The sequence below is a fragment of the Salmo salar genome, chromosome ssa16 (genome assembly GCF_905237065.1).
Source record: "Salmo salar chromosome ssa16, Ssal_v3.1, whole genome shotgun sequence".
NCBI lineage: Eukaryota > Metazoa > Chordata > Actinopteri > Salmoniformes > Salmonidae > Salmo > Salmo salar.
Window position 1 is genome coordinate 45,969,291 of NC_059457.1, and position 288,358 is coordinate 46,257,648.

At 44.4% G+C, this 288,358-nt stretch overlaps 10 protein-coding genes and 1 non-coding gene across 19 annotated transcripts in view; 2 read left to right on the top strand and 9 right to left on the bottom strand.

Annotated features, from left to right (window-relative positions):
• The window catches only part of LOC106574055 (rab GTPase-activating protein 1-like), a 157,792-nt gene extending 145,523 nt beyond the window's left edge, over positions 1–12,269 (bottom strand). For both annotated transcript variants that reach the window (XM_014149587.2, XM_014149586.2), the window contains exon 1: positions 12,041–12,269. The gene's annotated coding sequence lies outside the window, so the exon portion shown is untranslated. The remainder of the gene's footprint in view (positions 1–12,040) is intronic.
• A 1,356-nt stretch (positions 12,270–13,625) lies between these two features.
• Positions 13,626–47,147, bottom strand: LOC106574053 (protein FAM163A). Its single transcript, XM_014149582.2, has 3 exons — positions 46,574–47,147; positions 16,247–16,361; positions 13,626–16,127 (listed from the first exon to the last, which is right to left on the bottom strand). Exons 2-3 carry the CDS (start codon positions 16,337–16,339, stop codon positions 15,732–15,734), a joined length of 489 nt encoding a protein of 162 aa, XP_014005057.1. The 5' UTR covers positions 16,340–16,361; positions 46,574–47,147; the 3' UTR covers positions 13,626–15,731.
• Positions 47,148–60,197: 13,050 nt separating this feature from the next.
• tdrd5 (tudor domain containing 5) lies at positions 60,198–93,886 on the bottom strand. Of its 3 annotated transcripts, none has more exons than XM_014149581.2 (18): positions 93,800–93,886; positions 92,882–92,938; positions 92,392–92,621; positions 91,396–91,878; positions 91,054–91,262; positions 90,636–90,719; positions 90,335–90,391; positions 89,981–90,155; positions 89,480–89,649; positions 88,982–89,202; positions 88,518–88,727; positions 85,778–85,844; positions 84,081–84,281; positions 83,788–83,964; positions 65,579–65,683; positions 64,825–64,986; positions 61,686–61,944; positions 60,198–60,475 (listed from the first exon to the last, which is right to left on the bottom strand). In XM_014149581.2, the coding sequence occupies exons 3-18, from the start codon at positions 92,618–92,620 to the stop codon at positions 60,339–60,341; spliced, it is 2,946 nt and encodes a 981-aa protein (XP_014005056.1). In that variant the 5' UTR covers position 92,621; positions 92,882–92,938; positions 93,800–93,886; the 3' UTR covers positions 60,198–60,338. The 3 variants fall into 3 exon arrangements, with proteins under 3 accessions (XP_014005056.1, XP_014005055.1, XP_014005054.1); XM_014149580.2 differs by having other exon boundaries at positions 92,392–92,629; XM_014149579.2 differs by having other exon boundaries at positions 92,392–92,629; positions 92,859–92,938.
• Positions 93,887–98,231: 4,345 nt separating this feature from the next.
• On the bottom strand, positions 98,232–121,618 carry axdnd1 (axonemal dynein light chain domain containing 1). Its single transcript, XM_014149577.2, has 25 exons — positions 121,036–121,618; positions 120,477–120,661; positions 120,161–120,264; positions 119,891–119,993; positions 119,520–119,605; positions 119,367–119,423; positions 118,950–119,058; positions 118,309–118,430; positions 117,486–117,626; positions 117,229–117,333; positions 116,805–116,925; positions 112,847–112,948; positions 112,481–112,647; positions 112,290–112,359; positions 106,987–107,221; positions 106,452–106,668; positions 106,217–106,310; positions 105,727–105,929; positions 102,946–103,036; positions 102,622–102,768; positions 100,682–100,777; positions 99,973–100,098; positions 99,765–99,856; positions 99,461–99,591; positions 98,232–98,739 (listed from the first exon to the last, which is right to left on the bottom strand). Exons 1-25 carry the CDS (start codon positions 121,145–121,147, stop codon positions 98,624–98,626), a joined length of 3,132 nt encoding a protein of 1,043 aa, XP_014005052.1. The 5' UTR covers positions 121,148–121,618; the 3' UTR covers positions 98,232–98,623.
• A 2,188-nt stretch (positions 121,619–123,806) lies between these two features.
• On the top strand, positions 123,807–126,695 carry LOC106574050 (zinc finger protein 287). Its single transcript, XM_014149576.2, has 4 exons — positions 123,807–124,287; positions 124,440–124,564; positions 125,306–125,408; positions 125,586–126,695. Exons 1-4 carry the CDS (start codon positions 124,014–124,016, stop codon positions 126,557–126,559), a joined length of 1,476 nt encoding a protein of 491 aa, XP_014005051.1. The 5' UTR covers positions 123,807–124,013; the 3' UTR covers positions 126,560–126,695.
• A 1,210-nt stretch (positions 126,696–127,905) lies between these two features.
• Positions 127,906–149,689, bottom strand: LOC106574049 (sterile alpha motif domain-containing protein 9). Of its 2 annotated transcripts, XM_045697323.1 has the most exons (5): positions 149,608–149,689; positions 139,096–139,821; positions 138,632–138,896; positions 137,376–137,435; positions 127,906–137,210 (listed from the first exon to the last, which is right to left on the bottom strand). In XM_045697323.1, exons 2-5 carry the CDS (start codon positions 139,213–139,215, stop codon positions 133,810–133,812), a joined length of 3,846 nt encoding a protein of 1,281 aa, XP_045553279.1. In that variant the 5' UTR covers positions 139,216–139,821; positions 149,608–149,689; the 3' UTR covers positions 127,906–133,809. The 2 variants fall into 2 exon arrangements, with proteins under 2 accessions (XP_045553279.1, XP_014005049.1); XM_014149574.2 differs by having other exon boundaries at positions 127,906–137,435.
• Positions 149,690–154,148: 4,459 nt separating this feature from the next.
• Positions 154,149–158,287, bottom strand: nrd1b (nardilysin b (N-arginine dibasic convertase)). The gene is made up of 2 exons (XR_001321463.2): positions 157,166–158,287; positions 154,149–154,540 (listed from the first exon to the last, which is right to left on the bottom strand). It is a non-coding gene; the product is annotated as a nardilysin b (N-arginine dibasic convertase) (transcript).
• Positions 158,288–169,564: 11,277 nt separating this feature from the next.
• Positions 169,565–188,243, bottom strand: LOC106574047 (ras-related protein Rab-3B). Its single transcript, XM_014149572.2, has 5 exons — positions 187,168–188,243; positions 186,238–186,462; positions 171,901–172,019; positions 171,549–171,673; positions 169,565–170,191 (listed from the first exon to the last, which is right to left on the bottom strand). Exons 2-5 carry the CDS (start codon positions 186,460–186,462, stop codon positions 170,001–170,003), a joined length of 660 nt encoding a protein of 219 aa, XP_014005047.1. The 5' UTR covers positions 187,168–188,243; the 3' UTR covers positions 169,565–170,000.
• Positions 188,244–189,474: 1,231 nt separating this feature from the next.
• Positions 189,475–201,843, bottom strand: LOC106574045 (ATP synthase mitochondrial F1 complex assembly factor 1). The gene is made up of 9 exons (XM_014149570.2): positions 201,614–201,843; positions 196,411–196,519; positions 194,248–194,301; positions 194,038–194,100; positions 193,870–193,920; positions 193,735–193,782; positions 193,213–193,308; positions 191,981–192,088; positions 189,475–190,179 (listed from the first exon to the last, which is right to left on the bottom strand). Exons 1-9 carry the CDS (start codon positions 201,835–201,837, stop codon positions 190,000–190,002), a joined length of 933 nt encoding a protein of 310 aa, XP_014005045.1. The 5' UTR covers positions 201,838–201,843; the 3' UTR covers positions 189,475–189,999.
• Positions 201,844–211,508: 9,665 nt separating this feature from the next.
• LOC106574085 (FRAS1-related extracellular matrix protein 1) lies at positions 211,509–212,774 on the bottom strand. Its single transcript, XM_014149625.2, has 2 exons — positions 212,638–212,774; positions 211,509–211,807 (listed from the first exon to the last, which is right to left on the bottom strand). The coding sequence occupies exons 1-2, from the start codon at positions 212,769–212,771 to the stop codon at positions 211,585–211,587; spliced, it is 357 nt and encodes a 118-aa protein (XP_014005100.2). The 5' UTR covers positions 212,772–212,774; the 3' UTR covers positions 211,509–211,584.
• A 64,195-nt stretch (positions 212,775–276,969) lies between these two features.
• The window catches only part of LOC106574075 (nuclear factor 1 A-type), a 283,951-nt gene continuing 272,562 nt past the window's right edge, over positions 276,970–288,358 (top strand). For 2 of the 5 annotated variants that reach the window (XM_045697324.1, XM_045697328.1), the window contains exon 1: positions 276,977–277,534. In XM_045697324.1, the coding sequence (XP_045553280.1) occupies positions 277,439–277,534 (96 nt within the window). In that variant the 5' untranslated portion in view covers positions 276,977–277,438. Of the gene's footprint in view, positions 277,535–288,358 lie in introns of all 5 variants that reach the window. The other 3 variants (XM_045697325.1, XM_045697327.1, XM_045697330.1) reach the window with 3 other exon arrangements.

Genomic DNA, 288,358 nt, shown 5'->3' on the forward strand with positions numbered 1-288,358 from the left:
ACAACAGCCACCCTCGAAGCAGCGTTACCCATGTAGAGCAAGGGGAACAACCACTCCCAAGTCTCAGAGCGAGTGACGTTTGAAACGCTATTAGCGCGCACCCGCTAACTAGCTAACCATTTCACATCGGTTACACCAGCCTAATCTTGGGAGTTGATAAGCTTGAAGTCATAAACAGCGCAATGCTTGAAGAATTGCGAAGAGCTGCTGGCAAACGCACGAAGGTGCTGTTTGAATGAATGCTTAACGAGCCTGCAGCTGCCTACCATCGCTCAGTCAGACTGCTCTATCAAATCATAGACTTAATTATAATATAATAACACACAGAAATACGAGCCTTTGGTCATTAATATGGTCGAATCCGGAAACTATCATTTCGAAAACGAAACGTTTATTATTTCAGTGAAATACGGAACCGTTCTGTATTTTATCTAACGGGTGGCATCCCTAAGTCTAAATATTCCTGTTACATTGCACAACCTTCAATGTTATGTCATAATTATGTACAATTCTGGCAAATTAATTACGGCCTTTGTTAGGGATAAATGGACTTCACAGATCGCAATGAGCCAGGTGGCCCAAACTGCTGTATATACCCTGACTGCTTGCACGGAACGCTAGAGAAGTGACAACTCCCCTAGTTATAAGAAATTCATGTTAGCAGGTAATATTAACTAAATATGCAGGTTTAAAAATATATACTTGTGTATTGATTTTTAAAGAAAGGCATTGATGTTTATGGTTAGGTACATTGGTGCAATGACAGTGCTTTTTTTTCGCAAATGCGCTTGTTAAATCATCACCCGTTTGTCGAAGTAGGCTGTGATTCGATGAGAAATTAACAGGCACCGCATCGATTATATGCAACGCAGGACACATTAGATAAACTAGTAATATCATCAACCATGTGTAGTTAACTAGTGATTATGTTAAGACTGATCGTTTTTTAGAAGATAAGTTTAATACTAGCTAGCAACTTACCTTGGCTTCTTGCTGCCCTCGCGTAACAGGTAGTCAGCCTGCTACGCAGGCTCCTCGTGGAGTGCAATGTAAGGCAGGTGGTTAGAGCGTTGGACTAGTAACCAGAAGGTTGCAAAAACGAATCCCCGAATCCCCCCTGAACAAGGCAGTTAACCCCCGTTCCTAGGCCGTCATTGAAAATAAGAATGTGTTCTTAATCTGACTTGCCTAGTTAAATAAAGGTGTAAAAATCTAAAAAAATATTTATAAAAATAAACTTTTTTTTTTTTTTATTAAAAAAGATTTAAATTCAAAAATAAAACAAATTTAAAATAAAAAGAACTACAAAATAATATTTTTTTGTAAATAAAATAATTATTTAATTTAAAAAAACGGCAAATAGGTGGCTAAAAATATTGTTATGAAAACGTGAAACTCGGCCCTAATTAATCGGCCATTCCGATTAATCGGTCGACCTCTAGTACAGTGAATTCAGAAAATATTCAGACTGCTTGACTTTTCCGCATTTTGTAATGTTACAGCCTTATTCTAAAATTCATGAAATTATTTTTTTTTGCCTCAATCTATTTTAACACATTTTTTTTAAACTGCAATGTCACATTTACAAGTATTCAGACCCTTTACTCAGTACTTGGTTGAAGCACCACGAGTCTTCCTGAGTATGACGCTACCAGATGTATGATCAAATTTAAAACCAGATTTTTCCTTAAATAAATAAATGTAAAAGTATAAACTACAAAAATGTCCATAAGTTATTATTTCCTGTTGGAGCAGGATTATTTTCCTGCTGTAGCAAACTGTCTGGAAGTCTGAGGACAAGTCATCATTTTCTCCCACAGTAGGACAAAACTCAAAGACAAGATATGCATCACTGATGACCCAGAAAGCCTCAAGATTTGTGCGTCTCAAAACAAAAACTAAAGAGCACAGTTTCGCAAATCCTCCATTGAATGACAGTTTCACAAAGTTTCAACTATCATTATACCCCATGTAAAATGTAAGACTCGTGTTAAGGGGTGGTGTTAAGGTCAAGGAGGTGGTGAAGTAGGCTTGGAAGTGTCATCTTCTTGGGGTTTGGGGTCGCGCCTGTGGGGTCTGGGTGGAGACGCTCCCAGCTGGAATCCTGTGGTCTGGTGCTTTAGGGCCCGGGAGGATTAAAAATAGGGTCTCCCCTCCCCACAGGAAAAAAAAACAGAAGGAAAACCACCCTGGAAAACAGTGGCCATCATAAATTGAGGCCCTGTCAGTGGGACTGTGGTCAGAGAGAAGGGGGCTCATCACCATTAGGGTTAGCAGAGGAGATGTCGCAAATCATTCAGGGAGATCATTACAGAGGGTTGCTGGGTACCCATGTGGTAAGGAAAAGGGGGACATTGTGGCGAGAGGTGGAAGTTGGCTACAGAAAACTTTTCCATAAATATCTTTGACCAACATCACGCAGTCTTTTTATTGGGATTTGTTTCAGCGTGTTCTTTAAAATATCCGAGTGGCAGCCATACAAGCGAGTGATCTTCGGGCTGGGGTTCTTTGTTACATCATCATCATAATCACAGCTCTGAACTAGCTTTGACTCTAAGCTCTTTGAGCAAATTAAAAGTCTTCACCAGCTCTCCACTTACAGAGCATACATCTTCAAATAAAATCATTATATTGGTCACGTACAAATATTTTGCAGATGTTATCGCAGGTGCAGCAACATGCCTGTGTTTCTAGCACCAAAAGTGCAGTAATACCTAACAATACAAAATGAAGAGAAAAATAAATAAAAAAATACTATATGATGGGGTGTATAGACATGATGGACAGTATATGAATAGAAAAGGTGTCTTCAGAACGTGCACTCCTAGATAGGCCTAGTTAAACATTTCCTGTTCTTCCTCTTGTTCGTCCGTGTGCGGTTATCTGAACTAACGCAACTTTTTCACACATATTTACCAACACAATCATCACTGCACAGTAGTGATATGCTATCTAGAGGGTAAAATGTAGCCTACTGGTATGCTACAGGCCTAGGCCAGGTTTCCCAAATACGTGATCGTATCCCAAAGTAATCAAGGATTTAAATAAATCAGTTTGTCAAATACTATCCGTTCGGAATTCTTGCAATCAATTTGCAGTGTACAAATTATTTATAACCATGTCCCCTCTAATTTTTGGTGCACTGAGCAAAATTTGAGCCTTGGGAGCGGAAACTTTAACATTGTGAACATTTTGTGCAACTTCAGGCGCAACTTACAAAGAAGACTGAGGCTGTACCCTTACAGTTTGACAGTAGCCAGTAGGCTATTGTGGCTATTTGAGCATAATGTAGGCCTACCAACAAAACCAATGGAGCAAATCCCATAACATTTTCATGTGGAAATAGAAATCAAAAGCTATGATATAGTGACCCGTTTAAGGAAACTAGGCGTATGTCGCGGGTCACTAGTTCACACGAGAGCTATTTGAACGTATTCTGTGTTTTATATCAAAATGCATTTTTTGTCAGAAATGCCTTCTGGAACAGGTGAACTTTCATGTGCCTTAATAACAAACTTGTCTGCCATCTGTAAATACAAATAAAATTGTTAAATTACAAGGTTTAACCAGGGGGGAAAAAAAGCAACATTCCCGCTAGCCATGATTGGCTGAGATAATGAGTGGGCTGGACATGCCGAGAGAGGAGTTTGGATTGGTCTGCCATATAGCATCCTTTGTTTACTTGATCTAGTCAGTATAACGCTGCATTAAAAATATATATATATTGCGTAGTAAAACTGCATAAGTGTTCCTCTCCACTTTCTGGAGGACCGAGTTTTGAAACCAGTGGAATTAGAGTATGATAGCTAAGGAGATGGAGAAAATACCTCTCCGGATTACATCATCAAACTAAGGGCAACCATGGCATCCGTGATAGGGAGAAGGATCCAACCATGATGTATACAAGTAAAATAGTCTTGCTAGCTACATGTTCAGATATTACACGTTTCTAATTTTGACAAAGTCATTTTCATTTCAAGTTAAAGTGTACTGTTAGCTAACGTTAGCTGGCTGGCTGGCTCGCTAGCTAATGTTACGTGTATGATCTTATTATTCGTATCTCAGATCCATTTGCTTGGCTAGTTATACCCTAATGTTAGCCAGCTAACATTGAACCTGGTTGGTTAACTACCTGCAGATTCATGCAGGGTAGTAACGTCATGAGTTTGGATTGTGGTTCATTGTTTACCTAGCTAGAAGTCTTCGCAAAAGACTCCACTATGCAAGTGTCCATTTTATTGGAATTTCACTGCGACAACTGTTAGCCAGTTAGCTTGGGTGCTTGACTGCTGTTAGGACAGAACGCTCGGATCAACCCTTAAAGATGGGTGGAGCTAAAACTCGAGGGTGTGAAAGATTCTGAATGGGTGTAGACAAAGAGCTCTCCAGTAGGTACCAAAACATTCATAGGCTATTTTCTCAAAAGTGAGGTTACAAGTTTATCAACTTTCCCCCATTGTTCCTCAAATGCAGTATATGATATATCAATTAGTAGCTCTGTGTCTCTGCTTTTTTCCAATGTAAAAAACACTTTCAAATTTTGCTACATAAGAACGAATCAAGGAGGTCGGTCACATATGTGGTGTTCAATGCAGGCCTACATTGCATGAGACTTAACGTTTTTACATTATGAAGAAGTTGACATGAATTTGTTTTTACTTGGTCCCATTGTGTTACAGACAAATGGGTGACTAAATTGCGTTGTATGATGCAAGAAACCAGTTTACTAAATAAAACGTATTATTACCATACAAACTCAGCAAAAAAAGAAACATCCTCACTCTGAACTGCGTTTATTTTCAGCAAACTGAACGTGTAAATATTTGTATGAACATAAGATTCAACAACTGAGAAAAACTAAACCAGTTCCACAGACATGTGGAGGCGGGGGTCAAAATCAAAAGTAACAGTCAGTATCTGGTGTGGCAACCAGCTGCATTAAGTACTGCAGTGCATCTCCTCCTCATGGACTGCACCAGATTTGCCAGTTCTTGCTGTGAGATGTTACCCCACTCTTCCACCAAGGCACCTGCAAGTTCCCGGACATTTCTGGGGGGAATGGCCCTAGCCCTCACCCTTCCGATCCAACAGGTCCCAGATGTGCTCAATGGGATTGAGATCCGGGCTCTTCGCTGGCCATGGCAGGACACTGACATTCCTGTCTTGCAGGAAATCACGCACAGAACGAGCAGTATGGCTGGTGGCATTGTCATGCTGGAGGGTCCTGTCAGGATGAGCCTGCAGGAAGGGTACCACATGAGGGAGGAGGATGTCTTCCCTGTAACGCACAGCGTTGAGATTGCCTGCAATGACAACAAGCTCAGTCCGATGATGCTGTGACACACCGCCCCAGACCATGACGGATCCTCCACCTCCAAATCGTTCCCGCTCCAGAGTACAGGCCTCGGTGTAACACTCATTCCTTCAACGATAAACGCGAATCTGACCTGGTGAGACAAAACCATGACTCGACAGTAAAGAGCACTTTTTGCCAGTCCTGTCTGGTCCAGCGACGGTGGGTTTGTGCCCGTAGCTGACGTTGTTGCCGGTGATGTCTGGTGATGGACCTGCCGTACAATAGGCCTACAAGCCCTCAGTCCAGCCTCTCTCAGCCTATTGCGGACAGTCTGAGCACTGATGGAGGTATTGTGCGTTCCTGGTGTAACTCGGGCAGTTGTTGTTGCCATCCTGTACCTGTCCCGCAGGTGTGATGTTCGGATGTACCGATCCTGTGCAGGTGTTATTACACGTGGTCTGCCACTGCGAGGACAATCAGCTGTCCATTCTGTCTCCCTGTAGAGCTGTCTTAGGCGTCTCACAGTACGGACATTGCAATTTATTGGCCTGGCCACATCCGCAGTCCTCATGCCTCCTTGCTGCATTCCCAAGGCACGTTCACGCAGATGAGCAGGGACCCTGGGCATCTTTTTTTCCAGAGTCATTAGAAAGGCCTCTTTAGTGTCATAAGTTTTTATAACTGTGACCTTAATTGCCTACCGTCTAAGTTGTTAGTGTCTTAACCTGTTAGGGCTAGGGGGCAGTATTGACACGGCTGGATAAAAAACGTACCCGATTTAATCTGGTTACTACTCCTGCCCAGTAACTAGAATATGCATATAATTATTGGCTTTGGATAGAAAACACCCTAAAGTTTCTAAAACTGTTTGAATGGTGTCTGTGAGTATAACAGAACTCATATGGCAGGCCAAAACCTGAGAAGATTCCATGCAGGAAGTGGCCTGTCTGACAAGTTGTGTTTCATCTGGGCTCTTTTTATTGAAGATTTAGGATCTTTGCAATAACGTGACACTTCCTACGGCTCCCATAGGCTCTCAGAGCCCGGGAAAAAGCTGAAGGATATCGAGGCAGGCTCTGGCTGAAACACATTATCGCGTTTGGCAAGTGGCCGCTCAGAGTACTGTGGGCTTAGGCGCGTGCCTGAGTCGACCGAATGCTTTATTTTCGTTCCTCTGTTTACCTAAATGCAGATTCCCGGTCGGAATATTATCACTTTTTTTACGAGAAAAATGGCATAAAAATGGATTTTAAACAGCGGTTGACATGCTTCGAAGTACGGTAATGGAATATTTAGAATTTTTTTGTCACGAATTGCGCCATGCTCGTCACCCTTATTTACCCTTTCGGATAGTGTCTTGAACGCACGAACAAAACGCCGCTGTTTGGATATAACTATGGATTATTTTGAACCAAACCAACATTTGTTATTGAAGTAGACGTCCTGGGAGTGCATTCTGACGAAGACAGCAAAGGTAATAACATTTTTCTTATAGTAAATGTGACTTTTCTGAGTGCTAAACTTGCTGGGTGTCTAAATAGCTAGCCCTGTGATGCCGGGCTATCTACTGAGAATATTGCAAAATGTGCTTTCACCGAAAAGCTATTTTAAAATCGGACATATCGAGTGCATAGAGGAGTTCTGTATCTATAATTCTTAAAATAATTGTTATGCTTTTTGTGAACGATTATCGTGAGTAATTTAGTAAATTCACCGGCAGTGTTCGGTGGGAATGCTAGTCACATGCTAGTCACATGCTAATGTAAAAAGCTGGTTTTTGATATAAATATGAACAAAACATGCATGTATTGTATAACATAATGTCCTAGGGTTGTCATCTGATGAAGATCAAAGGTTAGGGCTGCATTTAGCTGTCTTCTGGGTTTATGTGACATTATATGCTAGCTTGAAAAATGGGTGTCTGATTATTTCTTGCTGGGTACTCTGCTGACATAATCTAATGTTTTGCTTTCGTTGTAAAGCCTTTTTGAAATCGGACAGTGTGGTTAGATTAACGAGAGTCTTGTCTTTAAAATGGTGTAAAATAGTCATATGTTTGAGAAATTGAAGTAATAGCATTTCTAAGGTTTTTGAATAACGCGCCACGGGATTACACTGGCTGTTACGTAGGTGGGACGATTTGGTGCCACCTATCCTAGAGAGGTTAATGACCGTTCCACAGGTGCATGTTCATTAATTGTTTATGGTTCATTGAACAAGAATGGAAAGCAGTGTTTAAACCCTTTACAATGAAGATCTGTGAAGTTATTTTGATTTGTACAAATTATCTTTGAAAGACAAGGTCCTGAAAAAGGGACATTTCTTTTTTTGCTCGGTTTAGTAGGCTACCCCTCTGCCTATTGACCTATTTACATATTCAAGCCTCTCAAAATACAACACTGTCCCTTTAATTAAGACATAAGCTTTTTACCTGACTGGCTTTTCAAAGACAATTTGAAAATGTAGCTTACACGTTTTGTGCTCTTGTAGGAAGCAGTAAATCCCCTTTGCTGCCCTATGCTCATCTATAACTGGACTAATAACTAGCAAAGAATATCAACAAATTCACACATGCGCAGCTCTGAACTGATCTGAAACGCGCATTCACTTGCGGTAATTGAAAGTTTGTTGCATTGAAAAGAAGCTGATATAATGTTGATTCGACCACAGAAGAAACGTTGATCAATATATTTCGGCCCACAGTTGAATGCAATTTCAGACCCCTGCCATGGGCTAAATATTGCACAACAAATCTAGAATTTCTCACTGCAGCAAGGGCTATATTTAAGCTAGGGTGTGGTGACGGCAATGAGCACGTCAACAGACCTTACAACACACGACAATACTGATGCAATTTAACTGACCTAACTGGGCGTGTGCAGAAGCTACCTTTTACTGTCTGCCTTACAGGACAAACTGGCAACTTGTACTGCCCAAATAAGACAAACGCTCTGAACCCGACCCTTTAACCAGTTATCACATCCTAGGCCAATTACACACACAACAAACTAGGCTATTCATCAGAGAAAAATAAACAGTCCACCCTGTACTTAATACTACAATAAACTATAGTCTAGCCAAACACAATAGTAAAACCTGCACACATTGAAGCGTCCATCGAAAACGATTGAGCTGACCCGTTGAGGTCACTCAAGGCAAGTCTGAATCATATTAGGTGGGGCAACAACTTCACATTTCCTTGCCTCCTTCCAGTTCATGGGCGAACGGCTGTCTACAGCCAGGGGCTATGACATCATAGGCTAGCTGCTAGGTTACAGCAAATGTCCTGCCTCTGGGAAATAAGTCTCAGTGTGGTAGGGTACACACAGGCCCGTCACTGATGCATGGCTTGACACAGGCTTTGACTAAGTGCGCATTCTCTAGTCCAGTGTTTTCCCAAATCCGGTCCTCCAGTACATGTTCTACAGGCCGGACAAACTCACCTGATTCAACTCAATGATTAGTTGACTAATAGAATCAGGTGTGCTTGTCCGAGGCCACAACATGTACCATTGGGGGTTCTGGAGGACTGGAGTTGGGAAACACTGCTCTAATCTAGCACACATTGGTGAGAAACTGAGAAACCACAGAATGAAAGACAAAGGGTAGAAAAACATTTGGGCCCTGCATGTAGCTTTCTTCTCTAAGCAATTCTGAAAGTATTGTTCTTCCAATGAATACCGAACACTACTTCTACTAGGCTAGAAGCCCATGTAATCGTTTGTTTATTTAACTAGGCAAGTCAGTTAAGAACAAATTCTTATTTAACAATAAATGACAGCCTACCCTGGTCAAACCCTCCCCTAACCTGGATGACACTGGGCCATTTGTGCACCGCCAGATCATGGCCAGTTGTGATACAGCCCGGGATCAAACCAGGGTCTGTAGTGACACCTCTAGCACTGAGATGCATTAGACAATTGCGCCACTCATAAACAGCATAATACTAGGGTGCCATATTTTGCTTAAGTTTTAAGCAAGGTTACATCATGTTGAGACGCCCCAACTAATTAGTCTGTTCAGCTGGTTTGCACAACAGTGTTCAGTCTGTCTGTTCATGACTCCATACCATATACAGTATTCCTTTACCCAAGTTAGGTTATTCAAGACAAAACTTTGAGTTGTATGTCTGTATGTCTCTCTCAATGTGTATGTGTGTCACACACACACACACCAAATGTGGACTTAAAATGCAAATAGGGCTGGGCGATATATCACCACATTTTTCACAGTACTTGATGTTTTTGTATAAAACAGTTGTAAATTTGCTTTATAAGTAGTGCATGACCTCAGGGTGGCAACACATACATTTTAAGTGATTTCAATGGGTCTTTCTCCATTCTGATTGTTTTATAGTGTTCAATCCAATTTCCACTAAAAATAATTCAGCATTTTCATCCATTTCCTGCACTCATTGCAACAAGGTTGTCAAACATTTATTTGCACCTGACCATGTAGACAGAGTCAACAGCAAACGCTTGTGACTGATCAATCAACAACTGCTCTCCTTGAGTGACAGCTGGTGAGGGAAGCAGAACGAACGAAAGAAGGGGGAGAGAGACGACTCAAATAGCAAAACAGAGTAAACATATATATATATATTTTTTTTACGGACGTTACATGCAGAGGAGTGGCGTATCACATTTAACAAACATTGAAATATTGGTGTAGAAGCCTAGAAGGTAATGTAAAACCCAAACCAGCCTGTGCATTAATACTAGTAAAAAAGTCAAATATGCCGCCCAGTCCCAAATGCAAACATCAGGTGCTTTATTAGGGAAAGGGGAGACCTAGTCTGTTTCACAACTGAATGCGTTCAACCCGAAACGAGTCTTCCACATTTAACCCAACCGCTCTGAATCAGTGTGGATCCATTACGCCTCGATCACACTGTCGTTGCATTTTGGTACACCAGAAGTACATTCATTTCCAATGGAACGCTGCGTTTGCCTTGCAGCATTCCGTTGCAGAGGCAGTTGCAGTGCGTTCTGTATGGTGCATAAGTTGGCTTTATCTAACGTATGCATAAAACTGTATCCGTAGACGTCTTGACAGAAATGGTAGCAGAAAGTGAATGTTATACTTTTGTTGCACACATATCCAGATGATGCTGCGTACCATTTTGCACAATGACTATCGGTGTGATCACGGTGTTCACTACAGTAAACAACTCCACTACCGTATCTGTTCCTGTGGTAAAAGGTCATTGTAAAACTTAACCAGCTTGTGAAATAAGGTTGTTTGCACTACCCGAGTCAGGGTGCTGAGGTAAGTTGGGTTTCTCAACTCCACGATATGTACATCTCTATGGATTTGGGTTGCTAGTACCGTGGGATGAGCGTATCTCCGACTACATCAAGTCGCTGTCAGTCGATACGAGGAAACAGTCGTTGGTTTTATTTGACTAAAGTTTTATTTAAAAGTATGGATTTCAGCAAACAAAGAAAGGCACGCAGCTAGAGGACAAACATAGGTACACAGCCAGGGTTAAAGAACCTACATTTTTACAAGTATCAACTGACAGCGACTCAATATAGTCAGAGGTTCAGTCCGCCCACAGTCGCATCTGTTCAACTCCATTGATGTGATGTACATTGTGTTCTCAAATGTCAACTTAAAATTACATTCCTAAACTAAAGACCTTTTTTTTGCAGGTTATAGTGCATTTAGACAATCGAGCCAGATACCATCAATGTATAGAAATGGATCCTGCAAGTGAATTCTATTAAAACAAAATTATAGATAGGTGCGGCCACAATCCAAACTTTTTAGCATACAAGCTTTCAACATTCGGTGTCCAGTTTGTTCATTTCACACTATCCCTAATAGTCCAGGATCAATTTCCCACTAACTTATGATATGAGCCGATCCTATCAGACCTCGAATCACTGATATGGTAACTGCAAGCCTCACCAGTGTCACATGAATGGATAATAAGGTCCAACTGATGTGAAGAAGCTGAAAAGCAAGTTACTGGTTAGCTAGCTAGTTAAGTTAATCAATCAATGGTTCTGTGCTGGTCAGGTTCTGCTTTCTCTCCACCTCTACAATCCCCTCACAAACATAGTTTATGTAAACAATGTAACTAACGTTAGCTGCACAAGCTAACTACTGTTACAACATACGAAATGTATTATTTGTAGTTAATAGTTAACTAGTTAGTTATAGCAGCAGAGTTTACTCAACGGATCTAAAATAGAGCTACCTAGTTAAGTTACGAAAAAAGGTAACGTACTCTACCAACTACAAAGGAAGGAAAATAACGTTAATTAGCTAGCGAGCGAGCCTCTCAAAGCTGGCAGGTACTTCATAGTAGAGAAGAATGTGACAAAATGGTAAGCTAACGTAGCAAGCTAGCGAGCGAGGTTAACGTCAAAATTATGTATTTGGCCGAAAATTACAATTATTTAACACCGTTAAACTATCATAAACGGGACTGTAAAACCAGAAATGTCACAACATAACTATTTGTCACAGCACACATACTGGGCAACAGGAAGTGCCTAAAAGGCCATCTGTGCTAGCCATGCTAGTGTGGCTAACACTAGCTAACCTGTTAGCTATGAATCAAAACAGTTCACCCACACCAGAGAGAAAGTGGTGCAAGTTCACGCAAAAAAAAAAATGTCAGAACAAAGTCGCATAATAACCTAAAAATGTAAGAAATAATATCAAATTGTCCTTTTCGTCAAACGCAATTATCGAAGGTGAATGTCTTCAGAAGGTAAATAGCTAACAACTTACTTGTTTAGAGTAAACACCTCCGGATAAATAGCAAACGTTCACTGTCAAGTTGCAGCAGCACCACACACTCAGGGCTCCTCCGCGAGCCCCACTGCTCCGTGCGCGTTCACGGCGCAGTCACCCTGGTTCTATCAGAGAGGAAGAGGTAAAGAGAGAGGTCCAACTCGACGAAATAGGTCTCCCTCCAGCAGGTGGCGATTTATCGCCCACCAAGCAAGTCTATTTTCTATGGAGGTCAATGAGAGTGTCGAATTTGGTCCCGAAGAAGTTGCATGGCTTATTTCCTACGTGAGGTTTATTTGTTTGAATAGAAGTCCCGTATGCTTAGGTTGTTACGATTTTTTGGACATGTTTTTTTCATATATATTTGTTTATTACAACATTTCAAATTACAATACGATACAAACATAAGACATCACTATATGTATTTTTTTTCTGAAGAAACATAAAATAGCATTATAAGTAAATTACTGTTATAAGTAGGACACCTGACATCCCCGTAGAACACGTGACATTCCTTAACTTTGAGGGGAAAAACTTTGTATCGGAGTTGTCTTGAGATGGCTATGCATTATTATGTAATGAGGCTAGAAGCATAGTATCTACCCATTGAATACAGACGGATTTGACGTCAACAACCCTCATCGAATATTCAAAAAAGTAAAACAATTATTCGATGAATCCACCAAAGTAAAGAATTATTGGACGTATCCACCAATACAAAGAAATGATTGGCGGGAGCTAGACAGCCGGCTGTGCCGCTTTGTGGGCAATTACAAGGGCGGAGAGACAAGTATCTTGTCAGTATATCCATAATCTTTGGCTTAATTCAATGTTGTAAACCCTGGATTGATGATGCTATGTACTGGACATTGAAAGGTTTTGTAGCCACCGGTCGGCCAATTCTACAGTATTTCAATTAAATATTTAAAGGACAAAATTGCATGTATTTAAGTATTGTGTTGCTGTAGTGGGGACAGTAACATTAGTAATCTAATTTTTTTTCTTGTTTTATTTGTATATTTAGCTCACATAATATAATTGAAAAGTATAAATGAAGGTGTCTGTAATAGAATAAACGTGGCAATATCAAATGTAGACATTCATAAATTCATTTCTCTAGCTTCCAAAATATGTTTTATAACGGTGGGGGAGTGCCAACATGGAGGCACGGTGACTTCGAAACAACGCCCCCTATTTGTCATCTCTAATGTATATTTAAATCAATGCTTTTATTGCTCTCATTTGATTCGATTCTGGGAGAGAAAGGATGGTGGTGTGATATAATTTATTCATTGTAAAAAAAATTGTAGGCTAAATATGAAAACAGAAAGTTGGAATATGCTGCAGACCACTGCAATACATTGCTGTTACATCCACTAAATTGGAAGTTGCCTATGGGCTTGTTTTCAACTACTTTGAGCAGGCTGAGTGTGTGTGTGTGTGTGTGTGTGTGTGTGTGTGTGTGTGTGTGTGTGTGTGTGTGTGTGTGTGTGTGTGTGTGTGTGTGTACAATATAGACAACAAATATATTTCAAGCAGTTATAAATCTTTAATTGTCAAAGGTAACAATGTGAAATATTTTTGGTTTGTTTGTTTCTCTTTTAATATTTCCCCCTTTTGTTTTAGCATAGTATTTTTTTTTTATCTGTTAGTTCTTCTATGAATAACCTAAACCAACAGGAATTAAATATGAAAATGTATCCTTATGGGGCATGTAATTTGGTAGATATTCTCAATTGAAATGTTTTGTCTTTGTTTGGATTTAAATTGACAGATTTATAGAAGCTTTTGAACAGACACACACTTTTCACCCCTTTTAAAAACAACGCCCTAACACACAACTGCTTTTTCATGGACAATAATTTTATAACAGCTTCCTGCTTCAATCTATATCTTACAGCAATTTTTCCAATATATGCATTCCTTTATTTAATGTTGGACAAAAATACAAGTACAAGACTTGCACTGGTGCAAAAAACTTGGAACATCTAATAAAAAGTGTAAGGACTTAATAGACAAATGTATGTTTATATTGGTATCGTTGTATCCATATGAGCATTGCTGTTGTCACAGGTATGATAGGGTATAGGGCTTTTCAGCTCTATACAGAAGTAGCTGATGGGGGGTGCTTTTAGAAACCTATAGTAAAATTAGTATCACCCCTATCAGTACATGTCTGTCATTTTTTGCTGTTTCACACTAAAACATACAAATAAACCAGGGCAAAATAATATCATACATGGCAAACAATGTTGTCTAATAATTGGTTAAAAATGAGTGCCATATCACAAGGTTAATAATTATGTATTTTGTTACCAATTACATAAATATTGTATTCAAGTTCTTCATAAGTTGAAATAAACACTCAAATGTGTAAATACATGGATGTGTACAGTTCACAGAATCAACAGTTAGATGATCAGAAGAGTGCGGACACCAAATGGCACAAACTACATCTAAATCATACCAGACTTACACGTCCCAATTCAAAATGCATCATGACCGAATCCAAAAAGTCATCAGCCAGTTAATCAAAGAGACAAACAAATAGAAATGCTTTCAATGCATTTGGGTAATATATACATTTCCAACGTTTTGCATCATTGTCAATAAAGAGAAATACAATTTGAACTGTACTGAAGCTTCAGTGTTCTGCACAAAGAATGGTAGTCCACTCAATGACACAGGTGCAAAGACAGACAAATCATTGCTAACTGCAATACTGCATCACCCACTTACAAAATGCCCCTGTCCTGACTTGAAAACTATCTTTAAACTGTAATATTCTAGTTTTTATATGATGTGATCAAATTCCATTGTCTCAAAAGTAGCCATGGTAGGCTACATACCTCTTTCAATAACAGAAAACAATAGACAACAGTCTTTCAATAGTTCCAGTTACATATGACAAACATTTGGAGGGAAAAAAACATACAAGGTGGACAACTGCATTGTTAAACTTTTCTCTCCAACCAATTTGGGTTTTGCGTGCATAGAACTTGCATAGAGAAAGCTCTGAAGGAGTTAGGCTCTCTTCGCTATTTTTGCTACGTTCATTTTCTTCTGATTACCTTCACTTGAAAATGCCATTTGCTTTTATTTGTAGTTCAGAATCAAACAGAATCTCTTTTGGCAGATACAGGGAAATGACAAGAGTAGGTCCAGGTAAAACCACGATATAGATAGCCCTCGAACAGTGAAGATTAGAATCCCACACACTACCTCGCCAGACAGCGTATAGGTCTTGGTCTATTGAACACTAAGGGATGCTCCCTGCCGCTGTATTACAGTAGTGTAGTTTTTAATTAAACAGCAACAAACATGATAGCTACCTCTGTTTTAAAAACAATACTGTTTGAGTGTACTCAAATCCAGCTGGAAGCTAGCTGACACAGTGTAGGGAGAAGGAACAAGGAAGTGCATGACCAGGTCAAAAAGTCAACGCTCCGGGTTGTCTCTCAATGCTCCTTTTTCATCCTCTTCTCTTTAGTTGTCAGCAGAGAGACACAGTGGCTACCAGAGACTACCCTCATAAAAACATAGTCATTTACCAGTCTCTTTTATCCAAAGCAATAATGAACAAATATTCTGTGTACAATGCATGGCCTATGCAGGGATTGAGCTCACAACCCTGCAGTAGAAAACACCACGCTCCAACCAACTGAGCCAACAGGACATCGGAAGTGGGTCACACGTCTGTACTTATAGCGCGAGTGTTGGTGTAGAAGTCCGGTGCTGGGTTGCTGCGATGCTGGCTGGTGCTCAGCAGGGAGCCATGCAGGGAGGGCAGGGCGAGAGCCAGCGCTGGGTTCTCATAGTGCGTGGGCATGTAGGTGATGCGCTCGCCGCCGTTGTGCATCTCATCGGTGGTTCGGATATAGAAGGGTGATTCGTAGGGCGAACAGGTGGGGCAGTAGTTACGGGGGGGGCCCGTGGCGTGGGAGGCAGGGAGTTCTGGGGAGAGGGAGAGGGGAGTGACGGCCGTCCCGTCCATCCCGGGAGCACTGCATGCGTTGCAGGCAAAGTGGGGCTGCGTGACGGAGCTGGTGTCCCCTTCTGACCCATTCTTCTTACAGCAGTAATACTGAAAGGCAGAGGGGGAGAGGGAGGGAGACGGCGAGAGGGATGTTGGGACAGTAAATAAGTGAACAGAGACTGTAGTAATTCTGAGGCTTAATATCTCTCTCTCACACACACACCTACCTGGAGTCTACAGTAACAGAGCACTGCTATGATACACAAGAGTATCACCGTGGCGAGAATTCCTCCGGTTATGACAACAGTTCCAGCTGTCATCCGACCAGATCTCCATCAAACTCTGAAAGCACAGGAAGTGGCATAATCATCACAGATGGCCACTGGACCAACAGAAATCTGTGTCATGTTCAGTAGGACACAATGTAGCAAAATGTTTTGTAACGGAAAACGGGAATGTGGGTTTTAATGGTACATGTTCAGATAGTACCTTCCCATTTCATTCAGAACATGACCCAGACGATCCAGACGAACTGAATACCATAAAACATGAATATATTGTTCTATGGCAGTGTTTCTCTATCCTGGTCCTGGGGTGCGCATTTTTGTTTTTTGCCCTAGCACACTTCATTCAACTAATCATCTCCTCATCAAGCCTTTGATTTGAATCAGGTGTGTGAGTGCTAGGGCAAAAACAAATTTGGGTCCCCAGGACCAGAATTGAAAAACCCTGTTCTAGTGAAGAAAGTGAAACTCACGTTCAGCAAAGTGTGCAATAAAACCTGTAAGAGAGAAGATCATGGGCAGTGTAATGATCTCAGACAATGTCAATGATTAGTATACTGCAATATGCCTGCTCTTAAATTGTAATGTACAGTAGCCTTCTGTAACAGTGGAGCTGTTCTCCTCTCTTACTACTATTTCATTTTATTACTTGTTCGGTTTTTATTGGGCCAGGACATTTGTATTCTCAATGGCATCTCATTTGATAAGAGAATGAGGGGGGGGGCTAAGACTCGATGACAGATCGGCCCCTGTGTACTGTACTCACATCGGAAGATTGTTTTGAGGGTAGGATAGGAAACCCCAGGGCAGGAGAGGAAACCCCAGGGCGGGAGAGGAAACCCCAGGGCAGGAGAGGAAACCCCAGGGCGGAAGAGGAAACCCCAGGGCAGGAGAGGAAACCCCAGGGCAGGAGAGGCAACCCCAGGGCAGGAGAGGAAACCCCAGGGCGGGAGAGGAAACCCCAGGGCGGGAGAGGAAACTCCAGGGCAGGAGAGGAAACCCCAGGGCGGGAGAGGAAACCTCAGGACGGGAGAGGAAACACCAGGGCGGGAGAGGAAACCCCAGGGCGGGAGAGGAAACCTCAGGACGGGAGAGGAAATCCCAGGGCGGGAGAGGAAACCTCAGGACGGGAGAGGAAACCCCAGGGCGGGAGAGGAAACCCCAGGGCGGGAGAGGAAACCCCAGGGCGGGAGAGGAAACCCCAGGGCGGGAGAGGAAATCCCAGGGCGGGAGAGGAAACCTCAGGACGGGAGAGGAAACCCCAGGGCGGGAGAGGAAACCCCAGGGCGGGAGAGGAAACCCCAGGGCGGGAGAGGAAACCCCAGGGCGGGAGAGGACACCCCAGGGTGGGAGAGGAAACCCCAGGGCGGGAGAGGAAACCCCAGGGCGGGAGAGGACACCCCAGGGCGGGAGAGGAAACCCCAGGGCGGGAGAGGACACCCCAGGGTGGGAGAGGAAACCCCAGGGCGGGAGAGGAAACCCCATGGCGGGAGAGGAAACCCCAGGGCGGGAGAGGAAACCCCAGGGCGGGAGAGGAAACCCCAGGGCGGGAGAGGAAACCCCAGGGCGGGATAGGAAACCCCAGGGCGGGAGAGGAAACCCCAGGACGGGAGAGGAAACCCCAGGGCGGGAGAGGAAACCCCAGGGCGGGAGAGGAAACCCCAGGGCGGGAGAGGAAATCTCAGGGCGGGAGAGGAAACCCCAGGGCGGGAGAGGAAATCCCAGGGCGGGAGAGGAAATCCCAGGGTGGGAGGAGATGATGATGGACAGATGGACAGATACACAGCGTCATCGTCTCGAGACCAAACCAAACTAAGCCCTGTTTAACACAGCAAGAAATAAAGAATCCAATATCATTTCATATCATCAATCAATCAATCAAATTTATTTATAAAGAAACCCAGCCTAAAACCCCAAACAGCAAGCAATGTAGATGTAGAAGTACTATTGCTAGGAAAAGATGTCGAAGTACTATGGCTAGGAAAAGATGTAGAAGCACTATGGCTAGGAAAAGATGTAGAAGCACTATGGCTAGGAAAAACTATCTGTCATATATCATCTAATAATATAATCATATTTTTTTATTTAAATCTCCATGTTACTGTTTCCTGGCTACACTTCCTTATAAGTTATATTGAAGAAAATTTAAAAAAAATAAAAAAATATTAGTTATCTTGAAGTACAAATCCTTGCCACAAGATGGGGCTGCAAATTTACAAACTGGTCAGAGAGGAAAAAAGACGTCAGTGTGCTGGTCATGTCTGGAAAACAAAAACAATAGTTCACATCCAGGATGACGTTGTACAGACGTCACTCCACTCTTTCAAAGTGCAAGTGCATGCACGTGTACCCTGAAGATGATTCAGACCAAGTACTTTGCTCTACTGTATGTTCCTTAGATGTATCCAGACTGGAATTATCTGGACAAATTCAGACAATTACCATTCAAATGAGCTCTCACTGTAGCTGTGCCATATGCTGTCATTATTCATCCACCACTATACTGTAACCTGGGCTACATCAAGTCAAGTCCAAACAATACATTCTATTTCTATCACAATATGGTGGTGAACAAGAACCTCTTCATCAAATAGTTATTAGTTATTAAGGGATTTATTAAGGGAGTTATTAATATATTTTACTGCAGTGGGCTAAATCAGGGTCAAACAGGGTGTTTCTTGGTAGTCTTAAACAAATCTACTAATCTACTCTCTCTCTTTCACACACACACACACACACACACACACACACACACACACACACACACACACACACACACACACACACACACACACACACACACACACACACACACACACACACACACACACACACAGAGAGAGAGAAACACACCAAGGTAGACTTTCAGACATCAGGTCAACGTCTCAGAAGCCATGCAGTGTCTATTATAGCAGTGGTTTACAGCGTGGGACCTTCCTTGATCAGATTTTATTTATTTACTTATTTTATTTGCAATCGTTTATACCGATCTAAAACAACGCGTAGGCTAGAAACAAGCTGTAAAATGCCAGAAAATCTTTGGTTTGTCTCTACGACATTCAGAAGCTGACCTATGACCTTTTAAAGTAGAGGAGGCAAATAAATTGTATAAGTAATATAATGTGTGACCCTGTCGCTATCAACTGATCGAATCACTTTCTGTAAAATAGAAAATGTATAAATAAATTGAGGTTTCATTTCAGTGGCGACCCGTCATTGAGCCCCACCTGTTTAGCTAACATGCCTGTTTTGCATGTTACTTTGGCATTAATACATGTCACATATCAATTTGCAAACAATGTAAAAAAAAATAATAATAATAATAAAGCCGCATACAAACATGGTCTCTTTTTTGCTTTCTTGAGTTAGGCAGCTCCAAATTGCAGGTGTTTCAGCCTAGTTCAATGCTTTCTGTTTTGGTGGGGCAGCCAGCGGAAAATACGGAGCGTAGGGGTTGGTAATGTTCTCTAGTAATGTTCTCTAGTTGCGCCGTGATTGGCTCAGTGTTCTGTCACTCATGGGGACACTACGTCACTGCAAAATCTACGGGGAGAGCTCAAAAATTCAAGCCCCTTGGGTGCTGCATAGAGTTACATTGGAAGTACCCATCAAGAAGGCTCAAGGTCATTGGTCACAGATAAAATTATGTCAAATCACGTTATATCTACAGTAGCTTTGATTGGACTGATCAACATCCTACTTCCAAAATCTTAGCTAGCAGTCATCATCATGAATCAAGTAGACAATCTGCTGGCAAATCCTTTTAAATCCTTGTCATATGAAGAGAAAAAATGAAGAGAAATTATAGATAAAATGTATCGGTGCTCAACAGACATTGGACATAAACATTACACAACAAGTTGGAAATCGCCAATTCTACAATGAGTGGTTTGGAAGGAATCAGTGGCTAAGTGCAAACATTGCAAAGCAATCCCTAGCCTGCTATTCAGTGGAGTAGATGTGTGGTCCAAGTGTGGGTTTAAGGGTCTCTTTTCCAAGCTTAAAAGGATAAATATTCAACATTGGCCATGCTGTCAATCAATCCACCATGACTTCTGTCGCTTTCAAAACAACTAGAAACTCGGAACTGGGAAATCTCAGACTTCAGTGAGTTCAAGACAACTGGGAACTATGAAAAAAAAATACGTTTTGAATGGTCATCCAACTCGGAATTCCAAGTCGGGAACTCAGGCCTCTTTCTAGAGCTCCGACAGTGAAGATCACCAACGTCATGATTTGACCTTGTTTTTTTTCCAAGTTCCTAGTTGTCTTGAAAGCACCATAAATCCAGAGAATGCCAGACTTTGATGACAAAGTTTGATGACAAAACTTTCCCACGAAGGACCGCTGCGCCACCTTCCTGTTCAAGTGAACACAGCACAACAAGGTGAGTCCAAAAATGTATTGTATGCTGCTGCATGAATTATTTAATATGACAGGGAGATATGTATACTGTAGCTAAGAAAGTAATACTAAGTGTATGTTGTGTAGTAAGCTGTTAGTAGCCCATGTGCCTCACCCTAGTAATTTGGTCCCTTTTCCCCTCATAACTTAAACTATTGTTCTGACTTGGTGGTGCACATGTAGCCTATAGCCTGTTTTAGAGAAATGTCATCATCGAATATTGTAAGAGCTTTCCATGTCCGCTTATATGAACCCTTTATTTATCCTACAGTTCTGACTTGGTGTACAGGGAGAATACTGTAAGAACGGCCCATGTTCTGTCGCTGTACATTTCAAAAGTGCTGAAGAAATAGTTATATCGACTACGTCCGTCCTAGCTCGCTCATTGTCTTAACCTAAATTACGGATTGCCTCTTATCCGCTCGTGGTCCCCTAATGCCACAGTTTGAACATCTCAATTGTCAGTAGAAACCACATTTGTTTAAGCAAGTCACCCATATCAGCTATGTTTTTTTAAAAGGCAGTAAATTAGGCTGAATGAACTGTTTCGCTGCCAGACAAGGCTACGCTGGTAGCCAGCTGTAACAGTGGTAAGGTGTTGGGACAGCTTTGTCTAGGCTCTAACAGTTTGTGGGCACCGTTTGTCACCGTTATAGTCCAATTAATGTATTGTTTAGTGTTGTGTTGTGTAGTGGCTTTGCTAGCATGCATCAACCTTTTTTTTTTGAGTTTGCCCCACCAAGATTTACAAGCTAAATTTGCCACTGGTTAATATACATTATCGTAATAAAACATATTTGGTAGCGGAATAACACTACATAGAATTGCAGAAAATGAGCTTCAAAACAAACATTTGTAGGTCCCTCAAATGAAACAAAATCAAGCTGGTGTTGTATTTAATAATCTCAATAAGCAATAATAATTGTAAAATAAATCTAATGTGAAAAAAAGGGGCCCTGGAGATAAAAGGTTAGGAACCCCTGTACTACAGAATCATGGACTGTCTTAGAATACTAGAACAAATAGATGGTCTTTAAAAGTGATTTAGTGGTCAGTCTCTCTGCTATCAGTGGTGTGTTTCACAGCACTGACTTTTAATCAGAGGGATAAGGAGCTGAGATATGCCTAGGAATCAAGGGATCAACCTATCCAGGTGATGTCAGATTGAACTCTTCGATCATACTGACAGACAGACAGACGCCAACTATAGTGTATAGTTAGGTATAGGCTGAAATACTGTGCATAGAAACATGTGTACACACCATCTTGGCTGTCCATTGTTGACACACACATTCACGCACCATAGCCGTATATAGACTGTCTGCCACATAGGCTAACATAGATCACACTGCAAACTGGCACACACTCTGACTGACACACTGCAAGCTGACACACACTCAAAACCAAGTGCTCAGCCAAGCATGCAGACACATAGTCAGTCAAAGACCAAGACACACAGACACACAAAAACTATTTAACTAAACCAAATCAAATTTTATTTGTCACATGCTTTGTAGACAACAGGTGTAGACTAACAGTGAAATGCTTATTTACAGGTCCTTTTCCAACAAATAGAAATAGTGACATGAGGAGTAAATACACAGTGGAGTAAATACACAGTGGAGTAAATACACAGTGGAGTAAATACACAGTGACTAACGAATAACAATAAAAAGTAAAAAAATAACATGGCGATACAGTGTTCAGACTCTTTACTCAGTACTTTGTTGAAGCACCTTTGCCAGCGATGACAGCATTGAGTCTTCTGATGGTATGACACTACAAGCTTGGCACACCTGTATTTGGGGAGTTTCTCCCATTCTTCTTTGCAGATCCTCTCAAGCTCTGTCAGGTTGGATGGGGAGCGTTGCTGCACAGCAATTTTCAGGTCTCTCCAGAGATGTTCGATGAGGTTCAAGTCCAAGCTCTGGCTGGGCCACTTAAGGACATTCAGAGACTTGTCCCGAAGCCATTCCTGTGTTGTCTTGGCTGTGTACTTAGGGTCGTTGTCCTGTTGGAAGGTGAACCTTCACCCCAGTCTGAGGTCCTGAGCACTCTGGAGCAGATTTTCACCAAAGATCTCTCTGTACTTTGCTCCGTTCATCTTTGCCTCGATCCTGAATAGTTTCCCAGTCCCTGGTGCTGAAAAACATCCCCACAGCATGATGCTGCCACCACTATGCTTAACCGTAGGCATGGTGATAGGTTTCCTCCAGACGTGACGGTTGGCATTCAGGCCAAAGAGTTATATCTTGGATTGATCAGACCAGAGATTCTTGTTTCTCATGGTCTAAGAGTCTTTACTTGCCTTTTGGCAAACTCCAAGCAGGCTGTCATATGCCTTTTACTGAGGAATGGCTTCCTACCGTAAAGGCTTGATTGGTGGAGTGCTGCAGAGGTTGTTGTCTTTCTGGAAGGTTCTCCCATCTCCACAGAGGAACTCTGGAGCTCTGTCAGAGTGACCATCGGGTTCTTGGTCACCTCCCTGACCAATACCTTTCTCCTATTGTTCAGCTCTAGGAAGAGTCTTGGTGGTTCCAAACTTCTTCCATTTAAGAATGATGGTGTCATAAGCGTCGTAATGATCGGACCAAACTGCAGCGGGTATGTGAAACATCTTCTTGATTTATTAAAGAAATGAACACTGAACAAAAGACCGACAAAAAACAGTCCTGTTAGGTACTCTGACTATACATGGAACAACCACCCACAAACACAAGAGAAAATAAACCCACTTAAATATGGCCTCCAATTAGAAGCAACGACAACAAGCTGCTTCTAATTGGAGGTCGTTCCCAAAACTAACATAGAAATAGACAAACTAGAAAACCCACATAGAAATAGAAAACATAGAACATAAACCAAAAACCCCGAAACACACTAAACAAACACACCCCTGCCACGTCCTGACCAAACTACAATAACAAATAACACCTTTTACTGGTCAGGACGTGACAGATTGAGGCCACTGTGTTCTTGGGGACCTTCAATGCAGCAAACATTTTTTGGTACCCTTCCCCAGATCTGTGTCACGTCCTGACCAGTAAAGAGGTTATTTGTTATTGTAGTTTGGTCAGGACGTGGCAGGGGGTGTTTGTTTAATATGTTTCGGGGTTTGTTGGGCAATGTTATATGTTAGTCTATTTCTATGTCTGTGTCTAGTTTATCTATTTCTAAGCTTAGTTTATTAGTTTGACCTTCAATTGGAGGCAGCTGTTTCTCGTTGCCTCTAATTGAAGGTCCTATTTAGAAGGGGTGTTTTTTCATGGGTTTTTGTGGGTAGTTGTTCCGTATGTGTGTAGCTGTGTGCCTCACAGGACTGTTTCTCGTCGTTGTTTTTTTTTGTTCAAGTGTTTTGTTTCGTTTCTTTAATAAATCAAAAGATGAGCATACACATTCCCGCTGCGTCTTGGTCCCATCTTTACGACGATCGTGACAATCTGTGCCTCGACACAATCATATCTCAGAGCTCTACCGATAATTCCTTTGACCTCATGGCTTGGTTTTAGCTCAGGTATGTGCCTTTCCAAATCATGTCAAATCAATAGAATTTACCACAGGTGGACTCCAATGAAGTTGTAGAAACATCTCAAGGATGATCAATGAAAACAGGATGCACCTGACCTCAATTTTGAGTCTCATAGCAAAGGGTCTGAATACTTATGTAAATAATTGCTTTGTCATTATGGGGTATTGTATGTAGATTGCTGGAAAAAAACATTTAATACATTTTAGAATAAGGCTGTAACGTAACAAAATGTGGGAAAAAATCAAGGGGTCTGAATACTTTCCGAAGGCACTGTATTCAGGGAGTACCAGTACCGACTCGATGTGCGGGGTAATTTAGGTAGCTATATACATATAGGTAGTGGTAAAGTGACCAGACAACAGGACAGATAATAGACTGTAGCAGCAGCATATGTGGTGAGTGTGAAAGTGTGTGTGTGTGTGTGTGTGTGTGTGTGCGTGACATGTGCGCTGATAGAGGAAGTGTGGGCACCCAGTCAACCAGACAGAATTTAGTTTGAGCAGCAGGGCAGATTGGATTAGTGGAGTCAGTCTAATGAGATATAATCAGACGGCAGCAGGTGGACGCTGCGCCGCCACAGCAGGGGTCCTAGGCTCCACGGGGCACCACCACTTCCTGTCAGAAGCACGGACAGGAAGTGACCAGTGATGTCTGTTTTTGCCCACCTGCATCTTTCCAGCTGTGGGCAATGACTTGCTCAGACCGTGATGTAACATCTTTTTTTGGCACACAACTATGCCTGTCTAATAGTTGGCCAATTGAAGTAAAAATTGATGTTGGCAATCTTTTCAAAAAGCCTCCTCCACATAATAACTTGATTAAATCAAGATAATCACTCTGCTTTTAGTTAGCTTTCATGCATGCTGTCATATTACTTCGTAAGTTCCTTTGAAATCAGTGTTACACACTTAGAAAAAAAAGTGCTATACCAAAATTGGTTCTGCTTTGGTTCCAGGTAGAACACTTCTGGTTCCACGTAGAACCCTTTTTGGTTCACTGTAGAACCCTTTCCAGAGAGCTCTACATAGAACCCAAAAGAGTTCTACCTGGAACTACAAAGGGTTCTACATGAAACCAAAAAGGGTTCTCCGAAGGGAACAGCTGCAGAAACCTTTTTTCTAAGAGTGTAGTGATAATCTAATTTCCTCGTCTAAGTACTATTGAAACATCGTTTTTTGACTGTAACACCAGAGCCTGTATTCAGAAAGCGTCACAGAGTAGTAGTGCTTATCTAGAATCAGTTTTGCTTTTTAGATTATAATGAATAGACAGGATCGACCTGTTCCTAGATCAGCACTTCTACACTGAGACTCTTTATGAATACGGGCCAAGGTTATTGCTACACAACCGCAATATGTGTGGATGAAGGAGACAGGTATGGAGACACACACAGAACACACCAGACCATCTCCCAGCACTAAGCAATTTACCATCCCATCAGTATGGAACCATCCCGTGAGTATGGAACCATCCCGTCAGTATGGAACCATCCCATCAGTATGGAACCATTCCATCAGTATGGAACCATCGCATCAGTATGGAACCATCCCATCAGTATGGAACCATCGCATCAGTATGGAACCATCCCATCAGTATGGAACCATCCCCTCAGTATGGAACCATTCCGTCAGTATGGAACCATCCCATCAGTATGGAACCATCCCATCAGTATGGAACCATCCCATCAGTATGGAACCATCCCATCAGTATGGAACCATCGCATCAGTATGGAACCATCCCATCAGTATGGAACCATCCCCTCAGTATGGAACCATTCCGTCAGTATGGAACCATCCCGTCAGTATGGAACCATCCCGTCAGTATGGAACCATCCCGTCAGTATGGAACCATTCCGTCAGTATGGAACCATTCCGTCAGTATGGAACCATTCCGTCAGTATGGAACCATCCCCAACAGTATGGAACCATCCCCAACAGTATGGAACCATCCCATCAGTATGGAACCATCGCATCAGTATGGAACCATCCCATCAGTATGGAACCATCCCCTCAGTATGGAACCATTCCGTCAGTATGGAACCATCCCATCAGTATGGAACCATCCCATCAGTATGGAACCATCGCATCAGTATGGAACCATCCCATCAGTATGGAACCATCCCCTCAGTATGGAACCATTCCGTCAGTATGGAACCATCCCGTCAGTATGGAACCATCCCGTCAGTATGGAACCATCCCGTCAGTATGGAACCATTCCGTCAGTATGGAACCATTCCGTCAGTATGGAACCATTCCGTCAGTATGGAACCATCCCCAACAGTATGGAACCATCCCCAACAGTATGGAACCATCCCCAACAGTATGGAACCATCCCCTCAGTATGGAACCATTCCATCAGTATGGAACCATCCCATCAGTATGGAACCATCCCATCAGTATGGAACCATTCCATCAGTATGGAACCATCCCCAACAGTATGGAACCATCCCCAACAGTATGGAACCATCCCCTCAGTAAGGAACCATTCCATCAGTATGGAACCATTCCGTCAGTATGGAACCATCCCCAACAGTATGGAACCATCCCATCAGTATGGAACCATCCCCTCAGTATGGAACCATCCCATCAGTATGGAACCATCCCCTCAGTATGGAACCATCCCATCAGTATGGAACCATTCCGTCAGTATGGAACCATCCCGTCAGTATGGAACCATCCCATCAGTATGGAACCATCCCATCAGTATGGAACCATCCCATCAGTATGGAACCATCCCATCAGTATGGAACCATTCCGTCAGTATGGAACCATCCCGTCAGTATGGAACCATCCCATCAGTATGGAACCATCCCATCAGTATGGAACCATCCCATCAGTATGGAACCATCGCATCAGTATGGAACCATCCCATCAGTATGGAACCATCCCCTCAGTATGGAACCATTCCGTCAGTATGGAACCATCCCGTCAGTATGGAACCATCCCGTCAGTATGGAACCATCCCGTCAGTATGGAACCATTCCGTCAGTATGGAACCATTCCGTCAGTATGGAACCATCCCCAACAGTATGGAACCATCCCCAACAGTATGGAACCATCCCGTCAGTATGGAACCATTCCGTCAGTATGGAACCATTCCGTCAGTATGGAACCATTCCGTCAGTATGGAACCATTCCGTCAGTATGGAACCATCCCCAACAGTATGGAACCATCCCCAACAGTATGGAACCATTCCATCAGTATGGAACCATTCCGTCAGTATGCAACCATTCCGTCAGTATGGAACCATCCCCAACAGTATGGAACCATTCCAACAGTATGGAACCATCCCCTCAGTATGGAACCATCCCATCAGTATGGAACCATCCCCTCAGTATGGAACCATTCCGTCAGTATGGAACCATCCCATCAGTATGGAACCATCCCATCAGTATGGAACCATCCCATCAGTATGGAACCATCCCATCAGTATGGAACCATCGCATCAGTATGGAACCATCCCATCAGTATGGAACCATCCCCTCAGTATGGAACCATTCCGTCAGTATGGAACCATCCCGTCAGTATGGAACCATCCCGTCAGTATGGAACCATCCCGTCAGTATGGAACCATTCCGTCAGTATGGAACCATTCCGTCAGTATGGAACCATTCCGTCAGTATGGAACCATCCCCAACAGTATGGAACCATCCCCAACAGTATGGAACCATCCCATCAGTATGGAACCATCGCATCAGTATGGAACCATCCCATCAGTATGGAACCATCCCCTCAGTATGGAACCATTCCGTCAGTATGGAACCATCCCATCAGTATGGAACCATCCCATCAGTATGGAACCAGCCCATCAGTATGGAACCATCCCATCAGTATGGAACCATCGCATCAGTATGGAACCATCCCATCAGTATGGAACCATCCCCTCAGTATGGAACCATTCCGTCAGTATGGAACCATCCCGTCAGTATGGAACCATCCCGTCAGTATGGAACCATCCCGTCAGTATGGAACCATTCCGTCAGTATGGAACCATTCCGTCAGTATGGAACCATTCCGTCAGTATGGAACCATCCCCAACAGTATGGAACCATCCCCAACAGTATGGAACCATCCCCAACAGTATGGAACCATCCCCTCAGTATGGAACCATTCCATCAGTATGGAACCATCCCATCAGTATGGAACCATCCCATCAGTATGGAACCATTCCATCAGTATGGAACCATCCCCAACAGTATGGAACCATCCCCAACAGTATGGAACCATCCCCTCAGTAAGGAACCATTCCATCAGTATGGAACCATTCCGTCAGTATGGAACCATCCCCAACAGTATGGAACCATCCCATCAGTATGGAACCATCCCATCAGTATGGAACCATCCCATCAGTATGGAACCATCCCATCAGTATGGAACCATTCCGTCAGTATGGAACCATCCCGTCAGTATGGAACCATCCCATCAGTATGGAACCATCCCATCAGTATGGAACCATCCCATCAGTATGGAACCATCGCATCAGTATGGAACCATCCCATCAGTATGGAACCATCCCCTCAGTATGGAACCATTCCGTCAGTATGGAACCATCCCGTCAGTATGGAACCATCCCGTCAGTATGGAACCATCCCGTCAGTATGGAACCATTCCGTCAGTATGGAACCATTCCGTCAGTATGGAACCATCCCCAACAGTATGGAACCATCCCCAACAGTATGGAACCATCCCGTCAGTATGGAACCATTCCGTCAGTATGGAACCATTCCGTCAGTATGGAACCATTCCGTCAGTATGGAACCATTCCGTCAGTATGGAACCATCCCCAACAGTATGGAACCATCCCCAACAGTATGGAACCATTCCGTCAGTATGGAACCATTCCGTCAGTATGGAACCATTCCGTCAGTATGGAACCATCCCCAACAGTATGGAACCATTCCAACAGTATGGAACCATCCCCTCAGTATGGAACCATTCCATCAGTATGGAACCATCCCCAACAGTATGGAACCATCCCCTCAGTATGGAACCATTCCATCAGTATGGAACCATTCCAACAGTATGGAACCATCCCCTCAGTATGGAACCATCCCCAACAGTATGGAACCATCCCCTCAGTATGGAACCATTCCATCAGTATGGAACCATTCCGTCAGTATGGAACCATCCCCTCAGTATGGAACCATTCCATCAGTATGGAACCATTCCGTCAGTATGGAACCATCCCCTCAGTATGGAACCATTCCATCAGTATGGAACCATTCCGTCAGTATGGAACCATTCCATCAGTATGGAACAATCCCCAACAGTATGGAACCATCCCCAACAGTATGGAACCATTCCAACAGTATGGAACCATTCCAACAGTATGGAACCATTCCATCAGTATGGAACAATCCCTTCCATTTGTTATGTCATTTCAATATTTGCAGAGATCTAATCCTGGCTATTTCACCATGTATTTCATGGGACATGGGCTCCTGTTAGAGATTCTACACATGTGAACGCGCACACACACACACATAAACGTTGTCTCAATTTCTCTCTCTCTCTCTCGCTCTCTCACAAACACACACATAATACAGAAAGAGGGAGGGAGAGAGAGAGAGCTGGATGAGCCACTCGCACACACCACCGCTGGGCCCAGATTAGAGAAACAATACCATGGCCCATCGCAGCCTTCAAACCGGCTAACACAGCCTGAAGAGCCCAAACACTGATAAGACTGCAATACACGAACAGGCTGTCGCACCAAGTCGCACTTTATCTGTCAATGGACCAAGTACATTTGGGGACACTTTTCTGGAAGGGCCCATTGTAAGGACTTTACGTAAACAGTTCCAAATGTCCTCAGATTTGCAGAATTACGTAAGATCGAAGAATGCTCATGCCATTTTATGTCAACAATCTAAGATGAAAAGGGCTCTGAAATTCGGTTCTGGAGGATGCAGTGTGTGGGGACCAGAAGTAAACAAACAAACATTTGACCAACTGGGGACATTTTGTTAGTCCCCACAAGGTCAAATGCTATTTCTAGGGGGTTTAGGGTTAAGGTTAGAATTAGTGTGAGGGTTAGAATTAGGTTTAGGGTTAGGATTAGGAGCTAGGGTTAGTTTTAGGGTTAGGGTTAGGGTTAAGGTTAGGGTTAAGGTTAGGGTTAGGTTAAGAGTACCAGTTAGGGTTAGGGTTAGGTTTAGGGTTAGGGGTTAGGGAAAATAGGATTTTGAATGGGACTGAATTGTGTCCCCACAAGGTTAGCTGTACAAGACAGTGTGTGTGTGTGTGTGTGTGTGTGTGTGTGTGTGTGTGTGTGTGTGTGTGTGTGTGTGTGTGTGTGTGTGTGTGTGTGTGTGTGTGTGTGTGTGTGTGTGTGTGTGTGTGTGTGTGTGTGTGTGTGTGTGTGTGTGTGTGTGTGCGTCTGTATATGTGTGTGTGACTGTAGGTTGGTCCCTGTCAACACAGCCCTTCATCATTCTCCCTCTATCACCATTATGAGTGTGCCGATCGATGAGCTGACGCGCACACATTTTTGTTGCCATGACACTGGGGAGATGTTTCCTCGACCCTGACCAAGCCTAGCTTCCTAAAACAGCCGTTCATACACACACACACTAACACACATTATTGACTCACACATGCTCATGCACACAAGTTCACACACACACACACACACTCCTCTAATCTAGCGTCTCATCAACCTCTTCACCTCCATCTCCATCCTCCTAGTAATCTCACTCCATCTCTCATCCCATTAACCTGTTGTTTCTACATCCAGCCCTTCTCACTGCATCTCTCATCCTATTAACCTGTTGTTTCTACATCCAGCCTTTCTCACTGCATCTCTCATCCTATTAACCTGTTGTTTCTACATCCAGCCCTTCTCACTGCATCTCTCATCCTATTAACCTGTTGTTTCTACATCCAGCCCTTCTCACTGCATCTCTCATCCTATTAACCTGTTGTTTCTACATCCAGCCCTTCTCACTGCATCTCTCATCCTATTAACCTGTTGTTTCTACATCCAGCCCTTCTCACTGCATCTCTCATCCTATTAACCTGTTGTTTCTACATCCAGCCCTTCTCACTGCATCTCTCATCCTATTAACCTGTTGTTTCTACATCCAGCCCTTCTCACTGCATCTCTCATCCTATTAACCTGTTGTTTCTACATCCAGCCCTTCTCACTCCATCTCTCATCCTATTAACCTGTTGTTTCTACATCCAGCCCTTCTCACTGCATCTCTCATCCTATTAACCTGTTGTTTCTACATCCAGCCTTTCTCACTGCATCTCTCATCCTATTAACCTGTTGTTTCTACATCCAGCCCTTCTCACTGCATCTCTCATCCTATTAACCTGTTGTTTCTACATCCAGCCCTTCTCACTGCATCTCTCATCCTATTAACCTGTTGTTTCTACATCCAGCCCTTCTCACTGCATCTCTCATCCTATTAACCTGTTGTTTCTACATCCAGCCCTTCTCACTGCATCTCTCATCCTATTAACCTGTTGTTTCTACATCCAGCCCTTCTCACTGCATCTCTCATCCTATTAACCTGTTGTTTCTTCATCCAGCCCTTCTCACTGCATCTCTCATCCTATTAACCTGTTGTTTCTACATCCAGCCCTTCTCACTGCATCTCTCATCCTATTAACCTGTTGTTTCTACATCCAGCCCTTCTCACTGCATCTCTCATCCTATTAACCTGTTGTTTCTACATCCAGCCCTTCTCACTGCATCTCTCATCCTATTAACCTGTTGTTTCTACATCCAGCCCTTCTCACTGCATCTCTCATCCTATTAACCTGTTGTTTCTACATCCAGCCCTTCTCACTGCATCTCTCATCCTATTAACCTGTTGTTTCTACATCCAGCCCTTCTCACTGCATCTCTCATCCTATTAACCTGTTGTTTCTACATCCAACCCTTCTCACTGCATCTCTCATCCTATTAACCTGTTGTTTCTACATCCAGCCCATCTCACTCCCTTGCTGTCTCCTTTTTCCTCCAGTTCTTCACTGTCTTTCACATGACATTCATTGCTTTAGACTGTTGACACCACAATGATTCTATAAATAAGGTATATATGTAATTCTATAATTAACAGGAACAGCAATAGAACTGCAGTATAGACTAATAGTGACCATCTGCAGTAGACTAATAGAGACCATCTGCAGTAGACTAATAGAGACCGTCTGCAGGAGAGACTAATAGAGACCATCTGCAGTAGAGACTAATATAGATCACCTACAGTAGAGAATAAGAGACCGTCTGCAGTAGACTAATATAGACCATCTGCAGTAGACTAATATAGACCATCTGCAGTAGACTAATATAGACCATCTGCAGTAGACTAATATAGACCATCTGCAGTAGACTAATAAAGACCATCTGCCGTATAGACTAATAAAGACCATCTGCCGTATAGACTAATATAGACCATCTGCCGTATAGACTAATATAGACCATCTGCCGTATAGACTAATACAGACCATCTGCCGTATAGACTAATATAGACCATCTGCAGTAGAGACTTATATAGACCATCTGCAGTAGAGACTAATATAGACCATCTGCAGTAGAGACTAATATAGACCATCTGCAGTAGAGACTAATATAGACCATCTGCAGTAGAGACTAATAGAGACCATCTGCAGTAGAGACTAATAGAGACCATCTGCAGTAGAGACGAATAGAGACCATCTGCAGTACAGATGAATAGAGACCATCTGCAGTAGAGACTAATAGAAGCCATCTGCAGTAGAGACTAATAGAGGCCATCTGCAGTAGAGACTAATAGAGGCCATCTGCAGTACAGACTAATAGAGGCCATCTGCAGTACAGAGTAATAGAGACCATCTGCAGTAGAGACTAATAGAGAACATCTGCAATACAGACTAATAGAGACAACTGCAATTTAGTAGAGACTAACTGTCCTCTCCCAAGCCAACTATCCACTTCAGTTGATCCAGTTTATTTTATGCCATTGTTAATTAATTAAAGGATTAGAGAGAGAGAAGAGAGTGAGGAGAGAGAGGGAATCATTTAATTGGATAAGACACTGACGTTACCCAAATTGTACCCTATTTCCTATATAGTGCACTATGTAGGGAATAGGGTGCCATTTTGGATGCACAGTAAGCCATCTTTTTACATTCAGCAATTCATGCCAAAGTATTAGGCCTACACATTGATGGTGGATGGAGTGAGTTTTCCCTATAAAACGATAAGAGCTCTTGAAGACCTAGTGAAAGGCGCTATATTTTATAAATGAAAATCACATTCATAACACACAAACCTGTCACAAGACAGGGGTATGTATTCCAAGCACCACTTCCAGATCACATTCACACATGACATCACATCCACATAGGCCAAGCGATGTTACACTGTCACTGAGCATTATCCCCAAACAGTGCCGTGGTCCTGGACATCAACACATTACACATGCAATCACATTACCATATGCAGAGCCCATGTGTCGGATACACTGGGTACCGGCATAGACTAAATCCTTTTTCACTAGGATGTCATCAGCAGCCCCTCACACAGTGTCACGTCTTCTGAAGGTGGAATTCAACGTTGCCGTCTTGGCATATATTTTCACATATTATGAGTGTCCAAAGCCAACAGCTTGCAATATGAGAGTATTTTCAACCATTGCAAGCTGGAGGTGTATCACTTCACCATGCAGGCTCCTACCAATGATTTAGTCATTGACACTATGGTCTAAAAGTAGAGCTAGGATGTTTTCAGAAAGTTTCCATGAGTAGGGGTCAAAGTTCTAACTTTATCCTGTGGATAACCTTTCACCTCAGTGGGCTACATCAGGGTCACACACAGTGCTTCTTGGTAGTCTTAACATTCAAACAACAGTATGCACCTCACACACATGGTACCATGTCAGATATAGAGTTGAAATGTATTCCATTTTGAGTTTGCATCCCAATATTACACTTTATATACACTGAAAGAAAAATATAAACACAACATGCAACAATTTCAAAGATTTTACTGAGTTACAGTTAGAAAGAAATCAGTCAATTGAAATAAATTCATTAGGCCCTAATCTGATATGCATCTGTTGGTCAAAAATGTAAAAAAAGAAGGAGCATGGATCTGGTGTGACCACCATTTGCCTCATGCAGTGTGACACACCTCCATCGCATAGAGTTGATCAGGCTGTTGATAGTGGCCTGTGGAATGTTGTCCCACTCCTCTTCAATGGCTCTGCGAAGTTGATGTATATTGTCGGGGAACTGGAACACGCTGTCATTCACTTCAATCCAGAGCATCCCAAACATGCTCAATGGGTGACATGTCTGGTGAGTATGCAGGCCCTGGAAGAACTGGGACATTTTCAGCTTCCAGGAATTGTATACAGATCCTTGCGACATGGATCATGTTGTCATGATGAAACATGAGGTGATGGCGGCGGATGAATGGCACGACAATGGGCCTCAGGATCTTGTCACGGTATCTCTGTGCATTCAAATTGCCATCGACAAAATGAAATTGTGTTTGTTGTCCGTAGCTTATGTCTACCCATACCATAGCCCCACCGCCACCATGAGGCACTCTGTTCACAACGTTCACATCAGCAAACCACTTGCCCACACGACGCCATACACGTGGTCTGTGGTTGTGAGGCCAGTTGGATATACAGCCAAATTCTCTAAAACAACGTTGGAGGTGGCTTATGGTAGAGAAAGGAACATTCAATTCTCTGGCAACAGCTCTGGTGGACATTCCTGCTGTCAGCATGCCAATTGTACGCTCCCTCAAAACTTGAGACATCTGTGGCATTGTAATGTGCAACAAAACTTCACATTTTACAGTGGCCGTTTTACTGTCCCCAGCACAAGGTCCACCTGTGTAATGATCATGCTGTTTAATGAGCTTCTTGAAATGCCACACCCATCAGGTGGATGGATTATCTTGGTCAAGGAGAAATGCTCATTAACAGGGATGTAAACAAATATGTGCACAACATTTGAGAGAAATAAGCTTTTTGTGCATATGGAAAATTTCTGGGATCTTTTATTTCAGCTCATGAAACATGGGACCAACACTTTACATGTTGCGTTTATATTTTTGTTCAGTGTACATCACTGAAATATAACAAAACCGTTTGACATAGAAACATCAGATTTTCTGAGGTTTAAAAAAAAATTATGTTTATTAATTATACAATCATGAGAATGTTAATAACATTCCACCCATGAGGTCACTAGATGGGGATTTGGTCATTCTGCGACAGGAACTACCCCTCTCTGCCTCTGCTGCTTGAGGGGGATTTGGTCATTCTGCGACAGGAACTACCCCTCTCTGCCTCTGCTGCTTGAGGGCGATTTGGTCATTCTGCGACAGGAACTACCCCTCTCTGCCTCTGCTGCTTGAGGGCGATTTGGTCATTCTGCGACAGGAACTACCCCTCTCTGCCTCTGCTGCTTGAGCACATATCCATATATCCATAAGGCATGTCTATCCTTCTCTACATGAGAGTATGAGAAGAAGAGAACCTTGGGCATTTTTACAGATGATTGATCGAGACAGTCCTAAACTAAACTGCCCAGCCAACCAGTGTTTTCTCTAGCCATCTATGCGGTACATACAATACTTTATCGTCCAAATGCATGGAAATTCAAATGATACCCCCGGTAAGAACAGTGTAGCTAAACCACAAGCACTGAGCACATCTGTGCTATAATCTGGCCGCCACTATGTCATCAGTATGGTGTGTGGTGACAGAGTGACGAGGAGGGTACAGCATTCATCTCCTAGGAATTACATGTGTCTGACTGCCACACCAGTGATTGGAGCCCTACCTTCCTTCAGGCCTCTAGGGAGAAGGGCATCTGTGAGCTGATACTCAATTATGCTGTAGTGCTCTTTCTCTCTCTCTCTCTCTCTCTCCCTCACACACACACACACACACACACACACACACACACACACACACTACCCCTTTCTCTCTCACACACACACACACACACACACACACACACACACACACACACACACACACACACACACACACACACACACACACACACACACACAGACACACAACAACGCTGTGTCCGTCTGTCTGTCTCTCTCGCTCTCTCTAGAACCTACATGTAACCAAAAAGAGTTCTACCTGGAATCAAAAAGTGTTCTCCAATGGGGACAGCCACAGAACCCTTTTGGAATACTTTTTTCTAAGAATGTACCAGTCATCCAATCCAAAGCAGCTGACGCTACTAAAACGTAGAATGAATGTAAAACCTTTAGAACTGTAATAACCATGGACCTACTTAATTCTCTGCATACTATTCTTCAATCGATGTTCAACCATTAGTGGGATGACACAATCAAAGAAACCTTGGCCTCCATCTCTGGGTTATAATGTCTTAATTACAAATCCATTCTAATCAACAGAGATCACATCTTCCTATAGACCTTGGTTGTTCCAATTTTACTTCAAACAGCTGACTGGAGCATGTTACTAACAGCTTCATTTTTCAGAGCCAAACTAAAATCCACTTACCCATGTGGCATCCCCCTAAATCTCAAAGTGGGCACAGGGAGCACATTATATTGTGGAAGCCTCCAAGCCTTACCGCTGTATGGGGTGCCTGGGCTTGCTATCAGGGAACACATTATATTGTGGAAGCCTTGCCACTGTATGGGATGCCTGGGCTTGCTATCAGGGAGCACATTATATTGTGGAAGCCTCCAAGCCTTGCCGCTGTATGGGGTGCCTGGGCTTGCTATCAGGGAGCACATTATATTGTGGAAGCCTTGCCACTGTATGGGATGCCTGGGCTTGCTATCTTGCACAAAAAGCACAACCCAAATGGGATTCATGGTCACAGAGTTAATGTAATTTGTGTCATTCTGTTATCCAGAGCTACAGTAGGCTCTAACTTGTTTGTGTTACAGTATGTTTGGCTGGATAGAGAACAGAGAGGGAGAGAGCCTCAGACTAAATTAAGAAGGGTTGATTCTATTGCATGTGGAAGAGCAGACTCATATTTTATGTTCTCTTATAATGAGCCTACCTGGCAGAAGAACATTGTTTCCTTGTTATAACAACTTACTTTTTGAACAAAATCGTAATCTTTCTCATTTTAACCCAGATAAGGTTTGGTTTAATGTTTGTTGACAACTCAATCAAATATGTATTTGCCTGAAGGGAAGCCATCTACAGTAAACCAGGGATTCCATTTTACCACCAGTACACAGGCGGCAGCCCTGGAAGCTGTATAGGTTGCTTCTGGTTATTTCTGTTTAAAGACAGGACTTGCAAAACCCCATCTGATACATTAACAGAGCCAAGCAACATTTGGTTATGGACAGCTAACCACAAAGAAAGGTAGAGGGGCAAAGGACAGACAGTTATGGATAGCCATTGGCCAAAATGTAACATTTTGCTTCAATTACTTGATTTTCTCCTGGTCATTTAGGTGCAGCATGGAATTCACTATTTTCCCTCCACCCTTGATAAAAGCATTGGATCAATGATGACTTTCCTTTATAGATTACTGGGATGTATTATAGATGGTCCTCCACCATCCCAGGGTTCCTCAGTGTGTGGAGAAAGAGAGAGAGTCCGTCTCCATCTCCATCCCGCTCCCCGACCATTTCCATCTCCAGCTGAGGCTGTATGTGCCGACAGGGCACTCCAGACAGATGAATGAACGCTCTACACCTCGCTGTAAAGCTATTCTATACTCTACTACACTCCATTCAGTTTAGTTGGGCTCTAATCTTGACCCCTGCCTGCTGTATGCTAGCCTGCTCCTCCTGAGTTCTACTTTTGCCCCCCCCCCCCCATAATCTGTACAGATTTCTGGTCATATCTGTTCCAGCTCTGTTCACTCCTGCTCTGCTCAGCTCTCCACTGTTCAGCTCTTCACAGACTCTGGATTGGATTCAATCGATTGCAGATAGAAGGAAAACTGTAGTGTGGGGTCACTCAGAATGTTTTGGTCTATGCTCTCTGTTCCGTTTAGCTCCACATCCTCACACACACTACTCACTTCTTTTTCAACACTCTCTTCAAGACTCTTCCTCTTCAACACTCTCTTCAAGACTCTACCTCTTCAACACTCTCTTCAAGACTACCTCTTCAACACTCTCTTCAAGACTACCTCTTCAACACTCTCTTCAAGACTCTACCTCTTCAACACTCTCTTCAAGACTCTACCTCTTCAACACTCTCTTCAAGACTCTACCTCTTCAACACTCTCTTCAGACTCTACCTCTTCAACACTCTCTTCAAGACTCTACCTCTTCAACACTCTCTTCAAGACTCTACCTCTTCAACACTCTCTTCAAGACTCTACCTCTTCAACACTCTCTTCAAGACTCTCCCTCTTCAACACTCTCTTCAAGACATCCTCTTCAACACTCTCTTCAAGACTACCTCTTCAACACTCTCTTCAAGACTCTACCTCTTCAACACTCTCTTCAAGACTCTACCTTTTCAACACTCTCTTCAAGACTCTACCTCTTCAACACTCTCTTCAAGACTCTACCTCTTCAACACTCTCTTCAATACTCTACCTCTTCAACACTCTCTTCAAGACTCTACCTCTTCAACACTCTCTTCAAACTCTACCTCTTCAACACTCTCTTCAAGACTCTACCGCTCCAACACTCTCTTCAAACTCTACCGCTCCAACACTCTCTTCAAGACTCTACCTCTTCAACACTCTCTTCAAGACTACCTCTTCAACACTCTCTTCAAGACTCTACCTCTTCAACACTCTCTTCAGACTCTACCTTTTCAACACTCTCTTCAAGACTACCTCTTCAACACTCTCTTCAAGACTACCTCTTCAACACTCTCTTCAAGACTCTACCTCTTCAACACTCTCTTCAAGACTCTACCTCTTCAACACTCTCTTCAAGACTCTACCTCTTCAACACTCTCTTCAAGACTCTACCTCTTCAACACTCTCTTCAAGACTCTACCTCTTCAACACTCTCTTCAGACTCTACCTCTTCAACACTCTCTTCAAGACTCTACCTCTTCAACACTCTCTTCAAGACTCTACCTCTTCAACACTCTCTTCAAGACTCTACCTCTTCAACACTCTCTTCAAGACATCCTCTTCAACACTCTCTTCAAGACTACCTCTTCAACACTCTCTTCAAGACTCTACCTCTTCAACACTCTCTTCAAGACTCTACCTTTTCAACACTCTCTTCAAGACTCTACCTCTTCAACACTCTCTTCAAGACTCTACCTCTTCAACACTCTCTTCAAGACTCTACCTCTTCAACACTCTCTTCAATACTCTACCTCTTCAACACTCTCTTCAAGACTCTACCTCTTCAACACTCTCTTCAAACTCTACCTCTTCAACACTCTCTTCAAGACTCTACCGCTCCAACACTCTCTTCAAACTCTACCGCTCCAACACTCTCTTCAAGACTCTACCTCTTCAACACTCTCTTCAAGACTACCTCTTCAACACTCTCTTCAAGACTCTACCTCTTCAACACTCTCTTCAGACTCTACCTTTTCAACACTCTCTTCAAGACTACCTCTTCAACACTCTCTTCAAGACTACCTCTTCAACACTCTCTTCAAGACTCTACCTCTTCAACACTCTCTTCAAGACTCTACCTCTTCAACACTCTCTTCAAGACTCTACCTCTTCAACACTCTCTTCAAGACTCTACCTCTTCAACACTCTCTTCAAGACTCTACCTCTTCAACACTCTCTTCAGACTCTACCTCTTCAACACTCTCTTCAAGACTCTACCTCTTCAACACTCTCTTCAAGACTCTACCTCTTCAACACTCTCTTCAAGACTCTACCTCTTCAACACTCTCTTCAAGACATCCTCTTCAACACTCTCTTCAAGACTACCTCTTCAACACTCTCTTCAAGACTCTACCTCTTCAACACTCTCTTCAAGACTCTACCTTTTCAACACTCTCTTCAAGACTCTACCTCTTCAACACTCTCTTCAAGACTCTACCTCTTCAACACTCTCTTCAAGACTCTACCTCTTCAACACTCTCTTCAAGACTCTACCTCTTCAACACTCTCTTCAAACTCTACCTCTTCAACACTCTCTTCAAGACTCTACCGCTCCAACACTCTCTTCAAACTCTACCGCTCCAACACTCTCTTCAAACTCTACCTCTTCAACACTCTCTTCAAGACTACCTTTTCAACACTCTCTTCAAGACTCTACCTCTTCAACACTCTCTTCAGACTCTACCTCTTCAACACTCTCTTCAAGACTACCTCTTCAACACTCTCTTCAAGACTACCTCTTCAACACTCTCTTCAAGACTCTACCTCTTCAACACTCTCTTCAAGACTTCCTCTTCAACACTCTCTTCAAGACTCTACCTCTTCAACACTCTCTTCAAGACTCTACCTCTTCAACACTCTCTTCAAGACTTCCTCTTCAACACTCTCTTCAAGACTCTACCTCTTCTTTTAACATTCTTCAAAACTCTTAAGTCAATGTCAAGACCATCAGATATTCAGGTCATACTATGCCGTTACATGTTTTCTGGGGGTCTACTGGTATTCAAATGGATTCTATTGTCACTGTAATAGTCAATGGAAATATTCTGTTGGTATTCTCAGACCATGTTATGGTAATGATGACAACCATAATATAATGGTTTCAACTGATTTCCTAGTAGGGCTCCTCTGTAGTTCTCTGGCCTGCAGGCTTTGACTTTTTTCTGCTCAGCCCACACGTCTGGTCTGTCTGTCTGTCTGTCTGTCTGTCTGTCTGTCTGTCTGTCTGTCTGTCTGTCTGTCTGTCTGTCTGTCTGTCTGTCTGTCTGTCTGTCTGTCTGTCTGTCTGTCTGTCTGTCTGTCTGTCTGTCTGTCTGTCTGTCTGTCTGTCTCACCCCAAGGACAGCCGACTGGCCGAGCAAACAGCTGCGGGTGTTTGGCCTAGCCCAGCCTAGGCAGTACAGCAGCGCTCAGACCTTATTCAGCACACGCCTGAGAGCATCCTCATTCACATTTGGTTACTCAAAGAGCCCCCAGAGGAGAACTGGTCTGTGGGTTTAACTCAAAGAGCCCCCAGAGGAGAACTGGTCTGCGGGTTAAACTCAAAGAGCCCCCAGTGGAGAACTGGTCTGTGGGTTTAACTCAAAGAGCCCCCAGAGGAGAACTGGTCTGCGGGTTAAACTCAAAGAGCCCCCAGTGGAGAACTGGTCTGCAGGTTTAACTCAAAGAGCCCCCAGAGAAGAACTGGTTCAAGGGTTTAACTCAAAGAGCCCCCAGAGAAGAACTGGTTCAAGGGTTTAACTCAAAGAGCCCCCAGAGGAGAACTGGTTCAAGGGTTTAACTCAAAGAGCCCCCAGAGGAGAACTGGTTCAAGGGTTTAACTCAAAGAGCCCCCAGAGGAGAACTGGTTCAAGGGTTTAACTCAAAGAGCCTCCATGAGATGGGAATGCTTATAGGGCACACCCTGGTTGGCAGAAATGTTCTCCACACAAAGTACTTTAGTTAGCTAAATCAGCGCCTAGCTAAATCGGCATGCACTTGAAGCTTGACTGTGTAAACAGCAGTACGAGTGAACTACGACTTAGCTAGCATGTTGCTGGTTTTGCTAAAATGAACAGATATTATTCATCGTGAATTCGGGGCCAGGACCGAGTTTGGGAAGCCCTGCTGTAGGGCATTTCAAAAGGCTGGTTTAGTACCTTTTTACTGAAGAATGTGTTTGATTTCTATGACTGTGTTTTGCTTTTCGTGTATTGACGTGTATACTGATGTGTATAGTGTATACTGATGTGTATAGTGTATATTGATGTGTATAGTGTATATTGATGTGTATAGTGTATATTGATGTGTATAGTGTATATTGATGTGTATACTGATGTGTATAGTGTATACTGATGTGTATAGTGTATATTGATGTGTATAGTGTATACTAATGTGTATAGTGTATATTGATGTGTATAGTGTATATTGATGTGTATACTGATGTGTATAGTGTATACTGATGTGTATAGTGTATATTGATGTGTATAGTGTATACTAATGTGTATAGTGTATATTGATGTGTATAGTGTATACTAATGTGTATAGTGTATATTGATGTGTATAGTGTATATCGATGTGTATACTGATGTGTATAGTGTATACTGATGTGTATATTGTATGCTGATGTGTATAGTGTATACTGATGTGTATAGTGTATACTGGTGTGTATATTGTATGCTGATGTGTATAGTGTATACTGGTGTGTATAGTGTATACTGGTGTGTATAGTGTATACTGATGTGTATAGTGTATACTGATGTGTATAGTGTATACTGATGTGTATAGTGTATATTGATGTGTATAGTGTATATTGATATGTATAGTGTATACTGATGTGTATAGTGTATACTGATGTGTATAGTGTATACTGATGTGTATAGTGTATACTGATGTGTATAGTGTATATTGATGTGTATATTGATGTGTATAGTGTATACTGATGTGTATAGTGTATACTGATGTGTATAGTGTATACTGATGTGTATAGTGTATATTGATGTGTATAGTGTATATTGATGTAAATGCAGGGCTCATCTGTGAAAGAGACCTTGGTCTCAGTATGACTCCCTGTTAAAATAAAGGTTAAATAAAAGTTAGTACATTACAACCATACTAAATGTCTGGACAGTTGGTACAGATGGATCATTCGGGGGATTGCATTGACACAGCTCTTTACGAGGCTTTCTCAAATCACTTTTAACAACACTAGGGTAACTCACCCCTACTCTTCTCCTACCAATGTATAGCCAAGCACCTACCTGGGTGAACACATGGCAGCTATTCTGCAGTCAAATTCTCAGAACACACCAGCTATGAGGAAAGCAGCGGGTTGCACGTTTGACATCAGCTAAGGACAACTGAACTGTGTTTCTGAGAAGGTTTCCTTGTTCTGGAGTAACAACAGCAACAACACCAGAGAGTGTAGCTGATGAGTCACCCTAGAAAAACTCCCTGCAAGAGGGATTTTAGCAGAAAATAACAATTCCCAAGTACAGTAGTAGTGTTCCAAGAGCGAGGCAGGTCCTGGTGAGGTGCTGTGCCAGGGATCTGCCCCCAGCTCTGCCTCCAACTCTGGCCTCACAGTCTTCATTCACCTTGGCAGTGTTTCAATGCTCTGCTGCTCTACTCATACTGCAGATCTCCCTGAGCACTCGGCAGAGCAGCATGGTGCTTTCACCAACCCGAAAAGCTGCTGTGCAAACATAAAAAGAAAAACCCACAAAGTCGTTTCACACGGATAAAATCTACATCCTTACCCCGAATGCGGAAGAACTACAACATCCATGTTTGATTGATCGTTAAATATTCTATATGCTTTACATCTTATAGAGACGGGTGCAAATCTTAAGTGCGCTTTGCATGTCGTGTCAATGTTTGGATGTTTGGATAGACAGAGCAGAACTGATCTCCAATTATACTCTATTTTCGTTCGCCTCTGGCCTTCAAGCAGCCGTCCAGCTAATACAGTGGATTGTTACTCTTTGTCCAATTACATTAAAACTGATGAAGAAACCCTGTGGTTTCATCATGGTCTTTGGGCTTTGAATGCTCCTACTCAGCCCGGGAGGTCTCGCACTCATTGTTAGTTAATGACATTCATCTTTTGATAGATCCATCTCTAACTTTGCACTTGGAAACACCAGGATCCTGTCACGTCCTGACCAGTAATAGGGGTTATTTGTTATTGTAGTTTGGTCAGGATGTGGCAGAGGGTATTTGTTTTATGTGGTTCGGGGTGGTGGTTTGTTTAGTAGGGTATTTGATTTATGTATTCCGGGGGTTTTTGGGCACTGTTCTATGTTAGTGTATTTCTATGTTCTGTCTAGTCTTTTGTATTTCTATGTTTTGTTAATTGGGGTTGGACTCTCAATTGGAGGCAGGTGTTTTCTAGTTGCCTCTGATTGAGAGTCCTATATATAGGTATGTGTTTGTTGAGTACTTTGTGGGAGATTGTTCTGTGTATAGCCTTACCAGCATGTGAGTAGTTGTTTTGGTTCTCCTGCTTGTCTGAATATAATAAAGAAGATGAGTGCACATTTCCCTGCTGCATTTTGGTCTAAATCTAACTACAACAGTTACAGATCCTGCAATTATAAAACCTTGGCTTTTCAATATTTGAAATATCAATCCAGCAATTATATATATTTTTTATCACGGAGTAGTTTTGGCGAGGTATTCAATCTCCCTTGAAAAGCATTCATCTCCGCCTGTTCTCCAAGGGAATACATCTATGGCAACCTCAGGTGGTTCGAAAGGTTGACCAAAAGGAAAGGCGAGAGAGTGCTTCCTTCTCTAGGGCGAGCTATGGGAGATACCAATCCTGAAGGGAATATCAAGTATATATTCTGTAACTTTTCTTGGGGAAAATATAGCTGAAAATAGTTCATAACATTTACAAACCAGAGGAGCAACTAATAGAGTATGTTCTACCGTTTGGTTTCATGTATGAAGGGGATTAGTTCAGCTAGCTACAGTAGCTACTTTAGTGGTCAATGAAGTCTTCTCCTGAGATCTTTGACTATCATCCTCTGGTAAATGAGACGTTTTAACCCGACTGCACTCTCACCTCACTTAAAGTGCTGAATGTAAGCAATAAGGCACAAGAGGAAGTGCAGTATCGTGAATACAGTCACAGGTAAATGGTGTTGTTCGGTCCGACGCGATAGCGGACGTTTCTCCTGTGTGTGCTAAAGAACTCGAAATTCAAAAGTGAAACATTGTTTCCGAGGTCGGACAGGCAAACAGCGAGGCTTATATTAACCCCTGCTGTACCAAACTAAATACTAGACTGGAAGCAAGGGGAAATAATAGGCAAATTGAGATAAATGCAGGAGATGATTCGGACAGCTTTATGAACATGACATTCTCATGGAGGCGCAGTAATACTTTTCAGATGGAACTGTTAGCAGGCATAGGTGTGTCTGTGACGGCCAATACAGCACGGCTTGGAACGCTGCTCGTCCAATCAGCATCCAGGATCATAACAACCAGTTGTATAAGTATTCTTAATCATCACTTGGATCTCAGAAGTTAAAATGCCAGAGAGAGATTTCAACATGAGATATATTGAACTTTTAGAACAAGGAATGCTTATGTAATGAAGGTGGAGAGGAAAGTAGTGCAGTGATTTAATTTAGTACAATAACCTTATTCTCAATTTCAAAAAATGATCGTAATTAAGATCTAATTACTCACTGCCTCACCACATTTCTAATGTCAGAGTTTCTACATGGATAAATACTGTATCAAGTTATTGCCTGCACTTCTAAACACTGGTTGGTACCTAGTGAAAAAGCTCAGTGATGCATTGTGCCGTAAAAGATGGTTAAAAAAATGAAAATAAACCTCAAGACATGGGCTATCAGCTCCGTCAACAGAAGCCTCTGGGATTGCACTGTAAGTAGCCTACAGTATGACATGGCATATCCTCTCTATGTTGTAGCTGTGATCTTCTGATCTCATATCCTGTTAGCCACATATGGACAACACTGCAGAGTCCCATGGGAAATCAGTCCATTGCAGCATTGCCTCTGCTGAAGGTGAAAGAATAAGGGGGAGATGGCGAGATAGTCAGAGAGAGGACAGGCGACCTTATCAATCCTTTCTTATTGAGTTGTCTTTTTCCTCTCTCTGTGTGCATGGGTCAGTGGGCTCAACATCCAGACCTGCAGCATAACCACTTCATTTCGTGTGTGTGTGTGTGTGTGTGTGTGTGTGTGTGTGTGTGTGTGTGTGTGTGTGTGTGTGTGTAACTGATATCCTCTTCAATATGACAGTCATGCAAGCAGCACTGTGTCCCCAAAGTACAAAACAATGTTTGGGATTTTTGGGGGGGAGAGAATACATGTCATAGCTGTTATTTAAGCATAACATAGTTCACAGTAATACTTAAGTCGAATGTGAGGTATAGGTTGAAATGGCAGCCTGCACCTTGAGTTTCATATTGTTCTCAGCTACATTCTACAATGAGTGGGTTTTAATCGCCTCGGGTCCATCGACCACTACTGATACCCATGACAGGTACACTTCACCTTCAAATACGTGCAGAAATAGACTCGAGAGCCACATTAGCCTATAATGTTTGATCCTGCCAGGTGGCACACTATAAAGTCACATTTCTCCACATCGCTGCATGAATCATTTTTATTATATTCTAGAGACAATAAACAAACGCTACCACAGATCTGTCCATAAACAATACGCTCATAACTGAATGGAACGTCTGGATTTATTTGACCAAGTATGTGAATGTTTAAGGTTTTCCAGAACGAATAGAATATGTCAAAATGTTGTAGGCTATTTTGCGTCGTCCGATAATTGAGCCCACATCACAAAACGAGGGTTATACTTACCTGTCGGGCACTGTGGGTGTTACATTGTTCGTTTCCTCAACTTGGGTTATTGCTCTTCAGTTTTACCACGGTTAAAGGCACCCCAAAACATTATTGCATTGCCGAAAATAAAAGAGGGCACTTGATAGGCTACGGATTGCGGCGGACTGTCATCCGATGAGTAGCCTGCACGGTGTGGTGTCTCTGGAAGAACGCAACAGTCTTGGTGATGGATAGTAGGCTCTGTTCAATAGAGGTCAGAGTATAGGAATAACCACTATCATCCGGTGAAAAATAGGTACCGTCACGATAATTTAGTTTACTCACGAAAAATATATGGAAGAAATACCCACACGCGAACTTGTGAAAAGCAAATAATCGATACGCATCAAATTATTGTTTGGAAAGAATGATGGAACTAACAATGTCACGCCCTTAAAGCTAATTTAATTCATGGAAACCTCATATTCTCTGCGCAAAGAAACTCAGTAATCCAGAAGGTGGAAATGCAGATATCCAATCCAACAAGTTAAGAGTGGGTGAGTGAATGGCTAGGTTGGTGAGAGAGATTGCATGCGCAAGGCCACTTCAACGACCCTAGCTAGAGGTGCAAATAACAGGACTCGTAACAAATTGCACGGGGCAAATATGAGGCGCCACTCTGGTGGCCATGAGGTTCTGCTGAAATGATGTCCCTGGAAATAGTACCACATCTGCTAGTATTGGTGCCATTGGAGACAAAATGCAGTTACGCATTGAAAGACAATTGCACTTTAACGCATAAATGCAGTTCTTGCAATGTATTTGAGAAATTCCGGTAATGTTAATTACAAAAAGAGAGAATTATCTTGAATGATTTTCTGTCAATCACCTGCACGAATTAGCCTGATCTACTCAGTCAAAAATAAAGCCACCGCAAACATTGACAGAGCTATCCCCTCTTTACTTGAAACCGGAGAATGTGGTGTGGTTAAGAGACTGCGGGGAAGCTGTCCAAGGTCCTGAACAACCCACCATTGAACGGTGCCTTGGACAGTAATAAGTGAAAGCAACATGCAGCCAAAGCACATAGGCCTCGATACAGTGTCATCGGAAAGTATTCAGATCCCTAGACGTTTTCCAAACTTTGTTAAGTTACAGCCTTATTCTAAAATGTATGACATATTTTTTCCCCCTCAGCAATCTACACACAATACCCCCATCATGACAAAGCAAACAGGTTTTGTAAATTGTTGGACATTTATTCAAAATAAAAATAAATCAAATCAAATGTATTTATATAGCCCTTCTTACATCAGCTGATATCTCAAAGTGCTGTACAGAAACCCACCCTAAAACCCCAAACAGCAAGCAATGCAGGTGAAGAAGCACGGTGGCTAGGAACAACTCCCTAGAAAGGCCGAAACCTAGGAAGAAACCTAGAGAGGAACCAGGCTATGAGGGGTGGCCAGTCCTCTTCTGGCTGTGCCGGGTGGAGATTATAACAGAACATGGCCAAGATGTTCAAATGTTCATAAATGACCAGCATGGTCAAATACAGAAATAACTTATTTACATAAGTATTCAGACCCTTTTATATGAGACTAGAAATTGAGCTCAGGTGCATCCTGTTTCCACTGATCATCCTTGAGATGTTTGTACAACTTGATTAGAGTCAACCTGTGGTAAATTCAATTGATTGGACATGATTTGGAAAGGCACACACCTTTCTATACAAGGTCCCACAGTTGACAGTGTATGTCAGAGCAAAAACCAAGCCATGAGGTCAAAGGAATTATCCATAGAGCTCTGAGATAGGATTGGGTCGAGGCACAGATCTGGGGAAGGGTACCAAAACATTTCTGCAGCATTAAAGGTCCCCAAGGACACAGTGGCCTCCACCATTCTTAAATGGAAGAAGTTTGGAACCACCAAGACTCTTCCTAGAGCTGGCCGTCCGGCCAAACTGAGCAATCCGGGAGAAGGGCCTTGGTCAGGTAGGTGGTCACTCTGACAGAGCTCTAGAGTTCCTCTGTGGAGATGGGAGAACCTTCCATAAGGACAACCATCTCTGTAGCACTACACCAATCAGGCCTTTATGGAGGAGTGGCCAGATGGAAGCCACTCCTCAGTAAAAGTTTGCAAAAAGGTACCTAAAGTTTGCCAAAAGGTACCTAAAGACTCTCAGATCATGAGAAACAAGAGTCTCTGGTCTGATGAATCCAATATTGAACTCTTTGGCCTGAATGCCAAGTGTCACGTCTGGAGGAAACCTGGCACCAACGCTACGGTGAAGCATGGTGGTGGCAGCATCATGCTGTGGGGATGTTTTTCAGTGGCAGGGACTGGGAGACTTGTCAGGATCAAGGGAAAGATGAACAGAGAGATCCTTGATGAAAACCTGCTCCAGAGCGCTCAGGACCTCAGACTGCTGCGAAGGTTCACCTTCCAACAGGACAACGACCCTAAGCACACAGCCAAGACAACACAGGAGTGGGACAAATCTCGGAATGTCCTTGAGTGGCCCAGCCAGAGCCCGGACTAAAACCCGATCGAACATCTCTGGAGAGACCTGAAAAAGCTGTGCAGCAACGCTCCCCATCCAACCTGACAGAGCTTGAGAGGATCTGCAGAGAAGAATGGGAGAAACTCCCCAAATACAGGTGTGCCAAGCTTGTAGAGTCATACCCAATAAGGCTGTAATCACTGCCAAAGGTGCTTCAACAAAGTACTGAGTAAAGAGTCTGAATACTTATGTAAATGTGATAGTATTTTTTTTAAATACACTACCGTTCGAAGGTTTGGAGTCACTTAGAAATGTCCTTGTTTTTGAAAGAAAAGCAATTTTTTTGTCCATGAAAATAACATCAAATTGATCAGAAATACAATGTAGACATTGTTAATGTTGTAAATGATGTTGATGTTGAGACTGGTATTTTGTGGGTGCTATTTAATGAAGCTGCCAGTTGAGGACTTGTGAGGCATCTGTTTCTCAAACTAGACACTCAAATGTACTTGTCCTCTTGCTCAGAACACTATTTCCAGTTCAATGTCTTTTCATTCCCATTATAATAACAACGTCTTACAGACCGCTGAACACGGCCCTAGAGATGGGATAAGGTCCTGATTAGGTTGGGAATGGATCCATCCAGGAGTTTATCACTTAGGCTTACAGGCTACATTCTCCTAATCTAAACCATAATAGGCCAAAAAATGTGCAGTGTAATGCCCATATTGAAAGAGGTCGGTATACATGAAAGACTTTATTTGGAGAGTCCCCTTACAAAGGGTCTATAGGTGTTCAGCAGAGTTGCAGTTAATAGTTTGATAACATCTATAGAGCCTCTTCAAACAGTGTGATCTGATATAGTATCCGATTACTCAAAAATAATGTATCACTTTTTTATTTATTTTGATCAGGTGCGCCGCCTTTTTGGAGGTGAGGGAAGAAAAAGTGACACATGAGAAGAAAGGAGAATGAAAGATTAGGCCATTTTGACAGAAATACCGTGGGAAGGAAGGGACGTTGTGGGGAGGGTATTCTGTTGAACCATTGTGACAGAGTGTTTTGATCAGTGGAGATTCTAGAACCAAGTGTGAAACAAGATCTGTGTTTAAAATGCTGGGTCAGTCCGTCCCACCCAGACATTCTGAGAGGAGTGACCTTTCAGGAACACAGAGTCTGCATCCCAAATGGCACCCTATTCCCTACATAGTACACTACCTTTCCCCTATCAGCCCTGGTCGAAAGTAGTGCATCTGTCTAATGGTTATTAATAGTGGCGATTTTGCCCATTGACAACAATAAGGCCCAACCAACTGTAAAGGCTAATCATTTGTTTCAATCAACCTTGCATAATGACAACCCATTACACTAATAATTACACACTAGTAGGCGGTTAGTGGAAGTTCTATCCAGACTCTCCAGCAGTTAGTGATTCAATGAAATGGAGGGGTAAAAATTGAGGAGGGTAAAATTATCATTCACTAAAGGACAACTCTTGTAACATTGATCTCCACCTAACACAATTGCTTATTGGATATTTGAGGAACCAGTTTAACCTTGTGTTCCTAACCCTATAATAAACAAACTTAGATCTACTACTAACAACTAACAGAATACAGCATCTCCCCTTGCTTTTGGCCTTTTACTGGGGGACAATTATTGCAAATGTCAACAGGCTACAGTAGTTGTTTGTTCCTCATTAATAGCCAATAAGCAAGTCCACCTCGAAGAAACCAATGACAACATGGGCCGGGGGAGCCATCCCGTATCCATGACGACCAGCGGCTTCCTGGTGAGCATGAGGTCTGTGGCTGTCAGATCAGAGCTAATATAATTTCCCGGGCTGCAGGGTGCTCTTACGTGATGCTTATCTGGCCTGCGTGCCCCTCCTGCTACTGTGCTGGGCTGAGCTCTCTCTGTCAAAGGGAGGGGCATAATGCTTCCCTCAGTTTAACAGCATCAATCACTGTGTCATACAGCTCATACAGTAGACCACTGGACAGCTGCTTTTCACTAGGTGAAAGGGTGTCACTTTGTCATTCCTGGCTGGCTGACAAATATCTATCTTTTTGGTGTTTGAAAGAGGGAGAGTAAAAGAGTAAGCTGGAGAGAGAGAGTGAGTGAGTCAGTGAGTGAGTTCATCTTTGCAACAAAATGGCACAAAATCTCCAATACAAATTACAGACCTATCCTGACTGAGGGATATTTAATGAGGGATTGTTGGGGTGTAACTGACAATATGAATAATGCATCATCCATTATTATTCCTCAGTCACTGACTGTACGGAGAGGAAAGGTGCTGCATATTTAACATGCAGACAGTGTTAGAGGACCAAATGACCTCTGGGACAGCGGAGGAGTGCGGGAGATGATTGATCATGACTAAGCATTGTGCCGGCTCTCTCTGTAAGTGTATCCATCCATCATGTGACCCACTAGCTGTGTCCCTAACAGCCCCCTATTTCTCGATGGGCTCTGGTCAAAAGTAGGTGTACTTGTCTCCACTATGCTAGTCCTCAGTCACCGGCACTGCAGCTCCACTATATCAGGCTTTTTTATGGATAACAAAAGAGGCTTAGGTGGTGGGCGTTTCAGGAAGTGTGGCAATGGGCACTGTCTGCCCGTCGGTGCCGCTGAATTTTAGAGACAACAAGCCCCCATCTTGGTGGTATAAAGAGATCTTTGAATGCCTATTTCCTCCAATCTCAACATTTCTCTATGGAGCTGAAAGAAATTGTTTCCGTTTTCAAGCTAATATCCTGCAATTCTGTGCATTTTGCCATGGCTAATGCTGTGTTCTTTTGCTCAAACATAGTAACAAAATCAATACTGGTTAAATAAAATACTGCTTAGTCTATGTTTTTGGAATTTTCAATTTTCCCTGACTGTCCATCTTTTATTTTGGTAATTGTCAGTTCTCAAAAATGATATAATTTAAGAATATATAGGTCCATTATCTTTTCTACATGCACTACATGACCAAAGGTATGTGGACACCTGCTCGTCCTTCATCTCATTCCAAAATCATGGGCATTAATATTGCGTTGTTCCCCTCATTGCTGCTATAACAGCCTCCATTCTTCTGGGAAGGCTTTACACTAGATGTTGGAGTATTGCTGCGGGAAACTGCTTCCATTCAGCCACAAGAGCATTAGTGCGGTCGGGCACAGATGTTGAAGGATTAGGCCTGGCTCGCAGTCGGCGTTCCAATTCATCCCAAAGGTGTTCGATGGGGTTGAGGTCAGGGCTCTGCACAGGCCAGTCAAGTTCTTCCACATCGATCTCGACAAACCATTTCTGTATGGACCTTGCTTTGTGCACGAGGGCATTGTCATGCTGAAACAGGAAAGGGCCTTCCCCAAACTGTTGCCACATAGTTGGAAGCACAGAATTGTCTATAATGTCAATGTATGCTGTATGCTTAAGATTTCCCTTCACTGGAATTAAGGGGCCTAGCCCAAACCATGAAAAACAGCCCCAGACCATTATTCCTCCTCCACCAAACTTTACAGTTGGCTTTATGCATTGGGGAGGTAGCGTTCTCCTGGTATCCACCAAACCCAGATTCGTCCGTCGGTTTGCTAGATGCTGAAGCATGATTCATCACTCCAGAGAACGTGTTTCCACTGCTCCATAGTCCAATGGCGGTGAGCTTTACACCACTCCAGCCAACACTTGGCATTGTGCATGGTGATCTTAGGCTTGTGTGCAGCTGCTTGGCCATGCGCTACGCGCTTCATCACTCTGTGGTCCCGTTCTGTGACTGAGCAGTTGTTGCTCCTAGACGTTTCCACTTCACAATAAAAGCACTTGGCTGTGTGCTCTATTTTATACACCTGTCAGCAATGGGCGTGGCTGAAATAGCCAAATCCACAAATTTAAAGGCGTGTCCACGTACTTTTGTATATATAGTGTACTTTATGTCTGGTTTTAAGTCGCTTAAGTTTACACTGAAAGCATTTTTACACTGTTTGGACCCAAGTATTTCAATGGCATAAAACTCCCTGTACACATACAACAGACAGCTCATGATAAGACAAGCAGTAAGGCATACTGCAGCTGATAGACTACATGGATAGTCAAAGTGTAAATGATCTATTCTAGATCACGAAACATTTGTGTGATGCTGACTAACGGAAGAAACAAATCAGAGTACACGTCTCTCGTTGCAATTAACGTTAGTTTCCACTGCTATTAACAATTCCGCTAAAAGGCCTTTCTATGGAATGACTAGAGTAGGTTAACAAGAATCTGTACACAAGTGTAAAACAGAAGAACTTAAATTCACCCGCCAGTGCGGCACATTTCCTCTCAAGTCCCTGCTTGCTATTACATTCAGCGTGGCAGCTTTGAAGCCCCACACCCCTCACACACTCCCAATCGAGACGATGCTTCTGCAACTGCTGACAGCGCTATGCTGTGGTATCTGCATATCTATTATACTTGGCCCTCATAAATAACCTGTAATGGAACTGTCATCTCACTAGTGCCATCACATATTAACTCTGCCTCAACGCCAACAGACTAGAACAGCACACAGGAGCTGCATTTGACTACAGTAAACTGTTGGACTACTGCAGATTGTGGCTGTCTTATCGAATTAACCGTGGATGCCATCAGTAACCGTGTGGTTAAGAGCCATTGTTGAGAATGTTTTTTTAGGTACTTACTGACTTATTGACAGTAGTACACATTTTTGGAAAAATGTGGATTGGAATTAAACACACACACACTGAATCTAACATCCTCTCAGGGGTTAACCCATAGAGTTGTAACTGATCTCCTCCACTTTGTTTTCAACAGGTAGCCAGCCTCCTGTGAGAAGAGAGGCAGGAAGTTACTAATTCAAATCCCAGAGCCGACAAAGTGTAAAAAAAAATCAGTCGATCTGCCCTTGAGCGAGACACTTAACCCTAAATGCTTCAGGGTCGCTGTCACTAATGGCTGATCCCTAGCCGTGACTCCTCTCTCCGACGGTGTCTCAGGGGGAGTTGGGATAAGCAAAAAACACCTTTCCATTTCACACCTCACACTCGTACATGCCGTGAAACATGACAAATATAATCACCCCCTATTTAACCTTTGATCAGTGCCCTGACCAAAACATTCCCAGCAGCCAATATTACCCAGACAGCCAACTACACTCCATCCATGTGGTCACACTGCTCCATTGAGCCGAGCTGAAGTACTGTGCCCCCAGGGACCCTTCAAGGCCTGCATTCATTCACACAGCCATAGATTCTCCCAGAGAGAGCACTGGACGTGCCTGCCTCACTCGCCGGCCAGCCCCATTCCCATCCTCTGACCAACCAGCCTACATGAATGATCCTCATTAACCACCAAGCCTCCATTGGTCAGTTATTGAGTGAAGCTATATAGGTGGAGTTGCCCGTTCCAGCACTTGTATACAATGGCGTTCCCCCTTTGACATAGTTGTTACCAGCTTGAAAAAGTGTGTGTGAAAGACCTAGCTATCACTGTAATGTCTATGGAACTTGGATTTTCAACCAAATGGTTAACCAGTGTTAGTTGGTCTGCGCACCCAAAGATGCCCGGGGGGGGGGACATTATGGAAATGATAAGCTTCTCAATTTGCTTCCACTTAATTTGTTCCTAAAATGTAATATATAGGAGATAAGACTTTCAAAGGAGGATAAAAATAAGAATGCGCCTCATTTTACACACACACACACACTCTGCTCAGAGGCTCCTCTTGAATATGGAGTTTATTATTGGTACTGGCGGTGTTGGACTGAAGCCATCAGAATTCAGCAGCAGAGACAGAAGCAGTGCATAGGAGAAGAGGGGGGAGGGGAGCACAAAGACAGCTAATGACTCACTATGGGTGTGTGTGTGCAATTGCGTAGCGTATGTTTGACTATCGGTCTATATTGCCAAGCTAGGTTTCTTGGAGTAACATTGTGAACAAGAGGGGGTGGCATTGGCGACTAGATCATAGTTCAAAGGTTTGGACTTAGTAACACATACTCTAGATCAGAGACCTCTAACCCTGTTCCTGAAGAACTACCCTCCTGTAGGTTTACATCAGGGCTCTCCAACCCTGTTCCTGAAGAACTACCCTCCTGAAGGTTTACACCAGAGACCTCCAACCCTGTTCCTGAAGAACTACCCTCCTGTAGGTTTACACCAGGGCTCTCCAACCCTGTTCCTGAAGAGCTACCCTCCTGTAGGTTTACACCAGGGCCCTCCAACCCTGTTCCTGAAGAACTACCCTCCTGTAGGTTTACACCAGGGGCCTCCAACCCTGTTCCTGAAGAACTACCCTCCTGTAGGTTTACACCAGAGACCTCTAACCCTGTTCCTGAAGAACTACCCTCCTGTAGGTTTACACCAGGGCCCTCCAACCCTGTTCCTGAAGAACTACCCTCCTGTAGGTTTACACCAGGGCCCTCCAACCCTGTTCCTGAAGAGCTACCCTCATGTAGGTTTACACCAGGGCCCTCCAACCCTGTTCCTCAAGAGCTACCCTCCTGCAGGTTTACACCAGGGCTCTCCAACCCTGTTCCTGGACAGCAACCCTCCTGTAGGTTTTCATTTCAACAGGGTTGGAGTGCCCTGGAGTAAACCTACAGGAGGGTAGCTTTCCAGGAACAGGGTTGGAGAGCCCTGCTTTAGATGGTCTATCCTAAGGTTTCCCAAACCCAGTTCAAATCTACACAGGAGTTGCTTACCAAGAAGACTGTGAATGTTTCTGTGGCCAAGTTAAAGTTGACTTAAAATCTATGGCAAGACTTGAAAATCGTTCTCTACCAATGAAAACCAACCGATTTGACAGAGCTTGAACCATTTTGAAAAGAATAAATGGGAAATGTTGCACAATCCAGGTGTGGAAAGCTCTTGGAGACTTACCCAGAAAGACTAGCAGCTGTAAGTCAGGGTTGTGAACACATACAGTACCAGTCAAAAGTTTGGACACGCCTACTCATTCCAAAGGTTTTTATTTATTTTTACTATTTTCTACATGGTAGAATAATAGTGAAGACATCAAAACTATGAAATTACACATATGGAATCATGTGGTAACCACAAAAGTGTTAAACAAATCAAAATATATTTTATATTTCAGATTCTTCAAAGTAGCCACCCTTTGCCTTGATGACAGCTTTGCACACTCTTGGCGCTCTGTCAGCCAGCTTCATGAGGTAGTCAACTGGACAACATTTCAATTAACAGGTGTGCCTTCTTAAAAGTTAATTTGTGGAATGTATTTCCTTCTTAATGCGTTTGAGCCAATCAGCTGTGTTGTGACAAGTTAGGGGTGGTATACAGAACATAGCCCTACTTGGTAAAAGACCAAGTCCATATTATGGCAAGAACAGCTCAAATAAGCAAAGATAAATGAAAGTCCATCATTACTTTACGACATGAAGGTCAGTCAATACAGAAAATTCAATAACTTTGAAAGTTTCTTCAAGTGCAGTTGCAAAAACCATCAAGCGCTATGATGAAACTGGCTCTCATGAGGACCGCCACAGGAAAGGAAGACCCTGAGTTACCTCCCATTAAAGTTAACAGCCTCAGAAATTGCAGCCCAAATAAATGCTTCACACAATTCAAGTAACAGACACATCTCAACATCAACTGTTCAGAGGAGACTGCGTGAATCAGACCTTCAGTCGAATTGCTGCAAAGAAACCACTACTAAAGGACACCAATAAGAAGGAGACTTGCTTGGGCCAAGAAACACGAGCAATGGAAATTTGACAGGTGGAAATCTGTCCTTTGGTCTGATCAGTCCAAATTTGCGATTTTTTTTATCCAACCGCTGTGTCTTTGTGAGACGTAGAGTAGGTGAACAGATGATCTCCGCATGTGTAGTTCCCACTGTGAAGCATGGAGGAGGTGGTGTGATGGTGCTTTGCTGGTGACACAGTCAGTGATTTATTTAGAATTCAAGACACACTGAACCAGCATGGCTACCACAGCATTCTGCAGCGATACGCCATCCCATCTGGTTTGTGCTTAGTGGGACTATCATTTGTTTTTCAACAGGACAATGACCCAACACACCTCCAGGCTGTGTAAGGGCTATTTGACCAAGAAGGAGAATGATGGAGTGCTGCATCAGATTACCTGGCCTCCACAATCACCTGACCTCAACCCAATTGAGATGGTTTGGGATGAGTTGGACCGCAGAGTGAAGGAAAAGCAGCCATTATCTAAAATATATTTTGATTTGTTTAACACTTTTTTGGTCACTACATTATTCCATGTGTTATTTCATAGTTTTGATGTCTTCACTATAATTCTACAAACATAGAAAATATTCAAAATAAAGTAAAACTCTTGAATGAGTAGGTGTCCAAACATTTGACTGGTACTGTTTGTAAATTAGATATTTCTGTATATCATTTTCAAACATTTGCAAAAATGTATACAAATATTTTTTCACTTTGTCATAATGGAGCATTGTGTATATTATGGATCCCCATTAGCCTCTTCCTGGGGTAAAGCAAAATTAAGGCAGTTGTACAATTTTAACATTACAATAAATTCATAACAGATTTCACAACACACTAAGTGTGTGCCCTCAGGCCCCTACTCCACTACCACATATCTACAACACAAAATCGATGTGTTTAGTGCGCATGTCATCTTGTGTGTGTGTGTGCATGTGTCTATGTTTGTGTTGCTTCACAGTCCCTGCTGTTCCATAAGGTGTTTTATCTTTTCATTTTTTTTTTTTACAAATTTAAATTTTACTGCTTGCATCAAGTTACTTGATGTGGAAAATAGTTCCATGTAGTCATGGGTGAGAGAAATTATATATTTAATCAATTTTGAATTCAGGCTGTAACAAAATGTGGAGTAAGTCAAGGGGTGTGAATACTTTCTGAAGGTACTGTATATTCTAGGTTCTTTTTAATCAACCTGTGAAGTCAGATTGCGAATCTGAGTATAAAGCAGATATTAAATGGTTTCTTAACCAGCAAGATATGGCCCTCCCTCCTTGGAGGAAGACTTGCATTGAAGTTAACACTTAAGAACTGACTAAATTGGTGTCAGCTCACCATCTCAGGCCAGGGACTGGTACTGGTCCACAGAGGTTTAAGCCACTGCTATACAGTACCATAACTTATGCTTTCCGTTGCTAATTCTAGTTTCTGTGCTGCCCGCCCCCCTTTGAGCTGCAATGAGGCATTACCCTGAAGGCAGCATACATTCTCCCTGTTATGGCCTTCTAGATGTCCAGGCCTCCTCCAATACTGCTGGGGCAGGGCTCATTAAGGAACCATTTAATAGGCTAATTGACAGAGTTCAGTGCACAGGGGCCAGTGAGGATCCAAGGACACAACACAGGCACGTTCAGGCGCATCCGGACCCCTGGCTCGCCATGTCACCTGGATCCAAAATGAAGGACGGAGGTCTTGTCGTGTCACTGACAGCACCTCAATAGAAGACAACGTCCTGTGTCCTCTGACAGTGATCGTTTTGACAGGGGGAACATTTTTAGATACAGCAGTACACAGGGGTGAGTGGGTGGTGTTTCCTGATGAGGCAGAGAGTAGTTTAGTCATTGGGAAACATGCCGTCAACTCAGATCACTCATGGCCTGATGCAGACGAGTTATTTTATTTATTGTTTTTCCATCATCATGTCCCATGATTATTGGTCCTCTCTCTGAGTACACCTCAACACGCTGTAGGCCTGATGTAACGTCTTATTTGAAGTGACGTGCTGCAGAAAAAGCAGAGAGCATGAATAAAAAGACAGGAGCAAATGAGTAAAGGGATGAATCAGTGGATTGGTGGTTGGGGTGGGAGGGTTAGGTTCCGTCAGATGTGATGGATGCACAGGGAGGTGATGGGTGGGGGCTGCCTTGGCCGGCCGGAGGGCAGGAGAGCGAGGGGTGCGGGGCAGCCCTGGCAGCCCGAGGGCAGGAGAGCGAGGGGTGCGGGGCAGCCTTGGCCGGCCAGAGGGCAGGAGAGCGAGGGGTGCGTGGCAGCCCTGGCAGGCCGGAGGGCAGGAGAGCGAGGGGTGCGGGGCAGCCCTGGCCGGCCAGAGGGCAGGAGAGCGAGGGGTGCGGGGCTGCCTTGGCCGGCCAGAGGGCAGGAGAGCGAGGGGTGCGGGGCAGCCCTGGCCGGCCGGAGGGCAGGAGAGCGAGGGTTGCGGAGCGATGGAGGATGACAGGCTGCTTTCTCCTCTTTTCTTAGATGCTGACCACCTCTTCACACTCATAACTACCTGTGGTCACCATTCATTTGGCACAAACAAATGAACAAGTTTTAAAATGGTAAACAAAAAAGACCGATCTTTTGCAACAGGTTTGTGTAGTGCTGTCCACAGTACCTCCTCCATTTCAAAAGCTTTTCTGTCATTTGTGTGCCACTTGACCCCGATGTGTGGGCGTATCTGATGGGACAAGATTTTAAGCATTTGCATTATCATTCTTACCTTTATTTGACCTTTTTGTTCTACTTTGGCCATTGTCACTGTACTGTTCCTATTCTGTGTGAACATGAAATCAAATTCAAGATCTCCACGGGTACACAAGTTTTCAATTTGGTTTATTTTCAAAAAATAAAATGACATTATTTCTGTTTCATAACAGTGTCATTTGAAAAGTCCCCTGTCCTCTAAGAAAACGAACCTGCTGAGCAGTTAAACAGGCAACAGGTAGAAAAGGAGGAAACTAACCTGGTCATTACAATATGAAATGCATAAAACGTATCAAAGCGTACCGAAAGGCAGAAAATAAAACTTAACCGGTAAAAACCCAACTCAAAGTTCTACAAAACAAGCTTTCCGATTATTTTCTATTTCGAAGAAGGAGCGATCGACTCTGCACACATTCCTTGTAGTGTTAGAGAAAACATGGGAGAAGTTTACATGACATCAATATCAAACCAAAAAAAGAGGACTGACTGTAGGTAGCTAACAGTCTAACAGGTAAGGATCATGGACTGACTGTAGGTAGCTAACATTCTAACAGGTAAGGGTCATGGACTGACTGTAGGTAGGTAGCTAACATTCTAACAGGTAAGGATCATGGACTGACTGTAGGTAGCTAACAGTCTAACAGGTAAGGATCATGGACTGACTGTAGGTAGCTAACAGGTAAGGATCATGGACTGACTGTAGGTAGCTAACAGTCTAACAGGTAAGGATCATGGACTGACTGTAGGTAGCTAACAGTCTAACAGGTAAGGATCATGGACTGACTGTAGGTAGCTAACAGTCTAACAGGTAAGGATCATGTCTGCACAAAGTAGGATCATGCTGGTTTGACCAGCTGTGCATTGAGGAAGTGTATGTGTGTGTGTGCGTGTGCGTGTGTGTTCAGGCCATTTTGTGAGGGTACCAGTTGAGGAGGTGGGAACCCGTGCCGGTAGCCAGACGGGCGGCCGGGCCCAGGGCAAAGGGCGAGGTGACACGCAGCATGTCCCCTGTCCCAAATAGAGGGAACATGGATGTACCTAGACAACACAGGAAATACCTCATTAATGTAGACATCTTCCATGGCAGTAGAGTCAGAATCCTAACTTAAGATAAAAACAGCATCTTTGCATTAGTCTCCAACAGACACCCTGTATATAGCCTCCACATTGCCTCTGTACCGTAACACCCTGTATATAGCCTCCACATTGCCTCTGTACCGTAACACCCTGTATATAGCCTCCACATTGCCTCTGTACCGTAACACCCTGTATATAGCCTCCACATTGCCTCTGTACCGTAACACCCTGTATATAGCCTCCACATTGCCTCTGTACCGGTACCCCCTGTATATCGCCTCCACATTGACTCTGTACCGTAACACCCTGTATATCGCCTCCACATTGACTCTGTACCGTAACACCCTGTATATAGCCTCCACATTGACTCTGTACCGTAACACCCTGTATATCGCCTCCACATTGACTCTGTACCGTAACACCCTGTATATCGCCTCCACATTGACTCTGTACCGTAACACCCTGTATATAGCCTCCACATTGACCCTGTACCGTAACACCCTGTATATAGCCTCCACATTGACTCTGTACCGTAACACCCTGTATATCGCCTCCACATTGACTCTGTACCGTAACACCCTGTATATCGCCTCCACATTGACTCTGTACCGTAACACCCTGTATATAGCCTCCACATTGACTCTGTACCGTAACACCCTGTATATAGCCTCCACATTGTTATTTTACTGCTGCTCTTTAATTATTTGTTACTCTTATCTTTTTTTTGTGGTATTTTTATTAAAACTGTATTGTTGGTTAAGGGCTTGTTAGTAAGTATTTCACTGTAAGGTTGCTGTTGTATTTGGCGCATGTGACAAATACAATTTGATTTGATTCATTTAGCTGCAACACTGCTGCCGAACAACATTAGATGAAGTGTAAAGCTCAGCCTGCTTGCTGTATTTCCATGGCCTGTTTGGGTCTTTTGTTCACAGCTTAACCAAAACCACTGCACTGTAACAGTGTATCAATATCAAGGCTTATGCAATTAGGTAACACAATTTGGTCAAATAGCTATGGTAACAGGTCTAATAGGATCAGTGTCAGTTTCTCTGTACAGGGCCATTCACTAGTGGGGAATTTCATTGTTTCTCTAGCATCATTAGTGCTCAGGCTAACCCCTGTGTGTGTAATGGTTTGTTTACCGTGTGTGTGTATTTGTTTACCGTACCGTATGGGGCACTCTGGGTCTGCGTCAATCCGGGGGTATGGAGGCTCAGGGTTTTCAGAGTGGAGGGCTGGGGGGGCACCACGGGTATGAGGGACACCGGGGGCACCGCGGGTATGAGGGACACCGGGGGCACAGCAGGTATGAGGGACACCGGGGGCACCGCGGGTATGAGGGACACCGGGGGCACCGCCCCTGCATTTACATAGCATGGTTGCTTCAGCTCACCGGCACTAGGCGAAGGAGGGGGGGGCTGAAACACCTGGGGGACAGAAAGGGTAGGGAAGATCATGCATTGACTGGGACTTTGGAAAGCACCAAATCATAAAAACCCAACCAGCTAAAACCAATGCATATTTAGGGCACCAGCAATGTATTCACACAGCATTCAGCATTAATAACACGTCATTTCGAAGAATGTGAAAACAAAACCCATTCAATGGAAATAAAACCCATCTCAAAGTAGAGCTGGGGGATACAGGCCAGAGCCGGGGGGGGAAATACAGGCTAGAGCCGTGTGATACAGGCTAGAGCCGGGGGGGGGGGGATACAGGCCAGAGCCCGGGGGGGATACAGGCCAGAGCCAGGGGGGGAATACAGGCCAGAGGCAGGGGGGGAATACAGGCCAGAGGCAGGGGGGGAATACAGGCCAGAGCCAGGGGGGGAATACAGGCCAGAGGCAGGGGGGGAATACAGGCCAGAGGCAGGGGGGGAATACAGGCCAGAGCCGGGGGGTGGGATACAGGCTAAAAGTAATATCACTTTTCTTCAAAGGTTTGGATGATATACATCTCCATTTCCTGTTTCTCTCTAAACAAATTAAAAAAGGCCAAGACACAATTCTTAACTGAATTTTCTTTATTTAAAAAAATACGAGGCCTCATTGCCTATTCCTGCAAAACAAATGAACACACCCACACGTCTATTCTATTGTTTAGGAATGTTTGACCACTAGCTATTTCAATATGTCATATATATAACCATTTTGATTGAAAATGTATGAATTTAGTTCATTTGTTGTTATAATTAAAACAGCCTGTGGTTATTTGCTATTGGATTGGCAGAATGACAACTACTAACACATTAACCTACAGCTGGCCTGAACATCACTTTTTTGAATGCACTTTAATTATCCAACATCACACTTACCGATGGCGAGGTGAAGCCTGTGCCCAAAGCACTGCAGGCGGGTCCAGTTGTTCAAGCACAAAGCTTTTATCATGTTGCTCCTGCTGTCAGTTGTCATGCACACCTGTCAGTCTTCACTCATTTTCCACCATGCCAGAGAGTCTCTGAGACCCTGGGCTATTACTTCACCCGTATGATCATCTTCCACCATGCCAGAGAGTCTCTGAGACCCTGGGCTATTACTTCACCTGTATGATCATCTTCCACCATGCCAGAGAGTCTGAGACCCTGGGCTATTACTTCACCTGTATGATCATCTTCCACCATGCCAGAGAGTCTGAGACCCTGGGCTATTACTTCACCTGTATGATCATCTTCCACCATGCCAGAGAGTCTGAGACCCTGGGCTATTACTTCACCTGTATGATCATCTTCCACCATGCCAGAGAGTCTCTGAGACCCTGGGCTATTACTTCACCTGTATGATCATCTTCCACCATGCCAGAGAGTCTTTGAGACCCTGGGCTATTACTTCACCTGTATGATCATCTTCCACCATGCCAGAGAGTCTCTGAGACCCTGGGCTATTACTTCACCTGTATGATCATCTTCCACCATGCCAGAGAGTCTGAGACCCTGGGCTATTACTTCACCTGTATGATCATCAGGGAAGTACGACGTCTGGAGGCAGACATTTTGCAATTTCCAATCTTGATTTATGTAGTGGACTGTCAAACTTAGGTATGGCTCTAACGTTCTGCTCGACCATAGATCGGCTGCGGTGGAAAAATAAGACACACTAGCCAGCTTCTCTGCCACTCTTTCGCAGTTAGCAGTGTATAATCACGGCAGGGCCTCTTCCGTAAAATACTTGCGGCTTAGCAGCTGATATTTGTGGTCAACTGTACCCAGCAGCTTTTAAAAGCCTGGCTTTTCTACTGTAAAGATTGGGACCATATCCTTCACTATGTAATAGGTCACTGCATCCATTATCAACTTCCACCTCAAACTTTTCTTGTCATAAGGGGTTACGTTTGAAAAGGATGCGGGTATGGTAGTTTGTCTTTTAGCTGACGTTTTGGGAATTGGGCGACTGGAATCGGCATTGTGTAGTCTCACGCTTTCCTCCCATTCCATCTCGTGTTTCAGTTACAGGTGATGGAGGTTGGTTGTGCTGCTGCTTTTCAGAGCAATTGTCTTTCCACACATTTTACACAGGACATTCGTTTGCTGAACATCAGACCTCTTAAACCTGAACCACTTCCATATTACTGAAAAACATTGTTACCCTTTTTGGGCATGATTTCATCCTCACGAGAGGCTGCGCTGGCTTCCTCACTCTCCATGTTGGTGGAACTCTTACCGCTGCTACACTTCTCCGGCGTGATTACAATTTGTGAAAGGCTGTCTAGGGTTGTGATTGGTGGATAACCTCTGTGCACGTGTTGGGCTGACAGAAGAGACAGTGAGATGCTGCATTTGTAAAAAGTTACAACATAACAGAACCTCCATTCTTGCGATACAGGCATTTTCCACATCGCGCTGAAACAAACTTGAATATATAAAAAAAACTCGATATCGCCTGGCCCTATCTCAAAGTTCTTAATTTGTGTTTTATTTTGTTCCTCATGCAGGAATTTGGCACAAACAGGCTTTTTATTTTGGTTAATGAATTCAGAAATGAGAACATCGGGGAGAGGAATTGTTCTCATTTTCTTCCAATTAACAAATAATAAAGCAGCAGTGCGTCCGGGGAGGATGTGCAGGGGCAGAGGTCTAATGCCTAACAAACACCACAACAGGAGGTCAGACTGCAGACTGCAATTGCTTTCCAATTAAATTAGTTCTTACCAGCTGCTTAGTGGTGTTAGGCAGGTTGCCAGATAACGACGCAAACAACTGGACCTCAGGTAGAATATAATACAGTCTGGTTGGGACTGCTCTTTTCAGTCTGACAACCCCAAAAAAAGTATGCAGTATTTTCTGAGGCCAAATGTCTGACCTCTGTCCTTACCTTAGCTTTGTCTCCATGGTTACCCAGGTCTGCCTTGGGCTGTACCACCTCTGGGGTGGGGGCAGGGGCGTTGGGTGTCCAGCCCTGGTCCCAGTCACTACAGCACAGCAGCAGCGGGTCCTTAGTCTGCAGAGCTGCAAACGGGTTGGCATTCAGGCCCCCCTGGAGAAACAAACACACAACTTTAGATCATTCCTTTTGTAATCCCAGTTCCATTGTACATTAGCCTCGTTCCAGGTCTGTTTGAGCGGTCTCATCACAATTGACCATAGGAGTTGGAGAGACAGCACACATATAGGACCAGTCCAATTACACACATTATAACAAGGTCTTACAACGTCACCATGTTCTAGAACCAAAGATAGTTCACTCAGGCCATTTCCATTGAGAAAGAAATGGTCAGTTCTGGTCTACTTAACTGAGTGGGTCTCCAATAGTCATCAATGAGATAGCAGCTGGGTCTGGTCTACTTAACTGAGTGGGTCTCCAATAGTCATCAATGAGATAGCAGCTGGGTCTGGTCTACTTAACTGAGTGGGTCTCCAATAGTCATCAATGAGATAGCAGCTGGGTCTGGTCTACTTAACTGAGTGGGTCTCCAATAGTCATCAATGAGATAGCAGCTGGGTCTGGTCTACTTAGTTCATTGAACCAGGAAAAAACAGAAGGAAAAAAACAGCGAGTGGGGTGTCTCGCTTCCTCTTTCGGCTATGCTAGAATTATGTTCTGATAATTGTGGGGTCAAAGGTCATACCTGGGCTGTGGAGTTGACCTCTGTGACCTCGATGAACTCCAGTGCCGGGAGGTCAGGCAGAACTTCCTCTTTGTTGGTTTTGTTCCCGCCCACAAGGTTAGGGGTCTAAAACACACATCCATTACTTAACAATGCATCCTTCTTCCCTCCTATCCTTGAAGAAGTCACTAATACAACACGATGGGATATATAACACAAAGAGATAACACAATGGGATATATACAGAGAGAGATATAACACGATGGGATATATACAGAGAGAGATATAACACGATGGGATATATACAGAGAGAGATAACACAATGGGATATATACAGAGAGAGATATAACACGATGGGATATATACAGAGAGAGATATAACACGATGGGATATATACAGAGAGAGATATAACACGATGGGATATATACAGAGAGAGATATAACACGATGGGATATATACAGAGAGAGATATAACACAGTGGGATATATACACAGAGAGATATAACACGATGGGATATATACAGAGAGAGATATAACACGATGGGATATATACAGAGAGAGATATAACACGATGGGATATATACAGAGAGATATAACACAGTGGGATATATACAGAGAGAGATATAACACAGTGTGATATATACAGAGAGAGATATAACACAGTGTGATATAACACAGTGGGATATATACAGAGAGAGATATAACATTGGGATATATACAGAGAGAGATATAACATTGGGATATATACAGAGAGATAACACAGTGGGATATATACAGAGAGAGATATAACATTGGGATATATACAGAGAGAGATATAACACGATGGGATATATATAGAGAGAGATATAACACAGTGGGATATATACAGAGAGAGATATAACACAGTGGGATATATACAGAGAGAGATGTAACACAGTGGGATATAACACAATGGGATATATACAGAGAGAGAACACAGTGGGATATATACAGAGAGAGAACACAATGGGATATATACAGAGAGAGATATAACACAGTGGGATATATACAGAGAGAGATATAACACAGTGGGATATATACAGAGAGAGATATAACACAGTGGGATATATACAGAGAGAGATATAACACAGTGGGATATATACAGAGAGAGATAACACAATGGGATATATACAGAGAGAGAACACAGTGGGATATATACAGAGAGAGAACACAATGGGATATATACAGAGAGAGATATAATACAGTGGGATATATACAGAGAGAGATATAACACAGTGGGATATATACAGAGAGAGATATAACACGATGGGATATATATAGAGAGAGATATAACACAGTGGGATATATACAGAGAGAGATGTAACACAGTGGGATATAACACAATGGGATATATACAGAGAGAGATATAACACAGTGGGATATATACAGAGAGAGATATAACACAGTGGGATATATACAGAGAGAGATATAACACAGTGGGATATATACAGAGAGAGATATAACATTGGGATATATACAGAGAGAGATATAACATTGGGATATATACAGAGAGAGATATAACATTGGGATATATACAGAGAGATATAACATTGGGATATATACAGAGAGAGATATAACATTGGGATATATACAGAGAGAGATATAACATTGGGATATATACAGAGAGAGATATAACATTGGGATATATACAGAGAGAGAGAACACAGTGGGATATATACAGAGAGAGATATAACATTGGGATATATACAGAGAGAGATATAACATTGGGATATATACAGAGAGAGATATAACATTGGGATATATACAGAGAGAGATATAACACAGTGGGATATAACACAGTGGGATATATACAGAGAGAGATAACACAGTGGGATATATACAGAGAGAGATAACACAGTGGGATATATACAGAGAGAGATATAACATTGGGATATATACAGAGAGAGATATAACACAGTGGGATATATACAGAGAGAGATATAACACAGTGGGATATATACAGAGAGAGATATAACATTGGGATATATACAGAGAGAGATATAACATTGGGATATATACAGAGAGAGATATAACATTGGGATATATACAGAGAGAGAGAACACAGTGGGATATATACAGAGAGAGATATAACACAGTGTGATATATACAGAGAGAGATATAACACAGTGTGATATAACACAGTGGGATATATACAGAGAGAGATAACATTGGGATATATACAGAGAGAGATATAACACAGTGGGATATAACACAGTGGGATATATACAGAGAGAGATAACACAGTGGGATATATACAGAGAGAGATAACACAGTGGGATATATACAGAGAGAGATATAACACAGTGGGATATATACAGAGAGAGATATAACACGATGGGATATATACAGAGAGAGATATAACACGATGGGATATATACAGAGAGAGATAACACAGTGGGATATATACAGAGAGAGATATAACACAGTGGGATATATACAGAGAGAGATATAACACGATGGGATATATACAGAGAGAGATATAACACGATGGGATATATACAGAGAGAGATATAACACAATGGGATATATACAGAGAGAGATATAACACAATGGGATATATACAGAGAGAGATATAACATTGGGATATATACAGAGAGAGATATAACACGATGGGATATATACAGAGAGAGATATAACACAGTGGGATATATACAGAGAGAGATATAACACAGTGGGATATATACAGAGAGAGATAACACAGTGGGATATATACAGAGAGAGATGTAACACAGTGGGATATATACAGAGAGAGAACACAGTGGGATATATACAGAGAGAGAACACAATGGGATATATACAGAGAGAGATATAACACAGTGGGATATAACACAGTGGGATATATACAGAGAGAGAACACAGTGGGATATATACAGAGAGAGATATAACACAGTGTGATATAACACAGTGGGATATAACACAGTGTGATATAACACAGTGGGATATATACAGAGAGAGAGATAACACAGTGGGATATATACAGAGAGAGATATAACACAGTGGGATATATACAGAGAGAGATATAACACAGTGGGATATATACAGAGAGAGATATAACACAGTGGGATATATACAGAGAGAGATATAACACAGTGGGATATATACAGAGAGAGATATAACACAGTGGGATATATACAGAGAGAGATATAACACAGTGGGATATATACAGAGAGAGATATAACACAGTGGGATATATACAGAGAGAGATATAACACAGTGGGATATATACAGAGAGCGATATAACACAGTGGGATATATACAGAGAGAGATATAACACAGTGGGATATATACAGAGAGAGATATAACACAGTGGGATATATACAGAGAGAGATATAACATTGGGATATATACAGAGAGAGATATAACATTGGGATATATACAGAGAGAGATAACACAGTGGGATATAACGCAGTGGGATATATACAGAGAGAGATAATACAGTGGGATATATACAGAGAGAGAACACAATGGGATATATACAGAGAGATATAACGCAGTGGGATATATACAGAGAGAGATATAACACAATGAGATATAACGCAGTGGAATATAGAGAGAGAGATATAACATTGGGATATATACAGAGAGATAACACGATGGGATATAGAGAGAGACACAGTGCACAAAACATTAAGAATACCTGCTCTTTCAACGACAGACTGACCAGGTGAATCCAGGTGAAAGCTATGATCCCTTATTGATATCACTTGTTAAATCCACTTCAATCAGTGTAGATGAAGGGGAGGAGACAGGTTAAAGAAGGATTTCTAAGCCTCGAGACAATTGAGAATGTGTGCCATAAAGCTGGTGAATGTGCAAGACAAAATATTTAAGTGCCTTTGAACTGAGTACGGTAGTAGGTGCCAGGTGCACCGGTTTGTGTCAAGAACTGCAACGCTGCTGGGTTTTTCACACTCAACAGTTTCCCGTGTGCATCAAGAATGGTCCATCATCCAAAGGTCATCAAGCCAACTTGACACAACTGTGGGAATCATTGTAGTCCACAAGGAACAGCATCCCTGTGGAATGCTTTTGACACCTTGTAGAGTCCATGCCCTGACGAACTGAGGCTGTTCTGAGGGCAAAAGGGGGGTGTGTAACTCAATAATAGGAAGGTATTCCTAATGTTTGGTATACTGAGTGTAAACAAGGATTCTATTAAAAGGCTTTTTCTGAACCCTGTTGTGTCAGATCAGTGATCTGTTCAAGGAAAGGAGGAAGGATGCATTCATTATATAGTATTTAAAAAGGGTTGCTTACTTCTACCACATCATTGTTCAATCATTCTCTCCTTGCATGTCGTGAGGCTGTGGACTCAACACTATCAACTCTTCTAAATGTACCAGGACAAGACGATCTCCATCAATGTGAAAAATCTAACAGGTCTGAAGCTGAAAACGCCTCCCTATGACTTGAATGGAAAACAGTAATGTGTGACAAAATCCATGGCTGTCTACCAGACTCCAGCCAGACCTCCACACAGTGCATGGGTGTTAACCAGCCAGGTCTCAGACCTCCACACAGTGCATGGGTGTTAACCAGCCAGGTCTCAGACCTCCACACAGTGCATGGGTGTTAACCAGCCAGGTCTCAGACCTCCACACAGTGCATGGGTGTTAACCAGCCAGGTCTCAGACCTCCACACAGTGCATGGGTGTTAACCAGCCAGGTCTCAGACCTCCACACAGTGCATGGGTGTTAACCAGCCAGGTCTCAGACCTCCACACAGCACATGGGTGTTAACCAGCCAGGCCTCAGACCTCCACACAGTGCATGGGTGTTAACCAGCCAGGTCTCAGACCTCCACACAGTGCATGGGTGTTAACCAGCCAGGTCTCAGACCTCCACACAGTGCATGGGTGTTAACCAGCCAGGTCTCAGACCTCCACACAGTGCATGGGTGTTAACCAGCCAGGTCTCAGACCTCCACACAGTGCATGGGTGTTAACCAGCCAGGTCTCAGACCTCCACACAGTGCATGGGTGTTAACCAGCCAGGTCTCAGACCTCCACACAGTGCATGGGTGTTAACCAGCCAGGTCTCAGACCTCCACACAGTGCATGGGTGTTAACCAGCCAGGTCTCAGACCTCCACACAGTGCATGGGTGTTAACCAGTCAGGTCTCAGACCTCCACACAGTGCATGGGTGTTAACCAGCCAGGTCTCAGACCTCCACACAGTGCATGGGTGTTAACCAGCCAGGTCTCAGACCTCCACACAGTGCATGGGTGTTAACCAGCCAGGTTTCAGACCTCCACACAGTACATGGGTGTTAACCAGCCAGGCCTCAGACCTCCACACAGTGCATGGGTGTTAACCAGCCAGGTTTCAGACCTCCACACAGTGCATGGGTGTTAACCAGCCAGGTCTCAGACCTCCACACAGTGCATGGGTGTTAACCAGCCAGGTCTCAGACCTCCACACAGTGCATGGGTGTTAACCAGCCAGGTCTCAGACCTCCACACAGTGCATGGGTGTTAACCAGCCAGGTCTCAGACCTCCACACAGTGCATGGGTGTTAACCAGCCAGGTCTCAGACCTCCACACAGTGCATGGGTGTTAACCAGCCAGGTCTCAGACCTCCACACAGTGCATGGGTGTTAACCAGCCAGGTTTCAGACCTCCACACAGTACATGGGTGTTAACCAGCCAGGCCTCAGACCTCCACACAGTGCATGGGTGTTAACCAGCCAGGTTTCAGACCTCCACACAGTGCATGGGTGTTAACCAGCCAGGTCTCAGACCTCCACACAGTGCATGGGTGTTAACCAGCCAGGTCTCAGACCTCCACACAGTGCATGGGTGTTAACCAGCCAGGTCTCAGACCTCCACACAGTGCATGGGTGTTAACCAGCCAGGTCTCAGACCTCCACACAGTGCATGGGTGTTAACCAGCCAGGTCTCAGACCTCCACACAGTGCATGGGTGTTAACCAGCCAGGTCTCAGACCTCCACACAGTGCATGGGTGTTAACCAGCCAGGTTTCAGACCTCCACACAGTACATGGGTGTTAACCAGCCAGGCCTCAGACCTCCACACAGTGCATGGGTGTTAACCAGCCAGGTTTCAGACCTCCACAGTAGTGTCCATAACGGGTGGATGATACTCTCGCTCCCTCTTGCATCCCCACATAACACAGTCCTGACGGAACACTGTAATTAATCTCTTTCCCGTTTCAGCAGAACAACTTTAACTGCTTCTTCCCCTCGCTCCCTGCCCCACCCTCTCTCTCTCTCTCTCTCTCTCTCCCTCCTTCCCTGCCCCCCTCCCTCCCTCTCCCTGGTTCCCCCTCTCAATTCAATTCAAGGGGCTTTATTGGCATGGGAAACATATGTCAACATTGCCAAAGCAAGTGAAGTAGATAATAAACAGAAGTGAAATAAACAAAAATTAACAGTAAACATTACACTCACAGAAGTTCCAAAAGAATAAAGACATTTGAAAAGTCATGTGTATATATACAGTGTTGTAACGATGTGCAAATGGTTAAAGTACAAAAAGGAAAATAAATAAACAAATATGGGTTGTATTTACAATGGTGTTTGTTCTTCACTGGTTGACCTTTTCTTGTGGCAACAGGTCACAGATCTTGCTGCTGTGATGGCTCACTGTGGTATTTCACCCAGTAGATATGGGAGTTTATCAAAATTGGATTTGTTTTCTAATTCTTTGTGGGTCTGTGTAATCTGAGGGAAATGTGTCTCTAATATGGTCATACATTTGGCAGGAGGTTAGGAAGTGCAGCTCAGTTTCCATCTCATTTTGTGGCCAGTGTGTACACAGCCTGTCTTCTCAGAGCCATGTCTGCCTACGGTGGCCTTTCTCAATAGCAAGGCTATGCTCACTGAGTCTGTACATAGTCAAAGCTTTCTTTATGTTTGGGCCAGTCACAGTGGACAGGTATTCTGCCACTGTGTACTCTCTGTTTAGGGCCAAATAGCATTCTAGTTTGCTCTGTTTTTTGGTTAATTCTTTCCCATGTGTAAAGCAATTATCTTTTTGTACTCTCATGATTTGGTTGGGTCTAATTGTGTTGCTGTCCTGGGGCTCTGTGGGGTCTGTTTGTGTTTGTGAACAGAGCCCCAGGACCAGCTTGCTTAGGGGACTCTTCTCCAGTTTCATCTCTCTGTAGGTGATGGCTTTCTTATGGAAGGTTTGGGAATCGCTTCCTTTTAGGTGATTGTAGAATTTAACGGCTCTTTTCTGGATTTTGATAATTAGCGGGTATCGGCCTAATTCTGCTCTGCATGCATTATTTGGTGTTTTATGTTGTACACTGAGAATATTTTTGCAGAATCTCAATTTGGTGTTTGTCCCATTTTGTGAATTCTTGGTTGGTGACAACCATAAAGGGCAATGGGTTCTACAACTGATTCAAGGGCCTCCTTGGTTCTCTCTCTCTCTCCCCTAACGCTGGGGCCGCCGCTACTAACGCTGGGGCCGCCGCTACTAACGCTGGGGCCGCCGCTACTAACGCTGGGGCCGCCGCTACTAACGCTGGGGCCGCCGCTACTAACGCAGGGGCCGCCGCTACTAACTACTAACGCTGGGGCCGCCGCTACTAACTACTAACGCTGGGGCCGCCGCTACTAACTACTAACGCTGGGGCCGCCGCTACTAACTACTAAGGCTGGGGCCGCCGCTACTAACTACTAAGGCTGGGGCCGCCGCTACTAACTACTAAGGCTGGGGCCGCCGCTACTAACTACTAAGGCTGGGGCCGCCGCTACTAACTACTAAGGCTGGGGCCGCCGCTACTAACTACTAAGGCTGGGGCCGCCGCTACTAACTACTAAGGCTGGGGCCGCCGCTACTAACTACTAACGCTGGGGCCGCCGCTACTAACTACTAACGCTGGGGCCGCCGCTACTAACTACTAACGCTGGGGCCGCCGCTACTAACTACTAACGCTGGGGCCGCCGCTACTAACTACTAACGCTGGGGCCGCCGCTACTAACTACTAACGCTGGGCGCCGCTACTAACTACTAAGGCTGGGGCCGCCGCTACTAACTACTAAGGCTGGGGCCGCCGCTACTAACTACTAAGGCTGGGGCCGCCGCTACTAACTACTAAGGCTGGGGCCGCCGCTACTAACTACTAACGCTGGGGCCGCCGCCGCTAACGCTGGGGCCGCCGCCGCTAACGCTGGGGCCGCCGCCGCTAACGCTGGGGCCGCCGCCGCTAACGCTGGGGCCGCCGCCGCTAACGCTGGGGCCGCCGCTACTAACTACTAACGCTGGGGCCGCCGCTACTAACTACTAAGGCTGGGGCCGCAACTACTAACTACTACTAGTACTAACGCTGGGGCCGCCGCTACTAACGATGGGGCCGCCACTACTAACGCTGGGGCCGCCGCTACTAACTACTAACGCTGGGGCCGCTCCTACTAAAGCTGGGGCCGCCACTACTAACGCTGGGGCCGCCGCTACTAACTACTAACGCTGGGGCCGCCGCTACTAACGCTGGGGCCGCCGCTACTAACGCTGGGGCCGCCGCTACTAACGCTGGGGCCGCCGCTACTAACGCTGGGGCCGCCGCTACTAACGCTGGGGCCGCCGCTACTAACGCTGGGGCCGCCGCTACTAACGCTGGGGCCGCTACTAACTACTAACGCTGGGGCCGCCGCTACTAACTACTAACGCTGGGGCCGCCGCTACTAACTACTAACGCTGGGGCCGCCGCTACTAACTACTAACGCTGGGGCCGCCGCTACTAACTACTAACGCTGGGGCCGCTACTAACTACTAAGGCTGGGGCCGCCGCTACTAACTACTAAGGCTGGGGCCGCCGCTACTAACTACTAAGGCTGGGGCCGCCGCTACTAACTACTAAGGCTGGGGCCGCCGCTACTAACTACTAAGGCTGGGGCCGCCGCTACTAACTACTAACGCTGGGGCCGCCGCCGCTAACGCTGGGGCCGCCGCCGCCGCTAACGCTGGGGCCGCCGCTACTAACTACTAACGCTGGGGCCGCCGCTACTAACTACTAAGGCTGGGGCCGCAACTACTAACTACTACTAGTACTAACGCTGGGGCCGCCGCTACTAACGCTGGGGCCGCCGCTACTAACGCTGGGGCCGCCGCTACTAACGCTGGGGCCGCCGCTACTAACTACTAACGCTGGGGCCGCCGCTACTAATGTTGGGGCCGCCGCTACTAACGCTGGGGCCGCCGCTACTAACGCTGGGGCCGCCGCTACTAACGCTGGGGCCGCCGCTACTAACGCTGGGGCCGCCGCTACTAACGCTGGGGCCGCCGCTACTAACGCTGGGGCCGCCGCTACTAACGCTGGGGCCGCCGCTACTAACGCTGGGGCCGCCCCTACTAACGCTGGGGCCGCCCCTACTAACGCTGGGGCCGCCCCTACTAACGCTGGGGCCGCCGCTACTAACTACTAAGGCTGGGGCCGCCGCTACTAACTACTAAGGCTGGGGCCGCAACTACTAACTACTACTAGTACTAACGCTGGGGCCGCCGCTACTAACACTGGGGCCGCCGCTACTAACTACTAACGCTGGGGCCGCTCCTAACTACTAACGCTGGGGCCGCTCCTAACTACTAACGCTGGGGCCGCTCCTACTAACTACTACTAGTACTAACGCTGGGGCCGCCGCTACTAATTGCTAACGCTGGGGACGCTACTAACTACTACTACTACTACTAACGCTGGGGCCATCCGCTACTAACTACTAGCGCTGGGGCCGCTCCTACTGGCGCTGGGGCCGCTCCTACTAACTACTGGCGCTGGGGCCGCTACTACTGGCGCTGGGGCCGCTACTACTGGCGCTGGGGCCGCTACTACTGGCGCTGGGGCCGCTACTACTGGCGCTGGGGCCGCTACTACTGACGCTGGGGCCGCTACTACTGGCGCTGGGGCCGCTACTACTGCTGGGGCTGCTACTACTGCTGCTACTAACGCTGGGGCTGCTACTACGGCTGCTACTAACGCTGGGGCTGCTACTACGGCTGCTTCTACTAACGCTGGGGCTGCTACTACTGCTGCTACTACTAACGCTGGGGCTGCTACTACTGCTGCTACTACTAACGCTGGGGCTGCTACTACTAACGCTGGGGCTGCTACTACTGCTGGGGCTGCTACTAACGCTGGGGCTGCTACTAACGCTGGGGCTGCTACTAACGCTGGGGCTGCTACTAACGCTGGGGCTGCTACTAACGCTGGGGCTGCTACTAACGCTGGGGCTGCTACTAACGCTGGGGCTGCTACTAACGCTGGGGCTGCTACTAACACTGGGGCTGCTACTAACACTGGGGCTGCTACTAACGCTGGGGCTGCTACTACTGCTACTAACACTGGGGCTGCTACTACTGCTGCTGCTAACACTGAGGCTGCTACTAACACTGGGGCTGCTACTACTGCTACTAACACTGGGGCTGCTACTAACGCTGGGGCTGCTACTACTGCTGCAGCTAACACTGAGGCTGCTACTAACACTGGGGCTGCTACTACTGCTACTAACGCTGGGGCTGCTACTAACGCTGCTACTAACGCTGGGGCTGCTACTACTACTGCTGCTACTAACGCTGGGGCTGCTACTAACACTGGGGCTGCTACTAACACTGGGGCTGCTACTACTGCTGCTGCTAACACTGAGGCTGCTACTACTGCTACTAACGCTGGGGCTGCTACTAACGCTGGGGCTGCTACTACTGCTACTAACGCTGGGGCTGCTACTAACGCTGGGGCTGCTACTAACACTGGGGCTGCTACTACTGCTACTAACGCTGGGGCCGCTACTACCGCTGCTACTAACGCTGGGGCCGCTACTACCGCTGCTACTAACGCTGGGGCCGCTACTACCGCTGCTACTAACGCTGGGGCCGCTACTACCGCTGCTACTAACGCTGGGGCCGCTACTACCGCTGCTACTAACGCTGGGGCCGCTACTACCGCTGCTACTAACGCTGGGGCCGCTACTACCGCTGCTACTAACGCTGGGGCCGCTACTACCGCTGCTACTAACGCTGGGGCCGCTACTACCGCTGCTACTAACGCTGGGGCCGCTACTACCGCTGCTACTAACGCTGGGGCCGCTACTACCGCTGCTACTAACGCTGGGGCCGCTCCTACCGCTGCTACTAACGCTGGGGCCGCTCCTACTGACTGCTGACGCCGCTCCTACTGACTGCTGACGCCGCTCCTACTGACTGCTGACGCCGCTCCTGCTGACTGCTTACGCCGCTACTGCTGACGCCGCTACTGCTGACTGCTGACGCCGCTACTGCTGCTACTGACTGCTGACGCCGGGGCTGCTGCTACTGACTGCTGACGCCGGGGCTGCTGCTACTGACTGCTGACGCCGGGGCCGCTGCTACTGACTGCTGACGCCGGGGCCGCTGCTACTGACTGCTGACGCCGGGGCCGCTGCTACTGACTGCTGACGCCGGGGCCGCTGCTACTGACTGCTGACGCCGGGGCCGCTGCTGCTGACTGCTGACGCCGGGCCGCTGCTGCTGACTGCTGACGCCCGGGGCCGCTGCTGCTGACTGCTGACGCCGGGCCGCTGCTGCTGACTGCTGACGCCGGGCCGCTGCTGCTGACTGCTGACGCCGGGCCGCTGCTGCTGACGCCGGGCCGCTGCTGCTGACGCCGGGGCCGCTGCTGCTGACGCCGGGGCCGCTGCTGCTGATGCCGGGGCCGCTGCTGCTGACGCCGGGGCCGCTGCTACTGACTGCTGACGCCGGGGCCGCTGCTACTGACTGCTGACGCCGGGGCCGCTGCTACTGACTGCTGACGCCGGGGCCGTTGCTACTGACTGCTGACGCCGGGGCCGCTGCTACTGACTGCTGACGCCGGGGCCGCTGCTGCTGACTGCTGACGCCGGGGCCGCTGCTGCTGACTGCTGACGCCGGGGCCGCTGCTGCTGACTGCTGACGCCGGGGCCGCTGCTGCTGACGCCGGGGCCGCTGCTGCTGACTGCTGACGCCGGGGCCGCTGCTGCTGACGCCGGGGCCGCTGCTGCTGACGCCGGGGCCGCTACTACTACTGCTGCTACTAACGCCGGGGCCGCTACTACTACTGCTGCTACTAACGCCGGGCCGCTACTACTACTGCTGCTACTAACGCCGGGGCCGCTACTACTACTGCTGCTACTAACGCCGGGGCCGCTACTACTACTGCTGCTACTAACGCCGGGGCCGCTACTACTACTGCTGCTACTAACGCCGGGGCCGCTACTACTACTGCTGCTACTAACGCCGGGGCCGCTACTACTACTGCTGCTACTAACGCCGGGCCGCTACTACTACTGCTGCTACTAACGCCGGGGCCGCTACTACTACTGCTGCTACTAACGCCGGGCCGCTACTACTACTGCTGCTACTAACGCCGGGGCCGCTACTACTACTGCTGCTACTAACGCCGGGGCCGCTACTACTACTGCTGCTACTAACGCCGGGGCCGCTACTACTACTGCTGCTACTAACGCCGGGCCGCTACTACTGCTGCTACTAACGCCGGGGCCGCTACTACTGCTGCTGCTACTAACGCCGGGGCCGCTACTACTACTGCTGCTACTAACGCCGGGGCTGCTACTACTGCTGCTACTAACGCCGGGGCTGCTACTACTGCTGCTACTAACGCCGGGGCTGCTACTACTGCTGCTACTAACGCCGGGGCTGCTACTACTGCTGCTACTAACGCCGGGGCTGCTACTACTGCTGCTACTAACGCCGGGGCTGCTACTACTGCTGCTACTAACGCCGGGGCTGCTACTACTGCTGCTACTAACGCCGGGCTGCTACTACTGCTGCTACTAACGCCGGGGCTGCTACTACTGCTGCTACTAACGCCGGGGCTGCTACTACTGCTGCTACTAACGCCGGGGCTGCTACTACTGCTGCTACTAACGCCGGGGCTGCTACTACTGCTGCTACTAACGCCGGGGCTGCTACTACTGCTGCTACTAACGCCGGGGCTGCTACTACTGCTGCTACTAACGCCGGGGCTGCTACTACTGCTGCTACTAACGCCGGGGCTGCTACTACTGCTGCTACTAACGCCGGGGCTGCTACTACTGCTGCTACTAACGCCGGGGCTGCTACTACTGCTGCTACTAACGCCGGGGCTGCTACTACTGCTGCTACTAACGCCGGGGCTGCTACTACTGCTGCTACTAACGCCGGGGCTGCTACTACTGCTGCTACTAACGCCGGGGCTGCTACTACTGCTGCTACTAACGCCGGGGCTGCTACTACTGCTGCTACTAACGCCGGGGCTGCTACTACTGCTGCTACTAACGCCGGGGCTGCTACTACTGCTGCTACTAACGCCGGGGCTGCTACTACTGCTGCTACTAACGCCGGGGCTGCTACTACTGCTGCTACTAACGCCGGGGCTGCTACTACTGCTGCTACTAACGCCGGGGCTGCTACTACTGCTGCTACTAACGCCGGGCTGCTACTACTGCTGCTACTAACGCCGGGGCTGCTACTACTGCTGCTACTAACGCCGGGGCTGCTACTACTGCTGCTACTAACGCCGGGGCTGCTACTACTGCTGCTACTAACGCCGGGGCTGCTACTACTGCTGCTACTAACGCCGGGGCTGCTACTACTGCTGCTACTAACGCCGGGGCTGCTACTACTGCTGCTACTAACGCCGGGGCTGCTACTACTGCTGCTACTAACGCTGGGGCTGCTACTAACGCTGGGGCTGCTACTACTGCTGCTACTAACACTGGGGCTGCTACTAACGCTGGGGCTGCTACTAACGCTACTAACACTGGGGCTGCTACTACTGCTGCTGCTAACACTGAGGCTGCTACTAACACTGGGGCTGCTACTACTGCTACTAACACTGGGGCTGCTACTACTGCTGCTACTAACGCTGGGGCTGCTACTACTGCTGCTGCTAACACTGAGGCTGCTACTAACACTGGGGCTGCTACTACTGCTACTAACGCTGGGGCTGCTACTAACGCTGCTACTAACGCTGGGGCTGCTACTACTACTGCTGCTACTAACGCTGGGGCTGCTACTACTGCTGCTACTAACACTGAGGCTGCTACTACTGCTGCTACTAACACTGAGGCTGCTACTACTGCTACTAACACTGGGGCTGCTACTACTGCTGCTGCTAACACTGAGGCTGCTACTACTGCTACTAACGCTGGGGCTGCTACTAACACTGGGGCTGCTACTAACACTGGGGCTGCTACTAACACTGGGGCTGCTACTAACACTGGGGCTGCTGCTACTGCTACTAACACTGGGGCTGCTACTACTGCTACTAACGCTGGGGCTGCTACTACTGCTGCTACTAACGCTGGGGCTGCTACTACTGCTACTAACGCTGGGGCTGCTACTACTGCTACTAACGCTGGGGCTGCTACTACTGCTACTAACGCTGGGGCCGCTACTAACGCCGGGGCCGCTACTGACTGCTGACGCCGGGGCTGCTACTGACTGCTGACGCCGGGGCTGCTACTGACGCCGGGGCTGCTGCTGACGCCGGGGCTGCTGCTGACGCCGGGGCTGCTGCTACTGACTGCTGACGCCGGGGCTGCTGCTACTGACTGCTGACGCCGGGGCTGCTGCTACTGACTGCTGACGCCGGGGCTGCTGCTACTGACTGCTGACGGCTGCTGCTACTGACTGCTGACGCCGGGGCCGCTGCTGCTGACGCCGGGGCCGCTGCTGCTGACTGCTGACGCCGGGGCCGCTGCTGCTGACGCCGGGGCCGCTGACGCCGGGGCCGCTGCTGCTGACGCCGGGGCCGCTACTACTACTGCTGCTACTAACGCCGGGGCCGCTACTACTACTGCTGCCGGGGCCGCTACTACTACTGCTGCTACTAACGCCGGGGCCGCTACTACTACTGCTGCTACTAACGCCGGGGCCGCTACTACTACTGCTGCTACTAACGCCGGGGCCGCTACTACTACTGCTGCTACTAACGCCGGGGCCGCTACTACTACTGCTGCTACTAACGCCGGGGCCGCTACTACTACTGCTGCTACTAACGCCGGGGCCGCTACTACTACTGCTGCTACTAACGCCGGGGCCGCTACTACTACTGCTGCTACTAACGCCGGGGCCGCTACTACTACTGCTGCTACTAACGCCGGGGCCGCTACTACTACTGCTGCTACTAACGCCGGGGCCGCTACTACTACTGCTGCTACTAACGCCGGGGCCGCTACTACTACTGCTGCTACTAACGCCGGGCCGCTACTACTACTGCTGCTACTAACGCCGGGGCCGCTACTACTACTGCTGCTACTAACGCCGGGGCCGCTACTACTACTGCTGCTACTAACGCCGGGCCGCTACTACTACTGCTGCTACTAACGCCGGGGCTGCTACTACTGCTGCTACTAACGCCGGGGCTGCTACTACTGCTGCTACTAACGCCGGGGCTGCTACTACTGCTGCTACTAACGCCGGGGCTGCTACTACTGCTGCTACTAACGCCGGGGCTGCTACTACTGCTGCTACTAACGCCGGGGCTGCTACTACTGCTGCTACTAACGCCGGGCTGCTACTACTGCTGCTACTAACGCCGGGGCTGCTACTACTGCTGCTACTAACGCCGGGGCTGCTACTACTGCTGCTACTAACGCCGGGGCTGCTACTACTGCTGCTACTAACGCCGGGGCTGCTACTACTGCTGCTACTAACGCCGGGGCTGCTACTACTGCTGCTACTAACGCCGGGCTGCTACTACTGCTGCTACTAACGCCGGGGCTGCTACTACTGCTGCTACTAACGCTGGGGCTGCTACTAACGCTGGGGCTGCTACTACTGCTGCTACTAACACTGGGGCTGCTACTAACGCTGGGGCTGCTACTAACGCTACTAACACTGGGGCTGCTACTACTGCTGCTGCTAACACTGAGGCTGCTACTAACACTGGGGCTGCTACTACTGCTACTAACACTGGGGCTGCTACTACTGCTGCTACTAACGCTGGGGCTGCTACTACTGCTGCTGCTAACACTGAGGCTGCTACTAACACTGGGGCTGCTACTACTGCTACTAACGCTGGGGCTGCTACTAACGCTGCTACTAACGCTGGGGCTGCTACTACTACTGCTGCTACTAACGCTGGGGCTGCTACTACTGCTGCTACTAACACTGAGGCTGCTACTACTGCTACTAACACTGGGGCTGCTACTACTGCTGCTGCTAACACTGAGGCTGCTACTACTGCTACTAACGCTGGGGCTGCTACTAACACTGGGGCTGCTACTAACACTGGGGCTGCTACTAACACTGGGGCTGCTACTAACACTGGGGCTGCTACTAACACTGGGGCTGCTACTAACACTGGGGCTGCTGCTACTGCTACTAACACTGGGGCTGCTACTACTGCTACTAACGCTGGGGCTGCTACTACTGCTGCTACTAACGCTGGGGCTGCTACTACTGCTACTAACGCTGGGGCTGCTACTACTGCTACTAACGCTGGGGCCGCTACTAACGCCGGGGCCGCTACTGACTGCTGACGCCGGGGCTGCTACTGACTGCTGACGCCGGGGCTGCTACTGACGCCGGGGCTGCTGCTGACGCCGGGGCTGCTGCTGACGCCGGGGCTGCTGCTACTGACTGCTGACGCCGGGGCTGCTGCTACTGACTGCTGACGCCGGGGCTGCTGCTACTGACTGCTGACGGCTGCTGCTACTGACTGCTGACGCCGGGGCTGCTGCTACTGACTGCTGACGCCGGGGCTGCTGCTACTGACGCTGGGGCTGCTACTAACGCTGGGGCTGCTACAAACAATGGGGCTGCTACAAACAATGGGGCTGCTACAAACAATGGGGCTGCTACAAACAATGGGGCTGCTACAAACACTGGGGCTGCTACTACTGCTGCTACTAACACTGGGGCTGCTACTAACACTGGGGCTGCTACTAACACTGGGGCTGCTACTAACACTGGGGCTGCTACTAACACTGGGGCTGCTACTAACACTGGGGCTGCTACTAACAATGGGGCTGCTACTAACAATGGGGCTGCTACTAACAATGGGGCTGCTACTAACAATGGGGCTGCTACTAACAATGGGGCTGCTACTAACAATGGGGCTGCTACTAACACTGGGGCTGCTACTAACACTGGGGCTGCTACAAACACTGGGGCTGCTACAAACACTGGGGCTGCTACAAACGCTGGGGCTGCTACAAACGCTGGGGCTGCTACAAACGCTGGGGCTGCTACAAACGCTGGGGCTGCTACAAACGCTGGGGCTGCTACAAACGCTGGGGCTGCTACAAACGCTGGGGCTGCTACAAACGCTGGGGCTGCTACAAACGCTGGGGCTGCTACAAACGCTGGGGCTAACACTGGGGCTGCTACTAACGCTGGGGCTAACACTGGGGCTGCTACTAACGCTGGGGCTAACACTGGGGCTGCTACTAACGCTGGGGCTAACACTGGGGCTGCTACTAACGCTGGGGCTAACACTGGGGCTGCTACTACTGCTGCTACTCACGCTGGGGCTGCTACTACTCACGCTGGGGCTGCTACTACTCACGCTGGGGCTGCTACTACTCAGGCTGGGGCTGCTACTACTCACGCTGGGGCTGCTACTACTCACGCTGGGGCTGCTACTACTCACGCTGGGGCTGCTACTACTCACGCTGGGGCTGCTACTACTCACGCTGGGGCTGCTACTACTCACGCTGGGGCTGCTACTACTCACGCTGGGGCTGCTACTACTCACGCTGGGGCTGCTACTACTCACGCTGGGGCTGCTACTACTCACGCTGGGGCTGCTACTACTCACGCTGGGGCTGCTACTACTCACGCTGGGACTGCTACTACTCACGCTGGGACTGCTACTACTCACGCTGGGACTGCTACTACTCACGCTGGGACTGCTACTACTCACGCTGGGACTGCTACTACTCACGCTGGGACTGCTACTACTCACGCTGGGACTGCTACTACTCACGCTGGGACTGCTACTACTCACGCTGGGACTGCTACTACTCACGCTGGGACTGCTACTACTCACGCTGGGACTGCTACTACTCACGCTGGGACTGCTACTACTCACGCTGGGACTGCTACTACTCACGCTGGGACTGCTACTACTCACGCTGGGACTGCTCTGCCAGGCCTTCTATACTCTGATAAGGGCTGTTATGTGGACAGTGTTAGTGGAGGAGAGAATGCTATAGTGAGAGAGAGACAGGGTGTCGTCTCTGTGTGTGTGTGAGTGAATATGCGTGCATGTGAGAGGATATTCTGTACCGTGTGAGTGGGGCAAGGGGAGCTCTTGGGCAGGGGTTGGGTGATGTTGTGCTGGGAAGTGATGGTGGTGGCTTCGTGGCAAGGCTCCAGGGTGGGGTCCTCGTCCTCCATTTCCATTCCCACGCCAAACACGCCTTCGCCCAGATAGAGGCTCACTGGGTTGAACTGGTTACACAACTGAGAGGACAGATGGGAGGAGGAGAAGGTTATGGGAGATTGCATTGGATCATTGAATAACTAAATGGGAAATGCCTTGACATTTGATAGGTTTGTATGTTCAGCACGTGACTGACCGCTGCGCTGACGGCGGGGGCGCAGCAGAGCCCATGGCCCTGGGCCTGCAGGGCGCTGTGGATGTACACGTCCTCCTCGGTGTGCGTGTCGCACAGAAAGAGCTGCAGGAAGTCGGCGTGGTAGCCATGCAGGGCTGCCACCAGGGTACGGTCACAACATAGCTTCTGGAAGGAGGTCTTGGCGTTGGCACTCCAGCTGCCCTGGGAGGAGAAAAACACAGTGGGTTTCAGTTCAGACCAGAGACTATGTATTAAGAGGGCAGGTTTCAGTTCTTCTCAGACCAGAGACTGTATGTATTAAGAGGGCAGGTTTCAGTTCTTCTCAGACCAGAGACTGTATGTATTAAGAGGGCGGGTTTCAGTTCTTCTCAGACCAGAGACTGTATGTATTGAGAGGGCGGGTTTCAGTTCTTCTCAGACCAGAGACTGTATGTATTGAGAGGGCAGGTTTCAGTTCTTCTCAGACCAGAGACTGTATGTATTAAGAGGGCAGGTTTCAGTTCTTCTCAGACCAGAGACTGTATGTATTGAGAGGGCGGGTTTCAGTTCTTCTCAGACCAGAGACTGTATGTATTGAGAGGGCAGGTTTCAGTTCTTCTCAGACCAGAGACTGTATGTATTGAGAGGGCGGGTTTCAGTTCTTCTCAGACCAGAGACTGTATGTATTGAGAGGGCAGGTTTCAGTTCTTCTCAGACCAGAGACTGTATGTATTGAGAGGGCAGGTTTCAGTTCTTCTCAGACCAGAGAATGTATGTATTGAGAGGGCAGGTTTCAGTTCTTCTCAGACCAGAGACTGTATGTATTGAGAGGGCAGGTTTCAGTTCTTCTCAGACCAGAGACTGTATGTATTGAGAGGGCAGGTTTCAGTTCTTCTCAGACCAGAGACTATGTATTGAGAGGGCAGGTTTCAGTTCTTCTCAGACCAGAGACTGTATGTATTGAGAGGGCAGGTTTCAGTTCTTCTCAGACCAGAGACTGTATGTATTGAGAGGGCAGGTTTCAGTTCTTCTCAGACCAGAGACTGTATGTATTGAGAGGGCAGGTTTCAGTTCTTCTCAGACCAGAGACTGTATGTATTGAGAGGGCAGGTTTCAGTTCTTCTCAGACCAGAGACTATGTATTGAGAGGGCAGGTTTCAGTTCTTCTCAGACCAGAGAATGTATGTATTGAGAGGGCAGGTTTCAGTTCTTCTCAGACCAGAGACTATGTATTGAGAGGGCAGGTTTCAGTTCTTCTCAGACCAGAGACTGTATGTATTGAGAGGGCAGGTTTCAGTTCTTCTCAGACCAGAGACTATGTATTGAGAGGGCAGGTTTCAGTTCTTCTCAGACCAGAGAATGTATGTATTGAGAGGGCAGGTTTCAGTTCTTCTCAGACCAGAGACTATGTATTGAGAGGGCAGGTTTCAGTTCTTCTCAGACCAGAGACTGTATGTATTAAGAGGGCGGGTTTCAGTTCTTCTCAGACCAGAGACTATGTATTAATAGGGCAGGTTTCAGTACTTCTCAGACCAGAGACTATATGTATTAAGCGTCTCAGAGAAGTAGTACTGATATAGGATTTGTTTGATATTATATGGACAGCGGGGTGGGGGATCTGATCCTAGATCAGTAATCATACTCAAGACACTTTATTAATTCATGAATCTGGGTCCACGGAAGGTAGATTGTGTAAACAGTAGCGTAGAAGGTCTTACACCGAAAGGCTTGATTCCAGCCAGCGATGACGGGACTGCTTGTGCTGGGAGCTCTGAGTAACAAGACCTGAGGGGGATAGACAAAACTCTTTCTGTTACCACCTTGCACAGAGCAACTCATCCATCAACACATCGATCAACACATGGTGACATCAGATACTAGGGATACAAACAGTCACTTCCAATACCTTTCCTTCTCAATTCTACAGCTAATGATTAGTTGGCAAAAGAAAGGAAAACATTGTCTTCATCCCAAATGACACCCTATTCCCTTTTCAGTGCACTACCTATCCAGTCCTCTCAGATCTAGACAAGTGCCTAGGGAGTAGAGGTCTAGGGTTCTGGACATGACCACAGGCAACGTCCCAAATTACACACTATTCCCTTTTAAGTACACTACCTATCCAGTCCTTTCAGATCTATGCCACGGGCAAGGGGAAAAGGGTTGGTTGTGGACAGGGGATTCGTCCCAAATGGCTGGTCAATAGTAGTGCACGATATACAGGGTCCATCCACATTTTGACAGATGGAATTCCATGACTTATCACCAAATTTCCATGACCAACAATTGGCGCCGCTTCTTTGTCCACCACCATTCAAATGTTTGGGGTCACTTAGAAATGTCCTTGTTTTTGAAAGAAAAGCACGTTGTGTCCATTAAAATAACATAAAATTGATCAGAAACACAGTGTAGACATTGTTAATGTTGTAAATGACTATTGTAGCTGGAAACGGCTGATTTAGTTTTTAATGGAATATCTACATAGGCGTACAGAGGCCCATTATCAGCAACCATCACTCCTGTGTCCAATGGCACGTTGTGTTAGCTAATCCAAGTTTATCATTTTAAAAGGCTAATTGATCATTAGAAAACCCTTTTACAATTATGTTAGCACAGCTGAAAACTGTTCTGCTGATTAAAGAAGCTTCAGATAAAGGAGCATCAGTATTTGTGGGTTCGATTACAGGCTCAAAATGGCTAGAAACAAAGACCTTCTGAAACTCGTCAGTCTATTCTTGTTCTGAGAAATTAAGGCTATTCCATGCGAGAAATTGCCAAGAAACTGAAGATCTTGTACAACGCTGGGTACTACTCCCTTCACAGAACAGCACAAACTGGCTCTAACCAGAATAGAAATAGTGGGAGGCCCCAGTGCACAACCTGAGCAAGAGGACAAGTACATTAGAGTGTATAGTTTGAGAAACAGACGCCTCACAAGTCCTCAACTGGCAGCTTCATTAAATAGTACCTGCAAAACATCAGTCTCAACATCAACAGTGAAGAGGCGACTCCGGGATGCTGGCCTTCTAGGCAGGTATTTGTTTCTGACCATTTTGAGCCTATAATTGAACCCACAAATGCTGACGCTCCAGATACTCAGCCATTTGAACACAGTAGTGACGGTTGCTGATAATGGGCCTCTGTAATTTGATGTTATTTTAATGGACAAAAAAAAAAAAAAAAAAATAAAAAAAATACTTGCTTTTCTAAGTGACCCCAAACTTTTCAACGGTAGTGTATATATAGAAAAATGAAGTGTAATGTCGTCTCAACACTGGGAGGCTGCTCTCTGATCCCATGTACCATCTTCTGTTGTTGTGCAAGGCCCTTAACCCCCCCCCCCCAAGTAGAATACCTGTCTGAATAACTGTATGAAACATGTGGTCAACCCTCAGTCTGGAGAGATACTGGGTGTGCAGGCTTTTGATCAAGCCCTGCTCAAACACAGTTTATCAAGGTCCAGTTGAGCTACTAATTTTATAAAAATGTGGTTTGTTAGAGGGTGACTGGAATAAAAGCCTGGACACCATTAGCTCTCCTGGAGGATGGTTGACCACTCTTCATGTATAACATTGCAACATTGCAATGAAATACGTATTATGCCTTTTGAAATAATTCGCAGATTCAATATATCAAAGATCAAATGGCTATGGTAGGCTACAAATCTTTATACTCAACCAGACCAAAAATGGACGACAGGAAATGTAACTTCGCTATGCATCTTAGCTACCTCAGAAATGTTTACTTTGCAGGCTGACAAGCATCTATTGAGTTGCAATGTCCCCTACATTGGATGTCCAAATCAACTGGAAGTATCTACAAAACTAGTTTTGAAGCCACATAATTCAAAAGAAAGGCTACAAATGTTTTCATAAAATTACTGTTTGCGATTCACAAATTATTATTTTGATTCACATGATTCGATTCACCGCAATTGAACCGAATCCGAACTAATACAACGGCGTGAATTGTTTGTTTCGTCAAAAATAATCATTTAAATCATTAGAAAAGGTTAATTAACTTTCTATGTCCTTATTCGCAATTATCGTTGGATTTTCTTTTGGGACATGACAAAAAAATGAATACACGCTAATAATAGGTTAACAGTTACCTAGCGGGTACAAGATATGTTTTGAATTGGCTACCTAGTTATAAGTCTGTTCTCCATCAGATTTTAAAGGCCTACCTGCTACTGCAATGTCCGACTGTCTCTCTAACACAAACGCACTAAAGATCCTGGCTGATATGATAACGTGCCTAAATAAATTACATTAACATACATTTTGAAATTAATTACCATTACTTTTCAAAATCGTTTCAGATTTGATCAATTCCCAAAACTTTTCCAGGCCTGGAAAACATCATTTTAAAATTGTATGACTTTTCCAGGATTTTCATGACCTTACAAACCCTGTATATAGGAAATATGGTGTCATTTGGTCACAGTCGGGGTCCTACTTGAGGAAGTTGAGGCTGCTCCTCTGGACAGTGGTAAGGTCTCCAAAGTCCACGTAGTAGACCTCTGCATGGGTGTCGTTGAGTACACGGTGAACCACCACGCGGTAGAACCAGATGCCCTGGGGCGCCACGCAGCACACCTGGCCCGTACGCACGTAGCGCCCCGGCAGACGGTAACGCTCCGACACCTCGGGACAGGTGTAGCAGCTCCTGGAGGGAGGGAGGAAGAGAGAGCACCAAAACATAGCATTCAGTTGCATCCACCCCTAGTCTCTTCTCCTTCATGTGCATTGACCTAAAAACACACTACATAGTTGAGGGTAACGGGGTGGACGACTACTAGATATGAAGAGTTACTGCACATTCATACCAAATAAGCCAATTGGACTACATGTCAAATCCCAGCCACTGAGGCAGGGAAGCCTCTCGTCCCCCTATCCCTCCAGCAGAGGGCTGTTGTTCACCTCATCTCAATCATCATGTTCTCCAGGGCGCGGGCCTCCTGGCTCTCATCAAAGCGGATGTAGAAGTTCGAGGGTGACTCCACATGCTCCACCAGCACGGCCACCAGCTCCCGAGGGCCCCTGCACGTGGGGGCCCTCAGCCTCTGGCCCCGCATGGCGTCCGGGGGAATCACCGCCCCATGCCGACAACGCACCGGCAACGAGCCGTACATATCCACCATCTGAGGGAAGCAGCCATAAACAGAATATGTGTGTACACTCTTGTTATGCATGTGAACAAGTATACATAAACACATTCTACACAGATATGGACCATAGTGACACAGATTTTCCTGTCTGCAAAACTGCAGCAATGGGTGCAGGATTTCATTTGTGCCCAGCACTTACACACTTCATGTATTTGATCAGGACTTTGAGCGTTGTGTCCCTCCAGGAGCGGAGCTGGCTGCCCTTTGTCTCAAGCCAAAGGCAGATGCCTTTCCCCAGGCTCCAGCTCACCTGGTAGAAGGTCTTGGTGGTGATGCGGAGCTCCATGTCTTCCTCCAAGTTGGGCTTGGTCTCGCCTCCCTCTCCCTCCCAGGGAGACTCCCCACAGCTGAAGTAGTAGCCCGTACCTGACGGGTTCAGAGCCTTGACACCCTCATCGGGGCCGTCGGGCTCCGCCGTTCCTACCACAGCACAAATAATACCAAAGTGACATATTGAATGAGATCAGTCATGACACACTTAGACCCAAAATACCTGTTTTGTTGAATCTTAAATGGGCAACAAAAGTTATACTTTTTGGTTCTAACAATGAGTTAGTAATCAATCAAAATCTGATTGTCCCGAACTAACATATGGCTAGAAATAAAGTAGATAGGTGTTGTGTGTGTGCCAGAGATTGCTCCCTAACCACTGATCTAAGGTCAGATATTTGTTTACCCCCCTGATGGTTCATTTGAGGATTGGTAGTGGTGTAATCTGATCCTAGGTTAAAGCCAGAGGAGCGTAGCAGACCTGGTTGTTGAAGCGTTGTGTGTCCAGGGGCATTCTGGATGTCCATGACCACCCAGTGGTTGCCCTCGTCGCCCGCCACGGGCCGCAGGTAGAGCGTGTCGCTCAGGGCGCCCACCATCTCCGTGGTACTCAGGAAGCCACTCTGGACCACCGGCAGCTCCTCCCCAAACACCCTCTGGGGTCAACCGTGGGTCATAAGGGCAACAAAGGTCAGCGCAACATACAAGACACTAACAAGAAAAAATACTTTGGGATTTAAAAAACTCCAAATGATTAGGCTTCATTAGGCATCGGTTAGTATGTAGGCATTCCAAAGGGAATGTATTTGATTTGTCAGTATAAATTATAAATTACCTTGAATTCTGCAGGGAGATCGTGGACGGATAGTCCCTCACTGTTTTGGGCTACAACCTGGAAGGTTCGTCGTGTTATAATCTCTACTGTCATTAGATGGATTTGGTATTTGGGTAGAGACAGGATGTGTCCCAAATGACACCCTATTCCTTATATAGTGCCCTGGTCAATAGTAGTGTACTATATGAGCCCTGGTAAAAATGGGCCCTGGTCAATAGTAGTGAACTATATGTGCCCTGGTCAAATGTAGTGTACTATAAAGGGAATAGGGTGCTCATTGGGATGCAGTCAGTGGACTGACCTGGCGAAGCTTGGCCTTTAGTTCTGGACTGACTGTGCCCGCATGCCCGTTCTCCAGAATACGCTGCCTAAGCTCCTCCTCCAGCTGCAGATGCCAATCAACACAAGCAAAACATGACAAGGGGGAGGGGCTACAAGGCATTTGTTCTACTTTTCACTACTGCTATTCAGAAGCACATTCGATTCCCTTCTCTAAAAATCAAGACTTTCGCCCTCTAAAGCTTCACAAGCACAGACCCAAGATACAGCACAGTAACTTGGTTGTAAGCCTGATGTTGGCAGATCTGAATGTTACGTTGGCAGGCTTTGCACCCAATCAAAAACAAGATCATGGGGGAAACTATTTTTACGTGGCTGAACACACACCACAGAGGTAAAGACAGCAGGAAAGACAGCAGGAAAGACAGCAGGATACACACCTTGATGACACACTTCTGAAACAGTTGTCCATCCTGCGTGGGTTCTGGTTCTGGCTGTGGTGTTGTGTAATCCATTGGCAGAGAGCCCTGGTCCGCCTCTGGGCTGTTAAGGACTGCAGCCTCAGGGAGTGGCGCTGGTACTACAAGATTCTGGGTACTGGACACTGGATTCGGAGTACTGGACTCTGTAGTGTGTCTTTCTACTGGGACTGGATATATAAAACTGAAATATATATATTTTTTCAATGTGTGCAATGTGTACTGTACATGAGCAGCAATCAATTATATTCAACATTATCTGCTTGAAATGGAGTTATATCTTTCACTGTGGGACCAACCAACCTGAGTTTGTCTGGGTCATCTGCCTTACGATAGGAACAGTTTGGATGGTCTGCTTCAATGGGAATAACGGCTTTATGGGTCCAGTCCTCATCCGCGATGCCACCACTGCCCCCCTGAGGGACAGCTGGGAGCCCATCCTGCTTTGTGTGACTGCCACCAGGTCGGCGGCCGCTGCCAGCATCTCGGCGATGGAATAGAAGCCGTAGTTGTTGACACGTAAAGGGAAGCCAAAGCGGCGGGCGAAGGCTGTCTCCAGCTCCGATAGACCCACGGCCCCATGGGAGAGCAGCTGGTGGAGCTGGGCCCGGAGCTGAGCCGGCAGGGCCGGGGGTGCGTGGCCACGCCGCGGCAGGACCATGGGGTTGTGATGCTGGTAGCGTGGGGAGAAGAAGCCCACACCACCACGCTGAGCAGGGGCCTTCTTGGCACTGCGCTGCTTAGCCACCAACTCCACGATGCCTCTGGTGGCGTCATCAGCCACCGCTGCAGAATGGGGAAAGAAAGATGCATTGGAGTACGACACCCACCCGCAAGGCAGGAGGGCCCACAGGCTCTGGGGACCCCCCCCAAAAAATGTGAATAATGTTGGGTTGGGGGCCCACTGGAGGTCACCCCCCCTTCCCAGACAGCATATGAACAGGTCATAAGCCATGGCAAAAATGTTTAGAATTACAGAACATTTGCTGTAAAATATTTTCGCTCAGCCTCATTGCAAAAAGGCCTTGCTCAGACCTTGCGGAGCTCCGTGAAACTGCGGTATGCCACTGGAGAGATGGGTTTGGTATGCTGGAGTTGAATTGATATCTGTGTTATGGTATATTCTTCCTCTCATGATACTGTGCATACTATACTCAAGCACGAGGCAAAATGTAACTCGTCAACAAATATGAAAATGATAGCATGTTCTGCCTATAATGTCACATGTTAACGACAAAACAAACTTGCTTTGACACAACAGTCAGCAAATCAACAGTGGGACTAGTACTCAGTACTTACCCTTCAACACTATGCTGCCATCTCCCAGATAGAGAACATACACCACATCGGGCATCTCGCGGATCATGTCCAGTACATTGCGGAAGCCAAGGATCCTCAGGGGCATGGGGTGGCCCAGCATGTTGATGTAGTCTCTCTTCAGCTGATCTGGGGTCAGGCCCTGCTTGGCTGAGATGAGCAGGGAGCGCACATCCTTCTTCAGGCTCGAGAGCAACTGCTCCTGGGTCATTCTGTGAGACTTGACAGAGGCTACAGTTTAGCTAACTAATGCATTTTCTGAACAATAAACACTGAAATGTGCAAAGAATCCACCCCCATTGGACCAACTAGCTAATTAGGCTAACGACGGTTACAAGCTGTCACAATGTGAAAAGTATTTCATCAAAGTACTAACGTTAGCTACTGTAGGTCGCTCACAAAAAAAAGATTTCAACAAGCATTCAGTTTCCATATTTGAGCTAACTTACACTAGCAACTCGTGAAGACCAACCTTTCCTACAGGAGGTCAATCAGTCTGTCAATTTATTCCACGGTACTCGTCTGAAGTCTGCAGGTGCAGATAAATGAATGGATTCAATTCGTTAGCAGCATGTAGCCAACACTGTCCAAATAGCATCAATTAGCACAGCTGAAACAGGTGGTTAGCGGTGTCCCATTCCACTTAGCTCTGGTGCAGGGCGTTAGTAACGTGCTGGACCAGAGATACATTCCACTTAGCTCTGGTGCAGGGCGTTAGTAACGTGCTGGACCAGAGATACATTCCACTTAGCTCTGGTGCAGGGCGTTAGTAACGTGCTGGACCAGAGATACATTCCACTTAGCTCTGGTGCAGGGGCGTTAGTAACGTGCTGGACCAGAGATACATTCCACTTAGCTCTGGTGCAGGGCGTTAGTATCGTGCTGGACCAAAGATACATTCCACTTAGCTCTGGTGCAGGGCGTTAGTAACGTGCTGGACCAGAAATACATTCCACTTAGCTCTGGTGCAGGGCGTTAGTAACGTGCTGGACCAGAGAAACATTCCACTTAGCTCTGGTGCAGGGCGTTAGTAACGTGCTGGACCAGAGATACATTCCACTTAGCTCTGGTGCAGGGCGTTAGTAACGTGCTGGACCAGAAATACATTCCACTTAGCTCTGGTGCAGGGCGTTAGTAACGTGCTGGACCAGAGAAACATTCCACTTAGCTCTGGTGCAGGGCGTTAGTAACGTGCTGGACCAGAGATACATTCCACCACACTAGCGAGACAAAATCAGTGCACGTCACGAGCCATACAGTTACAAGATAACTACTTAAAGATTTATTTAGCCCAAAAAATGCATTTGGTTTATTCACATCTAGTAGTCTCAGAACACATGTTTTCTTCCAAAGCTGTGCAATATATAGGACAATTGAATGGTTTACTCACTTAAGACACATTTTCTGGAATCAGGCAGCGAAAATCAGGCGTGCAAGTATGGCGAGCAAATACAGACAAAATCGCTTCCAAAATCATGATTAACCTTGTTATTGCCATGGCAAGTTGCTTAACGTTATCAAAAGTTATTACATACATCTACAAAAGTTACTACAATTATGAATGCAATACAATTATTATATTAAAACTTAATTATTTCAAAAGGTGAAACAATGGAGCCATAATTAATAGCCTAATATTAATGAACAATAATAAGACATATGAATGACAGACTATTCAATAATTTGTTAATCAAATCTAATCATTTCTAATAAACTAAAATACTTAATTTCTTGGCCTAGGTGAGGGCCTTGATGAGAATTCATTATAGCAGAGGAAATGTAGGTCAAATACTTAATTTACAGTTTAACTAAATTGTGTCTGGGAGGATGTGTGTCTTTCCTGTACTAAACACCAACACCTTTTTGGAAAAGACAAACATCTGAGTTTGCACATTCCAAGACAGTGACTCCCCGACCCAAGCACAAAGATCTGCAAAGTAGCCCTTTTTTCCAATGATATTCCTCACATGACTGGGTATGATCATGTAAACAAAACAAAAATGACAACTTATATTTCAAACTAGCAGCCCTTGACAAAGGCCTCCTCCCTGTCCTATAGGTGATCGCAACTGAGGAAGCGAGGGCCGTTGAAACCAAGACAGCCACTCAAACAGCAAACCAACTAGCAACAAGCATTGGGTTGCACGCTTCTCACCAGCCACAAACATGCCAAGAGGGATGGCGAAGCACCTGGAGTCAGCTTCCCCTCGCCGCGAGCATGGAAGATGGTGAAGAGAGAACATTCTGGGTCCCCGACTTTCAGGGGCCGCCGTCACAGGGGCAGCAAAACAGTGAGGCTCCCTGAGGAACATGAGGAAAGTAGTGCCAAAGAGGGATTACCCAGGAGACCAAGGGAGAGGAAGAGATAGAAGACAGGCCAGTCAAGTCCACCTCAACTGTTGTGGACGTGCATTGTGTGAGAGAGAACGTGAGCGGAGAGGAGAACAAAAAGTTTATGGCCTTAATAGAGAGTGAATGGCAGGAGGAGGAAGGTCAGACATATTATCAATATCTTAAATGTCATTATAAACTGGTTGGTTCAAGTGCTGAATGCTGATTGGCTGACAGCCATGGTATATCAGACCGTATACCACAGGTATGACAAAACATGTATTTATACTGCTCTAATTATGTTGATAACCAGTTTATAATAACAATTAGGCACCTCGGGTGTTTGTGGTGTATCCAGGCACTCCGCGTTGCGTCGTACAAAGGAACAGCCATTAGCCGTGGTATATTGGCCATAAACCACACCCATTCAGGCCTTATTGCTTAAATATACTGGGCCCTTATTCACAAAGTGTGCCAGAGTGGGAGTGCTGACTAGGATCAGTTTAGAAATCATAATGAATAAGAGGGAGGAGCTGATCCTAAATGAGCACTCCTACTCTGAGACACTTTGTGAATACGGGCCGTATTTTTTTCGTTTCAATTATAATTTATTTGAAAGGACCTTAGTTTACTGTTACTGTACAGTACGTCTGAATGCAGAGTACTGTAAGTCAATGTACTGTGCAGTAAATCTGAATGTACTGTGCAGTAAATCTGAATGTACTGTGCAGTATGTCTGAATATACTGTGCATTAAGTCAATGTACTGTAACTTTGAATGTTGTTATTTGTCTCCACCAGGCTTGAAGTAGTGGAGTCTTGGAGTGTGTGAGTTGCTACTCATGATGTCATCTGCAACTGGTTCTGTGTGAAGGTAAGCTTTTTCCACCTTCCCTTACTGTAGACAGACGACACGTATTACACACAGGATCTACAGTACAAACCTTGACGTTGACTGTGTAAAAATGTTTCAGGCAATAGTTCAGCTTAAAATATTTCTGGGTTTGACTATTTTCCACATTGAGTTGAACAGCACTCATCAAATGGTAGATTTCCTTATTGTATTATGTAAGCACACATCATTGAAATGTAATATTTTGTGAATGACTACATTTACAAGGATTCAGAACCCCATGTATTTTTTAAGAATAATATAAACTTTGGAGTAAGAAAGTGTTTGGTTCTTTGTATATTTCATTGACAAACGCAGTGGGCTGTCTTTCTCTGTGTGTCATTCCGATACGGCAAAGTATTGATTGACAGCTAGCCACTGTGTTGATTGACAGGTTGTGAGGGAGCATGAGAAAGCTGTGATCTTCAGATAGGGTCACTTACTGCGAGGGAGACCCAGGGGACTTGTTATTCTAATATTATTTGATGACTCATTGAACGAGTCATTCATAGTTTCTACGAATAATTGGATTGTCTTAGGGACACACCTTGCGGGTTACTCGTAAAATGGTGACACAGAAAAACGCAATGACAAAATGTATTTCAAACATGGAAGAATTGTCTTAGGCTAGATGAGACATGCATCAAACAAATCTCTGAATTTCTCAAATGGGTTTGAAAAGGCAACTGGTAAGATTTACCACAGCACAAGTCTTGTGAACAACCTCCATTGTCCATATGTTCATTATACTGTACACTACACAGTATGTCAGTACCTCTCCAATCTCTATCTACTGCTTCTGGGACCAAGGCCTACTTTTCTACCTCCCACTCCTCTATGTTTTTTAGAAAGTGGACATCTGTCCAAAAATGCTCAATTGTTATCCAATTGGTCACAGTACTGTAACTCCTCTGACAGCTCCACAGAGAAACACAAACTACATCAAATATTCAAATATCATTTTCTCTGGGCATGAATCTTTTCCAGGTGGTAACCAAGGACCTGGTGAGCATGGAATGTTATAATTACTGAATAGAGAACATGGCTCTATGCTGGACTGCCCTGTCAAGTGTGAGTGCCATGCTGCACGTGACAGAGATGTTTACATTTAAGTGCCTTGCTCAAGGGCACCATCACCTAGTCTGCTCGGGGATTCAAACCAGCGACCTATCAGTTAATGGCCTAACACTCTAGGCTACCTGCCTCCCCATTTCTAGCCCACCACAACTTCACCCACATCCTTCTGGACAGGAAGAGGATCGCCCAGGAGATCCTGGTACCTAACCTACAGTTCACTCTTTGTTACGGGTCTGTATATTATCCAGACCTGGGATCAGATACTATTTAAAATTGTTCAAATACTGTTTGCTCAGTCTAACCTACCTAGAGTGCCAGATAGGTGGGGTTTACAGTTTGAACTATCCCATTGGTCCATTAAGCCAAACAAGCTCAATCGTGCACAGATAATGTATTTTAAATGATTTAAAATAGTATTTAAACCTATGTGTGATATTGACATTTGATATTGACCTTGGTTGATCATGGAATTTGGTAATGAGCAGGCTCACTGATGTGTGAATCACATGGAGTGTCCAAGAACTTGACTGAGTGAATGGGTGGTGGTATATATTCTCAACACTAGAGTGAATCATGCTGCCTTTTCTATCTACATGTGGCTATTGGATGTTATCTGGCCCTAGACCTGACCCCAGTAAGGATAAGCCTGTTGGATTTCTGTTTTCTTTTGTTGGATACGCCGGTAAACAGCTAAGCTGTCCGGTAGCAGAGAGGGACCGGAAGACCCGTGTAGAAAGGCTCAAAGAAGAGCTAGGTTTTGGTTTTTTTGTTATCCGGCGCTGTGCCGTTTCCCAGGAGAAAGGTCAATTTTGGTCTACGCTTGTGTTACTTCACACTCTAGTCACGTGCTGGCCAGCCCCCCACCGCTACACAGTGTTCATTTCAGAGAGGACCTTTGTTTCCCCATTGAGCTGCAGCATAGTCTAGCTGTAGAGGCTGAGACAAGCCCAAATAAAAGTACGTAATGAAAGAGGTGTGTGTGTCCAGGCATCAACGTATGTCAGAATGGAGGAATGATAAACATAAAAAGCCAAACAGCAAGCATTGCCAACTTGCAGGCCTTGCCAACCCTAGCCTCCCCTCCTCCCTGTCCTGTAGGTGATTGTTGCAGTGGGAGAGAAGTCTTCCCTGGACTCACTCTCTGGTTCCCCCCGCCGCCACCGTTCACCTCCTGCTACACACCCTCACCACTCCCTCTGACCTGCCCCTGATGCTTAACCACCCCAGCTCCAGCCAATCCCCTTCTGACAGGAGAGACCAAAGAGAAAGACAGATGGCCCATGATGTAGTAAGTAGACAGAGACAAAGGGAAGCGTCTTAATTCGGATGCAAGAGCTGCGTGGTGGGTCCCAGGGAACCTGATTTTGCCACTCCAGTTCTTTCATATCAGTGCTGATGAAGGGAAGGAAGCAAGGAGAGGACACCATTTAAGATTATTGAGATACACCCTTCATATCAGATTGAAGAAGTGTGAAAATCTAACTGTTTTGGGGGGGGGGAGATTGTCTGTAAATAAATATAAATCAGTAAAAATGGTTTTTATTGTATGATTCATTCAACATACTGATGACACACTGCAAACCAGCTAAATCAGACAGGGTAATATGAGGGTAAACAGAGTCCATAAGAAATAAATGATAATGATAATATTATTGAAAAGGAACCATATAAGCATGACTATAGAGGGAACCATATGTCACGTAACCTTGTTGTAAGGACATGATTGCTTAACAAATAGCATGCAAATTACAGAACAACCAAAAAAAAGGCAACTGATTAAACACTGTTGAACACCGAGTCATACAATACTTACACTTCACGTTGCGTTTATTCATTTGTCAAATACAAAGTCGTTGGATCCTCAGAGGAGCAGAGTTTCACATTACATCTGAAGCTACAGTACTGTTTTCAGGATTCAGCGTTTCTTGGGCTTGGTTTGTCTGGGGCTAGGCTCAGGCTTCTGACTCACTGGTTTGGGTTCAGGGCTGGACACCTTTGACTTGGGAGATGCTGCCACAGACTGCTTGCTCACTGCAATGCAAATTGTATGGATGAGTGTCCAAAACCCAAATCCAACAGTTTTGGCCTATCACTGAAGGGGTGTTACGGTGATGACCTATGACTGAGGTGCGTTACGCTGTTGACCATTCACAGCAGTGTGTTGACCTATCACAGAGGTGTGTTATGGTGTTGACCTATCACAGCGGTGTGTTATGGTGTTGACCTATCACAGAGGTGTGTTACGGTGTTGACCTATCACAGCAGTGTGTTGACCTATCACAGAGGTGTGTTGACCTATCACAGAGGTGTGTTATGCTGTTGACCTATCACAGCAGTGTGTTGACCTATCACAGCGGTGTGTTGACCTATCACAGAGGTGTGTTGACCTATCACAGAGGTGTGTTACGGTGTTGACCTATCACAGAGGTGTGTTACGGTGTTGACCTATCACAGAGGTGTGTTACGGTGTTGACCTATCACAGAGGTGTGTTACGGTGTTGACCTATCACAGAGGTGTGTTAACCTATCACAGAGGTGTGTTACGGTGTTGACCTATCACAGAGGTGTGTTGACCTATCACAGAGGTGTGTTACGGTGTTGACCTATCACAGAGGTGTGTTATGGTGTTGACCTATCACAGAGGTGTGTTACGGTGTTGACCTATCACAGAGGTGTGTTACGGTGTTGACCTATCACAGAGGTGTGTTATGGTGTTGACCTATCACAGAGGTGTGTTACGGTGTTGACCTACCTTTGGCCTCCAGACTGGGCCTGCCCTGTAGCTGTCTCTCCAGATCTTGAATCTTCTCCAGCGCAGCCTGGAGGGCCTCCTCTGCCTTTAGGGCCCGCTCCTCTGCTCGCTGGACACGAGCCTCAACCCCACTGACAGACAGACAGGCACAGACAGACAGGTACAGACAGGCAGGTACAGACAGACAGAGACAAACAGGCACACAAAATCAAAAAACACACAGGCAAGATGGCCCTTGTAGGACAGAAAAATAAAGTGAAGCACTTTAGATAGTGTGGCCGCTCATGAATGACAAATAACTTACAGTAACTCGTGCTGCAGAACCCCTACTGTGGCCAGGGCATCAAAGGCTCTCTGACCGTTAGGTGTGTGTGGACGGGCAACCATGTCTTCAGTCTGCCGAGGGCCAAACAAAGAAGATTTGGACATTGGATCTGAATGTCTGCCTTTCTACAACAATGTTTTCATAATGAAATGATATACTGGTAAAACACACAGCACCATGTACTGACCCCATCCAGCAGAATAGTATCCTCCCCCAGGGTTCGCTCAATGATATTACCATCATGGCCTATCAGCTTCATAATAGAGCCGGCCAGTGAGCACTCCATGGCCTCTTCTGGGTACTCTGCCTCCACCTGCAGGTCAAAAATAAGTATTGCAGAACAATTCCAAAACTGCAGCCGATGAGACATCTAACCTCTGGCTCTCTGGACAATATTAAAACGTGAGTGAAAATATGTGAAGGGTGAAGTTGCTAATAGAACTAGGGTCCGTTTAGCATTTCCCCATTAATGGTAAAGGTTAGGATTGGGGGATGGGAAGCTCATTCTAGATCTCACCCCAGAGCTGTATAAAAACAAGTCACTTGCAAGTCAAATCAAATGTTATTTATCACATAGACAAATATAACAGGTGTAGACCTTACCGTGAAATGCTTACTTACAAGCCCTTAACCAACAATGCTGTTCAATAAATAAAATTAAGAAAATATTTACTAAATAAACTAAAGTAAAACAATTAAATAAAAAGTAACACAATAAAATAACAATAACGAGGCTATATACAGGGGGTACCGGTACCGAGTCAGGTAATTTCATTGATTTGGAATAGGATTCCTTGTTGAACACCTCTCAGGAACTGGAATAGGACATGATCAGTTTTGTTTCAAAATGTGTTTTAGTAGTATTTTTTGGTGAAGCTACTGCAGGTTTAGCTCACCATGTGTACGACCTCAATGAATTCCATTGGACTCTTCTTGTTCGGCTCCTCTTCTTCATCTAAAGCCTCTACTGGAACAACTGCAGGTAGGTTCATCTAAGGAAAGTAGGTGACGTAATTATAAACTCAGCGATAAAAGAAATGTCCCTTTTTCAGGACCCTGTCTTTCAAAGATAATTCGTAAAAGTCTAAATAACTTCACAGATCTTCATTGTAAATAAAGGGTTTAAACACTGTTTCTCATGCTTGTTCAATGAACCATAAACAATTAATGAACATGCACCTGTGGAACGGTCGTTAAGACACTAACAGAAAACTTAGGACACTAAAGAGGCCTTTCTACTGACTCTGAAAAGCACCCAAAGAAAGATGCCCAGGGTCCCTGCTCATCTGAGTGAACGTGCCTTAGGCATGCTGCAATGAGGCATGAGGACTGCAGATGTGGCCAGGGCAATAAATTGCAATGTCCGTACTGTGAGACGCCTAAGACAGCGCTACAGGGAGACAGGACAGACAACTGATCATCCTCGCAGTGGCAGACCATATGTAACAACACCTGCACAGGATCGGTACATCCGAACATCACACCTGCGGGACAGGTGCAGGATGGCAACAACAACTGCCCGAGTTACACCAGGAACGCACAATACCTCCATCAGTGCTCAGACTGTCCGCTGTAGGCTGAGAGAGGCTGGACTTGTAGGCCTATTGTAAGGCAGGTCCTCACCAGACATCACCAGCAACAACGTCGCCTATGGGCAAAAACCCACCGTCGCTGGACCAGGCAGGACTGGCAAAAAGTGCTCTTTACTGACAAGTCGCGGTTTTGTCTCACCAGGTGTGATGGTCGGATTCGCGTTTATAGTCGAATCGATTTGGAGGTGGAGGGTCCGTCATGGTCTGGGGCGGTGTGTCACAGCATCATCATTGCAGGCAATCTCAACGCTGTGCGTTACAGGGAAGACATCCTCCTCCCTCATGTGGTACCCTTCCTGCAGGCTCATCCTGACATGACCCTCCAGCATGACAATGCCACCAGCCATACTGCTTGTTCTGTGCGTGATTTCCTGCAAGACAGGAATGTCAGTGTTCTGCCATGGCCAGCGAAGAGCCCGGATCTCAATCCCATTGAGCACATTGAGCACATCTGGGACCTGTTGGATCGGAGGGTAAGAGCTAGGGCCATTCTCCCCAGAAATGTCTGGGAACTTGCAGGTGCCTTGGTGGAAGAGTGGAGTAACATCTCACAGCAAGAACTGGCAAATCTGGTGCAGTCCATGAGGAGGAGATGCACTGCAGTACCTAATGCAGCTGGTGGCCACACCAGATACTGACTGTTACTTTTGATTTTGACCCCCCCCCTTGGTTCAGGGACACATTATTAAATTTCTGTTAGTCACATGTCTGTGGAACTTGTTCAGTTTATGTCTCAGTTGTTGAATCTTGTTCAACATGTTCATACAAATATTTACACATGTTAAGTTTGCTGAAAATAAATGCAGTTGACAGTGAGAGGACGTTTCTTTTTTGCTGAGTTTATATCACAAACAAAGCACTTGACTTTTTAAACATGTTAAAAATGACATCCCACCAGCCATCAAGCTAGTTGAATAAATGTTGTTTCTACGTCATTTCAACAACAACAATTTAGGCTATATTTTTCCTACTGATGATCCCGAATGAAAAAGGGATCATCAACGTCATCAACGTGAAGGAATTTGGGGTTATTCTTTTTTTACCTACATCTATATATTTATACCTACAATGATATGGCAAAAAAATCCATTCACTTTGAATTTACGTTAGTTGACATCTCAATCAAATGTAAATCAAAACTACACGTTAAACTGACGTCAGTGCCCAGTGGGATGGTGTTCACACATCAGGTGGCTAACTGCAAGGTAGGGAGGGATCACAGTGAAGGATTATGACAGACTCACCAGAGATTCCATGCTGGGCATCGCAGAGGGAAGAAGTTCCGTCAAAGAACGGTGGACCAAATTCAGTGTGACGCGCAGCTCCACGGGACTGCCCTTCTTGTCGGACAGCAGGATCCGACAGAACTCTATCCACTCGCCACATTCCCTCTGACCAGCGTGAACGCACACACACACACACACACACACACACACACACACAAATGCATACATGCATGCACACACACGCAAAAACACACAAAGCTTAGCATTCCCATCCTTGAGTGCAAAACATTGAGAATGTTAGCAGGCTCTACACAGCAAGCATTTGTGTGGGTGAGTGAGTACCTGCAGTTTGTTGAGCTCAGAAAGCTCATTCTCTGAGTCATCCCGAGCCATGCTCCTCTGAATCTCCTCCTCCACAATGGCCCGGCAAGAGCTGCAGAGAGAGAGAGAAAAAAAAGCTCTGAGTTAGTGTGAACAATCTTCTTACACCCGAAATCCCCATGATCCACTCATCGCTAGGTTTACAAACTTCAGGTGGTGAGGGTAGGCAACAACACATCTGCCACGCTGATCCTCAACACTGGGGCCCCTCAGGGGTGTGTACTTAGTCCCCTCCTGTACTCCCTGTTCACCCACGACTGCGTGCCCAAACATAACTCCAACACCATTATTTTTTTTTTACCATTATTTTACCAGGTAAGTTGACTGAGAACACATTCTCATTTACAGCAACGACCTGGGGAATAGTTACAGGGGAGAGGAGGGGGATGAATGAGCCAATTGTAAGCTGGGGATGATTAGGTGGCCGTATGAGGGCCAGATTGGGAATTTAGCCAGGACACCGGGGTTAACACCCCTACTCTTACGATAAGTGCAATGGGATCTTTAATGACCTCAGAGAGTCAAGACACCGTTTAACGACCCATCCGAAAGACAGCACCCTACACAGTGTAGTCACTGCCCTGGGGAATTGGGATATTTTTTAGACCAGAGGAAATAGTGCCTCCTACTGGCCCTCCAGCACCACTTCCAGCAGCATCTGATCTCCCATCCAGGGACTGACCAGGACCAACCCTGCTTAGCTTCGGAAGCAAGCCAGCAGTGGGATGCAGGGTGGTATGCTGCTGACCATCATTAAGAATGCTGACTACACAACAGTGACCGACAACGATGAGACAGCCTATAGGGAGGAGGTCAGAGAACTGGCAGTGTGGTGCCAGGACAACAACCTCTCCCTCAATGTGAGCAAGATAAAGGAGCTGATCGTGGACTACAGGAAAAGGTGGGCCGAACAGGCCCCCATAAACATCAACGGGGCTGTTGTGGAGCGGGTCGAGATTTTCAAGTTCCTTGGTGTCCACATCACCAACAAACTATCATGGTCCAAACACACCAAGGCAGTCGTGAAGAGGGCACGACAAAACCTTTTCCCCCTCAGGAGACTGAAAAGACATGGGTCCTCAGATCCTCAAAATGTTCTACAGCTGCACCATCGAGAGCATCCTGATCGGTTGCATCACCGCCTGGTATGGCAATTGCTCGGCATCTGACGGTAAGGTGCTACAGATGGTAGTGCATATGGCCCAGTACATCACTGGGGCCAAGCTCCCTGCCATCCAGGACCTATATAATAGGCGGTGTCAGAGGAAAGCCCATAAAATTGTCAGAGACTCCAGTCACCCAAGTTAGACTGTTTTCTCTGCTACCGCACAGCAAGCTGTACCGGAGCGCCAAGTCTAGGACCAAAATTCACCTTAACCTGTTGGGGCTACAGGTTAGCAATGAACCCCGAGACGGGATTGCTAACAAGGCTGGAAATTCAAAACATCAAAAATCTAATAATTTCAATTTCTCAAACGGGGTGCTATGCTAAGAACAATAGGCTATGCTATACAGTTAGCATCATCTAATATCGATAATAACATTGTAAATATCCCCTTACCTTTGATTATCTCCATCAGAAGGCACTGCCAGGAATCCCAGGTCCAGAACAAATGTGGTTTCTTTTGACAAAGTTCATAATTTATGTCCAAATAACACCTAGTAGTTAGCGTTCAGTATGCTCCCACAAAACGTGGTGGGGGGGGTGTAAAATCACGCCGAAAAGCTAAAAAAAACTAGTAAATAATCTATTTACGTTCGTTCAAACATGTCAAACGTTGTTTAGCATTAATCTTTTGGTCCATTTTTAACGTGAAACATCAGTAAACATCAGTAATATTTTCACACACAACCTATCCTATGTCTAGATAAACAATTATGACAAACTCACTCTTCTCAGATTTATGGTCTGAGAAGGCGCAGGCGCAAAAAAATGAAGTGACGACATGTCAACTTCCCTGCATTCTAATTTGCTCTCTGTTTATCATAGACGCTTCAAACAACTTTATAAAGATCGTTGACATCTAGTGGAAGCCGTAGGAGTTGCGAAATGAATCCTTTCTCACTATGGTATCTATAAAACAATGACACTAAATAGTACAGTCACAAAATTCACATTTTTTTTGATCTATTTTTCACAGGTTTTTGCCTGCAATATGAGTTTTGTTATACTTACAGACACCATTCAAACTGTTTTAGAAAATTCGGAGTGTTTTCTATCCGAATGTGTTAATAATATGCATATCCTAGCTTCTGAGTTGGTGTAGGAGGCAGTTAAAAATGGGCACATATTTTTTTCAAAATTTCTCAATACTGCCCCCTAGCCCCAACAGGTTTCAGCTTCTACCCCCAAGCCATTAGACTGCTGAACAATTAAACAAATGGCCACTGGTACCCCCTCCATTTGTTTGTACACAGCTGCGACTTGCTGTTTATTATCTATGTATAGTCACTACCCCTACCTACATGTACAAATTATCTCAACTAACCTGTACCCCCGCACATTGACTCGGTACCAGTACCCCCTGTATATAGCCTCGTTATTGTTATGTTACTTTGTATTATTATTTTTTTTTTTAAATGTATTATTATTTTTGTTTTTTTACTTTAGTTTATTTGGTAAATATTTTCTTAACTCTTCTTGAACTCCGCTGTTGGTTAAGGGCTTGTAAGTAAGCATTTCACAGTAAGGTCTACACTTATTCGGCGCATGTGACAAATAAAGTTTGATTTGATATTTACCTGGTGATATATTTGGAGAAGTAGTCCAGTTTTTCTGAGAGGTTCTTGGCGTCTTCCTCTAGTTGCTCCAGGGAGACCTCCATGATGGCGGTGGTGTTCAGCCCCGGCAGGGCGTCTTGCTCCTGGTCGTCACAGTGGTCTGGGACCATCTGGAGGAGCATGTCCACCATCCAGCGAGTCAGAGCCGTGTGGATGGAGTTCACCTGGAAACACAGGCCAGAGACAATACGTAGGGGCTGGAGGGGTACTCGATTCCTTTTATAGTGACCCTATTCCCTTGATAATGCACTAACAGTAGTGCACTATATAGGGAATAGGGTGTCATTTGGGACGCATCCAATATCTTCCCAGAAGGTCTCTGGTCAAAACCAGTGCACTATAAAGGGAATAAAGTGCAATTTGGAATGCCTCCATAAAATCAAACGTACACACATTCCAATAGCAGGTAAAGGAATTGCTATCCAGGGACAGCGATGCCCGTCTCCAGTACCTCCTCACATAGCCTTCGGTTCTCACAGTCAAAGAAGTTGGCTTGGGTCAAGATGAACTCCCGGAGAGTGTTGAAGACATCATTGATCTCGATCCTGGAATAGACAAATTGTTTGACAAAAAAAATAAAAAAATAGCAACAAACAGGCTCTGGTCAAAAGTAGTGTACTATACAGGGAATATTGTGCCATTTGGGACAAACATATTGCATACAAAGAGGGGCCAGGAGAACTCACTGGACGTGTGGTTTGTGCTTGACCCTCTCATTCTCAGGCTGGGTGCTGTGGACGTGCTTCAAGGACTCCTCCGCCAGCAACATCCAGCTACCCAGGGCCTTCTCCAGCTTCAGCCAATCACAGTGGGGCAGCCTCTCGGTGCGGCCAACAAGGGCCTTCAGTCGGGTGGCCCAGAGTTCCATCACCCCAACCAGGCACATCAATTGCTTGTGGATTCCTGAAAGGGCCACACAGACCAGTTGGTAAGGGATACATTCAGGTATGTATGGGATTATCAGGGTTCTTCAGTATGGGCCAACATTTGTTGAATCAGGGGGGGTTTGTGATGGGATGAAAAAAACCCTGCACACCCAGTACGTAGCTCTCCAGAATTCTACCCTCGTGCTCCGGTTTCCTGGGTTCTGCTGTATATTCCCTACAGACTGCGTCCGTCTCTCACACTCTCTCACCGCCATAGAAATACAATCTATAGAACATGCATCCCAATTCTAATAAACTTTTCTGTGAAGATGGGTCATTCCATTTCTAAGCTCACCACTCTCGCCGTTGATGCGCGTGCACAGCTGCTTGTGGAGCTCTGACACGGCCAGGCCCAGCTCCCTCATGGCCTCCTGGCCCCTGGGGGGCTCTCCGTCTGGGGCCGGGTGTCTCCTGAAGAGCCGGAGGCCCACCTCCTCCCAGGCCTCCTGCAGCTGGCCTAGCATGTTGAGGGTCTCCTGGCAGGAGAGGAGGTCTTCGCCCCCGTAGCGCTCACACTGAATGGTCAACGCCTGGAGGATGGGGTAGAAGATGGAGATGTCAGTGGGATTGTCCGTTATACCTGACTCACAGCAGCAGCTCCCGAGTGGCGCAGCGGCTAAGGCACTGCATCTCAGTGCTAGAGGCGTCACTATATTGGGAGTCCCATAGGGCGGAGCACAATTGGCCTAGCGTGGTCTGGGTTTGGCCTGGGTAGGCCATCAATGTAAATATCTGTTCTTAACTTTTTTTTTTTCAACTCTATTTAACCAGGTAGGCTAGTTGAGAACAAGTTCTCATTTCCAACTGCGACCTGGCCAAGATAAAGCAAAGCAGTTCGACACATACAACAACACAGTTACACATGGAATAAACAAACATACAGACAATAATACAGTAGAAAAAAAAGTATATATCCAGCGTGTGCAAATGAGGTAAGATAAGGGAGGTAAGACAATAAATAGGCCATGGTGGCGAAGTAATTACAATATAGCAATTAAACACCGGAATGGTAGATGTGCAGAAGATGAATGTGCAAGTAGAGATACTGGGGTGCAAAGGAGCACGATATATAAATAAATAAATAAATACAGTATGGGGATGAGGTAGATAGATGGGCTGTTTACAGATGGGCTATGTACAGCTGCAGTGATCTGTGAGCTGCTCTGACAGCTGGTGCTTAAAGCTAGTGAGGGAGATACGAGTCTCCAGCTTCAGTGATTTTTGCAGTTCGTTCCAGTCATTGGCAGCAGAGAACTGGAAGGAAAGGAGGAATTGGCTTTGGGGGTGACCAGTGAGATATACCTGCTGGAGCGTGTGCTACGGGTGGGTGCTGCTATGGTGACCAGTGAGCTGAGATAAGGCGGGGATTTACCTAGCAAAGACTTATAGATGACCTGGAGCCAGATGACCTGGAGCGACGAGTATGAAGCAAGGGCCAGCCAACGAGAGCGTACAGGTTGCAGTGGTGGGTAGTATATGGGACTTTGGTGACAAAACGGATGGCACTGTGATAGACTGCATCCAATTTGTTGAGTAGAGTGTTGGAGGCTATTTTGTAAATGACATCGCCAAAGTCAAGGATCGGTAGGATGGTCAGTTTTACGAGGGTATGTTTGGCAGCATGAGTGAAGGATGCTTTGTTGCGAAATAGGAAGCCGATTCTAGATTTAATTTTGGATTGGAGATGCTTAATGTGACTCTGGAAGGAGAGTTTACAGTCTAACCAGACACCTAGGTATTTGTAGTTGTCCACATATTCTAAGTCAGAACCGTCCAGAGTAATGATGCTGGACAGACGGGCGGGCAGGTGCGGGCAGCGATCGGTTGAAGAGCATGCATTTAGTTTTACTTGCATTTAAGAGCAGTTGGAGGCCACGGAAGGAGAGTTGTATGGCATTGAAGCTCGTCTGGAGGTTAGTTAACACAGTGTCCAAAGAAGGGCCAGAAGTATACAGCATGGTGTCGTCTGCGTAGAGGTGGATCAGAGAATCACCAGCACAAGAGTGACATCATCTATGTATACAGAGATGAGAGTCGGCCCGAGAATTGAACCCTGTGGCACCCCCATAGAGACTGTCAGAGGTCCGGACAACAGGCCCTCCGATTTGACACACTGAACTCTATCAGAGAAGTAGTTAGTAAACCAGGCGAGGCAATCATTTGAGAAACCAAGGCTGTTGAGTCTGCCAATAAGAATGTGGTGATTGACAGAGTCGAAAGCCTTGGCCAGGTCGATGAATACGGCTGCACAGTAATGTCTCATATCGATGGTAGTTACGATATCGTTTAGGACCTTGAGCGTGGCTGAGGTGCACCCATGACCAGCTCTGAAACCAGATTGCATAGCGGAGAAGGTACGGTGGGATTCGAAATGGTTGGTAATCTGTTTGTTAACTTGGCTTTCGAAGACTTTAGAAAGGCAGGGTAGGATAGATATAAGTCTGTAGCAGTTTGGGTCTAGAGGGTCTCCCCCTTGAAGAGGGGGATGACTGCGGCAGCTTTCCAATCTTTGGGAATCTCAGACGATACGAAAGAGACGTTGAACAGGCTAGTAATAGCGGTTGCAACAATTTTGGCAGATAATTTTATGAAAGAGAGGGTCCAGATTGTCTAGCCCGGCTGATTTGTAGCGGTCAAGACTTTGCAGCACTTTCAGGACATCAGCTATCTGGATTTGGGTGAAGGAGAAATGGGGGAGGCTTGGGCAAGTTGCTGTGGGGGGGAGCAGGGCTGTTGACCGGGGTAGGGGTAGCCAGGTGGAAAGCATGGCCAGCCGTAGAAAAATGCTTCTTGAAATTCTCAATTATAGTGGATTGGTGGTGGATCAATCATAGTGGATTGGTGGTGGATCGGTGGTGACAGTGTTTCCTAGCCTCAGTGCAGTGGGCAGCTGGGAGGAGGTGCTCTTATTCTCCATGGACTTTACAGTGTCCCAGAACTTCTTTGAGTTAGTACTACAGGATGCAAATTTCTGTTTGAAAAAGCTAGCCTTAGCTTTTCTAACTGCCTGTGTATATTGGTTCCTAACTTCCCTGAAAAGTTGCATATCACGGGGGCTATTCGATGCTAATGCAGAATGCCACAGGATGTTTTGTGCTGGTCAAGGGCAGTCAGGTCTGGAGAGAACCAAGGACTATATCTGTTCCGGGTTCTAAATTTCTTGAAAGGGGCATGCTTGTTTAATATGGTGAGAAAGGCACTTTTAAAGAATAACCAGGCATCCTCTACGGACGGGATGAGGTCAATATCCTTCCAGGATACCCGGGCCAGGTCGATTAGAAAGGCCTGCTCGCTGAAGTGTTTTAGGGAGCGTTTGACAGTGATGAGGGGTGGTCGTTTGACTGCAGACCCATTACAGATGCAGGCAATGAGGCAGTGATCACTGAGATCTTGGTTGAAAACAGCAGAGGTGTATTTGGAGGGCAAGTTGATTAGGATGATATCTATGAGGGTGCCCGTGTTTACGGATTTGGGGTTGTACCTGGTGGGTTCATTGACAATTTGTGTGAGATTGAGGGCATCAAGCTTAGATTGTGGGATGGCCGGGGTGTTAAGCATGTCCCAGTTTAGGTCACCTAGCAGCACAAGCTCTGAAGATAGATGGGGGGGAAATCAATTCACATATGGTGTCCAGGGCACAGCTCGGGGCAGAGGCTGGTCTATAGCAAGCGGCAACGGTGAGAGACTTTTTCTGGAAAGGTGGATTTTTAAAAGTAGAAGCTCGAATTGTTTGGGTACAGACCTGGATAGTAATACAGAACTCTGCAGGCTATCTCTGCAGTAGATTGCAACACCGCCCCCTTTGGCAGTTCTATCTTGGCGGAAAATGTTAATAGTTAGGGATGGAAATTTCTGGGTTTTTGGTGGTCTTCCTAAGCCAGGATTCAGACATGGTTAGGACATCCGGGTTGGCAGAGTGTGCTAAAGCAGTGAATAAAACAAACTTAGGGAGGAGGCTTCTACTATTAACATGCATGAAACCAATGCTTTTACGGTTACAGAAGTCAACAAATGAGAGCACCTGGGGAATAGGAGTGGAGCTAGGCACTGCACGGCCTGGATTAACCTCTACATCACCAGAGGAACAGAGGAGGAGTAGAATAAGGGTACGGCTATAGGCTATAAGAATTGGTCGTCTAGTACGTTCAGAACAGAGAGTAAAAGGGGCAGGTTTCTGGGCGCGATAGAATAGATTCAAGGCATAATGTACAGACAAAGGTATGGTAGGATGTGGATTCAGTGGAGGTAAACTTATGTATCGAGTGACGATGAGAGAGATATTGTCACTAGAAACATCATTTAAACCAGGGGAGGTCACTGCATGTGTGGGAGGTGGAACTAAAGGGTTGGCTAAGGCATATTGAGCAGGGCTAGAGGCTCTACAGTGAAATAAGACAATAATAACTAACCAGAACAGCAATGGACAAGGCATACTGACATTAAGGAGAGGCATGCATAGCCGAGTGTTCATAGGAGTCCAGTGAGTAGTGAGGCTGGCTGGAGACACTGCGATTCAGACAGCTAGCAGTCCAGGGCTAGCAAGCTAGCAGAAGGGCCTTAGAGGGACGTCGCAACTGAGGAAGTCTGTTATAGCCTCCTCGTGCGGAGCCTCTTCGTCAGTTGTGATGGATTAGTCGGGTTCAGTGTGGTAAAGGGGTCCAGACCAATTGGCAAAATAGGTATAGTGGCCCAAGAAATTCAGCTAACAGTCTGATATGCTCTAGACAGCTAGCAGGCCGCGGCAAGCAGGCTAGCAGATGGGCATTCAGGGGACGTCGCAACGGAGGGGCCAGTTGAATAACCCCCCCTCGGGCAGATTACGTCGGTAGTCCAGTCGTGAAGGATCGGCGGGGCTTCGTAACGGCAGTAAAAGGGGTCCAGGTATTGGTATTGTAGCCCAGGAGTGGCTGATGGACCTCTTCAGCTAGCCGGGAGATGGGCCTAACATGGGCTAGCTCCAGGCTAATTGATGCTTGCTTCAGGACAGAGACATTAGCCAGGAGTAGACACTTGGATTGCAGCTAGCTAGCTCCGATGATCCAGGTGAAAAGGTTCAGAGCTTGCGGAGGGAATCCGGGGATATGGAGAGAAAAATAGGTCCGGTACGCTCTGGTTTGATTTTTTTTTTTGTTATTCTGTCTCTCACTGTTCAAATAAACCTACCATTAAAATTATAGACTGATAATTTCTTTGTCAGTGGGCAAACGTACAAAATCAGCAGGGGATCAAATACTTTTTCCCCCTCACTGTATACATGGGACACGACAAAGACGAGGACAAAGACGTCTGACTGCTACGCCATCTTGGATTAAGAAGAACTGACTTGCCTAGTTAAATAAAGGTTCAATAAAATAAACAGGCCAGCTCAGTACAGCTAAGCTTGGCTCAGCACGGTTTGACTCAGTAGTGTGAAAAGGGTATTATAGTGGTGCTACACTAGTGACATACAGTGGAGCAGTATTCTGCAATCCTGGTCCTGAGGACTCACAGAGTGTGCAAGGTTTTGTTCCAGTCTAGTACTAAAATATATCCAGCGATACACATATGAAAGCGTTAAAAACCTCAACATTAAAACAGGAACAGAAGAAAAATTCTTACATTGGACCACTGTTTCAAATCTGAATAAAGCTGTTCTTCTGAAACTTTATCAAATTTCGGATCCGGTCTCCTACAAAACAAACAAACAAACAAACATCACAATGATATGAAGACAAAACAATGACAACTGCTCTCGTGACAGGCTGACAGTCATTTCTATGAGTGGGTGCCAGTGGGCATGTGTACGCTACCTGATGTTGGCGCCAACGAAGGTGTGCCATTTGACGATGTCAGCCTGTATGCTACTTATCCCATCACAGTGGCCGTGCTCAGCCTCTCTCAGACTCTGCACGAAGGACGTCAGCTGCTCCTTCCACTGCTCTGTCAGCTGCATGATATGGTTCAGATCTTCTGTGTCCTATGAGATACAAGGTTTATGTTTCATTATTATTTTCATCAGTATGAAGTCGTTTTATTCCAATTCAGTCAATTTGGCAGTATATGAGGGACGAGACCAGGACAACATAGAAAAATAGGATACCATATTAATAATAGATGATTTCAGAAAAGCAGGAATTCCCATCCCGGTGAAGGGTCTTTGACAGTGTGGAGTTTACCTTGGAGGTCAGGAAGAGTGTAAAGTGCTCGGCAGTCTTGGTCCAGGTCTGCTCACTGACGTGAAGCCTGCTGGCCAGCTGGAGGTTGTTCAACTTGATCACCTGGGAGGAAACAAATCAATATCAACAACTCTGATACATATGCAAATAGGGTTGTATTCATAACGGTACTTCGTAGCAAAACATTTTGCAACGGAAAACTAAAATGTCCTGGTAGCTCCTCCCTGTTTCTTCTGTTTGGTGCCAAAAGAATAAACCCCAGTTAACACTAGGCTCAGGATGAGAGAAGTCTGCGGTTCTGCTCCCTTCTCTCCTCTCCTCGCCTTCTCTCCTCCCCTTCACTTTGAGATCTACAGTACCAGTCAAAAATTTGGACACACCTACTCATTCAAGGGTTTTTCTTCATTTTGACTATTTTCTACATTTTTATTTAACCTTTATTTAACCAGGAAGGGCTCATTGAGATTTAAAATCTCTTTTTCAAGAGCGTCCTGGCCAAGATAACAGTGAAGACATCAAACTATGAAATAACACATATGGAATCATGTAGTAACCAAAAAAAGTGTTAAACAAATCAAAATATATTTTAGATTTTAAATTCCCTTTGCCTTTATGACAGCTTTGCACACTCTTGGCATTCTCTCAACCAGCTGCATGAGGTACATTTTACATTTTAGTCATTTAGCAGACGCTCTTATCCAGAGCGACTTACAGTAGTGAATGCATACATTTCATTTTTTTTTTTTTTTTTGTACTGGCCCCCCGTGGGAATCAAACCCACAACCCTGGCGTTGCAAACACCATGCTCTACCAACTGAGCCACAGGGAAGGTAGTCACCTGGAATGCATTTCAATTAACAGGTGTGCCTTCTTAAAAGTTAATTTGGGGAATTTATTTCCTTCCTAATGCGTTTGAGCCAATCAGTTGTGTTGTGACAAGGTAGGGGTGGTATACAGAAGATAGAACATATTTGGTAAAATACCAAGTACATATTGTGGCAAGAACAGTTAAAATAAGCAAAGAGAAACGACAGTCCATCATTACTTTAAGACACGAAGGTCAGTCAATGCGGAAAATTTCAAGAACTTTGAAAGTTTCTTCAAGCGCTATGAAGAAACTGGCTCTCATGACGACCGCCACAGGAAAGGAAGACCCTGCGTTACCTCTGCTGCAGTGGATAAGTTCATTAGAGCACCTCAGATTGAAGCGCATATAAATGCTTCACAGAGTTCAAGTAACAGACAGATCTCAACATCAACTATTCAGAGATTGCGTCAATCAGGTCCTTCATGGTCAAATTGCTGCAAAGAAACCACTACTAAAGGACACAAATAAAAAGAAGAGACTTGATTGGGCCAAGAAACACGAGCAATGGACATTAGACCGGTGGAAAGCTGTCCTTTGGTCTGATCAGTCCAAATGTGAGATTTTTGGTTCCAACCGCCGTGTTTTTGTGAGACGTAGAGTAGGTGAATGGATGAACTCCGCAAGTGTGGTTCCCACCGTGAAGCATGGAGGAGGTGTGATGGTGCTTTGCTGGTGACACTGTCAGTGATTTATTTAGAATTCAAGGCACACTTAACCAGCATGGCTACCACAGAATTCTGCAGCAATACGCCATACCATCTGGTTTGCGCTTAGTGGGACTATCATTTTTTTTCAACAGGACAATGACCCAAAACACACCTCCAGGCTGTGTAAGGGCTATTTGACCAAGAAGGAGAGTGATGGAGTGCTGCATCAGATGACCTTGCCTCCACAATCACCCGACCTCAACCCAATTGAGATGGTTGGTGATGAGTTGGACTGCATAGTGAAGGAAAAGCAGTCGATAAGTGCTCAGCATATGTAGGAACTCCTTCAAGACTGTTGGAAAAGCATTCCTCATGAAGCTGGTTGAGAGAATGCCAAGAGTGTGCAAAGCTGTCATCAAGGCAAAGGGTGACTACTTTGATGAATCTAAAATATATTTTGATTTGTTTAACCTGTTAGGGCTAGGGGGCAGTATTTACACGGCCGGATAAAAAACGTACCCGATTTAATCTGGTTATTACTACTGCCCAGAAACTAGAATATGCATATAATTATTGGCTTTGGATAGAAAACACCCTAAAGTTTCTAAAACTGTTTGAATGGTGTCTGTGAGTACAACAGAACTCATATGGCAGGCAAAAACCTGAGAAGATTCCTTACAGGAAGTGGCCTGTCTGACAAGTTCTTGTTCTTCTTGACTCTCTTTATTGAAAACTGAGGATCTTTGCTGTAACGTGACACTTCCTACGGCTCCCATAGGCTCTCAGAACCCGGGAAAAAGCTGAATGATGTAATTCCAGCCCCTGGCTGAAAAACATTAGCGCCTTTGGTAAGTGGTCTATCAGAGGACAATCAGACTGCACGAGGTGACCCCATGTTTTTATTTTCTCTCTCTTTGAACGTAAACACGCTTTCCCGGTCGGAATATTATCGCTTTTTTATGAGAAAAATGGCATAAAAATTGATTTTAAACAGCGGTTGACATGCTTCGAAGTACGGTAATGGAATATTTAGAATTTTTTTGTCACGAAACGCGTCGTGCGCGTCACCCTTCTTTACACTTCGGATAGTGTCTTGAACGCACGAACAAAACAGAGGATATTTGAACATAACTATGGATTATTTTGAACCAAACCAACATTTGTTATTGAAGTAGAAGTCCTGGGAGTGCATTCTGAAGAAGAACAGCAAAGGTAATAACATTTTTCTTATAGTAAATCTGACTTTGGTGAGGGCTAAACTTGGTGGGTGTCTAAATAGCTAGCCCTGTGATGCCGGGCTATCTACTTAGAATATTGCAAAATGTGCTTTCACCGAAAAGCTATTTTAAAATCGGACATAGCGAGTGCATAGAGGAGTTCTGTATCTATAATTCTTAAAATAATTGTTATGTTTTTTGTGAACGTTTATCGTGAGTAATTTAGTAAATTCACCGGAAGTTTGCGGGGGTATGCTAGTTCTGAACGTCACATGCTAATGTAAAAAGCTGGTTTTTGATATAAATATGAACTTGATTGAACAAAACATGCATGTATTGTATAACATAATGTCCTAGGGTTGTCATCTGATGAAGATCATCAAAGGTTAGTGCTACATTTAGCTGTGGTTTGGGTTTATGTGACATTATATGCTAGCTTGAAAAATGGGTGTCTGATTATTTCTGGCTGGGTACTCTGCTGACATAATCTAATGTTTTGCTTTCGTTGTAAAGCCTTTTTGAAATCGGACAGTGTGGTTAGATTAACGAGAGTCTTGTCTTTAAAATGGTGTAAAATAGTCATATGTTTGAGAAATTGAAGTAATAGCATTTCTAAGGTATTTGAATAACGTGCCACAGGATTCCACTGGCTGTTACGTAGGTGGGACGATTTCGTCCCACCTTCCCTAGAGAGGTTAACACTTTTTTGGTTACTACATGATTCTATATATGTTATTTCATAGGTTTGATGTCTTCACTATTATTCGAGTAAAGGAGTAGGTGTGTCCAAACTTCTGACTGGTACTGTATGCCCTAACCTAGCTATGCATTCTATTGTATTTCAACATGTCCTAATGTTGCTAATGCTACGACAAGATGGCTGACAAGGACTGACGGACGGACAGACAGACAAGATAGACGGAAAGACAGACAGACAGACAGACAGACAGACAGATAGACAGACAGACAGACAGACAGACAGACAGACAGACAGACAGACAGACAGACAGACAGACAGACAGACAGAAGGAAAGCAGGCCGAAAGACAAGACAAGACAAGACAAGACCAGACCAGACCAGACAGACAGACAGACAGACAGACCTTGAGTGACAGGTTGTAGGTGGTAGGAATGGACGGGTGGACAGACTGACAGAGACAGACAGACAGAGGAATAAAGAGAGAAGGACAGGGGAACGGACGGGCGGACAGACAGACAGAGACTGACCTTGAGGGCCAGGTTGTAAGTGACTCTGCTCCACAGGTCCCTCTCGTCCGTCAGTCTGGCCACCTGTCCCTCCAATCTCCTCCTCTGCATCTCATACAGGCCATGGTACTCTCCCACCACACTGAGGACACAGGTACATAGAGGTCATAGGTCATACATCCAAGTACAATTTACAGTACAGTAGATAAGAGTTGTTCCTACTTTTTCATATCTAGCCATTTGTGTACATATTATGTACATATTATTTTCAGAGATTTCATCTTTGCAAAGTTTGCACAATTTAGATAGGGGGTAGAAGGATAGGAGACATAAAGCATAGGGGATAGAAGACAAGAAGCAAAGCTAAAATCATTAAACTTAGTAAATAGCGTCTGTGTACAGTATGCACAGCAGCAGGTATGATGATGGCCAATCAGTCACTTACTCAGAGTTCTTCTGTGATTGTTCCAGAGCCTTGGCCAGCTCCTCCTGTGCTCTCTCAGCCTGCTTGGACACATACTCGTCATGCTCCCTCATCTTACACAGCTCTCTGAAGTGCACACACACAAGAATACACAGACAAAATCATATACATAGCTAAGGGGAAAAAATCGTTTAGATTATGTACTGTATACATCAATATAGATTCTGTAATTGCAGACACACACAACCCCCCCTCCACACACACAGTCCCAGGCTCACGTGTTGAGCTTAGAGATGGAGCTCCTGAAGCAGATGATCTCCTCTGTGAGCCTGCGGTCCAGAGCTCTCTGGGCCAGTGTCTCTGTGTGGAGACCCTTCAGCTGCCTGGGGATACGGTCCAACAGAGCCACATACCTCTGTCTGGACCACAGGAGCACACAGGGAGGGACACAGTTAGACCTACACTGAGTATACCAAACATTAGGAATACCTTCCTAATATTGAGTTGCACCCCCTCCCTTCCTTTTGGCACTCAGAACAGCCTCAATTCGTCAGGGCATAGACTCTACAAGGTGTTGAAAGTGTTCCACAGGGATGTTGGCCCATGTTGACTCCAATGCTTCCCACAGTTTTGTCAAGTTGGCTTGATGTCCTTTGGGTGGTGGACCATTTTTAATACACACAGGAAACTGTTGACTGTGAAAAACCCAGCAGTGTTGCAGTTCTTGACACAAACCGGTGCACCTGGCACCTACTACCGTACTCAATTCAAAGGCACTTAAATATTTTGTCTTGCCCATTCACCCTCTGAATGGCACACATACACAATCCATGTCTCAATTTTCTCAAGGCTTCAAAATCCTTCTTTAACCTGTCTCCTCCCCTTCATCGTCACTGATTGAAGTGGATTTAACAAGTGATATCAATAAGGGATCATAGCTTTCACCTGGATTCACCTGGTCAGTCTATGTCATGGAAAAAGCAGGTGTTCTTAATGTTTTGTACACTCATTGTATGAACTGGATCCTGGATCGCATTCATAAGGGCACACTAGAGAAAAAGGTTAATGGAGTTCATGGAGTCTCCTCCCCCCTGTACTTACCTGAGCTTAGCCAGGAGCTGTCCTCTCTCAGCACACTCCACACTGACCTGTCTGATCAGCTCATGGAACACTATGTTGTAGATGTTCTGTTCCACACGCACCAGCTCTAGAAGGCCTTGCATCTGGGAAGCGGGTCACAGAGATGATGTGTGTCTTAAATGGCACACTATTCACTACATCGGGTAATACTTTGACCCGGGACCCATAGGGCTCTGGTCAAAAGTATTACACTATAGGGAATAGGGTGCCATTTGGAACGCAAACAATATCATCAAACATATTTAGTGGACAAGGCACAGAACAAAATTAGCTAAAATGGTTGAATTAAGTCAAAGGTAATGTCCTGTCCAATCCAGTTACCTACATTATGTCACTTCAGGAAACGTACATATATGTTACCTATGCCAATTCGGTCACACTTGATTTGAACGTCATTACAGTGTCATAATCTTGTCATAAACATGACAACAAATGTGATAAAATGTCAAAGACAGAAAGCTATAGAATAAACATGATACTGTTTGCATCCCAAATGGCACCCTATACCCTATATAGTGCATTATTTATAGGTCCTGGTCAAAAGTAGTGCACTACCTAGGGAATAGGGTGCTATTTGGGATTGACTCTGTGTCCTGGTTTACCTGTGACAGTCCAGTCAGCGCTCTGTACTCCTGGTTAACCCCTGCTCTGTCCAACATCTCATCCATCACCTTCATCAGCTGCACTGCCTCCAGCCGCCCGCTGGGCCTCCTGTGGCATGCACACACACAGACACACGTATCCACACACGTACAAACACACACACAAACACACGCACAGACACACACAAAGACATGCAGACACACACACACGCACGTATAAACACACACACGCACAAACACACACACGTACAAACACACACACGTACAAACACACACACGCACAGAAACACACACATAAGTGGTCACCAACCCTGGTCGTGAGAGCTACAGTGTGTGACGTTTGACATGTTGTTACACCCATAATGATCCATAGTCATTCAGAACACTGCATGTTGACATGATCACTTTTTCACTCACATTGATGGAAAGACTTTGAGCATCCTTTCGTCGTCCTCCAACAGTACTGTGAATTTACTAAAACGGGAGAGAGGAATAGAAGTCAGAAGATGAGGACATTATCATTAAGCGGAGGGGGAAAATACAACACACAGTAGAATCCTCCTCACTCACTCGTCATAGCACTCCAGTCCTTGAACCCCTTTGTTTTTCACAATGTGATATTCCTCTGGGATGAGGCTCTCCATAAGGCTCATGTCCTGGGGAGAACAACACAAGGTCCTGTTAAACCACACAGAACAGACTGTGTCTGGTAATGACCGTGTCTGGAATCAGATCAATTCATTGACGATGGCCACACATTTAAAGGCAATGGCATTTGGGTGCACTCGTTTGCATCTCCCGGTGCCCCGGTGTGTGGAGATTTCACTTTAGGACCAATGTAATGGTCTAAAATGTGCAGCCTCCGCTAATCTGGGGCACCGGACATTGCAAAATGTAAGCGCCCATTTGTGTTTTTATATGTATGTCCGGGCTCTGCTTGCCTTTTGAATGCCCTGTGTGTGGGTGGTGCCCCTGTCAGCCATGGGTGGCAGGGGAATCCTCTCCCTCTGAGAGGCCATGGAATCACACAAAAAGGAGATGTCCCTGAGCCAACCCACAGAAAACAACACAAAACAATCACAGACAGAAAATTAGTAATGTATTTTTCTATAAACATGTAGATACACTGATATGGCAGCTCATGTCCCCCCTCCCCGTCCCCCATGGCTTTTGCATTGCAAATTCCCAACATGGATTCTTATTGGTTAAACCTGCCCGCTCCTGTCAATGACGTCGGTTGGTCGAGAAAGTATTGGTATTTCTTGCGTCCGACTGGGTGATGCCAAATCGCGTCCGTGTGTCGTATTCCATAGACCTAAGGGAGGCAGTTAAACCAACAATAAACAACCATAGACAAACAAAAAACGATTTACTTACAAACAATGTAGTGACACTGTAGTGACTTCCTGGGACCACGCATTGAGAATGTGGCAGGAATCTGGTTAGACTTGACTCTGACATATGTCATCTATGCTGGACCAAACCGCACTAAAGCCCTGGACCAGAGTTACCGTACATAAACCATACCTTGAAGTCTTTGGGGGTCTTGGTTAGCTTTGGGGGTCCCAACCTATCATGGGGACAGATGGTTGAGGTGAGGGTGGCCAGGAGCTCATCTGGGATCAAGTCATTCTGCATCGGGACAAGCTGCATCTTTGATCGATCTGTCACTGGCACCTGTTTCTCTTTCAGCTCAGGGAGTTCTGAAAGGGCTGAAGACAAGTACACAGACATTCAAAATAATGCTCAATTGAGTCAATCAATCAAATGTATTTATAAAGGTGTTCTGCAAAGTATTGTATTGTAAGGGAAAATGTCTGAAAGCTGAAATATTGGAATTCATAGGTACATGATAGAGAGAGAGCACGTTATGCCACAGCTGCTGTTGCATGCCATGTGTAACTAGGGTCAGTGCTATCCAAGATCCTTGGGGCGTCCCTACCCTAAACCTTAACCATTTTAAATGTCAACTTCAGGGACGTCTGAAGGATTCCGGATAGCACGGACCGTGTAGCTAGTAGCTAGCTAGCTAGCTTAACAAGCAATATAGAAGTACCACGCATACACCCGTCTGTCCATAGTTTACCTCTGTCATGATCTTCCACAGGTGATACAAGAGAATGACTTGACTTTATCCTCCGGCCCTCTGGTTTCGGTAAGACAGGAGGTGACGGGCTTGATTTTATGGATGCAGACATCCTCAACTAACATTAGCTAGCTAGCTACAAAATGTAAACAATAATACTAATTATAGCGAGCTAACTAACGTTCGCCAAAAAATAGCCCAATTAACGTTAGCATGTTCGCATGTAGTCGATAACTCGCCACTTCCAAGCAACTTTGTTCTGCATAGCGTTGTTATAAATATTAGCGTCCATAAGAGAACAAAGTAGCTAGCTAAAACCTCACTGAAGAACTTTAGTGTCACTGGAATTATTTCAAAACTCCTGTCGGTCACTTCCCCCCCCCGTGGAGTTGTTGCTATGGACGCTCAACTGCAACAGATGGCCGTGTCTGTAGACCAGGAGTGTCGGAGGGAGGAAATCCCTCGTTCCTATGAGGAGTCAACATTTCATAAACCCAGTCCCAGGAGGTTGGTGGCACCTTAATTGGGGAGGACGGGCTCGTGGTAATGGCTGGAACGGTATCAGTGGAATGGTATCAAATACATCGAGAGCATCCTGACCGGTTGTATCACCGCCTGGTATGGAAACTGCTCGGCATCTGACCGTAAGGCGCTACAGAGGGTAGTGCGTACAGCCCAGTACATCACTGGGGCCAAGCTTCCTGCCATCCAGGACCTATATACTAGGAGGTGTCAGATGACAGGCCAAAAAATTGTCACATACTCCAGTCACCTAAGTCATAGACTGTTCTCTCTGCTACTGCACGTCAAGCGGTACCCGGAGCGCCAAGTCTAGAACCGAAAGGCTCCTCAACAGCTTCTACCCCCAAGCCATAAGACTGCTGAACAATTAATCAAATGGCCACCCGGACTATTTTTTTTTTTTTAAGCATTGGTCTCAGAGCATTTCGTGTTATATTATATGTAAATCAGAGACTATGATATGTTACGAACTACAAATCGTATTACATGTTACGAATTTGCAAAACGTAAAATATGTTACGAATTTGCAAAACATGATATCTTACGAATTCTAGCTGGTTAACGTTAGCTAAGCTAGGGTTTAGGGCTAAGGTTATGGTTACTTTTAGGAGTTAAGTTAAAAGGTTGGGGAAAGGGTTAGCTAAAAGAGTTAATGTTAGGGCTAGGCGATGAGAGGGTTCGCTAAAAGGATTAGGGGAAGGGTTAGCTAAAAGAGTTAATGTTAGGGCTAGGCGATGAGAGGATTAGCTAAAAGGATTAGGGGAAGGGTTAGCTAAAAAAAAATTGTAAGTAGTTAAAAAGTTGCTAATTAGCTCAAATTTGAACTCGCAAACTTTGGGTAGCTAGACATTCGCGTTATATTGAAGTGGATTAAACAAGTGACATCAATAAGGGATCATAGTTTTCACCTGGATTCACCTAGTCAGTCTATGTCATGGAAAGAGCAGGTGTTCTTCATGTTTTGTACACTCAGTTTATGTACAAATGTGTTGGACGTGCGCTGACAATGACATTGTTATTGTCTAATGCTGATTATTCTAACTATTTGCTGTATAATCAAATACAAACAATTTATGAATTAAAAAAAACATGCTACTAATCACAATAGCAAGTAAATCAATGTTAGTAGACAATAGTTAATCAGGTGTCAGGGCATGGGAATGTTTCCTGGGGAGTGTCAATGCTTGTTATCACTTTAGTGTTGTTTTGCACATTTAGCCACATCGATCTTAGGTTTAAGCAAATTTTGTAACGTTTTGAGCAGTGGTGTAAAGTACCCTATTAAAAATACTTTTAAGTACTACTTAAATAGTTTTTGGGGGTATCTGTACTTCACTTTACTATTTATATTTTTGACAACTTTTACTCCACTACATTCCTAAAAAAAATAATGTACTTGTTACTCCTTATATTTTCCCTGACACCCAAAAGTACTCGTTACATTTTGAATGCTTAGCAGGACAGGAAAATTGTCTAATTCGCACACTTATCAAGCGAACATCCCTGGTCATCCCTGCTGCCTCTGATCTGGCAGACTCACTAAACACAAATGCTTCGTTTGTAAATCTGCGTGCTGAACTGTGACCCTGGCTATCCGTAAAATTAAAAAACAAGAAAATCGTGTTGTCTGGTTTGCTTAATATAAGACATTTTAAATGATTTATACTTTTACTTTTGATGCTTAAGTATATTTAAAACCAAATACTTTTAGACTTTTACTCAAGCAGTATTTTACTTGGTGACTTTTACTTTTACTTGAGTCATTTTATTTTAAGGTATCTTTACTTTTACTCAAATATGAAAATTGGGTACTTTGGTTTTGAGTTTAAAACATGTTAAAATGATTCAAACGTAGGCCAATGCTATGTTTATGTGTAGGTCCATCCACATAATTATATATAGAACAGTATTGTAATGTTTCTCTATTGACTTAAAATAAATACTTTTTTGTAACACAGTGTCGTTTTTTAAATAAATGGCGTTAATTAATTGTCTTCGTATCTGTGTCCTCTATCTATATCTCTAGATCCTCTATTCTCACATTTCTAATGACACTCAGACATATCCGACAATTGTAGGGACTAAATGTACTATATTTTTAATTGGTTTCTAAATGGATTATGTAAAGATTCGAATAACCCCCTTCATCTCTGGTTTATGTCTGTAGTCCATGCTGGACAGGCGCGTGCGCATTGTGTGCAATGATTTCCAACAAGCAACTCCATTTGCTAAGAATTTGGAAACGTGATTGGCGTATTACTCTCACGCAGTCTTGTAGTCCGGAATGCTTCTTCGTTTACAGTAGGTTGGAGTCTCTGTTACAACTGTAACGTTATAAACCCTCTAACAACATCAACTGACTCATAGACAAATGCCGTGTGTCTGTGTAGATTTGGGTACAAAATAATTTGAGGTACCTTGCTATAACAAGTTTGTTAGTCCATTTGTGGGACACAATGTCGTCTTCCGTTCCTTTTCACACACAGCTCACCTCCATTATGGAGGTCTTGATGAACGCGGCCGTGTCAGAAATATGCGAACTTGTGGACGATGGATACGCCGTTTTACACTTGGAAATATCTCGAAGTCAAAAAGAAAATGACGTTTTGAGGGAGAGGTTACAGATAATGGAGACGCGTAATGCGCATGGACATGGAAAGAAGTCAGTAGGCCTAGCTCACGAGCGCTCCATCAGAAATCACCTCCCAGTGAGACCAGTCCTCAACTTGGGTAACTTTTGTTTACAATTGCAGGGATTTAACCAATGCTTTTGATACCACCACTATTTTACTAGCCACCGTAGTCAATTCTATAGTTTTCATGGGTTTTCTCCTCATTTCTGTTGTGCCAGGTCCGTTTATAACTCATTTTTGTGTATTTAGAGACTGGTGAAAATCGATATAACGAGAGTCCCATGGGGAAAGAGTTGAACCACCTTTGCAGCGATGAGGAGCATTCAAGCAAAGAAAATGAAGATTCTGTAAAACAGTCTTGTGCTGTAATGAAGGTAGATGACTAATACTGTGACAAAATGTCAAATATCTCTTACTGGAGAATGTTAACTACGGTTTCAGGCACCCTAGTTAAAAATGCAGTACTGGTATGATAGTCTAGGACAGGGATACTCAAGTACTATTTGAGAAGGTACGGTCACACACATTTCCTAGTTGGTTAAGATTCGATTGGATAATGTAATCTATCGGCGTAGTAACAAACCCTCACCTCGCAACCCATGCAACCCCAAACTGTTCACACCCTCTTGTTTGCAGAGAGAAAATGTAGCATTTTTTTTAAAGCAGATTTCACACAATTCTGCACATTTTGCATGGGGAAGAGATTTTTTTGTTACTGTTTTAAAGCGAATTTCCTGCAATTCTACGCATTCTCCCATGTATTATGTGTGTTTATATGATACCAGGGGTCGAAGCCCCAACCTTGTATTTAATTTTTTCGGAACCCGCGGTCCGAATTGACCGCGTTCTGGGTTCGGGTCCGGTCCGCAGTCCACCAGTTGAGTATGGGAGGTCTAGGAGTTCTTCTCAATGGATTATTACATTATTACTTTCTTTACTTAATTGGAGTGACATGATCTTCTTGATATGTTATTGACATTTGTTTTTACTGGCATTGGTCATAAAAATGTGTATATTCAATACATACAACAATACAGACCATACTTACATAATGATCTATGAGACGTCATATTATTGAAAACTTTTAAGAAAGGATGAATCTGGTTCCCTTACAGTCTATGGTGAAGGAGATGCGTAAGCCTGGGTGCATCCAAATCAAAGAGGAAAGACTGGAGGGCACCATAAGCCTACAGAATTACCCAATGATAAAAGGGGAGAGTAAGTGCAATGGAAGCCTATAATAAAATGTAAAATGCCAGTCATATGGAATGGAATTATCTATGCTAGAAAATACCAACCCCATCTTAGAATGATTTCTCCAAAATTCAAGGAAAGGCAATTATACACTACGATTCACTGTTCAGTTATATTTAATACATTTTTTCCTCTCTATAGGCAGTGTTGAATCAGGCGCTGATGAAGACAAAAGAGATGTGATTGGGCACACTCAGACCGACAGTCTCTTTGAGGACTATGATTCTCACATCAACGCAGACCAAGAAAGCGAGAGCACTTTCCAGAAACTTCAGCATATGAACGTTGCACACCACGTACAGAGGCAGGGATACTCAGGCTTGTGGACACCAAGAAGCACTGAAACAGATTCTGAGGATCCAGCTTGCTCTTATGCTGCGGAAATGAGCCCCACTCGTGTCACAGCTCACACAAAGCAACAACGACAGACTTCCGTAGCTGAGGAAACTTTGTTCGCTGTTGAATCTCACAATGTGAAACCAGAGGCTGCAATGCTTGATTCTGGACCCTATGAAGAAAAATATCAATCTAGCAGTAATGATAATTATTATGATAATGATAGCAGTAATGATTTGCATCCGCAAAACAGCATCTCTTCCGAGGCTAGTGAAAACTTTGGAAATATTTTCTCTAACAGTCAAGAAAATATGAGAGAGAACACAGCAAGGTCAAAGGTGGGCATAGTCCAACGCTACATGGCAGGACATACAATTCAGCACAGGGTTGGCAAGCGAGAAAAACGGTTTGTTTGTGGCTTCTGCAGAAAAAGTTTCACTTGTCCAAAGTATCTTCAGTCTCACCAGCGGGTTCACACAGGAGAGAAACCCTTCAGCTGTTCTCAGTGTGGGAAGAGGTTCGGCCAAGCTGGTTATCTGAAGAAACATCAGAACGTCCACACGGGAGAGAAACCATTTGTTTGCCCACTGTGTGGAAAGCGGTTTGCGGACTCTAGTAATCTCATCAGACACAAGAGTGTTCACACAGGAGAAAGACCCTTCATCTGCATACAGTGTGGGGAGAGGTTTGCTGCAAAAGACAACCTTAGAATTCACCTAGAGAGAAACCATTCTGGTTGCTCAAGTGCTGGAGATGTTATGTCACCGAGTATACCATGAACACGATTAGTCATGAATAATTCTGTATTTTAAAATTTTTGACTGAACTCGTTTTGTCTGTGGGCTATTTGACATTTACAGTTGAGGACTAGTTTTGTAACAAAATGAATGGAATTATAAAACAAATAATTTTTAATGTGTGCCTCCATTAATATTCATATTTCAAAAGTGCTGCAAGCAATATATGAAAGGTGCAATAAACTTTTTTCAGAATTGCCCTTGAAAATGTATGTTTTTGTGAAGTAAACAATTTGAAGAATAAGGCCGTGACCTCTGCGATTTCCCTGCAAATAAAAGTCCTGCAAATGAAGACGGTACATTTTTTTTTTTTTTTTACAAATGGACGAAATTTGTAAGACTTAGAATTTTGTTTAACAATATTTTAAAAAAGGAAAAGTGGCCATCAGCAGTAGAAACGATAACAAAGCGGACTGTCCTTGATTCAGTAAAAACCTGAGGGATGCGGCACTCAGGTTATACATATGTAACCACTCTCAAATTCATAGACAGAACTATGGATGACTGACCATCCATGATATCAAAATTATAGTTTGAACCATGTTTTGCGGCTATATTGTTCACATTTTCTACGTTTACAAACATTGGAGTAAAACAAGCTTATATTTTGGGTTCTGATGGGGTATGACAGTTGAACAAAGCTCATGAGGCATTTATAAGTTAAATTCTTCAAGAATCAATGAATACATATTTTTTACAAGTCCAAAAATGGATGTAACAACTGCTGATTGCCCCTTTATAACACTAATCATATTATAGCATTGATAATATTGTTAACAGCATTAAAAGTAGTGATTACTAGATCGTGATTATGGTAATAACAGTAATACAAATAAAACATAATGCTACTCTTAATAGTAATAACAATATTATTAATCATATAATTATAAACTTTAGAAAACACATTTTAAACACATTGTTATTTAGCCCATTCGTATTGCACGATGTCCAGTGCATTTTTTATTGTGGGACATGCATATTGCACAGTACATAATTGCTTGTATGTTGTGTCGCAGCAAAAGGGAGTCCATTCTACTCAGAAGCAACTCTAGTTTCCAAAACCACAGAGTTTACACCCAGAGGAGTGTCGCTGGTCATTTTGCGGCCCTTAAAGAGTGGCCAATCATCTTAAATGCTGTAGTTTTTCCTATTGGACACAAAAGTCAGTTGGACTTCGGAGCTGGTTTCAGCCAGACTAACTCTGTGATAGAACTATCAATATATCATTTGTAAATACCTCTGCATTTATTGTACTCAATACTTAAGTATTTCTAAATATTATACAGAGCTTGCACAGTTAAAAATAAGCATTGTCAATGGGACAAACGTTTGACTTTTATGGGTTTTATTGCATGTGAAATATCAGCAGGGCTATTTCATTTAGATAGAGAATGTATTGGATAACTTACTCAGATTGAAATTATTATAATCCATCAAAATAAACAAGAAAGTAACTCAACAATATTAAAGAATAACACATACGGTATAATATATTTACATTTTCAGGCCTTCGTATCTGCAGAATATCTCTCTACCTGTACAACTGTACTTGTTGTTCGTATGAGTTTCTCTCATAATACAATATGCTCATTACATAATTGTAGAATTGGTCCTACAGTTATTTACATTGATTACCACCATTTTACAACATGTACAATATCTGTGAAATTGAGATATTTACAATAGATTTTGTATTCACAGTCCTGCTGCAACATGAAGATAAGTGTCACCTTGATACAAAACGTTTCATGTTAATTTCTTCGGCTTAATATGCCAAAAATCACAATACACACACACACAATGCTTCATTATTCTCCATTCTCAAATCTACTTATTAGACATCACATGTATTTTCCTGCATTTCTGGACATTATCCAGGCACACTTAGAATGTCTTGTCTTGACAGTCTTTTGTCATTCCAGCAGTTACTTCCCTGGTTTCTCCCAGGATGGCAGAATTTTAACTTCACAGATATTTTACATTCTTGAATATCCAGATTGAAAGGACTATATATATATATATTATTTAATCTCCTCATTGCATCAGCATTTAATCTTCTCATTGCATCAGCATTTAATCTTCTCATTGCATCAGCATTTCCAATCTCACTGGATGTTTCTCCAAACACTAGAGACTCAAAGTATATACAGTTCTGAGGTCGAACACTGGCAGTAACCTCATTAGTCGTCACTCTCCCCAGTAAGAAAACTTGTTGTTTAGTGCTGGCACCTATGCACATTGAGTAAAACACATCATTCTCATTCCTGTCTCAATGAGTAAGAGAGGAGTATTGAACAGTATTACTAAATCACAGTGTCTACCAAATATAACCCAGAGGATTGGAAGAGTAAAACATCTTCCTTCATGGTAATCTGGTGGCTGTTTAACATAAAAAAAGTAGCCTATACTACAAGTATCCTAATGGAGACCATGCAGGCAGCAATCCAGTTTAGTTAGGTGTAATAACTCATAAGGCAGGAAACTTAAAATGCAGTCCACAGAGCTACTATCTGCTAGTACTCATGGCTAGGTTTGTCATATTAGCATACACTGCTAGTTAGTAACACCCAGTTAATGATGCTGTGCCTAACTAATATATCCCAGATAGATCAGGCATCACTACGGTTTCTGAAAGAAATCAAAAGTTAATAGTGCTAGTACAAATAATCACAATTGTGGACTTTCAGTACAAACAATTAGTATTTCAGAGTAGCATGTACCCCCCCCCCCCCTGTTTTGCTCTTCACATTAACAATTGTCATAACTGTGTCTACTAGGACATTGCGGTAGACAGCCGTTTGTCCGCAGCAACATAGGGATGATTCTGCCCTGCAACAGCTGCTGTCTCTTTTCTTTTAAGTTGTTTAATCAAAGTATTTTCTTGCTCTTTTCAGAACTAAAATAGTATTTTGTCTCAATGTTGTTTTCTCAAGTGTCTCTAAACCTCAGGGGTAGTTTTACCTCTCAACCTTTGGAGCTCATTCTCACCGGTTGTGGTGAGGCTGGCTTGTTGGTGGTCTGAGTGAGGGTGTAGGAGATGGCTGGCTTACAAGCAGGGCCTGTGTGATGTCCTCACTGGTAGACTGGGTGACTCCTTTGTTGTTCTGGTGCTGTCTGCCTGGAGTAGGTGACTCTGGTACAGTCTGAAGGTGTCGCCTGTTTCTATGAGCGACGGTGCCGTGTTCGGTTTCAACAACATAGGATCTCGGCTCTGGAGATTTGCTAATGACCACTGCTGGCATTTTCCATCCCTTCTCTCCGTCCAGCTTGACTCTTACTTTTTTAAATTAACCTTTATTTAACTAGGCAAGTCAGTTAAGAACAAATTGTTATTTACAATGACAGCCTAGGAACAGTGGTTTAACTGCCTTGTTCAGGGGCAGAAGGGCAGATGTTTTTACCTTGTCAGCTCGGGGATTCAATCTAGCAACCTTTCGGTTACTGGCCCAACTCTCTAACCACTAGGCTACCTGCCGCCCAAAAGATTAGTTCCCTTACACTCTGTCAAGGGTATAGTTCAGAAATGGGGCGCACTGAATGCCTCCTGCTGTAGAAGCTTGTTTGACTTTCTGGTCTCTATGTTTTTCACACTTTCGTGGCTGATGTGCTTTGGCTATAGTTTTTCAGCGAGGGGACGGTCATTCAGATCTGACGTCCTGTCATGAGTTGCTCTGGTTTTCTCCTGTTGCACTGATAGGTGTGGCTCGGTAGCACATCAAAGCAATGTGTGGGTCTGGTTGTTTGAGAATTCGTTTAGCTGTTTGAACAGCTTTTTCTGCAGCGTCGTTTGCCTGCAGGTAATAGAGGCTGGAGGTGGTATATGGATGAAACCATACTTCTTTCTGAACTTGTCTAACTGAGTACAGACAAACTGGGTAGCGTTGTCGCTAACGAGCTTGGTAGGAATCCCCCATCTCACAACCATGCTTTTGAGGCTTGTGGTAGTTGGTAGATGATGTATGTCTCTGGAGAAGTAGTCCACCACTACAAGGTATTTCTTGCCCTCTATTGCTCACACAGGTCAACTGCGATCTTCTGCCACAGATCCTTTAGATAAAGGTGTCGTGACAAGTGGTTCTCTCTTTTGAGTTGGTTTATTCTCTGTACAGAACTTGCATGATGTCACTTTTTTTGCTTTGTAGGCGCTGATGCCCGGCAACCACATTGACATCTTGGGTCTTTCTCTGGCACGTTGTCAGCCCCATGTGACCTTTGTGTATTTGTTGTAGAACATCTTCTTCCTGTGAAGCTGGAATGACGATCCTGTCTTGATACAGCACTAGTCTATCCAGCTCCGATAGATGTGCTCTCGCTGTGTGGTATCCCTGTAGTAAGTACGGTAGCTGCGCCATTCTCTCAGGCCAGCCTTTTCGGATGTGGCTGATAACTATTTGGAGGTCTCGTCGTTGCATGTCACCTCTCTGATGTCATCCAGCCTGTGTGTAGACTATAGACACTGGTCTGCTTTCCACCATATGCTTGGACTTCTTTTTCTGAGCCTGATGTGTTTTCTTTCAGCGGGTTTCTCTACAGTGTGTCAGCCACCACTTACTGTTTTCCAGGAACATCCACAGCTTTCATGTTGAAGTGCATGAGCAGTCGCTGACACCAGAGTGGTGCTTTGTCCAGGTTGTACGTGTCGATCATTGGAACGAGTGGCTTATGGTCCTTCTGTAGAATAAAGCTGTCCATGCCGTGCAGGTAGAGGGAAATTGTTCACATACCCATGATCCTGCCATTCTTTGACAGTGTGCGTGAACAAAATGGACCACCTTCTTGTTCCTGTAGGAGTGTAGCTCCAAGACCGTAGCTGCTCATGTCCGCACTGACCACGGTTGGTTTTCTGCCATTGTTGTATGCTAATGCTTGTGTTGAAACTAACATAGCGTTGACCTTACGGAAGGCCTGCTCCTGGGCGTCTCCCTACATCACTGATATGGTGGAGCAACGATGACAGGCTGGGCAAGAACTGGCTCAAGTAGTTCAGCAGTCCCAGTATTTGTTGGACTGGACACCTCAGTGACGTCTTTCACTTTGCTGTTATCTGGGTTTATCCCATCGGCTCCAATCACATGACCAAAGTACTGGATCTCGGACTTTCCAACATGGCAGTTGTTTTTCTTCTGCTTTATTTCCGACTCTTTAAAAGGTCTGTAGCACTTTGCTCAGATTCCTGTCATGTTCTTTCTTGTTTGCACTGTAGACCAGTATGTCATCAATCAGGATGACTGTACACTCGTGTCCTTTCAGGAGCTTGCTCATCTCCCTCTGGAAGATCTCTGGCGCGCTTTTGATTCCCAAAGGAAGGTGCTTGAAGCAGAATCTTCCTACAGGAGTAAGTTACCTTCCTACAAGTCGTCGGTTCTGTTGCTGGGGTCAAGTGGTATCTGCCAAAAAGCGCTAGACGAGTTGAGTGTGTAAATTACTCTCGCCCTGGAAAGCTGTGACGCTATATCCTCCAAGGTGGGCAAGATGAACCTGCTTCATTTGAGATGTTTTAAGTCCACGATCCACGTTCGCACTTTGCCATTTTTCTTCATCATCAGCACCATGGGAGCACACCAGTCATTACGCTCGATGACTTCCTCAACGATGTCATTTGTTTCCATTCTGATCAGTTATTTTTCTGCTTTATGGAGGAGTGTAAAAGGGATTCTGTGTGGCGTAGCCAGAGTAGGGGCCTGTGTCGGGCTTAAGCTCAGTCTTGACTGGTTCACAGTTCAGTAGCCCTCTCTCCAAACACATCGATACTGATCTTGTCTGCTTTGACCAAACCCATCTTGCATGCAACAGTTCTACTAACTAGGACATTTGCATGTGGTCCAGAATTTGTACTTTTCTCCTTTTTCACTCACATGTGGCTAGGAATGTACCCATGCAATCAATCCTGCCACTTGGGACATGAACAATATTTGCAGTGTTGACCAGATGGGGACACTGTCGCAAGCTCTGCTAAGTGCTCTGAGACATCACTGTGATATCTGCACCAGTGTCAATCTTAAATGTGTGCTATTCACTGGGAGCTCAACCTGCCACTCAACATCAGAATTAGACTGCTTTGTAACTGACCCTGAAAAGAATGAAGAGAAGCGAAGTGAGTGGGGGGGCAATGCGAGCATGGGCGAGGGAGCATGAACAGGGCAGGACCTAAGTTGGGGAAACTTGAACTTTATGCAAATTCTCTGCGATATCATGTCATGTTTGACCAATCGAAGCTCACTATAGCTTCCAGCTCCTACTGGATTAGCTGTTGATACATAGCACTACCTAGTATGCTTGCTAGGACTCACATGAGGGCAAAGCTAGTGTGGTTATCCCAATTATTGTTGATATGCTCTAGTTGTAATAATAATTACAATCCTATCCCGTATTTGTTCATCCTTTGTAGTGCTCAGTGTTCAGCTAGATTCCTCAAAAATTATTAAACTGTCTCTCCCCCTTTCTGAATCTGTTTATGGTTCAATCGTGAATCACATTGTGCCGTGGCACAAAATGTCCATTCAGCTTTTCAGTCACCACATCAAAGTCGAACTCATCATTGATTGTAGTCAAAGGTGAAGGTCATTGTTGATTATCACCGCATTTTTTCCAATTGCATAAAGTACTGAATTTACCCGCACCACACTGCTCTCCTTGTCCAGTTTTGATGCCAAAACATTGTCTCCAGATCAGCCATGGCCATCAGCCAATCGAACGGCTCCGCTGGGTTGAATTTGGGTGGGACATTTTTCCTCACCAATCTTCCGTTTTGGGAATGTTTTAAAACTGACACCATGTCATGATGGAGACCAGGCAGGCAGTGATCCAGTTTAGTTATTTTTAATAAGTCATTAGATTGGTACCTTAACATGCAGTCCACAGAGCTCTCTGCTAGTACTCATTGCTAGGTTTGTCATGTTAGCATTTACTGTTAGTTAGTAACATACAGTTAATGATGCTGTGCATAACTAATACATTCCAGATAGATCAGACCTCACTACAACAAGTAAGGGTGTTTTGTCTCCTAAAATGTTGTTTTAACGTCAAGTCAAAAGGTAACCAGGTTGAAGATGTTTGTTTCCTTTCATAGCATTGATTATCCATGCCTCCATTAAGAGCATGTGTTTTGTAGATTGTTGTCTTGCTTTCGATTGTCAGGTTGTGGTTAATCCATACTTCCCCCATTGTCCACACTCTTGGACCAAAGCATGCAGTTCATCATTGAGGCCTTTATAACATGGGCTTCTCATAGCCTATTCATACTTGATATCGTATGCAAGTGGTCCATCTATGGCAAATCCTATGAAGAACGACACCTTTTCAGTGCTGAAACCACTGCTTATTCCACCAAGATATGCCGGGCGTACTGGGATTTTAAGTTTGCCATAATTAGCATAAAGTTCTCCTTCCTCTATGGTTCCATTGACCCTACAGAGACGGTCAATTATTTTCTTATCCTTAAAAATATCTCCACTCCGCCAAAGTTGGGCCAAATTAGTGCGTGCCACGTGTGCAAAACACTCATCAAGTTTGGCTTTAGGAACAAGTCTTTCTAATCCTTTTCTCTGGCCCAAGTAGAAGTGGGCAATGGTGTTCCTCATCCTCATAAACTTTGACAGTTTCCGTCTGAATGAGTTCCGAAGTGAGTTCACATATGTTCTTATATCTGTATCTTCTGCATTTGAACTTGGCCAAAGCAACAACAAAGCCAGATAGTATGGCTCTGGGAAGGGATGTTGCACTCCTATGTCTTGCAATGTTAGCATGAGAAGATCAGTGAGTTCCTTGTGACTCTTCACATGTTTCGAATTTGGCTTTAGTATGCTGAGAATTATATTTGCCAAAATGAAATTGTTGTCGTCTTTGTTTTTTTCTTTTGTAATTTGCTTACAATGTTGCCGTAAAAATTTGTAGCACTCAATGATTTCCTCCATTTCCTCTGCAGTCTTGTCAAGATGGTGAAGTACCCCTGCAAATGTGTCTGCGTTCTTCTCTTCAAGTAACTTCCTACACTTTTCGATGTCCATGTTTAGTCTAAGTTTCGGCTTGCTTGTTTGTTCTCTCGATATTTCCTCTGGTGAAGAGCAAACAAGTGTTATATATGTCTTGAAGTGTTCTGATATTTTTGTCCGATTCCTTGTCTCAAAGTCTCCTGCATCGTTACCTTTCATGTAAGTGTAGTAATCGTTTAAGAATTCAAAAACTTTTTTGACTTGGGTTTTCAAATTAAGGAGAAAAGACTTGTGTTCTTGGATAATATCAACATATTTTCTGTTGATTTCATTATCGTTCTTGGGTATGCTGTTGATGGACATTTTTCCATTCAGAAAGCTCTGCATGTACTTCTGTGTCACTGGGTCAGCTTCTTCAAAGAATGGCAGCTTGCTTAGAATTTCAAAGACTGTCAGTGCCGTCTCAATTTCCCCCACATACCCAAAGATGTTGTATGATGATTTTGACAGATTGTCATCAGCTTCCTCATCAGGTTGATCCTCATTCATGGCCAGTTCTTGAGCTCTTTGAAAAGCCTTTATAGCATTTTTTGCTAGCTTTAGGTTTGTATCCAAATCCCCTGGATTGCGTGGTGTTTTTTTCTTTTCATTCTGGATGTTATGTTTAAGATAACTTTTGTAAACTTGTCCAATCGTATCGACAGTGTATGGGTTTTCGGTGATTCTCTTGGCATTTTCTGCCCAATTCAATGCCTGCGGAAAATCACGCTGATTGAGGTAGAGATACCTTGCAAGGGCTTGAGGAATGGATGCACTTGTAAAAAAACGGGATGATGCTTTCTCAAAGATGTCTTGGATTTTGTGTCTCCCCTCTTGAAGGTGAATTTTCTCTATCAAGGGAGAGAACTGAGTATCTTTTTCATCTCCATCTTTCCTGCGCTGCCTTTTAATCAGCATGCGTTCTATCGATAGCATCAGGGCGTCTTTTACTACACCAATTTTGAAAAACAAATCACAGTGTAGCATGTTGATGGTTATTTCACTCTCGTTAATCCCGTGGCTTTTGTGCAATTCTTCCAAACATGCAGAAGCTATATCACGATGAAGGATGCTAATTGCTTTGTATCCTCCACGTTCATCGACTTGAACTATTTTCAGCAAATTTGAATAAGGTTCCATTCGTTCAAGTACATTATCTTCTCCCCAGTAAGCCATTTTCATTCCAAAAAAGTCCTCACAGAGAGACACAGATATGTCTGATTCAGCCACGTATGAGTTCAACAGTGCAAAGTAGAAAAGTAGTTGAGCTTTTTTTGTGCTCATGTCTAAGTCCTTCAGAGTGTGGCTGACAACATCAGCGATGTACTTCTTGTCAAAGTTGCTCTTCATGATCATGAAGCTGTAGAAGTTTTCCGGTTTTTCATGACTTTCTTTAAGTTCTTGAAGTTTTTCCTCAAAATCATCTTGTTCCTTTTTCGTTAGTATAGCTGTGATGTACTGACTTTCTGTTGCACAGCGTTTGTACTGGACCTTGGGGTTATGGGATCGAACACAACTCAGGATGATGACTTGTGAATTTGATGAATCTTCCACAGTTCTGCCTGTGTAGTCCTCTTCAACAGTTTTGCGTATGCAGTTCTGCAGAGTTTGTGTGTTTTCGGCTTCCTTTGAATCATCTACTAACAACAGAACTGGTGTATTCTGAGATTTGTCACTTTTCCCCAGCCTCATCAGCTTTTTGACTTGAACAGCCACTTCAGCTTTTGGTAATGTATTGTCCTTCAACACAGCACATCTGAATTCTCTACGTAAATCCCACATAACATGCATGGCTAAGGTGGTGCCTCCGCAACCTGGGTGGTGAAACAAATTCAGCAAAACACATGTGGTTTTGGGATCTTTTGTCTGATATTTCACCATTTTCATGAGATTGTCATATTTGTCTCTTCTAATGAAAGGTTTTGCTTTGGGTTTCTCACAAAAATAGAAGTTCCACCAGTTGACTTTACCCCCTCTGTAGAATTCCTTTTCTACTTTGATTTTGAAGTCTTGAAACTCTTTGCTATTTTCTTCATAGACTTTCTCACATTCATTCTGACACAAAATGTCTAGAGCTGTCAATCGGTCTTCATCCTTTTGTTGGAGAACAACAGTGCTGGAGTCAGAAGATGGAAGGAGTCTTCCTGATGGCTGATTATGTGGTCCAAGTGACATTATAGTACCATTGACTTCACTGAGTGTCAACTCATATATTGATTGCCTGGTGATGTCGGACTCACATTTCTCCTGTATCAAGTCTTTCCATTTCTCAAATGTGCTCCTAGATTCACAAATACTCACAATGCTTTCCTCAACATGTGAGTAGAATGCCAGGAAAGTATCAAAGACAGGATCTCTATCAGTTACAGGTGACAGTAGAAGAAATATGACAAGAGTTCTTCCATTTGGAAGAACTTCAGGTTTGCAAATGAATGAAACCATATGCTCGATCTCTTTGCGTTTCTCCTTGAACCAGTCTTTGTAGTCCAGCTGTCTATCTGATTCCCTGTCAAGGTCATGCCTCCCATTACAAAACACCCAGCTGGTCTGCTTATACAGGTTGAGATTTTTTATCACAACACTTGGGTCGGGTTGGAATTGGGCTGGGAGATGGAGATTTGCCACTCTTGATTCTCTGTATGAACTGCATACGCCACCAGGAGCTGCAGAGTCAGGATCAAAGTCCAGTACACAGAACAATTTCAACTTGCTCAGAAACGGAAGATATTCTAGTTGCTCAGTGCGACTCTTGTTCATAACAATAACGAATCGATCATAGTAGTCCATCATATTTCCTCCATAAGTTAACAAGTTCTTCAATTTATTACCCTGATTGGTCTCTCTCCTCAAATAGTTTTTGCCGTCTTGTGCTGTCATCATTTGTAGACCTGAAGAAATAATTGCAAAACTATATCAATTACTGGTGATCCAAACAAATATTACTGGTGATCTTGTTTGTGACAATTTGATAATTATGACTTTTAAAAACAATGTTGTTACATTGGTTGTGACTTGAGATTCATAGACTAATGTGACCGAAATCAAAATGGGTTAAGCGGGCATTGTGTCAAGCCGCAGTGCGGCTTGGCTGGGTTGTGTTTCGGAGGACGCACGACCTTCGCCTCTCCCGAGTCTAATTTGATAATTATGAGTATATGCCCGGGTATACCCGGGCAGGTGAACATACAGTATAAACATGAAAAGATTATGTACAAACATTTTGATGTCATAATTATCAAATTAGCTGTCAGCTAAATCTTTAAAGTTTTTTTTATTGTAATTTTACCCCATTTTCTCTAAATTCAAAAGGCACTCGCACATCTGAGCAATCTTATTACAGGTGCATGGCAACAGTTGAAACAGGATGAAGGAAAAAGTAAACCGCACACTGCTCTTGATAGTATCACTGATATTTAATAAGCTTACGTATCGGCCTCACGGCCTTCGTCAGAACTTTGACGAAGGCCGTTAGGCCGATATGTAAGCTTATTAAATATCAGTGATACTATCAAGAGCAGTTTGCGGTTTACTTTTTCCTTCACCACATTTTCTCTCCAATTTTGTGGTATCCAATTGGTAGTTACAGTCTTGTCTCATCGCTGCAACTCCCGTACGGACTCGGGAGAGGCGAAGGTCGTGCGTCCTCCGAAACACAACCCAGCCAAGCCGCACTGCTTCTTGACACAATGCCCGCTTAACCCGTAAGCCAGCCGCACCAACGTGTCGGAGGAAACACTACACCTGGTGACCGTGTCAGCGTGCAGTGCAAACGGCCCGCCACAGGAGTTGCTAAAGCGCGATGGGACAAGAATATCCCTGCCATCCAAACCTGGACGACGTTGGGCCAATTGTGCGCCGCCCCATGGGTCTCCCGGTCACGGCCGGCTGCGACAGAGCCTGGACTCGAACCAGGATCTCTGTGCTAGCACTGTGATGCAGTGCCTTAGACGACTGCACCACTCAAGAGGCAGCTGTCAGCTAAATCTGGTGCAACGCATCACTTCTCAAATTCTGAGACTGAAGTTGTTGTACATTGTCCCTGACAAATAAAGTTAATCTATAAAATAAATATTGTTTCACTTACCCATATCACTTTTCAGTTGGCCAGCAAGTTCATTGTGTCCGATTCTCTCTAGAATCTGACGTGTGACATTTAATGTCTCTTCCTCATAGTGCTTTGTCATTGAGTCCGCTACGTCTGTGCGGCTCTTGTTGTCTTCCAAGTGACACCGTGCAATCGATCTACATCCGTTCAGTTTGAAGTCTTTCAGACAAGACTTAAACCGTTTAAACTCGTCCTGCTGTAAGTCGTCGAGGGTATTCTGGAGCAAGGTAAGTGAACTTGGCATCTGTGGAAATGAAATAGGGTTAGTTTTAAATATTTTATTTAGGCCTAGAAGACAATCAAAATTGCAATTGTATTTACTACCACACACGTATTGTTGTGTTTAATTGACAAATATTACCTGCTTTACTAAGCAAGCACATGTAGTATGTTGCGTGTGATGTACACCCAATTAAATAAGCGAGATGCTAAACAACCCCTACCTTGGACGGTAACATTTCTGCACCCATGGCCTGTGGTTTTGGTTCTTCTTTCTTTCTTGTAACAGTTTTCCCTGGTGGTTCCACTATTCTGGGTTCTTCCGTGTTTGGTTCTGTCTTCATGGGGGATACAGTCTGAACCGGTAGAGTTTGACATAGTTCTTCTTGATTCTCAGGTGGTTTCTGTAGATTTTCTCGGTCACCGTGGGGGGGGGGTGGGGGGGGGGTTGTAATATAGGCTCTGGTCCATTGTTTAACTTTTCTAGCATGCCAATTATTTTAACAGCAGGACCATGTTTAATGCCTAGTTCCACAAGATCATTCTTTTTGAAGCAAAACAGGCAATCGCCTGACACTTCCTCTTCCACAATCCGCTCTACATATTGGTGGTATACCTTCGCCTTTTCCTTTAACCACTGACAAACTTGTTCTTGTGTCCATTTCTTGATGTATGCAGGAAATTGTGATTTATGTTGTAATCCACTCTTCAAATCCTCAAGCATAGACACAATTCTAACAGCCGGACCATGTTTTATGTTCAGATCCAGAAGATCCGTCTTTTGGAAGTATTCTAGGTCTTCTCCTGATACCTCCTCTTCTAGCAACTTGTCTGCATATATGTGGTGAATGTTAACCTGCGTCGTCAACCACTGATGAACTTCTTCCTTTGTCCACTTTTTGATCTGAGTTGCAGACTCCATTGAATGGCTCATTGTGAATCAAATATTACTGAAATAGAGAAGAGACAAACCATAGTGAGTTTTTGCTTACAGCTGTGAGTCTTTCTGTGTAAGTCACTCAGTGATGTAAAGTACTTAACTTAAGTAGTTTAAATAATTTTTCATTCAGTCGTTTTTTTGGGGGGGGTATCTGTACTTTACTTTTTATATTTTTTACTCCACTACATTAAATTGTCTAATTCACACATTTATCAAGAGAATATCCCTGGTCATCCCTACTGCCTCAGATCTGGCAGACTCACTAAACACAAATGCTTAGTTTGTAAATTATGTCAGTGTGCCCCTGGCTATCCATAAATTAAGAAATCTGTACATAAACACATTTTTTTAAATGACAAAATGTGACGTTAGCTGCCAAATAAGTTGTTTTCGGCAATTATCCAAAAACAACTCCAAAAAGCCAATTCCTTACCCAATAGGCTGAACAAGTGTAATGAACGCATGTAAAAATGACCATAACAATGTTTTTGGATAATTGCAGAAAACTTATTTGGCAGCTAACGTCACATTGTGATTTTTTTTAAGCATTTGTGTATTGAAAAAAAAAGCACATAAAGGCTTCATAATTCATAGGTATTTTCACATTTTAATTGGCTATCCATAATTTTTCCTTGTCTGAAGTATTGAGCTCTAAGTCCATTTGAAAAAAAGAAATGACTTTCCATCCACCAGATGGGATTGTTTAGAGAAAAGTACCTACTTTCCCAAAAACCCATTTGTTTGATATATAAGTTAAAAGCAAGTCACTCCACTTTCCAAACCACAAAAGCTGAATTAAAATGTTTTCTAAAAAGAAATGTATAAACTGTTAAGGAGGCAGCGGAGGAAGGACCAGGGTGCAACATTTCAGAGAAATAAGCTTTTTGTGCGTATGGAAAATGTCTGACATCTTTTATTTCAGCTCATGAAACCAACACTTTACATTATGCATTTATATTTTTGTTCAGTGTATATATATATATATATATATATATATATATATATATATATATATACATACACACATGTCAATGTAAACAGACGTCACAAGTTGGTAATCCATTGTTTTGAGAATAGCTGGCTAGCAGTCTGTCCAGTACATAACGTTATCTTAAGGTTACCTCTGCATGGTTTCTTTTGTCATTGATAGGCTGTACATTTACCTACTTATTCCCTGACATTGTCCAAGTTCTGATTTCTCATTAATTCTCCTTCCTCCAATGTATTCCATATTGCCCACTTCCTCATTAGACAGCAGCAACAAACTATTAAAAAGAGTGCTGATTTCATTCAACATATTTAAAAGGGTAGTAGACACTTCCCCGACCATGGTCTAGCTCAAAACTAATGAGACTGTTTCAGTATGTAAAAAGAACAGTACCAAACACATTTTAGCAAACATAGAATTAGTAAATTTTGACTGAGATATTTAATAAAAGTTTCAAAACAATACATTATACTATAGACCTGCTAAATTACTCACATCCAGAATTTTTTTTTTGTTGAATAAACTAAAACAACTGTATTTATTTCTCATGTAACAATTATTCATGAAGCAAATATTTTATGACTTGGTGAAGGTGTGGTAGAAAGAAGCTGTCCATTTTCCTCCCCCTCCTTCATCCGTTGTGCTCGTTCAACATAGCATTTGGAGATTCCTGTGAACATCAGCCATAAACATGTCATTCTGAACAGCAAAATCTTCCTAATAAGAATTTAGACCAGTTGACAATTCAACAAAATTCAGTCAAATCAAATTTATTTGTCACATACACATGGTTAGCAGGTGTTAATGCAAGTGTAGCGAAATGCTTGTGCTTCTAGTTCCTAGTTCCGACCATGCAGTAATATCTAACAAGTAATCTACCAATTCCACAACAACTACCTTGTACACACAAGTGTAAAGGAATGAATACGAATATGTACATACAAATATATATAAATGAGTGATGGCAGAACAGCATAGGCAAGATGTAATAGATGGTATGGAGTACAGTATATACATATGAGATGAGTATTGTAGGGTATGAAAACATAAAGCAGCGTTGTTTAAGGTGGCTAGTGATACATTACATCAGGATGGCAAGATGCAGTAGAAGGTATAGAATACAGTATATACATATGAGATGAGTAATGTAGGTTATGTAAACATTATCTAATATAAATAATATAAAGTGGCAAGTGATAAATTGATTACATCAATTTCCCATTATTAAAGTGGCTTGAGTTGAGTCAGTATGTTGGCAGCAGCCACTCGATGTTAGTGATTGCTGTTTAACAGTCTGATGGCCTTGAGATAGAAGCTGTTTTTCAGTCTCTCGGTCCCAGCTTTGATGCACCTGTACTGACCTCGCCTTCTGGATGATAGCGGGGTGAACAGGCAGTGGCTCGGGTGGTTGTTGTCCTTGATGATCTTTTTGGCCTTCCTGTGACATCGGATGGTGTAGGTGTCCTGGAGGGCAGGTAGTTTTCCCCCGGTGATGCGTTGTGCAGACCTCACTACCCTCTGGAGAGCCTTACGGTTATGGGCGGAGCAGCTGCCATACCAGGCGGTGATACAGCCCGACAGGATGCTCTCGATTGTGCATCTGTAAAAGTTTGTGAGTGTTTTTGGTGACAGGCCGAATTTCTTCAGCCTCCTGAGGTTGAAGAGGCGCTGCTGCGCCTTCTTCACCACGCTGTCTGTGTGGGTGGACCATTTCAGTTTGTCCGTGATGTGTACGCTGAGGAACTTAAAACTCTCCACCACTGTCCCGTCAATGTAGATAGGGGGCTGCTCCCTCTGCTGTTTCCTGAAGTCCACGGTCATCTCTTTTGTTTTGTTGACATTGAGTGCGAGGTTATTTTCCTGACACCACACTCCGAGGGCCCTCACCTCCTCCCTGTAGGCCGTCTCGTCGTTGTTGGTAATCAAGCCTACCACTGTAGTGTCGTCTGCAAACTTGATGATTGAGTTGGAGGCGTGCATGGCCACGCAGTCGTGGATGAACAGGGAGTACAGGAGAGGGCTGAGAACGCACCCTTGTGGGGACCCAGTGTTGAGGATCAGCGGGGTGGAGATGTTGTTACCTACCCTCACCACCTGGGGGCGGCCCGTCAGGAAGTCCAGGACCCAGTTGCACAGGGCGGGGTCGAGACCCAGGGTCTCGAGCTTAATGACGAGTTTGGAGGGTACTATGGTGTTAAATGCTGAGCTGTAATCGATGAACAGCATTCTTACATAGGTATTCCTCTTGTCCAGATGGGTTAGGGCAGTGTGATGGCGATTGCGTCGTCTGTGGACCTATTGGGTCGGTAAGCAAATTGGAGTGGGTCTAGGGTATCAGGTAGGGTGGAGGTGATATGGTCCTTGCCTAGTCTGTCAAAGCACTTCATGATGACGGAAGTGAGTGCTACAGGGCGATAGTCATTTAGCTCAGTTACCTTAGTCTCTGAAGCAGTTTGCTCTCATCTCGTCTGGGCACTGCAACAGCCATATCTTAATCCCCATTCTCTATCGTCTAGATTCTATCGGGAGCTAGCCTGTTTTCCTAAAACATTAGCTAAATTGGCCAACTTTAGCACATGACTCTCAGCTTGCTAACTAGCAAAGCCAACCAACTACACAAAGTAAACAATTATTTTCTAGACTAAGGTTAGCCTCAACCAAATGACAAGTACAAATAACTATTGCTCTGTTCCACAACGTAACAACCATTAGTTACAGGCTAGACTATTGCTAGACTATTCCTAGCTAACTAGCCATGCTATTTCAATGAAAATAAGCTAGCAAACCAGCGTCATCTTTGTGGTTGTAATGTGTAATAAAGATAATCTAACGTTTTACCTAATTATATATAAGGAGGGCATTTGCACAACATGTTTCACAACAGCACACAACAAAATTCCAGAGACATATTGAGCAACCAACTGATACCAATCACGACCACACCCAGAGACTGATGGCGGACTAAGCACTCACACAAAAATGTCAAGACATGAAAGCACCCTAGCCACACGAACTGACCAATGGTGTAAAGAACAACATTCCATGAATATCGCAAGCACCCAGACACGAATTACCAGAAATACACACACACACACACACACACACTTAGGTGTGTTGGACTCCGAGGACAAAGGACACTGCCAAGGGCCAATGGGAAGTCGACACCACCTGGAGAGTGGACCGTCCCTCCACTCATCGACCAGTCAGGAGAGCGGACCTACTAGACTCAACGTCAACACACTGTCATTTCATTGTATAAATTAGATGCACACTATGTTTCGGGGCTCTCTTCTGCTAGTTCCCTATGAGCTAAACGAAGGAGTCCGTGCATGCTTTGCCAAATATCTTTGTCTCATAATAAACTGCCTTACTATAAACTGAATCACCCGGTCCAACGTCTTGACTTGGTCTCCTTCTCAAATAACTAATCATCAACAAATGCTATGTGGAAAAAATAGTTTTCATTTCTTCCTCAATTTTTCGCACCAACGCCTTGCTGTTGCGTTTACATTCTGTAAATGTAATTGACTAATTGTAACAATTTGATCCCCATTTAGAAACATCTCCCTCCCTGAGTAAGCGATTCATCACAACAGGCTAGAAGTCAAACTCAGGGAAATTGAGGTGGGAGGGGCTACAATGTGGTACTTACTACACAGGCGTTCAGAACGTGTGCAGTGGCACAATTTCATACATCTGAAAGTACAATATTGAAAACGTTCTAATCACCTGTAAATGCACACTGAACAGGTGGTGTAAAAATGCCCATAACAAGCGTTTAAATCAAGACGACTTGAAACTCTTGGCCTTCCATAGTCTTGAGAGAAGATGTGGTCGATCCTGCATGCAAATTAAACTTGAGAGCTTGCTAGTGTGACTTCGAGCGTGCAGAAATGCATTGCCACACACAGTAAATTAATTCAAGAGCTGAGATTTTTGTTCGCCTGAAGAAATGCTTACTGCATGTCAACACTCAGAAATTATTGCACTCACAAAAATGCCACGCCCCGACAGGGATGCCTTCTCTCCTCCCTCACACCAAGTTTCTAGTTTTCTCCCCAATGACCATCTTGCAACCGCAACTGCTTACAATACTTATATAGCAGGGGAAATGTTTACTTAACATTGCGTTTCAGTAGACTGGTACAGGCTATTGGTCAGGGTTGTGGACCAATCAAGGCTTGACCGCTCTCGAATTGGATTTTGACCAAAGAGCTGAAAGGGGACGTGAATGATGGCTGACAATAATAAGAGGTACATTTGATAGTTTTTCAGTAGAGAAACTACATTCAATAAAAATATAAAATGCAATTTCAACGACTTTACTGAGTTAGTTTATATAAGGAAATCAGTCAATTGAAATAAATTATGGATTTCACATGACTGGGACTACAGATATGCATCAGTTGGTCACAGATACCTTTAAAAAAAGTAGGGGTGTGGATCAAAAATCCAGTCAGTATCTGGTGTGACCCCCATTTGCTCATGCATCTCCTTCGCATAGAGTTGATCATGCTGTTGATTGTGGCCGGTGGAATGTTGTCCCACTCCTCTTCAATGGCTATTCGAAGTTGCTGGATATTGGTGGGAACTGGAACTCCCTGTCGTACACGTTGATCCAGATCATCTCAAACATGCTCAATGGGTGACATGTCTGGTGAGTACAGTATGCAGGCCCGGAACTGGGACATTCAGCTTCCAGGAATTGTGTACAGATCCTTGCGACATGGGGCATTATGCTGAAACATGAGGGGACGGCGGATAATGAATGGCACGACATGGGGCCTCAGGATCTCGTCCCGGTATCTCTGTGCATTCAAATTGCCATCGATAAAATACAACTGGGTTTGTTGTCCGTCGCTTATGCCTGCAACACCGTCACCATGGGGCACTGCTAATCCACACTCAACCATCAGCAAACTGCTCAACCACACGACCCCATACTGCCATCTGTCCGGTAAAGTTTAAACCCGAGATTCATTGGTGAAGAGCACATGAGCACATCTCCAGCGTACATCCTTGGAGAGCTCTTTGGTCTTGGCCATGGTGGAGAGTTTGGAATCTGAATGATTGCTTCTGTGGACAGGTGTCTTTTTTTAAATTATTTTATTTTTTACAGGTAACAAGCTGCGGTTAGGAGCACTCCCTTTAAGAGTGTGCTCCTAATCTCAGCTCGTTACCTGTATAAAAGACACCTGGGAGCCAGAAATCTTTCTGATTGAGAGGGGGTCAAATACTTATTTCCCTCATTAAAATGCAAATAATTTAATAACATTTTTGACATGCGTTCTTCTGGATTTTTTTGTTGTTATTCTGTCTCTCACTGTTCAAATAAACCTACCATTAAAAACATACAAAATCAGCAGGGGATCAAATACTTTTTTCCCCCCACTGTAGATCCACGGTATTTGTTGGAATCGGAATGGAATGCTGCAGATGACTTGCTTAAAGTCTTAACAAAACAGACGTGGTGTTTAAACACACTAATGCGCAGTTTTGTAACAGCCTATATGACGTACATCCATATCTGACTCATCTTCAGAGTCACAGTTCTGGCACACATAAATTTCCTGGCCTGAGGTGCAAGCATCATGGGCCCATTTGTTGCATCTCACACGCGTCACCCAAGTCTCCTTGGGTGACGTGTTTGAAAATGGCTTGCTTCCCTTTCTTCAGAAACAGCCTTTTGCTAGATTGTGTCTCATTCTTTTCCATTTCTAGTGCCTGCTTCACTGGTGTGTCAGTTAGAATTGCTGTTTTGCACCGTTTTCTTTCTTTGCAAGCTGGTTTTGCACCGTTTTCTTTCTTTGCAAGCTGGTTTTCGGGGGCCAGCTTTTGGATATGGCCGGATGTCCTCTGGAGTTGGTAGTCCGCTGTCAGCAATGGCAAGCTGGTACTAGCATAAGAACTGGGCAGGTCTGTGTCTGAGCTCGTGCTAGGCAGGGCTGGAATGGTTCTGGGGACTGGCAGGTTGGTGCTGGTGTAACAGTGTAGGTTCCGTCCCTCTCTTCGCCCCAACCTGGGCTCGAACCAGGGACCCTTGCACACATCAACAACTGACACCCCACGAAGCATCGTTACCCATCGCGCCACAAAATTGCAACGCAAGGGGAAACCCTACTTCAAGTCTCAGAGCGAGTGACGTCACTGATTGAAATGCTATTAGCGCGCACCACTGCTAACTAACTAGCCATTTCACATCGGTTACACTGGGACCTGACAGGGCTGAAATGGTGCTGGCCCGACCGTACTTGTTTGAATCCACGTCTGCTCACCACTTGGTCAGATCAAATCAAATGTTATGTGTCACATACACAGGGTTAGAAGATGTTAATGCGAGTGTAGCGAAATGCTTGTCAGGTTTATGTACAGTGGTCACCCCAGTTTCATCGACTTTACATGTGTCTCCTGGTCCAAATGTATATATCTGTAGCACTTCTGCTACACTGTCAAAGAAAAGGCTAGTTGCCTGGCAAGGCTAGTTGCCTCTGGCTTTCTCAGTGAGAGCGTTGGGTGCCGCTTTAAGAAGCCTGTAAATAAATGTCAGCTGACCTAGTAATATACTGAACAAGCTGCATCTCTAAATCAGGTGAAAAAAACCTGCCGTGGCTTTGTATAGCCAACCACTGTGGTTAGCATGGCTGTCTGGCTCAACTTCTTCTCTGGTAGCCTTTTGACAATACCGAGTCAGAGCCTGTCTTGTGTAGTTCAGGGATATGTCTGCTACTCTAAACTATACGTATATATATAATAATCCATTTACAGTAATATTTAATACCATTATTGTTCTGTGTGTCTATGTATACTGGGACAAGTTGTCACATGTGAAGACTTGCCCAAACTGACGTGCTAATGTTGGATAAATCTCAAGCTCAACATAGTACTGCAGCTAAAGTCTCAAAATACACATTGTCTCCTCCAATCAGTGTAAAATAATAATTTTAAACATTCATACCTAACAAAGTTTTATTGCATAAAATGTCAAGTGTCATTTTTTTACTTTTGAAGGGGATAAATAACAAACTTGTGCTCACCTCAGATTAGAGTGACCTTGACCAAGTTGACCATAGAATATGTTGGCATGTGGACTAATATGTTGTTGAGTTGTGTTCTTACACTGGTACAGTCATGCCCTATGAGAGATGTATGACTGCGCATGTGCGAAAATAAATAAAGTGCATTTTCTGGTTAAAAACACCAATGATGAACATGTGTGTTTATTCCTCCGTTAAGTACACCGGTATTCCTGTCCTGAAGATGTCAGCACCAACAGAATATGTAGTCACGCAAAGTAGCTATATGATTTTTTAGATAGCGCCTAGTGAGATAGTCAAGATAGTGTTGTAGGTATGAACAGTTTGACAACGTACCTCGCTCTCCCCTACTGTCTACAGTTTTTCTATTTGTTTCAACTGTGTTAGTCTATAAATAAATCTCTTTGACAAAATTCGTAATCTCTCCTATGTCTTATTCGACTAGTTGTTCTGAACTGTTTATTGCTTGCCTACATTTTACTCCCTCCTCTGTTTAATATAACACACAGATTCATTATTAATTTTGGTTGCCGATCCTGACGTGGAGTTTGTTCTATAGAAAATATTTGACTCTGATGGGTGCTGCAGAAAGTATTTGACTTTAGCCACAAATTTAAGGAAATTAGAAGAGGGGGGGGGATTTCTTTCAGAGGCAAGAAAATGGCCCTGCCGAAATCCTCACCTCTTCTAATTTCCTTAATTTTGTCACTAGAGTCAAATACTTTCTATAGACCAAACTTCGTTTATTTATAGACGAATACACTTTAAACAAATGGCCAAACTGAAAACTGCAGACATTACTAGTGCCTCCCCCGCGATAAAAAAATTAAATGAAACGAAACCTAACGTGATCATTGACAGCTGCCTTGAAGGACACAAATAAAGAAATCTTTCTGCTACTAAGATCAGTGAAATGTAGGCTAAACAGACAACGAAGTGAAAAGCAGAAATCTCAACGAGCAAGTAAGTCGCAGACAGAGTCCCAGCTTACAAGAGGCAGAATGTTTATTCACGAGAACGTTCTGAAATCCATTGTACAGAGACATCATTTTTATTGTTCACTCCTTACTTACGCACACACATACACACACACAAACATTAAGGCTCCAGATCTCTTAACACTGTAGATCATTCCCCAGCAGACAGTTTCATTCCCCTGAGATTAGGGAAACCTTGAGGGGTACTCCCTCTCATATCTTAAACCCTCAGAGTTCAAGCTAGGTCAGGTCAACTGTTATTGGTGTTTACTTAAACACACATTCCTCTCTTATCCTAGTCCAACCTTGTTAGACTTATGCTTAATCCTTTAGTTACTCATTCTACATGCTAAATAGACCATATCCCTATTCGTTAAATTTCAGGATAGAATTATTTAATCATTACATTCAAACATAAATCCCTTTACAAGAACAAACACCATTGAAAATACAACCCATATTTATGCTTATTTATTTTCCCTTTTGTACTTTAACCATTTGTACATTGTTACAACACTGTATATATACACACATCATATGACATTTGGAATGTCTTCATTCTTTTGAAACTTCTGTGAGAGTAATGTTTACTGTTAATTTTTATTGTTTATTTCACTTTTGTATATTATCTACCTCACTTGCTTTGGCAATGTTAACCTATTAGGATTTTCGGCACAAGACCGGCACCTCAGATGTTCTACTGTTTGAGCTCCTGCACTTACATATAAACAGTGCAAGCACCCAAAATGAGTAACGGCACCTATTTTAGTCCAAGTCAAGCAACTAATAGGACTTACCCATTCCAGCTGCATAGAGATTCCGTCACATCATTGCCCCTCTCCTTTTCTTGTCTGTAGGCTACTTCCTTGAAACAAGGCGTTTTCTTGTGTCTAGGTCAGAGTTTGATCACTGAACCAATCAAATTATTGTTTACCATACTTGGGCATAGATCATCCTCATAGGAGGCAGACGAGTCAATTTGTAACAACGGCAACATGAAAAGCATGTCACAAACTAGGGTGTGGTACATCGGTATTAATCCTAGTGATTTACAGGTAGGCCTATTTCACACACAGTACATGGCAAGTATGCCCTAGCATACATTCTTCCGTTATGTGTTAAGCAATAATTTAAATAGCTGTGATTACTTAAAGCATTCTCCCCAAGGCGCAACAGCCCAAATAAATGGATAATAATAATGCATTACAATTATATTTATTTTCACAAGATCTCAAAGCTCTTGACCTGGATAACTAACCTCATCTACCAACAATGTTTTAGCACCCACCTGTAAATGGGTATTTAAAATAGGTCTTCAACAATGTATTATATTGAAGAGAAGAGAAGACCAAAAACAAATGCAATATCCTACATTCACTTTTAATAATGACATTTAAAGATGACAACAGGCTAGAGATGGAAACATCCCAGTCGTCCAGTAGTTTTAAAAGGCAGTTATTAAATGTTATGCCTACAGTATACAGTTTTCCCTTTAGCCTCTCTACAACAGAATCAAAGCTGAAACAATACATTGGAAACAAATCAGAAACTGTCACATACTGACCATGTATCAGGCTCCTCATCTTACCATTATGATAACATACTGACCATGTATCAGGCTCCTCATCTTACCATTATGATAACATACTGACCATGCATCAGGCTCCTCATCTTACCATTATGTGTAACGGCTGTCGTTGAAATGAGACCAAGGTGCAGCGGAGGATTTGTTCATCTTGAAAGGTTTTAATGACCGAATGAACACTATACAAAAAAGAAACCAAAAGAACGACCAGCAACAGTTCTACACCGGTTCCTGATTGAGAGCCATACACGGTCGAAACAAAGAAAACCACCAACATAGAAAAAGAAACCTAGAACGCCCACCCATGTCACACCCTGGCCTAACCAAAAATAGAGAACAAAAAACCCTCTATGGCCAGGGCGTTACAGTACCCCCTCCAAAGGTGCGGACTCCGGCCGCAAAACCTGACTCTAAAAAGGAGGGTCCGGGTGGACCTTCCTACGGCGGCGGCTCTGGTGCGGGACGTGGACCAGGAGGCCTGGTCCGAGCAGGAGGCACAGGATGTACCAGGATGGGGAGACCCACTGGAGGCCTGGCCCTGGGAGGAGGCACAGGATAGACCAGGCTGGAGAGACCCCCTGGAGGCCTGGTCCTGGGAGGAGGCACAGGATAGACCAGGCTGGAGAGACCCCCTGGAGGCCTGGTCCGAGGAGGAGGCACAGGATAAACCGGGCTGTGGGGGAGCACTGGAGTTCTGGTGCGTAGGCTTGCCACCCATACTCCAGGCTGAATGCCCACTCTTGCCCGACACGGGCGGAGCGCAGGCATAGGACGAACTGAACCCTCCCAGCGCCCCGGAGACACAGTGCACAGCGTCGGCGCAGGATAGCCTGGACCGAAACAGCGCACTGGAGACCAGACGCGCTGAGCTGGAACAATCCGTCCTGGCTCGATGCCCACACTCACATGGCACTTGCGGGGGGCTGGTCTATAGCGCACCGGGCTCTGAGCGCGCACTGGAGACACCGTGCGCTTCACAGCATAGCACGGTGCCTGACCAGTACCACGCTGCTTCCGGTAAGCACGGGGAGTTGGCCCAGAATTCGATCCTGGCTCTGCCACACTCCCCGTGTGCCCCCCCAAAAAAATTTGGGGGCTGCCTCTCGTGCCTGTTGCGCTCCCTTGCCTCATACCACCGCCTCTCAGCTTTCGCTGCCTCGATCTCCCACTGCGGGCGGCGATACTCCCCAGCTTGAGCCCATGGTCCCTTTCCGTCCAGTAATTCCTCCCACTGCCAAGAATCCTGAACCTTCTGCTCCTTCCTCCGCTGCTTGGTCCGTTGTTGGTGGGTGAATCTGTAACGGCTGTCGTTGAAATGAGACCAAGGTGCAGCGGAGGATGTGTTCATCTTGAAAGGTTTTAATGACCGAATGAACACTATACAAAAAAGAAACCAAAAGAACGACCAGCAACAGTTCTGTCAGGAACAAACTCTAAACAGAAAACATTCACCCACAAACCCCAAAGGAAAAACAGGCTGCCTATGTATGACTCCCAATCAGCAACAACGATCTACACCTGTTCCTGATTGAGAGCCATACACGGCCGAAACAAAGAAAACCACCAACATAGAAAAAGCAACCTAGAACGCCCACCCATGTCACACCCTGGCCTAACCAAAAATAGAGAACAAAAAACCCTCTCTATGGCCAGGGCGTTACATTATGATAACATACTGACCATGTATCAGGCTCCTTATCTTACCATTATGACAACATACTGACCATGTATCAGGCTCCTTATCTTACCATTATGATAACATACTGACCATGTATCAGGCTCCTCATCTTACCATTATGACAACATACTGACCATGTATCAGGCTCCTCATTTTACCATTATGACAAACACTTCATTTTTATAATCAACAAAATCTGACAGAATGAACATGTGAAATGTTAACCCTGATGTCCATTGTTAAAATAAACACAAACCTTTTTCCATGTTAGCGATGAGGAGGTGTCTGTGATATGAAAAAGTCAAAATAAAAATAATGAAGATATGACATGATTGAATCTCTGTCCTCTTTTCCACCTTCTCTGTCCACCCTCCTGCCAGCCAAACCCTGAGTCTTTACTATTACCATTCATAGCAAAGATGGTTCCTAATATTAAATCAATCAGGGACTGGGGAGAACAAAAGGACAAATTGATGAGACCTCGACCAATTTCGTTTCCTTAACAGTGCTTTGGTGTAGCTGATTAGGGGTGAATGCAATTATTAGTACTACTGCCTGCTACTGCCATTGATATTTGACACACACACACACACACACACACACACACACACACACACACACACACACACACACACACACACACACACACACACACACACACACACAGAGGACACAGAGAGACACAGGCACAGAGAGAGAAAACGTTTGAGAGAGTCAATCAATGTGTCCCATCTTGAAAAGAGCAGAATATGTAATTATAACAGCTTCCTTTCCAGACCAGTGGGGCACACATCCTCTTGCTGTGTCACATGGTCTGTGTGTCAGGGAGGCTAAGGGTTAGCAGCGGGACAGTCATTTATTAATTCACATCACCAATTTGATTAGGACAATAATCAACATCCAAGAAAGATTGAAATGCAAGACTGCCGGAGTTAGCGCTAAACATCTATTTTAGTCTGTCCTCTAGACAAGCTAAACATCTATTTTAGTCTGTCCTCTAGACAAGCTAAACATCTATTTTAGTCTGTCCTCTAGACAAGCTAAACATCTATTTTAGTCTGTCCTCTAGACAAGCTAAACATCTATTTTAGTCTGTTCTCTAGACAAGCTAAACATCTATTTTAGTCTGTCCTCTAGACAAGCTAAACACCTATTTTAGTCTGTTCTCTAGACAAGCTAAACATCTATTTTAGTCTGTCCTCTAGACAAGCTAAACATCTATTTTAGTCTGTCCTCTAGACAAGCTAAACATCTATTTTAGTCTGTCCTCTAGACAAGCTAAACATCTATTTTAGTCTGTCCTCTAGACAAGCTAAACATCTATTTTAGTCTGTCCTCTAGACAAGCTAAACATCTATTTTAGTCTGTCCTCTAGACAAGCTAAACATCTATTTTAGTCTGTCCTCTAGACAAGCTAAACATCTATTTTAGTCTGTTCTCTAGACAAGCTAAACATCTATTTTAGTCTGTCCTCTAGACAAGGTAAACATCTATTTTACTCTGTTCTCTAGACAAGCTAAACACCTATTTTAGTCTGTCCTCTAGACAAGCTAAACATCTATTTTAGTCTGTCCTCTAGACAAGCTAAACATCTATTTTAGTCTGTTCTCTAGACAAGCTAAACATCTATTTTAGTCTGTCCTCTAGACAAGCTAAACATCTATTTTAGTCTGTTCTCTAGACAAGCTAAACATCTATTTTAGTCTGTCCTCTAGACAAGCTAAACATCTATTTTAGTCTGTCCTCTAGACAAACTAAACATCTATTTTAGTCTGTCCTCTAGACAAACTAAACATCTATTTTAGTCTGTCCTCTAGACAAGCTAAAACCAGATTTTGAGAGAGGAAAAAAAAACGCCTCAGGTTGTTGGATGTGTGTGCGTGTGAGCGCACATCTCCGGAGTGTGTGCGGGCACATCTGAGACAGTGTGTGTGTGTATGTTTTTTTATAAAGCAGCTCACTGTGCTAGTGAAGTTGCCCTGCACCAGCTCCTCGGTGTACAGCTGGGCTTTGAGGACGCTGACTAAGGTCATGACGTCACAGCGGTCGATGAAAGGGGACCAAGGCGCAGCGTGTAGAGTGCTCATTCTTACTTTATTTCACGAGAACACTTAAAATAACAGAACGACAGCCAACAGTTCCGTAAGGTACTCAGACAAAACGGAAAACAACCACCCACAAAACCCAAAGAAAAACAGGCTGCCTCTGATTGGAAACCATACTCGGCCAAACATGAAAAACGAAACATAAAAATAGAAAACTAGAACAAATTCCCCTAGAACCAAAAAAACCCAAAACACACAAAACAACCCCCCTGCCACGCCCTGACCATTCTACTATGGCAAATGACCCTTTTCACTGGTCAGGACGTGACACATGAGGTCATCCACGGCGAGGCCCTTCATGATAGCTTGGAACTTCTGGATGACCGACCAGCGACAGTGCTCCAGGATCAACAGACACATCCCTGAGAGACAGACAGATTGTGGAGAAGAGAGAATGAAGAGAGAGATTGTGGGGAAGAGAAAATGATGACAGAGATTGTAGGGAAGAGAGAAGGAGAGAGATGTTGGAGAGGGGAGGAAAGAACAAAATGGATCCGTTCAAATAATTTATCACCACAACCATTTATCATGGTTACTGTTAAAGCTAGTTTACCACTTTACAACTCTGACCCACATTCTGCGAGAGAGAGAGAAAGAAAGACAGAGCGAGAGAGAGAGAGCAAGAAAAATAGTATACTTTTTTTGTACACTTTTGGGGTGAAAGGTCTGACGTTATAGAGTTCGCAGCACAGTATGTCACAGCTTGCCACAAGCTAAGGGAGGAAACATAAAATGTACAATAACTATAATTAATAGACAATAGAAGTACCACAAAACATTTTCAATTTTGTTTGTTGAATTATATTGTGAATGTTGACCATTATAACATTTCTGTATTGGATATTTTTTGGTTTTATTTGTCACATATACTGAGTTTACAAAACATTAGAAACACCTGCTCTTTCCATGACAGACTGACCAGGTGAATCCAGGTGAAAGCTATGATCCCTTATTGATGTCACCTGTTAAATCCACTTCAAATCAGTGTAGATAGATTAAGGAATTTTAAGCCTTGATACAATTGAGACATGGATCGTGTATGCGTGCCGTTCAGAGGGTGAATGGGCAAGACAAAAGATTGTGCCTTTGAACGGGGTATGGTAGTAGGTGCCAGGTGCACCGGTTTGAGTGTGTCAAGAACTGAAACGCTGCAGGGTTTTTCATGTTCCAACAGTTTCCTGTGTGTATCAAGAATGGTCCACCACCCAAAGAACATCCAGCCAACTTGACACAACTGTGGAAAGCATTGGAGTCAACGTGGGCCAGCATCCCTGTGGATGCTTTCGACACCTTGTAGAGTCCATGCCCCAACAAACTGAGGCTGTTCTGAGGACAAAAGGGGTGTGACTCAATATTAGTGAAGGCGTTCCTAATGTTTTGTAAACTCAGTGTATATACACACAGGTAACTACTAAAATAAAAAGGAAACACTTGAGTAAATGAGGGATACAAAGTATATTGAAAGAAGGTGATTCCTGAGTTAATTAACATCCCATCATGCTTAGGGTCATTGATAAAAATGCCCAGTTGCCCATTATTTTGGCTACCATGACTAGAAGAGATCTCTGAGACTTTGAAAGAGGGGTTACAAAGGAGCATAGGAGGTTTAATGGGGGTGTGTATATGTATGTGTCTCAGACACCAGATCTCAACCCAATTGAACACTTCTGGGAGATTCTGGAGCGGCGCCGGAGACAGCGTTTTCCACCTCCATCAACAAAACACCAAAGGATGGAATTTCTCTTGGAAGAATGGTGTCGCATCGCTCCGATAGAGTTCCAGACACGTGTAGAATCTCTGCCAAGGTGCATTGAAGCTGTTCATGGCGGCTCGTGGTGGCCCAACGCCATCAAGACACTTTACGTTGGCGTTAACTTTTTTTGGAGGTTACCTGTATCTTTAGTGTTATAGCTACTATTCTTACTGTTGTTTTCATTTTTTAGGTGTATCACTTCGCTTTGGCAACATCACCGACTTTGTCATTCATGCCATTAAAGCATACAGAATTAGAATTTGAGAGCGAGAAAGATGGCGAGAGAAAGAGACAGCCAGTTGAGCAGTCACATACTGTAGACTAGAGCAGGGGTATTCAACTCTTACCCTACGAGGTCCAGAGAATGCTGGTCTGTTCTACCTGATCATGACGGCTCTCTACCTGATCTTGAGCGCTCTCGAGTGGTGCAGCGGTCTAAGGCACTGCATCTCAGTGCAAGAGGCAACACCACAGTTCCTGGTTCGAATCCAGGCTTAATCACATCCGGCTGTGATTGGGAGTCCCATAGGGCGGCGACTCACTTCCCCAGCCTCTCTGGCTTGATGAGGATGGTGAACACGCCAGGCTCAGCCGTGAAGTCTGCCAGGTAATTCACCATCAGGTTCAACAGGGACAGAGGCAGGGAGGTTGAGTTGGCAGGAGGTTAGCTTTAGGGTTGGCTGAAGTTAGGGCACATTTGTTGAATATAGAATGGGTTTATAGATTGGGGTTGTATCAGTGGAGGCTGGCTCATAATAATGGCTGGAATGAAGTGAAAGGAATGGTATCAAACACATGAAAAAATCAAACGTTCCGCCCTCCCCTCAGTAGCCTCCACTGGGTTGTATGAATGAGTATGAGTGCAAGTGTGTCTATATATATACTGTGCGTCTACTAGGGCTGGGAATTGCCAGGGACGTCACGATACAATATTATCATGATACTTACAGTTGAAGTCGGAAGTTTACATACACTTATGTTGGAGTCATTAAAACTTGTTTTTCCAACCACTCCACAAATGTCTTGTTAACAAACTATAGTTTTGGCAAGTCGGTTAGGACATCTACTTTGTACATGACACAAGTCATTTTTCCAACTATTGTTAACAGACAGATCATTCCACTTATAATTCACTGTATCACAATTCCAGTGGGTCAGAAGTTTACATACACTAAGTTGACTGTGTTTTGCGATATCTGTATTGATGCACAGACGGTTTTGGTTTTTACTTTACCTTCTATGCCGGTATTTGAATGTTTGGTTTGTTAAATGTGATACGCAGTGTGTAACGTCCATTTTATAGTTTACTTCGCTACTTGAGTCATCTCTCTATGCCGCTTTCCGCTTTCCACACAGACCTAGACAAGCCCCCTGTCACTCAAGGAGCGCATTTGATGTTCCTCAACCACGAGACACTTGTGTTCAGTCTGCCTGGTCAATGCAGCACATGCAACACTGTCACTGTCAATTAACCTGTAAATCTATGTCGTTGTTTTTTGTTTACGTGTTCGCTATGCGGGGGAAATAATAAAACAAGCGGAACTACGTGGATAAGAACTGTTGTAACGGGGATTATTATCGTAGCAACACACCTTTGGAGTGAATGCAATCCCGCGCTGTGTTAGCAAAATGTTAATGTCTTCGGGTGTCGTTCGTAAAGGTTGAAGTGTGTATGTTAGGATGGTAACGTTATAATAATTAAGGATGAAGCGTGAATTCAAGTTTTTGATTTCCTTCCTTCTGTAATAAGTAGCCAATGAGGTATTTTCCCTTTATTCATGTGTTTAATCTGATACTGTTATAGCTCCAGCTAAACTGTTTATGATTGTAAGCGCTTCAGAGTTATATCAAGCTAATAAGTCACTTGTAAAACAAGAAGGTTGTAAGAATGTGCTTAAGTGTATTTTCATTTACTTTATAGTTCTCACGGAAGGTGAAAATTCTGACTAAAACTCCAGAATAAAGCTGCCAGTTAAAATCAAGGAACGGTTGTGCTCGTGGTTACTTGAGGGAGCTAACGTTACAAACACGGTTGACAACGATGCAGATGTCACTTTGCTTTTTAATATAAATCTATTAGCATTCTATAATTACACTATTAGCGTTTCTTTCTTACATCTGCAAATAGCTAGTTTGTCTTAGTAAGTTGATCCTAAATCTTGTTAGCCGCTAATGCTAATCGCTAGCTAATAAATGTACTGAGTAAGAGCAAATGTAATTAACTATACAGCCTGATTATACCAGTGATTGTGTAGACCTGAATCAGCATATTGTTTGTGCAACAGTGTCTTCTAAAAGAAAGAGGTAAACGCAAAGCAAGAATATGTTAGCTACATGAAGTAGCTAAGAGAAAACAGTAAATGTAGCCAAAGATTATAGGGTCCCCTAGGAAACACCTATCAACACATTAGTTCCTACCCTGTCACAATAACTTCCCTGGCATTTTCATTTGTTGTCATGTCAAACAACACTGTAAAAGTGCCCACTATTATATTCTAACTATATAAATGATATTCCCATGATTCCAACAGTTAACCCAAGTGTTGTGCTCTAAATCGCAAGTCAAATTGCAACATCTGGTTAAAAATAAGCCCCAGATTGCTTGCCCATATCGTGCAGCCCTACGTGGCAGTGTGGAAATGATCTCAAATGCAGAAATGTATTACTTTTTTGGGGGTTGAAGTTGAATTGAACAGTATAAAACAATCAGAATGGAGAAAGACTCATTGAAATCACTAAGAATGTATGTGTTGCCACCGTAGGGTCACGCACTACTCATAAAGCACCGTAGGGTCACGCACTACTCATAAAGCACCGTAGAGTCACGCACTACTCATAAAGCACCGTAGGGTCACGCACTACTCATAAAGCACCGTAGGGTCACGCACTACTCATAAAGCACCGTAGGGTCACGCACTACTCATAAAGCACCGTAGGGTCACGCACTACTCATAAAGCACCGTAGGGTCACGCACTACTCATAAAGCACCGTAGGGTCACGCACTACTCATAAAGCACCGTAGGGTCACGCACTACTCATAAAGCACCGTAGGGTCACGCACTACTCATAAAGCACCGTAGGGTCACGCACGACTCATAAAGCACCGTAGAGTCACGCACTACTCATAAAGCACCGTAGAGTCACGCACTACTCATAAAGCACCGTAGGGTCACGCACTACTCATAAAGCACCGTAGGGTCACGCACTACTCATAAAGCACCGTAGGGTCACGCACTATTCATAAAGCACCGTAGAGTCACGCACTACTCATAAAGCACCGTAGGGTCACGCACTACTCATAAAGCACCGTAGGGTCACGCACGACTCATAAAGCACCGTAGGGTCACGCACGACTCAAAGCACCGTAGGGTCACGCACGACTCAAAGCACCGTAGGGTCACGCACTACTCAAAGCACCGTAGGGTCACGCACTACTTATAAAGCAAATGTCCAACTTTTATTATTCAAAAACATAAAATACCGTCATTTAAATACCATGATATAATATTTTGGCCATAATCGTCCAGCCCTACCCTTGACCCTGATGATCAGGCAGCTTGTGGTTGAAGCCCTTGACCCTGATGATCAGGCAGCTTGTGGTTGAAGCCCTTGACCCTGATGATCAGGCAGCTTGTGGTTGAAGCCCTTGACCCTGCTGACCAGGCAGCTTGTGGTTGAAGCCCTTGACCCTGATGACCAGGCAGCTTGTGGTTGAAGCCCTTGACCCTGATGATCAGGCAGCTTGTGGTTGAAGCCCTTGACCCTGATGATCAGGCAGCTTGTGGTTGAAGCCCTTGACCCTGATGATCAGGCAGCTTGTGGTTGAAGCCCTTGACCCTGATGATCAGGCAGCTTGTGGTTGAAGCCCTTGACCCTGATGACCAGGCAGCTTGTGGTTGAAGCCCTTGACCCTGATGACCAGGCAGCTTGTGGTTGAAGCCCTTGACCCTGCTGACCAGGCAGCTTGTGGTTGAAGCCCTTGACCCTGATGACCAGGCAGCTTGTGGTTGAAGCCCTTGACCCTGATGATCAGGCAGCTTGTGGTTGAAGCCCTTGACCCTGATGATCAGGCAGCTTGTGGTTGAAGCCCTTGACCCTGATGATCAGGCAGCTTGTGGTTGAAGCCCTTGACCCTGATGATCAGGCAGCTTGTGGTTGAAGCCCTTGACCCTGATGATCAGGCAGCTTGTGGTTGAAGCCCTTGACCCTGATGATCAGGCAGCTTGTGGTTGAAGCCCTTGACCCTGCTGACCAGGCAGCTTGTGGTTGAAGCCCTTGACCCTGATGACCAGGCAGCTTGTGGTTGAAGCCCTTGACCCTGCTGACCAGGCAGCTTGTGGTTGAAGCCCTTGACCCTGATGATCAGGCAGCTTGTGGTTGAAGCCCTTGACCCTGATGATCAGGCAGCTTGTGGTTGAAGCCCTTGACCCCGATGACCAGGCAGCTTGTGGTTGAAGCCCTTGACCCTGCTGACCAGGCAGCTTGTGGTTGAAGCCCTTGACCCTGATGACCAGGCAGCTTGTGGTTGAAGCCCTTGACCCCGATGACCAGGCAGCTTGTGGTTGAAGCCCTTGACCCCGATGACCAGGCCATGATCCCCGGCGATCAGTTTGTACTCCAGCTGGGACACGTCAGCCTCGTAGGCCAGCTCTGCCAGGTTGTGGGCCAAGATGTTCACAAAGATGTCAAACAGCACCAGGCTACAGGGCCACAAGACATACACATTTAGAGTGACTTTGAAAGAAAAAATGTCAACATCCACAACCAATAAGTAAGGGGTTTGTATTCAGATAAAATACTAACTTCTTTGGAGATTTCTGAAAATTAGGGACTACCTTAGTAGAGGTTATATACTACCTAAGTAGCCCAAGCTAACAAGAGTCATTACCAGTTAAGTTAACAAAAACACATACCCCCACACCTTCTTGAACCAGAGACAGCCTCTCTCGTTGTTCACTATCCGCACTGGGACATCTGTGTCTGGACAGTCCGACGGTTTCAGGGTGAAATCCGTTGCTATGGAAACACAAACCGGGATAACAAAATGAATTTGGCAAAGAGAAAATTTGCAAAATGTCAGCTAAATTCCATTTTACTCCATCTTCAACCACTACCGGCCACTGGGCTTCCTCTTCCCCTTAGTTCTGTCTCTGGTAACGCTCGATAGACCGGTACAAAAAAAAATTGGGGGAAAAATCCATAGAGATAGAGGACTTTATATATTTATATCGGTGCCATTATAGCATCTGTGACTGACAGCATTGGCAGACACATTGAGCCTACAACCCATAGGAATCCCCACCCAGTTGATTACTTGACTACTTTAAAATGGTGGATCGTGAAAATGTCCAAGAGCAATGGCAATAGAGCTGGGCAATTTATAATCCTAAAAACCAAAAAAAGGCCAAAATAATGTCTGAGGTTAACACAGATGTAGGAGATTTTATACTTACCCAAACCAAAAACCGTGGATAGATGGCAGCATTCACGCAAAACTGAAAGCGTAAACCACCACATTTAACTACGCAATGTGTCTGGGAATATGGTTGAAATATAAACAGTAGAGTTATGCACTCCATAAGGCAATCAAACAGACAAAGCATGAGTACAGAAACAAAGTGGAATTGCAATTCAAAAGCTCAGACACGAGACGTACGTGGCAGGGTCTACAGACAATCAGCGATTACAAAGGGAAAACCAGCCAGGTCGCGGACACCGACGTCTTGTTCCCGGGGAAGCTAAAATACAATAAAATTGTATTTGTCACATGCGCCGAATACAACCTTTCAGCCATTAACCAACAATGCAGTTTTTAAGAAAAATAAGTGTTAAAGTATTACTAAAATAAACTGAAGTAAAAAATAAAAAAATAAAAAATGTAAGTAAAAAATAAGAAAACAGAAAAATACCAAATAATTAAGGAGCAACAGTAAAACAACAGTAGCGAGGCTATATACAGGGGGTATCGGTACAGAGTCAATGTGCGGTTAGTCGAGGTAATATGCACATGTAGGTAGAGGTAAAGTGACTATGAATAGATAATAAACAGAGTAGCAGGAGCAATGCAAATAGGGGAAATGCAAATAGTCCGGGTAGCCATTTGATTAGTTGTTCAGAAGTCTTATGGCTTGGGGGGTAGAAGCTGTTAAGAAGCCTTTTAGACCTAGACTTGGCGCTCCGGTACCGCATGCCGTGCGGTAGCAGAGGGAACAGTCTATGAGTAGCGTGGCTGGAGTCTTTGGTAATTTTTATGGCCTTCCTCTGACACCGCCTGGTATAAAGGTCCTGGATGGCAGGAAGCTTGGCCCCAGTGATATACTGGGCTATACGCACTACCCTCTGTAGTGCCTTGCGATCAGAGGCCGTGCTGATGCTATACCAGGCGGTGATGAAACCAGTCAGGATGCTCTTGATGGTGCAGCTGAATTACTTTTGAGGATTTGAGGAACCATGCTAAATATTTACGACTCTTCACGACTGTCTTGGTGTGTTCCGACCATGATAGTTTGATGGTGATGTGGACGCCAAGGAACTTGAAGCTCTCAACCTGCTCCACTACAGCCCCGTCGAGAATGTGGGAGTGCTCGGTCCTCCTTTTCCTGTAGTCCACAATCATCTCCTTTTGTCTTGATCACGTTGAGGGAGAGGTTGTTATCCTGGCACCACACTGCCAGGTCTCTGACCTCCTCCCTATAGGCTGTCTCATCGTTGTCGGTGATCAGGCTTACCACTGTTGTGTCGTTGGCAAACTTAATGATGGTGTTGGAGTCGTGCTTGGTCATGCAGTCATAGTTGAACAGGGGGTACAGGAGGGGACTGAGCACACACCCCTGAGGGGCACCCTGTGTTGAGGATCAGCGTAGTAGATGTGTTATTACCTACTCTTACCACCTGGGGGCGGCCCATCAGGAAGTCCAGCATCCAGTTGCAAAGGGAGGTGTTTAGTCCCAGGGTCCTTAGTGATGAGCTATGGTGTTGAAAGTTGACCTGTAGTCAATTAATAGCAATTTTCACATAGGCGTTCCTTTTGTCCAGGTGGGATAGGGCAGTGTGGAGTGGCCCTAAAACACCTTCACCCACTATGAGGATAACACAGTGCCATCGACGCGGCCTGCTCCCAAGGACTGTGGGCTCTCCTTCTCCGTGGCCCACATGAGTAAGACATGTTAACCCTCGCAAGGCTGCTGGCCCAGACGACATCCCTCGCCATGTCCTCAGAGCACACCAGCCAGCTGGTCTGCACATGTTTACGGACATATTCAATCTCTCCCTATCCCAGTCTGCTGTCCACACCTGCTTCAAGATGGCCACCATTGGTCCTGTACCCAAGAAAGCAAAGGTAACTGAACTAAATAACCATTGCCCTGTAGTACTCACTTCTGTCATTATGAAGTGCTTTGAGAGACTAGTTAAGGATCATATCAACCTAGACCTACTTCAATTTGCTTACCGCCCCAATAGATCCACAGACAATGCAATTGCCCTATCCCATCTGGACAAGAGGAATACCTATGTAAGAATGCTGTTCATTGACTATTGCTCAGCCTTCAACACCATAGTACCCACCAAGCTCATCATCAAGCTCAGGGCCCTGGGTCTGAAACCCACCCTGTGCAACTGGGTCCTGGACTTCCTGACGGTCTGCCTCCAGGTGGTGAAGGTAGGAAACAACACCTCCACTTCAATGATCCTCAAAACAAAGGGCCCCCACAAGGATGCGTGCTCAGCCCCCTCCTGTACTCCCAGTTCACCCATGACTGTGGCCATGTACACCTCCAACTCAATCATCAAGTTTGCAGATGACACAAACATAGTAGGCCTGATTACCAACAATGATGAGACAGCTTACAGGGAGGAGGTGAGGGCCCTGGCGGAGTGGTGCTAGGAAAATAACCTCTCCCTCAACAAAACAAAGGAGCTGATCGTGGACTTCAGGAGACAGCAGAGGGAGCACGCCTCCATCCACATCAACGGGACAGCAGTGGCGAAGGTGGAAAGCTTCAAGTTCCTTGGTGTACACATCACTGACGATCTGAAATGGTCCACCCACACAGACAGCGTGGTGAAGAAGGTGCAACAGTGCTTCTTCAACCTCAGGAGGCTGATGAAATTTGTCTTGGCCCCTAAGACCCTCACAAACTTTTACAGATGCGCAATTGAGAGCATTCTGTTGGGCTGTATCACCACCTGGTATGGCAACTGCACCACCCGCACACGCAGGGCTCTCCAGAGGGTGGTGCGGTCTGCCCAACGCATCACCGGGGGCACACTGCCTGCCCTCCAGGACACCTACAGCACCCGATGTCACAGGAAGTCCAAAAAGATCATCAAGGACATCAACCACCCGAGCCACTGCCTGTTCACCCCACTATCATAAAGGCGGCGAGGTCAGTACAGGTGCATCAAAGCTGGGACTGAGAGACTGAAAAACAGCTTCCATCTTAAGCCATCAGACTGTTAAATAGCCATCACTAGCCAGCTTCCACCCGGTTACTCAACCCTGCACCTTACAGGCTGCTGGTTGATATACATAGACATGGAATCACTGGTCACTATGGAACACTAGTCACTTTAATAATGTTTACATACTGCTTTACTCAGTTCATATGTATATACTGTATTCTATTCTACTGTAATTTAGTCAATGCCACTCTGACATTGCTTGTCCTATTATTTATATATTTCTTAATTCCATTATTTTACTTTTAGATTGGTGTGTATTGTTAGATATTACTACACTGTTGGAGCTAGGAACACAAGCATTTCACTACACCTGCAATAACATCTGCTAAATATGTTTATGTAACCAATAACATTTGATTTGAAGTGCTCTGACAGAGCTCCAAAACAGGATTGTGTCGAGGCACTGATCTGGGGAATGGTACAAAAAAATGTCTGCAGCATTGAAGGTCCCCAAGAACACAGTGGCCTCCATCATTCTTAAATGGAAGAAGTTTGGAACCACCAAGACTCTTCCTAGAGCTGGCAGCCCGGGTAAACTGAGCAATCAAGGGAGAAGGGCCTTGGTCAGGGGAGTGACCAAGAACACAATGGTCACTCTGACAACGCTCCAGAGTTCCTCTGTGGAGATGGGAGAACCTTCCAGAAGGACAATCATCTCTGCAGCACTCCACCAATCAGGCCTTTATGTTAGAGTGGCCAGACGGAAGCTAATCCTCAGTAAAAGGCACATGACAGCCCACTTGGAGTTTGCCAAAAGGCACCTAAAGACTCTTAGACCATGAGACACAAGATTATCTGGTTTGATGAAACCAAGATTGAACTGTTTGGCCTGAATACCAAGGGTCACGTTTGGAGGAAACCTGGCACCATCCCTACGGTGAAGCATAGTGGCGGTAGCATCATGCTGTGGGAATGTTTTTCAGCGGCAGGGACTGGGAGACTTGTCAGGATGATGACAAAGATGAACGGAGCAAAGTACAGAGAGATCATTGATGAAAACCTACTCCAGAGCACTCAGGACCTCAGACTGAGGTGAAGGTTCACCTTCTAACAGGAACATGACCCTAAGCACACAGCCAAGACAACGCAGGAGTGGCTTTTGGACAAGTCTCTGAATGTCCTTAACTGGCCCAGCCAGAGCCCGGACTTGAATCCAATCAAACATCTCTGGAGAGACCTGAAAATATCTGACAGAGCTTGAGAAGATCTGCAGAGACGAATGGGAGAAACTCCCCAAATACAGGTGTGCCAAGCTTGTAGTGTCATACCCAAGAAGACTGATGAGGGGAAAAGAAGGTTGATGAGGGGAAAAAAGCAATTTAATATATTTTAGAATAAGGCTGTAACGTAACTGTGGAAAAAGTCAAGGGGTCTGAATACTTTCTGAATGCACTGTAGTTCTAATTCTGCTATTGTACGAATACAGTGTAGCTGCCATAGAATTAAACAATAAGGCCTATGGCCAATATACCATGGCTAAGGGCTGTTCTTGCGCATGATGTAATGCAGAGTGCTTGGATAAAGCCCTTAGCCATGGTACAGTATATTGGCCATATACCACAAACCCCCGAGGTGCCTTATTGTTATTATAAACCAACGTAATTAGAAGAGTAAAAATATATGTATTGTCATACCCGTGGCTTTCAGCCAATCAGCAGTCAGGGCTTGAACCACCCAGTTTATAATTAGTAATTAAAATACTTAATTGAATAAGATTTTGATGCTAACTGCCTATAAGAACATTTGATTCGTTGTAGTTTATTTAGCTGATTGTACAGAATTCAAAAGCCCATTAGTGATAAATGGAATCAATGATTTCAAGTAGAGTTGTGCTTTTTAATATACTAAATTGCATCTATAATATACAAACATTCACAAAATTTTGTACAATCACTTTGTGCTTTTCTCCCATTTTGTCTCGGAGTTCACTGTAACAACAAGTTCACATAAATGGTCTAAATTTCTTCCCATAATACAGCAAAAAAATTAATTCAGCAAACACCATTATAGATTTTAACTCTATCATTTACAAATTCACATATTATATCATTATATTAAGACATTTAAATATAAAACTGAAAATATAGATGGTGGGAAGCTATACATAAAAATGTGCTACTTTGCGATACATAACGATTTTGTAGAATATGTTTAAGATTTTGCCATTGTTTTTTTAAGCACAACATTTTAAAATATAATTTTCTGTCTCTTCCCATTTCACAATATATTTTGATGTTGACATGTACCTCTGCCCAAGGTACATGATACACAAATGAAACCGTTACAACTGAACACTCAGTTATATGTCATACACAACAACAGACTGCTTTGCTCTCTAAAACACACACATTTTCATGAAATAAACACTGTAAACAAACATGGCTTACATAACGGCTAGGAGATGATATTAGCTGAAGGATAAAGAGTGTGCTCTTTAATGAACATCTATATTCTAAATGGTCCCTCAGAATGTCAGAACTCCCTGTACATGGCATTGGCTTAGTGTTGGTGGTGCAAGACGTATTGGACATCTTGCCATTTCATCAGTGTACCATCGTTACTACCTCTTCAAGAGACAGTTGCACTGCATGTTGTTAAGAGACTGAAAAATCTACAGGGAAGATTGTTACCCACTGGGTAGTAGTAGGCAAAAACTGGTTGAACCCCGAAAAGATATGTGATGATGTTGAATCAATGTGGAAAACTGATTTGATTTGCAAAAAGTCCTCAACATAAGGAAATTTATATATTTTTTTGATCCAACTTTTAACCTAAATCCAATGTCATGGTGAATTTGTTTGTTGATTTCACGCTGAATTCACGTTAGTTCACAACTCAACCAAATGTAAATCAAAACTAGATTGAACTGACGTCTGTACCCAGTGGGTAGTTTGTCTTCCCTTTAGCACTAAACAAAATGATTCTGAACTTGAAGATTATGCAGCTATAGAGGCTTGTCTCCTAACCCGTGTAAACTTGGAATGCGAACTGATGTGGTTTTGTGTTTCTTTGTGCGGTGGTGAAGCCACTTTTTGGAGGAGAGAGGCAATGTTGTGCTTACCTGTATACCCTGCTTAGTGTTCCCTGACCTCTGAACCAGCTGGAGGTCAAAGCTATTGGTAGTAGTGGTAGTAGTGGTAGTAGTGGTAGTAGTAGTAGTAGTAGTAGTTATTGGTAGTAGTGGTAGTAGTAGTAGTTATTGGTAGTAGTGGTAGTGGTTATTGGTAGTAGTGGTAGTAGTAGTGGTGGTGGTAGTAGTTATTGGTAGTAGTGGTAGTAGTTATTGGTAGTAGTGGTAGTAGTAGTGGTTATTGGTAGTAGTGGTAGTGGTTATTGGTAGTAGTGGTAGTGGTTATTGGTAGTAGTGGTAGTAGTAGTGGTAGTGGTTATTGGTAGTAGTGGTAGTAGTTAATGGTAGTAGTGGTGGTAGTGCTTATTGGTAGTAGTAGTAGTGGTAGTAGTTATTGGCAGTAGTGGTAGTGGTTATTGGTAGTAGTGGTAGTGGTTATTGGTAGTAGTGGTAGTAGTAGTGGTAGTGGTAGTGGTTATTGGTAGTAGTGGTAGTAGTAGTGGTTATTGGTAGTAGTGGTAGTGGTTATTGGTAGTAGTGGTAGTGGTAGTAGTGGTAGTGGTAGTGGTTATTGGTAGTAGTAGAGGTAGTGGTTATTGGTAGTAGAGGTAGTGGTTATTGGTAGTAGTGGTAGTGGTTATTGGTAGTAGTGGTAGTAGTTATTGGTAGTAGTGGTAGTGGTTATTGGTAGTAGTGGTAGTAGTAGTGGTAGTGGTAGTGGTTATTGGTAGTAGTAGTGGTAGTGGTTATTTGTAGTAGTGGTAGTAGTAGTGTTAGTAGTAGTGGTAGTGGTAGTAGTGGTAGTAGTAGTTATTGGTAGTAGTGGTAGTGGTGGTAGTAGAGGTAGTGGTTATTGGTAGTAGTGGTAGTGGTTATTGGTAGTAGTGGTAGTAGTTATTGGTAGTAGTGGTAGTAGTAGTGGTAGTGGTTATTGGTAGTAGTGGTAGTAGTAGTGGTAGTGGTTATTGGTAGTAGTAGTGGTAGTGGTTATTTGTAGTAGTGGTAGTAGTAGTGGTAGTGTTAGTAGTAGTGGTAGTGGTAGTAGTGGTAGTGGTAGTAGTTATTGGTAGTAGTGGTAGTAGTAGTTATTGGTAGTAGTGGTAGTGGTAGTCGTAGTAGTAGTGGTAGTAGTAGTGGTAGTGGTTATTGGTAGTAGTAGAGGTAGTGGTTATTGGTAGTAGTGGTAGTGGTTATTGGTAGTAGTGGTAGTAGTTATTGGTAGTAGTGGTAGTAGTAGTGGTTATTGGTAGTAGTGGTAGTAGTAGTGGTAGTGGTTATTGGTAGTAGTGGTAGTGGTAGTAGTAGTGGTAGTGGTAGTGGTTATTGGTAGTAGTAGTGGTTACTTGTAGTAGTGGTAGTAGTAGTGTTAGTAGTAGTGGTAGTGGTAGTAGTGGTAGTAGTGGTAGTGGTAGTAGTTATTGGTAGTAGTGGTAGTAGTGGTAGTAGTAGTTATTGGTAGTAGTGGTAGTGGTTATTGGTAGTAGTGGTAGTAGTTATTGGTAGTAGTGGTAGTAGTAGTGGTAGTGGTTATTGGTAGTAGTGGTAGTAGTAGTGTTAGTAGTAGTGGTAGTGGTAGTAGTGGTAGTAGTAGTTATTGGTAGTAGTGGTAGTAGTTATTGGTAGTAGTGGTAGTAGTAGTGGTAGTGGTTATTGGTAGTAGTGGTAGTAGTAGTGTTAGTAGTAGTGGTAGTGGTAGTAGTGGTAGTAGTAGTTATTGGTAGTAGTGGTAGTGGTGGTAGTAGAGGTAGTGGTTATTGGTAGTAGTGGTAGTGGTTATTGGTAGTAGTGGTAGTAGTTATTGGTAGTAGTGGTAGTAGTAGTGGTAGTGGTTATTGGTAGTAGTGGTAGTAGTAGTGGTAGTGGTAGTGGTTATTGGTAGTAGTAGTGGTAGTGGTTATTTGTAGTAGTGGTAGTAGTAGTGGTAGTGTTAGTAGTAGTGGTAGTGGTAGTAGTGGTAGTGGTAGTAGTGGTAGTGGTAGTAGTAGTGGTAGTGGTAGTAGTTATTGGTAGTAGTGGTAGTAGTAGTAGTAGTAGTTATTGGTAGTAGTGGTAGTGGTAGTAGTTATTGGTAGTTGTGGTAGTAGTAGTAGTAGTAGTAGTTATTGGTAGTATGTGGTAGTGGTTATTGGTAGTAGTAGTAGTAGTGGTAGTAGTTATTGGTAGTAGTGGTAGTGGTAGTAGTTATTGGTAGTAGTTATTGGTAGTGGTAGTGGTTATTGGTAGCTTGATAAATTAGATTGTATAGATGGTTACCTTTTGGAAAGAGGTTTGTGGAACTTGTAATAGCTTTACAGGGAGTTGGGAAAGAACAGTAGTGGAATGGCAAGTGTAGTAGTGGAGAACTGAGGGGCCAAATCAGTAGTACCTCACTCATACTATAGGGCCAACCGCACGGTGCTGGCTCGGATAGTTTATATTCAAATGGTCTTTTCCAGCATGGTTCCAGCAACTATGGTAGATGCGTAACCAGGCCAGCCAAGTACGGCTCGGCATGGCTTGGCTCGGCATGGCTTGGCTCAGCCCTATAAGTGTGAGTCAGGCACAGGTGCACTTCTGAGGTAGCTGGGGGGGCTTGTCGGTGAGTCTGGTAGTCTTGACGCCGGGGACCATGGGCGGCTCCACGTCCACTCGCTCGGACATCTTGACGCAGATGATGTCGACCAGCCGCTCAAACACCTGGCGGACATTAATGTTCTCCTTGGCGCTGGCCTCGTAGTACTCGAACCCTGCACACAGACAGAAGGAGTACATACAGTATGGTGAGTACATAGCTCTGATCCAGGGCGTTAGTATGCGTTCCTCTAATAAGTTAGTAGTGGAATGCACACTAACACCTAGGACCAGAGCTAGGTGAGGACACGCCATACTAAATATTACACAGGTTATACCATGCTGTGTACCAAGTACGAACACGCTCCAGGATTCAATAAGATACCCTCAACAGCGGTCACACTTCAGCCAACCGTTCAACATTTGAGAGCAAGAGGCTAACACAAAGCTCCAGGAGTGACAGGTCTCAGAAAGGTGACGTCAGAGCAGACAGCTTGCCTCCACAACATGGGACTTTATGCCGCTATAGAAATGACATACAGCTATAGACATGACGTGTGAAGACTCTTGACAAGACTAGAGTAATGCTAATAACACGTATAGAGAAGAACTGATGTGGATTTGCTTATACAGTGCCCTCCGTAACTACTGGGACAGTGAATAATGTCGGATGCATTTGCTGCATGTTTTGGTTGTGTTTCAGATTATTTTGTGCCTAGTAGAAATTAAATGTAAATAACTTTCTCACTCATCATTATTCATGATTCATTCAGGACTATCCATAATCATGGTAGCATCCGCATTAATGTAGAAGTGTTCAGAAACATATTCTATTCTTATTTACAATGAAAGTGACTCCAAAATGACACAATACATTATTTACCATTCATTTCTATTGGGCACAAAATAATCTGAAACACAACCAAAACAAACAGAAAATGCATCCAACAAGTTTGTAGAGTCACAAGCTTGATGAGGTCATTGTGTGCTAGGAATATGGGACTAAAGACTAAACTTTTTACTACTTTAATACACATAAGTGATTTTGTCCCAATACTCTTGGTCCCCTAAAATGGGGGGTCTATGTACAACAAGTGCTGTAATTTCAAAATGTTTCATGCGATATGAATGAAAATGCCCTCAAATGAAAGCTGACAGTCTGCACTTTAACCTCATAGTCATCGTTTGATTTCAAATCCAAACCTTTCGAGTATAAAGCCAAAAGACAACGTGCTTCACTGTCCCAATAGTGGCACTGTATAGCCCCAGGGATACGTTTTTACTGTGTATTACCAATTTATTCTTCATTCATACTAGAATAGAGTAGATGCCATTTTGTTCACCACCACAATTCCTCAGTGTGGTTTCAATTCAAATGTCACAAACATGGAATCTTGTCCTGGCCAGAAATGCCATGCAGATGCTATAATGCGAAATAACATGAATTTCAGCAGAAGGACAGCCTTGACAATATGGTAATCCAGCACACAATCTTACAAGCAATTTACCAATTCATCCCACCAATTAACTCACCTAATTGGTCAGCCAAGTGCTTCCCCTTCTCTGTGGGCACCACCCTCTCCTCGCCCACATCACACTTGTTGCCCACCATGATGACCTGAGCATTATCCCACGAATAGGTTTTTATCTGGGTAGCCCTGAAACACACACACACACACACACACACACACACACACACACACACACACACACACACACACACACACACACACACACACACACACACACACACACACACACACACACACACACACACACACACACAGTCTTTTCACCAGTGGTGAGTAATGAAAGCAGCAAAGGAAGCCATTTTAGAGCATTGAGAGACAGCCCTAGTGTCTCAGTCAGCAGACCATTCACTCACCAGTCCTGCACAGCGTTGAAGGACTCTTCATTGCAGATGTCGTACATGAGGATGAAGCCCATAGCTCCTCTGTAGTAAGCGGTGGTGATAGTCCTGTACCTCTCCTGCCCTGCTGTATCCTAGGAGAGACAAAGGCATATTAATATTGTTCATATAGCATCTTATGATAATAAAGAAGCTTTCCATGCTGTGTGAAAGAACCACTGTAGAAGAGAAAAAAAAACATGTTAGAAAACTGCAATGGTACAGGACAATATTATGCAGGTTGGCATTTATTGAGAAGACTCATGTACTGGAAGCAGCTCTGCAGAGTGGTCACTAGATAGCACAGCCACAAAGTCATCATGTCTGATTTTAAACCTAACCCTAACCACACTGCTAACCCTAAACTTAAATTAAGACCAAAAAGCACATTTCGGTTTTCATACATTTTGCCTTTGCATCTGGCCCATCTAGCAGAAACTCATGACAATAAACGTCAGCCTGGAACTGCCATGGACAGAATGGTTTGCTATGGGAGACAGATCTTTGTCAAAGGGACTGACTGTGACTGGGGGACATTAAGACATGTTAGCAGGAGTTGGGGGGTTATAGGAGGCTTGGGTGGAAAGTGACGCCAATACGCTTATCTGGAATCTTCCAAATCTAGGCTTATAACCACGCAGGAGCTGTTGCCTGGGAAAAGCCCAAGACACAGATGCTACATCTGTGAAATGCCAGGATTGTCAAACTCCCGCTTTTCTCACCTCAACTCATGGCACGTGATACGTGTGGAAGTTGCAATGTCACATTGGCAATCAGAACAGTAGCATTTGCACGGCCAAGCTCTCGGCTTGCCACTTATCATTTAAGATCACAGTACACTTGGTCGCGCTGCTAACGGCGATCTGTAGTGATGGGCTGTGAACCCAAAGCAGGCAGTGTTTCTGGGGCCATCGTATGTATCAAGCATCTTAGCATCTGGATCAGCCCCACCTGGTTATGCAATCGTATTAACGGGAGATAAAAGGCAGCATTTATCCTAAATAATCAGTCCTAATCTGAAACACGATACGGCCTCTGATGTTTCTGATCACTTGACATCATCTGTGCCCCAGCTTTTTTTATTGTAAGGAAAGGACAGGTTTGAATGTGTACACGTGCACTCAGTGGGTGCCATCCATATCAATGACCTGTTCCCAGATCTGTTTATGCTGTATATAGTCAACTCCTATGGTCATACAACCAAAATACAGGGAGCAGGCTACCACACCAACCTCCCCCGATCATAATAAGACACTAAACCTAATCTGATCAAAGACTCAATGACTCACCCATCTATTGATACCAACGACAGATCCACTGATCTCTCCCCAGGTCTCCCCATCTGTGCTCGTCGCGATTGCCATCAATGTGACTTTCAGAAGTGTCAATATCTTATCTGTCAGTTCTTATGGCAGCTCAGACTCTTCCTAATGTAACTGTTTAATCTTGATTGCAGAATGTAAAATGGCGTTACGTTTTTCCCCATCTAAATATAGAAAGCACATTTTCCAGTAATGCTGATTTGTTGCTGCTTCGCTGCCTCTGTCCATTGGTTTGATTAATGCACATAAGCATATGTGTAGGACAAAGCCCAGCACTTTGTCCTGATCTAATTAATGGAGATTTCATATTCATAGACATATGACCAAACACAATGGTTTAACACTAACAACAATGCATTGTGTTTTTACTAGGAATGATGGAATTCTCGTTCAGATCTGAAAATGGATGGATTTGAGCTTGCATGGGTAGATATACTTCTTAAATGTCATCCTATACTTGTTGGTGTATCAGCCTCCTAAGCAGAATGATTTCTAGGACGTCAATATAAATGAATATATTATGGTTGTTTGTAATTTTGTCTTGCCTTTTAATAATTATATGTGTTTGTTTTTTCTCCATCGAGGACCACTTTGGAGACAAGTTGTCACGATTCCCCCGGTACTGCTGCTCATTCCGTTCACCAGTTCCGGAGGTCTACGTCACCGGCCTTCTAGGCATCACTGAACTGGATTCATTACCACCAACCCAGGACTGTCATTACCACCAACCCAGGACTGTCATTACCACCAACCCAGGACTGTCATTACCACCAACCCAGGACTGTTGTCTCATTACGCACCAGGTTCCCATTCCCCCTGATTAGAATGTAAATATATATATATGTGCCCTCTGTTCCCCATTGTCCTTGTCGGTTAGTGTTACTATGTCCGTTGGTCTTGTGAGTACCTGTGCTGTTGTATCGGCTTCCATGCTACGTGTTATTGTGCACTTGTTTTATGGGTTAAATCAAATTCTATTAGTCACATGCGCCAAATACAACAGGTGTAGACCTTACAGTGAAATGCTTACTTACGAGCCCCTAACCAACAATGCAGTTAAAAAAAAATACAGATAAGAATAAGAGATAAAAGTAACAAGTAATTAAAGAGCATCAGTGAAATAACAATAGCGAGACTATATACAGGGGGGTACCGATACAGAGTCAATGTGCGGGGGCACCGGTTATTTGAGGTAGTATGTATATGTAGGTAGAGGTATTAAAGTGACTATGCATAGATGACAACAGAGAGTAACAGTGGTGTAAGTAGCACTGTAAGTAGTCTGGGTAGCCATTTGACTAGATGTTCAGGAGTCTTATGGCTTGGGGGTAGAAGCTGTTTAGAAGCCTCTTGGACCTAGACTTGGCGCTCCGGTACCGCTTGCCATGCGGTAGCAGAGAGAACAGTCTATAACTAGGGTGGCTGGAGTCTTTGAAAATTTTTAGGGCCTTCCTCTGACACCGCCTGGTATAGAGGTCCTGGATGGCAGGAAGCTTGGCCCCAGTGATATACTGGGCCGTTCGCACTACCCTCTGTAGCGCCTTGCGGTCGGAGGCCGAGCAGTTGCCATACCAGGCAGTGATGCAACCAGTCAGGATGCTCTCGATGGTGCAACTGTAGAACCTTTTGAGGATCTGAGGACCCATGCCAAATCTTTTCAGTCTCCTGAGGGGGAATAGGTTTTGTCGTGCCTGCTTCACGACTGTCTTGGTGTGTTTGGACCATGTTAGTTTGTTGGTGATGTGGACACCAAGGAACTTGAAGCTCTCAACCTGCTCCACTGCAGCACCGTCAATGAGAATGGGGGCGTGCTCGGTCCTCGCCCTGTGTATTGCTCAGAGGTTTACACCTCGCTCTTTTGCTTGGGTGCAGAAATAAAAAAATATATTTCGTATTCCTGCGCTTGTCTCCTATCATTATCCAGCATGACACAAGTGTTTTAATGAATACTTTTAAGTGCTATCCTCTGAGTCCACATTGTACATTTTACCCACAAAAATGTAATTCAATCCCTGAGAGACAGTAAAACAACATGTAGCAGGCCACATACCACTTCAGTAACACATTTGTCTGGATGTGTTCCCACCTTCCACCAGAACTGGGTTCAAATACTACTATCCGTCCTGGCCCTGGGGGTCTACCGTCCTGGCGGTCTACCGTCCTGAACCTGGGGGTCTAGCGTCCTGGCCCTGGGGGTCTAGCGTCCTGGCCCTGGGGGTCTAGCGTCCTGTGGAATGTCACTCTGGCCCTGGGGGTCTAGAGTCCTGTGGAATGCCACTCTGGCCCTGGGGGTCTAGTGTCCTGTGGAATGTCACTCTGGCCCTGGGGGTCTAGAGTCCTGTGGAATGTCACTCTGGCCCTGGGGGTCTAGAGTCCTGTGGAATGTCACTCTGGCCCTGGGGGTCTAGAGTCCTGGCCCTGGGGGTCTAGAGTCCTGTGGAATGTCACTCTGGCCCTGGGGGTCTAGAGTCCTGTGGAATGTCACTCTGGCCCTGGGGGTCTAGAGTCCTGGCCCTGGGGGTCTAGAGTCCTGTGGAATGTCACTCTGGCCCTGGGGGTCTAGAGTCCTGTGGAATGTCACTCTGGCCCTGGGGGTCTAGAGTCTTGTGGAATGTCACTCTGGCCCTGGGGGTCCTGTGGAATGTCACTCTGGCCCTGGGGGTCTAGAGACCTGTGGAATGTCACTCTGGCCCTGGGGGTCCTGTGGAATGTCACTCTGGCCCTGGGGGTCATGTGGAATGTCACTCTGGCCCTGGGGGTCTAGAGTCCTGTGGAATGTCACTCTGGCCCTGGGGGTCTAGCGTCCTGTGGAATGTCACTTTGGCCCTGGGGGTCTAGCGTCCTGTGGAATGTCACTCTGGCCCTGGGGGTCTAGAGTCCTGTGGAATGTCACTCTGGCCCTGGGGGTCTAGAGTCCTGTGGAATGTCACTCTGGCCCTGGGGGTCTAGAGTCCTGTGGAATGTCACTCTGGCCCTGAGGGTCTAGAGTCCTGTGGAATGTCACTCTGGTCCTGGGGGTCTAGCGTCCTGGCCCTGGGGGTCCTGTGGAATGTCACTCTGGCCCTGGGGGTCTAGCGTCCTGTGGAATGTCACTCTGGCCCTGGGGGACTAGCGTCCTGTGGAATGTCACTCTGGCCCTGGGGGTCCTGTGGAATGTCACTCTGGCCCTGGGGGTCCTGTGGAATGTCACTCTGGCCCTGGGGGTCCTGTGGAATGTCACTCTGGCCCTGGGGGTCCTGTGGAATGTCACTCTGGCCCTGGGGGTCTAGCGTCCTGTGGAATGTCACTCTGGCCCTGGGGGTCTAGAGTCCTGTGGAATGTCACTCTGGCCCTGGGGGTCTATCGTCCTGTGGAATGTCACTCTGGCCCTGGGGGTCTAGAGTCCTGTGGAATGTCACTCTGGCCCTGGGGGTCTAGAGTCCTGTGGAATGTCACTCTGGCCCTGGGGGTCCTGTGGAATGTCACTCTGGCCCTGGGGGTCTAGCGTCCTGTGGAATGTCACTCTGGCCCTGGGGGTCTAGAGTCCTGTGGAATGTCACTCTGGCCCTGGGGGTCTAGAGTCCTGTGGAATGTCACTCTGGCCCTGGGGGTCTAGAGTCCTGCGGAATGTCACTCTGGCCCTGGGGGTCTAGAGTCCTGTGGAATGTCACTCTGGTCCTGGGGGTCTAGCGTCCTGGCCCTGGGGGTCCTGTGGAATGTCACTCTGGCCCTGGGGGTCTAGCGTCCTGTGGAATGTCACTCTGGCCCTGGGGGTCTAGAGTCCTGTGGAATGTCACTCTGGCCCTGGGGGTCTATCGTCCTGTGGAATGTCACTTTGGCCCTGGGGGTCTAGCGTCCTGTGGAATGTCACTCTGGCCCTGGGGGTCTAGAGTCCTGTGGAATGTCACTCTGGCCCTGGGGGTCCTGTGGAATGTCACTCTGGCCCTGGGGGTCCTGTGGAATGTCACTCTGGCCCTGGGGGTCTAGCGTCCTGTGGAATGTCACTCTGGCCCTGGGGGTCTAGAGTCCTGTGGAATGTCACTCTGGCCCTGGGGGTCTATCGTCCTGTGGAATGTCACTCTGGGCCTGGGGGTCTATCGTCCTGTGGAATGTCACTCTGGCCCTGGGGGTCTAGAGTCCTGTGGAATGTCACTCTGGCCCTGGGGGTCCTGTGGAATGTCACTCTGGCCCTGGGGGTCTAGCGTCCTATGGAATGTCACTCTGGCCCTGGGGGTCTAGCGTCCTGTGGAATGTCACTCTGGCCCTGGGGGTCTAGCGTCCTGTGGAATGTCACTCTGGCCCTGGGGGTCTAGAGTCCTGTGGAATGTCACTCTGGCTCTGGGGGTCTAGAGTCCTGTGGAATGTCACTCTGGTCCTGGGGGTCTAGAGTCCTGTGGAATGTCACTCTGGTCCTGGGGGTCTAGCGTCCTGGCCCTGGGGGTCTAGAGCCCTGTGGAATGTCACTCTGGCCCTGGGGGTCTAGCGTCCTGTGGAATGTCACTCTGGCCCTGGGGGTCTATCGTCCTGTGGAATGTCACTCTGGCCCTGGGGGTCCTGTGGAATGTCACTCTGGCCCTGGGGGTCCTGTGGAATGTCACTCTGGCCCTGGGGGTCCTGTGGAATGTCACTCTGGCCCTGGGGGTCCTGTGGAATGTCACTCTGGCCCTGGGGGTCCTGTGGAATGTCACTCTGGCCCTGGGGGTCCTGTGGAATGTCACTCTGGCCCTGGGGGTCTATCGTCCTGTGGAATGTCACTCTGGCCCTGGGGGTCTAGAGTCCTGTGGAATGTCACTCTGGCCCCGGGGGTCCTGTGGAATGTCACTCTGGCCCTGGGGGTCTATCGTCCTGTGGAATGTCACTCTGGCCCTGGGGGTCTAGAGTCCTGTGGAATGTCACTCTGGCCCTGGGGGTCTAGAGTCCTGTGGAATGTCACTCTGGCCCTGGGGGTCTAGAGTCCTGTGGAATGTCACTCTGGCCCTGGGGGTCTAGCGTCCTGTGGAATGTCACTTTGGCCCTGGGGGTCTAGCGTCCTGTGGAATGTCACTCTGGCCCTGGGGGTCTAGAGTCCTGTGGAATGTCACTCTGGCCCTGGGGGTCTATCGTCCTGTGGAATGTCACTCTGGCCCTGGGGGTCTATCGTCCTGTGGAATGTCACTCTGGCCCTGGGGGTCTAGAGTCCTGTGGAATGTCACTCTGGCCCTGGGGTCCTGTGGAATGTCACTCTGGCCCTGGGGGTCTAGCGTCCTATGGAATGTCACTCTGGCCCTGGGGGTCTAGCGTCCTGTGGAATGTCACTCTGGCCCTGGGGGTCTAGCGTCCTGTGGAATGTCACTCTGGCCCTGGGGGTCTAGAGTCCTGTGGAATGTCACTCTGGCCCTGGGGGTCTAGAGTCCTGTGGAATGTCACTCTGGCCCTGGGGGTCTAGAGTCCTGTGGAATGTCACTCTGGCCCTGGGGGTCTAGAGTCCTGTGGAATGTCACTCTGGCCCTGGGGGTCTAGAGTCCTGTGGAATGTCACTCTGGTCCTGGGGGTCTAGCGTCCTGGCCCTGGGGGTCTAGAGCCCTGTGGAATGTCACTCTGGCCCTGGGGGTCTAGCGTCCTGTGGAATGTCACTCTGGCCCTGGGGGTCTATCGTCCTGTGGAATGTCACTCTGGCCCTGGGGGTCCTGTGGAATGTCACTCTGGCCCTGGGGGTCCTGTGGAATGTCACTCTGGCCCTGGGGGTCCTGTGGAATGTCACTCTGGCCCTGGGGGTCCTGTGCAATGTCACTCTGGCCCTGGGGGTCCTGTGGAATGTCACTCTGGCCCTGGGGGTCCTGTGGAATGTCACTCTGGCCCTGGGGGTCTATCGTCCTGTGGAATGTCACTCTGGCCCTGGGGGTCTAGAGTCCTGTGGAATGTCACTCTGGCCCCGGGGGTCCTGTGGAATGTCACTCTGGCCCTGGGGGTCTATCGTCCTGTGGAATGTCACTCTGGCCCTGGGGGTCTAGAGTCCTGTGGAATGTCACTCTGGCCCTGGGGGTCTAGAGTCCTGTGGAATGTCACTCTGGCCCTGGGGGTCTAGAGTCCTGTGGAATGTCACTCTGGCCCTGGGGGTCTAGAGTCCTGTGGAATGTCACTCTGGCCCTGGGGGTCTAGCGTCCTGTGGAATGTCACTTTGGCCCTGGGGGTCTAGCGTCCTGTGGAATGTCACTCTGGCCCTGGGGGTCTAGAGTCCTGTGGAATGTCACTCTGGCCCTGGGGGTCTAGAGTCCTGTGGAATGTCACTCTGGCCCTGGGGGTCTAGAGTCCTGTGGAATGTCACTCTGGCCCTGGGGGTCTAGAGTCCTGTGGAATGTCACTCTGGTCCTGGGGGGTCTAGCGTCCTGGCCCTGGGGGTCCTGTGGAATGTCACTCTGGCCCTGGGGGTCCTGTGGAATGTAACTCTGGCCCTGGGGGTCCTGTGGAATGTCACTCTGGCCCTGGGGGTCCTGTGGAATGTCACTCTGGCCCTGGGGGTCCTGTGGAATGTCACTCTGGCCCTGGGGGTCCTGTGGAATGTCACTCTGGCCCTGGGGGTCCTGTGGAATGTCACTCTGGCCCTGGGGGTCCTGTGGAATGTCACTCTGGCCCTGGGGGTCTAGCGTCCTGTGGAATGTCACTCTGGCCCTGGGGGTCTAGAGTCCTGTGGAATGTCACTCTGGCCCTGGGGGTCCTGTGGAATGTCACTCTGGCCCTGGGGGTCTAGCGTCCTGCGGAATGTCACTCTGGCCCTGGGGGTCTAGCGTCCTGTGGAATGTCACTCTGGCCCTGGGGGTCTAGAGTCCTGTGGAATGTCACTCTGGCCCTGGGGGTCTAGAGTCCTGTGGAATGTCACTCTGGCCCTGGGGGTCTAGAGTCCTGTGGAATGTCACTCTGGCCCTGGGGGTCTAGAGTCCTGTGGAATGTCACTCTGGCCCTGGGGGTCTAGAGTCCTGTGGAATGTCACTCTGGCCCTGGGGGTCTAGAGTCCTGTGGAATGTCACTCTGGTCCTGGGGGTCTAGCGTCCTGGCCCTGGGGGTCTAGAGCCCTGTGGAATGTCACTCTGGCCCTGGGGGTCTAGCGTCCTGTGGAATGTCACTCTGGCCCTGGGGGTCTAGCGTCCTGTGGAATGTCACTCTGGCCCTGGGGGTCTATCGTCCTGTGGAATGTCACTCTGGCCCTGGGGGTCCTGTGGAATGTCACTCTGGCCCTGGGGGTCCTGTGGAATGTCACTCTGAACCTGGGGGTCCTGTGGAATGTCACTCTGGCCCTGGGGGTCCTGTGCAATGTCACTCTGGCCCTGGGGGTCCTGTGGAATGTCACTCTGGCCCTGGGGGTCCTGTGGAATGTCACTCTGGCCCTGGGGGTCCTGTGGAATGTCACTCTGGCCCTGGGGGTCCTGTGGAATGTCACTCTGGCCCTGGGGGTCCTGTGGAATGTCACTCTGGCCCTGGGGGTCCTGTGGAATGTGACTCTGGCCCTGGGGGTCCTGTGGAATGTCACTCTGGCCCTGGGGGTCCTGTGGAATGTCACTCTGGCCCTGGGGGTCCTGTGGAATGTCACTCTGGCCCTGGGGGTCCTGTGGAATGTCACTCTGGCCCTGGGGGTCCTGTGGAATGTCACTCTGGCCCTAAGGGGTCCTGTGGAATGTCACTCTGGCCCTAAGGGGTCCTGTGGAATGTCACTCTGGCCCTGGGGGTCCTGTGGAATGTCACTCTGGCCCTGGGGGTCCTGTGGAATGTCACTCTGGCCCTGGGGGTCCTGTGGAATGTCACTCTGGCCCTGGGGGTCCTGTGGAATGTCACTCTGGCCCTGGGGGTCTATCGTCCTGTGGAATGTCACTCTGGCCCTGGGGGTCTATTGTCCTGTGGAATGTCACTCTGGCACTGGGGGTCTAGTGTCCTGTGGAATGTCACTCTGGCCCTGGGGGTCTAGAGTCCTGTGGAATGTCACTCTGGCCCTGGGGGTCTAGAGTCCTGGCCCTGGGGGTCTAGAGTCCTGTGGAATGTCACTCTGGCCCTGGGGGTCCTGTGGAATGTCACTCTGGCCCTGGGGGTCTAGAGTCCTGTGGAATGTCACTCTGGCCCTGGGGGTCTATCGTCCTGTGGAATGTCACTCTGGCCCTGGGGGTCCTGTGGAATGTCACTCTGGCCCTGGGGGTCCTGTGGAATGTCACTCTGGCCCTGGGGGTCCTGTGGAATGTCACTCTGGCCCTGGGGGTCCTGTGGAATGTCACTCTGGCCCTGGGGGTCCTGTGGAATGTCACTCTGGCCCTGGGGGTCTAGCGTCCTGTGGAATGTCACTCTGGCCCTGGGGGTCTAGCGTCCTGTGGAATGTCACTCTGGCCCTGGGGGTCTAGCGTCCTGTGGAATGTCACTCTGGCCCTGGGGGTCCTGTGGAATGTCACTCTGGCCCTGGGGGTCTAGCGTCCTATGGAATGTCACTCTGGCCCTGGGGGTCTAGCGTCCTGTGGAATGTCACTCTGGCCCTGGGGGTCTAGCGTCCTGTGGAATGTCACTCTGGCCCTGGGGGTCTAGCGTCCTGTGGAATGTCACTCTGGCCCTGGGGGTCTAGCGTCCTGTGGAATGTCACTCTGGCCCTGGGGGTCTAGCGTCCTGTGGAATGTCACTCTGGCCCTGGGGGTCTAGCGTCCTGTGGAATGTCACTCTGGCCCTGGGGGTCTAGAGTCCTGTGGAATGTCACTCTGGCCCTGGGGGTCTAGAGTCCTGTGGAATGTCACTCTGGCCCTGGGGGTCTAGAGTCCTGTGGAATGTCACTCTGGCCCTGGGGGTCTAGAGTCCTGTGGAATGTCACTCTGGCCCTGGGGGTCTAGAGTCCTGGCCCTGGGGGTCTAGAGTCCTGGCCCTGGGGGTCTAGAGTCCTGTGGAATGTCACTCTGGCCCTGGGGGTCTAGAGTCCTGTGGAATGTCACTCTGGCCCTGGGGGTCTAGCGTCCTGTGGAATGTCACTCTGGCCCTGGGGGTCTAGAGTCCTGTGGAATGTCACTCTGGCCCTGGGGGTCTAGAGTCCTGTGGAATGTCACTCTGGCCCTGGGGGTCTAGAGTCCTGTGGAATGTCACTCTGGCCCTGGGGGTCTAGAGTCCTGTGGAATGTCACTCTGGCCCTGGGGGTCTAGAGTCCTGTGGAATGTCACTCTGGCCCTGGCATAGTCCACACAAAGCCAATAATAAATGTTTCACTACGATTCTGCAGCTGAGTGGGGTGTGTCGTGTTGGAGCTCTGCAGGTCGGTGGACCCCTGGGGTCAGGGCGGGACGACCAAGTTAAATTCTGTGCAGAACAGGGTTCAAATACATATGTATTTGAGTATCTGGTATTTGAAATCCTTTTCTGTGTATTTGACTATTTTCAAATACACAGCCCAAAACAGGTGCTTTTGTTTGCGTATTTGAGTGTAAATGCCAGGTGGTCTGCCAAGTGGTATTTGACAGGATTTTCCGATGCTTGTTTCAAGTACCATTGTCGGATGCCTGGGTTGAATGCATGGGAGTGTATTTTAGTTGGTTTACAGTACATTCGGAAAGTATTCAGAACCCTTGACTTTTTCCACATTTTGTTACGTTACAGCCTTACTCTAAAATGGATGAAAAAAAACATTTCTCATTAAATCTACACACAATACCCCATAATGACAATACAAAAACTGTTTAGAAATTTTAGCAAATTAATAAAAAAAATTTAAAAATGAAATATCCCATTTAAAAAGTATTCAGACCCTTTACTCTGCCTCAAATCTTCTTGGGTATGACGCTACAAGCTTGGCACACCTGTATTTTGGGAGTTTCTCCCATTCTTCTCTGCAGATCCTCTCAAGCTCTGTCAGGTTGGATGGGGAGCGTCGCTGCACCGCTATTTTCAGGTCTCCCCCAGAGATGTTAGATGGGTTCAAGTTCAGGCTCTGGCTGGGCCACTCAAGGACATTCAGAGACTTGTCCCAAAGCCGTCATCAAGGCAAAGGGCGGCTACTTTGAAGAGTCTCAAATATGTTTTGATTCGTTTAACACTTTTTTGGTTACTACATGATTCCATATGTGTTATTTCATAGTTTTGATGTCTTCACTATTATTCTACAATGTCGAAAATAGTAAAAAATGAAGAAAAACCCTGGAAGGAGTAGGTGTGTCCAAACATTTTGCTAGTACTGTGAAAGTGGTTGGGCTATTTGGAATACTATTTGAACCCAGGACTGATTGTGTGCAAGTAAAGATCACTACATTATTATTATTATGAAATTAATTATATGGAGGCAAGGTGTGTGAACGTTTCAAATAAATTGTGATTGTTAACGTTTAGAAAAAAAAACCTAACTGAAAAACGTTTCTTCATTTAAAAAATAAATAACAGTGCCGTTATTGCAAAGCTATCCCTAACAGGTCCCGATCATCATCATGAATGTAAACATTTTAATTAAACAAATACCTAACGCAACAACGCTGTAACGTTTTTTGCCATGGATATAAAGCGCTCCGCACGTCATTGTCGTTAACAGTTGGACAAATGGCAGAGTGAGACAGCAGCAAAGTCCTGTATGGCAATACTTTGAGAAGTTAAATGAAAAGGTGGTGAAATGCAAACTTTGCGAGGTGGAATAGAGCTACAGTGGCAGTACAGGTGATGCTTAACCATCTGAAAGGAAGGCACCGTGAGTTAGCAGCAGCGCATGCCCCGAACAACAGACGAAAGCAGTGCGATAAAGGGACGGAGTGAGAAAATCACAGCGCTGATTACAGAAATGATTGCAGTTGATATGCAGCCATTGTCAATGGTAGAGGATGTCGGCTTCAATGCCCTGATGGCATATCTACACGATGCCATGTCGAAAAACCGTGATGGCCCGGATGGACATATTGTACAATGATTGCTCTACAAGTACAAAGCGAAAGCTCTCAAACACCCCATATGTGGCGTTAAACACAGATTGTTGGGTGTGTATGAACACGCAATCATACATCACCGCAACAAGTCATCACATCGATGGGAAGTGGGATTTGAAGTCCCATGAACAGACCACTGAGAACATGGAGGAGAGGCACACAGCAGAAAACCAGAAAACTGCATTAATTACCATCGTTGCTGAGTGAGTGGGAGACAGGAGTAAGGTGAGCGCCATCTGGTTGCCATGACTGCGGTAGATTGAACTGCATCGCCCCCTAGCGGTCATACGCAGCACCATATCTACATTGGGAATTCGCATGTAATTAAGATTTTTTCTTAGTGTTTAAAGCTACAATATGTAACTTTTTGGGCTACTTGATCAAATTCACATAGAAATGTGAGTTATAGATCTGTCATTCTCATTGAAAGCAAGTCTAAGAAGCAGTAGATCTGTTCTATGTGAACAATTTCTATTCTTCCCGTTTTAGCATCTTTTACTTTCAGTTTTGTACATCAGCTTCAAACAGCTGAAACTTTTTGGTTATTGAAAATATATTTCACAGCGGTTTATATGGTACATTAGTTCTATACACTCGAGTACTTGTTTTGTCACATAAATTATGTGAACTATTAGAATTTTAGCAACCAGGAAATCGTGGAGCGATTTCTGCATATTATACCTTTAAACTATATATATTTTTTAAAGCAGTTTAAAGGCCCAATGCAGCCGTTTTTATCTCAATATCAAATCATTTTTGGATAAGAATTAAGTACCTTACTGTGATTGTTTTCAATTAAATGGTCAAAAATAAACAAAAATAGCTTCTTAGCAAAAGCAATTTCTCAAGCAAGAATTTAGCTAGTGTACCTGGTGTGAAATGGCTAGCTAGGAAGAAATATTAGGTGGTCTTTTCAAACAGCTCCTACACTAAAAGGGCATCATCATTTTCACAATTTCACAGTATTATTTAAACCTCATAGTTTGGAAATATAAATAAAACTTTGAAGCCAGGTCTGCATTCTACACCACTGGTTCTAGAGAAGCACTGGGTAAATAGGCCAAGCAGCAACTCTAACTGTGCTTAGAGTTTGCTGTAGTGGAGCTTGCTGTCTGCTCTCACAGAGCCAGTGGTGGCATTACTGTACGTTTTTGCAAGATTGTCGCTGCTGCTGCCAACATCAATAGTGCCACAGCTGTTTTGAGTGTGACTACACCGCCTTCTATTTTTACACCTCCAGCCTGGCATTTAAGACGGGATCAATCTGCACTGATTACCACTCTCGGTTTATCACAAATTGCAATTTACTCTTGCAGTTGAGTCTGCATAGCTCATCCCAACACCCCCACCACCCCCATCGGCCCCTGTGGGTTCTTACCCCTCACCCTAAGAGGCCACTATAGTTACCTCACAGAATCTCGCTGTTGGGGAGTAATGTGAAGAGCTGCTGCCATGACAACAATCATTGCTCAATGATGCAAGCTCACCAGAAGCTTCTGTCTCCCTAGGCCTGCAGGGGAAAGACTGCTTGTGTGTGTGTGTGTGTGTGTGTGTGTGTGTGTGTGTGTGTGTGTGTGTGTGTGTGTGTGTGTGTGTGGTTATGGGTGCAATTTATCTACAATACAGTCATGACATCGTCCTGCCTGTAGTTACAAGGATCGGGTGCAATTGTGAATGTGGAGCTCAAGCCAGAAACAAATACTAAATGGATCAACAAAGCATAACCCAGAAGAGACTGAACATAATAATCATTATGCACATAATAACATGATTATCTATCCTGTATTTTGCCTACTTGTGTGTAATTATTATAATCCTTATGCACAGTACACTCAAGCCCTGTATCTTGAGCAGTGGACTTTCAGCATGTATAACTAACTGTAGAATGACCATATAGGCCTAATTGAATGAAATATGATCCTCATCTTATGTTAGGTCTGATCAAGCTCGCTGATTGACTGAAAACAGGTGACAAACAAACGACAGCTGCATCACATGGCACATTTATGGTGGCATATATATAGAATAGAACACAATAGAAACATAATAGCTTCAAAATCCACAAGGTGATAATAGATTCCGTTCGAATTGACTAGAGAAAACTGTCTACAACTCACCCATATCTGGAGCTTAACCCTCTTGTCATTCCTGTAGACAGTCTTGACTTTGAAGTCGATGCCCACTGTGCTGACGAAAGAGTTGCTGAACGAGTCGTCTGCGTAGCGGAACAGAAAGCTGGTTTTTCCCACGCTGCTGTTTCCAATAATGAGGAGCTTGAACATGTAGTCAAAGTTCTGGTCGGAGCCATCTCTCTGCCCAAAGCGCTGGTCTGCCTTCGCCATCTGTGGAGCATTGGAGCATTCATCATGTGGGCAGCAGCCAGATGGGAGGATGAGTCAAGAAAAGGTAGAAGGAGGAAGTGGAGGACGCTATCAAGTGTTTCACTCATTTGCAGGAAACCATGGTTACTGGACAAGTGTAGTAGGGCTATAATGTGATGTTGTGGAATGTCTAATCCATTATCAACACATTTGAGTTATACGGTGAAAATCTTCTGGACCGATATATATAATTCATAAAAAAGGGATTTTTAATACACAATGGTGTTAACTGGATATATTAGCCAAGTTGAATTTGTGTCATGTGCTAGTTTATTTTTAATGTGTTTGTCGGCTATGTATGTAGGCTAAATGGTTTGTCATTAAAAACAGGTTTAAGCCTAGGTGTACTACATTATTCAAAACAGAAGAATAAAGCTCGAACTCAAAGTGCAACGTTTATGAGATAGCATCTTCATTCAGAGAAGCCAGAGACATCCATGTCTGTATACAGCAGGTTTATGAAACCATCAATGGACGGATTTCTGCCATCGTTATGCTTGAGGCACAGGTGTAGCTACTGTGCAAATACATCATTTGACACGAGGGAAATGTCTTAGGCCACATTATGGTACTGCTGTCAGAGACAACGACCGATACAGTTACTTCTGTAATTAGAAAAGTATACGGATAACCGGTAAAATGCCAAGACATAAAATGTTTTATTACCTCTATAAATCTTCTGTGTGTGGTTGTTTTCTCGCCGTAGTTTTTTCGTTGGCTCGCCTACTGAACTGAGCTGCAGGCTATGCACCTGACGAAGTCAACTCGTTGCCAAAGGACTTCTTGATTATCGATATGAATCAGCTTCTGACCTGATATGTAAAGAGATTGGATAACCTATCAGGTGATGGGTGTCGAACTGCGATTGTTGGGTGAAAAATAATTCACAAGCGAAATGATGATGAATGTTTATCATGCGTTCCTCTACTGCTCTACGCGGCGATAAACATTGTCGACAGACATCCTGAAATTTACAACGGTGCTGAAAAGAAAAAGGTCTTAAAAACATGAACTCCGCTGTGAATGAACGTACCACATTTCCAGACAGACACACCTCTGTAGGGACAGTAGCCTATCAGATCACCTGACGGCATTAGAGGAATTTGCACGGTTGAGACATGACTCATTCATGAAATACCAATAAAAATGTTGTTCTACATTTATTTATAGCCAGTGGTACCAGAGGCAGCTCGAAAGCACCGCACCATGTTTACATTGATTAAGCAAAGTACACATGCAACCGGAAAAGCATCTATGCATTGTTCATAACCGTACAAACCAGGGTAGCTATTTTGCATGTTATGAACGTTCCTTTTGAATTTATTGTAACAATATATCAGGACACTAAATAAATGGGTGCAACAGGTGTATGATACTGTATGTGGCCAGTCATAACGCTCAAGTTGCAACTATGTATAATAAAGTAGTAACAGTATAATAAATGAACACAGAAATTGTCTAACCATTCTTTCAGTATTACAGGCAATCTATAATATAAACTCAGCAAAAAAAGAAGCGTCCCTTTTTCAGGACACTGTCTTTCAAAGATAATTTGTTAAAATCCAAATAACTTCATTGTAAAGGGTTTAAACACTGTTTCCCATGCTTGTTCAATGAACCATAAACAATTTATGAACATGCACCTGTAGAACGGTCGTTAAGACGCTAACAGCTTACAGACAGTAGGCAATTAAGGTCACAGTTATGAAAATGTAGGACACTAAAAGAGACCTTTCTACTGACTCTGAAAAACACCAAAAGAAAGATGCCCAGGGTCCCTGCTCATCTGAGTGAACATGCCTTAGGCATGCTCAATGAGGCATGAGGACTGCAGATGTGGCCTGCAAATGTGGCCAGGGAAATAAATTGCAATGTCGGTACTGTGAGACGCCTAAGACAGCGCTACAGGGAGACAGGACGGACAGCTGATCGTCCTCGCAGTGGCAGACCACGTGTAATAACACCTGCACAGGATCGGTACATCCGAACATCACACCTGCAGGACAGGTACAGGATGTAAACAACAACTGCCCGAGTTACACCAGGAACGCACAATCCCTCCATCAGTGCTCAGACTGTCCGCAATAGGCTGAGAGAGGCTGGACTGAGGGCTTGTAGGCCTGCTGTAAGGCAGGTCCTCACCAGACATCACCGGCAACAACGTCGCCTATGGACACAAACCCACCGTCACTGGACCAGACAGGACTGGCAAAAAGTGCTCTTCACTGTTGAGTTGCGATTTTGTCTCACCCGGGGTGATGGTCGGTTTCGCGCTTATCGTTGAAGGAATGAGCGTTACACCGAGGCCTGTACTCTGGAGCGGGATCGATTTGGAGGTGGAGGGTTCGTCATGGTCTGGGGGGCTGTGTCACAGCATCATCGGACTGAGCTTGTGGTCATTACAGGCAATCTCAATGCTGTGCGTAACAGGGAAGACATCCTCCTCCCTCATGTGGTACCCTTCCTGCAGGCTCATCCTGACATGACCCTCCAGCATGACAATGCCACCAGTCATACTGCTCGTTCTGTACGTGATTTCCTGCAAGACAGGAATGTCAGTGTTCTGCCATGGCCAGCGAAGAGCCCGGATCTCAATCCCATTGAGCACATCTGGGACCTGTTGGATCGGAGGGTGAGGGCTAGGGCCATTCCCCCCAGAAATGTCCGGGAACTTGCAGGTACCTTGGTGGAAAAGTGGGGTAACATCTCACAGCAAGAACTGTCAAATCTGGTGCAGTCCATGAGGAGATGCACTGCAGTACTTAATGCAGCTGGTGACCACACCAGATACTGACTGTTACTTTTGATTTTGACCCCCCCTTTGTTCAGGGACACATTTTTCCATTTCTGTTAGTCACATGTCTTTGGAACTTGTTCAGTTTATGTCTCAGTTGTTGAATCTTGTTATGTTCATACAAATATTTACACATGTTAAGTTTGCTGAAAATAAACATAGTTGACAGTGAGAGGACGTTTCTTTTTTTGCTGAGTTTACTTATATGTAGAAATATACTTATGTACGAAATCTCATTGTACACTTCATTGTTTTGAAAGCCAAATTCCTGCAGTTATACTATATAAAAATAACAAGAATATTTGGAAGGGGAAACACCATACACAAAAATGGATCCCTATTCTGTGTATAGAGCACTACTACCTCTAGTCAAATGTAATGCACTATGTACAGTATAGAGTGCCTTATGGGTTGCAGACTGGGTTCTGACAGGAATACTACTGTCATGTACAACAGTAAGATGGACAGGGGCAAGGTGAAAAATAACATTTAAGGCTTTGATAAGATTAAATAACATTGATTCATTACATCATCTATGCCCAGGAATGTAGCATAGATTTTGAATGATGCATCTGGTCAACCAGGTCATTAGTGCCAAGCAAAATACATAATTCTAGTAAACGCAAGATTGGCTCCAAATGAATGACCATGTGCCAATCCCTTGGTAAATTGGAGCATAATTTCACAGTCTGACAACTCTTGATCTAGCTCCCAGAGGTGAGCGCAGGATTGACGCCACTCTGTTCCAACTCAGCGATCACTGCCATGTGTTTAAAGTCAGCTGGTTTGTGGTTGAAGGTCTCCACCAATCGAAAAATCTCCTGCCGCTGGGTTCCGTAGAACAGCTGCACCTGATTGGCCAAGCACTGAGCCAGATGTACTGTCTGCAAAACAGGAGTATTTGGTTAAAAGCCTTCCTCCACTTGGACCAAACCAAATAAAACAAGCTATAAATTAGAAAAAGGTCTATGGTAAAGAATACCAGAGGTGAATGGCATTGTTGTAATCTACAAAACAACTACTTGACTAATTACCATTTCACAGTTGTTGATATAATTGATTAATGGGGCTAGGGGGCAGTATTGACACGGCTGGATAAAAAAACATACCCGATTTAATCTGGTTACCACTCCTACCCAGTAACTAGAATATGCATATACTTATTACATATGGATAGAAAACACCCTAAAGTTTCTAAAACTGTTTGAATGGTGTCTGTGAGTATAACAGAACTCAAATGGCAGGTCAAAACCTGAGAGATTCCTTTACAGGAAGTGGCCTGTCTGACCATTTCTTGAACTTCTTTTCCATCTCTATCTTTTACTAAGGATCTCTGCTCTAACGTGACACTTCCTACGTCGTCCATAGGCGCTCAGAGCCCGGGAAAAACCTGAATGTCGTCATCCCAGCCCCAGGCTGAAACACATTATCGCCTTTCTCAAGTGGCCGATCAAGGGACTCTGGGCTTAGGCGTGTGACCCGACCGCCCCCGCCTTTGTGATTTTTTCCTCTGTTTGCCGAAAAGGAGATTCCCTGTCGGAATATTATCGCTTTTCTACGAGAAAAATGGCGTAAAAATTGATTTTAAACAGCGGTTGACATGCTTCGAAGTACGGTAATGGAATATTTAGAATTTTTTTGTCACGAATTGCGCGCAACCCTTCTTTACCATTTCGGATAGTGTCTGGAACGCACGAACAAAACGCCGCTATTCGGATATAACGATGGATTATTTTGGACCAAACCAACATTTGTTATTGAAGTAGCAGTCCTGGGAGTGCATTCTGACGAAGACAACAAAAGGTAATCAAACTTTTATAATAGTAAATATGATTATGGTGAGTGCTAAACTTGCCGGGTGTCTAAATAGCTAGCCCGTGATGCCTGGGCTATGTACTTAGAATATTGCAAAATGTGCTTTCACCAAAAAGCTATTTTAAAACCGGACATATCGAGTGCATAGAGGAGGTCTGTATCTATAATTCTTAAAATAATTGTTATGCTTTTTGTGAACGTTTATCGTGAGTAATTTAGTAAAATGTTAGCGAATTCCCCGGAAGTTTGCGGGGGGTATGCTAGTTCTGAACGTCACATGCTAATGTAAAAAGCTGGTTTTTGATATAAATATGAACTTGATTGAACAAAACATGCATGTATTGTATAACATAATGTCCTAGGGTTGTCATCTGATGAAGATCATCAAAGGTGAGTGCTGCATTTAGCTGTCTTCTGGGTTTTTGTGACATTATATGCTAGCTTGAAAAATGGGTGTCTGATTATTTCTGGCTTGGTACTCTGCTGACATAATCTAATGTTTTGCTTTCGTTGTAAAGCCTTTTTGAAATCGGACAGTGTGGTTAGATTAACGAGAGTCTTGTCTTTAAATAGCTGTAAAATAGTCATATGTTTGAGAAATTGAAGTAATAGGATTTTTAAGGTTTTGAAAATCGCGCCACAGGCTTCAAGTGGCTGTTACGTAGGTGGGACGAATTCGTCCCGCCTAGCCCAGAGAGGATAAATGTGCCGTGTGTGTACATTAGTGATCAGCCTGTATGAGTAAAGCTATTGTTGAATGTGGTGTATAACTGGGCTGCTGCCTATAACACTAGCCTCAACATCATTCTTTTTTATGGATTTTTAAAGTGGTATTGCATCATGTACAATGGCTTATTAGAAACAGCTTACCATGAACTTAGGGTCCATCTCAGCAGTCATGAGCACTACACCCTTGTCTTTCTGCAGGTCAGAATAATGGTAGAGGATCAACTGACTGGGGGCGTGCTCTCCCATGGTCTGTGGAGGGGGTCGGGGAAACACCAGAGTCAATATAGTATAGAATCTACACCACAGATAATACAAGTTATCTAGGAATATAATCGTATTTCTATACATCATATACTGAACCAAAATATAAACGCAACACGTAAGGTTTTGTTCCCATGTTTCATGAGCTAAAATAAAAATATCCCAGAAATTTTCCATACGCACAAAAAACGTATTTCTCTCAAATGTGCACAAATTTGTTTACATCCCTGTTAGTGAGCATTTCTCCTTTGCCAAGATAATCCATCCACCTGACAGGTGTGGCATATCAAGAAGCTGATTAAACAGCATGATCATTACACAGGTGCACCATGTGCTGGGGACAATAAAAGGCCACAGTAAAATGTTTTATCACACAACACAATGCCACAGATGTCTCAAGTTGAGGGATGTGAAATTGGCATGTTGCTGCAGGAATGTCCACCAGAGCTGTTGACAGAGAATTGAATGTTCATTTCTCTATCATAAGGCGCCTCTAAGGTCGTTTTAGAGAATTTGGCTGTACATCCAACCGGCCTCACAACAGCAGACCACATGTAACCACGCCAGCTCAGGACCTCCACATCCGGCTTCGTTCACCCGCGGGATCGTCTAAGACCAGTCACCCAGACAGCTGATGAAACCGTGGAGTATTTCTATCTGTAATAAAGCCCTGTTGTGGGGAAAAATATATTCTGATTGGCTGAAATCCATAGATTAGGGCCTAATTTATTTATTTCAATTGACTGATTTCCTTATATGAAATTGTTGCATGTTGTTTTTATATATTTTTTCAGTGTTGAATCCTATGGTGCTGTTTGGGTGAGCTAGGATGAAGAGGGGCTCCCGAGTGGTGCAGCGGTCTAAGGCACTGCATGTCAGTGCTTGAGGCGCCACTACAGACACCCTGGTTCGATTCCAGGCTGTATCACAACCGGCTGTGATCGGGAGTCCCATAAGGCGGCGCACAATTGGCCCAGCATTGGCCGGGTTTGGCCGGTGTAGGCCGTCATTGTAAATAAGAATTTGTTCTTAACTGACTTGGTTAGTTAAATAAAGGTTAAATAAATAAAACATTAAAAGAGGAGCTATAAGAGAAATGATATAGGAGTTACCTGGACATTGATCAGGGACGTGAAATGCAGCTCGTGGTCCGACCACTGCCCCAGGAAAAATTCATAGCCCTCCTTTTGGGGTAACGCATACAGGAACTGGATGTAGGGGAGTAACACATTGTTATACAGGTGAGTAATACCTTTAAATGTTTTGTATTCAACTATCAGACAGATTAAAACTATTCAACATGAGTTCCAATAGTAGATTCATGAGTATAACATTTCTAAAAAAATAATGAAATGCTGGGATTCAATCATCTCAATTCATTGTTGTCCATACATTATTCAGGTTGTGGTTAACATGTTATGGAAGCGCTGAATATTAAAGCTTCCCTTTCTTTACTTGTACAATACTGCCATCAAGTGTCCTTTCCTGCATGTTACTACTCAAACAACCACATCTGCTCTGTCACCATGTCACACAAATTGTGTGCAATGTCATTGTAAACACACTGCTTTATCATCAACCTTTGAACAAACTACAGTACAGTTCTACTAGGCACAAAGCATGGAGATGCTTACCACAGGGTTGCACTTAGCTCTGTTGAAAATGACTTCAAAAACGTGAGCCTAAAATAGAGCAAGAATTATGTCATTGTAATTATGCATTTGTTAAACCACTGTCAAAAGTGTTATCTGACAAAACGGCAAACTTACTGGTATGACAGCGCTTATGGTGTCTTTTGTGGCATAATACTGCCTCCAAAGCTGAAAACAAAATGAAAGTTTTTTTGTGTATTTTATTCCTCTTATGAAAACATGAAAAATAACATACTTTACATAGATATGCAAGGTTTGAATTAGTCTAAACATTTAAACACGTACCTCTGCAATTTCTTCTCCTGACATATCCTGGATCAAGTCCAAATTCAGGATAGATCCTAGGGTCTGTGCAAGAAACAAATGGTATTATCCAGGTGGACAGGGTGATTTACCCTCATACAAAGCAATGGGCTTTAAAACCTAGTGTAAAGCAGTACACAAAATTCTACCGAATTATGCAAATTGTATTAATACACTGATTTGACTTCTCACCTTGTCTTTGGTGAATCTGCCTGAACCATCAGCCTGGTTGTCACGCTTCTCTAGCTGCAAATATAAATGGATGTCAATCAAACAGTGTTTCCTTATATGCATGTAGGACATATTGGCACAAAGGCTGTCAGAGCATCTAGGGGTTGGCAAAAACATTGTTTCAGCGTAAAGAATTCTACAACCGTGGGACACACTCCTAAGCAGGGGAGGGTAATCCATTACACCCAACAAAAGGTGTTATATAGGCAAGTCAGTTAAGAACAAATTATTATTTACAATTCCGCTCTACCCCGGCCAAACCCGGACGACGCTGGGCCAATTGTGCGCCGCCCTATGGGATTCCCAATCACGGCCGGATGTGATACAGCCTGGAATCGAACCAGGGACTGTAGTGACGCCTCTTGCACTGTGATGCAGTGCCTTAGACCACTAGGGTCAATACACAGAGCCTTCAGAAAGTATTCACACCCCTTGACTTTTCCACATTTTGTTGTGTTATAAATTGGGATTAAATGGATGTAATAATAATATATATATATTTTTTTACAATCTACACAAAATACTTGAATATCAAAGTGGAAGAAAAATGATATCTACTAATACATCTTGATTAGATAAGTATTCAACCCCCTGAGTTAATACATGTTAGAATCAACTTTGGCAGCGATTACAGTTGAGTCTTTTTGAGTAAGCCTCTACGAGCTTTGCACACCTGCATTGTACAATATTTTCCCATTATAATTTTTTAAAACTCATTTACATTTTAGTCATTTAGCAGAAACTCGTATCCAGAGCAACTTCAAGCTCTGTCATTTTAGTCATTTGGCAGAAACTCGTATCCAGAGCAACTTCAAGCTCTGTCATTTTAGTCATTTGGCAGAAACTCGTATCCAGAGCGACTTCAAGCTCTGTCAAGGCGGTTGTTGATCACTTTAGTGCGTCATTGCGAACAGGAAGCATGTTTTGGAATATGTGTATTCTGTACAGGCTTCCTTCTTTTCACTCTGTCCATTAGGTTAGTATTGTGGAGTAACTACAATGTTGTTGATACATCCTCAGTGTTCTCCTATCACAGCTATTAAACTGTTTTACAGTCACCATTGGCCTCATGGTGAAATCACTGAGCAGTTTTTTTCCTCGCCGGCAACTGAGTTAGGAAGGATGCCTGTATCTTTGTAGTTACTGGGTGTATTGATACACCATCCAAAGTGTTATTAATAACATCACCATGCTCAAAGGAATATCTAATGTCTGCTTTTTTTTTTACCTTTCTACCAATAGGTTCCCTTCTCTGTGAGGCATTGGTAAACCTCCTTGGTCTTTGTGGTTGAAATTTACTACTCGACCGAGGGACCTTACAGACAATTGTATGTGTCGGGTACAGAGATAGGGTAATTGTTCAAAAACCATGTTAACCCCTATTATTGCACTCAGAGTGAGTCCATGCAACTGATTGATTCAAGACATTTCAGCAAATTTCTAAAAACAAAATTCCACATTGTAGGGTATTGTGTGTTGATCAGTGGCACAAAACCTCAATGAATATCCATTTTAAATTCAGGCTGAAGTGTGGAAAAAGTCAAGGGGTTTGAACACTTTCTTTAGGCACTGAAGCATAATACGTCGGCGGGTGATAGCTAGCTAATGCTAACCCTAGCTAGGTACCGTCTGATACGTCGCTGTGTCCGGTCCTCTCACAACCTCCCCAATTACATTGGAACTTACTGTACTGTTTAACTGGGTGGTTGGTCCAAATGACGCTAGGAATGATTATTAAACTTATTCAACTCAGATTCCTATAACCTGAAGCATGACCACACAATGTAAATACACACCATTAACGCATACCAGCCCAGCTCGTGCTTACATGGTTGTGCACATGAGTCTGGTGAAATCATGTACCCAGAATATATATATTTTTAAAAGTTTCCTAGCATCATAAGGACCAACCACCCAGACAACCAGCTTATAGAGGGCCTGCGAGGTCAATTTCCAAAATCAAAACACTGGGTTCTCTTAGATTGTAGACTTGCTTGCCATCAGCCGTCTGGTCCAAGAGACTAAGGTCAAAATCACCTCAGAACGTAGTAACCTACCTCCTGCTCCATGAGTTTGGAGACCAAGAGACTAAGGTCAATATCACCTCAGAACGTAGTAACCTACCTCCTGCTCCATGAGTTTGACGAACTCTGATTGTTTGGAGTGTCCGAGTGGCTCCCGTTTCATTTCATTTCGCTTCTCGAGCCGAGCGTTGAACTCCTGCGGTTTGGCACTGAAAAAAAGAAATACAGGCTGGTTAGGAAATCCCTAAGTTCAAAACTAAGCTACAGTTCAGCCTAGATATGAAAGACAAAATGGTAAAAAGAACAGTGTATTTTGTAGCAGGACACATCTCAGAGGAGAGTGACTGTCATGACTTCAGTTAGGCCTTTAATTATCCAGACCAGGACAAAAGACTTACAAGCTCTACAATATCAAAGTTAGCTCTGGCTAGTAGTTATTAGTACTGTCACTCAATCCTTGTCCTGGTATGTGCAGGCTTTTGTTCCTGCCCAGTACTAAAAAAGCAATGAATTCTCTTGATTAAGTTAGTTGAATCAGGAGGTTAAGTACTGAGTAGTAGAAAGATCAGATTAGAAGTCTTCTTGGGTCTCAAAAATGAGACCCGCAAAATCCCCACCCAACCTAGAAATAATAATATATATATAAAAATAACCTAGAAATTATTTTTTTTAAAAGATATATACTGCTCAAAAAAATAAAGGGAACACTTAAACAACACATCCTAGATCTGAATGAAAGAAATAATCTTATTAAATACTTTTTTCTTTACATAGTTGAATGTGCTGACAACAAAATCACAAAAATAATCAATGGAAATCCAATTTATCAACCCATGGAGGTCTGGATTTGGAGTCACACTCAAAATTAAAGTGGAAAACCACACTACAGGCTGATCCAACTTTGATGTAATGTCCTTAAAACAAGCCAAAATGAGGCTCAGTAGTGTGTGTGGCCTCCACATGCCTGTATGACCTCCCTACAATGCCTGGGCATGCTCCTGATGAGGTGGCGGATGGTCTCCTGAGGGACCTCCTCCCAGACCTGGACTAAAGCATCCGCCAACTCCTGGACAGTCTGTGGTGCAACGTGGCGTTGGTGGATGGAGCGAGACATGATGTCCTAGATGTGCTCAATTGGATACAGGTCTGGGGAACGGGCGGGCCAGTCCATAGCATCAATGCCTTCCTCTTGCAGGAACTGCTGACACACTCCAGCCACATGAGGTCTAGCATTGTCTTGCATTAGGAGGAACCCAGGGCCAACCGCACCAGCATATGGTCTCACAAGGGGTCTGAGGATCTCATCTCGGTACCTAATGGCAGTCAGGCTACCTCTGGCGAGCACATGGAGGGCTGTGCGGCCCCCCAAAGAGATGCCACCCCACACCATGACTGACCCACCGCCAAACCGGTCATGCTGGAGGATGTTGCAGACAGCAGAACGTTCTCCACGGCATCTCCAGACTCTGTCACGTCTGTCACGTGCTCAGTGTGAACCTGCTTTCATCTGTGAAGAGCACAGGGCGCCAGTGGCGAATTTGCCAATCTTGGTGTTCTCTCGCAAATGCCAAACGTCCTGCACGGTGTTGGGCTGTAAGCACAACCCCCACCTGTGGACGTCGGGCCCTCATACCACCCTCATGGAGTCTGTTTCTGACCGTTTGAGCAGACACATGCACATTTGTGGCCTGCTGGAGGTCATTTTGCAGGGCTCTGGCAGTGCTTCTCCTGCTCCTCCTTGCACAAAGGCGGAGGTAGCGGTGCTGCTGCTGGGTTGTTGCCCTCCTACGGCCTCCTCCACGTCTCCTGATGTACTGGCCTGTCTCCTGGTAGCGCCTCCATGCTCTGGACACTACGCTGACAGACACAGCAAACCTTCTTGCCACAGCTCGCATTGATGTGCCATCCTGGATGAGCTGCACTACCTGAGCCACTTGTGTGGGTTGTAGACTCCGTCTCATGCTACCACCAGAGTGAAAGCACCGCCAGCATTCAAAAGTGACCAAAACATCAGCCAGGAAGCATAGGAACTGAGAAGTGGTCTGTGGTCCCCACCTGCAGAACCACTCCTTTATTGGGGGTGTCTTGCTAATTGCCTATCATTTCCACCTGTTGTCTATTCCATTTGCACAACAGCATGTGAAATTTATTGTCAATCAGTGTTGCTTCCTAAGTGGACAGTTTGATTTCACAGAAGTGTGATTGACTTGGAGTTACATTGTGTTGTTTAAGTGTTCCCTTTATTTTTTTGAGCAGTATATATATATATATATATATATATATCCGACCAGATTTGGATCCAAGGTGGACCAGATCCGACCCAAACATGTCATAGATTAGAGAGACCCGGGTCTAAGTTGGGTCGGGTCTGTATTGGATCAAAATAGGGCGGCAGGGTAGCCTAGTGGTTAGAGTGTTGGACTAGTAACCAGAAGGTTGCAAGATAGAATCCCTGAGCTGACAAGGTAAAAATCTGTTGTTCTGCCCCTGAACAAGGCAGTTAACCCACTGTTCCTAGGCTGTCATTGGAAATAAGAATTGCCTAGTTAAATAAAGGTAAAATAAAAAATGCATCCCAAAAGATAAAAAAAATGTATTGCTGAAGAAACTAGCAAAACATTGACAAATTTTATGTTGTATCAAAAATAACAATTTGTCTAAAGCATAGTATTTTCAAAAAAAGTTTTATTATTTCTCGTGACCAAATATTAGAGGATGATTTTATGGGATGATGACCACTTGCTAGACAGAGCAGCGCATAGTCTGTAACCTAATATTCTGGATTCTTTTACTTTGTGCACCGACAAATTCTAGAGTATTAAACTGTTTTGATAAAAATGATAAAAATGTATTTAGGTAGGCTATACTGAGTGTACAAAACATTAGGAACACCTGCTCTTTCCATGACAGACTGACCAGGTGAAAGCTATGATCCCTTATTGATGTCCCTTGTTAAATCCACTTCAATCAGTGTAGATGAAGGCGAGGCAACAGGTTAAATTAGGATTTTTAAGGCTTGAGACAACTGAGACAGGGATGGTGTATGTGCGCTATTCAGAGGGTGAATGGGCAAGACAAAAGATTGAAGTGCCTTTGAACGGGGTATGATAGTTGGTGTCAGGCGCACCGGTTTGAGTGTGTCAAGAACTGCAAAGCTTCTGGGTTGAAGAACGGTCCACCATCCAAAGAACATCCAGCCAATTTGACAACTGAGAAGTATTGGCGTCAACATGGGCCAGCATCCCTGTGGAACGCTTTTGACACCTTGTAGAGTCCATGCCCCCAACAAATTGAGGCTGTTCTGAGGAAAATAGGGGGTGCAACTCAATATTAGGAAGGTGTTCCTAATGTTTTGTATACTCAGTATACTTGTATACTCTACTGTTTGGTAGACTATAATCCAGGTCTAACGAGCATGAACTTATTTTCTTTGCATTATTCGAGGTCTGACAACACTGCATCTTTTTTGTTATTTTGTTATTTTGACCAGCAAATAAATGCTCTAAATGACAGTATTTTTATTTGGAATTTGGGAGAAATGTTGTCAGTAGTTTATAGAATAAAACAAAAATGTTCATTTTACCAAAACACATACCTATAAATAGTAAAACCAGAGAAACTGATAATTTTGTAGTGGTCTCTTCATTTTTTCCAGAGCTGTATATATCCATTTTTATAGAATTAGCCTATACAGCCTTAAGTTTGATTTGAAAGAAAAGTCATCCAAGCCACAGCGCCCAGGGAGGACTGGGTCTGGAAAGAACTCCAAAAGAACACCAAAAGGCAACTTCCTCCTACAGTTACATGCATGTAAGACGTGTTGATATTTATATACTAATCAAAAAGAACAGATTCTGATGTTTCCAAATAACCTATCTTTGAAAAACAACTCGCAAAGAAGAAAAATTTGTGGACGAGCTCTGCTTGAAATTCTACCTTTTTGTCAGAATTGCCGTGATACCATGCGTTCCACAAATAGGCACTCACAACACTCACAACACTAACATAATTACATTCAAAATATGCTATTCTGGGTTTTTTTTAAATGCATTTCCATATTGTTCCTTAAGACCTGTCTAAATTAAAAATAATGGATTTCTTCGTGATGGCGTATATTAAAATGTAGCCTATTTATAAATAAACACTTGAATTGTGTTAATGGTTTTCATTTTAGATTAATAAATGCTTTTGTTTTCTTTGAAATACATTTTTTTTTATCGTATTCTAATGTCACATAAGACCTTCATAAACAACCACCTGATACATTTTGTGATAGCATTGGAATGTTGAGGCAGGCGTCAGCTGAATTGGGATGCCTCGAGGCCCGGCTATTCTAGTGAATAAAGAATAAAATGTAAATATGATAGAAATAAAACTCTAAACACCAATTTTGGTCTGGTCAGTATTTCACACAGACCTGAGGTGTGTGGCCACCAAACAGGACCCCAAGGGTCAACTACAGATTTTTGGAACCCCGGGTCATCGGGTTGGAACCATGAAGGCCTCTAGTTCAGATAGCAAGCTAGTACTACACTGGAACAAAAAGCCTATACACGCCACACTCAGTCGACCAAGCATTAGCAAGGATGACATATCTGCAGCAATCAACATTCATTATAACCCTTCATCTCACGCTGTTCAGTTGGTAGAGCACGGTGTTTGCAACGCCAGGGTTGTGGGTTCGATTCCCACGGAGGACCAGTACGAAAAAGAAAAAAAAAAAAATGTATGAAATGTATGCATTCACTACTGTAAGTCGTTCTGGATAAGAGCGTCTGCTAAATGACTAAGATGTAATGTCACAAGCCAAGATATCGTTATTTAGCTGGGGTGCATTCATTATGCGGATATTGTTCCAAAACGTTGTTGGTTGCAAAATGTCAACAAACCGTTTACTCCAAACGGACAACGTTTTGGCAAAGTAGTTATCTGACAAAATCAGGTAGGTTCCTCCCCGTTACGTTTGGTTGTCAAACGGTAAACTTTTTTCGAAGACGTAATAAATACAACCTTGAGACCAGGGGTGTATTCACTAGGAACCAAACGAAACCAACCTGAATTTGTCAAATAACTCGTTTTCGTAGCAAAACGTTCTGGACTAATGATTACACCCCTACTAGCTAACAGTTGGCAAGACTTGGCTAGCTGACTACACATGGGAAATTAATTTGACAAACAGTGAAAGTTGCACACCAAGATTAGCTAGTACCCAGTTTTATTGCCATGTAATGTAGGTAAGTTGGCAAGCTAACGTTAAATTAATATTTGCTAGCGTGTGACTTTTCTTTCGCTTATAACGTTACCTCCGTAGCTTTCTGATCTTTTCCTGATATTTATTATAATATGGATTGTCCTCCAGTTCCGGCTCTTTCTCCTTCTTCACAGAAAATGCTCTTAACTGCGACGGCACCAGGCCTGGGATGAGCGGTCGGATTCCAGTTACCCTGACCGCTAGCATCCCACGGTACAAACAAGACATTTGCACCATGGCCGCCGCCATCTTTCTCCCTTCGCCGTCGTCGCACATAAATAACACGCCGTAAAGAAACAATGTCAACATACAAATCGTTCCGAGGACCTGTATTGTGTCAATTACAATTATGAGAAAGGCCTATATAACAATTAAATGGATAGGCCTTCACATATTTTAAGTAGTTTAAACATTTTAATTCAATCCACAAATGTCCCAAAATCACTACAGAAGGAACAGTCTTCTATAAAATGTGCATTCATTTCAAAATTAGTTTGGAATGGATCAAAACAAGCTTGGAATGCAACAGCAATGGCACAGACAGAGTATGTGAGAATTCTCCAATTCACCTGTGCGTGTAACCCAAGTAAAAGTAATACATGAGACAAATATACAGAGCAACTTTTTGTCCTATATTTATATATTTTTTGTATAACTTTTTCAAATCCCAGCCAGAATCCTCGCAGGAGGCCTTTTGGTAGGCCGTCATTGTAAATAAGAATTTGTTCTTAACTGACTTGCCTAGTTAAATAAAGGTTAAATAAATAAATAAATAAAATAAAACTTAAAGGTAATAACTGTAAATATGAACAAAACAAGCCAAACCTTTTCAAGCACTGAAATCTAATTTGTAGTTTTTAATTTCCCTATCCCCACCCACCACAGAATGGCACGTTTACTGCACATTGCCTATCTTTTTTCTGAGAGGTATCCCAGCTAGTACATAACGTTCTGAGAACCATATGTTTTTTAGAGCTTGGTGAGAGCGTGGTTGTCCTATGGTAATTTTGTATACAACCTTCCCACAACTTTCTGGGAATGGTGCAGAATAGTTGCTTGGCTTGTAAACATTCTCAGCACATTTAAGGAACTTGCCAAAAAAATTAATCGTTTCTTGGTATTTTGTAAAAGTTCAAAGATGGCTACATTTAATTTATGTTCTAGGAAAGTTCACCAACTGGTTTGACATTGGAAATGTTCTCATAGTTCAGCGAACGTTAAGATTTTTATTTTATTTAACATTTATTTAACTAGGCAAGTCAGGTTGGTAAGAAACAACATTATTCTGTGGGAAATACATTACTTCAGCATCAATTGTTATTGGTCACATACGCATATTTAGCAGATTAAATATTTTTTAATGTTTTGTACAGTCAGTGTATGTCGGTTGTGTTCTGTAGTCAGGTAGTGAGAGTGGCCTCTTCTGGTGAGATGGTGTAAGTGCACTATGTTCAATGAACAGTAGGCTACAGTTATGTATTGTGGTTATTAACATTGGTCCTGGACACCCACATGGTGTGCAGACTTTTTGTTCCTGCCCAGCACTAACACACACAATTCAACCAATGAATGTCTCGGTGATTAGATTAACCAAGTATGTTAGTGATGTGCTAGAACAAAAGCCTGCATAGCCTGTGGTTCTCCAGAATCAGTGTTAGTGACTACAGTAAATATAGAGGCATGTGCACTTCTATCAAAACGCCACAAGAGGGCACTCTGATTATGTCTCATGAGAGCAGAACCGTTGGTCGTTTGTATGTTAACTTCTAGAGTAGAATTATCAAAGATGCATATTTTAAAATATATTTATTATGTTGTATTACATTCTGGTACATTATTTTAGGAAAATATCAGACTCAATAAATTATGTTTGGCCCAAATATAGTCTTCTCTGATTTCACACTACGCAATAGAGCGACCAATAAGAGCTTAAACATATTTAAAGGATAAAAGTGATTTGTACTGCTTGTTGTCATTAACTGAGTGTACCTGTATTATACCTTCTGAGGTCTGTAGTAGATATTATTCATGATGTGACTGTACCTTATGCAGAATACAGTCTTAAGGGGTTGAGCATTGAGAGGAGCTGCGTTGTTTGGCTCACGGTAGCAGAGCATAACTCTAGCCAAGTGTCAGAGAGGGGAGTTCCACTAGGCCGAGGAACTCTGGCTGGGCTGCTTCACCTGCATGCACGCCCCACACATGCACGAACACACACAAGCAAAAACACACACACACACACACACACACACACACACACACACACACACACACACACACACACACACACACACACACACACACACACACACACACACACACACACACACTCTCAGAGGCCCAGGGTGTGCCGGCCAGCAGGTTTTCCGCCTGGCTGACCGCTCTAGAATATGTGAGTGCATGGCTGGCCACAGGAGAGGTGAGGGACGAGGTACACAGTGTCACGGCAGCAGCTTCATCCACCTGGCCACAACAGCCTGACAGGTTAACATGCAATACTGTAGGGAGGCCTGGGTTATAACTCTCTCTCTCTCTCTCTCTCTCTCTCTCTCTCTCTCTCTCTCTCTCTCTCTCACTACAATTACAAAGATGTCTCATGTTGAAATTATTACTTAGGAATTGTAGGTTATTGTTTGTAGAAATAATTGTTAGAAAAAATGTTTTTTGTTTGTGAAGAGTGGGTTAGAGAGCTGAAATTAGAGGAGGGGTGAAGGTGGCCGCCATAGTTTTGTACATTAGATACTTTTTTGTGTCACATGAAAATGAAGGATATACCCTAATGTTCCCTCAGTCTATTTGGATCTTGACGCTACAGAAAAAAGGCTTCAGGGTTGGGGTCAATTCCATTTCAATTCAGTCAATTCAGGACGTAAACTGAAATTCAAATGTTCCTTAATGCTTCTCATTGAGGATGTACTCTATGTATCCTCTGTTAGTACCATCTGATGGCAGCAGGCTGAACCTGTCAATCTGGTCCGGGCTGCCCTGGCAGTGCTGGTAAGCCAGTTCCAGGTTGTTATTAGTCTGGGTGAAACAGGGTACCGTTAGTAAGTACCCCTCGAGGAGCAGTTTGCCGTACTAGGAGGACTGGGTGAGGGCGTAGATCAGGTTCCCCACAGCAGCGTCTGGGTCTGTGAGCTCCAGCTGGTCTGTTGTAATGGTCTTCACAGCGCCCTCTGTCAGTTGGAGGCTGGTATTGCGGTTGAGGGACTGCGGGATCCAATTACCATGTTCTATGGTGAAATGCAGAGAACTGCTATGGGAGCTAATGCCGCTGGTAACCACGAAGCTGTGGGGGAGAAAATGGAAAAGTGGATTGGATTAAGTTTGTTTGGATATAGGCGTGTAGTTTGGCTTTGGGTATAGGCGTGTAGTACAGTGCCTTCAGAGAGTATTCACACCCCTTAACTGTTACAGCCTGAATTTAAAATGAGATTTTGTGTCACTGGCCTACACAAAATATCCCATAATGTCAAAGTGGAATTATGTTTGTAGAAATGTTTACAAATTAATAAAAAATGAAAAGTTGAAATGTCAAGTCAATAAGTATTCAACCCCTTTGTTATGGCAAGCCTAAATAAGTTCAGGAGTAAAAATCTGCTTAACAAGTCACTTTTGTTGCATGGACTCGTTCAGTGTTCAATAATAGTGGTTAACATGATTTTTAAATGGCTACCTCATCTCTGTACGCCACACATACAATTATTTGTAAGGTCCCTCAATCGAGTAGTGAATTTCAAGCACAGATTTAACCACAGAGATCAGGGAGGTTTTTTAATAACTCGCAGAGAAAGGCACCGATTGGTAGATGTGTAAAAATGTAAAAATCAGACGATGAATATCCCATGGTGAAGTTATTAATTAGGCTTTGGATGGTGTATCAATACACCCAGTCACTACAAAGATACAGGCTTCCTTCCTAACTCAGTTGCCGGAGAGGAAAAAAACTGCTCAGTGATTTCACCATGTGGGCAATGGTCATTTTAAAACAGTTAGTTTAATGGCTGTGATAGGAGAAAACTGAGGATGTATCAACAACATTGTAGTTACTCCACAATACTAACCAAAATGACAGAGTGAAAAGAAGGAAGCCTATACAGAATACACATATTCCAAAACATGCATCCTGTTTGCAAAAAGGCACCTAAGTAATACCAAAGACAGTACAGTATGAAGATAGGCAGAAACTGCTTCTCCAATAGAAATCCCCGATCACACTTGTAGGTGATGTCATGGAGACGTTGGCTAGCTGAGCTCAGGTGCAGAAACACGTCATCGGGTCTAACGGTCGTCTAGTGCCGAACTGCACATGTGCAGGCCGTCAAATCAAAGGCTCTCCTTTGATATAAAGTTATTTTTGACAAAAATTAAAACGTGTAAGTTTGTCCTTTCACAAGGTTGGAGTAATAGCATGTTCAAATACTAAAGACATTGGCTTGAATATAGGCTGTGGCTTTTATATTTTGAGAAAATTAACAACTAAGGAAGAATTGTTCACTTCTCTCATTTACTTCTCAAACCCTGGCCTGGTCTGTTTGGTCTGTTCCGCAAGCGTTCCAGGAAGTCTTGCGATGTTGTGCCTCTGGGTTTAGAAAGTCTCTGGTAATACTGCAAAAAATGTGGCAAAGAAATACACTTTTTGTCCAGAACACAAGCGTTATGTTTGGGGAAAATCCAACACAACACATCACTGAGTACCATATTTTCAAGCATGGTGACGGCTGCATCATGTAATGGGTATGCTTGTCATCAGCAAGGGCAGGCATCTCCAACATGTCGATCACGAGCTACCAGTAGCTCGCTGCCCACCCATGAGTAGCTCACCAAACAAGTTTCACATGTTCCACTGCAAACTGTCCAACAAATATCACAAGTATGAAACACCACAAGATCCCAGCCTTTATCTAACTAACGCAACATTGACATTATCCCACCCCTGGTTAGCCACTATTGGCCTCAAGCCAAACCTAACACAATATCTGCCAATTCATTTCCATCACTTTCTGTCTGTGGTGCGGGCGTCTGTCTATCACTCTGTGTGCAGCCAGTTGATGTGAAATCGGTCTTGTGGGTTGACAGAAATACTTTCTCCAAAACCTTCTCAATTAAATGTTAAATGCAAAGTAGGCTTACCTGGCAGAAGTATATCAAGAGTAAGTATATTATTTGTATATATTTGCTATTTGCAAACTTTGCCATGAAATGAGCAGCAGCAGTACTGAACCATTGCTAGACGGCACATTAGAAGGCACACTAGATTTGCAATTAAAGGGGAATTACACTCAAATGTTTAGTTTTCTTTCAGACCTAAACATTTTTTTTATTCTGATGTGATTGAAGCATTGACATCGAAAGGGAATATCACATTTGGTTGTTTCTCTATGAACAATTCTAATTTTGAGAGTAAAAAAACTCTAATCTAAAACCAGGAAAAAATATAACTGAGAACAAATTTGGGAAAACATTTTGAGGGGAAAATCACAGATTATATAGGGACCTCCTTAGTTTTTTATTAACCATTATTTTACCAGGTATATTGACAGAGAACAGTGCACTACTTTCTCTTGTACACTAAGGACCTGGGGAAGAGTTGCAGGGGAAAGAAAATAATGTGCCTATTTGAAAGCTAGAAAAAATGTGTAGCTCGCGACATGTTTAATTTAAAAAAAAGTAGCTCTCATGCTAGAAACAGTTAGAAACCCTGGTCTAGGTTTATTTTTCATAAGCACAAATAAAATCCTAAAGGGAAAACCTGGTTCAGTCTGCTTTCCAACAGACACTGCGAGACTAATTTACCCTTCAGCAGGACAATAACCTAAAACACAAGCCAAATCTACACTGGAGTTGCTTACCAAGATGACATTGAATGTTCTGGAGTGTCCTAGTTCCAGTTTTTACTTAAATCAGCTTGAAAATGTAAGGCAAGACTTTAAAATGGCTGCCTAGCAATGACCAACAATGAAATTGACAGAGCTTGAAGAATTAAAAAAATTATAACGGGCAAATGTTGTACAATCCAGGTGTGCAAAGCTCTTAGACTTACCCAGAAAGACTCACAGCTGTAATCACTGACAAAGGTGCTTCTACAAAGTATTGACTCAGGGGTGTGAATACTTATGTAAATTAGATATTTCTCCATTTCATTTTCAGTACATTTACTAACATTTCTAAAAACAGGTTTAATTTTATCATTATGGGTTATTGTGTGTAGATGGGTGAAGAACAAAATATATTCAATCCATTTTGAATTCAGGCTGTAACACAACAAAATGTGGAATAATTCAAGGGGTATGAATATTTTCTGAAGGCACTGTAGGTCGGCATAGAAAGCACAGATCACCTTTGTTGTAAAAACAAGTTATGGTTGGTTGGATTGTATATTGAGGTGAGCTGGTGGTTTAGCTGTGTGCTATTGTGGTGGTGTGTCCATTAAAACACAGGAGATAGAGGTACAGTTAAAAGGGCTAATGCCGACTCATGGACATCTTGTATAACAGAAGAAGATGGATGGAGAAAGTGTACGAATCAAAGCATCAGCAATCAGGCCATTTTTGCCACTGGCCAACAGTGTCTGTGTGATAGAAAGACATAGCATTGAAAAATAACTACCAAAATTAATAATTTCTCTAAATGATCGAAAACCCCTCCAAATAATTCACATTATTCTACCATGAGAACTAGCTATTATTCCGATTCCAATTTAAAAAGAAATAAATCACTCTGAAGATTCCCTTTCCCACAAGCTGGGTGAGTTTTGGTGTGTGTTCACAGTTGTGTCCATGGTCCACCACATGCTACAGTGACAATGTACTGGAGCTGAAATGGGGACAGTGTGTGGACAGATTTTAGTCCTCGTTCAACCCGCTGCCAAGCCAATCTGCCTCACACACACAGCCCTGCAGCTGACAACTGCCCTAGGCTTCACCAGCCATGACAATCAACACACCGGCCACCACACACACAGGTCCCCTCTCTCAGCCAAACCGGTGCAACATCTGCCATCTCCATCATCCCATATTTGCTGGGTAATTGTGCCCAGGGATGCCTGTCTGTCTGTACACTCCTTTCTGGCCGGCATGGCAACCGATACCAGCCGCTGTTATTATTCTCCTAATAATGCCCATTCATCATCCGCTGTCACGGCGACCAGGAACCAGGAGAGTGGGCATAGAAAACACCTTCTGCCTGGGGGCCTCAGCCAAGCCCCTGCTCTGACACACAGGTGTGGCCTCATCCGCTGCCATCACACACTGCCACCAGTCACCCTGCAACAGAAATATACAGTAACACACCAATACAGCATGAATGAAGCTGGTCAGATACCTTCATATGTGTTTGTTAAGACTGGGGTGAGCCAGAAACCAGAAGAAATAGTCCTAGTGAAATAGATGGATGATCTAAAAATGTTATCAGTTTGTATTTGAGTGATGTGTAGCGGGCGGATAAAATGACTGATTGCTCTTTTGGGTCAGTGCGTCAGTTAAGAGATGCCATCACTACTGCCCCTGCTGGTCGGCTATCACCTCGCGCTCTGACAGAGAGCAAAGGCAGTGGGTGTGTTCCCCCTCTCCTCTCCTCTTGTCACCGTCTGGCTTGGCTGCAGAAGGGCTGCTGGCTCCCAGCTGACCCCGAGGTGGAATGTGGAATGTGGAATGTGTGTGTGTGTGTGTGTGTGTGTGCGCGCGCCAGGCTTTTGGGTGACGGAGTGGAGAGCAAAGGACAGGTCAGTCATACGCCCCGCTGTCTCTCTCTCTCCACCCAAGCTTAAGCCCATTAATATACTGTAGCAAAGACCGCTCCCTCATCTCTTGAAACTTGACTTTTATATATGTATATTTTTTGCATTTGATGAGCTATGTGGAGCTTCTTTTTATGCTCAAGTACTCCGTCCAAATGTACGTGTGATGGGCCATGTGATGAAAAAAAATCTAACTTTTTTATAGTCAAAATCAACCAAAATCAGTCAACCAAAATCAGTCAAAATCAACTGACATTTCATGGTGTTTAACTTCAAAAGGAGACATATTTGTAACATTTGTGACATAATTGTGTCTGGATTTTGAGACAAATGTAAAGATCCAATTAAATCTGACTGAACAAGAATGCTTTGAATTCAATCATTCAGTCTGACCTGAATGAGTCTTGCTGGGCTGTGTACTGTTGTCATGGTTGTAACACACTCTCTGGGCTGCCACGTCCAGCTGGGAGAAGGTGAGGAGCGGTGTTCCGGGAAGTTGGACCGTGTGGATGTGTTTGTCGGTGGCCAGTAGAATGTCTGTGGTCAGTCTGAGCCTCTCTCTCTCCAAGGTCACTGGCCTGGTGACCAGCACGATGTCACAAAGGACAGACGTCAATTATAAGAGATTACAAGGGGTCTTACATGTCACTTACTCCCATTATAACTTGATCATAATGCATTATAGCTGCAGGCTGTAAGTGTTACCTGCTTTTTATTATATTTAACTGTCTGTTTTACTGTAAAGTGTGTGTATAGCAATTTTCAATGGACTTTAAATAAAGTTTGATTTGAATCAAAAGGTTAGCTCAATATGAACTGTAGGAAAAGTGTGGAGAATTGGTAGCTCAAATTGTAGGCTAATGTGCTAAATCTGAAACAAAAAGGTAAAAATGTAAGCACATTTTTTAAATAAAAACTGGCAAAAAATAGAACAATGAAACCGTGGAGGGAACCAAAACCCTCAACATCTGTTCCCTCCCTTCATTTCAATTATTCATGTTCTGAGGTGGCTCTTCCTGCGGTGCGTTTCTCACCTCCACTCCTCCAGGACTGGAGGCCACTGAGCCAAAAGGGCGCACCCCTCGCTGCCCTTCCTCTTTGCCCCTCCCTGCCTCACATGCCATGCTCACCCAACTGACAAAGCATTCCTGGCTATAGGGAATGCCACCTACTCAATTATATATGGCTGAGACGCAGTGGCTGGAGAAAGTTGGTTTGGGCCGCTGCTGATGCGTGCATGGTGCGTTGAGGCACAAAATGGCTGCCATGCCGTGCGTCAACCTCACACTGGTGGGTTAATGAGGTATAATGTATTGGTATACTGGGTACATTGGGTTGTGACTGAATATGCCTTCCTTTATTTACCTTTTCTTTAGCAGGTAACTGCAAGTAATAACTACTGTATATTGATATGCGTTGTGATTGCTAAAGTGCCTGCAGATAGATACACACACACACACACACACACACACTAAAATGTTACTTTGACACGTGGACAGGAGTAGCTCAGGTGGGTGACATACCCATCTAACACATTTGGTTCCTTGGAAGTTGTGGGAACTTTTTTTGTAGGAACTTATGTTTTTGGCTTCACATTGGTTGTGAGAACGAAGACATACGTTTCCTGACCGGTAAAACAGAACGTTTTGCCTGTTCTGGGAATGTTTCATTTTTAGGTTGCAGGGAGGTTCGTTTTACTCTGGTTCCCTGAATTCCTTTTTTACATTCCCCGAATATTGCCAAGAACTGATATAAGAGAACCATACGTTCTGACAACATCGCTTAAAAGTCACAACATTTTTGAGAACATTGCCAGAATGTAGTAAAAATATGACATTAAATATAACCACATGTGAACTTGTGTGTAATGTTCTGTGGAAGTACTGAAATTCCCACAGAAGAACATTGTTTCTTAACATTCTCTGAACAATTTGAGAACATTACTTTAATTAAAACCATGAGGAAACCTGTAGGAATCTTTATGACGCAGTACTGACATTCATACAGAAGAATGTTTCTTAATGTTCTCTGAACTATTTGAGAACATTGCCAAAAAAGTAATGTAACCATGTTTGAACTTTATAGGACATTTTCTGTTAAAGTAATGAAATACCAAGTCATTTTTTTGTTAAGTTCATTAAATATGCTGAGAATGTTCCAAAGCCAAGCAACTGTTCTGCATCATTCCCAGAAAGTTGTGGGAAGGTTGTATGCAAAATAACCATAGGGTAACCACGCTCTCACCAAGCTCCAAGAAACATATATAGTTCTCAGAACGTTGTGTGCTAGCTGGGTAAGGTGTATCTGGGGACAACATTATAAATAAGTTGATTCTCAGTGTCATTTGAAGAAGGGTCGTGCTTTGCATCTTGAGCTGCAGCTTCCCAAACCTGGGCCCAGTGTTGAGGATATAGTAGATCTGACTGGGACGAGTGTCCAGGTCTTCGCCTCCACACCACACCAGAGATCACCTTCCTATCCATACAGTCCACCTCTACACCTGCATTCCTGACAGAGGATCCCAGAGATGGTTAGGACCATAGAGACACACAAAGAAACATACTACTAGGGACTAAGAGAGAGAGACATTATTAGAGAGAGTACAATCACCAGCAAAGACACTGAGGGCCACAGAAACATTGGGTACCAGTTCCAACTCATATACAGCTCCCTTCAAGCAGTACTGACTAGCACCAGTCAACTGAGGGGCCCCAGCCCAGAGATACAGTAGGGCAAACACTGGGGGCCACAGAGAGACACATGCAGAAAGGACCACAGAGGCCTAACATGCACTAAACCTAGCCTAGCACGCTCAGAAGAGTCCTCATCCTGAACACAAGTCAACAAACACCAGATCCCCTCCTTCCCCCTGCTGCCTGGCATAGAACAACAGGCAGGCGAGCAGGAGAGATTTGTCAGAGCCATCCACCAGGGCCCCGCAAACAAGGAAGCGGGAGTCTGCCAAAAAGCCACATTACTTCTGCCTATGTGGCCTTTATGGACTGCAACCAGTGCCAACGCACTGACTCAAAAAACCCTCCTGATCTAAGGAGGAAAAACAGGAGGACAGAGGAGGACCTAGTCAAGGATGTAACTTGATTCCCAGTCACTCATTCGAGGACAGATTTATCTCCCCTCCCCCTGTCCACACTCACGTATCCCGACCTTGCACCCGCCACATGTGCTGTACGGGTTGTATCTGTTGACCCCCTTCCTCCCCCACCCTTCCCCCGTTCTGTCCCCTTTCTGTCCTGATCCCCCCCCCTTCCTCACCCAACCCCCCATCCTCTCCTTCTTGGCTCAGAGTGTTCCTCCCAGAGAGTCCTTCCTATCCTTACTTCAGCAGCCAGGGTTTTTCATCATTGACTGGTAGGACGATGATCTTCGTTGTCCCCTGGACTGTGTGGCAGCCATCTGTCAGCTGCATGGTGAACGAGTCCTTCAGGTTTTCCATGTCATCCTGCATGTACATGATCCTCATTCCTGCAGAGGGGGCCAAGAGGGGAGGAGTCAGGGAGAGCGGTGGGAGAGGGTGAATGGGAGGACAGTTTGGTGGGATTTCAGTGGCAACGTGCCAATACATTATCAAGGTGTGATTATCTGTACCTCCGTTTGAGTCACATTGAAGTAATAAAAAAAAAAAAAGTAAATAAACTCAGCAAAAAAAGAAACGTCCTTTTTTCAGGACCCTGTCTTTCAAAGATAATTTGTAAAAATCCAAGTAACTTCACATATCTTCATTGTAAAGGGTTTAAACACTGTTTCCCATGCTTGTTTAATGAACCATAAACAATTAATGACCATGCACCTGTGGAACGGTCGTTAAGACACTGACAACTTACAGGCGGTAGACAATTAAGGTCACGGTTATGAAAACTTAGGACACTAAAGAGGCCTTTCTACTGACTCTGAAAAACACCAAAAGAAAGATGCCCAGGGTCCCTGCTCATCTGCGTGAACATGCCTTAGGCATGCTGCAAGGAGGCATGAGGACTGCAGATGTGGCCAGGGCAATAAATTGCAATGTCCATACTCTGAGACGCCTAAGACAGCGCTACAGGGAGACAGGACGGACAGCTGATCGTCCTTGCAGTGGCAGACCACGTGTAACAACACCTGCACAGGATCGGTACAGCCGAACATCGCACCTGCGGGACAGGTACAGGATGGCAACCACAACTGCCCGAGTTACACCAGGAACGCACAATCCCTCCATCAGTGCTCAGACTCTCAGCCTATTGCGGACAGAGGCTTGTAGGCCTGTTATAAGGCAGGTCCTCACCAGACAGACATCACCGGCAACAACGTCACCTACGGGCACAAACCCACCATTGCTGGACCAGACAGGACTGGCAAAAAAATGTGCTCTTCACTGACGAGACGTGGTTTTGTCTCACCGGGGGTGATGGTCGGTTTCGCGTTTATCGTTGAAGGAATGAGTGTTACACCGAGGCCTGTACTCTGGAGCGGGATTGATTTGGAGGTGGAGGGTCCTTCATGATCTGGGGCGGTGTGTCACAGCATCATCGAACTGAGCTTGTTGTCATTGCAATCAATCTCAACGCTGTGCGTTACAGGGAAGACATCCTCCTCCATCATGTGGTACCCTTCCTGCAGGCTCATCCTGACATGACCCTCCAGCATGACAATGCCACCAGCCATATTGCTTATTCTGTGTGTTATATCCTGCAAGACAGGAATGTCAGTGTTCTGCCATGGCCAGCGAAGCACCCGGATCTCAATCCCATTGAGCACATCTGGGACCTGTTGGATCGGAGGGTGAGGGCTAGGGACATTCCCCCTAGAAATGTCTGGGAACCTGCAGGTGCCTTGGTAGAAGAGTGGGGTAATATCTTACAGCAAGAACGGGAAAGTCTGGTGCAGTCCATGAGGAGGAGATGCACTGCAGTACTTAATGCAGCTGGTGGCCACACCAGATACTGACTGTTACTTTTGATTTTGACCCCCCGCCCCTTTGTTCAGGGACACATGCCTGTGGAACTTGTTCAGTTTGTCTCAGTTGTTGAATCTTATGTTCATACAAATATTTACACATGTTAAGTTTACTGAAAATAAACCCAGTTGACAGTGAGAGGACATTTCTTTTTTTGCTGAGTTGATGTGGTGGAAATGAGAAACTGGCTTTTTAAGAACTGTAATATTTTATTGCAAAAATGAGAGAGAGAGAGAGAACACAGTTGGAAGGACTTGGTGCAGGGGAAGCAACAGCAGCAGCACCACAGGCGCTTGGCAACCTCTCTCTCTAACATCTGTTCAGCAGGGGCCTGACCCCAATGACAACACAACGCACAACCCTCTGTAAGGAAGGCACAGCCCAGGCTGGGGGTAGGGAGGGAGGGGGAAGGGGCAGGCTGGCCTTGTAGTGGGACGCAACGCCTGTACCCCATGAATAACAACCCAACAACCTTAAACCCACAAACTAACAAAAGACACAAGTCAACATACGGCACTAAATCAAATGAAGACATCATGAAGGCAACTGCTTCCCTTAGTTGGGCAAAATTATTGAGGAAAAACCGGCCTTAGTGGGCTCAAATATGCACAAAAAAGTTTAAATCTCTCAAGGACAGGGTGACTTTACTCAATGTATTTACCCCCAAAAATGAAATGCTACTTAGCTGCTAATGTGACTATAATAAATAACTAAAAATGGCATGATAATCTGGACGAGACTGCAGAATCAAGGCAAATGTAAGAATCTCTGGATTAACTATCTAATGTTAGCTAAATTTAGTAATGAATAAATCGGCTACATTTCTTTAAACTGACAATTCTTTGAATTGTCTTTTGCAAGTTTTAAATTGACACAATACCTGTTAGCAAAGGTGTCAGCTAGAGATGACGTGTGTAATGTCTGCTTCCATCTCACACCCTCAAACACCTAGATCCGCTGAACGCAGATCACTCTCCAGATCCCAATCACCTGAATTCTAATCACCCGTTCACACACCTGTATGTCATTATCACACACTATTTAGTTCAGTTCTTTGCATCCCATCATTGTGAGGTATTGTTTGTTTTGTGACACATGGCTTTCAGAGCGCAGTTGGTCCTTCGTGATTTAAACCTCACATGTATGATCGTTTTTGCCTGCCTCACTAACTTTGCCTGTTCCCTGCCTGTACTGTAGCCTATCAGATTTCCTGTTATCTACCTATTGCCTGATCTCCCAGACTACGTTACTAGCCTTTTCCCTGCCTGTACTGTTGTCTTTTTGGACCCCCTGTGTATGACCTTCTGCCTGCCCCTGGACCCAGCTACCTGCCTCCTCCTGTGTATGACCTTCTGCCTGCCCCTGGACCCAGCTACCTGCCTCCTCCTGTGGTCCTTTACAATAAACACCTGCTGCGTCCTGCGCTTGAAACCAGCTCTCTGTCTCCACTCGTGTTCATTACAACGTGCAGGAGCTAGCAGGGATTTGTAGTCTTGCATGATGTCTAATTTGATGCTAATTAGCATTTTAGAATCTGACAGTAAATAGAACTGAATATATTGATACAAATCACCTTGTCCGGGAGAGATTTACATGGTTATCAAAATGTCACGCCAGGGTAAGCCCACATGAAACACTGCCCTTATTTTAAGTGTTTCTAAAATTTCCTATGGGAAAAATTAATGGTGGAAAAATGATTGGAACCATTTCCCTGTTTGACCGCAAGGTTTTATGGGTATTATGACACCTCCAATGTGGAGCTCCATTAAGCCTCATCTCAAAATATTTCGCTTATTGGTATATATCAACTACTGGTCTTTCGAGCCGGATTAAGATATTTTTTTTCAACAAGTGTTTAACAGTTATAATAGCTTGTGCTAGTAGATATCAGCAAGCTTACCAACCATGACAAATATGATATGCCATTTAGCAGAGGCATTTATACAAGCAACTTATAGTAATTTTACATATGAGTGGTCCCGGCAAGTCGGTTAGGACATCTACTTTGTACATGACACAAGTCATTTTTCCAACAATTGTTTACAGACAGATTATTTCACTTATAGTTCACTGTATCACAATTCCATTGGGTCAGTAGTTTACATACATTAAGTGGACTGTGCCTTTAAACAGCTTGGAAAATTCCAGAAAATGATGTCATGGCTTTAGAAGCTTCTGATAGGCTAATTGACATCATTTGAGTCAATTGGAGGTGTACCTGTGGTTGTATTTCAAGGCCTACCTTCAAACTCAGTGCCCCTTTGCTTGACATCATGGGAAAATGAAAAGAAATCAGCCAAGACCTCAGAAAAAAATGTGTAGACCTCCACAAGTCTGGTTCATACTTGGGAGCAATTTCCAAACGCCTGAAGGTACCACGTTCATCTGTACAAACAATAATACGCAAGTATAAACACCATGGGACCACGCAGCCATCATACTGCTCAAGAAGTAGACCCGTTCTGTCTCCTAGAGATGAACGTACTTTGGTGCGAAAAGTGCAAATCAATCTCAGAACAACACCGTGTGAAGATGCTGGAGGAAACAGGTACAGAAGTATCTATATCCACAGTAAAACAAGTCCTATATCGACATAACCTGACAGGCCACTCAGCAAGGAAGAAGCCAATGCTCCAAAACCGCCATAAAAAAGCCAGACTAGTTTGCAACTGCACATTGGGACAAAGATCGTACTTTTTGGAGAAATGTCCTGTGGTCTGATGAAACAAAAATATAACTGTTTGGCCATAATGACCATCGTTATGTTTGGAGGAAAAAGGGGGAGGCTTGCAAGCCAAGGAACACCATCCCAACTGTGAAGCACAGGGGTGGCAGCATCATGTTGTGGGGGTGCTTTACTGCAGGAGGGACTGGTGCACTTCACAAAATAGATGGCATCATGAGGAAGTAAAATTATGTGGATATTTTGAAGTAACATCTCAAGACATCAGTCAGGAAGTTAAAGCTTGGTCGCAAATGGGTCTTCCAAATGAACAATGACCCCAAGCATACTTCCAAAGTTGTGGCAAAATGGCTTAAGGACAACAAAGTCAAGGTATTGGAGTGGCCAACACAAAGCCCTGACCTCAACCCTATAGAGAATTTGTGGGCAGAACTGAAAATGCGTGTGCGAGCAAGGGGGCCTACAAATCTGACTCAGTTACACCAGCTCTGTCAGGAGGAATGGGCCAAAATTCACCCAACTTATTGTGGGAAACTTGTGGAAGGCTACCTGAAATGTTTGACCTAAGTTAAACAATTTAAAGGCAATGCTACAAAATTACTAATTGAGTGTATGTAAACTTCTGACCCACTGGGAATGTGATGAAAGAAATAAAAGCTGAAATAAATCATTCTCTCTACTATTATTCTGACATTTCACATTCTTAAAATAAAGTTGTGATCCTAACTGACCTAAAACAGGGAATTCTTATTCGGATTAAATGTCAGGAATTGTGAAAAACTGAGTTTAAATGTTTTTGACTAAGGTTGTATGTAAACTTCTGACTTCAACTGTAAATCTCTAAAATGTATATATGTTTTGTTATTAAATTGTAAGAAAAAAATCTATTAATCTCTTCAGTTTGTGTTTGAAAGAGATGGGTTAATACTGAATAGAAAACATTATCCAATCAGGATTTTCTCTGGTGGTCTCTGGTTAGAAAAATCTAGTTCAGCCAGCCATTTGCAAGGCCTTCAGAAGCTGGACAGAAGGCCTCTGCCATTCAACTGTATTAGAGGAGAAATTTGTAGTGACAGTGGAATGAACCAATCATATTTAGACTTACAATGGGCGAGACATTCCATTTTTTAAAGTGACGTGTCTTGGCCTTCGAGGCATGCCACTACTTAGAGCATAATGAATTCATAACACAGAGTAGTGGGCTGATAAACAGCAAACATTAGGTGGCGGCAATACACTAATAGGTTGTAGTTTGCCATAAAAACATGAAGAAGAAAAAGAAGAAGAACACAAGAGAAAATATTCAGTGTCACGAGCAGTAGTTTTCCCACGCTAATGCTAGTATACAATACAACTTCATCAATCCCCAAGGGGTGACAGGGTTCTTCAGACACCAACAGTATACAAAATAAATAAACTTAAGGCATCAGTTTAGGGTGCATAGTGCAATCTAAGAAACTTAGAACTGTGAATAACATGAACTTTTATCTGTAGAATAGTCCCTAGGTCTTCCTTACTTATCCTGTTAACCAGGTGGAGCACAAACGAGCCCCTGCACCTATTGGTGAAGCCCTTGAGACAGCGCAGGGGTGTCCAAGGGGGAGCTGTTGGAACCGTGGGTTGAGGACATGGGTGCTGTCCCCAGGATGTCATAGGCCTTCCTCCTGGCCTGCTGCTCAAAGAATGAAGCCAGACTTTTGAGATGCACCCCGGTGATCTTACAGCAGGTGTTCACAATAGCTTGGTGGCGGTTCCTGTTCTTGACAGAAAGGGATGTGAACCAGCATACGAAGGAAAAACACAGAACGCTCTCGATGAAGGAACTGTAAAAGGTTTGCAATATCGATTTGTGGACACTGAATGAATTCAGCTTCCTGATGAAGTATTGTCTCTGGTAAGCTTTTTTAATGATGGCGTCTAGATGGTACCAAGATATTTATACTGGTCCACAATGTCCACCTGCTCACCATGGATAATCACCTGGTCCATCCTGTGGTGCTTCCTCTGAAGTCGACAACCGTTTCCTTCGTCTTGGAGACATTCAACTCCAGCAGTGCACTGTCACACCAGTCAATGAAGTCCTGGAGGGCAGGGTTGCGATCCTGCTCGTACCCTGAGAGGGCTGAGTGGAGGACTGTGTCCTCAGCAAACTTCACAAGATGACGGTGGACGTGGGCACTCTGACAGTCATTGGTATAGAGAATGAAAAGAAGGGGTGACAGTACACACCCTTGTGGTGAACCTGTGCAAGTGAGTAACGTTAGCTACCTTGTGTTGTAGTAGTGTGATAATGGTGAGGGCGTCTGCAGCAGCTGTTATCAACTTCAAAGTGGATGTTGTTGCTAATTCGTTAGCATCACAATTTTCAAGATTACATTTCAAACTTTGTTTACAAATGATCATCTGGTGAGTGGTACTGTTTTTTTGTTGCAGCTTGCTTGCTGTTAGCTATTTCTTTGAAAATAATGACTGAAACATTTGTTGCATTTAAACTTTTAGACCGGTTAGTGTGATGAATGTGATAAAATATATTTGCAATAGGAATTAATAGCTGGTTTGTTAATTTCATTTTGGACATTAATAATGTTGTAAATGACTATTGTAGCTGGAAACGGCAGATTTTTTTATGTAATATCGACATAGGCGTACAGATTATCAGCAATCATCACTCCTGTGTTCCAATGACACTTGCAATTATGTTAGCACAGCTGAAAACTGTTGTGCTGATTTAAAGAAGCAATAAAACTGGCCTTTAGACTAGTTGAGTATCTGGAGCATCAGCATTTGTGGGTTCGATTACAGGGTCAAAATGGCTGTTTAACGGTAGTGTAAATATATATAAATATTTATAGAGAGAGAGAGATATGTATATATATATAGAGAGAGACATATACTCTCCCTAATTTCTATTATTTTGGAGTTTGGCCCATGTGTAATGGTTAAACTACTTTATGATAATCACAATCCCTTTAATTCAGGTAAACAAGGGCTCAGACCAGGGATGTCATTTCTCAGCCTGGACTATTCTTTGAAGCAGGCAGTTCGGTGGCAGGTGGCATCGCGCTAGCAGGAATCACTTAATCAGCCTCTCACACACACACTGCACTGGGAGTGGCAGTTGGGCCAGCAATGTGTCCCTACATTCACACCCACAGACATTCCTGGGGAGGGTGAGGGAATGCCTCTTGCTAGAGCCCGAGCCAAGACAAGGGATTGGACCATAAAGCCCCCTGAATGTGACAGGCAACTTTGCTGTTATCAATAGGGAACACTGGGAGAGAATTAAAGGACTACGGAGGGTGACTAGGGGATGGGGGGTAGAGAGGAAGGAAGGACTATGGAGGGTGACTAGGGGATGGGGGGCAGAGAGAGAGAAAGGACTACGGAGGGTGACTAGGGGATGGGGGGTAGAGAGGGAAAAAGGACTATGGAGGGTGACTAGGGGATGGGGGTAGAGAGAGAGAAAGGACTATGGAGGGTGACTAGGGGATGGGGGTAGAGAGGGAAAAAGGACTATGGAGGGTGACTAGGGGATGGGGGTAGAGAGGAAGGAAGGACTATGGAGGGTGACTAGGGGATGGGGGGTAGAGAGGAAGGAAGGACTACGGAGGGTGACTAGGGGATGGGGGTAGAGAGGAAGGAAGGACTATGGAGGGTGACTAGGGGATGGGGGTAGAGAGGGAGAAAGGACTATGGAGGGTGACTAGGGGATGGGGGTAGAGAGGAAGGAAGGACTACGGAGGGTGACTAGGGGATGGGGGGTAGAGAGGGAGGGAGGACTACGGAGGGTGACTAGGGGATGGGGGGTAGAGAGGAAGGAAGGAAGGACTATGGAGGGTGACTAGGGGATGGGGGGTAGAGAGGAAGGAAGGACTATGGAGGGTGACTAGGGGATGGGGGTAGAGAGGAAGGAAGGACTATGGAGGGTGACTAGGGGATGGGGGTAGAGAGGAAGGAAGGACTATGGAGGGTGACTAGGGGATGGGGGGTAGAGAGGAAGGAAGGACTATGGAGGGTGACTAGGTGATGGGGGTAGAGAGGGAGGGAGGACTACGGAGGGTGACTAGGGGATGGGGGTAGAGAGGAAGGAAGGACTATGGAGGGTGACTAGGGGATGGGGGTAGAGAGGGAAAAAGGACTATGGAGGGTGACTAGGGGATGGGGGTAGAGAGGGAAAAAGGACTATGGAGGGTGACTAGGGGATGGGGGGTAGAGAGGGAAAAAGGACTATGGAGGGTGACTAGGGGATGGGGGTAGAGAGGGAGAAAGGACTATGGAGGGTGACTAGGGGATGGGGGTAGAGAGGGAAAAAGGACTATGGAGGGTGACTAGGGGATGGGGGGTAGAGAGGGAAAAAGGACTATGGAGGGTGACTAGGGGATGGGGGGTAGAGAGGGAGAAAGGACTATGGAGGGTGACTAGGGGATGGGGGTAGAGAGGGAAAAAGGACTACGGAGGGTGACTAGGGGATGGGGGGTAGAGAGGGAGGGAGGAAGGACTATGGAGGGTGACTAGGGGATGGGGGGTAGAGAGGGAGGGAGGACTACGGAGGGTGACTAGGGGATGGGGGTAGAGAGGAAGGAAGGACTATGGAGGGTGACTAGGGGATGGGGGGTAGAGAGGAAGGAAGGACTATGGAGGGTGACTAGGGGATGGGGTAGAGAGAGAGAAAGGACTATGGAGGGTGACTAGGGGATGGGGGTAGAGAGGGAGGGAGGAAGGACTATGGAGGGTGACTAGGGGATGGGGGGTAGAGAGAGAGAAAGGACTATGGAGGGTGACTAGGGGATGGGGGTAGAGAGAGAGGGAGGACTACGGAGGGTGACTAGGGGATGGGGGTAGAGAGGGAGGGAGGACTACGGAGGGTGACTAGGGGATGGGGGTAGAGAGGAAGGAAGGACTATGGAGGGTGACTAGGGGATGGGGGTAGAGAGAGAGAAAGGACTATGGAGGGTGACTAGGGGATGGGGGTAGAGAGGGAGGGAGGACTACGGAGGGTGACTAGGGGATGGGGGGTAGAGAGAGAGAAAGGACTATGGAGGGTGACTAGGGGATGGGGGTAGAGAGAGAGAAAGGACTATGGAGGGTGACTAGGGGATGGGGGTAGAGAGAGAGAAAGGACTATGGAGGGTGACTAGGGGATGGGGGTAGAGAGGAAGGAAGGACTATGGAGGGTGACTAGGGGATGGGGGGTAGAGAGAGAGAAAGGACTATGGAGGGTGACTAGGGGATGGGGGTAGAGAGGGAGAAAGGACTATGGAGGGTGACTAGGGGATGGGGGTAGAGAGGGAGGGAGGACTACGGGGGGTGACTAGGGGATGGGGGTAGAGAGGGAGAAAGGACTATGGAGGGTGACTAGGGGATGGGGGGTAGAGAGGAAGGAAGGACTATGGAGGGTGACTAGGGGATGGGGGTAGAGAGGGAGAAAGGACTATGGAGGGTGACTAGGGGATGGGGGTAGAGAGAGAGAAAGGACTATGGAGGGTGACTAGGGGATGGGGGTAGAGAGGGAAAAAGGACTACGGAGGGTGACTAGGGGATGGGGGTAGAGAGGGAGAAAGGACTATGGAGGGTGACTAGGGGATGGGGGTAGAGAGGAAGGAAGGACTATGGAGGGTGACTAGGGGATGGGGGTAGAGAGGGAGAAAGGACTATGGAGGGTGACTAGGGGATGGGGGGTAGAGAGAGAGAAAGGACTATGGAGGGTGACTAGGGGATGGGGGGTAGAGAGGGAGGGAGGACTACGGAGGGTGACTAGGGGATGGGGGTAGAGAGGGAGAAAGGACTATGGAGGGTGACTAGGGGATGGGGGGTAGAGAGAGAGAAAGGACTATGGAGGGTGACTAGGGGATGGGGGGTAGAGAGAGAGAAAGGACTATGGAGGGTGACTAGGGGATGGGGGGTAGAGAGGAAGGGAGGCTGTTGTGCAGGAGGGTTGGGGTTGGGAGGAGGTGTGTGTGTGTGTGTGTGTGTGTGTGTGTGTGTGTGTGTGTGTGTGTGTGTGTGTGTGTGTGTGTGTGTGTGTGTGTGTGTGTGTGTGTGTGTGTGTGAGCCTGCGTGCATGGGTCGGTGGGTGGATGCGTTCATGTGTTTGTGTGCATGCCTGTATACCTGTGTTCGTGTGTGTGTTTGTGCACACGCATGCTTGTACATGTGTATGTGGCCTGTGTCTTTGTGTACATGCTATATGTGTCTGTGTGTAAAAGTAAGAAGGGGGCTTGTTAAGGCTTTAATAGAAAGTTGTGTTGTGAATCATTGCATGGAGTTGTGGTGTGTTCCTGCGTAGTGTTGTGGTGTGTTGTGTCCCTGCGTGGTGTTGTGGTGTGGTGTGTTCCTGCGTGGTGTTGTGGTGTGGTGTGTTCCTGTGTGGTGTTGTGGTGTGGTGTGTTCCTGCGTGGTGTTGTGGTGTGGTGTGTTCCTGCGTGGTGTTGTGGTGTGGTGTGTCCCTGCGTGGTGTTGTGGTGTGGTGTGTTCCAGCGTGGTGTTGTGATGTGGTGTGTCCCTGCGTGGTGTTGTGATGTGGTGTGTTCCTGCATGGTGTTGTGGTGTGGTGTGTCCCTACGTGGTGTTGTGGTGTGGTGTGTTCCTGCGTGGTGTTGTGGTGTGGTGTGTTCCTGCGTGGTGTTGTGGTGTGGTGTGTTCCTGCGTGGTGTTGTGGTGTGGTGTGTTCCTGCGTGGTGTTGTGATGTGGTGTGTTGCTTCGTGGTGTTGTGGTGGGGTGGGTTCCTGCATGGTGTTGTGGTGTGTTATTGCATGGTGTTGTGTTGTGTTATTGATTAGTGTTGTGGTGTGTTCCTGCGTGGTGTTGTGGTGTGTTATTGCATGGAGTTGTGGTGTGTTCCTGTGTGGTGTTGTGGTGTGGTGTGTCCCTGCGTGGTGTTGTGGTGTGTTCCTGCGTGGTGTTGTGGTGTGGTGTGTTCCTGCGTGGTGTTGTGGTGTGGTGTGTTCCTGCGTGGTGTTGTGGTGTGGTGTGTCCCTGCATGGTGTTGTGCTGTGGTGTGTTCCTGCGTGGTGTAGTGGTGTGGTGTGTTCCTGCGTGGTGTTGTGGTGTGGTGTGTTCCTGCGTGGTGTTGTGATGTGGTGTGTTCCTGCGTGGTGTTGTGGTGTGTTCCTGCGTGGTGTTATGGTGTGGTGTGTTCCTGCGTAGTGTTGTGGTGTGGTGTGTTCCTGCGTGGTGTTGTGGTGTGTTCCTGCGTGGTGTTGTGGTGTGGTGTGTTGCTGCGTGGTGTTGTGGTGTGGTGTGTTCCTGCGTGGTGTTGTGGTGTGGTGTGTTCCTGCGTGGTGTTGTGGTGTGGTGTGTTCCTGCGTGGTGTTGTGGTGTGTTCCTGCGTGGTGTTGTGGTGTGGTGTGTTCCTGCGTGGTGTTGTGGTGTGGTGTGTTCCTGCGTGGTGTTGTGGTGTGGTGTGTCCCTGCGTGGTGTTGTGGTGTGGTGTGTTCCTGCGTGGTGTTGTGGTGTGTTCCTGCGTGGTGTTGTGGTGTGGTGTGTTCCTGCGTGGTGTTGTGGTGTGGTGTGTCCCTGCGTGGTGTTGTGGTGTGGTGTGTTCCTGCGTGGTGTTGTGGTGTGGTGTGTTCCTGCGTGGTGTTGTGGTGTGGTGTGTTCCTGCGTGGTGTTGTGGTGGGGTGTGTTCCTGCGTGGTGTTGTGGTGTGGTGTGTTCCTGCGTGGTGTTGTGGTGTGGTGTGTTCCTGCGTGGTGTTGTGGTGGGGTGTGTTCCTGCGTGGTGTTGTGGTGTGTTATTGCATGGTGTTGTGGTGTGTTATTGCATAGTGTTGTGGTGTGTTCCTGCGTTGTGTTGTGGTGTGTTATTGCATGGTGTTGTGGTGTGTTATTGCATAGTGTTGTGGTGTGTTATTGCATGGTGTTGTGGTGTGTTATTGCATGGTGTTGTGGTGGGGTGTGTTCCTGCGTGGTGTTGTGGTGTGGTGTGTTATTGCATGGTGTTGTGGTGGGGTGTGTTCCTGCGTGGTGTTGTGGTGTGTTATTGCATGGTGTTGTGGTGTGTTATTGCATGCAGAGGCCACGCACACGGCTGGTGGGGATTACTGCTCTGTCGTGCTAAGTCGTGGAAGGGAGCTAATGTTAGCGACCGACCTGTGTGCACCGAGCAGACACAGATTCCCCACAAGAGCCTCCGGACAATGAAGGCCTCAGCAAACAAAAGACAGAAAGGAACATCTCTCGCTCACAAAAGAACACACATTAGGCCTCCATTCTACCCAGCTCGCTGCCAAGATTATCCATCCCTGCCCGCCGGAGCCCATATCCACCTTGATCTGCTAATTCGCTAATCCTATAGTCACGAATAAAGGCGGAGAAGAGCATTAGCAGAGCGAAACAAGAGGAATCCGGCTTTGCCTCTTTTCTTGTTTGGGGGACGCTGGTTTTATCACCTATATCCCAGACTGTTGGTCATCAACTACACACACACACACCACATTCTACCCTTCGATCAGTGTGGATCCTGATCCAAGCCTCCATCCCACCAGTGCCCATTCTCCATTCATCGTTTATCAGTGCTGTAAATGGGAACAGATGCCAGCGTGCACAGGCATGATGGCTTTATCAGTACCCAGGTGGCAGCGGGCTGGCCAAGAGCCGAGATAGGGAGAACAGGACAGAGAGAGCGAGAGAGAGATTGGCATACATTTACAGTTGGATGGATGGATGGATGGATGGATGGATGGATGGATGGATGGATGGATGGATGGATGGATGGATGGATGGATGGATGGATGGATGGATGGATGGAGGGTTTTTCTGTATGATGCCTTTTTCAGGCAATGCCTTGTCTTAAAGCTTCTGAAATCATTACTATTGTGAGAAACTCTAAACTATATCCATTGCAATCCTCTCATTGTGTGTCCCTTTCAGGTGACATGTTTGTGGTTAGCGAGGGCACGTCAGAGTTATGGTTAAGTAGCCAAAAAGTTAGCCATGGTTAGTTCAAAGTTAGCTAGAGTTAGTTCAGTTAGCCATGGTTAGTTCAAAGTTAGCCATGGTTAGTTCAAAGTTAGCCATGGTTAGTTCAAAGTTAGCCATGGTTAGTTCAAAGTTAGCCATGGTTAGTTCAAAGTTAGCCATGGTTAGTTCAGTTAGCCATGGTTAGGTCAGTTAGCCATGGTTAGTTCAAAGTTAGCCATGGTTAGTTCAAAGTTAGCCATGGTTAGTTCAAAGTTAGCCATGGTTAGTTCAAAGTTAGCCATGGTTAGTTCAGTTAGCCATGGTTAGGTCAGTTAGCCATGGTTAGTTCAAAATTAGCGAGAGTTCGTTCAATGCAGTGGTGGACTGTGACTATAAGACCTAGGCCTTCAGAGGGACCTACATTGTTTGGTCAAACACTTAGACACGGCTCACGGATCAGCCGTGTCTAAGTGTATGACCAAAACTTGGCTCTCCTTCAGCGCCATGGAGTACACCGATATTACGGTCGCTGTCCTTTCAGCACCGTGAGCCTATCACCTTTCATGTGCCACTGTTGTTGTCGCTATTGGTGAGCAGTCACACACAGTATCAAATCATGTTAAAGAATAAGCAGCCCATTCACTCCGGTAGGCCCCATGAAATCAAAACAATACAATAGCACAACCATTTAAAACCTGTTAAGGTATAGGGGGCAGTATTTTCACGGCCGGATGAAAAACGTACCCAAATTAAACTGCCTACTACTCGGACCCAGAAACTAGAATATGCATATTATTAGTAGATTTGGATAGAAAACACTCTGAAGTTTCTAAAACTGTTTGAATGATGTCTGTGAGTATAACAGAACTCATATGGCAGGCAAAAACCTGAGAAAAATCCAACCAGGAAGTGGGAAATCTGAGAATTGTAGTTCTTCTTTTGAATCCCTATCGAAACTACAATGTCTGTGGGGTCACGTTGCACTTCCTAAGGCTTCCATTGGCTGTCAACAGCCTTTAGAAAGTTTTTTCATCCTTCTCCTGTTACTGGGCAGAGAATAGTAGCTCAGTCAATGAGTTGACTGCCTGAGGATAAAGGGCTTGGTTATGCGTGAGCCCGCGAGCGCGCCATTCCTTCTTTTTCTCCTGGAATGAATACGCTATTGTCCGGTTGGAATATTAGCACATTTTTACGTTAAAAATACCCTAAAGTAAACAACGTTTGACATGTTTTTATGAACGGTAATGGAACATTTTGACTTTTCGTGTCTCGAATTACACTCGTGCATTATGCCTTTGGATAGTGATCTGAACGCACGAACAAAACGGAGGTATTTGGACATAAATATGGAGTATTTTGAACAAAAATAACATTTCTTGTGGAAGTCGGAGTCCTTGGAGTGCATTCCGCCGAAGATAAACAAAGGTAAGGAATGATTTATAACACTAATTCAGAGTTTTGTTGATGCCAGAACTTGGCGGGTAGCTGTATAGCTTGCATTGATGATTGAGCTATGTACTCAGAATATTGAACAATGTGCTTTCTCCGTAAAGCTATTTTAAAATCTGACACAGCGGTTGCATCAAGGAGTAGTGTATCTATAATTCTTTAAAAATTGTTATATATTTTGTCAACGTTTATGATGAGTATTTTTGTAAATTGATGTGCTCATTCACCGCAAGTTTTGGTGGGAATACATTTTCTGAACATCACGCGCCAATGTAAAATGCTGTTTTTGGATATAAATATGAACTTGATCGAACAAAACATACATGTATTGTGTAATGTGATGTCCTAGGAGTGTCATCTGATGAAGATCGTCAAAGGTTAGTGCTTCATTTTAGCTGTATTTTGGGTTTCTGTGACACATCTCCTTGCTTGGAAAATGGCTGTGTGGTTATTGTTTGTCTATGTACTGTCCTAACATAATCTAATGTTTTGCTTTCGCTGTAAAGCCTTTTTGAAATCAGACAATGTGGTTACATTAAGGAGAAGTGTATCTTTAAATGGTGTAAAATAGTCATATGTTTGAGAAATTGAAATTATTTGATTTTTGATGTTTTGTATTTCGCGCCCTGCTGTTCCATTGGATGTTGGCTAGGCGCTAGCGGAACGTCTGTCCTCAACAGGTTTTAACAGTGTCTACACTGTATTTCTGATCAATTTGATGTTATTTTGATGGACAAAAAAATAGCTTTTCTTTCAAAAACAAAGACATTTCTAAGTGACCCCAAACACTTTTGAATGGTAGTGTATATACAGAGAGTATATGTCCGTCTCCCTCTCTCTATATATATACAGTTGAAGTCGGAAGTTTACATACAATTAGGTTGAAGTCATTAAAACTCGTTTTTCAACCACTACACAAATTTCTTGTAACAAACTATAGTTTTGGCAAGTCGGTTAGGACATCTACTTTGTGCATGACACATGTCATTTTTCCGACAATTGTTTATAGACAGATTATTTCACTTATAATTCACTGTATCACAATTCCAGTGGGTCAGAAGTTTACATACATTAAGATGACTGTGCCTTTAAACAGCTTGGAAAATTCCAGAAAATGATGTCATGGCTTTAGAAGCTTCTGATAGGCTAATTGACATCATTTGAGTCAATTGGAGGTGTATCTGTGGATGTATTTCAAGGCCTACCTTCAAACTCACTGCCTCTTTGCTTGACATCATGGGAAAATCAAAAGAAATCAGCCAAGACCTCAGAAAAAAAATTGTAGACCTCCACAAGTCTGGTTCATCCTTGGGAGCAATTTCCAAATGCCTGAAGGTACCACGTTCATCTGTACAAACAAGAGAACGCAAGTATAAACACCATGGGACCACGCAGCCATCATACTGCTCAGGAAGTAGACACGTTCTGTCTCCTGGAGATGAATGTACTTTGGTGCGAAAAGTGCAAATCAATCCCAGAACAACAGCAAAGGATCTTGTAAAGATGCTGGAGGAAACAGGTACAAAAGTATCCACAGTAAAACGAGTCCTATATCGACATAATCTGAAAGGCCGCTCAGCAAGGAAGAAGTCAATCCTCCAAAACCGCCATAAAAGAGCCAGACTAGTTTGCAACTGCACATGTTGACAAAGATCATACTTTTTGGAGAAATGTCCTCTGGTCTGATGAAACAAAAATATAACTGTTTGGCCATAATGACCATCGTTATGTTTGGAGGAAAAAGGGGGATGCTTGCAAGCCGAGGAACACCATCCCAACCGTGAAGCACGGGGGTGGTAGCATCATGTTGTGGAGGTGCGTTGCTGCAGGAGGGACTGGTGCATTTAACAAAATAGATGGCATCACAAGGAAAGAAAATTATGTGGACATATTGAAGCAACATCTCAAGACATCAGTCAGGAAGTTAAAGCTTGGTCGCAAATGGGTCTTCCAAATGGACAAAGAACCCAAGCATACTTCAAAAGTTGTGGCAAAATGGCTTAAGGACAACAAAGTCAAGGTATTGGAGTGGCCATCACAAAGCCCTGACCTCAATCCTATAGAAAATGTGTGGGCAGAACTGAAAAAGTATGTGCGAGCAAGGAGGCCTACAAACCAGTCAGACTCAGTTACACCAGCTCTGTCAGGAGGAATGGGCCAAAATTCACTCACGTTATTGTGGGAAGCTTTTGGAAGGCTACCTGAAACGTTTGACCTAAGTTAAACAATTTAAAGGCAATGCTCCCAAATACTAATTGAGTGTATGTAAACTTCTGACCCACTGGGAATGTGATGAAATAAATCATTCTCTCTACTATTATTCTGACATTTCACATTCTTAAAATAAAATGGTGATCCTAACTGAGCTAAGACAGGGAATTTTTACTCTGATTAAATGTCAGGAATTGTGAAAAACTGAGTTTAAATGTGTTTGGCTAAGATGTATGTTTGGACACAGAATAATAGTGAATATATCAAAACTATGAAATAGTAGCAAGCAATAATGTTTAAACAAATCAAAATATAGTAGCCACCTTTTGCGTCGATGACAGCTTTGCACACACTTGGCATTCTCTCAACCAGCTTCATGAGGTGGTCACCTGGAATGTATTTCAATTAACAGGTGTGCCTTGTTAAAAGTTAATTTGTGGAATTTCTTTCCTTCTTAAAGTGTTTGAGTCAATCAGTTGTGTTGTTACAGGGTAGGGGGGTATACAGAAGATAGCCCTGTTTGATAAAAGGCCCTATTATGGCAAGAACAGCTCAAATAAGCAAAGAGAAACGACAGTCCATCATTACTTTAAGACAAGAATGGTCAGTCACCTCACTGACCAAGGCCCTTCTCCCCCGATTTCTCAGTTTGGCTGGGCGGCCAGCTCTAGGAAGGGTCTTGGTGGTTCCAAACTTATTCCATTTAAGAATGATGGAGGCCACTGTGTTCTTGGGGAACTTCAAAACTTTTTTGGTACCCTTCCCCAGATCGACACAATCCTGTCTCGGAGCTCTACGGACAATTCCTTCGACCTCATGGCTTGGTTTTTGCTCTGACATGCACTGTTAATCAAATCAAATCAAATGTATTTATTTAGCCCTTCTTACATCAGCTGATATCTCAAAGTGCTGTACAGAAACCCAGCCTAAAACCCCAAACAGCAAGCAATGCAGATGTAGAAGCACGGTGGCTAGGAAAAACTCCCTAGAAAGGCCAAAACCTAGGAAGAAACCTTGAGAGAAACCAAGCCTTGAGGGGTGGCCAGTCCTCTTCTGGCTGTGCCGGGTGGAGATTATAACAGAACATGGCCAAGATGTTCAAATGTTCATAAATGACCAGCATGGTCAAATATTAATAATCATAGTAGTTGTCAAGGGTGCAACAAGTCAGCACCTCAAGAGTAAATGTCAGTCGGCTTTTCATAGCCGATCATTGAGAGTATCTCTACCGCTCCTGCTGTCTCTAGAGAGTTGAAAACAGCAGGAAGAGAAATGGTGGGGGCATTGGCGGGTTGCTGTGGAGGGTGCCGGGCAGTTGACCGGGGTAGGGGTAGCCAGGTGGAAAGCATGGCCAGCCGTAGAGAAATGCTTATTGAAATTCTCAATTATAGTGGATTTGTCGGTGGTAACAGTGTTTCCTAGCCTCAGAGCAGTGGGCAGCTGGGAGGAGGTGCTCTTATTCTCCATGGACTTTACAGTGTCCCAGAACTTTTTTGAGTTAGTACTACAGGATGCAAATTTCTGTTTGAAAAAGCTAGCCTCAGCCTTAGCAGAACGCCACAGGATGTTTTTGTGCTGGTCAAGGGCAGACAGGTCTGGAGTTAACCAAGGACTATATCTATTCCTAGTTCTAAATTTTTTGAGTGGGGCATGCTTATTTAAGATGGTGAGGAAGGCACTTTTAAAGAATAGCCAGGCATCATCTACTGACGGGATGAGGTCAATGTCATTCCAGGATACTCCGGCCACGTCGATTAGAAAGGCCTGCTTGCAGAAGTGTTTTAGGGAGCGTTTGACAGTGATGAGGGGTGGTCGTTTGGTCGCAGACCCATTACCGATGCAGGCAATGAGGCAGTGATCACTGAGATCTTGATTGAAAACAGTAGAGGTGTATTTGGAGGGCGAGTTAGTTAGGATGACATCTATAAGGGTGCCTGTGTTTACAGATTTGGGGTTGTACCTGGTAGGTTCATTGATAATTTGTGTGAGGTTGAGGGCATCAAGCTTAGATTGTAGGATGGCCGGGGTGTTAAGCATGTCCCAGTTTAGGTCACCTAGTAGCACGAGCTCAGAAGATAGATGGGGGGCAATCAAATCACATATGGTATCGAGGGCACAGCTAGGGGCAGAGGGATGTCTGTAGCAAGCGGCAACAGTGAGAGACTTGTTTCTGGAAAGGTGAATTTTTAGAAGGAGAAGCTCGAATTGTTTGGGTACAGACTTGGATAGTAATACAGAACTCTGCAGGCTATCTTTGCAGTAGATTGCAACACCGCCCCCTTTGGCAGTTCTATCTTGGCGGATAGCGATGGAGATTTCAGGGTTTTTGGTAGTTTTCCTAAGCCAGAATTAAAACACGGCTAAGACATCTGGGTTGGCAGAGTGTGCTAAAGTAGTGAGTAAAACAAACTTAGGGTGGAGGCTTCTAATGTTAACATGCATGAAACCAAGGCTTTTACGGTTACAGAAGTCAACAAAAGAGAGCACCTGGGGAGTGGGAGTGGAGCTAGGCACTGCAGGACCTGGATTAACCTCCACATCACCAGAGGAACAGAGGAGAAGTAGGATAAGGGTACGGCTAAAGGCTATACGAACTGGCCGTCTAGCACGTTCGGAACAGAGAGTAAAAGGAGCAGGTTTCTGGGCACGATAGCATAGATTCAAGGCATAGTGTACAGACAAAGGTAAGTATGGTGTATGGAGGGACAGGCAGGCAGCTTTCCATTTGGCTGAAGGCGTTGGACCAACCTTGAGGTAACACTCCCGTGTTGACGGCCCCAAGTCCGAGGTCAACGGTGAACAAGTCCTCCAGAGACACTGTGTGTCAGTGGGCCAGAACTCTCACTGAACTGAATAGAACCAAGCAGAACATGAGCAAACAGGTTCTGATAAGGGAGAATAGGGGCCAAAACTTTTGGGTCTGACATTTTTTTCTCTGTCTATTACGGGGGGGTTGTCTATGTTGAAAATGACCCTCCCACCCCACCCCAAAATAACAGCAATTAAACTGATAGCGGAATGGATGTGGGTGGGACGGTTGTTTGAGCATGTGCTGCTGTTGATCGGATGGCCCTACAGGAGGGAAAGGGGATGGAGTAAATAGCAAATGGGAACTGAAGTTAGCCCAAAGTAGGAAACTACTGAACTGAAACAAACCACCTCAGCCTCTCTATATGAGACTAGTCTTCTACACATCCCAGATTGAGTTCTCGTAGTGGCACTGTCCCTAATGAGGGGTTCAAAACAAACCACCTCAGCCTCTCTATATGAGACTAGTCTTCTACACATCCCAGATTGAGTTCTCGTCGTGGCACTGTCCCTAATGAGGGGTTCAAAACAAAATCACCACTGTAACCTCAATAAAACCACACAAAGCATTACACTTCCTCTTGCTCTGCAAAGTCGCCATGAAAGATGACGTCCCCAGCCTTGTCTGCCGTCTTCAAACCGTTATCAGCGCTGATTCTTTCTCTCGCTCTCTCTATCTCTAAAAAAAACAGGTCTGCGCTTGGGACAGCACATCTGCTCTTTGTGCATAGTGGCATGAATTGGCATAAGTCTCCCCAATCTGCTTCACTCAGGGCCTGTGCAAACCTTTGCCTGTCTCCCCGTGCGCTGGAAAGGAAGGACAGACGCCGTCACACCATAGACAGCTTTGTGCGCGAGAGCCCCTGGCGAAAGTGGCAACGGCCCATTTTACACCTGATTAGGAAACACATGCAGGCCATCTCACATATGCTTCCCAAGCCGCGCGGCCGTCCCCGACGGATGGCAAACACATGGAGGCAAAAGGGCGGAAAAGGGCAGGCGTACACAGAATCTTCAGGGTGGCACTCCAGATAACAGCACAGAATTCCAAGGAAGGTTAAAAAAAATCCTCCCTATTTTCCTGAATGCTCTGTGGTAGGAAAGTGAATCAATGGTTCAACAAATGTTTTGGATATCCTTTATTATACTTCCATTAGTGATATGCAGTATCAGTCAAAAGTTTGGACACACTTACTCATTCAAGGGTTGTTCTTTATTTTTACTATTTTCTACATTGTAGAATAATAGTGAACACATCAAAACTATAAAATAACACATATGGAATCATGTAGTAACCAAAAAAGTGTTAAACAAATGAATATATATTTTATATTTGAGATTCTTCAAAGTAGCCACACTTTGCCTTGATAGCTTTGCACACTCTTGGCAGTTGTGTTTTGACAAGATAGGGGTGGTATACAGAAGATAGCCCTATTTGGTAAAAGACCAAGTCTATATTATGGTAAGAACAGGTCAAATAAGCAAAGAGAAAGGACAGTCTATCATTACTTTAAGACATGAAGGTCAGTCAATGGGGAAATTCCTCTCGCTATGCAAAGTTGCAATGAAAGGTGACGTCAACCGCCTTGTCTGTCGTCTTCAAACCCCTTGGCTCATTATCAGTGCTGGAGAGGGTGGACTCAGGTGCTGGTATTTCAGAGCCGAGCTGAGGAACTCATGGCAGGTGGCTTTAAGGAAACACACCTCCTTGGTGCCATGGAGGCAGGGCTTGTTTCTCGGACAGCGGTCTCCAGTTCGTCTGCCTTGGGTGAGCAAGGGTAGGGAGACAAATGTGTCAATAGCAGTCAATGGCAGTTTCCCTGAGGCTCGTCAAATGTACTGGTCAACTACCGAGGGGTGATGGAGAGTTGTGGCAGTTCCTTGCTACGGCAGACCTGCGATTCAAACTCACATTCATAACCGCACCACCCTCAATAGGTTCAGGACTGGCCACGGCCCATGCCTCACCATCCTCCACCGATGGGGCATTAAAGAAAGCCTGCATTAATGGGGCATTAAAGTGTCTGTGGGGTGGAGAAAACCATGAATCACATTCTTGAAGTCTGTCCAATCTACAAACTCAGCAGAGGCCTACTCACCCTAAACACAGCAGGACCGGAAGCAATCGCTTGGCTAAGGGACTTTGCATTCGCTATATAAATAAAATCATGAAGCACCATAAATTTCATTGACCTATAAAAGCCCAGACTTTTATGGGTCCAGGCCAGGGTGACAGTACTTCACTAACCCATCTCGCTCCATCTGCATTTGCAACATATAAAGAACCACCTCATTCAACTGATCACCAAGCCCTTGACGAGTTGAACCTGGTGTGTTAGTCCTGCGTAGAACAACAACTATTTCTGGACTTGCTTTGATGATTAATTTTAGCTTAGGAAGTATGCTATGCCTATGACAAATAATGATATTATTTTAAATGTTTTATATTATACAATACTAAAATTGCACATTACAGAGTTGATATTAGGACACCCTCAGTCTCAGCAGGAGTTGTCTCAATAGTTTGAATATGAATGCACAGTACCTGTAGACTGTCAACATGACTGTGTTCTCGCCCAGCACAGGACTGCCATTATGGACCTGCTTCACCTCATCATGCAGGAACTGACAATCAAACACCTACAACGTAATCAGACACAACACTGTCAACATTACACCGCCAACGTTACACCATCAACATTATATCATCAACGGTACACCATCAACGGTACACCATCAACGGTACACCATCAACATTATACCATCAACATTACACCATCAACATTACACCATCAACGTTACACCATCAAATCAAATCAAATTTATTTATATAGCCCTTCGTACATCAGCTGATATCGCAAAGTGCTGTACAGAAACCCAGCCTAAAACCCCAAACAGCAAGCAATGCATGTGAAAGAAGCACGGTGGCTAGGAAAAACTCCCTAGGAAAAACACCCTAGAAAGGCCAAAAACCTAGGAAGAAACCTAGAGAGGAACCAGGCTATGAGGGGTGGCCAGTCCTCTTCTGGCTGTGCAGGGTGGATATTATAACAGAACATGGTCAAGATGTTAAAATGTTCATAAATGACCAGCATGGTCAAATAATAATAATCATAGTAGTTGTCGAGGGTGCAACAAGCACGTCCGGTGAACAGGTCAGGGTTCCATAGCCGCAGGCAGAACAGTTGAAACTGGAGCAGCAGCACGGCCAGGTGGACTGGGGACAGCAAGGAGTCATCATACCAGGTAGTCCTGAGGCATGGTCCTAGGGCTCAGGTCCTCCGAGAGAAAGACAGAAAGAGAGAAAGAGAGAATTAGAGAGAGCATATTTGAATTCACACAGGACAAGACAAGAGAAATACTCCAGATGTAACAGACTGACCCTAGCCCCCCGACACATAAACTACTGCAGCATAAATACTGGAGGCTGAGACAGGAGGGATCAGACCACACCATCAACATTATACCATCAACGGTACACCATCAGCATTACACCATCAACGTTACACCATCAATATTATACCATCAACGGTACACCATCAACATTACACCATCAACGTTTTACCATCAACGGTACACCATCAACATTATACCATCAACATTTTTCCATCAACAGTACACCATCAACATTATACCATCAACGGTACACCATCAACGTTACACCATCAACGGTACACCATCAACATTATACCATCAGCATTACACCATCAATGTTACACCATCAACATTATACCATCAACGGTACACCAACATTACACCATCAACGTTACACCATCAGCATTACACCATCAATGTTACACCATCAACATTATACCATCAACGGTACACCAACATTACACCATCAACGTTACACCATCAACATTATTCCATCAACATTACACCATCAACGTTACACCATCAACGGTACACCATCAACATTATACCATCAGCATTACACCATCAATGTTACACCATCAACATTATACCATCAACGGTACACCAACATTACACCATCAACGTTACACCATCTGCATTACACCATCAATGTTACACCATCAACATTATACCATCAACGGTACACCAACATTACACCATCAACGTTACACCATCAACATTATTCCATCAACATTACACCATCAACGTTACACCATCAACGATACACCATCAACATTTTTCCATCAACGGAACACCATCACCATTATACCATCAATGGTACACCATCAACATTATACCATCAACATTATACCATCAACTTACACCGTCAATGTTACACCATCAACATTACACCATCAACATTACACCATCAATGGTACACCATCAACATTACACCATCAACGTTACTCCATCAACGGAACCCCATTAACATTATACCATCAACGGTACATTATCAACGTTACACCATCAACGTTACACCATCAATGGTACACCATCAACTTTACACCATCAACATTATACCATCAACGGTACACCATCAACGTTACTCCATCAACGGTACATTATCAACGTTACACCATCAACATTATACCATCAACGGTACCCCATCAACATTATACCATCAACGTTACACCATCAATGGTACACCATCAACATTACACCATCAACATTATACCATCAACGGTACACCATGAACGTTACTCCATCAACGGTACATTATCAACGTTACACCATCAACATTATACCATCAACGGTACCCCATCAACATTATACCATCAACGTTACACCATCAACATTATACCATCAACGTTACACCATCAACATTATACCATCAATGGTACACCATCAACATTTTACCATCAACATTATACCATCAACGGTACACCATCAACATTACACCATCGACACAATCGCACACTATATTGTTACACTACACATAACCAAACTGCAACACAATCAGACACAACTCTGTTACACTACACGTTACCAGACAGTGCAATGATACAAACACTTACACTCATAATCATACAGTAGAACACACTGTTACAATACATATTCTAACATACTGTGTTGAATGTACACCGTTATAGCACATGAAATCAAATCAAATGTTATTTCTCACATCCGCCGAATACAACAGGTGTAGACCTTACCGTGAAATGCTTACTTACAAGCCCTTAACCAACAATGCAGAGTTTTTAAAAAGTAAATAAGAAAAATTTGCTAAATAAACTTCAGGAAAAATAGTAACACAGTAAAATAATGGCCACTTTGCTTTTGCTTTGTTTACATTTGTCATAATTGAAAAGCAAGACTATAGTAGATCTTCTTACCTGAGGAGTGAGTTTCCCCACTCTCTGAGTGACCGGTTCGTTGAGAACCACCTCCACCATACAGTCTGGTCTATGTCGATTCCAGGTGGTGTTTGTGAATGTCAGAATGGAGTACTCGGATGTCTACATTTTGATTTAAATAGTGCCTGATGTGCTTTCTTCCATACAAGTATGGACTAATGAACAAGGGAGTCTCTTCAAATAATTTACAAGGTTTATAGAACTAACCCACAGCAGGCAGAAAGCCCTTGCCAAAAGGGACTTGAGACTTGACTTAGACTTGGCCCTAAAAGACTTGAGACTTGACTTGGACTCTACCTCAAAGACTTGTGAACATCTCTGCCTTATACCGCTGCGCCACTTGGGAGGCCCCAACAGGACAGTTTTTGTGTTATGAGAGCATTTGCCGCAACCTAACAAATGTTCTGGGAATTTTCACAGAACCAATTTTAGTTTGCTGGGATGTTTCCCTGAGTGATAAAACACTACTAGTTGTTTAGGCCCCTTGCTTTTTAAAATGTTACTATGCCACTGACTTTGAGTAAAGCCAGTGTCTATGTATGCGGATGACTCAACACTATACACGTCAGCTACCACAGCGACTGAAACGATTGTAACACTCAGCAAAGAGCTGCAGTTAGTTTCAGAGTGGGTGGCAAGGAATAAGTTAGTCCTAAATATTTCCAAAACTAAAAGCACTATCTTTGGGACAAATCATTCACTAAACCCTAAACACCAACTAAATATTGTAATAAATAATGTGGAAATTGAGCAAGTTGAGGGGACTAAACTGCTTGGAGTAACCCTGGATTGTAAACTGTCATGGTCAAAACATATTGATACAACAGTAGCTAAGACGGGGAGAAGTCTGTCTGTAATAAATCGTTGCTCTGCCTTCTTAACAACACTATCAACAAGGCAGGTCCTACAGGCCCTAGTTTTGTCGCACCTGGACTACTTTTCAGGCATGTGGTCAGGTGCCACAAAAAAATACTTTGCAATTGGCTCAGAACAGGGCAGCACGGCTGGTCCTTGGATGTACACAGAGAGCTAATATTAATAATATGCATGTCAATCTCTCCTGGCTCAAAGTGGAGGAGAGATTGACTTCATCACTACATGTATTTATGAGAGGTATTGACATGTTGAATGCACCGAGCTGTCTGTTTGAACTACTAGCATACAGCTCAGACACCCGTACATACCCCACAAGACATGCCACCAGAGGTCTGTTTGAACTACTAGCATACAGCTCAGACACCCGTACATACCCCACAAGACATGCCACCAGAGGTCTGTTTGAACTACTAGCATACAGCTCAGACACCCGTACATACCCCACAAGACATGCCACCAGAGGTCTGTTTGAACTACTAGCATACAGCTCAGACACCCGTACATACCCCACAAGACATGCCACCAGAGGTCTGTTTGAACTACTAGCATACAGCTCAGACACCTGTACATACCCCAGAAGACATGCCACCAGAGGCCTCTTCACAGTCCCCAAAGTCCAGAACAGACTATAGGAGGCCCACAGTACTACAGAGCCATGACTACATGGAATTCTTTTCCACATCAAGTAACTGATGCAAGTAGTAAAATTAGATTTAAAAAACATATAACAAACACCTTATGGAACAGCGGGGACTGTGAAGCAACACAAACATAGGTACAGACACATGCACACACACACACGATAACATACGCACTATACACACACGTACACATGGATTTAGTACTGTAGATATGTGGTAGTGGTGGAGTAGGGGCCTGAGGGCACACAGTGTGTTGAGAAATCTGTCAATGTATTGTAACGTTGTTGTTTTTATTGTATTAACCACCTAAATCTTGCTAGACCCCAGGTAGAGTAGCTGCTACCTTGGCAGCAGCTAATGTGGATCCATAATAAATACAGATAAATCACAATATTAACTGCACACACACACACACACACACACACACACACACACACACACACACACTGGATGAGCAGTTTAAGTGGTCAGTGATTAGTCAAGCAGTTTTGGGGGCAGCACGCAGACTGGGCTCACGGCACAGACCTGTCAGTCGTCGTTAAGTCGTCATTGTGTCCAATCAAGGGTGTGTTGATGCATGTTTAACGAGAGGGTGACACAAAACACGGCCACTTCTTCTGTGCCTTGATCGAGCTACTGGCTCAAAAAAAGCCTCTCGATCTGATCCACTCAGATTCAAGCCTAGCTCAGATTAGAACCTTTCCCGTAGGTGTTTCTGTCACGTCCTGACCATAGTAAGTTATTTTCTATGGTAGAGTAGGTCAGGGCGTGACAGGGGGGTGTTTGTCCTTTTTTGTATTTCTATGTTTAGTTTTTAGTTTTGTATTTCTAGGTTGATTTTTGTTTGGCATGACCTCCAATTAGAGGCAGCCGGTTGTCGTTGTCTCAATTTGGAGGCCATATTTAAGTTGATGTTTGTCCCACTTATGATTATATTTTGAGTAGTGTGTTTTCTTCTCTGCGTCACGGTTTGTTGTTTTTGTGTTTTCAAGTATATTGCATTCAGTTTCACGTTTAATAAATATGTAGAATGAAACCGACGCTGCATTTTGGTCCAATCATTCGAACAGCCATGACAGTTTCACATAGTTGTCCATTGATCTTAATTGTTATCTTATGTGAGAGGGTTTTCTTAGTTGAAGTATGTAGGCTGAACAATGGTACAATGTTAATGACATCCAAAGGGGACTATTTTATGAGATGATACCCCAATTAAAAAAATTGATATTTTTTTGTTTTGTTATCATCAATTTCTTTGGAAGTATTTGCTTGAAGATATCTCTCAACTAAGAGACAGCATGAAGTAAATAGAAATATTGATGTCCATTGTCCACAGTTTTAGTTCAGTGTTAGAAAGTTTGTTGCCTAGTTTGTGGTTATCTTTTATTATACACTATAAATACAGTGGCGGAAAAAAGTATTTGATCCCCTGCTGATTTTGTACGTTTGCCCACTTACAAAGAAATGATCAATCTATAATTTTAATGGTAGGTTTATATGAACAGTGAGAGCAGAATAACAACAAAAAAATCCAGAAAAACGAATGTAAAAAATTTTAGAAATTGATTTGCATTTTAATGAGGGAAATAAGTATTTGACCCCTCTGCAAAACATGACTTAGTACTTGGTGGCAAAACCCTTGTTGGCAATCACACAGGTCAGACGTTTCTTGTAGTTGGCCACCAGGTTTGCACATATCTCAGGAGGGATTTTGTCCCACTCCTCTTTGCAGATCTTCTCCAAGTTTGGCAACTCGAACCTTCAGCTCCCTCCACAGATTTTCTATGGGATTAAGGTCTGGAGACTGGCTAGGCCACTCCAGGACCTTAATGTGTTTCTTCTTGAGCCACTCCTTTGTTGCCTTGGCCCTGTGTTTTGGGTCATTGTCATGCTGGAATACCCATCCACGACCCCTTTTCAATGCCCTGGCTGAGGGAAGGAGGTTCTCACCCAAGATTTGACAGTACATGGCCCCGTCAAATGATGCGGTGAAGTTGTCCTGTCCCCTTAGCAGAAAAACACCCCCAAAGCATAATGTTTCCACCTCCATGTTTGACGGTGGAGATGGTGTTCTTGGGGTCATAGGCAGCATTCCTCCTCCTCCAAACACGGCGAGTTGAGTTGATGCCAAAGAGCTCCATTTTGGTCTCATCTGACCACAACACTTTCACCAGTTGTCCTCTGAATCAATCAGATGTTCATTGGCAAACTTCAGACGGGCATGTATATGTATTCTTGAGCAGGGGGACCTTGCGGGCGCTGCAGGATTTCAGTCCTTCACGGCGTAGTGTGTTACCAATTGTTTACTTGGTGACTATGGTCCCAGCTGCCTTGAGATCATTGACAAGATCCTCCCGTGTAGTTCTGGGCTGATTCCTCACCGTTCTCATGATCATTGCAACTCCACGAGGTGAGACCTTGCATGGAGCCCCAGGCCGAGGGATATCGACAGTTCTTTTGTGTTTCTTCCATTTGCGAATAATTGCACCAAATGTTGTCACCTTCTCACCAAGCTGCTTGGCAATGGTCTTGTAGCCCATTCCAGCCTTGTGTAGGTCTACAATCTTGTCCCTGACATCCTTGGAGAGTTATTTGGTCTTGGCCATGGTGGAGAGTTTGGAATCTGATTGATTGATTGCTTCTGTGGACAGGTGTCTTTTACACAGGTAACAAGCTGCGGTTAGGTGCACTCCCTTTAAGAGTGTGCTCCTAATCTCAGCTCGTTACCTGTATAAAAGACACCTGGGAGCCAGAAATCTTTCTGATTGAGAGGGGGTCAAATACTTATTTCCCTCATTAAAATGCAAATCAATTTATAACATTTTTGACATGCGTTTTTCTGGATATTTTTGTTGTTATTCTGTCTCTCACTGTTCAAATAAACCTACCATTAAAATTATAGACTGATCATTTCTTTGTCAGTGGGCAAACATACAAAATCAGCAGGGGATCAAATACTTTTTCCCCCCACTGTACACTATATATACCCTATACATACTATATATATATATGCACTAGACATACACTATATATACAAAATGATGTGGCTGAAATAGCTGAATCCACTAATTTGAAGGGATGTTCACATACTTGTGTATTTGACATTGTCGCAGAGTGGAGGCACTGCCAGAAATGATGCTATAGCTAGTTTTGATTGCATTTGAATCAAGTGTCCAGTCACTTGATGAATTCTGACTGGTACCCTTTGAGTTGTGACTTTGGGAGTGGAGTGGCACAACATTGGCCCTATGCCCACCTGCCCCTCCAGGGGCATGTCATAGCTTGGACCACCACTTCTCCTCCACTTGAAGTTAATTTTGCTTCGCTATTGACCCATGATGAAATTAAGTGTTTGTGCCCCGATAAAGCTAGTTTATAGGGGCACGAAGTTTGGTAGAAAATATTTTACATGCTCTAACTCTAACAAATGTTCAGGGAATCATAGGTTTTCCTGGGTGTGGACAATGAAAATAGGCAGAGCGGTTCTGCAGTGACTTGAGGCTCTTTCTCGCTTGGCGAGAGATTCATTTAGTCCCATTGGACAGGGAAGCTGCAGATCTATCAACATCACTTTAAAACAAAGACACTGGAGTTACATAATTAACAGGTATAAAACTGACACCCTCCAACGAAAGTGAAGACATTAGTTTGCAATGCGGTTTCACTCCACAGCCGTGAAATAATGTCCAAAAATGAAAGCTAAATTGGACCCGATTCTTCAGAGACTGGCAGCCGACGAAGCCTGGGAGGCTGATGGCCGAGACTGAGCTGCATGGCACAGGACCATGGGTGGTACAGGACTATGGGTGGCACAGGACCATGGGTGGTACAGGACCATGGGTGGCACAGGATTATGGGTGGTGCAGGACCATGGGTGTCACAGGAAGAACATTCTATGCATGGGCGGGGATCTATCTTCCTTCGTCATCTCCCTCCACTGTCACACCGTTAACAAAAATCTAAGTTCCTGTATTGGGAAGCGGTGATCAAGTTGTAGACTCTAAAAATAATTGGAATAGAAAGAATAGACAATACACTCCATTTGTCGGATTGGACTCCATTTGTCGGATTGGACTCCATTTGTCGAGGGCATTGAGAACATTTGTCAGATGATAAGGGCCATGGCGGTCAACTGTTGTTTCTATATTGTTAATCGCTCAGTTTTCAAGGCCTGTAGTTAGCGAGGTCAATACTGGTCACCAGTGGAGGTTAAACAGCATAATAACACAGTTACAAGCTGTCACAGCAACTAAACTGTTATAACTGACACCTGATCCCTCCTTCCTGGTCATCAGAAGATGGAGAAGTGGAGAAATGGATCTGAGGGACAAGTCACTCCATCTGGCGCCCACCACATGGCAACCTATGGCCCCAGGTATCAGGTAAGGCTGAATGGAGGGATTGACGAGGAAAAGAAGGGGGGCATCTTCTCCTGTGGAATCGTGGGACAGGATGGTTGACCTTCACTAGCGGCGGTGGCGGCGTGATGGAGGGAGGACGAGTTGATCCTCTGATTATGCAAATGAGGAGGGCTTTGACGCAAAGTGCCCCGGACTGGTCACCAATGTTTCACGAGTCGTGAAAGGGCAAGGCTCCCTGGGAGAAATAAGGCACATGAGCTGAATGGAGAGATGAACAGGCGTGTCGGGAGATGAGTGAGAGCAGAGGAAGAAGGGAGGGAGGAAGAAAGGATGAAGGGAGAAAGGGACATAAGTTCCTCAGGTCCTAATAAGCTGGACCGGCGACTCCTCCAGCATAATAAATTATCATATTTCCACGTAATTAGCTTGTTTTTCCACTTGAAATGAGTGAGCGGGTTGACGATGCATTCAGTGCCGTGGGGGCTGGCCTATCCTCTCCCTCTCTACGATGACCCCTAACCCCCCCCCTTCTCACATGATTGCTCCTTCTCCCCATTCTCCTTACAGCACACCCCTCATATCCACTCTTTATGATCATATCCTGTGCTATGCTCTCAGTCCTCTGTGTGAGATGATAGGGAGATGAGAGGGGGTTTTGGTAGGGCGAGAGGATTACATTTTACTTTTTTTTTATTTTTATCTTTGGTCTGCCACCCTAGGATTTGTGCGGGGAAACCACACACAGATCCCCTACCAAATCAAACCCTCCCCAACCCCCCATGCTCTAACAGAACACACACAGATCCCCTACCAAATCAAACCCTCCCCAACCCCCCCATGCTCTAACAGAACACACACAGATCCCCTACCAAATCAAACCCTCCCCAACCCCCCATGCTCTAACAGAACACACACAGATCCCCTACCAAATCAAACCCACCCCAACCCCCCATGCTCTAACAGAACACACACAGATCCCCTACCAAATCAAACCCACCCAACCCCCCCATGCTCTAACAGAACACACACAGATCCCCTACCAAATCAAACCCACCCAAACCCCCCCATGCTCTAACAGAGCCCCAACACAAAACCAGACTTTATTTTTATTTATTTAACCTTTGTTTAACTAGGAAAGTCAGTTAAGAACAAGTTCTTATGTACAATGACGGCCTACCGGGGAACAGTGGGTTAACTGCCTTGTTCAGGGGCAGAACGACAGATTTATACCTTGTCAGCTCAGAGGATTTGATCAATTTCTGGTCTAATCTTGGTATCAGTTATGAAGGGAAGACCCAGATGCAGACAACGTCGAATAACAATGGTTTAATAATCCAATAGGGGCAATAGACAGGTCAAGGCAGGCAGTGGTCAATAAACCAGAGGTGGGGCAACGGTACCGGACGGCAGGCAGGCTCAGGGTCAGGGTAGGCAAAGGTCAATAATCCAGAGGTGGAGCAAAGGTACAGGTTGGCAGGCAGGCTCAGGGGCAGGGTAGGCAAAGGTCAATAATCCAGAGGTGGAGCAAAGGTACAGGTTGGCAGGCAGGCTCAGGGGCAGGCAGAGTGATCAGGCAGATGGGCTCAGCGTCAGGACAGGCAAGGGTCAAAACCAGGAGGGCGAGAAAAAGAGAGACTGGGAAAAGCAGGAGCTGAGACACAAAAACGCTGGTTGACTTGACAAACAAGACGAACTGGCAACAGACAAACAGAGAACACAGGTATAAATATACAGGGGATAATGGGGAAGATAGGCGACACCTGGAGGGGGTAGAGGCAATCACAAAGACAGGTGAAACAGATCAGGGTGTGACACTTGGATAATCTATTTCTGGTGTAATCTTGGATAATCTATTTCTGGTCTAATCTTGGATAATCTATTTCTGGTGTAATCTTGGATAATCTATTTCTGGTCTAATCTTGGATAATCTATTTCTGGTGTAATCTTGAATAATCTATTTATGGTGTAATCTTGGATAATCTATTTCTGGTGTAATCTTGGATAATCTATTTCTGGTGTAATCTTGGATAATCTATTTCTGGTACAACCTTGGATAATCTATTTCTGGTGTAATCTTGGATAATCTATTTCTGGTGTAATCTTGGATAATTTAGTTCTGGTGTAATCTCGGATAATTTTGCCTTTGAGACCTGTTTATGCTTTGAATGATAAACTATCAACACATTCTACAAAGAACGGTTTCAATATGTCTCCTTATTGCTGAGGGCCAGCACCCTCAGGTATTGCATATGATGCAGTATTAACCCTAATTGCTCCTGTAAGTCGCTTTGGATAAGAGCGTCTGCTAATTGAGGCCAAAGTTCTGGGGATTTATGGTGCTGGTGACTGTAGGGTGAACCTCTTGGTTCTTTAAAATTGTGTAAAAACAATATATATATATATATATATATATAATAAAAAAAAAAAATTATGCGTAAGATTGTGATGCTCCAATCAAACATGATATTCGATATAAATAGTGTTTCTTAAGAAAATAATATTGCATAACCAGTTCCTCAGTATACTACATGGCTTCAGCTGTTCATCTGTCATCAGGACTACTGGTAAGATCAATCATTAGATGCCATTACTGGCCAATGTTATTAGGAACCAATGCTTCACAGTAACACATTTACCCTCACAGTCAAGCCAAGCTCTTCAGCTTGTGACAAGACACATGACATCTCCTTGCAATGCGGTTATCCTGGCGTGCCTCTGCCTGTGCGTTGGGCCTTGGCCTGGTGTGACATGGCTGTTCAGCAGGCAGGCAGGCGGACTGACCAGCGGCTATGGCTAGGCTACGTCTCCTCCGGAGCTCAGTCAAGCAGCAGCAGCAGCAGTAGCAGCAGTAGCTTTGCATTAGGAGCACAGGCTGGAGTGGACTTGGCCACCGTCCTGGCTTTATGCTTCATCACATACTGTCCACAGGGTTCTAAGCTGCTATGACACAGTTTAGATACTCTCTCTGATGTGGATTTTAAAGACTGTATTAATGGGCATAGCCCGACTGGCTGAGGGGACATTATACACGACAATCATGATAGAGGTCCACTTCATAGCAATCATTGTCTGACTGTTTAGGAATCAACAATGAAATAAGCATAGAATTAGGAATAGAGAATACTAAAATGGTAATTAACCTTCTTACGATGGGATAAAGATCTGCCATTTTGGTCAGGGAGTTGGTCAAGCATGGTTTGAGTTCTGGGATACGGAGTTCCACAGTAATACCCATAATACCCATAAAACCTAGCAGTCAAAGAAGGAAATGGTTCCAATTGTTTTTTCCACCAAATTCTTTTCCCATATGGGAATTTAGAAACACTTAAAATAATGGCTGTGTTTCGTGTAGACTTACCCTGACATGATGTTTTGATAACCGTGTAAATCTCTCTAGGACAAGGTGACTTTTATCAATATATTCACCTGTATTTACCCCCCAAAATTAAACTCTAATTAGCTGCTAATGTGGCTATCATAAAGAACTACATATGCCATGATGATCTGGACGAGACTGCCGAATCAAGGCAAAGGTAAGAATCTCTGGATTAACTATCTAATGTTAGCAAAATTTAGACCAGTTGTAAATGCAACAAGTACTGATATTGTATCATACAGCACTCACAGATTTCCAAAAAACAACAACTTTACAAGAAAATAAAAAACTGTTTACATATATTTTAAAGAATATTTATACAGAAAATGTGTATAAATCCCATATAAACTGTATATATAATTATTTGACAATATAATAGGTTGACAATAATTCTATTATAGAATTTCTGATACATCCCATGCCTTACCAATATGGCTGCCATTTTCACCACATTCTGGAACTTTGAGGGTTTATGACATAGCCCCTCTAGTAATTTAATAGGCTCTCCATGGGATTAAGCAAAAACTGAATATGAAATGCCTGAACACGTTTAGTGGAGAATAAAAAGGAAGTTTGAATGCAGTACAGACGTATCCTTCTATTTCCAGTATTTACACAATACTTGGACAGCGGCTCCACCTCAGCAGTAGCAGGCTGGGTCTGGTCTCAGCAGAGACCATCTTGGCTGGCTGGTGTGCCCAGACAGGGACAGCATGGCGGTGTTCCAGTGCTCTGGCCGTAGCCCAGTTGGTGTTTAATCACAGTGAGCGGTCAGCCTGCTGCGGCCCTTCCTCGCTTTTCACAGCCAGCTAACATCACACATACAGGGGGATAGTCCAGGGAGTGGTGCTGGCTGGCTCCTCCCTCCCTCCATCCATCTCTCTCCAGTGTGCCCCGCACCCACTGTGCAGGTGTGTAATCATGAACCAGGGACAGTGGTTGCTGGTGGCCCTAAATCGCGGCGAGGGGAGGAGGGCCAGGATAGGGGAAGGGGCTGGGGATGAGGGGAGGTTGGTGGTGGGTCAGGGAGACCTGCCAAGACCATGAGCACAGATTGTGTGGGACAGCCAAGGCTGGGGCCTGCCAAACACTGGGTGAACAAGTCTCTCTCCAGACACGCCGAATCTCTGTCACCAATGTGCCACTGTTGTTCGTGTTTGTGTTAGTGTGTGTGTTGTATAATGCTGATGTGTTGTAGGTTGTACAAATAGAAATGGTGACAGAACCTTGAGAAGTGCCTGCAAGCACATGACAGCTTGGCTGGGAAAGTAGCTATAACATAAACATCTTGGCCGACGGAAATGTGATCACTTTACTAATAGTGTTACTAAACACTGTGCTAATAGTGTTACTAAACACTTTACTAATAGTGATACTAAACACTTTACTAATAGTGGAGGTTATACTATTGGACAAACTAAACAAACAACAATACACGTCTATATGTATTACCATGTATTGGGATGAAAGTACTGCTGTAGTACAGGAATACACATGGGGCACCGACGGGATGCAATAAAAGCATACGGATCAAGTATACAGCCTTGTCAGAAATTACACCTTACGTCAAAGTATACTTCATAAAGTTTGTGAAGGATGTAGTGGATTTATTCCATAGTTTAAAAAACATTTTTTTATCTAATACTTTTTTGTAATTTAGTAGACACTGTTATTGTCATGCTTGTGTGTAGGAACAGACCAAGGCGCAGCGTGACTATCGTTTTACATCTTTTATTTGAATGTGAAACTTTGCAAGACAAAACAATAAACTATAAACAAAACACAAACCGTGACGACAGAGGCAACATGCACTAACTCAAAAATAATCTCCCACAAACACAGGTGGGAAAAAACTACTTAAATATGATCCCCAATTAGAGACAACGATGACCAGCTGCCTCTAATTGGGGATCATGCAAAAACCCCAACATAGAAAAACAGAAACTAGAACCAAACAACATAGAACTAAATAAACTAGATAAACCCCCCCCCCCAGTCACGCCCTGACCTACTCTACCATAGAAAATAAGAGCTCTCTATGGTCAGGACGTGACAGTACTCTCCCCAAAGGTGCGGACTCTGGCCGCAAAACCTGAAACCAAAAGGGAGGGTTGGGGGGGGGTGTCTAGTGTTGGTGGCGGCTCCGGTGCAGGACGAAGAACCTTCTCATCCCGCATCGGAGGCGGTTCTCGTGCGGGACGAAGAACCCTCTCATCCTGCGGATGCGCCAGCATAGGAGGCGGCTCTGGTGCAGGACGAAGAACCCTCTCATCCTGCGAACCCGCCAGCATCGGTGGAGGCCCAGAGCCGCGGGCCGTCTCAGGAGGCCCCGGGCCGCGGGCCGTCTCAGGAGGCCCCGGACTGCAGGCCGTCGCCGGAAGCTCCGGACTGCAGGCCGTCGCCGGAAGCTCCGGACTGTGAAACGTCGCCGGAAGCTCCGGACTGGGTGCTGCCGCCAGAAGCTCCGGACTGGGTGCTGCCGCCAGAAGCTCCGGACTGGGTGCTGCCGCCAGAAGCTCCGGACTGTGAAGGCGCACTGGAGGCCTGGTGCGTGGAGCCGGGACAGGTGGCACCAGACTGGTGACACGCACTTCAGGGCGAGTGCGAGGAGCAGGACGTACTTGGCTGTGGAGGCGCACTGGAGGGAGAGTGCGAGGAGGAGGCACAGGATATACTGAGCTGTGGAGGCGCACTGGAGACCTGGTGCGTAGAACCGGTGCAGGATATACTGGACTGTGGAGGCGCACTGGAGGTCTGGAGCGTAGAGCTGGCACAACCCATCCTGCCTGAACGCTCACTTTAGCCCGGCAAGTGCGGGGCACTGGCACAGGACGAACTGGGCTGTGAATGCGCACTGGCGACACAGTGCGTAGAGCTGGCGCAGGATATCCTGGACCGAGGAGGCGTACTGGAGACCAGGAGCGCTGAGCCGGCACAACCCGTCCTGGCTGAATGCTCACTTTAGGCCGGCAAATGCAGGGCGGAGGCACAGTGAGCACCGGGATTTGAATGCGCACTGGAGATACAGTGCGCATCACCGCATAACACGGTGCCTGACTGGTCACACGCTCCCCACGGTAAGCACGGGGAGTTGGCTCAGGTCTAAACCCTGACTCTGCCAATCTCCCCGTGTGCCCCCCAAAATTCTTTGGGGGGAGCTGCCTCTCGGGCTTCCGTCGTTGCCGTGACTCCCGATCTCGTCGCCGTTCCTCCCTCGCTGCTTCCACCTGTTCCCATGGGAGGCGATCCTATCCGGCCTGGATCTCCTCCCACATACAGGATCCTTTGCCGTCCAAGATGTCCTCCCATGTCCACTCATGGGCACGCTGCTTGGTCCTTTGGTGGTGGGAGATTCTGTCATGCTTGTGTGTAGGAACAGACCAAGGTGCAGCGTGAGTATCGTTCTACATCTTTTATTTGAATGTGAAACTTTGCAAGACAAAACCATAAACTAAAAACAAAACACAAACCGTGACGACAGAGGTGCAACATGCACTAACTCAAAAATAATCTCCCACAAACACAGGTGGGAAAAACAACTACTTAAATATGATCCCCAATTAGAGACAATGATGACCAGCTGCCTCTAATTGGGGATCATCCAAAAACCCCAACATAGAAAAACAGAAACTAGAACCAAACAACATAGAACTAAATAAACTAGATAAACCCCCCCCCAGTCACGCCCTGACCTACTCTACCATAGAAAATAAGAGCTCTCTATGGTCAGGACATGAAACTTATTCAGAACAACTTACAGTAGTGAGCGCATACATTTTCATACTATTAAATAATAGGTTTTATAGATTTAGATTAATTCAAACAAGGCAAGAACAAGTCATAGCTAAATGTATGGTAACATTTTGACAAGTATTATCAATCAATATTTACAGCAACAAAGAATATAAGAACACAATGTACATATATTTGAATTCAAACACAATCAAATTCATGTAGTTCCAAACTAGCACTTTGGGTATTTCTTTAGATTGCGGTCTCAAAATGTCACAGAGACAACTGAACCAAACATAAAGACATGAGTCTACCACCAATGTGAGCGGAACAAAGGTCATGTACCTGTGCATGATATTACATTACCCCATATTAAAGCAGTTTATTACACTTATGAGCTATGCATATTGTACAGTTGTGTCTATTATTTTTCATTGTATTACAATGCTGTTCCAGAGGAAACAGAGAAGGAGGTCAACATAAAAAAATCTGTTTGGTTGGATTCTAAAATGATGATGCTACTGTTCATAGCACAAGGTGATGTGGCAAGCAGCCATTGTGATGAAGAACCCTGGTGTCATGGCATCGGGATAGGGTCAGTTTTAGATTTTAGTTAGTCTTTTTGCAAGTCAGAAGTGTCCTTATACTGTAGTATCTCCCAACACAGTCCACAGCTGTGCCTTGCTCTCCATGCTCTGGGGACAGGTGGGAACCCAGAGCAAGGGATTCTGGGTAGGCAAAAAGAGGGCCCTGGTCGGGAGATGGTATTGCCATGGGAAGATTGCTCAAAGGAGGGACAGCCACACGTCAATCCACTTACCTCTCACAAGCTCCAAATCAAATGGGTGGGGATAGGCAAACAACCAAAGAGCACTTTAACTTCACTAAACTGGAAGAAGGGATGAACAAAAAAAGGATAATAATTAAAGAAAATTTAAAAACAAATGTGTACATATGCAAATTAGTTTGGAAATGTCAAATGTGCATACATTTTCGTTGACCCCATTGCATTCCTCCCAGCGAAGCCTGGCTGCACCGATGACAGCTCAGCCATTGTCCAGATACCCTGCTTTACATATCACAGTGGCCTCCCATCACCGCGGGTTACCCACGCCGCCCATCAGCGCCTGTCGTCACGGAAACAGAGCCTGATGCGGAGTGACAGCCCCGCAAATGACTGACTGACTGACTGGCCACGAAGGGAGAGAGGAAGAGAGGGACATAAGGATAGGAAGAGGAGAGACAGAGGAAAGGGGATATGCTCAGGGCTTAGCTAAACTAGAGAATATACAAACATTTGATTTATGCTAATGTATTCATTCATTTAATCAATTAGTTGCTGACTGTTAATCAAATACTGTATGAGTGTGACCTGGAGCTGTGGTTGTTTGTCGGTTTCTTTGTCATGTGTACGTCTAGTCTGACTTCTGATGAGAGGTTGAACTCACGCACTGATGTCAGTGAGGGGGAAGAAAGTGACAAGATATTGTCAAATCAAATATTTATATATTGAGAGTGACAGTGTAGGCTACTTCTGTAGAGTAAACAGAGGATGTATCAAGGCTTCCATGTGGAGTGCAACTGAAAGGCTAGAAACCAAAATAATGACTGATAACAGGTCAAATAAATGTTTTGATGACTGGATTTAAAAAAAAATAACAATATTTAAATTCACATATAAGCATAAAGTATATTTTTAAATAGCCTATCTATGTATTGAAACCAGGCAAGGTGGGGGAAATGTGCCATTTAGCAAATGATTAATCCATACGCATTAAAAAAGAGTTACGAGATTTTATTTGATTGATAAAGCTTTTGAATTTGAAATGCTGTCTGTTTTCAAGACCAGCAGTGAACTGTTGGTTTCCCCCTGCTGGTGAGAATATAGAAAGCAAGCACATTTCTCCAGCTTCAACAAAATAGCATTTGTAGATTTCTATCTGTGGAGAAATCTGCAGTAAGGGAAGAACGTACACACACACACACACACACACACACACACACACACACACACACACACACACACACACACACACACACACACACACACACACACACACACACACACACACACACACACACACACACACACACACACACACATATATATATATATATATATAAAGTACCAGTCAAAAGTTTTAGAACATCTACTCATTCAAGGGTTTTTCTTTATTTGTACTTTTTTCTACATTGTTGAATAATAGTGAAGACATCAAAACTATGAAATAACACATATGGAATCCTGTAGTAACCAAAACAGTGTTAGACAAATAAAAAAAATGTCCTTGATGACAGCTTTTACTGTACAACTGAATGTTTACTAAAAACTATATAGAATACTATATAGAAATAAGCAGAAAACTGATCTGTGAATCATGAGGATCCGCTATGGTGTATAATGACATGTAAAATATCATGTTGAATCTAATCAACCCAGTTGGTATCTCATTAAATAAGATGAGCTGCTCCTGTCAGATGGCAGTTGTTCAAGCACAAATTTAACAGCATTCAAATATTTGGGGTGGATCAAATTCAGTGCGCTTGGTTATGACGTGATAATTAACTTTGGTGAGATGGGTCAAAAAGCTAAATCAAGTAAATCTAGTAATTGTGATAATAAATTATCTACATCTGAGTTAGAGGGTTAAAACGTATATGGACTTATTTAATAAAATCTAAATTACAAATGTTGTGGATACATCGTCCCTTCTCATACACTTTAAAGTACTTACTTGGGGGGAAAAGGGGGGGGGGGGGGGCTTTCCTGTTAAATGAAGGGTATATATATGTGTGTGTGTGTATTTATATACAGTACCAGGACACACCTACCCATTCAAGGGGTTTTCTTTAATTTTACTATTTTCTACTTTCTAGAATAATAGTGAAGACATCTGAACTATGAAATAACACATATGGAATCATGTCGTAACCAAAAAAGTGGTAAACAAATCCAAATATATTTTAGATTTTAGATTCTTCGAAGTAGCCACCCTTTGCCTTGATGACAGCTTTAAACACTCTTGACATTCTTTCAACCAGCTTCACCTGGAATGCTTTTCCAACAGTCTTGAAGGAGTTCCCACACATGCTGAGCACTTGTTTGCTGCTTTTCCTTCACTCTGTGGTCCAACTCATCCCAAACCATCTCAATTGGGTTGAGGTTGGGTGATTGTGGAGGCCAGGTCATCTGATGCAGCACTCCATCACTCTCCTTCTTGGTCAAATAGCCTTTACACAGCCTGGAGGTGTGTTGGGTCATTGTCCTGTTGAAAAACAAATGATAGTCCCACTAAGCACAAACCAGATGGGATGGTATATCACCGCAGAACGCTGTGGTAGCCATGCTGGTTAAGTGTGCCTTGAATTCTAAATAAATCACAGACAGTGTCACCAGCAAAGCACCCCTAAACAATCACACCTCCTCCTCCATGCTTCACGTGGAGACATATGGAGATCATTCGTTCACCTCTGCGTCTCACAAAGACACGGCGTTTGGAACCAAAAATCTCAAATTTGGACTCATCAGACCAAAGGACAGATTTCCACCGGCCTAATGTCCATTGCTTGTGCTTCTTGGCCCGAGCAAATCTCTTCTTCTTATTGGTGTCCTTTAGTAGTGGTTTCTTTGCAGCAATTCGACCTTGAAGGCCTAATTCATGCAGTCTCCTCTGAGCTTAAAATGTGTCTGTTACTTGAATAAAGCATTTATTTGGGCTGCAATTTCTGAGGCTGGTAACTCTAATGAACTTATCCTCTGCAGCAGAGGTAACTCTGGGTCTTCCTTTCTTGTGGCGGTCTTTATAAGAGCCAGTTTCATCATAATGCTTGATGGTTTTTGCGACTGCACTTGAAGAAACTTTAAAACTTCTTGAAATGTTCTGCATTGACTGACCTTCATGTCTTAAAGTAACGATGGACTGTTGTTTCTCTTTGCTTATTTGAGCTGTTCTTGCCATAATATGGACTTGGTCTATCTTCTGTATACTACACTACCTTGTCACAACACAACTAATTGGCTCAAACACATTAAGATGGAAAGAAATTCCACAAATCAACTTTTAACAAGGCACACCTGTTAATTGAAATGCATTCCAGGTGACTACCTCATGACGCTGGTTGAGAAAAGGCTAAGAGTGTGCAAAGCTGTCATCAAGGCAAAGGGTGGCTACTATGAAAAATCTAAAACATAAAATATATTTTGATATGTATAACACTTTTTTGGTTACTTCATTATTCCATATGTGTTATTTCATTGTTTTGATGTCTTCACTATTATTCTAAAATGTAGAAAATAGTAAAACATTTCTGAAAAACCCTTGAATGAGTAGGTGTGTCCAAAGTTTTGACTGGTACTGCATATGCTCTCTATGATTGATACATGGGATGAATGTTAAGTGAATTATGATATCAAACATTAAAATGTTATTTTGACAATTAAAAAACATTAGTGGTTCTAATGGATCTACAATTTTCTAATGATCATTTAGATTCCCAACAGCGTGCTGGTATAGGGCTCCCGAGTGGCGCAGCGGTCTAAGGCACTGTTTCTCAGTGCTAGAGGCGTCACTACATACCCTGGTTCGATCCCGGGCTGTATCACAACCGGCCGTGATTGGGAGTCCCATAGGGTGGTGCACAATTGACCCAGTGTTGTTGTCCAAGTTAGGGGAGTGTTTGGCCCGGGGTAGGCCGTCATTGTAAAATAAGAATTTGTTCTTAACTGACTTGCCTAGTTGAATAAAATGTTTTAAAAACTCTACTGCTACCCTACCACAATAGACCAATAACATCATTCATAACTGTTACCCATGAGCCTTTGCTCTTCTTCTTCTCTCTGGTGTGACCACGAGGTTGGGTGGAGGAAGTAAAGACTGCAAAGGTAATTGTTTCTGACTGCTGCTGCGCTCACCTGGGGCTCAACATATTGAGCATTTAGAGAGACTAGAACATCCATTATGAATACATGAAACTTAACAGGGAGAGATGTGGCCAAAGACGCAGGTTAGCTTGTCAGTTGAACGGCAGGTTATCTTAAAGAAAAACTTAACAGGGAGAGATGTGGCCAGAGACGCAGGTTAGCTTGTCAGTTGAACGGCAGGTTATTAAAGGACCAAACACCTTTATTTATTTCATCATTGCTCTCTATTTTTGTGACAACTGTATATGGATATTTAAAGCACGAGCCCATAAATTCAAACACACACACACACACACACACACACACACACAAACATGCAAGGATGAACAAACGCACACACGTATGCAAACACACGCACAGACACACAGAGAGAGAGCAGTGTCCTGTACCTGGCAGTGAGTTGTAAGGAGAGCCCAGGAGGGCCTGACAGGCAGTGGGAGCTGGCGCCTGGATGGTGGATTGGAAGCTGAGGAGGATTCAGAGCTGTTGGCTCCAGTTGAAGACCTGGCTTTGAGCAGGGTAGGACAGAGACCACATCTCACTGCTCAAACACAGCCCCTCTCAGCTAGACACACACACACACACACACACACACACACACACACACACACACACACACACACACACAAAAGCCACTGCCAGCCTGCCTGGCCACACTCACTTTGAAAGCCATTTTGTTTGTTGTGTCACTTCACCGTTCAAAAAATGGAACAGGAGGGGGGTTTTAGGGGGGCATATGCCTGTCCCCACCCACCTCCAGCAAATGTCCCCCCACACAGGCAAGGAGCTAAGCTGACACAAGCTGGGCAGGTTCCCCCCTGTCATATGGCACTTTCACACAAAGCACATGTTTTTCTGAGGGAGTAACAGTCACAACAACTTCCCAGCCAAAGACAGGCCTCACGTCTTGAGTGGCGTTCAGATCGCCCGCCGCCACCCGCAATGTCATCTGGGTTTGAGATGATGCGCAGGGGGGTCCCCTTTCACTGCAACCCCCTCCCCACAACCATCTCACCAGTGCTCACATTCACATCAGTGCCCATATAATATGATACCCACTGGGATCATTATGGATAAAAGCCAGTGTGACATTTTCTGTCATCTACTATGTCAAAATGGCCATCATTTCATTACAGACATATCAATCATTGCATCAACCAATGAGAACGTTTATTAGCCTGTAGATAAAAACGAGTACATAGATGTATGCAATAATGGTATGGTGTCCTGATATTGATCCCCAGACATCATATGTAAGTGTTCATTTTTGTAATATGAAATAGCCTTTTTTAATTACTTGAGCCGAAGACATCAATAATTTAAAAGGTCTGATAAATGTCTGATAACACACACACACACACATTTGTTTTACTATCCTTTTGGGGACCAAACAATTGATTTCCATTCAAAATCCTATTTTCCTTAACTCCTAACCCTAACCCTTAACCTAACCTTAAAATAGCAATTTTTTTCCTTGTGGGGACTGGCAAAATGTCCCCACTTGTCCTAATTTGACTATCCTTTTAAGGACATCTCACAAGGACACACACACACACACACACACACACACACACACACATACATACAGAGAGAGAGAGAGACCCCAGGAAGAGTAGCTGCTGCATGTGGGATCCTCATAAACTAAACACCCCCATTAATCAAACTCTTAAGTGGACACATTCAGTCCGCTAATCTCAGTCTACCTGTCTATCTATTCCATCCATCTTTCTTTCCCTCTGTCCAGACGCTTCACCAGATTGCCAGGCCCCCTCTCTCTGTCACACATCAGGACCCAGTCTGCTGCCTACTCCCCCAAGGATGGACCAACACCTGCTGTTAGCAGTCACTGCGCCCCCCCCCCCCATCCCACACTCCCTTGCACTGTCTGTGAGCCACATAGCTCCAGGGTGAGCCACCAAGGGAGGGAGAGAACCCCAGACCCTCACCCCCTTATACAGCTCAACTGGCTCAAGGTTCATTGCCTGCAGACCTCATTGTTCCATCCATATGGTTGTGTCGCTTGCTTCCCCCCCATTTTTTGTCATGGTGGAATTATGGGCAGCCTGACCTGGCCTGCATGCAGCTGGGTGAAAGAGGTGAAATTGACCAATGGAAAGAGAAAGGAGAAGAATAGACAAGGCATGTGGTGAAGACTCAGCTGTGCACAGCAGTCCCCTCATTTTTATTTTACCTTTATTAAACTAGGCAAGTCAGTTAAGAACAAATTCTTATTTTCAATGATGCCTAGGAACAGTGGGTTAACTGCCTTGTTCAGGGGCAGAACAACAGATTTGTACCTTGTCAGCTCTGGGATTCAAACTTGCAACCTTTCGGTTACTAGCCCAATGCTCTAACCACTAGGCTACCTGCCGCTCCTAATGGGACATACAGTATTATAGCATAGTAGGGCACCCATTACGTGGGCTAAAGTAAAAAGTAAAGGCATGCTGGTTTAGTTCTAACTAACCTGGGTCAGATACTTTTAAGAGTAAATATCTATTAAAGCAGCAAATCAGCAGTTGAAACAATAACAAAGTGAATTCCCCACCCGTTTTGGTAAAAAGCTGAAGAATCGGGCTGGAGAAATGTAACCACTAAAATTCATAGACCGAGCTGGATGATATCAAAATTATAGTTTTAACCATGTTTTGAGGCTATATAGTGTTTGTTTACATTTACTTTGTTTACAAACATTGGAGTAAAACAAGCTTATATTTTGGGGTTCTGATGGAGTACAAATCAAATCTTCAAATCAAGAAAAATGTATTTGATTTGAACCCCATCAGAACCCCAAAATATAAGCTTGTTTCACTCCAATGTTTGTATGACAGTTAAACTAAGCTCATGAGGCATTTATAAGTTATTCTGAACAAAAATATTAAAGGCAACATGTAAAGTGTTGGTCCCATGTCTCATGAGCTGAAATAAAAGATCTCCGAAATTTTCCATTCACACAAAATGCTTATTTCGCTCAAGTTTTCAGCACACATTTGTTTACATCCCTGTTAGTGAGCATTTCTCATTCTCCAGTAAATCTAATGTTCATTTCTTTACCATAAGCCGCCTCCATCGTTGTTTTAGAGAATTTGGTAGCACATCCAGCCGGCCTCACAACCACAGACCATGTGAAACCAAACCAGCCCAGGACCTCCACAACTGGCTTCTTGACCTGCGGGATTGTCTGAGACTAGCTATCCGGATATCTGATGAAACTGGGTTTTCACAACCAAAAAATGTCTGCATAAATTGTCAGAAACCATCTCAAGGAAGCTCATCTGCGTGCTCGTCGTCCTCACTAGGGTCTTGACCTGAATGCAGTTTGGCATTGTAACTGACTTCAGTGGGCAAATGCTCACCTTTGATGGCCACTGGTACACTGGAGAAGTGTGCTTTTCATGGATGAATCCCGGTTTCATTTGTACCGGGCAGATGACAGACAGCGTCGTGCGGGCGAGCGGGTTGCTGATGTCAACATTGTGAACAGAGTGTCCCGTGGTTGCGATGGGGTTATGGTATGGGCATTTATTGATGGCAATTTGAATGCACAGAGATACCGTGACAAGATACTGAGGCCCATTGTCATGCCATTCATCCATCTCCATCACCTCATGTTTCAGCATGATAATGCACAGCCCCATGTCGCAAGGATCTGTACACAATTCCTGGAAGCTGAAAATGTCTGCATCCTCAGACATTTCACCCATTAAGCATGTTTGTGATGCTCTGGATCGACGTGTACGACAGAGTGTTCCAGTTCCCGCCAATATTCAGCAACTTTGCACAGGCATTGAAGCGGAGTGGGACCACATTCCACAGGCCACAAGCAACAGCCTGATCAACTATTTTTGTTTTGGGGGGGGTGACCAACAGATGCATATCTGTATTCCGAGTCATGTGAAATCCATAGATTAGGGCCTAATGAATTTATTTCAGTTGACTGATTTCCTTATATGAACTGTAACTCTTTATTATTTTTTACTTTAGTTTATTTGGTAAATATTTTCTTAACTCTTCTTGAACTGCACTGTTGGTTAAGGGCTGGTAAGTAAGCATTTCACGGTAAGGTCTACACTTGTTGTATTCGGCGCATGTGACAAATAAAGTTGGATTTGATTTGATTTTAACTTTGAAATTGTTGAATGTTGCGTTTATATTTTTGTTCAGTGTATATTCTTCAAGAATCAATGGGTACATATAATGAATTTATAAGTCAAAAAATTGACGTAGCAACTGCAGATTGACCCTTTAAGGTTTATAGTGTATAAGTATTGTACTAAGCCTAGTTATCCCATTGGTTCTATAGAATGGAAGAAAAAAATGCCTAGCCTAATTCTTGGATTCTTGTGTCCTTTTTAAATTAGAAGAGACAAGTGAGAGAATCATCTGTCTAAATGAGAGCATTGATCTATGAATTGCTGGGAGGAAGGAAAATTGACGCTAGTCATTATTATTCCTTTAATAATTCATGTTCATACTGCTGTCACAGAATCAATTTCAGGACGTGAGGTATACCGCCACCAATATTACCCTCACAGTGTGTGTGTCAAAGACAATTATGGAATGATAGAATTTTGGCTCGGGCTCCGTTAGGGGTGGGTACTGTTTAGAGCTGGTGTCCAATGTGGATCTGTCAATCAAATGAAGCCCCTCTGGAAGCATGACTAAATGCAGGTTTTGTGGTCCAAGTCTAGCTCAGCAGGGAAGGGTGGTCAAGGACACAACATTGGGGCCCACACGTCTTCATTGTACCAGCTTAGATACTTCTGCATCACTAACTCTCATGCCATCCATCTCTGATCGTTTCTGCGACAAAATCCAAACGTGGAAGAAAATATTAATCCATTTTTTGACAGGCACTCCACTTTAAGTTCATTTTAATGTTAATGTTAGCTACAACCTGAGTCAGTCTCTTCCAGAATTTAAATTTATTCTGAAAAAAAAAACCTTGCTGAGCATATCTGAACTTAAATTCTCTCCTCTGTCCAGGGGCACAGTTTCTCACTGAGTGCAGGAGTCTTGGATTTGTGTTTATGTGCACACAGAAGCAATATGACCAGACAGACACATACTACCAAATAAGGAGAACGCAGACCTCTCTGGTTCCATTCAGGGCTTAGTGTCTGGAAGTGAGACACAAGAACACAAGTGCAGCTACAACCTTACTAAAGTCAATTGTAAAATACCCACCAACTCTGTAAAGGAGTCAGCATGCTTACATTCGGCTGTCGGCTAGGCGAACCGAACGAGTGTGCTCGCATAATCCGTTAAAAGACCTTCACTTGAAAAATGAGAAAAAAGAGGCAATAGTACGGTTTGTCCATTTTGAGACGCCATAGCCAGTATACTTTTCCTTAAAATAGTCACAATTTATCTAAGATAATTCAAGAAATCTGTCATTCATTTTGACGTTTTTGCCGAGGAAATCTTAGTCGTGCAATTTTACATCTAACTAAGATGTTTGGTGTAGTGTTTCTCAATACAAAATGTGCATGACAACGAGCCGTCTCTCGTTGAATGACAAAAACTTTATTGAAGAATCCTTACAATTGACCAATCACGGATGAAGGGGCATAGACTTCGGCTCCAGAACTTCGGCTGGCCTTGAGAAAAAATGTAGTGTGCCTGAACAGCCCAAAAAAACATTACTAAAGTCCAAAACAAACAAAAAAAAGTCACATAATGTCTCAATAATATATGCACAAACTCTTCCGAACTGTTTCGGCTGGGAAGCATGTGGACGCCTTAAGTCAGCCTGGCTCTGAAAATGATTTCATTCACCTCGATGTCACATTATTTTAAAGTATTATTGATATGATGTACAGGTAACTGCCTAAAATGTAAAGGAAACACTTCAGTTAATGAGGGATACAAAGTATATTGAAGGGCAGGTGCTTCCACACAGGTGTGGTTCCTGAGTTAATTAAGCATTTAACATCCCATCATGCTTAAGGTCACGCATAAAAATGCCCAGTTGCCCATTATTTTGGCTAGAAGAAGAGATCTCAGTGAATTTGAAAGAGGGTTCTCAAAGGAGTATGGGGGTTTAAAGGGTGTCTGTCTGTGTGTCTCAGTTACCAGAACTCAACCCAATTGAACACTTATGGGAGATTCTTGAGCGACGCCTCAGACAGCGTTTTCCACCACCATCAACAAAACACCAAATTAGGGAGTTTCTCGTGGAAGAATGGTATCGCATCCCTCCTATAGAGTTCCAGACACTTGTAGTATCTCTGCCAAAGCGCATTGAAGCTGTTCTGGCTTGTGGTGGCCCAATGCCATCAAGACACTTCATGTTGGTGTTTCATTTATTTTGGCAGATACCTATATCTACTTTCTCTAATTTGGACAATGCAATATGAAGACATGTGCAACCAATGTACTGTAGGGCGGCAAAATGCCTGACCCTTCTAATGCGGTAATGTATCCCAGGCTACATCCCAAATGGCACCCTATATAGTGCACTACTTTTGAACTGGGCCCATAGGGCTCTGGTCAAAAGTACTGCACTATGTAGGGTATAGGGTGCCATTTGGGACACAAACAAGTAGTGTGATGGTGCTGCTGAGTGCTGATCCATGCTAATGTGGGAGCCAAAGCCAGTAAAACCATATGGCAGAACCCTATGGCAGAACCCTGGGGCAGAACCCTATGCAGAACCCTACGGCAGAACCGGAGGGACAGCGCCAGTCTAAAGCCGGGGCTAATAGAGCTACCTACTGCAGATCCACTTGACAGCGCTCGTTAATTATCTTGTTTAAACACTTATTACCCAGCATCTGTCAGTCTAATGACGCACACACACACCCTCTCAGCAACAGGGGGGCACCGAGAACAAAAAGACTTCCTCCTTTGTTAAAACCGGTCCTCATTTATGTCTGTATAGCACTGCAACGTCACATTACATGGTCTGGATACAAGAGAACAATCATGACTTACTGAATATCTTCTCAACTCTGTTATTTGACATTCCTAACTAGTTTTGAAAGTACTGAACTTATTTAAAGGTGTTGTCACAGAAAGAGAGGTGTGGATATGAAATGGACTGTTAAGAGAGGACAAGCGTGGGCTAATGAGCGTAATTAAAGGCACTTACTAATGACTGTGTCCTCAAGTGACACAGTGGAAAGCCCCAGCTTCATTAATAACTATTAATCTCTGGTGATCAGTGCTGTCGTCGCAGAGGAGGCCGGGACAGCCCCTGCACAGGCTATTGTCACAGCAGTTAGCTACCCCCGGCCATATTGGAGTCCTCACTGAGTAAGTGGTGCTATTCAAAGGTGATGAAAAATGACTCGAATGCACAATACCAACCCCGACAATAGAACAGGATTGTGTTCTATAGGGACCAAACTGAAGAAAACAGACTGAAAGAAAGAGGGACTTTTTGTTACAGTCCCGTTATTTCAAACCTTACATTTTCATTTCCGTTGCAAAACCTTTAAAAATGTTTTCCATCATGTGCCCAAATGAACACAACCCAGTATTTGACCACGCCCTTCCTGGTTAACTCCATTCATTTAAATGAGGGTAGCAATTTCAAACATTGCTACCAGCTTGACCTGAAATGGACGTGGAAGGGGGTGTTAATGGTACAGCTTCAGAGCGCTGGAGGGCAGGCAGGGGCTCGGACCATTTTGAATACAACCTCTCGTGGCTCGGTTCCAGCACTCATAAAAACAGCTGTATCTATACAGCATACCAACAAATAGTCCCAATGGTTTTACTGTACATACAGTACAGCACATGTCCAATGGGTCAACTATCCTCTGTGATAAATGTACTGTACTGACTGCACTACATTAGTGTTTTTAATATAACTACATCTTAATATGCTAATCTACAATTACTTTAACTTGCACCTTTAATGTAGAAACGGACTTTATTTTATTGGACAATTGTTTTCTCCAAATGAGCACATTTCAGACAATGTTATTCCTTTTCATTTAATGTGAGTATGAGAGGTAGAGCAGCGTTGCTCTCGAACGTCACTGCAACCCGAGTCCCGTTGAGTCCCTGGTGTATCTTTCTGGAACGGACACATGATGCTCCATGTCAAGCACACGTCTCTGCCGCACCGCCCTGCCCACTGTAACACAGGTATGGTATCAATGCCTCATATTAACATTTGGCATTCTGGCACTGTTTAAATGGGGTAAACAGAAACCTGTCTGGTGAGACAGGATCTTAAGGATCAGATTTCAGGACGGGCTGTCACTGGCTCTCCTTAGATCCTGGCTCTGGTCCTCCCTCCCTGGCTCTGGTTCTCCCACCCTGGCCTGGTCCAGCACCCACCACCCTCCACCCCACCACCCAGCCCTCTGCCCTCAGACCTGGGGGCCTCCAGGGGAAGACAGCCAGGCTCTGGGGCAACTCTCCAGGTCTCCTGGACTGAGCCAAGGTTTCTTTCAGTCCACTGACCCTGAAATGTACAATACGTAGCCAACAACCAGCACAAGAACATTCTAGTTTCGTCCTGTTGTGTTTTGTGTCTGTGCTTCGGCTATCTTCATTGTATCAGCCCTATGCGGTTCCTATTTTGTCTTATTGACATTCACATTGGGGAAAAAACAGTGACATTGAGGAAATATGTGAATGACTTAGAACCGCAGGGAAACTAAAGATAAAACGAAGAGGTACAATATGTCGGCGGATTGGATTAAGCAGCCCAACTGAATCAGACAAAAATAGCAGAAAGATTTGCCAGGCGAGCATTTATAAAATACATAATAAATGGGACAATGGTGGCCCTAACCAGGCAATATTACAACTATTCCATCCTCTGGGTTTTGGATGTGAAAAGGTGTTTTGTTGAACAGTATCAGGACACGCAGAGGGTTCTGTAATTCCCTCTTGGGGGACGTCACCCTCTCCGGCTCCAGCAGGACCAGGGTGACTGCCAGACTGCTCGGCTTGTCTGTTAATCTCCACTCACTGGAAAGGGAAGCGCACAGACGGACGGCGCTGCCAACACAGGGCAGGCTGCAGATGGCAACACTGCCACAATACATCTTCTGTTTCTTATTTTTGGGCCCCCTCTCTGGTTTTGACTAGATAGTATACTGTTTGTCAGAATGGACCAGAATTGACTTTCCGTAGCAGATTAGGATAGTTAACGTAGCAGGTTAGGAGAATTAACGTAGCAGGTTAGGAGAATTAGGTCACAGGTTAGCTGAAATAATATATTTTGTCATACTTTGGATGTCATTTTAACATAAGCTGTAAACTATCTAGCCATGACCCTCTCTCTTTCAACTTCAGTGTCTTGGCTGTTTCCACTAACAGCTACAATTCTGCTTTGCCGTTTCCATATCTTGCTAGTGACTAGATATTCGTTTTTATGGAAGTTGTGTCAATGTGTGTGTGTGTGTGTGTGTGTGTGTGTGTGTGTGTGTGTGGTTGTGTGTGTGTGTGTCTATGTGTATGAAAATCACTACTCCGAACAAAGAAAAGAATATGGACAAAAATAAAGGTAGAGCTAAAAAGAGATGCTTGCCCAAGAGAGCAGGCCTATGGCTGGCCAAAACAAAGAAGTTACTGAAGCTTACATGCCTCTACTGGGCGTGAGTCAGGGCCTGGAGAAGGACATCTGCTAGGGGTAGGTGAACATATGTTTCCGTGGAGCAGTGTGATGTCCCTCCAATTAAAAGCCTAGAAAATATAATTAAAAGCCATAAAAATGATTTTCCTGTTTTGGGTTTCATATTTTGGTTTGATAACCAAGCCCTTCAAAAAAATGAAGCCTTTCAGAAGGGGAGAACATACTGTTAGAAGGAGGAGGTGGAGGCTTGGCTGGGGATACACATTGTGCAGTTTATGTCACTTATTTTTGTTGGTAATAGTGGTGTACACTTACACTATGTTTACATTTTAAACACAAAACACAGAGCCTAAAGAGGATTTGTGCTGTTTTCTTGCACATTGTCTCCCACAATCATCTGGAATCACCATAAACATTTTGCTCAGTATTAGTCAACATGTATTTGCATTGCAAATTCATATTTAAAAAGCATAAAGTGAAAAGTCTGTGACTTCCAAGTATTTGGTATGTTTTACAGTTACATAAACTAATAGTCCTGAGGGAAAAAGACTGGTAAACATTTAAGTTCAGAATTTTAAATCACCAGTAGTGTATCCATAGCAACAATTCAAATATTTTGTTGTCATAAAATGACAACGCTACCAGTCTAGATAACCTGTTTCTAAGTGTTGTGTTCATATCCAGCCCACAGAGGTTGGCCGCAGTGTGTCCAGCCTGTGCAGCCCGAAGACCCCAGATGAAGTGTTTAGCATGCCGATGTGATTCACAGTGGCAGAAGGCAAGGGAGCGCTGAGCCTTACCGTAGGCAGATCAACGTAATTATGCTAAATAGACGTAAAGCGAGAGGGGCACACTAGAATTGTTCTCTTCTGATTGCCAGGCGATGGGGGTCGGACCAGGGGAGCTGCTCAGGTGGACAACGGGCTCAGGATATTTTTGAGCTCACCGTCCAAGCCTAAGGAAGGGACCTGCACTGGGCTGGCCCATCATTCACATAGGTAGATAAGCAGTACTTTACTTGGACTAAAATAAACACCTGTTCTTTCCTTGACAGACTGACCAGTTGAATCCAGGTGAAAGCTATGATCCCTTATTGATGTCACCTCTTAAATCCACTTCAGTGTAGATGAAGGGGAGGAGACAGGTTAAAGAAGGATTTTTAAGCCTTGAGACAATGGAGATGGATTGTGTATGTGTGCCATTCTGAGGGTGAATGGGCAAGACAAAATATTTAAAATATTGTCTTTGAACGAGGTATGGTAGTAGACGCCAGGTGCACCAGTTTGAGTGCATCAAGAACTGCAACACTGCTGGGTTTTTCACGCTCAACAGTTTCCCATGTGTATAAAGAATGGCCAACAACCCAAAGGACAACAAAGCCAACTAGACACAACTGTGGGAAGCATTGGAGTCAACATAGGCAAGCATCCCTGTGTAAATCCTTTGTCACCTTGTAGTCCATTTCCTGACAAATTGAGGCTGTTCTGAGGTGTTCCTAATGTTTCGTACAGTAACTTCTGATTTCATGTAGAGGGTCCTTCAAAGTATGGACATATCTCCACTATTATATTAAATTATTACCTACAATTATCTGTGCTACCTGTGTTTTTTGGGAAATTCTCCATTATTGCCTTCATTTTGAATTGAGCGAGAGAGAGCAATCACCTTCAATCCCCCACATTGTCCTTTGTGTCCATGTCCTACTGCTGCCTCCCTCCGTCCTCCCTCCCTCAAGTCTCCCTTTCTCAATTTTTCCTCACTTACAGCCCATTTCTCTTTCAGCACTTAACCTCGCTGGCAAGGCCCACAGCCAAACCCACATCACGTTGTGTTCCTATAGTGACGATTTTCAATTAATGCCTCCATTCATCAACTCTGCAGCCTAGTATCATTCTGGAGGTCCCTGTTCTAAGGGGGAATCATTCTCAAGTCACCACATTGTGTTCTTGCTTACCTTTCAAAACCTAAGCATCGTCTCACTGAATGCACAAACCCACGGTAAAGCAGTGCAATCTCTAACGGAAAAAATATTTCCATTAGTTCTACACTCAACGAACAGTCTGATATCAAAGGAGATTTCACTGTATTGTCACAAAGACGGACAGGCTAATTTGGTCTGGTAAACATAAGCCATACCTTTAAATAAGTAAATTAAAGCCACCTGGTCTGACTAACCATTGAAGCAGCCTTGTGAGAGGATTTCAAAGATAAGAGGAATAAATATGAGCTTTCAGGTAACTGACTCAGGGGACAGCAGGTATTTTGTGAAGTTCAGTTCCAGTCACTAATCTGCAGTCACAACAATGGGGCCATTATGTGAGGGGGAAATTTAAGATGCAACCCCCCCCCCCAAAAAGCATAGATTTAAAAAATAATTGGACTTCTTCATTAAAGGAGATATACAGAGTTGCCTTATTATTTTCATTATTGCCAATAGCAATCCACTCCCTGGCCTATTTCCCTTTTCCTGTGCTCTGTTCAGTTCTCTTGTGATGGACTGGACACAGGAAGATGCCTGAATAATACTGAATGTGAATTATGTATTTCAAATGAAGGGGATTTGTGTCCACACTTTTTGAATCAAGTTCAAATCAGTATTGCCAAGAAATCAGAAATATCCCAATTTAAAAAAAAATAAAAATGTATAATAATTTATTACATTTATATGTTAGTCTGATTCTAAAACAATACATATAGGGATATCTGATGTCAGTACATAAGCATTTGAAATGTAAACTAGGCCTATTCACCTGACACAACTCAGACCTCCGCGCGCTTCGCTGATTGTCGTCCCAACTGCTGTGGCGTTTTTGTTCCTCATTACCGACGCTGTCCGTTCCCTTAAATATTCGTTATTTTGCCAATATTTTCATTGAAATAAGTCACACTTTTTTTTTACGTTTTAGAGGACATTAAACAAGTAGCATAAACAGTAAGATATTGGCGACCGAAATGTGCTGTTTTTCGACGAGGAAGTATATGCTCAGGCTACGAACAAGGTAACGTTAGACCAGCAGGTGGGCCTACTAACGTTAGCGTTTACAACGTCGAAAAACTCAATTAAGTCGCATTTTGTCCTTGTTTTCAACCCAAAGAATTGGCACATTTGGTAAGGAAGTGTTTGATTATAATATTATATAACAATTAGGTTACATTAGTGCATTTAAAATGTCAAGTTCGTGCGCATGTGCTGGCCTACCTTGCTTCAGCTGTAAAAACTTATTTTTCAATTCAACACTTTTTAATATTATTTGTTTGTATAGGTTAAACGTACAAGTTTTGAAGGCAATTTGGGCGACGAAACCCGGCCCCTTGGGATATAGGACCAATGTTTTATATACACTAGATGGCTGACAAGGGGCTGGGTTTTGAAGCCGCCGGGCCTGCATCTTGGCGCTCCCCCGCCGTGTTAAAATATATTTTGCAAGCTATAGAAATGCATTTATTAATGTCTATATTTGTTTGTGCAATGTTTATTCTATTATACACCATAATGCATACTTTTAAATTATATTATGTGAGTTAACATACAAATAAATAATTAAAACATTGTTTTGAAACCTCTAATGTTACTGTCCCCACTACAACAAAAACATACTTAAATCCACATACTTAAATCCATGTGATTTTGTTCTTGAAAAACTGTAGAATTGCATTCATTCCTATGGATGACTGCACCTTTGAGTAGTGCCAATATGGCCAACCAGTGGCTCGAAAGCCTCTCATTGGATATACATATATAATTTTTTACCTTTATTTAACTAGACATGTCAGTTAAGAACAAATTCTTATTTACAATGACGGCCTACCCCAGCCAATTGTGCCCTATGGGACTCCCAATCACAGCCGGTTGTGATTCAGTCTGGATTCAAACCAGGGACTGTAGTGACACCTCTTGCACTGAGATGCAGTGCCTTAGACCGCTGCGCCACTCGGGAGCCCATATACATAGCATCAACAATCCAGAGTTTATATGCATCATTGTATAGAACTCTGTCAGAAGCCTGTAGAAACTTGCACCCTGCTATATCTTGGGTGTGAGTCTGTAAAGATCCCAAAGTTTAGAAAGGAAGTCTGTTCACTGCTGGTGCTGCTGGCTCCATGTTGGTGTCAGTGAAAGCCAATTCCTAAGATGTGCCTCCTACCTTGCCAAACGCCTCCCTCTTCATTGGACCGGAAAATTGTCTGGCGAGACCAATAGTATGGTGAGTTGCAGTATTTGGATGTACAAAAACATACACTTGGCGTTTGGTATCTGCCATTTTCGCAATTAACACTCTTAAAGCTGAATTTAATAGCTTAAGAACTTATCCCTAGTATCATTCTCAGCTGGCAGTAAAGTTGTAGCTGTTTAGATAGTAAGGTTTGTATGAAAATCCACGTTATAAACTGGATGATTCGAGCCCTGAATGCTGATTGGCTGACAGCTGATTGGCTGACAGTATTTTTACTGCTCTAATTACGTTGGTAACCAGTTTAGAATAGCAATAAGGCACCTCAGGGGTTTGTGGCATATGGCCAATACACCACGGCTAAGAGCTGTATCCAGGCACTCCGCGTTGCGTCGTGGGTAAGAACAGCCCTTAGCCATGGTATATTGGCCATATACCACACCCCCCTCTGGCCTTGTTGCTTAATTCTAGCCTCACTTCACCAGAGTGGGCCAATTTAGATTGGGATGCAAATTGATGCAGTGTTTGTGCAATTGTATAGCAAATCCCCCTTCCCTCGTGGATAGGCCTACACATCCCAGTGTGTGTTACAGTGCAAATGTCCACTACAGTTAGTAGCACTAATTGGTTAGATTATAGAATATTTCCATTGCAAAATCTATAAATCATTTAGAAAACTATTCATCAAATGTGTACTCTTTAACAGTGCATAATCAGCTGTGTGTAGGCTATGGTATGGAATGTTGTGAAAGTAGGTTTTGAGTGGGCTCACTGCTGGGCAGCCGGGCGAGGACAAGGTGGCAAGGGCGGGCAGGGACAAGGTGGCGTGGGCAGCCAGCGAACCGGACAGCAGGGCGGGGACAAGGTGGCATGGGCCGCCAGCGAACCTTGGGATGATGAAGGTCAGAGGAACAGAACGTGGGCTGTTGCTGGCTGACATAGGACATCAGGATGACAGCTTTGGCTGCCACTCATCGCCACTCGTTCTGATTCAGAATGATGTGCCAAGATGGACATCAACGCAGCGGGCATTTCGCGGGGTAACAGCCCCACGTAGCGTGCAGCGACTGTCGACTTTAAATGGCACAACGGCACAATGTCTTGTTCTGGGGAAGGCGTAGCACTTTGGCATTTGGCATGCCTCAACGTCGTTTGGCTGCCATTCCAAGTGTCTGCAGGGCCCTCTGGAGAGAACAGGGGCTCAGTTGGTAGAGCATGGTGTTTGCAACGCCAGGGTTGTGGGTTTGATTCCCACGGGGGACCAGTACGGAGAGAAAAAATGTATGAAATGTATGCACTCACTACTGTTAGTCGCTCTGGATAAGAGCGTCTGCTAAATGACTAAAATGTAAATGAAAAAAATGAATTCCTCAAAGTTTTATGTTTCTGCCAACTTAACCATCAACTCTCACCACCAAAATGGATGAGTGTACCCTGATGATCCATTGTGGCTAAAGTTCCCAGGGTATAAATAGCCTTCAAGGGCACCAGGCAATATTTTCTGAGGATAATTAAACCAGGGAGAGGTTGTGCATGCTAGCCGGTCATTAATCTGTAAAGGGGAGGGGGGGGGGGTTCACTTCATTTCGTGTTTGTTTGCTAAGCTTACAGAATTGGATGCTTTTGTTTTTGTGACATTCTAAAGATTCCTCCTCCATGTTGTCTAATTGTGTTTTTCTGAATGAAACATTATTTATTTTTAAAAGGAGCATAATGCTCGAAATAGTACAATTTAAATGACAGTATTTGTGTACAAACCTCACTGCTCTATTGGCCTTTGCACTAATAATTTCCCTCATCGTCTGCGTACACAAAGGCACAAATACATTCCAAGTCGTCATGTAAAACAGCAGCTCTCACAATATCATTGAACATAGATCAACTCTGAAAACACATTTCCAGTGAGCACACTTCCAGTTAAGGAGAGCCATTGACAGTGTGTCTTGGCTCTGACCGCATGTCTTGGCTCTGTCAGCAGTTTACAGGCATTGACCAGAAGTCTTGGCTGTGACCGCAAGTCTTTGCTCTGACTGCACATTTTGGCTCTGACCGAAGTGGAAAAGCATTGACCACACGTCTTGGATCTGTCAGCACTGGAAAGCCATTGACCGCATGTCTTGGCTCTGACCGCATGTCTTGGCTCTGACCGCATGTCTTGGCTCTGACTGCATGTCTTGGCTCTGACCACACGTCTTGGCTCTGACTACATGTCTCTGACAGCAGTGGAGAGACATTGACCGCACGTCTTGGCTCTGACAGCAGTGGAGAGCAATTGACCCCACATCTTGGCTCTGACCGCAGATCTTGGCTCTGACAGCAGTGGAGAGCAATTGACCCCACATCTTGGCTCTGACCGCAGATCTTGGCTCTGTCAGCAGTGGAGAGCCATTGAGACGCATGTCTTGGCTCTGTCAGCAGTGGAGAGACATTGAGATGCACGTCTTGGCTCTGTCTGCAGTGGAGAGGCACTGACCTTACGTCTTGGCTCTGTCTGCAGTGGAGAGGCACTGACCTTACGTCTTGGCTCTGTCTGCAGTGGAGAGGCACTGACCTTACGTCTTGGCTCTGTCTGCAGTGGAGAGGCACTGACCTTACGTCTTGGCTCTGTCTGCAGTGGAGAGGCACTGACCTTATATCTTGGTTCTGTCAGCAGTGGAGAGGCAGATGGTACTCAAGCCCCTTCCTTTCCTTTACCTCCTCCTCCCTCTACTTTAAACCCATCTCTGCCAGCCCTGTGGTTGGTTGTAGACTCAGTATTCGGTGTGTTTGGACACACACACATACACACACACACACACACACACACACACACACACACACATGCACTCTCTCACAAGTGTATATAGGACCAGGTGGCTGTAATGTAAGGGGTCAGGTCTGAGGCTGTGTACTGGATGCACTACCTGAATGTATTAACCTTATGCATTTTGCTGTCTCACATACTCCCAGTTATTCTCTCTTGTGACATCCATTATTCATACTCTGATATTCTCTTGTCCTTGTCTTTCAGTGGGTTTGATAGGAATAATTCTCTTGATTTATTTACACAGATTAGTATTTCTGAGAAATGGACAACACAGTTTGCCTGACTAATTGGGGGATTTAGGATGAAATTCTAATTTGAGATGCATTGTTTAAATCCAGATTTGCGCTTCAGTTGAAGTTGCGTGTGTATTTCAACTTAGTATTCTGCCCTTAGAGCTTACTAGGTATTACATGTGGGTGGTAGTATTTTGTCTGAGTATTGTTTTGCATAGATTTTACTGTAGATGGTGGTCCCAGGTGTTCTCACTACAGCGAATGCCTGGACGTGGAACCGAGGCCCGTGTGTGTGGCGTGTTTCTAATCGCTGGAGCACATGCACAGCAGGTCCCTATTACTGTCCTCACTTAGCATCCACACTCAGAAGAGACTCCAGCCAAACCCCAAGTCACTAACACATCAGGCATGTCGCACAAAGAGCTTTGGTCCAGGCAGCTGCTTTTTCACTCGCTCCCATTTGCTCATGATGTCGGGAAAACGAATGCGAGGAATCTTCACTGGCACTGCACTGCCGATGTGCGAGCTCACTTCCCATGGCTGATGGCCCTGATAGAGCCTTCAGATTAATTGTTTCCTGCAGTTTAAGTTCAAAGACGCTGTTTGTGGCTTATATACGTTGAGTATATAAATGAGAAATATTATTTATTTTGGTGCATGCTTTCCCCTCTGCAGTTTTAACAACCTGGAACACAACGGCATCTGACAACAATCAGAGAGGAAAAATGCATGAAAACAAATTCCCTTGTTTGGAGTAAAGCTTCCTGGGTTTTGTCAAATGCTTCACTAGGTGCTTATGTTCTGCAAGTGCCGATGCGACAGATAAAAACAGGGGAAAAGGTGCCCGGAAAGAAGTTTCCAAGACTGTTCAACTTAGCTATTAGGACATTTTTGTGGGATACTTATTTCAAAGTTGGTTAAATTGGTCTACTTGGCTAAACCTAATCCTCTCCTAGGAAGCACTAAGGATACTCAGCTCAGGGACTGGATTATCACACAGAACACTGGCTCTGACGGTTCCTCTGGCTTCAGCGAGTTTCACTGAGCGGAGCACCGGCTACAGCGTTGGGTGGCAGGACGCAGGCCTGCCTGGGGGTACAGCCATGTTTCACAAAGAGGAAAAGCAAAACACATGTTGACATTCATGTTTTTTTTCTTGGCGTTTTGAATCATGGTTAGCAAGAGGAAGTAACCTAATGCACACATTTGCTTAATTTATTGGATTTGGGGATAAATTGGAAAAAGGTGCACGAGCATTCTCCCTTTTGCCGGTTTCAGTTTAGAACGGTTAGAAAGCACTGTTGTCGTATATTATGACTAAGCTTGGCTTGTATAATTTTTATTAGCATTTCAGTTGAAATGACAGATTGGTTAAAAAAAACGTATATTGATAAAAGTTGGGAAGTTAAGTGGCCATATTGGATAAACTGAAAATATTACATGGAGGGTTACATGATGTTGAATTAATGAAGACCAATGTTTATCCTCTTAGAATGAACCCAACATTTTTTCCCAACTTTTATTCTCAAACAAAATATCTGCAAGGCATTGGTGCGTGATTTCATAAATCACGTCATATCATTTCAGCATGCCTGCCTCCCAAGTGTGTAGTGATAGTACTAAATAGGTTATTATACCCATTGTATTTTATTTGCAATTAATTTTTTCCTTGCTGTGGTGTGTGATTCAAGCACAGTTCAATGCACAATATATTTTTGTAATGAAAAAAATGTTGCAGCCTAATTTACTTGATTTTGTACTTGTTTTGATACATTGTGTTTAGTAAACTGTTTGTTAAAATTAAGGTATCCATGTCAAATAATAATATGGGAATTGTCATTGATGCTTTGTCATTTTTCAATTGCAGAAATTAATGTATGGAGGACTTCTGACAGCAAAACGCATTGTGTTGATGACATACTGATACTCGGGAAAAAGTAAGGAAGAGATAATGAAGAAAAGTCCATCTTTATCATAGCATGTAAATGGAACCAAGGGTATGATTGTCAATCTTAACTTGTAAAAACTTCACTATCTGTGAAGTGCTCTAATAACTGTAAAGCCTATCAGTGCAACACTGCCTTCTACTGGCCAGTTTATAGAGTTGAATGGCTGCTTTCTACTGGCCAGTTTATAGAGTTGAATGGCTGCTTTCTACTGGCCAGTTTATAGAGTTGAATGGCTGCTTTCTACTGGCCAGTTTATAGAGTTGACTGGCTGCTTTCTCTCTGTAGCATTGTTTTAATATCCTCAAATGTTTTGAAAGTGTTTACTTCGTTCGCTAGTTTTTAATGGGAAATCATAGTTGCTCATAAATCATAGTTGCGCATAGAACAGCTCTTAATGGTAGACATTTTATTATAATATTTTTTGCTTTTAATAAATATTGTTTTATATAACATTCCAATTTAACTGTAATTACCATCTGCATATAACATTTTAGAATGTAATTTTAGCACATATACCATGCATACCATTTGATAACATGTCACATTTATTCACCTCGGTGACAATCGTCAGTAGCAACCATATAGCAACTTAATGTCGATGTGGTCGTATTTTTTATGTAATATCAACTTTTATCAAACCTACACGTAGAATCTTTTGATTTCTTTTTTTTGGGGCGGGGGGGTGGGATCTTTTCATGTATTGCTTGATTAATTATTGTGACACAGGCCTGAAAGACTTGTCTGTGTAAATATATGCTGCAGACTAATTTGCCTTGTAATTTGCATTGTATGTGGTGATAGTGCAGACTGTAGAGGCTCTCAGGCCGCTGCTAACCTGGTATACAGTAAACGGCCCCTCGCTCGCTGTGTGACACGGCTTCTATCCCCAATCTCTCTCACACAAACGCACAGAACACGCATAACCAATCCTGAACTTCCCACAGCTCTGGTCTTTGCAAACCGTCATCCCTACTAAATGTAACAGCAAAATGACTTACATTGCCAACCAAGGTCAGCTATGTCAAATAAAAGTAGTAGTGATTCCTTTTAATTGAGATGATATAAACAATTATTCTTTCCTCTTGACTTTTAATAATAGAGACTGCCCTGATGTCCAGAAAGTGTATTAAACTGGACTGATCCTTAAAAAGAGTAAAACAAAATAAAAAACATCTAATTTATGGTGAAAAGTAGTCCGAGAACAAGGTCTCAGAAAGCCAATTGTTTATTGAGATAACATGTTGCACATTAATATTTAATTGTTGCCTCACTTTGTTGTGATTTCTTCATCCGAGACGATACACTTTTATTTAATAAGATACTTTTTTAAAGAATTCTAATTTATAAGGTTGAATCAGATTCTCCGATTCATACTTATAGTGTTTGTATCTCAGCCATTCTGAGAAAGGTCGGGAACATTTTCTCATAATTTATTGGGGAACAAAGTGTGCTAGAAAGTGAAAAAGTGTTCACAAGAAGTGAAATTTAAGATGACCTCCCTCCAAACCCATCAGCGGGGCCTTTGGTCTTCAGAGTACCTGTGCATTTCTACTCCCCTCCCCAAAGCGCTTGCCATATCTCTGGCTGAATCAAATTCCATAGCCGCTATGCTACAATGGGAGAACTGTTTGATGGGCGCTCTGTCTCCTCCCTCCCCTGGTTCAGGTATTCCCCCTGATGAGGAACCTGAGCTTCAGAGAGCACTGGCCGGGCATCACCTCTTATGGCCCTCCAGCCCTGCTCAATGCACTTAAAGGAAAATTCCACACAAAAACTATCTTTTGGTACTTGTTTCATTAGTCCATTGTTGATATAGTCTCAAAAATGTTTTGCATGTAAGCAATCACATTTTCAAGATATTGAACTTTCAAAATACAGAAATACAGCTGGTATGCATCATATGATGCAAAAGATATGTTTAAAAATACAGAAATATAGCCGGTATGCATCATATGATGCAAAAGATATGTTTAAAAATACAGCAATACAGCCGGTATGATGCATTTTGCATCATATGATGCATAATGCAGCATTAATGCAAAACACAGCATCAAGATATCTTTAAAAATACAGAAATACAGCTGGTATGCATCATATGATGCAAAATATGTGTTTCAAAATACAGAAATACATCCAGTAGGATTAATTTTGCATCGTATGATCATGCGTTTTGCATACCGGCTGTATTTCTGTATTTTGAAAGTTATGCATCTTGAAACTTGATTGCTGACTTGCAAAACATTTTGGGACTTTGTCAGCAATGCACTAATGAAACATATATCAGAAGATAGGAGTCGTTAAAGGAAACTAACAGAGCATCATCTAATTTGATTTAGTGAGTTGATTGTACTGCATGCAATGGTGAATATGGGTAATAATAAAGTGAGGTAGTCAAGAACAGGTTGTCATTTTAAACATCAAAAATATAAATACAGAATATCTACTGTAGCCTAAACATACTCAAATATATATATTTTTAAAGTTTGGTCACTTACTTATCCTCAATACAATTTTAAAAGGCGTGAAATGTCTTCTGGACAGCATTGCTACACACAGCCTTGAATTCCTCCACATAATGTCCAGACTTTGTCTAGATAAAAAAAAATATATTAGCAGAGTGTCAAGTAAGGCAGTCAGTACAAGTGACCACCCTGTGTCAATTTCTTTTTTTGGGGGGGGGGGGATTTAGTGGATCCTTTGCTAAAATATAGACATTTGCCGGGAGAGGGAAAGGGGGGGAGCCGAAAAAAACATTGCATGATAGTCTAAGCAGTTCCATCTGTCCGGCAGAAATGTCAGCCTAATAGCCTGTAGCGCTTCAGCCCACTGCCCTCACTCCCTTTCTCTACCTGACTCTGTCCTATTAAATCTCTCCACTCCTCCCAAAAAAAGAGAGCAGAAAGTCAGGAAAATAGAAGAACTTGTGCAGACCTAAGTCAACGTGCTAGTGGTGATGGTGATGATGAAGAACAAGCCCTAATTAAAGAGGGAGAAAAAACGACCCCAGGCACTCAGTGATGTGGAAAAAGGCTCATCATTCTGGTGTTTTTTCTAAAGACGGCGCGGTCCCTGAGCAGATGACTGCCGCTCACCTTGCCACGGGGTCTGCTTCAGATTGGTTCATTGTCAAGTTTTTTTTTTTTCAGTTTTTTTTTTACCCATGATTCCATATGGTATGGAGCAGGCTACATGTTTCCCAACATGCCAGTGCGAATGTTTTCTCAATTAGGCGTCTTATCTCCGGTGAGTGCGCTAGCATCAGATGAAGCTTGCTGACAGTGTAATGGCAGGCAAAACCACGGAAGGCTCCATCAAATGGCAGCTCTGCTACGACATCTCAGCCAGGACTTGGTGGATGGTAAGTTGGCAGCAACCAAAGCTGTTTTTTTTCTTCTTCCTCCATTCTTTTTCCCCTTTTTTTTTTCTTTTAAGAAACTCTTTCCCCACCTCTTCTTTAGAGCCTTTAAAAAAAACAAAGATGTTTTTTGTGTCTTTTTTTGAAACTCAATTTTTCAACTTCACATTGAGTGGATTTTTAATGACTGTATTGTTTGTTTTTGTGTCTTGTCAATGTCACAGTCTTCTCTCTGTTGGAGCCTTGAGACTCATGTCCCTTTTGTTTTTTTCTTGTCGTCTCAATTCAGGATGTCAGATCTGAAATATTGTCCTGCCAACGATGTACTTATGTGTTCTTTTACAGTGTCCTGTTTTATAGAACATTAGTTTGGGTTCAGGAAAATAAATACCCATTTGTAGAGGAAATATTCTCACTTTTTCACAAACAACAATTCACCTGCTGACATTCATTCCAACTTTTCTGCAGTGCACAGAGCAATCAGTCCCTTCCATAAGTAAACTGATATATTTTCCAGCATCCGCTTGTCTCATCTAATTGAGGAAAGTTCAGTGACGGCGTTAAAAAAAAGAACCAAAAGGTCTCGGACCGTTTCTGTCAGACCTCTGGTTTACACTGAGGCAGCAAGTTTTTTTGCGTGGTGCATCGCACTCCACTCCTGAGCTCTGACGCCGCGCCAGCAATTAAAGCACACAGAAGGGGAAAAAAGCCCCCATGAGCCGGACCCAGTGCCGGGGCAGATTAACTTGCTTGTTGTGGTCATAGAGGCCAGACAACCTTTGACATCCTTGTTGCTCCAGCAGCGATGGGGAGAGGTTAAACTAGACGGAGAAAACAAGACAAGTGGACTTTGTAGACTGCTGAGAGACGAAGAGGGGCAGGGGGATTCACAATAGTCTATTGTGGCTAACAGATACAAATTAGTTCAGTCGGCTGGATAAAAGGGCTTTGAAACTCCCAGCGCCCTATGTTCATTAGGGGATGACTCGTTAGCCTTGGCATCATTATATTACTATTATCTTAATTATTGCCAGCGTTATTGTTTTAATTATTTTTTGAAAGGGGAGTGTGATGGTGAGCACTGGTCCTTTTCTCCACGGCAGGTTCCTTGCCAGCTTGAATAAAAGAAGATAGTTGTATTCCCAGGAGACAATGGCTGTATTATTCCTCTGTAAGAAGACCATGAACTTCAGAATTCCATTCCGTTGGCCCCCGTCTCTCTCTCATTCTCTCACCCCCTTCTCCCCTCACCCAGGCCACCTTGGCCACAGTGGCAGGCAGCAGGCAGCGCTTCATGCCTGTGTGTAGGGAACTGATGAGGGGCTGAAGGAGAGAAACGGTAACTTTACCCTGCCTGTCCCTGTCCTTATGAGTAACAGAGAAAATGTTTTTAGACCTTTGCTACAGAGGGGACCTGTTACAGAGGGGAACGAGATGGCTGGTGGTGGTACAGTGCTGGTTTTGTTTTTGGATGGCGGGGGGTAGTGATGTGTGGGCATTCCTCACTGTCTGTTGCCCTCTCTCTCTGGGACCATGGGGCTGAAGACTGGGTGTGCGGAAATGTTGTCCAGTTTATGGACTGAGTTGACTTGATTTTTTTTTTTGCAATCTTTTGATGCTTTTTAAACTTTTATCCTCCTAAAAGAGCATGTAGCTTTCAGTTGGTCTCTTGTACGTGTTCTTTCATTTTTTTTAAAGTTGTCTCATGAGATACGGTAGTTGTATATGTATTTCTGAATGAAATCTGTATCCCAGCCACTGTGGATTGTCAAGGGGAGTTTGTGAACTGTACTTATACACTGTAATAACTCGTATTGTACACGTATTGTGTATAAAGCAGTGGAAGTACTGAGCTTTTAAATTAATTGAGTTATCATAGTCAATAGACATTTGTCAATAGATAAGCTGGTGCTGAATCTGTTGTCTTCTGTACAATAAATAATTGGATGTTTTGACGTTGTAATTCTAAAGAACACAATGTACTTTCAGTGCTGCTTATTAAGTGAATGTTTAATGATATGTGATGTTGCAATACATTCTTTATTTGCTCAGATTGGAATATAATTTGTAGGTTTCTATTAAAAAAGGTTTATACACAATGACATTTGAAATGTTCTGTTTTTTAGTAACCAACTTGGCAAAATCACTATCTTGTGGCAATACAAAACAATCGCCTTAAAAATTAGGAATGTTATATGCAATATAGCTGTTCGACCCAGGAAACCGCGATTAACTTTCTTCAAATTGATTTTGTTCCTATTATTAAGTAATATACTTACAATGACATGGTTATTATGGGATGCCATGGGGATTTTTTACACTGTTTGATGGAGGCTGTTTTTGTTAATTACCATTGATGACATTCCATGTGCTCCCATTCACTTTAATTTCACTGGAGGTTAAGTTGGGTTACAGCGGAAAGAGGATTATATGCTTAATTTCAAAAGGACAGTTATAGTAATTATTCCAGATTAGCACAGACAGTGACTCCTGTCAGTACACTCCACATTTGATTTATTTAAATGTGGAATTCATACATTTCTATTTGAGCTCAAATGTTTTCTATTTGGCATTCATATTTTATTGAAGACAGTCCTACCATTATCAGTTCCTGTGTTCTTCAGAATAATTCAAATATATACATATATAATTGCTTCAAGCTTTGCCACATTATTACCATTGCAAAAACACGCCTTGTAATTGTAAGGGCGCAACCCTCATTTGTAAATATATCTTGACAGATTGGTCAGAGTTTTGTTTATTGCTGAAAAGTCCACATTTTCTAAAATGTTATTAGGAAAGAAGTGGCCTACAAAACAGTATATTCTTTCCCTATTAGTAATGAATTGAGCTTTGTCAGTTATCTGGCAGTTACCACATCATCTGCTGTATGTTTTGTGTGAGCTGTTCTATAGGCTACCTTAAATTGTATTATTATTTCCTGTTCATTCTAGGGAGCATTTTACCTCTGGTATGGCTGTGGTTTCTACACATTTGTCACCGTCCTGTTAAATACAGGGGATGTAGAAACCTTTCTCCACTTATTTTTAAATGACTACACTAGCAGTATGAGTGGCGCAGCAGTCTAAGGCACTGCATCTCAGTGCTAGAGGCATCACTACAGACCCTGGTTTGATTCCAGGCTGAATCACAACCGGCTGTGATTGGGCGTCCAATAGGACGGTGCACAATTGGCCCAGAATCATCCGGGTTAGGGGAGGGTTTGGCAGTCATTGTAAATAAGAATTTGTTCTTAACTGACTTGCCTGGTTAAATAAAGGTTCAATAAAAAAAGATTCACCAATTTTAATACGTACATTTAAAAAATAATCTTGTACAGCTTGTTTATTTGAAATGCATTTCCCAAATTAAAAGTTATGACGTCCTATTTTAGTGGACCATCTTGTAGATTCATTTATATTTCATGAATTTCATCATTGCAAGGTTTTCATAAAAGGGCTTTCATGATGACCAGTTCAAATACACATCAGCATTGAGTGCTCCCTGGCTTTAGTCAGTTTTGATCGAGCTGCACTGTAGGTTTGCTATCTTTTGTAGCACACATCCAAATGACACTTGTCACAAATGTTTCAGTCTGTGCACTTACCCTTCTGTGTGCCTACTTTTCTACCTACCATGCTTGCTTTCATCTTTCCTCATACTTCACGCAATGGTCTATTTGCATTTTTGTAATTAGCAAGTTTCTCTACCTTGACATTTATTTAGTAACCGTTCCTGTTTAATTTTGTAAAAAAAGAGTCCATAGTTTTTTTTTGATTTTGAAGTGCCAGTAGCAGGCGTCAAAGTATCACCTCTTTCTGATATGTGGGTGGATATTATTCTATTTTACATGTACCCTATATTTAAAGTGTTACTCAACGTTTAGTCTTTTGAGAGGTGGCGGGGGGCTGGGGCTCCCGTGCAGTGGCTGTGTCGAGCCTCTCTGTATGTTTTAAAGGTATCCAGGCTTTGTTTGAAGTCGGCCACTGTAATTAACCCTGCTTGTGCCTGGGCTCTGGGGGTTGCGAACCACCAGCCCGTTAACAACGCGCTCATGTCATATTCCACCACCGGAGGGGCTAATGAGATTTCAACTGCTCTACAAGTGTCGCTCCTATAATCCACTTGTTAGTGAGTAGACCCCCCCCCCCCCCCCATCAGGCAAATGTGCACCGTGCGTGTGTGTGTACAGTATCTGTTCCTACTGTAAGTGTTAGTGGGCATATGCATATGAGTGTGTGAGAGCCAGTGTCGGAGAGAGGGAGGGGGTATGGCGTGAGGGCATAAAATAATTACCATACAGTCATTTAACACTACCCCCAACGCCCTCCCAAACCCTGCTCCAACTAGGGCTTGATTTTGGCGGGAGATATCATCTCAAATTTTCTACTGCTCGAGTTTCTGCACCTCTTCTAGTATATTAGCTCAAAAGTATTGTGGAGCTTCTGCACCTAAATATAAACAGTACCGGCACCTATTTCAGTCAAGTACTGGCTGTCATTGTTGTTTTTTCACTCCAAACAACAATCTGCCCTGAAGAACATCAACTCTGAGTACCTATGTCAGTAGATGTTCTTCATAATTGGTGTTGATGATTTTATTGTCTCTAATTGCAGTTGTTTATTCAGGATTCAAATTATTCAATTGAATTGCTCTCTTGGGGCAACAAGGTTCAAACCCTGATTGGTCAACTTGATGAATCAGGTCTTTGTGTCTAACGATTCAGCGGCTTTGTGCTCCCTTGTTGCCTTCGTATTCTGTGCGAGGTCATGTTCATTAGCCAGCCCTCACGTTTATCTGATGACCTGGCACCCAGATTAAGGCTAAGGCCAAATCTACAAGTGCCCAAACAATTCTAGATTGTGTAGACTCACCAAAAGATTTAGTTTGTCTATGGTAGATAAAGAAAAGATAATGTGTCCACATCGGTTGTGACTCCGTCTCATAGTTGACGAAAGGACTTCAGCATTGTTGCAGAAGTGAACAGTTTGAGGTTTTAAATGTCGGCTTTATGCTCCATTGACATTAAAATACATTAATGTCCATATTGCTTTGCTCCACACACTCAATAGTCGATAATCAGTTTTGATCATTTTAGCGTCTCAATTTGTCACACTAATCTACCGTTCCACCATGTAACCGTCACAAAAGGACATGAAAACGTCTGAATGTTTGGGCCACGTTCCTGCTACGTGTGTGTAGGAGTTACAGTGTTAGTGTCATATTGTGCGGAAGATGTTTCCAATTTGGTCTCTGCCATGGACGAGCGAGACGTGATTAGAGAGGAGGAAATTGGAGGATTAAAATTGTCTGCTTGAACTTCCTGAACACTTGGTTGAACACTGCATGCTTGCTTGCTCTCTCTCTCTCTGTCTCTCTGTCTTTCTCTGTCTCTCTCGCTCGCTCTCTCTGTCTGTCTCTCTGTCTCTGCCTGAGCAGCTGTACACCATAGGCCCTACAGCTTGGGAGGTAAGTGTCTACTGGTTCACAGTAGACGTGTGTGTGTGTGTGTGTGTGTGTGTGTGTGTGTGTGTGTGCGCGTGCGTGTGTGTGTGTGTGTGTGTGTGTGTGTGTGCGCGTGCGTGCGTGCGCGCCCACCGGTGTTGCACAGTGTGAACTAGCTCCTAGTGCGTCAGGCTGTCAGCTGGGTCTGTATCAACGACCTGGGATTCTCTGACCTTATGACCACAGTAACATTACAAATGGTGTTAGTCCTTTGTCCTCTAGGATGGGATATGTGTATGATATTTAATGGAAACTTGCGTTATTGTTTTTTTTAAATTCACACTGAACTACAACTGTTTACTTTTGTTGCCGTTATATATTGTTGCAAATATACTGCAGATACACTATACTGTAGATACACTACATTGTAGATACACCATACACTGTGTGGTATCATTTCAGGTCTTGGTGAAATTAGCTTATCTTTGTTGTTCTACCAGTGGTATGTGCACGTTGAGGAGTTGAATTTCTTTTGAATGGATGGGGTTTATGGTGGAGTAGGTTTAGGATGCAGGAGTTTTAGGATGGAGGGGGTTTATGGTGGAGGGGGTTTATGGTGGAGGGGGTTTAGGATGGGAGGAGTTTTAGGATGGAGGGGGTTTATGGTGGCGGGGGTTTATGGTGGAGGGGGTTTATGGTGGAGGGGGTTTAGGGTGGAGGGGGTTTAGGGTGGAGGGGGTTTAGGGTGGAGGGGGTTTAGGATGGGAGGAGTTTTATGGTGGAGGGGGTTTATGGTGGAGGGGGTTTATGGTGGAGGGGGTTTATGGTGGAGGGGGTTTAGGATGCAGGAGTTTTAGGATGGAGGGGGTTTATGGTGGAGGGGGTTTATGGTGGAGGGGGTTTAGGATGCAGGAGTTTTAGGATGGAGGGGGTTTATGGTGGAGGGGGTTTATGGTGGATGGGGTTTATGGTGGAGGGGGTTTAGGGTGGAGGGGGTTTAGGATGGGAGGAGGTTTAGGATGGAGGGGGTTTATGGTGGAGGGGGTTTAGGATGCAGGAGTTTTAGGATGGAGGGGGTTTATGGTGGAGGGGGTTTATGGTGGAGGGGGTTTATGGTGGAGGGGGTTTATGGTGGAGGGGGTTTAGGGTGGAGGGGGTTTAGGATGGGAGGAGGTTTAGGATGGGAGGAGGTTTAGGATGGGAGGAGGTTTAGGATGGGAGGGGTTTAGGATGGGAGGGGGTTTAGGATCTTCAGCTTCTTTTTGCAATATTGTAGTGGAACATTCTGAATGACTTAAGCAAAAGGCCGTAATATCCGTTCATATGTCGTGTCTTAGGCACAAAAACATGCCTCAGGGTGTTTTTGCTTTCTTTTTGTTGCGATGTTACATCTGAGGAGAAAGACCATAGGAGACAGATTTGGAATAGTTCCCTCAGACGTTCCACAGTACTTCTTCTTTTGCTACATTTAGATGATGCTTATTTTTGATAATATTAATGACCAGTCAGTCTCAGGCAATTCACAGCCCCAATGACCATCTGCATGTGACGATGTTCTTGGATGCAGATGGATATTAATGAGGCTTAGTGGAGGGCTCTCATTTGGCACCTGGTGATGTTGTGAACAGGAGAGGAGCAGGAAGGAGAAAATCAGCTTTGGGTCGAGTCTGTGTGAAAATAGACAAGAACTGAGGATGAGACGTTTGGGATTCAGTCCAGGCTATTTAAATTGAAAAACAACAAACCATTCTTGCCTGATTTGATCTAAATGTTTATTTTGTCATTTATTTTAGGTTATCAGTCGTATGTGTCTGAATAATATTATTTTATTCAGACAAATGTCCTCTTCTCCCTCTATCCCCATCTCCCTCTGTCCTCCTGTTCTCTCTCTATCCCCATCCGTCTCTCTGTCCTCCTCTTCTCTCTATCTATCCCCATCTCCCCCTCTTTCCTCCTCTTCTCTCTATCCCCATCTCCCCCTCTTTCCTCCTCTTCTCTCTCTATCCCCATCTCCCCCTCTTTCCTCCTTTTCTCTCTCTATCCCCATCTCCCTCTCTGTCCTCCCCTCTTCTCTTGCTCTCTATCCCCATCTCCCTCTGTCCTCCCTCTTCTCTCGCTCTCTACCCCCATCTCCCTCTCTGTCCTCCTCTCTCTATCCCCATCTCCCTCTCTGTCCCTCCCCAGAGAACGATGGCTACTGGCCAAGACAGCTGGCTCTTTGGGCCACTCTGGTGCCGTTTTTCGAGGCTTGGATTGTCGGGGGCTTGTCCTGCTGGGGGAGTGGGGGAGGAAACCATGGGAGTAGAAGAACATGCTCCATTATAGACCTGAGACTGAGACAGACAGATATCAGTAACTGACCCACTGTGATTTCCACTCTGGGGGATTCATGCTGGAGTCAGTTTGTGACTTGTTAGCATACAGAATTTTTCACATTCTTACTGTCGATGGGCTACTTTCATTATCCCCCAGTGCATTGGAGTTTAGCTGAGTGGCAGGTGTATGAGTGGAAACACAGCCACACTATAGTAGCTTGTTTCCTCTAGCACAGTTCCTGGGTGTTTGGTGGTGGGCAGCACACTGTGGTAGCGTGGGAAGGCGTATGTGAACGCTGTCTCACTCAGCAGGGACTTAGACTGCCTCTCTCTACGTCTCTCTCTCTCTCCTCTCTTTCGTGCAAACCCTCTCACTCTCTTTCACACACTTTCTCTTTTTCTCTCCCTGCTCTCGCTCTCTATTTCTGCCCCCTCTCTTTCCCTCATCTCTCTCTCTCTAAACCTAAGGGGAGCGGTGCTAAACAAAGTGGGGATTGTTTTTCCCTCTGCCATGGCTCTGTGCCACTCAAGGCACAATATCAAACAATCATGGACACTGGCTCATGCATATGCTGTCTTCCTCACAGTTTGGTAATGCTCGGTTTTCCAACCCTGGCTGTTTCCCTGGCTCCAACCAGGAAATGCTCCTTTTGTTTGTTTACGGAGTTTAGTAAGCTGTAAAATAGCTTTTAATGTCTCTGTTAATCTATATTTACTATTTGTGAAGGAGTGGTATTGATTTGTAGAAGTGTGTGTTCTTTTGGGAGTTTTCCTTTTGTAATAGCCACAAAAAAATGGAAATGGATTCCAGAAATGCCATCTGGTATTTGGAGGAGGTGTGTGTACGTGCTGAAAAGTGATAATTTTCTCTCCATAGCTCGCTTCTTGGTCTCTAGCTACCCGCCACTTTGCTGCCAAAAAAAGGTGTCAGTCTCTCCAGTAAAAGGGAGGTAGGTAGGGGGGTGTTTGGTGATGACTGAGGGAAAGATGGTTTGTTGGCGTAACTGGATCCTTACCCGTATTTATTCACTTTTGACACTTCTCTCTCCATCTTCCTCCACCATGACTATCTGAAGGCAGCATATACTACATGACCAAAAGTATGTGGACACCTGCTCATTTAACATCTCATTCCAAAATCATGGGCATTAATATGGATTTGGTCCCCCCATTGCCTCTAAAACAGCCTCCACTCTTCTGGGAAGGTTTTCCACTAGATGTTGGAACATTACTGCGGGGACTTGCTTCCATTTAGCCACAAGAAGATTTGTGAGGTTGGGCACTGAAGTTGGGCGATTAGGCCTGGCTCGCAGTCGGCGTTCCAATTCATTCTAAAGGTGTTCGATAGGGTTGAGGTCAGGGCTCTGTGCAGGCCAGTCAAGTTCTTCCACACCGATCTCGACAAACCATTTCTGTATGGACCTTGCTTTGTGCACGGGGGCATTGTCATGCTGAAACAGGAAAGGGCCTTCCCCAAACTGTTGCCATAAAGTTGGAAGCACAGAATCATCTAGAATTTCATTGTATGCTGTAGTGTTAAGATTTCCCTTCACTGGAACTAAGGGGCCTAGCCCAAACCATGAAAAACAACCCCAGACCATTATTCCTCCTCCACCAAACTTTACAGTCGGCACTATGCATTTGGGCAGGTAGCGTTCTCCTGCTAGATGGTGAAACGTGATTCATTACTCTAGAGAATGCTTTTCCACTGCTCCAGAGTCCAATGGCGACAAGCTTTACACCACTCCAGCCGATACTTGGCATTGCGCATGGTGATCTTAGGCTTGTGTGCAGCTGCTCGGCCATGGAAAACCATTTCATGAAGCTCCTGATGAACAGTTCTTGTGCTGACGTTGCTTCCAGCGGCAGTTTGGAACTCGGTTGTGAGTGTTGCAACCGAGGGCAGACAATTTTTACGCTCTACGCGCTTCAGCACTCAGCGGTCCCATTCTCTGAGCTTGGGTGGCCTACCACTTCGCGGCTAGATGTTTCCACTTCACAATCACAGCACTTACGGTTGACCGGGGCAGCTCTAGCAAGGCAGATATTTGACGAACTGACTTGTTGGAAAGGTGCCCATCTTTATGATGGTACCACATTGAAAGTCACTGAGCTCTTCTGTAAGGCCATTTTACTACCAATGTTTGTCTGTGGAGATTGAATGCCTGTGTGCTCGATTTTATACACCTGTCAGCAACGGGTGTGGCTGAAATAGCCGGATCCACTAATTTCAAGTGGTGTCCACATACTTTTGTATATATAGTATGCCTTACATGGTAATATCCACTCTTTTTGGTTTCATTATGGAATCACAATCATGAGCCATTAGGATGACCATTCCAGTCAGAGATAGGACATCTCCCTGTCAGAGTTGTAAATTAGGAATTGAAACTTCCCTGTGTTTTAAATATTGGGGCTCAGATTTCACTGCTCTGACCTTACACCCATGTGTATAATGGTGACTGTGACTTTGGCATAGTGAATGAGTAATTCCATCTGATTGTAGGCTCTGTGAAGCCCCAGTGTTGCCCTGCTGTAAGACCTGCTCACTAACTGTCATGTGAAGGAGGTAATCCTCTCTGTTTGGCCCCAGACTCCATTCATACAGAGAGACATGAAATATGAACCATATCTGTGGGGTGCACAGCTGATTAAGCTCAAGATTAACGTGTGTGTGTGTGTGTGTGTGTGTGTGTAAAGGAGAGATCTCTCATCTAAACATGATAATGCGTAATGGTTTCATCTCAATAATTGTTGATCATTTTTAATCAGTCTCAGTTATACATTTCAAATGTTTCTTCATCACACCAGACTAAGCCACTGGCCTCTTTTTTTAATGATTGCTAATGCATCCCTGTGTATTTCCTGACCCACTAAGACTTTAAAACCAATAACGCTGATTACCAGAATAGCCCACCAACAATTAAACAAATGAGCTAGCCATTCCAGCAAATAAAATCAAGATTGCTACTTAGTTCATTTAAAAGGGCGGGGCTGGATTAGGTGAGCTAATGCGGAGAGGTGATTTGGAGCTTTGACAGTTCTGTGGCTGGGTGGCAACGCTGCA

Coding starts and splice junctions, on each gene's coding strand:
- LOC106574053 (XM_014149582.2), bottom strand. CDS start 16,339: ATGACAGCTGGAACTGTTGTCATAACCGGAGGAATTCTCGCCACGGTG. Junction 16,128..16,246: donor TCTGTTACTGTAGACTCCAG/GTAGGTGTGTGT, acceptor TCTGCCTTTCAG/TATTACTGCTGTAAGAAGAA.
- tdrd5 (XM_014149581.2), bottom strand. CDS start 92,620: ATGACCCAGGAGCAGTTGCTCTCGAGCCTGAAGAAGGATGTGCGCTCC. Junction 89,650..89,980: donor CACAACGCTTCAACAACCAG/GTCTGCTACGCT, acceptor GTGCTGTGGTAG/GAACGGCGGAGCCCGACGGC. Junction 89,203..89,479: donor CCACCAAGACCTTCTACCAG/GTGAGCTGGAGC, acceptor TGCTTCCCTCAG/ATGGTGGATATGTACGGCTC.
- axdnd1 (XM_014149577.2), bottom strand. CDS start 121,147: ATGTCTGCATCCATAAAATCAAGCCCGTCACCTCCTGTCTTACCGAAA. Junction 119,059..119,366: donor CTCAAAGTCTTTCCATCAAT/GTGAGTGAAAAA, acceptor TGCATGCCACAG/GAGGCCCAGCGGGCGGCTGG. Junction 117,627..118,308: donor CAGCTCCTGGCTAAGCTCAG/GTAAGTACAGGG, acceptor CCTGTGGTCCAG/ACAGAGGTATGTGGCTCTGT.
- LOC106574050 (XM_014149576.2), top strand. CDS start 124,014: ATGTCGTCTTCCGTTCCTTTTCACACACAGCTCACCTCCATTATGGAG. Junction 124,288..124,439: donor GAGACCAGTCCTCAACTTGG/GTAACTTTTGTT, acceptor TTGTGTATTTAG/AGACTGGTGAAAATCGATAT. Junction 124,565..125,305: donor AGTCTTGTGCTGTAATGAAG/GTAGATGACTAA, acceptor GTTCCCTTACAG/TCTATGGTGAAGGAGATGCG.
- LOC106574049 (XM_014149574.2), bottom strand. CDS start 139,215: ATGAAGACAGAACCAAACACGGAAGAACCCAGAATAGTGGAACCACCA. Junction 138,897..139,095: donor CAGAAATGTTACCGTCCAAG/GTAGGGGTTGTT, acceptor TCATTTCCACAG/ATGCCAAGTTCACTTACCTT. Junction 137,436..138,631: donor CCAACTGAAAAGTGATATGG/GTAAGTGAAACA, acceptor TTATTTCTTCAG/GTCTACAAATGATGACAGCA.
- LOC106574047 (XM_014149572.2), bottom strand. CDS start 186,462: ATGGCGAAGGCAGACCAGCGCTTTGGGCAGAGAGATGGCTCCGACCAG. Junction 172,020..186,237: donor GGGTTAAGCTCCAGATATGG/GTGAGTTGTAGA, acceptor TGTCTCTCCTAG/GATACAGCAGGGCAGGAGAG. Junction 170,192..171,548: donor GCACTTGGCTGACCAATTAG/GTGAGTTAATTG, acceptor GTCTGTGTGCAG/GGTTCGAGTACTACGAGGCC.
- LOC106574045 (XM_014149570.2), bottom strand. CDS start 201,837: ATGTGCGACGACGGCGAAGGGAGAAAGATGGCGGCGGCCATGGTGCAA. Junction 196,520..201,613: donor AAGATCAGAAAGCTACGGAG/GTAACGTTATAA, acceptor TCTTTTTTTCAG/TGCCAAACCGCAGGAGTTCA. Junction 193,921..194,037: donor CAGGAGAAGAAATTGCAGAG/GTACGTGTTTAA, acceptor TTTTGTTTTCAG/CTTTGGAGGCAGTATTATGC.
- LOC106574085 (XM_014149625.2), bottom strand. CDS start 212,771: ATGTACATGCAGGATGACATGGAAAACCTGAAGGACTCGTTCACCATG. Junction 211,808..212,637: donor GAAAAACCCTGGCTGCTGAA/GTAAGGATAGGA, acceptor ATCCTCTGTCAG/GAATGCAGGTGTAGAGGTGG.